The 236,060-nt window shown below is 46.2% G+C and overlaps 3 protein-coding genes across 7 annotated transcripts; 1 reads left to right on the forward strand and 2 right to left on the reverse strand.

The window, feature by feature from the left end:
- Positions 1-17,035: 17,035 nt before the first annotated feature.
- On the reverse strand, positions 17,036-19,666 carry LOC142579996 (uncharacterized). Its single transcript, XM_075690708.1, has 2 exons — positions 19,594-19,666; positions 17,036-19,517 (listed from the first exon to the last, which is right to left on the reverse strand). Exon 2 carries the CDS (start codon positions 19,402-19,404, stop codon positions 18,376-18,378), a length of 1,029 nt encoding a protein of 342 aa, XP_075546823.1. The 5' UTR covers positions 19,405-19,517; positions 19,594-19,666; the 3' UTR covers positions 17,036-18,375.
- Positions 19,667-28,885: 9,219 nt separating this feature from the next.
- TRAM (translocating chain-associated membrane protein 1) lies at positions 28,886-68,681 on the reverse strand. Of its 3 annotated transcripts, XR_012827520.1 has the most exons (12): positions 68,473-68,680; positions 67,808-67,862; positions 61,497-61,615; positions 58,265-58,381; positions 55,235-55,293; positions 54,030-54,114; positions 52,714-52,784; positions 52,367-52,477; positions 49,608-49,757; positions 45,903-46,075; positions 34,554-34,605; positions 28,886-31,320 (listed from the first exon to the last, which is right to left on the reverse strand). XR_012827520.1 is itself a non-coding variant. In XM_075690712.1 (11 exons), the coding sequence occupies exons 1-11, from the start codon at positions 68,596-68,598 to the stop codon at positions 31,208-31,210; spliced, it is 1,179 nt and encodes a 392-aa protein (XP_075546827.1). In that variant the 5' UTR covers positions 68,599-68,681; the 3' UTR covers positions 28,886-31,207. The 3 variants fall into 3 exon arrangements, 2 of the variants coding, with proteins under 2 accessions (XP_075546827.1, XP_075546829.1); XM_075690712.1 differs by lacking the exon at positions 34,554-34,605 and having other exon boundaries at positions 68,473-68,681; XM_075690714.1 differs by lacking the exon at positions 34,554-34,605 and having other exon boundaries at positions 55,235-55,289; positions 58,261-58,381; positions 68,473-68,681.
- Positions 68,682-68,868: 187 nt separating this feature from the next.
- Positions 68,869-214,834, forward strand: pps (protein partner of snf). Of its 3 annotated transcripts, none has more exons than XM_075690710.1 (27): positions 68,869-69,258; positions 93,071-93,214; positions 94,688-94,764; positions 107,673-107,929; positions 120,065-120,438; positions 127,234-127,640; positions 140,237-140,675; positions 143,648-144,067; positions 146,034-146,160; positions 152,058-152,105; positions 157,780-157,904; positions 158,806-159,032; positions 161,063-161,191; positions 165,763-166,120; positions 168,229-168,316; positions 168,881-169,157; positions 174,762-174,884; positions 178,621-178,791; positions 183,613-183,668; positions 189,641-189,859; positions 191,330-191,468; positions 194,568-194,657; positions 196,688-196,883; positions 204,048-204,132; positions 204,763-204,997; positions 209,154-209,360; positions 210,926-214,834. In XM_075690710.1, the coding sequence occupies exons 2-27, from the start codon at positions 93,094-93,096 to the stop codon at positions 212,249-212,251; spliced, it is 6,321 nt and encodes a 2,106-aa protein (XP_075546825.1). In that variant the 5' UTR covers positions 68,869-69,258; positions 93,071-93,093; the 3' UTR covers positions 212,252-214,834. The 3 variants fall into 3 exon arrangements, with proteins under 3 accessions (XP_075546825.1, XP_075546824.1, XP_075546826.1); XM_075690709.1 differs by having other exon boundaries at positions 68,870-69,258; positions 194,565-194,657; XM_075690711.1 differs by lacking the exon at positions 152,058-152,105 and having other exon boundaries at positions 68,870-69,258; positions 194,565-194,657.
- The last annotated feature ends 21,226 nt before the right edge of the window (positions 214,835-236,060 follow it).

A 236,060-nucleotide genomic window follows, 5' to 3' on the forward strand; every position in this document is an offset into this window, starting at 1 on the left:
GGCTTCAATGGTATCTTTTTTTGACATGTACCTGCGAACATTAGCCAGTATAACAGAAAGTATGTGATTGCGTGATGTTTCAACAGGGTTTAGTAGTGGCTGGGATGGAAAGGAGAGTGCTGGGCAAGCCTGAAGTGATGGCTAGGATTTAACTTTTAAAACTGAGTCTGATTGCACGTCATAAAAAAACTGCCTATTATTCATCTGAAGTTTATCGAAGCGTATCTTGAAAGTGGAGGCGTTGTTTTGTTTCGCATAGGCGTACAACTTTTTCCTTGCAAGCCGGACGCGCGATGAAAAATCTTCCCGGATAGAAATTGGCGTACCTTTAAGCTTTGGCCCGGCAGACAGAATGCTACACCTATCTTTGTGCAAGTTTTACTATGATTGGTCGGTGTTTACCGGCCTGGCAACGGCCAAGCCTGTGTGCGCGTTTATGTCATTTTTGGTTATGGAAATTAGAAGTTTATCTGCACACAGTGAAATAATGCGAGACTCTGATTGCTCCCAAGTTTCATCATGTGCATCCTCAACACCGAAAAAAAGTAGGTTGTCCCGGCGAAGACGGTTTTCAGTGTCATCGCATTTCTGTACGAGGTCGTTTATTTGGGTAGTGAGTTTAATTATTTCAGGATTGTCACTAGATGCAGGTATCGAGTGACTTGATTTATGAGCGTCTAAAATTTTCTCAAGGGCGTCGACACGGGTGGATAGACGGCCGACCTGGTTTTCAATGGTGGCCTGTGTAGCACGAATTAGAGCGAGCTCAGACAGAACGGTGTTCCGAGAGGTTTCTAAACGGGATAGGGCGCTAGCAATGGTTTCAATGGATATCGGAGTGGGAATGACATTAACAGGACCGGGGTTAAGCTCAATGTCCCCAGAAAGGGCTAGCAAAAGGAAAGTGAGGTAAGCATTCACACATAATGAACATAGCAAGTGGCACAAAACTTTCCGATTGGCATCAAATGTGTCAGAGGGGCACGACACCACAATAAACATTCGGTGACTAGAACGTACACATCTTGCACAAGGTAGGTAACTAACCTGCGCATACAAAGACGGCGTCATGACCATGCTCGGTGCGGTGGCGTGCCCCAAGTGGTCCCAAGACGGAGGCTGCTTAAGTAGAAGTAGCGAGTCTCCCACGCCGGAACTTGCTCGCTGTGGCCAGGCGGAAAGCACGGTTTGGGTTAGAAGTGGCGGGCTTGAGGCTGAAATGGTTTCTTGGTCCGAAGGCAGGGGAAGTTGGCAGGCGATGTCATTCCAGTTGCGAGTAAAAGATGAGGAAGGGCAGGTTCCACCAAGAAAGGCAGCCGAGGTGATTGACGATAGCAGCAGCGCTTGCTCATACAAAGTCGGCGTCATGACCATGCTCAGTGCGGTGGCGTGCCCCCACCGAGCATGGTCATGCTCGGTGGGCAGCATTGTCCGGACCTGGAGCCGATCTGCCGTTGAGGGCATGGAGCGCCTGCCTGATCTCATCAATCCCGAATTCTGCGTCGAGCTCAGGGTTCTCGGAGCCTTCGTAGTCAGGGGAAGGTGGTGTAGGGCCCGATGCGACTGATAGGTACTTCTTCACTAGTTTGGATAAAATTTCCTTGCTAGAATATTCTCGCTTGGCTGTGTGTAGAGCGCGCGCCAGTGTGTTGCGTTGGTTGGTTTTAGCGTTCGTCTAGTCGAGGAGATGCTTTAGGAGGTTTCAGGTGCCCCCGTTGCGCATCTGCCCGTCGATCGAGTTACACACCTCATCCCATTGTTGTTTAGAGAGGGCTCTGCAGTGTTCCTCTATAGTTCTGCTGATTTCCGATATCTTTTTTCTTAGCCTGCGGTTGAGCCGTTGTCCTTTCCACCTGGCGAGGAGGGACTGCTCGGCCTCCAACAGGTGAGCCAGACGGCTGCCCATCTTTTCCACTGGGAGGTCGGTACAAACCTCTTTGGTGGTAGCTTTGTCGTGTCTAACCTGTACAACCCATTGCTCGAGGCTAGGCTTGTCCTCACTCTCCGTTCGCTCTTCCCTAATTTTGGGAAATTTGTCCCAGTCTGTGTACTGGAACATGCGCTGTCTCTTCTGCTCGACTTGAAGGTGCGTGGCCAAGATATATTGGTCGCTACCAAAATCTACCCCGAGGTTTGTCCACTTGACCGCTGCATTGCTCCTGACAAAGGTGAAATCCGGTGTCACGGCCCGATGATGTTCCGCATCTGGTAGGGAACGCTGGGTCCATGACTAGCATCAAGTTTAGGTTTATAGCCTCACGCCAGAGGTCCTCCCCCTTGTTAGTGTTATATGGGTAGCCCCAGGTGTGGTACGGCGCGTTGAAGTCACCAGCTATGATCAAAGGGGACTCGCGCGCTAGTTGTGTGGCCTTGGTGATTAGGGCTTTGAAGCGTTGTCTTGGAGCTTTGGGACTACTGTAGACATTCAGGATGAATATACTTTCGCGGTTAGTTGGGCTACGGATGATCTCTATCACCATGTATTCGACTTTACTTGCGGTCATCTTAAGGTCGTGCGTGATGTGGGTCAGCTTGTTGCTAACCAGTCCCCTGCCCTTCTTCGTGCTTTGCTACGGGCCTGCAGCCAGACAGCGTGACGTTAGATGTTAATGTTTCTTGTAAAATGATAACATTTGGCTTCTCTGCGTGTGAGCGAATATATTGTTGCGGGGAGCCCTCTTGGGAACGAAACCCCTGCAATTCCATTGCCACATCTTGAATGAGCTAGTTTGAGTGGCCATCGTATTGCTCTTGAGTTGCTGTGCTAACCTTCGGAGGGCCGACCGCCCCCGAGCTGTTACTAGTCCATGCTGTTGCTGGGGGTGTAGGAGCTTTAGGTACCAGCACAGGTGTTATGCCGTTTTCTAAGAAGGATTCAATTTTGCTGATCCGCTGATTAGTGCGCTCCTCCACGGAAGCCATGTTGCTGTGGAAGAGCGAGAACTTTTCATTTATCTGCTGAATGCTGTCACTGAGAGCGGAGAGCAACTCCCGAATCTCCGATTTGGCCCTGCCTGGTGCTCTTTCTTGCTCGTTAGCGATTGACCTCTCTTTAGCGGGCCTCTCTGTATCGATCTTCTCAACCATAGGGACTTCCATTGGCTGGGGAGCGGCCGGTTGCTTATCCGTATCGCTCTTCTCAACCATTGGGACATTGGCTGGGGAGTGGCTGGCTGCTTGTCAGCCATGACGGGTTGACTGCCCTTCTTAATCTCGGCAATTTCTGTCATCAGTCGAGCTATTGTGTTCTTCATCATCTCGTTTTCGCGCTCAAGTTGTGCTAGTCTGTTGTTACCTCTATCATGCTCTGGCGGTGAGCCCCACGTTACCTTTTCCGGCGTTCCTCGAAGTCGGTCGGCCCAGGTCGGGTAGCACTCGGATCGGCGATCCTTGGAGCAGGACCTCGAGCAGGACTTGAACCGGACTTGACTCCTTCGGCGCCGGGATCCGGAGCGACCCCTGGAGCGTGATCCGGTCCTGGCTCTGGAGCAAGAGCGCCCTCTGGATCGAGACGAATTCCGGGAGCTCCCTCTGAAGCGAGAGCGTCCCCTGGATCGGGAGCGCTCCCTATAGGCTCTTGCGGTGGAGGTTGCTCGAAGTGATTCTTGATGTCGCTGCTATGTGGTGTTGACGAAGCCCCACTTGTCGAAGCTTCCACCGTCGCACTCTCCCATCGTCTCCTTCTGACGACGTACGGGATCTGGAATCTCTCCTTGCACGTTTCGTCCGCCGTAGGGTGTGGGCCCCCGCACAACCCACACTTTGGCGTGCACTGGTGTTAATCGTCCGGGTTGACTGCCCCACATCCTCTGCAGGTGGACTCTTCGGGAGTCGGGCAAACGTCGGCACGATGGCCGAGTTTGCCGCACGCGTAGCAAATATCGACTTGTTTGCGATAAAGAAAGCATTTCACAAGGACTGGGCCATGGTGTACGACGTCCGGAACTTTGAGTCCGTCGAAAGCAATGATGACTGTGTTCTTAATTCTCTTGACCGCCAAGGCCAGCGGATTTCTCTCGTTGACGATGTTACTTTCCAGCTCCGATGGACTGTCGTTGAGGTCGATGTGTCTGATTACCCCTTTACACGTGGTGTGGGGGGCGGCCTCGTATGCACTGACTTAAAACATTCTTCCAGCCACATGAATTGCCCTGATTCTTGTGTATTTTGAAGCGTTGTCTCGGTTGGGCGTGCTGGCCACCAGAATGCTTTGTTGTATGTTAGGAAAAATGATGTCCGAGCTTATCTGCATAGGGGTAAGACCCGCCGCTTCCACGATCGCCTTGCCGATCACGGTCGGTCCTGTCTTGGCAATATTCAGGCATCCGCGGGGTCGTATGATAGTTTTGGCATGTTCCTTGGGCATGGGAGGCATCCGTGACGCCCTGATGATTTTGCTCTTGAGCTTATCTCCATTTTCCTGAGTTCTGAATGAGGCGCCGGCGTTACGCCTATTCCCCCATATGCCACCGCTAGGGCGGTTGGCAGAGTCCGCCTTGGCGGACATACGCTTCGAAACTGCCGACTGCCATCCAAATTCTGCTGATAATTCTTCAGGAGGAAGATCCTCCCTTTCAACCGTCATCTGCGTAGTCACTGAGATCTCAGAATTGTTGCTCCAACTACACTTGGTGGCGCCGATCGGCGCTACGTCGGGCTAGGCTTGTCGTTAGGGCCAGAAAGGCGGCGGCGTGGTCCGAGCACAAAAACGTCCATAAAATGCAAAAGAGGCCACCCACCGCAGAAAGTCCGATATCCATGTGATCCTCTCCACTTAGACGTGCGTTTGTAACAAGATGATAGAGATTAGAGGCGAAAACCTTGCCGAAATCATTCAAGAGAGCAGGAGCCGAGATGGAACCCTAGCGCTAGCGTCCGTCTTCCTGCGCGGAGCTATTGAACAATACATATTGACACAATGAATGTGTTCGATATTAGAAGTATCGGAAAGATGCTTGTTTTACAATTGTGCACTTTGCTTTCGGTTCGTGTTAGTATAGCTTGTAGATTTTGCATATACATGCAGCCATTGTGCAATAGCCTTTGGATGTTTAAGGGCTCAATAAAGGATGACGAACTAAATCTAAGTGCAAGAGCTTTTTTTTACCTGCGACTCCCTTCGAAATGCGGCTATCACGGCTGACAATTCTACCTCTGACCTTGTGTTAGCAGCAGAATGCCATAGGCACAGTGGCAGGTGAATTAATTGAACAATTTTGTTGTCGACAGGTTTGTTTCTTGCCTGTACGCAGGTAAAAGTTGCAATATGAGTGTGTCATCGCAAAAATGCGGTTTGTGGCTTTTTATTGAACAAGCTGTATACAGCGAACTCTCACTTGAGTGAACTTCAAGGGACCGAAGGAAATGTTCCCTTAACTGAAAGTTCACTAAACTTAATATTCACTAGACCAACATAAGACATGACATAGAGAGTCAAAAGTTTGAAGTGCCATTCATGGAGCAAACGACATGGCATCCATAGTGTTAGAAATGTGTGAAATGGAATTTGTACATATCAATGAAAAACACGCCACGTGGGTCGTTTGTGTGCACACGCGGAACCGACAAGACTGGAAAGAAAGAGATGACGACCATGCCACGACTATAGCCGGTCGGGAAAAAAAAAACACACACACCACGTGGTTTGTGGTTTGACAGATCGCCGCTTTGCTCTGGCGGCGTTGTAAGCGCCAGCGATGTTACTTTGTTTATGGCCTCCGAGATTACATGCTTGTTCGTTTTGTGCGGACCATCTCGGAGGCCATGCCTCGTTGCCGTTCGTTTTCTGTGCCGCCGCTTTACCCCAGGGGCGCTGTAGCGTCAGCGACGTTACATTGCCGCTGGAGCGGCGGTTTGATGAGGGCGGGCATCGGTTGCACCTGCAGTGCAGTGCAGCGCAAGCCTTGGTCCTCTGAGCGAGTTCGTTAAACTGAAATATTGACTGTTCCGAAATTCGTTTAAGTGAAGCATTTCTGCATAGAATCTGTACGAAAACTGCCGGGGATTTTTAAAAAGTTCGTTATTCTGAACTATTCGATAAACCGATGTTCGTACAACTGAGAGTTCACTGTAGTGTGTAAAGTTGAAATGAAGAAATTTCTTTTAAAATCCCAAAGTGAAATATTCTTGCAAGTAACATGATACTTCAATTCTTATAAAGGTTGTAACGACAGAAGGCCATCGTTATACGAGTTTACACACTAATAAATGCGATCACAGACTTATTAGAAACTTCTTAGAAACACGTTAGACATATATATTTCTATACACTTGATTAACTGTGTACGTGCAGGAACTGCTTATACTTAAGGGATGCGATTATTCACGGAAAGGGATGCAACTGGCGGACTTCACTGCACAGTTTTGATTTGTTTTATTGGGATAGCAATTAAATGGACACTTCAAGTGCATTTCTGACGTCACTGTCGCCGTGAAATTTCGTACAAAGTCCGAGGGTGATGAAATCGTCGCCGTACGCCGTATGCTGTCGTCATCATCATCATCAGCCTATTTTATGTCCACTGCAGGACGAAAGCCTCTCCCTGTGGTCTCAAATTACCCCTGTCCTGCGACAACCGATTACAACTAGCACCAGCGAATTTCCTAATTTCATCGCTCCACCTAGTCTTCTGCCGTCCTCGACTGCGTTGCCCTTCTCTTGGTACCCATTCTGTAGCCCTAGTCATCCAACGGTTATCTAACCTGCGCATTACATGACCTGCCCAGCTACATTTTTTCTCTTAATGCCAATTAGAATATCGATTGCTATCTGATGCACACCGCTCTCCTACTGTATCTTAACGTTATGTCTAGCAATCTTCGTTTCATCGCTCTTTGCGCGGTCCTTAACTTGTTCTCAAGCTTCTTTGTCAGCCTCCGTGTCTCTGCCCCATATGTCAGCACCGGTAAAATGCACTATTTGTATTCCTTCCTTTTCAATGATAACGGTAAGCTCCCAGTCAGGATCTCACGATGTCTGCCGTATGCGACCCAACCCGTTTCTATTCTTCTGTGAATTTCCTTCTCATGGTGAGGGTTCCTTGTGATTAGTTGACCTAGGTAAACGTACTCCTTCACAGACTCTAGAGACTGACCTGCGATTCTGAACTCTTGCTCCCTTGCCCAGTTATTCATCATTATCTTTCTCTTCTGCATATTAGTCTTCAACCCCACTCTTACACTCTCCCTGTTAAAGACCTCAATCATTTGTTGTAACTCGCCTGCAGTGTTGCTGAATAGAACAATGTGATCGGCAAACCGAAGGTTGCTGAGGTATTCGCCGTCGATCCTTACTCCTAAGCCTTCCCAGTTTAATAGATTGAATACTTCTCCCAAGCACGCAGTGACTAGCATCGGAGAGAGTGTGTCTCCTTGTCTGACCCCTTTCTTTATAGCTATCTTCCTACTTTTCTTGTGTAGAATTAAGGTGGCTGTGGAGTCTCTGTACATATTTTCCAGGGTATTTACGTAAGCGGTCTTTACTCCTTCATTACGCAATACCTCTATCACTGTTGTATCTCTACTGAAAAATGCTGATATCTCTACTGAATCAAATGCTTTTTCGTAATCTATGAAAGCCATATAGAGAGGCTTATTGCACTCTGCGGATTTCTCAATAACCTGATTAATGACATGGATGTGATACATTGTAAGGTATCTCTTCCTGGAACCCGCCTGTTCCCTTGGTTGACTAAAGTCCAGTGTTGCCCTTATAATATTGGAGATTATTTTGGTAAATATTTTATATAATACTGGGAGTAAGCTAATGCGCCTATTATTTTTCAGTTCTTTAACGTCTCCCTTTTTGTGGATTAGTATAATGTTTGCATTTTTCCAGTTTTCTGGGACCCTTGCAGTCGATAGACACTTTGTATAGAGAGCCGCCAGTTTTTCTAGCGTTATGTCTCCTCCATCTTTGATTAAATCGACTGTTGTTCCATCTTCTCCTGCCGCTTTTCCCCCTTTCATGTCTTGCAAGGCCCTTCTGACCTCATCTCTAGTTATAGGAGTAGTTTCTGTATCCTGTTCATTATTGTTTCCAATGGAGTACCCTTGAGTCCTCTGGGTACAGTACAGGTCAGTATATAATTCTTTCGCTGCTTTTATTATGCCTTCGAGATTGCTGATGATATTACCCTGCTTATCTTTCAGAGCGTAAATCTTGGTTTGTCCTATGCCAAGGTTCCTGCTCACCGATTTCAGGATGCGTTCATATTTGACGACGTCTTCAGTCTTTCTCACGTTATAATTTCTAATATCACTTATTTTCGCTTTGTTGATCAGTTTTGAAAGTTCCGCGAATTCTATCTTATCTCTTGAGTTGGACACTTTCATTCTTTGTCATTTCTTTATTAGGTCCTTTGTTACTTGTGAGAGCTTGCCTATTGGTTGCATTGGTGCCTTGCCTCGTACTTCGATTGCTGCCTCTAAAGCCAGCCTTATTACTGTTTCATTCATTACCTCTATGTCATCTTCATGTTTCTGTTCTAAATCTGCATATTTGTTATAAAGAACTATCCGAAGAGAGCGCAGCTGAGGAAGACAGTGATTGAAGTGCGGAATTCAATTTAAATGAATGTTTTCCTCGAGTTTTCCTAACTCGATCGTATTGCACGCGGATGCAACTTCTTTTTCCCTTTCGCGTCCCAAAAATTTCACCTCGTACTATATGCGGGTTCGAATTATACGCGGGTTTTTACGGTAGGTCCTTTGTTACTTGGGAGAGCTTGCCTACTGGTTGCCTTGGTGCCTCGCCCACCACTTACGTTGCTGCCTCCGAAGCCAGCCCAGTGTCGGTTTCACTCATTACCTCTATGTCATCTTCATCCCTCTGTTCTAAGGCTGCATATTTGTTTGAAAGTACCAGCTTGAATTCGTCTGCTTTTACCCTTACTGCCTCTAGGCGCCGTATCTTGGAAGCGATCTGCGGCGTGGCCAAAGTGCGCGGGCATCTTCAAAGCGATGCTTGCAGAGTGCGCGTATTGTCGGTAGCTTCGTATGCGCTGGGCTTTCGACATTTCGTTCGCGTTGAAGCGAGAGATGCACGAAGGTCAATTCGTTCGCTGCTGCTGCCGCGATTCCTCACTAAAGCGTTTTCACAGCGAGTCGCCGCCATCATCGAGCGATATGTGTATATGTTTACCTTTGTGCGCGTGGCACCGTGCTTGTTAATTCATTTAGTAAGCGAATGCTTAGAAGTTTATACGACCGATAAAACTACTATCCTTACTTCGTATAGCTATCCACTAATTTGTTATCGCAATCGATGCTTCGCCTTTCGGGCGAAACTGCGACTTTTTGTTTAACCTAGATAAGAACAGCCTGTTTGCCTGCATTTCGCATTGTTGCACGAGTTCTACATGACGGTGCGGGAGGGTGCGTTGTCACGGTCAAGTCAATAATGTTATGTAACTGTTTAACTGTTGTTCAAAGCAAGGGTTAATACAGGTGCAGTAAGGATACAAAGACCGCAACATATTCAAACTTATTGGTTTCTGCGCAGGGAAGAAAAATCTCCATCATAGAAGAGATATAAAATGCATCAAATATTCGAAAACAAATTGACGACGCTGTTTATTCAAGCCACGGAGTTAAATATTCTATCGCAGAAAATTCATCACGATAGCTTGCACATTTAGCATGTCAAATTTAATAAGTGAGATAATTGAGATAAGCTTTCAAGATGCATGGGGAAACTTACGCGTGAAACAGACAGGAAAATAATGCGACAGTCCCGCGTTCAGCGCAACATTGAAACTTCGGGTACTTTGCTATCTCTTTATTTGCCCTTGCCGAGGTTGCAGTTATTTAAAAGACACTAAAGGCAAATACTAAGTCGGCATGGGCTGTTTAAATACAATTCCAGAAACCCTGCAACGCTTGTTTCGTGCCAAGAAAAGACTTAGTTTACAAGAAAATTGCATCTGAAGGGTCCGAATAGCTTTACTGAAATTCAAATCTCCCGTCATTCAACCGGCCAAGTGGTGACGTTACATACGCCATCACCACCTGAGAATAGACCTCTGTATTTAGCCTTCCTGGACATAAGCGGTGCATACGACAACGTAAAAAGGCAACTCCTGTGGGACATATTAAAAGATGAAGGTATCGGTCATGAGGTAATTGATTTTCTACAGGAAATATATCGAGAAAATAATGTTGAAATAACATGGGAAGGAATTAAGAGTACGACAACCGTCGAGGTACACAAAGGATTAAGGCAAGGTTGTCCTCTATCACCGCTGCTGCCCATGTTTTATATGATAAGTATGGAAAGAAGTCTACAAGAAAGCAATCTAGGGTATAATCTGTTGTACAGATTAGGCGGAAAGGTTCTTGAGCAACGACTACCGGGTTTAATGTATGCGGACGATATTGTACTGTTAGCAGATAGCCAGGAAGATTTGCAAACACTGGTTAATTACTTTGGAGACAGTCTAGGCTTCAGTTTTAGTGCAGCTAAGTCCGGTGGGATGTTTTTCAACGATACAACTGATCAGGAGCTTACAATACAAAGCCATGAAATACCTCGAGTGACCGAATACAAATATCTGGCGGTATGGATAAACAAAGGGCAGATGCACACGGAAAAGCACGAACAGTCTCTCATAGCAAAAGGGCGAAGAGATGCCGGGATAATGAAACATAGGGCATTGTGGGGGTACAACAGGTATGAGGTACTGATAGCTATTTGGAAGGGAGTAATGGTGCTGGGGCTTACTTTCGGGAATGCGGTCCTGTGCTTAAGGGCAGAAGTTCAGTCGAGGCTAGAAGTAAATCAGAGAGCTGTTGGAAGGATAGCACTCGGTGCCCACTGGAAAACCACAAACGAAGCAGTACATGGGGATATGGGCTGGGCATCGTTCGAAGCACAGGAAGCTCAGAGTAAAATCCTATACGAAAAACGCCTGAAGAAACTGGACGATAACAGGTAGGCAGCTAAGGTATTTAAATACCTATACAGAAAGAGCGTCGACTCACAATGGCGGAAAAGAACTAGGAAGCTAACCAGGAAGTATGCCAGGCACGATGACGGAGAAAGACAGAGCATTAAACGACAGGTTAAAAACGCGGAAGGTAAAAATTGGATAAATTCAATGGAAAAGAAGCATAGTGTTGAAATATATCATTACTGGAAACAGCAGATCACTAAGGAAGCGTTTTATGATAACTCAAGAGGCAGTGCCCTACTCTTTGATGCTAGGTCAGGATGTTTAGAACGCGGAGCTATAAAAAGAAATTTAACGAAGAAGACACATGTACTATGTGTGGTAAATCTGTAGAAACAATATAACACCTCATACTAAAATGTGATGGTATCCATCCCGATGTCAATGCGAGCACATGCAGTCACGCTTCCCGAGGCCCTAGGGTTCGTTTAGAGATAACAATAGTCATGAAAATAAATATGCGGTGGAAATTAGCAAAAAGCGATTGGAGGATTGGTGGCTCAAAAGCAGAGAGGTGACATAAGGTTAAAAGTGTAGGAAGGCGTATTTAAAGAAAATGGCGAATTTTAATAACTTCCAACACAGTTAAACAAAAATAACAAACTGAGCATGGTGGCAACTGCCATCACCCCGTTTCAAAGCGGGCGCTCCAACCTTCCATCCATCCATCCATCTATCCACCCTTTGCAGCCGTCGGTCGGTCAACCAGAGGAGGCAGTGGTCCAACATTACTAGACTGGTCGGTCAGTAAAACGGCGCCCGACCGACGGCGTTACTGAGAATTCGTCGCTGCAGCTGCTTTTTGGTCAAGTGGCGTAGACCAAGCCATCCCGCAACATCACATGGAAGTTGAATGCTCTGCTGCTTGCAGTTTGTGCGAGTTTTGCGAGGCAGCAAAACCAGCGCAACACTACGTGAGAACAAAACCTTTTGACCGCCTGCGTGGTTGTCAAGGATAATTTCAATAGTTCTTCGTTTAAAAATGAAATAGAACTAGGCAAATGGCATTTCATTTCGTCTTATAGAACAATGCAAGGATGTTTTTTGCAACGAATGTTCATGGTTATACTGCGCTCAGTTTTACAAACACGATACTAAGGAAGGACAGGACGTGGACGGACGAAGCGCAAACTACCAACTGTTTGATACTGTTAAAGAACGCGCTTATATACAAGGAGATATGGTGCGGGGGGGGGGGGGGGGGGGGGGCTACATATAAAAAGTATGTAGCCCCCAACCCCCCCCCCCCCGCACCATATCTCCTTGTATATAAGCGCGTTCTTTAACAGTATCAAACAGTTGGTAGTTTGCGCTTCGTCCGTCCACGTCCTGTCCTTCCTTAGTATCGTGTTTGTAAAACTGAGCGCAGTATAACCATGAACGTTCACCAACTAGCCCCCTTCATTGCTTTACTAAATTGCAACGAATGGTTGAGTACTAGTGACAAAATTTAACCGAGGCGTGCTTTCGATTGTCATCGGGCAAGTACTTGAATATCGTAGCTTCGCAGCAGGGACATTCAAGTACTTGCCCGATGACGAAAGCATGCCACTACCCCGCAGAAACAAGCCATCCGCCTGACGGAAGAAGCGGCGAAGAGTCAAGAGCTGTTTGCTTGCTTTTAGTCGCGGAGGTCCTGTCCCCGTCCCCTAGCTAGGCTTGTGTGCCGGGGTGCAGGGGGCCCGTATATCTGGCGGTACATTAAGGTTGTTATCATCATCATCGCTTGAATGTCCCGGGGGAGTTTCTAATCATATGTCCGCGTTTACCTTAATTTCTCAATTATTAAGGCTCTGTTCGTGATAATATTGACGCCTCAGAGATTCTCAGGCACTGGTCTATCACGTTAGCTTGACTTCATATTTTCCCTATAGTGTCCCTTTAAACTTCTCCGTACGCGCGATTTTTATATGCTGCTCAACAAAAGAAAATTGTGGGGATTCCAAAAGCCCATGTCGTCACGTGGGGATCGAACACCTCTTAGTATTAATAACTCGCAAAGGTGTGTCTATAGCATGCAAAGCAAACGTGAAAATGCACTTCATTTGCTACGCAGAGTGTTAACGAACGCATAGAAATGGTAGAATGGAATCTGCGGCACAAGTTTTAACGCGATAGCCGGTGTCGTCGGTGTCGTCGGCGTCCGCGGCGTTGGCCGTGAGCGATAAATCACGGCAGGCACTTCATAAATAAAAAGCAACTTCCAAGATGGGCTGGGTGGGAATCGAACCAGGGTCTCCGGAGTGTGAGACGGAGACGCTACCACTCAGCCACGAGTTTTTTTTTTTTTTTTTTCTTTAAAAAAAAAAAATAAAGAAAAAATACAGCCACGAGTTCGACGCTTGAAAGCGGTACAAACGCGCTTCTAGTGAACGCGGTGTTGCCTTAAAAACGTGCCGTACAAAGTTATACTGCGGTGTATATCGGTAATTATGAGCATGTAACTTACAGAAGTCGCATTTACACGAGTAGCGAAGTAAGTTTCCGCTACATTTCTTCTGCGCTTACCGCACACGCAGAGCCATCTTGCGGCAAACACAGAAGACCCCCTCCTCTCAATGTACGGCGCTGCCCCGACAGGTGGCGCGCCATGCGCGCATTGGGGCTGTGCGCGGACCGGTGCCAGGCGCGTCGCGGCTCCGACTCCCTCTCCCCTGACGACGCTTCGCCGTGCTCCCACGCGGGTTGCAGAATCAAGCGCCGTTCCTTTCTTTAGATCACTATCTATGTATCTATCTCTCTGCCCGTGCCGATCACGACGTTTGGCTGGCGTAGATCGTTTCCCCCTCCGAGACACCGAGTTCTTTGGTTCGTTCCGTTTGCTCAGGCGCACGTTTCGTTGCCGCGCCGAACGCTGCGTTGCTCGACGCTCTCCGTGTGATAGGTGGCCGCAAAGTCCGATGCGGGGCGCCTCGTAAGTGATCCCTGCGCCGTAGCGCATTGTCTTACACCCCTTGGCGGGTCGATGGGAACGCTGTCGCGTTCCACTCTTGAAGGCGAAGCTTAAGCGTCCTCCAATTTTTTTTTTATTCTCCCTTCGCGTACGTACGGGATTCGGCAATCCACGTCTCGGCGCGTTGCACTTGTTGAACGAGGCGCCATTTCCCAAAACAAGCCGCTAAATAGTCCTCGGGCAATTTCGACAAAAGATCGCAGCCGAAAATGGGAGGCCCTGCGACTGCGATTTTCGTCACACGCTGCGCCTTCTAGTAGCGCTGCCGAGAAGTCCGCGCTCAGGCTCTGAAACGAGGAGCGTGGCACGCCGCTGCCTGCGAACGCTCATCATCCGCCTGTTTTCTTTCTTTTTTTTTTTTTTTACGGCTCGACGGCGTGTGCAGCCTGCCCTAGCATATTAGCCGCGAAACGTATTGGAAGGGCCGCGCGCGCGGTCTAATCTCGGAGGCAAGTCCCCTGTAAAAAAGATAGTAATGATAAGGGGGAAGCGCATGGACGTGCAAAAATTGGAGGACGCTTAAGCTTCGCCTTCAAGAGTGGAACGCGATAGCGTTATCGCACTCCGTTCGCACCGCCTACTCAAACGCGCAACGCCAGCCAAACGTCGCGATCGGCAGAGATAGCCGGGCCCCGACGCGCCATGAAGGCGGACGCGGTCATGGGGCGAGTGGCGCGCCACGTGTCGGGGCAGCGCCGTACATTGCGAGGAGGGGGGCCTTCTGTGTTTGCTGCAAGATGGCTCTGCGTGTGCGCAGAGCGCGGAAGAAATTTAGCGGAAACGTACTTCGCTACTCGTGAAACTGGGACTTCTGTAAGTTACATGGTCATAATTACCGATATACACCGCAGTATAACTTTCTACGGCACGTTTCTAAGGCAACACCGCATTCACTAGAGGCGATTTTGTCCCGTTTAGAAGGAACGAACTCGTGGCTGAGTGGTAGCGTCTCACACTCCGGAGACCCTGGTTCGATTCCCACCAGCCCATCTTGCAAGATGTTTTTTTATTTATGAAGTGCCCACTGGGATTTATCGCTCACGGCCAACGCCGCCGACGACACCGGCTTTTCTGCGACACGAGCTCCTTAAAGCCCGGAATACATGGAGCGAATAACCGGCGTCCGAGCGACGAACTTCCTTGGGCGGCGAACGCCCGCCGGCCGGCGTCCAAAAATTTGACGGCCGCCGCCGACCTGTCTGTCCAAATATTTTCGTCGGGCCGCCGGAAGCGTCGAGCGCGCAGCGGCGGACGACAGCCAATCGGGAGGCGCCAGTTCCGTTCGCTAGGCATGCTGGTCTATCGCGCGCGGCCTTTTCTCGTCTTCTGCAACCACGTTGGAGTCTGCGCTAGTGTTGGTGTATTTTTCAGTTATAAAAGCGGTATATGCCACCTTAAAAAGCGCGTATATTTGTTTCATCATTTACCACAACGCATATGCTAAGTGTGATAACGCTGGCGCCAACACGGCGAACTCGCGGCGGCGTCCGCCCGCTGTTCGCCTCATATATTGCTATGCAGCGCATCTTTGACGTCTTGCCGCCACGCCGCGTTCACCGTGATAATTCGCTCCATGTAGCCCACACTTAACGCTGTCGCGTTAATATGCTGCAAACACTTCTGCTTTCTACCGCGTTGAAACTCCGCCAATAGCTATATACATTGGTGCGGTGCCGAAAACATGCATAATGTACGAATGCAACTCCCCGTTTAAAGCAGAAAGCGGCCAGAGCTTCGTCTGGACTGCGCCGTGAACGCTGCCTTCATTTCTGCTGCTCCAGCTCCTCGCGACAACATTCATGTCACTTCCGTGGCCCTCTGCCTCTGCGATCCTTCACAGCTGACTTATGGGCACAACTCACACTCAGTAGCTCATCGATTGGTGCCCTAACTGCCGCTCCCACAAGGCGGGGAAGTATGTAGTGGCCGATGCTGGGGCGGTGGCTCAAGATGAAGACAAAGAAGTACGGTGGTGCAGAATGAACATCGCAAAGATGCAGTAAAACTCATTCAACACCTAATTCTCCATTCTGGTTGTAGCCAAGTCCTCGCCCCGGCATAGCTACAGAGCTGTCCCACCATCGGGGACTAGCATACCAGACCACTCTGAATGGCATCACACATGCCACAAGTAGCACCACAAGAAAGAAAAATTAACATTTTGCTTGCCTTCGCTAAGGAGGCAGGAATCCTTCCCTTTATCTGATTTCCCCCTCTCCCTTCTAGGCCACAAGCCCTCACTTCAAACTAAAGGTGTCAACAACCACCTTAGGCGAAGCATGGTGCACACCTTGTTTCACTATTAGACTTGCAGGCAACATCACAATTCCATCCCCCTAACTGTTAAACATTTTTTGCCATTGCCATGAGTGACACATACTTCTGATTAATTGTATGTTAAACAAGCAAGAAGTTTACACAAATTTGTACTATTCAAATGAACCTACTGAGAAATGCTGCCTCTCAGCAAAATTGTGCACAAACATGCCAGCAGTTAAGCCAGAAGTGTCGTATACACCTAGCACTGCTACATTGGCTATTACAGAACAGTTACCCGCATCTTTGTGCATTTTGCTCATAGTATGTATATTATTAAAAAGGTGTAAAGTTGAGCTTGTTGGTACTGATTCAGGGCAGAAAAACAGTGTGAGAATAACAGGACTGCACTTGTCCGGTCTTGTCTTTCTTTTCTCATTATTCTTACACTGTGTTTTACTGTATCTATACCATTTAAATATAGTTAAGGACACACAGCACAGGGCAACAATTTTTCTTGTTAGCAGTTTTAATTATGTATGGCATTTGTACAAGACAGTGAAATTGTATGATGAGGATGAACATGTTGCACATACTGTGAGACATTCCAATTGAGCAATCATCCCTAGAAAACAGTGATGGCCCAGCAACCGTAAACAAACAAGAAGGAGATCTAAATGTGATTAAAATCACTGTGCTTTCAGTGAAGGAACACACTGCAGCTGAGATATCCTCATTATGAAATTGTCATGGTTTAGCAAAGTACTCGCCATCACTACCATACTCAATGCCATGCTTAGATGGGTTACTACATCCGATAGTATAATTAGTACCTGGGGGCTTCCTGCCATATAACGTAGTGGTACGTCCTCAAGGATCATCAGTAAGGAAAGCTCGGGCCCCCATTTATTTCACGCTTCTGATACAAAGATGCCAGTGCTTCCTCGGCCATGTGTTCTGTTTTGATGCTGCCATCTGACAGCGTGAAGTCGTCCATATGGTATTGCACTGACTGAATACTCCTTGGTAAGCACCTTAGTTCATTGTTTTAAAACCTTGCAACAGCTGGAATTCATGCTACAAGTTTAACCTGCACAAGGGCCTATGATCGATGGGAATACGCAGCGGCTCGTCATTTTAGGGCAGCCCTTGTAAATTGTTGTTGAGCAGGAACATTTGGGTTGCCCTCCTTTCAGTTTGCAGAAAACGCTACTTATACTCGCCCACAACTTTATGTGGCAATGAAGGGAGAGCTACCGAGGCAAAGCATGCACAAGAGAGCATGCTCTTGAAAGGAGTCCCACATTTACATCCGAGCTAGTTTAAGCTGAAGAGAAAATATATGCAGCTCATTAACAACAGCAAAATAAGACAAGATACACCACCGAATGCTGAAGTTAAATTAATTTGCGTCTTTTCCCTTCCACATCTGGGCAATTGCAAAACCGTCGCATACGAAAGCTGTATAGATTCCCAGCATCTGTTCCCAGAAATCAAAAATGCTGCCAGACTACGTGGCGCGGGGACACATGTGCAGAAGCTCCATTCCCATAGACTCCCCTTCATTGCCACAGAGAGTTGTACATCAGTACAGTAACCATTTTCAAATGCAATGCATAGGAATGTGTGCAGCATGCTGAAGAAATGCACTCATTGCTCTATGTCATAATGGGGAGCTTGTATGATTCCATAGTTGCATCAAGTTTTCCATTAATACCAAGCTTAGCCCACACTTGGAAACTACATCACAAGCAGCATTTACATGGCAGCACTTTCGCAGAGCAAAATAATAGCTTGCAGCACACCAAGTGGCTCACAATTCAGCTTAGAGACGTGCCAATAAGTTGCGGACATTTCTCCTCAAACGTGCACTCATTATCATGCACCATCATCTACCTCACCCACCACCATTATTTTCCCTTCCTATTGAGAGGCAGCTGGTGCTCGGAAACTTGTCATCACAAGTACCTGAATGAACCCGATCACCTGTGAAGACACCGCTGCAACTACTGCTGTGCCCTGTGAAAGCAACCTGGTTGACCGTCCCTTCTTTGATAATTGCATTCACATAGCCGCAGTTCCGTTCAAAACTCTATTGAATGACTACCTCTTGACTGGCAGCATTAATGGTAGGAGCATCCTCTGGATAAATCAACCTGATTTCCTGTTTCTTTAATAAATTAGGACTGCATAGCAGATGGTCGCTGCAAAACCATCTCAATGGGTTGCGTCTTTGCCATAAGGGTTAGTATCCCATACATCCTCTAACAAATCGTGGTTTACTGTCACTACATTCATAATTGTGTTTGCATAATCAGTGTTCTCCACCAAACCATCTTGACTGGCTGCCTCCTCACTAAAAGCACTGATGTCCGATGCATCCTCTGAGAAACCAGCCTGGTTGACTATGTTTTCTTTGATAACTGTGTTTGCATTGCTGGTTTTCTCTGTGAAATCATCTTGACTAGTTGCCTCTTCACTAAAACCATAAATGTCTGAAGTGTCCTTTGAGAAATCAACTTGGCTGCCTATCTCTTCTTTGACGATTATGTTTGCGTAGCCAGTGTTCCCTACGAGACCATCTTGGCTGGTTACCTCTTTACTAAAAGCATTTACGTCCTTTGAGAAACCGACCTGGCTGCCCACCTTTTCAAGATTGATAACATTTCTGGCATCCCCCCAACATCCAGCCTTATCTTGTGTCTCTTCTTTGACAGCAATACTACTAAAGCTGGTGCTCACTACAAAATCAACCAGATGATGTCTCTCTTCTGTGACAATATTATCAGCCCTTCCGAAGTCTTCTGCAAAGTCAGCTTGATTACCTGCCTCTTCTTTGACACTGATGTTTGAAGAAATTCTATTCTCTGCACAGCAATTACATGTCTCTTGCATGACAGTGTTGTTGCCATCACTGAAATATTCTGCAAAATTAACACGATCATCACTTTCTTTTTTGAAAATGCTGTTGGCATCATTGGTGCAGCTTGCAAAATCAACCTCTTCTTTGATCAAGATGCTAGAGCATTTGGTGCTTTTCACAGCATCAGCGAGATAGTTTGCATCTTCCTCAAGGATGTTTTTAGCACTACTGGTGTTTGCTGCAGACACACCTTCACTATCTGACTTTTCTGCAGCAACACTCCTGTTCCGCACCACTGATGGCACTGGCTCATGGCACAGAGCTTCCAGCCTGACTCGTTTGGCTCTGTTATTGTTATTGCAAGGCGAGACATTGTGAGACATCTGTTTCTTTTCTGCACCGAAATTACATGCCTCTTGCGTGACAATCTTGTCGGCATCGCTGACATTTTCTGCAAAATTCTGAGGAGGAGCAGGAAAAATGCAGGGCACAGCATCTGGAAGCAATGCAGGTTTCTTTAGATGACCTAAAAGCACTTCACCTCCGAGCTCGCCAAAGAACTTATTACGTACCACCATGTGGCTTGCAAAATGTTTTTCGCACACGTAATCTCTTGATGTCAGCGGCCGCTGCGTTCCAGGAATTGCCTCAGCCCACTCTTGAAAGCGCCGTGGATCTCTCGGCACGCTGAAGATCGTTACTTTTTCTTTGCAATACCTATAGTTGTAGCTACTATTGCAGTTGGGAACAAAACACACGCGCATCTTGAGAAGCACACGTGATGAGTCTGGCACGTCGAGTGCGAGTGTTGTTAGAGGTGAGGTTTCAGGAATTTAGTACAACGGCACGCTGTGGTCAAGTCATCGCAGAAATAGCAACACTTCCTTTCTCAAAGCTTCAACAAGGGCCAGATGCTGCACTGAAGTTGCACTCTGCGTACCTACACTTCACCGAGACACGCCAGGACGGCAGCAAAAGATTACGACACCTTCGGGTTCGCACAGAACTAGTGTCAAAATGGGTTGTTTCCTTGCGGCTTACGCTTCTGAGGCTCATGGACGCGGCACGATTTGATTAATGGCGCACACAAATACCTGCATCGCGGCTTTGAAGCCAGTCACACTGGTGAATACGTTCGCTGGAGATGGAACGAATCTGCGATTGCCACTGTTTGGTCTCGTACGATAACAGAAGCTTAAATCTGCACGGTCGGCGTCGCATATCCGAGCAGCACAGTTGTCGTTCGCTGTCGTGAGAACAAAGCTACGCCAACATCTTTTTGGCTGCCTGCAACTTGCGCTCCGGAAAACCCCGCTGACGCAACGGCCGTCGAAGCTCAAGAGCACGGACACGACTCCCGCAGCGTCCTCGCCACGAAGTCGCTCGCTCATCGCGCGCGAGTATGGTGGGTGCCAGTAGCCCACCGGTGAGCGCTGCACGGCCAAACGCAGTTGCTGCGTTATTTGCAAAATGCTAACGTTTGTTCGGTAACTACTCGCTGCAGACCAGCAAGGGGGGGAATGTGCTATATTAAAGTTCCCTATCGATATCGACAGCATGCATTTTATTCATGATTTTATTGTTATAATTTTTGCACGGGCTTTATGACTGTGTCACTATTGTGCTTCGCAGCTGGCTGTAGCGTTCCCGGGCAGTGGCGTAGCCATAATTTCTTCTTCTTTTCTTTTCGGGGCGGCGGCATGCACATGGCCGAGGCAGGGAGGGTGAGGTGGGGAAGGGTGCTGCGCAGGCTGCATGCTAACCGACATTTCGAAGCGGGCACCTCCCCCGCCCCCTTTGGCTACGTCACTTTTTCCAGCCGTCTTTTGTCAAGCTATAACTAGATGCCATAACTGCCTTGCATGAAATTACGTGGTTTATTGATTATGGTCAGGCAAGCAACCACACAGCTAATTTTGTTTTAACTTTATTTCCCCGGTGAGGTATATCACATAATAACGTGATGAGTATGAAGCAAAGTACAATGACTATAATTTGAATGGCTGAAATACAATCATGTATATAAATAAATATTATTATTGTTATTATAATATTAGTAATATTAAATTGTTATAAATTATAATATAGTAATCGTAGTATTGTTAAACCTTAATATTGTTATTGAATAATAATATTAACATATAGTCTGCAAGTGTCTGCAAAGTCCCCTATAATATAATAAAAAACATGATATAACCATTTTTTTTACATAGTTTGCTCAACACCAAGTAAGCTAGTCGGTTCTAATAACGAACCTCGACTGGTAGCTCACTGGAACTTCCAAAATATTACTTTAGAAATATAGCCGAAAGGTCAGCTGATGAAGTTAAGTTTCCACTGCCCATGCATATGTGCAGCAGATTATTGTATTCAGCCGGTATTTCTCTTACGCTGTGCCGATCAGCTCGAATCCAAATGACCAGCAACAAAGGGTCCAAAGCGTGCACATCAGTGTGTGACAGGAGCACTAGACTGATCCCCCAGGGCCCCTCTCCACACAGTCCTAACACATCGATTGGCTTAACCTCCAATTTATCCAATGCTATATTTCCTCCCCCACCCCCCACCTTCTCCTCTGGAAGTCAACAAATATTCACAAACTATACACAAGTCCTTTGCGGCTGTCAGTAATGAGAAAAGGAAATGGATATGATTTGCATCTTTCACTTTTGAGACACTTAGTGGTATTCCTGTCCATTTATTCTGTTAGTGTTCATGTCAAGTTGGTAAGCTGCATTTCACCAAGATACGATTTTATACAGTTATACTAGAGTGAATAGCAATATTTCTTAATTGAATACGAATATTTGGAAAAATTAGCTTTGAATATTAAAAATATTTGAAAATTAGTCAAGAAGAAACAGGCCAACTTAGATGCAGTGAGGGTAAAACATACGAATTCAGGCTGGTGTTCGCAACCAAATATGCAGCTTTAGAACAGAAAGATGAAGATAACATAGAAGTAATGAGTGAACCTGTAACTAGGCTGACTTCGGAAGCAGCAATTGAAGTCGGAGGTAAGGTACCAAGGCAATTAGTAGGTAAGCTCTCCCAAGTGACAAACGACCTAATAAAGAAACAACAAAGCATGAACGTGTCTAGCTCAAGAGATCAGATAGAATGTGCTGAACTGTCAAAGCTAATCAACGAGAAGAAAGTTAGGGATATTCAAAATTATAATGTGAGAAAAATTGACAAAGCAGTAAAATATGGCCACAGCATGAAATCCGTGAGAAGAAAATTTGGCATAAGACAAGGCAAGATGTGTGCAGTGAAAGATAAGCAGGGTGATGTCATCAGCAATTTGAATGATATAGTAAAAGCAGCAGAATTCTATGATGGCTTGTGCAGTACCCAGAGCATCCACGCTACCTTCATTGGAAGTATTGATGAACAGGATACAGAGGCTCCTTATACAACTAGCGATGAAGTTAGAATGACCTTGCAAGACGTATCCCAAAGAAAAGCAGGAGGAGAAGATAGAATAACAGTTGATTTAATCAAAGATAAAGGATATATTGTGCTTGAAAAGCTTGCAGCCCATTATAAGCAATGCCTCATGACTTCAAGTGTACCAGAGAGCGGGAAGAATGCCAACATTATACTAATCCATAAGAAGGGAGACGTTAAAGAATTGAAGAATTATAGGCCCGTTAACTTGCTTTCAGTATTGTGTAATATAGTCAGCAAGATGATTTCCACTAGAATCAGGGCAACGCTGGACTTTAGTCAACCAAGGGAACAGGCAGGTTTCAGGAAGGGATACTCTACAATGGATCACTTACATGTCATCAATCAGGTAATCGAGAAATCTGCAGAGTACAATCAGCCTCTATATATGAATTTCATAAATTACAAAAAGGCATTTGATTCAGTAGAGATAACAGCACTCATAGAGGCATTACGTAATCAAGGATTACAGACTGCTTATGTAAATATCCTCGAAAATATCTACAGAGATTACACAGCTACCTTAATTCTCCACAATAAAAGTGAAGATACCTTTAAAGAAAGGGGTTATACAAGGAAAGACACTCTCTTGAATGCTATTCACTGCGTGCTTGGAAGAAATATTCAAGCTATTAAACAGGCTTAGGAGTAAGGATCGACAGTGAATACCTCAGCAACCTTTGGTTTGCCGATGACATTCTTCTATTCAGCAACACTGCAGATGAGTTACAACAAATGATTGAGGACCTTAACAAAGAGAGTGTAAGACTGGGGTTGACGATTAATATGCAGAAGACAAAAATAATTATCAATAGCCTGGCAAGAAAACAAGAATTCACGATCACCAGTCAGCCTCTAGAGCCTGTACAGGAGTATGTTTATCTAGGTATTTTACTCACAGGCGACCCCGAACATGAGAAGGAAATTTACAGAAGAATAAAAATGGGTTGGAATGCATACGGTAGGCATTACCACATCCTGACAGGGAGCTTACCACTGTCGTTTAAAAGTGTAAAATCATTGCATTCTACCAGTCCTGACATATGGGACAGTAACTTGAGGTCAACAAATAAACTCGAGAACAAGTTAAGTACCGTGCAAAGAGTGATGGAATGAACAATGCTAGTCGTAACATTAAGAGATAGAAAGAGAGCGATGTGGATCAGAGAGCAAAGGGTGATAGCCAATATTCTAGTTGACATTAAGAGAAGAAAATGGAGCTGGGCAGGCCATGTAATGTGTAGTGTAGATAACTAGTAGACCATTAGAGTTACAGAATGGGTGCCAAGGGAAGGTAAGCCAGTTGAAGACGGCAGAAAATTAGGTGGCGAAATGAAATTGGGAAATTTACAGGAGTAAGTTGGAATCAGCTAGCGCAAGACACGGGTAATTGGAGATCGCTGGGAGAGGCCTTCGACCTGCAGTGGACATAAAGATAGGCTGATGATGATGATGATAGTTGAATATTGGATAAAGTACCAAATATTTTCTTATTTCTAGATAAAATGAAATACAGATTTTGTGTGAGTGCGATTGATGAAAAAGGCTTCTTTACATTATTTGATGCAGGCATGTACACAACTGGACTCCTAGTCCTAACCTGCACAGAGGGTTAGTACACCATAAAGAGTTACCATTATAGTTATCTTGTGCACCATGATACCCAATGACATTATATGACGAATCAGAAAATTTGGAGGACACTTAAGCTTCGCCTTTAAGTGTGGAACATGACAGCATTCAAAGATCCCTGGCTGCTTCTCACGCTTCCTAGTTACTGCAGCTTATGTAAGTATAATGTTCACCGGGAAATGCTGGTGACGAATGCTATGCATGAAGGCAAGCTTTCCAGTAGAAACGCAGCCTCTTGCATGGGCCGCAGATGCGCGGAGGCGAGCACTGTCTGGATGTTGCTGCAAGGAACTGAGTGCGCCGCTCTATGAATGATAGAAGCACTGGAAAATGGGTTTGTGTCCGAGTTTCCGCGTAACAGCAGTGTTTTTGTTTCGTATTAAACATTTGTAGCATTCGCACACCCCTAAATTGTACAAGATGGTGCATTAGCCCTTTCTTCACAACTATGACAGCATGTATCATCAAAACAACACGGCAATCGAAAAATCAAATACACCAGTCCTTGCAAAAAAAAAGGGGGGAGCCCGCAACATTTCCGGGGGCTACAGCAAAAGCACTAGAGGAAACACATTGGGGATCCAGATGGGGAGGGCTACACTGTGAAACTACTACGATTCACTTTTGTTTCCTAATGTAGTTTCCCAAAAGTAGTTTCCCATTGTGCTGGGCCCACGCTTCTTCTTCCGAGGCATATTTTCAGAGTCGACCATGTGGCTTCGCAGGCGCTGCTGAGGTAGATGCTCCTGGATCCGTTTTGCAACATGCAATGGAGACAAGCCAACGTGCGCGTCCTTTTATATACAAGCAGTGAGCTCTCTCCCGTGACATCACAAACCGCCAGGCGCGCCACGCCAACTAGGCACTCCTTCGTCTCACCAATAACAACTGCTGGTGTGCAGTAGAGGTAACGCTCCTGGCACTCGCTGCAAGTCTTCCTCAGGGTGGCGTGGGTTCAAATCTGCCAATGGGCAAGCGCATTCCATATCTTCTTTTCAAATCTTAGTTTATCACACCTAGATATGTCTACGCAACCACCCTCCATACATTATGACCTATTTTCTATGCTCTACATTGATCTCATACATGCTGTACTTACATTTTAGCATTCCTACCGTTAAACGTACCACTCCCGCTGGACACTGGCAAAATGCCCACCAAGCCAAGCAGTGCTTTGTCGCACTTCAGGCAGATATGGATGGTTTATGCTGTGCTTGGAGATTTTTTGTTTGGGGCCTCTTACCTGCTTTAACTATGTTTCAGCTACAGGGATGTTTGCTCTGCAGTTCAGGAAATTCTTATGGAGTCCAATCAAATGCACTGTTGTATCATTCTCTTTCTTTTTTCTGTGCTCTTCAATTATTGATTTTTCCTACAATTATTGCTTTCATTTTAACATTTAATCACACCTTTCAACTGCATTTACTATATAGCAGTCTCAAAAGATTCTTTGTGGTTGCAACTTGTAATTATCCACCGATTTCACAGCCCATAGCGGGCACGAACTACGAATTGGATGGGCAACAGTGACGACTCCTGGAATGATGTTCAAAACATATTCGTGCAGCACAGCATGCAAAACAACTATTGCTAGGTACAAGGAACAGTGCGTTGGCAGCTACAAAGTGTCTCTTGCATGTAGGAAATTCATAAGGCTATATATATGTATATCCAGAACATGATGCCAATGGTGAGAAGTCACTTTGGGCGATTCCAATTAAAAAAGAATACAATAGGGAAGCTTCCGAGGTCCTCTCACTTAGTTGTCGCTTATCGATGTTCTAATTTATTCGTTTATGGCTGTGACGTTGATTTTGGGTCCTAGTACTGACCTCAATTTTGCCTGTTCGGTTCTCTCTCACTTACCTCCCAATACGCAGCTTCCTCTTCGCAACCTGTTTTTGCCTCTTCCAAGCAGCTTGTGCTTGGCCAACATCTCTAAGCAGCTTGGCTAGCATTTCCGGCATACCATGAAAGCTTGTATCTCTCTCGTCTGTTTTCCTGGACAGTCAGGAATCCTCCTTAACAAGTCTGCCAAATCTCATAGCATCACTGCCCGTGGAGCTGTTCTAAACACCTCTTTAATGCGATCACCATCCCTGGGATATTTCCACACTTTCCGGTAAATTTAGCATAAATAAAAAAATAAAACATAAATTTAGCCATTTCCTCACAACTTGAGTCACGGGGTATGTATTCAATGAACCTCTTGCCCGCCAACTCAGGTAGCTGGGTAATAGCCTCTGGGCATGTGCTGCTGTTTATATTAATCATACCATAAAAATCTCGCCAGTTACACACCCATGATAAGATAGATTGCTGATCTCATCACCATCACCAATCATCTTTCCTTTATTGCGACAAAGCCTCTATGAACACTCGAGGCTTGTTCACACTGTTGCCGCCGCTGTGCCAAGCCAGGTGCGACGGTGCATGTGGAGTCTGACCATCAAGCATTGGAGCTCACACAATTCGGTGCAGGTGCGAGGGTGAGTCATGCGGAGGCAAGCCGATGAGCTGATGCCTCGACGTACGCCCGGTGTCGGAGGTCACACGATTTGCAGAATTTCGGAGTTGCGGAACAGAGACATGGTAAAGGTGAGTGGCAGACAGCGCATTTACTTTAGGAGGAGCCCATGCACTCCCTACCGTACCAGCTTTGCGACTATGGTCACTGAGCAAGCTCAGTTTCTGTGTGTCCTTGGATGTGCAACACCAAGCTTGTTTGCACAGTTAGTGAACGTTTACTGAAACTTGCCCTCCTCATAAAACTACGAGCATTTCTTCAAGGAATATTCTCTAAACCTTGTGTTGCTGTCAGCGCTCTGAGCTTCACGAAACACTACATTTTTCATTTCTCCCTTTAACATAACTGCAAGTCATCTAAGGACTTGCGAATGGGCCATAGGAATTGATTTTATAACAGTTATACCTTGAACCAATCTTGTGAAGGTATCGGTTGGTGTATGCCACACCCAGCCGTAATCGATGAATGAGTGTTTCCTGGCTTCTCCGCAACCGAGGTGGAAGCCGGAATTGTAATCCAGCGTCAAGTCTATGGAGGCGCTCTTGTCGATGTTCGGGGTTGTCCCAATGTCGCGCCGTAGAAGTTTTAAGGGAGGTATGGAGCAAGGCGTTAATGTCATACCAGGAAAAATGAATTTTAATAATAGTTCCGTCAGTGTGCGCCTGTTTTGCTTCTGCGTCAGCCTGTTCGTTTCCAGCTATTCCACAATGGCCAGGAATCCACTGCAGCATAATGGTATGTCCGGAATGAGACGCCTCAGCAAGCAGAGACATGATGTCATAAACCAGAGGACTATATGCGGTTCTGTCACTCATATAATTGCTGATGAGTCGCAATGCTGGTTTTGAATCGCAGAACACTGTCCACTTCTCGAGACTTTGTTACCCGCCACCTTCCTTTCCCTGTATTTCCCACTTCCCCTTTCCCCAGTGAGGAGTAGCAGGCTAGAGACCCGCTCTCCAGGCCGAACTCTCCTCCTTTCTCTCCATTAAAATCTACTCCTCCCTCCTCTTATACCTTGAACCAATAAAACAAATTCACCTCATTAGGCCAGTGCGTCGCACTCCTTGCACACAATGACTTAACTGTCATTTTATGCCTGTATTTATTACATTTATTGGTTTTATAATTCTGGGAGGTTTTGCATCACATCCTGCATCGCCATCAGCTTCATCGGTATGTGCCATAGATTTTAGGCACAATGACAACAGCAAATTCTGGTCACGCTTATCCGAACTGGATGGCAACTAGTGGAATACAGTGAGACCTCGCTACTGCAAACACCACATTAATGAACTTTTTTAACCAACTTTTCAGAAACCCCTGCCGACTTCTTATAGTTTCAATGTAAAGTATTTCAGGACTACAAACTTGAGAATACAGAGCTTTTTTAAATAATGCTCATTATTCAGTTTCCATGTCATGTTAATGCCTCAGTACTATGAACTAATATTGCAAAATCTGGGGATTCTTAGATTACCGTGTGTCCTTCATGGCAGCCCAGAACGAAGAAAAAAATATAAGGAGGGGGGGGGGGCAGGGGATTGTACAAGTTTCCTGGACAAGTAGCAATACTTTCGGAATGCTTTTTTTCTGCGCAGTGTGGTCGATGATTCGGTCAAGTACCAGAAATGAGAAGCTCTTAGACGACACGAAGGCCTGGTGGGGAGCAACAGTGCCCCCAAGTTTTGTGCATGCGCTCGTCTCATCTTTATCTGTGTGCGGAATTTTTAGTGTTGATTCCCTCTCAGCAGTTATGGTTAACACAACCCAGAATGAGGTAGAGGCGTACCATGAGTGGGGTCACAATATTCTGTGCATGCGAGAGGGGATCGCTCCCATGGACACCCCCACTTTAGGACACCCCCTCTTTAGTACTGCCACCAGCCCTCACCTTGCTTTCACTTTCAAGCTTTCCCTTTCATCCTCATAAGTCTTTCGGAGCCCACCTCCTGAAACTTTCTGTTCCGTGGGAAAAGGGTGGGGGGGGGTCAGAAAATTTATGGGAGGGTTCAAACCCACAAATCCCTCCACCTGGCTGCGCCAATAATGGTGAGTGAAAAGTCTGCATTCTTTCTGGGTTTTCAAACAGCCATCAATGCCAAAGGTGCTTCAGCAGTACATGTGACCACCAAAGACTTCAGGAAAATGAACTTTATACATGGTGCCTTCTGGAAACAACTTTGACTTTTGTGTCTCAAATGACTCGTAGCATGTGAGCAGAAGGCAAGACAAAAGAGCCAGAAACACTTCTGAAAAAAAAAAAGGCATTTTATTACAAAGCAAAGATTGATTTGTAAATCTCACTCAGACGAGCATGTGGGTGGTATCTATGCTTCGAGCAGACAGAATTACAAGGTGAATGGGTGGCCCAGCGTACTTCCCGTTTCATACTTAGCAGGCAATGCTGCTGAAGCTACGCATGCAGTGCATGTCAATGAAACCTCACTCTGCACAGTTTTATAGTGCAGTTGTTATTGGTCTGCTGACCCTTCCTGTGGAATAATTACTTCATATATTAGAATTAGAATTTGTCGACATGAGGTTACATCAAATCGCATATTATTTGTGCATGTTCGTGCTTCCAATATGCAACATACTGTGTTTTGGGGCGTTCATGTCATCAGTACGCTGTGGCCGCTCGTCGCATAAACATATCGCTCCACTCATCTGGTGGTAAATAGGTTCACATTTGTGAAAGCCTCCCACATAATACTTAGGCCTATTTTTTTGGACAAACGTCAGTCTTGATATGACATTGGATGACACAACATACACCTACATATCGGGCGCACTACTTTTAGGTAGGCCAAGCATATAAGTCTCTCTAGCATTCACAACATTGCCGGCTACATATGAAATGGAGTACAGTAGATCACCAGGCTTTGCAAGAGGAGAAAAAAAATGGAGTGGGAAAGGAAGTAGAGAAAGAATACAGTCAATAGAAAGAAAGAAAATAAGAACATGGTAAATGGTATTTACCAGAAATGACACAGTGGTCCTGTTGGTGGCGGTAATATATTGCACAAGAAATTAGTGAACTAAGCACTTGAGTCAATGCAGCAAATGGTCCTCTCAAAATGAAAAAAAGAAAAAAAAAACAGGAAGGAAGGAACAGTGAAAAAGAAAAGAGAACAGGAGAGCTGAACAGACAGAAGTAAACGAGCAGTCCCTTCAATTTGCAGATACCATGGAACCTTCCTTGTTCAAGCACAGTTCAAGGGTGACCACTGCATGTGAGCAGAAAGGCACGTCTGCTAGAAGTGTGTTCAAGTGAATAAGGAACTGTACATCCTCTTCGTCGAGTCATTCACCAGGGAGGCACAGTGCAGAAGCATCAAACACACTCAAAGTCAGTACTGAGCACACCAAACAACAAAATTGCAAAGCAGAACGCAACATATGAAAGCACCGCAAGAGCCTTAAGCATGTGCTTCTTCGCTGTCACCTCTTCCAGTTCAACGACCAGAAATACTCTTCCAGTTCAGTTGTTCAAGAGCTTATTTAAGGACAATAATGGTAGAAATACGAGGTACTTTGGTGCAACCACTTTCCTTTTGTCTGCCTTTGTTCACTTTGCGATGTGTGCGACAGTTGTTTGTCACTGCGGATTTTTGTGCTAAGATGCAAGTAGTGCAATGTCTTGCTTGTACACAGTATTCTTTTGCCAAATTTTGTAAGGCACTGCAATGCAAAGTGGTCGAAGGCAGTAACCCTTGTTCAAGATACTCCCTCACTATATTCCTCACAAATGTGCTTGGCTTGATGGCTTCCAGAGGTGCTGTACATCAGACCATATACCCTTTCTATATTGACCACCAATTACATATAATGATCCCAGATTGCAAGCAGATGAGCAGGCGTTATACCAGGGCAAGCATCAGACACTAAAGTAAGAATGTGTCAAGAACAGTCAAGCTCGAAGCCAGCCTCACTGTTCACCACTCTCAAAACACCTGCCTTGCCTATGCTCACACAGAACACACATATTCATTTGCAAGAACTTTGCCTGCTCTGTTTGTGGCTTCATTTTCTTTGCAGCTTACGACTATGCCCCAACTTCCATATTGGCTGGCTTCTGTATAACCAGACATTGGGAAGAGTTACTTTGAGGAAAGAGAAAGAATTACTAGTCCAGCTCCTGCCACCATAGTCCAGCCCTTTTAAATTTGTGAGTACAGTTTTGCTGCAATTAAGAGGCATTCATATAATTTCAAACCCAGATTTATAATGTGGCTGCTATAAGTCAGAAAGCCTGAGCACTTTCTAGCTATGATTTGAGTTTCACGATCACACAGTGGTACAGTTCACTGGGAATTTCCCGCACAGAGGCAGATCACGTGTCCCTTGGTTTTGAAATGGATTGAATGCACAAACAGCAAGTCTTCATGGTATCTTGAAAGTGCTGAACAGCTGAAAGGGACAGCTTTTGCAGTCAGTTCTAAAGGTCCCATTGAAGAGACGTTCCGATGTGAGAAGGCAGGATGAAAAGAAACAACAAAAGATAAAAGACCTTGAGAGTAATGGACAGAGAGAGAGAGAGAGAAAAAAAAAAACATTAATTAAGGGGGCAGAGATTAGCTCCTCTTGGCTTTCGGACTGGCAAGGTGGCGAGAACGAAGCTCCTTCTTAGCGTTCTGGTCCACCTCGGGAAGCTCGTTAACGTCCTCATCCGCAGCTCGCTTGGTGGCTGCAAAACAATGCAAGCACGAATGAGACCGGCGTAGAAAGACTTCCGCCAAATTACTGATCTTTTTTCCTCAGCTATGAAACACATGTCGCATCGCAATGTGTCTGATCTGCGTAATATATACTCAGTGAAGAAAACTAGCATACCAGTCTGACGACATGCTGAGCTGCCACGCGAGTACAGGAAGGCTTGTTACATGCACGTCAGACAGGTGAATGGAGTGTCACATTGAGCAAGTCCACTTCTCCGTTAGCACCACTTGCAGGCTGCCACATACAAAGGTTCAGCGACACTCGCCGCAGAATGCTACTGCTGGCAAGAGCGTTAGTTTAACTTACTTCGCCGCATTGAAGTGTGTAGCCTCGATAGCAGTGCTTCAAAAACTAAAAAAATTTCAATGCATTGTCAGGGCTAATTCTGAAACCAATCCACCCCCCCCACCCCCCCTAATTTCAAATGTCATGTGTCTCTGTGCCAAAATGCATTGAACACTGCTGAAACTTCACCCCTTTCAGGACTTCACTTCAAAATGCACAGTGTGTCACTTGGGCTTTGAGTGCAATGCCTGTTGTGTTGTGGCTCATGATGATCGTTCGTGTTGTTATTTAGCAAATATTACCAAAGGTAACAAGTAACATGCCGGCTGATTTACCCATTGACACTCCCATCAATTAAAAATTACACTTTCCTTTCCCATGAAGCAGCATGCTGCCAGAGTGACACTCACTCAGAAGTCACTAAATGTGCCCATCTGACTGGGGCGTTAGGCAGCTGGAGGCACTTTGCGAGTACGAATATTGTGGCATTGACAGTCATGCCCTGAGCAAGGTCACCTCTCAAACACATACAGACCAACAGCCGCCTTTTCTGGGTGCAAGGTGCTTCTCCACACGCATTTCTAAATGAGCTGTGTGAAGAGAAAACACTGCCACATTGTAAACACGCTTGCAGTATGCCAAGTGTTCCAAGCCAATGCTGAGGGTCAGCTCAGTGCCTTTCCTCCTTGGTGTCTTCCTCGTGCTCTTGGACGTCGTCATTTACCTTCTGGTGTCAACAGTGCAAAATGTAGACGGGACGGGGACACAAGACAAGAAGCCGACACCACGTGCGCTGACTCTCAACGTTTCAACACGTTTTCACAACACAACAAAACATTGTTGAAAGTCAGCGTTCGTGGTTTCAGCTTCTCGTCTCGTGTCCCCATCTACGTATTGCGCTGTTAACACCAGGATGGAAAACCAACAAGCCCAAGCTGCTATTCTAGCGAAAGCAATTTACCTCGCGTCATTAGCCACCTCAACTCTTACAGCCCAGGCATCCTAGCTAGCAACACAACTTCCCTATTCTTCCAAGTGTGCAGCATGTCCACCATGCACCGCTTGCAAATGTCACAACGGGCTTCACGATTCTGGACTTCCCCGCATCCAATACACTCAAGCATTGCACACAAGATAGTGTGCCCTTGTGTGCTAGTTGCACGTTGAAAATGATACTGGCCTTTCATACCACACCAGAACCTCAAGAATTTCTTCAAAGAGGGCTGACTGAGAACTAACCAAACACCGTTGGAAGCAAAACTACAGTGCACTTCACGAGTTCGCACAAGGCCACTGCGTTGAACGCACTTGCAAGTACTGCCTCAAGGAAGTCACCACAGAAAATGGGACGTATGCAGTGACAAGCGTGGGCATGCAGTCCACAGAATGGGCTGATCCAGTTTAACAGCACCTGTCACGTGCAGTAAACACTATCACAGTGGACATAGTCAGCACTAGCAATGTTCACTAGCACTCATCTGTGATGCCAAACGATGAACCATCAGCTGTACCCTTTAAATGTCCCCCACCTACCCACCCCCTTAAAGAGTTGTTTTCAAGTATCACTTTTAAATATTCAAGAACTTTCATGCACTTTAAACTGTTACCTTGAAGTACATGTACATACCTATGCAGACTGGCTTATGCCAATATATATGTTGCCCTATTAAGATGTAAACTACCTGTCCTATAAAAGTGATGATGAAAAAGTTTCCCAACGGTTCTGCTTCAACAATGAACATAAGCAGGAATGCTCATTAAGACATTGAGCCACTCCTCCAAAATTAATGGGTTTACTGACAGCCAGGTATTCCAAAGCAAGACACATGTTCAAAGCTCTGGATTAAAATTTTACTACCTGTGGTTCATTGACGTCCACTAAAATCTTGATCTACAACTGCACGCTTATCCGAGCACAATGAACACAAAGGAAAAAAAACAAACAGACTGGGTAACCAGGCCTGCTGCACAAAGTCCGTGCAGGAATGATTATGCCACACAAAGAAGGTGGCCCAGGGGCTTCAGAGGTCGGAGGACACAGTACCGATATCGTCTGCCAAAAGATACAAGCATGTCAGCTTTGAACTGGTGAATAAATGGCATTCTACGACGTTCGTATGACCTCTTTCCTTCTTTTACTTGTTGGATAGAGGGCCAATGTTCATATGGCACTGAAAGCAAGTCACACTGCATTGAGAAGTATGATGCAAAATTCACTAATTCGCAATGACTGTCTATGAGAACCATACAAAAAAAAGGGGATGTCCCATTTCCACAGCCTTCTCGCTCCTGTCTATGTCTGGGTTGATGAGGTTCTGTTGAGTAGTCAGTTATTCAGTATTGTAATGAGCCACAAACTACAAGCGCACCACACTGTAACAAACATTGTCAAAAAAGTCAGTGGTGCTTCCCAGAGGCTTTGAAAATACGCTGTGTTGTGTTGTGAAAAATACATTGTGTTTTTCTGGTATTTATTGTTACCACTCCCCTCTGTAACGGCCTATAGGCCATGAACGTATTCAAATAAACAAATAAACATATCAAACTAATTGAACTTGTGGCTTTATTTTTGCGTATAGCTAGGTGCTGAAGAGCACAAAGTGCAGCACTCGTGCGAGGCCTGAACACAAAGCGGCTAGCGGGGAAGCTCATAAGTTTAATAATGACGCCAGTCGTCGCACGATCAGATGCATTCATCCGCAATAACCAGAGCCACATGCATCGAAGCCTACAGTACAAGTGAGCCCAGTAGGCTGCCACCACAAGCCTGCCCCGTGAAACTGGCCACCCGGTCAGAGTTAGTAGCAGCAGAGCAGACGATGAATTAGGGTGCACTAGTGCAAAGAAAAGTGCCACACACGAGAGACGAGACGAGACCAGAGTTTTGCTGTGCAGACGAAAAACCATGTAGCTTACCTCCGTAACATCAACTGCGTTTCGAGAATTCTAGACAATTTGGACAATTGTTCTGTAACGAAACCAAAGAAAGATAATGCAATTGACATGTAACAGTAGCAGCCAATTTGCCCAAACCTGCTGTGTAAGTTGAGCAGCAGCATTAGACATACTGACAGTTGGGATGGTTGCAGTAAAAGAAAACATACTTATTGCACTGCCTAGTTCAGACGTTGTGTTTATGCATTTGAGCCAAAAATGTGCCAATGACTATTACGGGCTCGATGTGCATACTCATGCAATCTATACAATTCTAAAAGAAAGATGAAATAAAGAAATGAAAACCTGCATTGTTCCTTCCCTCGCATAGAGATTGTGGCAAGCGAATGTGCAAAAGCAAAAGTTGCCGGAACAGTATGTGCGTATGCAAACACCATTAAAATGTGACCTAGTCTAGCGAAGAAACAGAAAGCATGCATGCATTCACACACTAAACATAAACTTGCCATTGCCTTACTGCGTAACCTGCACGTGCCTCAGCCGTTCATAATCTTTCTACATGCCTTGTCTTGATTCGCACTGCTGGTTGCAGCCAACAAGCCCAGCCTCAGCAGCAGCAAGTGTTGTTTATCATTCCATGCTTCCATAAAGAAAAGACAGCTTCAACCACTGCTACAGTAAAATCTTGTTAATTCGACCCTCGTTAATTCTGATAAATTTGACTTGCACTGTAGTCCTGGCAAGAATATGCATTACTTAATGGCATCAAACTGTAGTTAATTCGGACATATTTGGCCACACACTAACCAATTTGGGTTACAAGGCTCTTAAGCACCAAGTGCTGCAAGGAAGCAAAGTGACCACCAGTGTCCAAACAAATCGAAGCTACACTGGCGTTATAATCATCAGCAGGAATCATCTGGCAATGGCAGGGACATCTCTCGGCTTTTATGTTGGTCCTCATCCCATCACCTGGGGCTTTCTGAAAAGCTGCTGTCTTGATACACGGGCTACGATAAGTTACTGATGTCACACAGGAAATCGAACCCAAGTCCCGCTACGTCTTTTGAACTGTTGTCCCGTGATGTTGGCCCCGTTTCCTGGCTCAAGGTTTACTACCTTTCCTCTGCTGCAGATAGACGGTGCCTCTGCTACCGGGGGGGGGGGGGGGGGGGGGGGGACTGTGTTACGTGACCCTTATTAAGACTGGATGAAGATGACAACATGCTTTGTGTTTATGCGGACTGGCTTCCATCTTGACCAGTGTTTGTGATACTCGTAAATATACTGCGTAAATAGCTTCTATTTCCACGTAACAATTGCTGCCGGGCACAAGCTGGTTACTTATCCTGTAACGACACTGCATTGGCCGGGTGCATCTTTAACTGCATTGTCACACCATCCCTGATCACATCGACGGCAAGCATCGATTTATTTGCAATGATTACAGTGCGTCTTTTTTTTTCTTCCTTCTTTTTTCTTTTGTAATTCAGTGCAAGTCAAGTGCATCAAACCTGCTGGATACACCACTACAGACGATCTGTTGTCAACCAGGTCACTGGAAAAAAATATTTGGGATGTAGGTGCTGAAATGTCCGACAAGTCGGATGAAGATAGCTATTGCGCTGTTACCACGCTGCAAAGGAAGATCTGAGGCAGTTTCCACTGCGAGTGCTTATCACTCCCTAGATAAAAATAATGTCGCCTTCTGCACCGACTTTTAACAAAATAGAAATGAATGTCACAGATTTCTTCAGTGAATAAAAGCACGATGATTTGTTTATCGTTTGCTTGAGATACTCGATAAATCGAGGTTCGGTTAGTTCAGATATCTTTTTCCAGTCCAGTGAAACGCGAATGAACAAGGTTTAACGGTATTTGCAAGCAGCAGAATGTGGTGCCACAAAGGTGCAATCACGCTGCTATCAATTCTAGAACAGACAAGAAAGACATATGTCGTGTCACATATGGCAAATTGAGTCTAAAGCATGAACATTATTCAATATGTTCCTACTCCACCTTACTTTCAAGTCTCCTGACAAATATGATATTTTAATCGTATTCTGCTATCATTCCATAAAAATAAATTTCATCAAGAGCTTTTTGACACACTGCCAAACATCATAGAAGTCTTCTACAAGCAACACCCTGCACTGTAGAAATTGAAGACTGCTATTTTACTATGGGTAAGAGTTGCCAATCTTTGCCACTTTGTGGTCTCTCTAAAGAAAATGAAACTTCGATGGATGCTATTGTCGAAATCGGCTGTCCTCCAATGCCTTTTGCATTTCCCTAAATTGAATGGCTGGCCTGCCTGCCCAATGATAAGGTTTTTTTTTTTCTTTTCTCTCTTTTTTTTTTAGTGACAGCAGCAGTGAAGGCTCAGAAAATTCAGCGTAGCTGCACAATTTTGCGCTCCAACAGCTGTGCTGCTTTAACGATGCCTCCAACTTTGGCACATGCCCTGTAGTGTGTATGGCTCCGATTTTCATGTCCCAGTCATATCCATACCTGTCAAGTTCCAGACATCCTCAATTGACAAACAGTTAAAGTTCTACTATAATAATAGTAGAAGCAAGCAAAAGGAAATGAAGAAAGCAACAAGCAATGACATTTTTCAATTGAACAACTTGATTATTTTTAGCACTTATTTTCATTAACTTTTTAGATTATTTTTCTGATTAGTACTTTTTTAATATGAGCGCAAAGGCTTATAAATTTGCAATGCAATGGTTGTCGAACAACAGCTGTCGAAAGGCTCGGCTGTGTACTCGACCCACACCAATTTATATTTCCATATTGTGGCCTATTATTATACACACGGAAGTGCATTCCTAAAATAATTTTTGTAAAGAAAGCAATTCATTCATTCATTAAATTTAAAAAATGCCTTAGCATCATTTAAATTTTTCAATGAGATTGAAGTGAAATGTGCTACTGAGCCAAAAAAGAAAAAAAACAATGGTGGGGGAGGACGCGCACATGACACAAGTGCAATCTTCACATAAATGGCAAGACATGGCCTTCAAAAAATAAAACAAAGAAAGAACTATGCTGCATCTTAATATTATGAATGTGCTTGCATTTCTGAAGCATCAGCTGGCATTCGCTGGGTGCTAAGAGATTGTGGCAGCTCCTTCGCATCGAACAAGCACTATGGTCTCTTTCGCCATCAAGCACACAACTACACGTAGGTGAACCACTCATGGAGCAGTGGGCCGTTCAAGCAGGTCAACCATATGCTCAATGGATATTGGGGTGTCATATGTCAACTGGTTGCACACTAACTGGAACTGCTTTGTAGCCGATGCCATTTTCGCTATAAACACTGCCAAACAAGAGACAACGTGGATGACACCTTTCTCACTTGTCCACAGGCGTGCACCATTTTCATCCTTTCATTCTCCTCTCGAGCCGTCAGAGAACCATGCCACGGACACTCCAGAAACGATCGCACGATGCAGGCTCAAATTCCAGCAATGCTTATAAGTGTCCGTACCCAGAACCAGCCAATACGAGGCAGTGAAGGTACATAGAGACTCTCCTACCAACCCAAAGACTTCGTCTGCAAACAGTTCGCTCCACTAATCTGGCTACAAGGCTATCCCCTCAATTTCATGGACCTTACCAGATTGTGCAGGGCCTAGGCCTGGTCACAGACTGCCTAGAAAGCCTAAAAGGGCCTTGACAGATGGAAAATCGTCAAATCTTTTCAGAACACATCTCTGACCTCCAACACTACTTCTTTTGCACTAGATTTTTACGACATCGTCAGACCTAGGTGCATGCACTGGTAGGCTTCTGGGATCGAATGAGCCACCTTGAAACTCATGTCTGGAAACATCAATATTCGTGCAAACTTGCTGTTCTACTATTCATGCCATTTCCAGTGAGTGCCAACCATGCTCCTTCTCCCTTCTGAGTGGAAAGATGTTAGTGTAAAGTGGATACCAGGGTAACGAAAAGCAGAAGAGGATGAAGAGAATGGCTCCAGTCTTTGCATGGGATGATGCAGCTTCCTCAATGCTCGCAATCACAGCAGCGCGTTGCTAGGTGCCAATCTGTATTTTCTTGCACCTTCTTGTCACAGACACTCACTGACACAAGGCTCGGTCGGCCCAACACAAACATGACGATATCCCCTTCAGCCACCGTGTACACTTTTATGTATGCAACTCGCTTTTGCCCTTTCTGTTGCGGAGACAAGACACTAAACGACAGGTAAATCAAAACCCCCGTACACTGTGCATGGCCCGATTTCCCTTCAGCGTGCAGACTATTGCTGCACACAACCACTTGTATGAAAAAATTCGACATGACACATCCCACAGTAAATTGAGAATCAATTACTTCAATTCTCAATAGACTGTATGCAAAGCACCACCATAACACCTTGACTTTCTCTCTACAGAGTCCACATTGCCTCAGCATAGAGTTAACCGTGGACACATTTATCAACAGCACTGGGCTTTTTTTTTTTTTTTGTGCTCTGATTACCTGTCCATGATTTCCTCAGCAACTACACTGCACCTGCTAGACTGACATTCACCAGACCATATCATGAGTTGAATACAGTAGAAGCTCGTTCACACGTTTTCGAAAAAAATGTGAGAAAATACGTACTAGCAGGGAAGATGTATGATCTGAAGTAACTAAAAAAATTTGACAGAGTCAACTTGTTGGCATGTATGTAATGTGAAGCATCGCGCTGATCGTTGCGACACAAGACGCCGACACGCGTCAAGCTGGTGGTGCTCCAGCGGCCCAAGACACGTTTTGTCCTTTTCTTATGGCGTGGTGTTTTAAGAGGGTGACGGGAAATCGAAACAACATCCAGCTTGTGGGCAACATCGGATGCCGCCAAAGCACAATGTGATGCCCACATCATGCCGCCTGCAGCAGTGAACGGTGGCGCGTTTGTATTATCGCCAACAAAAAGCATGCAGTATGCTACCAACGGCACTAGGTGCTGTAAAACAGATAGGTGAAGATGCTTATCGCAATAGCTTTGGTGGTGAATGCGGTGTGCGATAACCTCGGCAGAGATTTGCTGGTACTGGAATAAGAAACTGTGCTCGCCTTCGTTTTCACGCGAGACAGGCGGCTATATACTGTTCTCGATTGCGCACGCCTCGCGTCTTTTCTTGTTCGCATGGGATCTAGCGCCCGTGCAGTGTGCAACAGGGAATGACGGCATGTTTCGGTTATTGCCTAAGCTTGTGCTACACGCTTCTTATGGCACCACACACTGTGAAACAGACAGGTGAAGATGCTTATCGCAACAGGATTGGCGGTGATATTTGTGAATGCCGCGTACGAGGACCCCAGAGAAGATTTGCTGGTACCGAAATGAGAAACTGAGTGTGCGTCAGCATTTTCATGAGACGGGCAGGCGAGTATTGCAGTGAAGCTGCCACGGTGGGCAGCTTTAAACTGCTTTTGATCGTGCGCGCCTTGCACATTTTTTTGTTCACATGGGATCTAGCGGTCGGGAAACGTACCATACGATCGCAGTTTGGCAGCATACTGAACGTTACCGGGATTGTATGAAACAGTAAAAATTGAGCGTAACCCTATTGAGTCATTTTTTGTGTTCTCGACTGCGAACGTTGGCGCCAGGAAAACGTACGTAGCTGGAACATGTCAATGAGGTTGTAATGTATATATGGTATACAGTTGAATCAGACTTTTTCAAACCCGTTTACATCAAATTATTTTTTACATCGAACAACTTCTGAACATGGTATAGTTACAGTAAGTATATATAGCAAAAGTTACGCTTACATCGAACAAAAATAGCAGTGACTCCCGATATATTGAACGTCAAGTGGCGGCAAAATGCCCTCAGAAGCTGGCTTTCCCTCGTGGTGGCTGGGAAACTCGGCGGCGCAGCTCCATCAAACCGCTCTTCCTACCGTGACCGCACTGCGTCACGCGAGCCATCAACACCCCCCTGCGAGAAATGATCCTGGCCTGCCCACAGCGCTTGCTCAGACAGCCAATCAGAGGCTCTTGTGCTCTCGTCATGCGAGATGGTGCAAGTGCGAATTGTCTCGATGCGTTTCTGGTTCATTGTGTTTGCGCCTTGTGGGCCTTCTCCCACACTGTTGCCGTGATGAAGTGGCAGAATTCGCTTTCGTCGTGATGCTCGAAATCATAAATCGGGTCAAACGAAGTGAGAAGTCAGATGTCCCTGCAGCGTGCAAGATTCCGAGGAGCACTCTCAGCACGATCTTGAAGAATAAGGGGGAGATTAGGGCTAAAGCAGACAAACTCCAACCCGGTGCCCGTGGCGCCCGATGCGTACGCACGGCCGTGTACAAGTGGTTCATCCGAAATTGCTTCAGACGTGCCGGCTTCCGCATGCTCGGTGATGACTATAATTTCTGATGAGTGCAATGAAGCCGCTGCAGTTGTTGCCGAAGTTTGGACCGAGCTGTCAGAATTTCCGGAAGCCGTTGACGAATTGACGGTCGATGAGTTTGTGAGTACAGATGATGGTGTCGCGACCACGGGACAGCCCGGAAAGGAAGACTACATTGCCAACATCGTACCGAGCACAATTGAAAATAGGCACAATAAGGAAAGCAACGACGGTCCTTTGCCCACGTCCTCTGAGGTGATTGGTGCATTCGGACTAGTCCGGTGCTTCTGCACGAATGTGGAAGGTTGCAGCCTCCGCTGCTCCGATGATGATTATGAAAAACTTTATTTATCCCTCTTTAAAGGGAAGGGGGCAATGGAATAGAGGGTGGGGGGAGGAACTACTTGAAGTAGGCCTCCTTTATCCTCTCAGCCCAGGATGGCCTCCTGAAGATCGGGCCTGGAACTGCGCAAGGCAGCCTCCCACTGCTCCTCACTAGATATTAATTGCTTGAGGAAAGGGGCAAGGGGTTGCTTAGGGCACCCCCACATGATGTGGTTTAAATCTGCTTTGGGAGAGACACAGAATTTACAAGAGGGAGAAAGGTAAATGGCGGGATGAATGCGGTGGAAGAGGTAAGGGGACGGAAAGGTGCGAGTCTGCAGCTGTCGCCACAGAACTTCACCCCTACGCGGGGATTTGCCCATGAGTGGCGGAAAGGGTAAGCGGTCTAATCAGTAGTGTGTGCAGATGTCGTGGTAAGTAATAAGCCGATCTCGCACTGTAAACGGCGCCTCCTCCGTGGCGAGGTCTGACACATGTGATGCCTGAGCCCAGACTGTAAATGCTCGGGCATGAGCCGCCTCATTTCCGGCAAGGCCCGCATGCGCGGGAGTCCAGATTAGAGCCACAGTTTGATGGAAAGGATGGGCCAAGAGGAGAGAAAGGGCTGGCTTAGAGACCCTACCCGCTCCGAAGTTATGTATGGCTGCTTTGGAGTCGGTAACAATAACTTATGAATTTGGGATTGTGAGGGCCAGGGCTGTGGCCGCTTCCTCCGCCTTCTCCGAGGAAGAGTCAGGAATGGAGGCGGCCGCAGCGACTTGGCCGTGAGAGTTAATGACTGATATTGCGTAATGATTTCTGTTCCCATATTCGGCGGCATCAACATAGAGCACGTCTTTTGAGGTGGAGAATTGTTTTTGAAGAGCCTTTGCTCGCTGCCTCCTGCGCTGTTTGTGGTGCACAGGGTGCATTGTTTTTAGGAAGTGGGAGGATACAGAGGTTCTCGTGTATGTGATGTGGAATGGTGTAATTAGTCTTGATGATGGGTACCGGAGTGATAGAAAGAGTTTGTAGAATGTGTCGACCTGTTGCGGTGTTAGAAAGTCTGCTATATTGGGATGGTAGGTAGGCTTCTGTGACTTCAGTAAGTGTGTTGAAAGTTCCAGTAAGCATTAGCCTTTCAGCGGAGGTAAGTATGGGGAACCCCAGAGCGAATTTATATATTTTGCGTAAAAGAGTGTCGATCTTATCTTATTCTGAATTAAGGAAATGTACTAGATATGGTGTTGCGCATGTAATCTTACTGATAACGAAGGCCTGGATCAAGCAGAGAAGTTCAGCCTCCTTTAGTCCGCCATGTTTATTGGAGACTCGCCCTAGAAGGCGCAGGGTGTGATCGACTGTGGTGTGGAGTGTATGTAGGGTATATGTGTTGAACCGGTGGCTTTGAATGTGTAAACCGAGCACCCGGAGCCTGTCCACTCTAGTAACGGGGATGTGGTTTAGGATGACCTGTATACTAGACATATGTTTTCTGCCCCCCACCCCCCGGTGGGATGGCAGAAGAAGTAGCTCGGATTTTTGAGGGGAGCATGTGAGATTCATAGCCCCGGCATGAGCCACGACGGCGTCTGCTGCGGTCTGTAGAGTGTCTTGAATCTCTCCATCGGAGCCGCCAATCGTCCAATGAGTGATGTCATCGGCGTAGAGTGAAAACTTGAGATCGGGATAGACCACAATGCTTGCGCCTTCGGCATCATAGAAAGATTAAAAAGAAAAGGGGACAGCACTCCGACACCTTAGACAATGTGGAGAAGTGCGTGCGTCGCAGGCAGCGAAACTGTCCAAGCAGGAGAAAATACAGGACTATTTCATGCAAAACTAAGCTGTTTCATCAATAAAGTGATTTTATAAATGATATGTGCTTTTATGACATCCAATTCTTTAGCAGGCTTATATCAAACTGATAGGCATTTCTTTGCGAGTTCGACTGTATATTGTTAACCATTCATTTTGCATTGTACAGTGGAACCCCGGTTATATGTCCCCGGTTATGCGACGACCTGGGTTTTATGACAGATTAGCACAGTCCTGACGAAGTCCCCATAGAAGCAATGCATTATAAACTCCGGTTATCTGATGCAACTTTACGCCTAATCCACTTTACATGACGACTGTCGTGAAGCGCAGGACGGAATGGTGGACGAAAGAAACTGCCATGGGTGTCTTCCCTCACTCCGTCTCTCCGCATGCAGAGTGCTTGACACCGCTCGACCGGTTCGCTCCGGCGCAGCTTTCTTCCCTGTCTCTTCTCACCGTTTGTTTCTCTTTCCCCTACCAGCAGCCGCCCACGACACTCACTGTGCTGAAATAGCGCCTTTTCTTCTCGACAATCACTTTCTCCCTCTCTTCTCAGTGGCGTTGCCTCTCTTCACATTGGGGAAGTGTTTCTCTCCCCCGCATCAGCAGCTGCTCGCGATGCCCGCTGTGCTGAAATAGCGTCTTTTCTTCTCCAGAACCACTTTCTCCCTTTCTTCTCGGCGGCACCGCCTCGTCGCGTTGGGGAAGCATTTCTCTCCTTCCAGTTTCCCAGCAGCAGATTGCCAACAAGGTAGCGTGGAATGGCTTAGCTTTATCACACGTGTTCTTCGACGTAATCCTAGCGACCAGCGTTCAGCGGAGGTTTTGAGTTGTGTGGAGCAACACGATGCACGATGTCCCGAAAGCGAACAGTTCTGTTGCTCGGCGATAAGCGGAATATTATCAAGGAAGCGGAAAAGAGCATGGAGCCATGAAATCCAGCATTGCCTGGGACCTTAAGATACCCGAATCTTCGCTTAAGACGATCCTGGCAAACAAAGCGAGGATATTGCAGAATGCCAACAAGTTTAGGCTCAAGTGGAAAGTGGCAAAAGAAGGACAGCATGAGAAGTCAGAAAAAGGTCTCATCAAGTGGCTGCATCAAGCACGGAGCTCTGCGATCAATGTTGACGGCGCTATTATAAAAGAAAAGGCGGACCTTGTGGCATTGCGTCTGGGCATCGACGACTTCCAGGCATCAAACAGGTGGCTGGATTGCTTTAAAGAACGAAACAGAATTGTGTACAGCTGCTTTTGCGGAGAAAGTACTTCCGTGGACGTTTCGACAGTGAACTAGCGGATGGAGTCACTGCCGGAGATGACTGTTGCATACAAGCCCTGCGACATTTTCAATGCCGATGAGAGTGGTACTATTTATTACCATATGCAAACCGTGCAAACCCTTGCGTTTAAGGCTGACAGCTGTCATGGTGGCAAGCATAGTAAAGAGCGTGTGACGGCACTATTCTGTGCTAATGAGGACGGTTCCGAGAGGCTGCCGTGCAGCTACAACTTCAACAGAAAGGCATGGATGACGTCATTGCGCTTCCGCAATTTTTAGCAGCAGCTGGATAACCAAGTGGGTGCTAAGGCGAGGAAAATATTGCTTTTTGTGGACAATGCACCGTGCCATCCACATGATACGTCCAGCCTGAGGAACATAAAGGTTGTTTTTATTCCGCCCAACTGCACAAGCCGGCTGCAGCCGCTGGATGCCGGCATCATTAAGTGCGTCAAGCAAGGGTATCGGAAGCGGTTAGTGAAGTGTCAGCTGGCAGCTATGGAGCACAGCGAGTCGGAAAAGAAGATCACTGTGCTCGACACCATGCATTTTATTGCCAGTTCGTGGAACGCAGTGTCGCAAAGCACTATCGCTAACTCGTTTTAGCACTGTGGCTTTAAGCGAGAGACTGCCTTCTCTGCTGGGGACGCAACAACTTCGATGCCGCTCGAGGCTGATGCAGGCTTCGCCGACGACGATTTCGAGGGTTTAAAGCTCGCCACGACCTTCGCCAAGTACGTGGAGGCTGACGACAACGTTGCGATCTGCAGCGAGGTGATGCTGGACGATGCCATCGAGGAGGCTTTGCCTAGTGCCGACACAGCTGCGACATTGGACGAGGATGATGCAGACGCCACAGATGCCATGCCTATGCCTACCACGTTCGCCGAGGTGTTACGGCACACAGATGGCATCCGGAACTTCATCTGTTCACACGACACCACGGAGGACCTCCTTTTGGACCTTGCCCACCTCGAGCGAAAGCCCTTGGTTCACAGATCAAACAAGGTCCAAAAGAAACTTACCGACTTTTTTTAAAGCTCGCGCCCGCTGGCAGGAATTGCAGCAGTAGGCAGTGGAGTGCCATAAAGATTCGTTTGAATAAAGCATGATTGGTATCGGTACTGCAGCATTAATTCTTATCGCATTTACTTTCTTTGGTAATTTGGGTTTCCAAGCCCTGCAGAGCATGTTAGTAGTTTACATTGAAGTTTCTCGTAAACCCATCGTGCGAAATAAGTACTATTTTTACAGGCATAATTTATGTTCGGATTTTACGATGACGCATTTTACGACGCTTTTTCGCGGTCCCGAGAAAGTTGTATAATCGGGGTTCCACTGTACTTTGTTTCCGTCTTCGTAACCTTTGTATCCCCACTCCCCACGATAGCCCTTTCAGGCTGCAGTATCTTGAAATAAACAAATACTACGGTGCTATAATTTGTCACTGAAGGGTATACACGTAAGCACTTTTTGCATTAACATCACTTTGAAGTCTAGCACGTTATCTCCGTGTCAAGTTTTCGCTAGTACTCGCAACCATGAGACAATGCAGTCAACAATGAAGGCAAGGGCTCACATTCATCCTTCTTGGCAGCCTTGCGGTCCTTGCGGCCGACGGCCTTCTTCTTGGCAGCTGGGCCCGAGCTCTGCTGGGCCTCGGCACGTTCCCTCCGCAGTTGCAGGTGGAAGTTCACAAAGTTCCACATCATCCACGCCTGAAGAAGGCACACGGCCACCGTGCAGTTCACCCTGAAACAGTGCATACAATAGTGACATTGGGGTTTCAACTGTGTTTCATAAGCACATCACATTGATAGGAGCACAATTTACAGAGAACAGACACTCTCTGCCTCTACCGAGAAAAAGCGTTCACTAAAACTGTACTGTAAAAATATGTTTCCGAATATCTTGTGCTTCAGTTTATTTTTCTTTCTTGGTTTATTTAGCCGTTTTGTAGAGCTCACTTCATGCCAGAAATATGCACGCATTGCTTTTACAGTGAAATCCCAATAATTCGAAGTCTATTAATTCAAACTGCTCTGTTGGTTGAGGCAAAGTCCTATATACAATAAAACCTCGTTAATTCGAACTCAGTTAATTCCAAATCCAGGATAATTAGAAGGTTTTCGGCGGTCCCGTATTTTCCAATGTTAATTTGACTGGATAATTAGAACTGGCGGCCTAGGCCAACCCGGTTAATTGGAAGATTTGGGGTGCTATGTGGCAATTTCCGATCCACATTTCACTGCAAACCCGACAAAACGACAACCATTCAGAGCCGCGAGGCGACATCTCATAGCAATCCCAATTATTTATAGACGAAGCGCCTGATCAGTAGTACTGCTAGCACAAGAATCAGTCCACAGTGCGCCCCGCGCACCACAGAAACCCGTGGCTGCAGAGGAGAAGACATGCTTCACTGCAACGTAGCGTGCATACCAGTTTTTGTCCAAGCTCTCATCCCCCACTCTGCACGCGCTTCACAGTCGCAGTGGTCGCAGCGTCAGCGCGTGTTCCGTTCCACTGCCACTGGCTGCCGTTCACCCATTCTTCCTCCATGCCTGTGACGACGTGTGTGCGCACAACGCCGGTCTGCGTCGTTTCTTTGTGTGCGGTGGTTAGAGGTGTTGCAGCTAGTGTGGTGTTTCTTTTTTTTTTTCTGAACTGTGCAGAAGTGCCAGTGAGCGAAGATGCCAACGTATAAGGCTTTAACACATCCAAGAAGAACACGTGTTCCAAGACCGAGTTGGCTGAAAGGCACAGCATGCCCCTTTCAACGTTGTCCACAATATTGAAGAACAAGTTGAAGGTACTGGAGGCTTATCGCAAGACATATTCTTCAAAGCGGTCGCGAGTACAGGCTCCCACGTACCAATATGTGGAATCAGATTTACTTCGCTGGCTGCAGAAAGCAAATGCAGCCCACCTTACCGTCAATGAAACGATACTGCGGGAGAAGGCCAACGACTTAGCTCTACAACTTGGGCATGAAGAGTTCAAGTGTAGCAATGGATGGCCCAGCTGCTTTAAGAGCGTAATAATTTGACCTCCGTAGCCGTCTGTGGTGAGAGCTGCAGCGCAAACGAGAGTGTCGTCGATGACTGGGAGAAACACACATTGGTTCCGTTGCTTAGCGAGTGCTGTGCAGACAATGTGTACAATCTTTACGAGACGGCCCTTTTTTACAAGATGCTGCCCACAAAAACAATCGCAGCGAAGGACACCACGGTCAAGGGTTGAAAGCAGGGCAAGGAAAGAATTACCGTTCTGTTCGGTGCGAACATGTGCGGTAAACACAAGCTGCCGCTACTTGTAGTTGGAAAGAGTGGGAAGCCTCGCTGCTTTAAAAATACATGGCTGCCGCGAAGGGATAGGAGCACATTGATAGGAGCACAATTTACAGAGGACAGACACTCTCTGCCTCTACCTAGAAAAAGCGTTAACTAAAATTGTACTGCAAAAATATGTTTCCAAATTTGTTGTGCTTCTGTTTATTTTTCTTTCTTGGTTTATTTAGCTGTTTTGTAGCGCTCACTTCATGCCAGAAATATGCATGCATCGCTTTTACAGTGAAAATCCACTTATCCACTGGCACAACAAGAAAGCCTGGGTCACAGTCGCAACATTTGAAGATTACGTTTGGCAGCTTGACTGCAAGTTCGCGGCCACAGCTCCTTTGCTAGAACGGCAAGGAACCCACTTTGATCATGCGGTTTTTTGAGCATGCTGACTTCTCGAAGGAAAGTACTGTCGATGCTGATGCTGACTATTCATGTGTACTTGATGAAGGAGCCAAGTATTACGACTGCATCAATGCACTCTGCGCGGAGGATAGTCGCAATCATTGCATTTCGTTGCAACGATTGCGTTTATGAGGCTGACTTAATGCGCAGCTTCTGCGCTGCCGGGTCTGAATCGCCCGTGCTGTCGCTTTCCGTGTCGTCCTCATCACTGTCACTAGTCGACACTTGGGCAACAACAGAGGCAATGATGGCGAAAAGTCGAACCTCATAGCCGACATCTCTTCGCGGTCACAGCAGCGCTGCCGAGCAACTTCTCCGCACTCAAAATGCCACACACCGTAGTCAACAGTAGATGCCTGTCGCGCACCAGCACCGACTTCTTCGTGTCACGTTCAATAGCACAAACGATGTCTAATTTTTCTTCTATGCTGAACACCTGGCACCTCTTTTATCCGAGCTTAGGCATGACATGAGTCCTTGTTCGCACGACGCCACAACCACCACAACGCTCTCTGGCACGGCGCTGAAATGACGTTGATATTGATGTGGCTTCACGTGCGAACGCATAGGGAGCTTGGAGGCCGTTCTGATCTCCGAGGCTTGTTCTGCTGGGGCCGGGCCACCCAATGGAGACGATGCACAGCCGTGTTTGCGCGACGAAAAGTGGAAACACTACGTGTTAACCGATACGTATGCAATAAGCTGGTACGGTTTTTGCGGATACAAAACACATTATGTTCAATAGCCGCTGAGTCGGGGATTTGACTTTACTACTTTTAAAATGAAACTCTTGTTTAAGCAGGTACGGTTTAACGAGGTTTTACTTCAACAAGTTCCACTGCCAGGTGCAGCTTGTTATTCTACATCATTTTATTATTACCACATTTATTGAAATATAAGACAGTCACTATTATAGGGCGAGGGTGCAGTTGGGGGATCCGAGAAAAAGAACATACTGTATAGACCCATGCAAGGGTCGAACTTACTTCTTTCGTGATTTTTGACGAGGTGCGGCCCTTACACACAACCGGGCCGCTTGGTCCAATTTGCTGCCTACGAGTTCTGCAAACATGCACGCTTTCCCACACAATGCCTTCTTCGATTTGTTTGTTGTGGAGAGCTCCTCTTTCTGCACTGCTTCATCCACCAACGTAAGAACTTGTTGCATATGCATGCTGTTCACTTGCCGTGCTCCCTGGCATAAGTGACAACCTTGGGCATAAATGCAGTGCTGTATGCCATAAAATGCTTGCTTTCTATTGCGGACTCCCGGCAAGTGAGCGTTCACTGTAACATGCGGCTGGCTGTGCGTATGACCTGCTAAAGTGACACTCTAATGTTTGCCTAACTCAACATGTGCGGTTTGACATTATTCTCGTGCTTGCACACAAAAGCAAGAGCTTCGAGTAGATCCAATGAAGGTCAGTACAACTGAGAAATTAATGCGCTAACACCATGAATGCACCATGGGAAGAGTCAATTTGGAACACCCGAGGCATTGGTTCATTGCAAAAAGGGGGGGAGGACATTCTGATCACCTGATGAGCTTGGTGTTGAAGTTGCCTGTAGCCAGGCCAATGGGCAGGGCAGCATTCTCTTGCTGGGCCAGGCCGTACCAGAAAGTGAGCACAGACAGCGTGATGGATGCCAGCCGCACCAGCACGAACAGCACATTCCACACTGCGTACCTGTAACAACGCACATGGGCACATGCACGGTTGAGGACAGCAACAATGAGTAGTTTCACAGGGTCGAACAACCCAACACAATAAGAACTCAAATTGTCGCAGACAGCCATTTGTAAAAGCATGCTGCCTGCATCGGAATGTGGCTGCCATGGTTGGGGATCAAACCCATAACCTTGCACTCAGGAACAATGCCACTGCCACTGTGACATCCCTACGGACCTCTTGTTTTCCATCAAGGACAATCTATGGATAAGTCTTCAAAGAGGGTAGCAAAGTTAGCATCATCACACACTATCTGTCGCGTATTAATTAATGACGATTTGACATCCCAAAGCAACACCAGTGGGAGGAGCCATAGCTGGGACATGTGCATTAATTTTGACCATGCATATTTTACAGTGCACCAACATCTCAGTATACAGGTGTACTCGGAACCCACTGATATCGAGGGGCTGCTGTCATAGCCACGAACTCAACTTGCAATTGTCTCCCCCCAAAAAAAGTATGCACCCCTTTGTGCTTATCTTGCACTCGAACAATAATCATCATCTACTATCTTGCACGTTTTTCCTTTCTTTATCACGGCGCACCCAGAACTTCCAGGTCATGAACGGCATGTGCATTATCGGCATGGCATACTATTCTTGACAGGAAAGTAGCGAGTGCAGAGTTTTAAAGAAACGAAATGCAAACAAGACAGATATCAATTATTATTTCGGGACAAAATATGCCCCAACGGGTGTAAGCTTTTTTGACAGGGAGCAGGAAGCCTTAGTCACTGAGCCAGTGCACGAAGACCTACTGAGCTTGCTTGAAGCTGATTGGTTGAAAACATGCCAGATACGCAATCCTTTCTAGAACCTTGGCTGGCCTTGATTGATGCTCTGCCAATGGCTGAGAACAGTACAAACTGAACACTTTGTCTAGACTAGCACTAGTGATGGGCACTTACTTTCAAACTAAGCTTGTTTGAGAGCACAGCCATAGTAGCATATAGGTATGCAGTCAGAAGGTATTTAAAACATATTTTGCACTTTCTGTTTTGACTACACAAACTCTACATTGGCGGAAACTCGTCAGTTAGCTGTTCCTCATGTCGCACTACAACTGTTTAACGAGAGATCAACAATGAAGCCGGTAAGTATAAGAAGTTAATCAAATATGGTACAATAGATTAATTAGCCATGCTGAAAAAATTTACTGGAGACCAGTCAAGTTGAGTTTTTAACATAATTCACTTGGCAGTGTGCATATGCAGCACTTAATTATTTTTTATATCTTTGACTGCGTAGTAGGGACAGTTTGTACATTGACCTGGAATCAAGTAAACACAGCATCTGAAATGAACTTCATCTGAAATGAGCCTAACTTCTGCCAAACCTGTGATGAGTCGTCTTGTGTCATTTTATTGCGATAGAAATTATACGGACACTTCAAGTGCACTTCTGCCATTGGCGTTGCCATGAGGTTCCGTATAAAGTCCAACGGAAGGGCGATGAAATTGTCACCTCGAACCGTATGCTGTATGTGTGTGTGGGTGAGCTGGTTTTTGTGCACATAAAGGAGGAAAGCGGGGAGGAAGTGCGCCATCTTCCATCACGCACAAGGCTCCAGAAGGGAGGGGGGCGGACTGCATCTTGAAAGCCATCTGCGATGGGGACACAGTCCACCGCACACTGTGTTTTCACGGCTGCAAGACGTGCGTGACGGCTGCGAGACGAAGTGACCTTCGTGCTGCAAGACACAGCACGAAGATCAGTTCGCTCGCTGCTGCTGCCGTGCTTCCTCACTCTAGTGTTTTGAATGCGAGTTTCCGCAGTCATCGAGTGAGATGTGTTCATGTCTGCTCATGCGCATGTGACACCATGCTTGTTAATTTAGTTAGTATGCCTATGTTTACAAGTTTATACGGCCGATGAAGCTACTGTCCTTTCTTCATACAGCTGTCCACTAATTTGCTATTGCAATCGATGCATTGCCTTTTGGGCGAAACTGCAACTTTTTTCGACCACTTCTTAGCATTTGCTGTATCCATGACACACAGTACATCACGAATGTAATTTATGCACTAGCTGTTTAATTCAAGCAGACTGGCATGTTTGTCATTGATGAGCAACACCTTCCTGATGAGACCATCTGTGTACCGAGCTCATTTTTGTTCCTAAACAGCTACCAAGAACTTCTGTTCGCAAGGCGAGTTGGCATGGGAAATGCTTGAAGTTCCCCAGCAATTCTAGAATTCAAGAACTCCCAGTGACTTTTCACAGTGATAGCGCTGGAAAAGATACACATGTGGTTGCTAGCAGACTGCTCAGCAAAGAGTGCGCTGAGAAATCAGGCTGGTTGGTCGAGTGTGGAGACAATAGCATGCTTCTCTTGAGAGAACCACAGCTGCCGTGGCTGTAGTTATCTGCTGCCAAGCAAGTGGTTGTGGTGGCGGCCACATTCTGATGGGGGCAGAATGTAAAAACACTAGGTCCCTAGAAGTTTGCATCTAATACAGAGACCCCAGCACCTACTACAGCAACCCTCACAGACCTCAGTATAACTGCGGTATGCAAAACTCTATCAATTATTACTTTTCCAGACGCACAGGACCAAATACTCACCCGTAGTCAGCGGCCTTAGTGCGCTCGGCAAAGAGCAGCAGCCGGGAGGCATGGAACACCGTCTCCACCAGGTAGTGCATCACCGAAAGGCACAGCGCTATCCTCGAGAAGCTGCGTCGGGGAAGAATGCGCCGCCATCAACACCACAAGTGCACAGAGCAGATCACATGACAATTTTGGCTCATAAACCGTGTCTATTAGATCAAGAGAATTAGACTAGGGGTCACATGCTCCATAGTGAAATGTTTGCATAGTAACACTTGTTTTGGCAGTTACACTCTGAACTCCCATTGAGGGGAGCATTCTTGCTTAGTCAAAACAGAGGAAGCAGCAGCACTTAAACTCACTTGAGAACGTAGGACACGAGGAAGAAGATGAGCGGAAGCGTGGCTGTGGTAATGCGTGCAGACATCTCGTCCTGCGTACGTAGAAAGATAAATGACACGAGTCAGGGAACCTTTGCCTTTTTTTGTTTTTTCGACAGTGTGAAATATGCAAAGATGCACAGGACAAAAATAACAGTGCAACAACAAAACAATCTGTGCTGTTGGGGCATACATCTTTTTGAGTTTTGCTAAACATATAGTACATTCAGTGATCAGATTTCAGAAGTTGTTGCAGGGCTGACTGCTTTGACCTAACAAATACATTATGGCGTGCTCATGCAAGGGCACGACAATGAAGATGACACGACACAAGATGGTGTGCGTCACGTGCATCCCTTGTTAATGTGTCCTTATCGTCACATGCTAACACTTTTAATTCATTCGTGCATTTTTATTTCGGCATTGTGGCACATTTCTAGCACAATATGAGAAGGGCACAGACCAAGAACCACAAAAGACTGGAGGGGGTGTGCGCCCTATAATTGCACTTTAAGAAGCAGAACGAAATGTACATACAATGGTGAAACTATGCATGCAAAATATGGTACCATACCTACTAACATGTGAACTTTACTATTCGTAAAGTCCTGTGGTAGGCAAGAAGGGAGGACAGATAGCACAGATTTCCTTTTTAAAGCTCGCTCTGAGTACACGTCTTTTAGACATACACACACAATCGAGAAACGAGGAGTTAAATTTAGACGCAGCACACTGAGAAGCAGTAAACTAGGAAATGCGAATAACTGACAACCAATAAACTGTTTCTAGATTGCAGTGACTTTTCCAGCTCCTAAGCTGTTGCCAACTGCATCTGCGTCAGGAACCTTTTTTGTATAAATTTGCTCGAAGCAAGTACCCCTCTTGCATTCTTTCACCATCAAAAGACTTGCAAAGAGAGGGTATGCAGAGACTGATGTGTGATACATTTCCACAAACAGAATAGTGTTTTTCGTAACATTTTACTCAACATTCTTAAAATGGGCCCTAATGCATAAACTTTACGAAAAATTCGGAAAAGTGGACAGGTATGCCATACTAACAGTCTAGAAACTGATACTAAAAAGAAATAACACAAAGTCCCATTTTAAATTAAGCAAACAAAATTAAGACAAGTCTTTGAAGATCACCACCTGTCAACTCCTAAGACTTACGCACTCTGCAGAACTTTTCTATCGGCATACCGGGAGGGGCATCAACAGCAGAGTGCAGCGAAAGTAGCCTTTTCTATCCTCAATGCTCAGATGTCAGGAGTCTACCACAAAGCCACCAGTGCTCACCTTCTTGGTCTTCTGGAAGTACAGCTCAGGGTAGCAGTGCAGCCAGTAAGCCAGCTGGATGATGAAGTAGAACTTGAACATGAACCTGCACACAGAGGAACAAGCTAGACCAACGCTCCAGGCCGAGATCCTGCTGGCAATACACATGTCAACACATTTCTATGGCTTTGCAACCGAAACTACAGAAGTGAAGCTCTCATATGAGGCCTCTGCTGGTTGTAGTTAATACAGTAGAACCCACTTATAACAACATTCAAGTGCCACGAAAATTCCATTGTTATAACCGATAATCATTATACACGAGTTGCATGAAAAAATTAAAATAGGAAAATGGCAAAGCTGATGTGAGAAAACTATAATGGCCGGGATGCCAGTGCCCCTCCCCAGCACCCTCCTCCGTCCGGCTTGTGACTGTGTTCACTCGTTTAACTACTTCCTGGGCACTCTTATCGCGTGAAACAAGCCGCAGCTGTCGGCGTTAAAGAATGGCACTGCTATAACAACTGCAAAGAGGTGTCATGGGTGGCAAGCAATATGCAAGCACTGCCAAGTCACCGCTTTGGTGGCCCCAAAAGGAGCCATTTAAAAATTGCAAGAAGGCTGCCACGGCAGCCTGTCAGCTTGAGAGACCCAGAAGAAACGCTGAGGAGAGATCAGCACAAGCATCTCATCACATACTTCTCACTGGCTTGCACAAGGAAAGCTTATGTCTGTCAGCCTTGCACACTTTACGCGAAGCTTGCCGACATCCTTCTCCAATGCATACAGGTGCCCCAAGTAGTGCAGCGGAAGGTTCCTTGCGAAAACGAAGCTCTGGAGAGACTGAATCTCGGCTAATAATGAACCAACTTGAAAATTTTTTGCGGCAGAATGCTACCTAGAGAACACGTACCGACTTCCAGCGTATAACCGAAGTTTGTTGTGTGGCCTGGTGAGGGGCCCCTAATGCAACAAATAGAGCTGTATTTTACTGTATATGTTTGCACATGCTAAGCTGCATGATGCAATTCACAACTGGAGTCATATTCTCGATTGATCACTTAACCCTGGCATGACCAAGTGTCTCGCACGCTACCTGAATGGAGTGAAGGGCTGTTCTGCCCTCCAAGAATGGTCAACTCAGAGTACGATTGACCCGCAGATGCTAAGTGGCACTGCTATCACCAACCCCGAGTGCCCAGAAGTGTATCACTGTCAACACTTACGACATCTCGTTGTGGGGGTAGCCCTCCCATAGCTTGTTGATGCTGGGCAGGTACCCTTCCTGCAAGAGGAAAGGTGATGGTTGTTGCCACAATTACAAAAGACGTAAAAAATAAATGACAGCATTCTAAGCAATTTGGTGACTCAGTAAAATACAGAGCCTGACCACACTTTAGCTCTAACTGTACGGACAGGGATGCCCAGCTCCTCACTATCTTTCGCAGTGTTTTGTTAATGTGTATGGCAGCCTAGCAAAACATTGGCACTGAACCTGTATGCAAAATGGCAATCTGGGTGAGTCGGTAGGTTAACATCTTCGAAATCAAACATTGTGGCACAGATGACAAACAAAGGCTCGGAGAATGCCCATCTTATCTGAGCCTCTGTCTGTTTCAAGCTGTTTAATTCCATACATGGGCAGCGTGCAATTTTAAGCAGGCCTCTGCGCATAACATGCTACAACACAGTTAAATTGTAAATTTTATGGTTAGGATGCAGATTTTCATTATATAGATATGCAGATATCCACAGCAGTGATAGATATATAAGAATGCCTCATGCTCAATGACTGTACAGGAAATTAACTTTTGTGTTGCTAAACATAGAAAAAATAATGTTAAAGGAGGATGTTACATATTTATAGTATGACCATAGGCCAACAACAGCAGGAAAGATGTGGTAACAATGCTAAAAAAAAGTTGCTTTATTTTCCATTTACTTTTAGGCAGTGGTACCAGGGGCTAAAAGATTATTTTTAATCAATAAATGCAAAAGAACACTTTTTATGTCTTACTACATTTGAAGGGAAAACTAAAGGCAAATACTAAGTCAAGCTAAAGTGATAGATCAGGGCTCGAGAATCTCTACGGCATCAATATTATCGCGAACAGAGTCTTAATAATCGAGAAATTCAGGTAAATGCAGGCCATGATTAGAGACTGCCCTGGGACATTCAAGCACTTGTCCGACGACAAAAGCACTCTTCAGTTAAATTCTGCCACTAGGGCTCAACTACTCGCTGCAAAAAACATCCTTGCATTGTATTACAAGATGAAATAAAATGCTACTTGTCCATTTCTATTTCATCTTTAGAAAAAAAGAACTCATTGAAATTGCCGTCGACAACGACGTGGGCGGTCGAACGGTTCCATTTGCGCTTGACTCTGCGCCGCCCACGCTTTCGCATTTCATTAGTTTCGTTACCGCGCAGTGCTACGCTGGCTTTGCAGGCTCGCGAAACTCGCACAAACTGGAAGCAGCAGAGAATTCAATGTCCATGTGATGTCATGGGATGGCCGGACGGTTCACGCCACTTGACCAAAAAGGAACTGCAGCGGCGAATCCATCGCCCTGTCTCGACTCAGTACCGCAGTCTGTTGGGCGTCATTTTGTTCACCGACGGCAGGCAGCAAAGGGTGGTTATGGTGCGTGCAACATTACCACTCCCCCGGTTGGGTGGCGGGAGATATGAATTTAGTAAAAAGGCATTCGGATCCTTCAGATGCAACTTTCTTGTAAACTAAGTCTTTTCTTGGCACGAAACAAGTGTGGCGAGGTTTCTGGGATGGTATTAAAACAGTTCGTGTCGCCTTAGTATTTGCCTTTAGTGTCCCTTTAACACATCGAACACTGGGTACAATACATAAGACATTTCTCCCATTCAATAGTAAAGCACTGTGTTGTGCACACGTGGTATACCAGGCTCACATAAGCTACATTTATCTTGTACTAGAGCTTTGTGTAATATACAATATAATTCACTGTATTCCTATAGGGTAATTGCTTCATTCCAAAAGCATTATATTGATACCAGTGCTTCACTCGCACAAACTGAGGAAAAGAGTAGATCCTCTGATAGAGAGGATACAGAGAGAAATTCAAGTTATCTCTTCTCATATATTATATGAAATAACTGTAGAGCTATTATCCTTATGTTTTGATAAATTTTGACAATTTCAATATTGTTTTTTATTATCACAATTTAATTGAACGGTACCGTAATTTAATGCTGCTTTAGGAAGGAAAAACATTTTGCTTGCACACACTTCGCAGAGCATTATTTTCCTTTTTCTTAAAGGGACACTAAAGTGAAAAATGATTTCTTCTGCGTCAGTAAATTACCGTTCAACACCAAAACACCACTCTTACAACGATAAGACGTTTCGTAAGCCAGAAAAAACGCAGGAACGAAATACGGGTGGCGCCGCCTGCTTAAGTTCCTGCATCTGGGGGCTGTGACGTCTTGGATTTTGATGGCATCTTCTAGGGTCTACTAATTGTATATAGCGGTACAGATTGACTACACTGTGTTCCAAAGGAACCAAATATTAAACATGGCAAGTTTCGGGCACCTTCATTCAGCCAACCCAGCCGAAATGCAAAAACATACTTTGGAATCCCTGACATCACGATGACGAACCGGCGCTGGGGTTTCGGCGCGAAATTCAAATACTGATACTTGGACCTTCATTTTCTCATCTAATAATCAAATTATTTTTTTTAAATGACTGCCTGCATGGTTCTCAAACAATGCTTCATTAGTCTAAACTGATTTATTGTTTCACTTTAGTGTCCCTTTAAGGTGCACAATTTCTATGGTTTTGTGTACGTTGTTCTGACATCGTTGCACTATTTTGCGAATGCATACTAGCGCAAAATATGTTCGATTCCCATCGCCGTTTTTAGGCTCTTGTATATGCATGCAAACTGCTGCAGCCGGCGTATATTGAATGTACTCTATTTGACCTTTGACACCATGCTGTTGTACTTGTGCTCTGGACATAGTGACACACTGAGAGTACGAAATTGGGCTATTGTGAATGGCACGAACAGTGCAGACAACTGTGCAAGAAAGACAGAAAGTCAACGTGTGTTCTGTTTTTCTTTTTCGTCCTGTTTTTTTTTTTGTGCTGTTCACCATGGTACTGACAGCCTGAACTGATGTTACCACAATTTCTAGTCCTAGCTACTCCCCTTCCTTGGGAAGGAAACAAACTCAACGACTCTTTCGCGGAAGAGTGGATGAGACATGCCTTGCGGATAATCTCGGCACCCCAGAGGAAAGAGGCAAGGCAGAAGATCAGCAGCTGACCCGACTCGTTGAATTTGCTGTGCTTCATCTTGGACAGGTGCATCTTGCGGTTCAGTTTCTGCACACAATGGAAGAAAACAGACATTACAATGTTCGATCATACAAAAAAAAAGGCAAATGCATGTGTGCAAAATAGTTTATGTGCCATATCCACAAATAAATAAATCTTTCACGGTGCTTTTCCCAGTAACCTTAAACCTACAGTACAAGCCAAGACATTCACAACTGATCTCCATATCCCCAAATTTGCTAGTGGTTTGTTAAAAACATGTTTTGCAGCGAACGGGCCATTGCGTAAGTGTGTTTACATCCTAAACCCCCTTTCCCAGTCAAAGCCCTCAACAGTTTCTTTGGCTTCCAGTGCATATGTCTAAACAATGTATGAAAAAATTACCAAGGCAAAATGCTGAGTGAGAGAAGTGCAGTTGACAGATACAGAGAAAACCCCCGAGTGAAGTCATAATTGTCGAGCTAGTTAACACTGTTTTTTCGTGCATTTCTTTTTTTGTACACAAATGAAGAAAAAGAGCTTCTTGTTGGACCAGTTGGTTTTGGACGTACACAGGTGAGGCAGCTGTGTGACCAACAGCGTACTCGTCAATAATGACTATTGAGTAAATACTGAAAACAAGTCATCCAAGGCTTAAATTTAGAGCAACTAAGTGCAATGCAATGGAAAGCATAAGAGAAGTAAACCGTGCTTTTTAATTGAAACCTAGGAACAAGAAAAACAAAAAAAAGAGGACAGAAGGATGACTTACTGCAGATGCAAGCCAAACCCACATCTCTTCAACATTTCAATTAAAAAAAAAAAAACAGTTGACTTCCCCTATGTCTTTCCTGGTTTCTTCATCTTATGGCTTCAAGTTACTGTAAATAACAACAAATTCTGCCCCTTGGTTCCCACTACTGCTCTTGTTAAACACAAATTCAAGCAAATTTAAAGCCAAGCTTGTCTGCAAAGCTAACACTCACACAAAGCGACATTAGTAATGATGCATGCACAACCATCAAATACAAAAAATGTCAATGCAACAAGAGCAATGAGGGAGAAGAAAGGGGGATGAAATGCTTACGGTGTGCTTCTTGATGTACTGGATGGAAATAAAGATGATGTGCGTAGTTATGAGGCACCGACAGATGGACACAAAACTGAGAGTGCAATTCACACCAGCACGACAAATCTGACACTCGTTCATTGCAAAGTTTGAGCGAGATATTCTAAAGAAATTATCAAGTCAGGGCTTGTCTTTAAAAGCTAGTCTTTATATAAAGCAACAGGAATAACGACACAAGCAAAGCTTTTTATCGTAAGAGACTAGTCGTAGCATTCGGCAGAAGACAGGGCGGTGCAACATAAAAAGTCAACAGGAGGTTTGCTTCCCGTGTAGCCACTCTGTCTCTCACTGCATTTAACAAGATTTTCCGCGCTGACTATGTTTGAAAAACCACACATTCTAGGACCTGTTTCAGGCAAACGTAGCATTAGTATTCATACTGGTGTGTCACAGATGAACTTCAGTGATGCTTTGTGCTTAATAAATAAACTGTTCAATGTAGATGCTAGAAAAAAATTGCCCAAGTCGCACAAAATTGTGCAGCAACAACAAGCTCAACCTTGGTGGACAATTGCACAGTTCAGGAGCACCATGACAGGAAACACCAGTTTTCGTTTTCAAGAGGCTGGAGTGACTGTTAACTTACGCTGGATGTTAAAGAAGATCTGTGCAACTTTCAGCAGATATAAAAGGGTATCGTCTGGCTTTCTTCGCTCTCGAGATGACACATTTTCTGGGCTGGCTAGTACACAACAACGTGCGGGTAACAACCCAACCACACGACACAATATGTTGCCTTGCTCGGTGCCATCATTGCATTGTTCAACTACATGCTGTTGCTTCGGCTTGTCGCTGGTCACGCTGACATAGTGTGACAATGGCTGTACTGCAGGAAAGAAGGCTTTAACCTGTTAAGGGGACCTCCGCAACAGCTTTCATGCGGGGAACATGTGCAGAGGCATCCTTGGCACCAAATGTCAGAGAGCAGCCAACAAAGTAACCTGTGTTGGCGTCCTCAATTGGCCTTTGAAACGTAATTGTGAATGATTATAAAATAAAAGTCACCTTGTGTAGTATTCACTCCAATGAACATGTTTTTTACAGGGTTTATTTCGACCGGCAATCTGCAGTTTCGCTTTGTTACGTTGCACTTAGGCTGCTTCCCGTGGTTTGTGTGGCGCAGGCGGTGAAAGCTGGCGGCCAAAAGCAGCTGTCCGACCAGGGAATCGGGAACGAGTCATCACTGACGAAAGCCAGCAAACAGGTTCCCAGTGTGTGAGAAGCGGCTGATACCAATTCGTTGTCTCTGATGCCCAGATTAGCACACATCTGAGGAGCTATTTTTGAGGCACAGATAGAAAATGGAACAGTTCAGGGTCGTAAGGAGCAATAAAAGCTGTTCATAGTAGATGGACTGAATGTAAAAAAAAAAAAAACAGAACCTGGTACACATTCACACGTCAGGTTCAAAGTTACTAGTGAGGAAGAATTATTGTGTGAAAGCCAGTGAGGTATTTTTTCTCGATGACCATAGCATCCAGGCTTCCACGACGGAACATCCACGATGGAACAAACCACACCACTTTCCGTGCTTCAATCCACCACACTCAAAGACAAGTTTCCGTGGTGATGAAGGAAACACCATCGGGGCAGGGTTTCTGCATGTTTGTTACTGCACCAAGTAGTACAGCAGATTTTGGCAGTGCTTTCCATATCAGTCCCTCGGAAGAGCAAACACTGAACCTTGGTCACAGTGATGATTCTGCATTTGTCAAAACGTGAACGAGCAAAGTGAATAAAAAAAAATATTTTAATTCAACACTGAGCGGCATATCTTATGTTTTATTTTAATACAATCAGTGTAGTAACTAAGATGTTAAATTTCTCTGTTCCACAGATTAAACGAATGCCCAAGGAGGAGACTGTGGGACCACTTGCACGAGTGCTGTTGTGCATGCCCTTTGCGCCTTCTGTGCACCGCCACAGAAAGCTGTCTGCAAGTGCAGTGCGCAAATGTGTCAAGAAACAGTCTCCGTAATCAGAACTGAAACCGGAACGCAAGCCACCACGTCCGTACCCTTCTCAGGGCAGCACGCGTACAAGAATAGAACTCACGTCGAGCAGGTACTCCTGGATGATGGCATGCATGACGATGGCAATGAGGAAGTAGAAGAAGGTCAGGCATATGTCCTTGGCACCGTACGTGTAGTTCACGATCCCTTGCGTTTCCATGCCTGGGCAAGAAAACACGCACATGACAACCTTACGTATCTGTGCATGTATTACACCTTTTGTTATTTGTGCTTTTTGTATTCCCTCACTTGTGACACCCTCGGGCCTTGAAGGTATTGATCTCAATACACAAATAGTGTTTTATTGAGGTCGGCTCCGAGTAAGCAAGTCTTGTATTATTTGGGCCTGTTCTATGCAGCATTCATAATATGACTGAATGGGCCCAAACGGGTAAACATTGCAAAAAAAAAATCAGGAGAGTTGGCAGGAACGACGTCCAAGACTCAACATGGCGCATGGAAGAAGACCAACTTCAGTTACTTCTCCACCAGCAAACCCGACACAGCTAACTTGTCTTCACATTTTATCTCTAAATGTTGCAGTGTGTTTAAGACAATAGGCTAACTTCGTTTACTACATTTGTTTATTTATTTAAAGATACCTTACCGGCCCCTAGAGGCATTGTGTAAGGGGGGAGAGTACACTCAAAGATTATAATATACAATAATTAGAATACATATGTGAATACATATACAAAAAGTACAGTGCAAGAAATGCTCTAACATACAGTAATGTGGTGTTAAAATTGTACAATGGACAAACCGAATTCTTTTGAACGTGAGAGGTCACTGAATAAGAAACTTGCACAAAGTAAAATATAATCAATCGAATTGCAGAGCGAGCGGGACACATTTGGCTATAACAAAACAGTACTTAAGGGATAGTAGCACAATGATAACAGGAAAGGCAAGAAAAAATAACGTGCTAGGTTATGCCGAGTTTGAAAAATGCGTTGTGAGAAGATGCCGGAAATTTTCCTGGTCAGTCTCATAAGCGATGGTGTTAGGAACATTGTTCCAAAGGCAAATGGCTCTTGGAAGAGCGGAGTAGTTAAATGAATTTATTTGGCTATAACAAAACAGTACTTAAGGGATAGTAGCACAATGATAACTGGAAAGGCAAGAAAAAATAACGCGTTAGGTTATGCAGAGTTTGAAAAATGCGTTGTGAGAAGATGCCGGAAATTTTCCTGGTCAGTCTCATAAGCGATGGTGTTAGGAACATTGTTCCAAAGGCAAATGGCTCTTGGAAGAGCGGAGTAGTTAAATGAATTTATTTGGCTATAACAAAACAGTACTTAAGGGATAGTAGCACAATGATAACTGGAAAGGCAAGAAAAAATAACGCGTTAGGTTATGCAGAGTTTGAAAAATGCGTTGTGAGAAGATGCCGGAAATTTTCCTGGTCAGTCTCATAAGCGATGGTGTTAGGAAGATTGTTCCAAAGGCAAATGGCTCTTGGAAGAGCAGAGTAGTTAAATGAATTAGTCTTTCCGTAGATGCGCATGAAATTGAATTGATTTCAAAACCGGTGTGAGCTGTAATGAGGAGTTTCAAGAGGAAGAACTCATGGCACTGTATTACAGACATATTTATGAAATAATGATAGCAAGGCTATATCACGACGATCACGCAAGGGCTGTAGTGAGAGATCGAGTTTAATTTGTGTTATGCTTTTCTTATAGTCATAACAACGTGAAATAAAACGCGAGGCCTTATTTTGAATAGATTTGAGCTTTTCGATCAAGTATTTCTGATGGGGATGCGGCGTATTCAAGCTGAGGTCGAACAAATGTTACATAAGCTGGTTCACGAATCTCTTTAGTAGAATTATGCAACGTGCACCTTACGTACCCTAATGATCTCGAAGCATTGGCGCATATGTACGCAATGTGATTTGACCACGAAAGAGTCAAAGTTAGGTTAACACAAGATACGTATATATATTGAATAGCATGCAAAATAATGATGTTATTTATGTGATAAATAAATGTAGATTTAGTATGCTTGTGGCTAAAAGAGATCATTTTACATTTAGAAATGTTAAGCTTCATTAGCCAAGTGTTACACTAAAGAGAAATAAGTTACAGATCTTTTTGGAGGATTGCATGATCATCGGCACACTTGATGGAACGATAAAGAATGCAGTCAACTGTAATAATGCGCCCATGCGAGGAAATGTTATTGGGTAAGTCATTAACGTATATTAGAAATAGTAATAACCCAAGAATGCTTGGTATACCTTAAATAATGTGCGAATGAGGAGAGGAAAAATTATTAACTGCTGTGAATTGCTGATGATTAGAAAGGAAATTGCAAATCTATGTTAGTGTAAGAGAATCTAATTTAAGAGCAGATAATTTCAAAATCAAACGGCAATGTGCTACGAGGTCAAACGCTTTTGAAAGTCTAGAAAAGCACAATCAGTTTGTAGATCCTCTTCCGTGTTAGTATGCAAATCAGTTGTTAATTCTAATAATTGCATCTCACAAGAGAAGTTTCTCCGAAATCCGTGTTGATTAGCAAAGAAAAATTTGTTGGTGACTGTAGACATTTGATGTAATTACACGTTCTAGCATTTTGCAGCATATAGATGTTAATGATACTGGACAGTAGTTTTCTGGCGTGTGTTTATTACCCGACTTAAATATGGGTATGACCTTTGCTATCTTCCAGTCTGAGAGCAGCATGCCAGTCTATAAAGATTGCCTGAAGATGTGAGACAGAATTTTACTAGATGCTATGACAGTGTTGTTCAGAATTTTAGAATTAATGTCGTCACCGCCACATGATGTGGTTAGCTTGAGGTTACTTATCAGGCATGCAAATTTACTTTTTTTATATCAACCCGCTCTTGATCTTCCAAAGTTGCAACCATTCTACTTACCTTTATCTTTTTTTTGCCTATTTCTGTCCCCATTATATGGTGACAATTTCTTTAGTTTCAATAATAAAAAAAAAAACAGCAATGCATTGCACACAATGTTCACAACAGCTTCAGCTGGAGGCTTCATCCACACACCTGACAGCTCAGAAAATCTGGGGCCAGTATTACCTCATTATCAGATCATATGCCACCTCTGGTAAGTTTTAGGCTTGTCAAGCACCCGGAATTCTTTCAGTGGATAACAGATTCTTCAGCAGATCGAGAGACAGAATGGGTTTAATGGCCCAAATAAACACAGGTGACATTTGGGCACTATGAAACGTGGCATAGTAGGGGGCTCCTGATTCACTTTGGTTACTTAGGGTTCTTCATTAAAAGCTTGGTACACGCGTTTAATATTTGTATGTTTCTTATGTTCTGCAGTTTTTCTCGACTATTCAAAGTCTAACCTACTTGGTGTAGCATTTTTTCCATCTCAGACGTTGAGATGGCAGCAGTATATGAGGTTTTGACAGGAGTATGTGTGTAGCATGCCACGGAGCCACTGGCAGAACAGCAGTGCCACTATACAAGTGCATGAGGCCGACACATGGTGCTCTTCCAACTGAAATACTCTGGTTACATTCGATTCGCCTGCACCACTTGAACCAGTTCACGAGGTGCTGCACCCTGCCATTCGTTTCAGCAGTGCAGCAATGGCGCCCGCAGAACCACTACATTCGTTTCAAAAGGTGCAAGGCTGGTTCGTGATTTTGCTGCACCCGCTCCACTGTCGGTGCCGACTTGGTGCAGGCATACAGGTGCGAAACAGCGGCGCAGCAGACGACGCAGCACACGGGCACGAGCCTTGTTAAAACCCCGCTTACCCACGTCTGATGTGTCTACACAACTGTGGTGTGTATTTGCACCCAACCGATCTTACCTGCAGTTCAGGACCTTTCAAACTTAGTCTGACATAGCATAACGCCTACACCGCGTCTGCACTTTTGCATTCGTTTCGAGTGTTTCACTGGGCCTGTACCTCCGGAATCGAGCTGCACAGTTTCTGAACTTCTCGTGAACCGCCGTGAACTGGTTCACAGTGGTGCAGGCGAATCGAACAGACCCTCTGTTTCATACGTAGCAGACAACACTGCAGAAGCTACACAAGTACTGCAGTCACAGAAGTATCACTCAACGTATTTTGCAGTGCAGTTGTTTTTGATCTGCGATGCTGCCTATCTGGAATAACTACTTACTATTATATTATAATAGAAGACTTCCCAACTTGGGTTAGGTGGCAGTATGGACGCTGCTGAGCAGAACCGCTTACGGGAGCAAATGAAAAAGTCGGCAGGCAGCGCGATCGCGCAGGTGTGTTTCGTACAAGAGTACCGGCTGCGAGATTGTGTCTCCTGTGAATTTGTCTGCACCAGCCTACCATTCAGTGACACAATATCAATCAGCCAGCGCTCGCATGTAACTGGGGTCCACTATTGAAGGGCACACTGGGGCTTATAGCGTCCTCCAGGTGCCATCGCCGAGCGCCGGCAGGAGCGGCAGCCTCGTGCAAATGCAGCGAGTGGCACAATGTGGTGCATTATCAGCGCACGTTAAAAGTGAAAATGAAGAAAGAAGCAACGGATTCATCAAAGGCAAAAAAAAAAAGAAGAGCCTGAAGAACCTTTCGAAAAAAGTTACCTCACAAGCACTAAAAGAGACGATTTCACCATTGCATTGTGCAACACAACTGTGACATTACCGAGGTGTCTAAACCCATGATCAATTGATACCCCTGCCACACAGGCACTGTGAAGTCCCATCCAGATCAGGTGTTTCTACGCGGCCACTTCCAACCATGATTTTGCACAATCCGGATAGAGTAGACCAGATCATAGGCCATAATCTACAGCATGATGCTGAGTGAGCTCAACCAACTCGACCTGGATTGTTGGACTATGCAGTGGTTACCATTCTTGATGATGACCATGATCAAAAGCACCTGTGCTGCACTGGTACCAAAGAACAACTGAGCTAAAGTGACTGAAACAGCCATTTCCATCGTCACACAACACAACTCACAGACTCAAGAGGGTACACTTTGAGGTCAGCATTCTTTTTAGAAATGGGCTACCTAACTGTACACCAGTGCTACTCAACCTTTGAACCATAGCGAAACAATAGCCACGCGAGGAGTAATTTTGCAAAGATTGCAGACATTACGAGCGCCTCACGGTGCCGGTGACCTGGTACATGATGACACTGCTCTCCTCCAGGGGGAATTAATGGCGCTGGTGTCTGTTGGCAAAACTTGAGGTTGGGAGCCCTATTACAACTTGCAGACATAAGATTGTGTCAAATCACGTATTACTGGGGCACGTAGGGGCTTCCAGTATGATGTACTATGTTATGGTCCCAAACGCAAGCGGTGTACTGTGCCCATTGGTCACAGAAATGGGTTACTCTGGTCGTTCGGTGCTCAATAGGTTCAGATCTACAATGCTTTCTTTGTAATAATTGTCACACTTCGCAACATAAATGCACAAGCCTTTATCCTGAAAACTGAAATTTATCTTGAAATTTATACTGAAATTGACATCAATTTCTATCACATGAGATACACTATTTCTCGATTGCAAATGCAAGCAGTGAGTGGTCGCCCTAACCTTTGTAGCACTGCCTGCAATGTCTGAAACGAAGTACCACAGAAAGAAAAAAGCATTTCAAATACTTTAGAATGAAGATTAGCACAATTACACACGCTGCTGCATTATTAAATTGTGATCACACCAAAAGTGCTTCCAACAGTCATGGATTATAGAACAGGTAGAGATGTGCAGCAATGTCCTCATTGATCAAGTCAAATATAAATTAAGTAAGAGCATTGGTCATGAAAGAAAAATTACTAAACAGTCATAATATCAGGAAGTTGACAGCACGGTGCAAGTAATCATCAGTGCAAGCTGTTTCTGGTTATGATGTTAATATTCCAATTTCAGATACGCTGTTGGCATGTGTGCAATGCCACCTGTCACACACTTTTGCTTCAGCGCAAACACCTGTGAAGCATGCGGGCTCTGTGCAGCTCTGCCTTTAGCTTGACATAAGCTTTGTAGCTGTATAAACTAAGTACTCCGCTAGCCAGACACAGAGTTGACCAGTATATACACAGACACAGAGACATAGTATATATATATTTGAGTAAACGTAATCTTGTACTAGGAAGCTGCCGAGTGCGGTGTCCCCGGCTTGAATCTTCTCGATAACAAGTCGACGAGAGAGTTGCGCGATCGATGAGGAAGGGTGAGGGTAGCGCAAGTTAACAAAACATACACGTGTTCAGCGCTGGCCGGCGCCGATCAAATGCGTCGGGCGAAGCTCGGTGTTACCGTGAAGTAATAAAGTCAACGCAAACAACGTTGACGGAAATGGAAACAAGTACGCAGGTTTCACGCATCGTGAGCGGAAAGAAAGGATGCACTACTCACCGTCGGTGGTGTTGTGATGCACGGCGATGAAAACCGAAGCATATGGTGCGGTGACCTGCACGGGGGGCGAAGACGGGTGGCAAATTAAACTCGTCAGCCGAGGGCAGCGCAGTTCGCCCATCAATCGAAAGAAGCGCATCGCCGAGGCGCTCACGAAATTTGCAGAACGCCATGCGAGCGACGGGCTCTTCGGATCCTAAGGGACGAGCGCGAGCAAAGCTGAAACCGGACTGCTGCGCACGGCCAGTGAATTGAGGCCATGTAACTATTCGTGCCTCCGCATTGCTAGCGAAGGCAAAAGTTAACGGAACTACGTGGCTCGAAAGCCGCACCGAAAGTGAAACTCAGCGCCACAGAACACGGCCAGGTTAGCCGCACATCGGGATGGGAAACTCTTCAAACATGACGCTCGCTCACACATATCTAAGCTAGACTGACGTTGCTATAAACGACGACGTACGGGATTGGAGTTAAGTTAAAGCGTAGCCGACCTGAAGTTTGCACTGCTCAAATGCTCAGTAAAATGTTCCGCGGGTGTCTTCGAAGCAGGAACAGTGGAATGATGGCAAAGAAAACGAGACTGCATTTGATCAGAGGAGAGCCGGCCGCTATCAGAGGTGGTGGTGGCGGCTGTAACGAAACACTGGCTCGACAAAACGACTCACTTGGAACAGGAGTCCCATGACAAAAAGCATGGCCACGCAGGACACAATGTCGGCATGGTTTTGGATGACGAACTCGTGGCTGAAAATCGGAGGGTTTTTGGATCCCGTTCGACGTTTGAGCGCCATCGCTGCGGTCCCCTGGCCGACGTCGCCAAGACGAGATGCGGAAAGGAAACCGTAAACAGCGACCGGCCGAAAGCACTGCCAACCGGAAGCCACGTGGAAGGGGACCGCAGTAAAGTCGAGAGTATAGGGCCGCAGTAAATAATAATCGCAGAAATGAATCTCAAACATTTGTTTATAGTAAGATTAGTGATAAGTAATTTTTTTAATATGTGGTCGATAGTGAAATTTGTTTGTTTTTTCATTTCTCCTTTGATTACTTCATTGGCAGGCCAGCGTTATTGTGGTTCGTGGCCACGCCGTTGTCGATAAATGGAGCTGGTGTGCGTGATGTATTCGAAGCCTTTTCACAAACGCGCGAGGCGACGGGATTGAGACCCCACGTTCGAACCCAGGAGTCCCTCGAAAGGACTGGGCCCCAATAAAAAGAAAATTTAAGATCACGGTGTACGAGTGCAAGCAGAAAAGTGCTGAGACAGACACAAACAGCGCCCTCACGGGTTAGGCGCAACAAGAGTCGCTGCCTGTGCGCTCGTAACTAGGAACAAGCCCCTCTTGCATGGCTGGAGTTTTTCACGGCAAACAACATGGGCGTCGCGCCCGACCGACGGAAGCACGCCAACGGGAGGAACCGTAGGATGTGAACGACGAGACGCCACCAAGGTGAGTGCCTTTGTTACCTCGGCACCTTCTCGCGGATCCGCTATCTGCGTGTTTTCGTAGGCGCTGCTGATTCGATGGCCTGTGTTTACAAACGTGCTTGATTAGGCCTAGCGCCTCTTTCGGCGCCCGCGGTTTACACCTCCGCCGAAGGCGCACGGTTCCGATGCGCGCATTGAGCGCACTCGGTCTGGCCAGTCTATCCGCTGCCCCCGTGCCCTTTCAGCTGTTGTCCTTCGTCGTGGGCCTCGGCAGCAGGTCGACGAGCTCGTTTCTTGCCGTCAGAGCACGACCGATGCGCTCACCGCCGCGAACTCGCGGCTCTGGTGCGGCAAACGATGAGGAAGGTGGTGCATTGGCGGCCGCCGATTTCAAAGCCACATCTTATCTCGAGCGAGATTTTTCTTTTTTTTTTTTTTTTGCCTCGCGTGAATGATCGATTTCGTCGGATCACTGGGAACACGCCTCTTTGCCGTAGCCCGCGCGTTGCTCTGCACGCGCCAGCACTACTGCCGCCTTCCATTAGCCAGCACCGGTTATCCCTCTTCGGTTTCTCTTTTGCCGACAACCCCGTTGCGCGCTTTGATCCGATTAGTTTTGACCTTCAGAACGTCATAGATGCGCGATCGACGCTGTTTCCCTGCTGTCGAGCGACTCTTCAGTTGCTGTCTGCTCGACGCCCATCGTGAGGCGCCGTTTCCGCGCGCGGTCTGCTGTTCGATAAGCAAAAATATTTTGAAAAGAGTGCCGCCGAGCCTTGAGTAGCTTTTGTGCATCGCGCTGTAAATGAGTAGACGCCCCGGCATCTGCAGATTTTATGGCGGGTTCACGTTACATAACAGTACCTAGAACTTTTCTAAGAACTGCCTACGTTCGATGAATCGCGACCATCAGATTCAAGCGCGCGCGAAGTGTTCTGCAGATTACCTCCCCCTCACCCCCCCCGCCTCCGGCCAGAGTTGCGCCTCTAGAATTTTGTAGCGAAGCGTCTGTTAGTTCATTGTTGTCAATAGATATTGAGTGCGTTCTCGGTCATCCTCAATTTCCATCGTAACGACCTGTTTGTGTGGAATAAATGAGACCCTCTGCACGTGGTCCGAATTCTCTGTATTTGGGTCTGGACAGCTGTGTACTGTTGAATGAAAGGCGCGAGAAGATTTGCGCGTTTATGTACCCAGTCATTGTAATGCGGCGATTACATTGCATTGCTGTTTTTGCCGGGGTATTTGCCTGCGCCCGTTGAATAAATTTCCTCTGAAATACCTTTATCTCGAATACAGGTGATGGTTGTTCTAGCAGCATGGCGAGAAATGATTTAAATGCAAAAGGCGGACAAGGACAAAGGCAGAAACTGACGTTTATCATTAGATGCACCAAATGACACACAAGGTTGTAAAATGGCAAAGAAAAAAAATCAAGCGAATAAATGGACGTTCATTTGGGCAATCACTTCACATGCATGCTCACTAACAAATATATGTTGTTCACTAACAACATATATTTTTCTTGTAGAGCTATGTCTCACTGGCCCACTACAATGAATTACCAAATAGGTCTACTAGCCAGCTTCTAAGGATAGTTAGGTTGATATAAGGAAACATTATGCCATGGTACAGGAATGTAGCACGCATTTGCTTTTATTTGTGACAATTTGCTCATCATTGTTAATCCCTTTGGTTGAATACGTTACTCAATTGAACAGCCTTGGGTGCTCTGCCACACAAAATTAACAATCTTTAGGTACATATATTTATACAATGGAATAAGTTTCTTAGCAAAAGTGATACAATAGCTTGCTTCTAAAGCACCTAAAAGATTTAGGTGCTCGTACATCCTATACGTGTTGACATGCCGTTCGTGTTTCCTCCAAAGTAGACATTAGGCCATCCACATGACTGCACTAGAGTGCTCCGAAGGGACCCATTAAGCACACCTATCCGCAATTACGTATTCATTGAAAAATACCAGAGTTTTAGTGCTTGCTTGCGATTGTCATAATGACACTGATATTCTTAATACATCTTATCTGTGTCCAGGTCATATCAAAACTGATTTCAGCGTAATACGAATATTCGTATCGGTAGAATGTTCATATCGTTCCTACAAAACATTTAGACTTTTTCATGAACAGTCAATCATGTCACGGGTAACAAAACAATTTTTATTGTTCAAAAAATTTGAGTTTTTTTTTTTCACTTTGTCTATATAGTGCTCCAAGTTCTAAGGTTGGCGTGTCTGTATTAGGTGCTCTTGAAAAGCAAATTTCACATTTGCAGTTCTCCCAACCTTGTTTCGAACCAGGTGCCAACGCCTTTCCAGGGCGGCTGCTTTACATTCTGAGCTTTGCCAGCCGTTTGCCCCCAAGCATGTGAACAGCTCAAGGCCCAGTTAATTGACAACTAGAAGAACAGGAAGCTTGGAATAAGTGTACGTTTTCGAATAGGTTCTGCAAACGAAATTCCAGAAACCTGCCAGGGTACCCCAGTGTCTGCGGCATTGAGCTGTTCAAGGTCACAAGTTGTGTCCCGCCCGTGGCGGCCATATTCCGACGGGGAATGTAAGAACGCTTGTGAGCAGCAGTGTATCGGGTGCACCGTAAAGAACTGCAGGTGATTAAAAATTAATCCCGAGTCTACCACTATGGTGTGCCTCATGATCGGATTGTAATTTTGGACCGTAGCAGCCGAAAAATTTAATTATTTATTTTTATTTCGGAAGGTAAGCAAGGTTTTCTGTAAGGAAAAAAATTGCCATCCACCTTGTATCATATCTACAAGTACACTGCAGCTGTACTTGCAGATACGATGCGGGGACAGGCTTGCAAGTTTTGCAGCAGACACTCGCAGTTGGGACTGTTCTGCACAGTCACTCGGTCGCATTCACCGAAGTAGGCATACGCATGATGCACGTTTTACCTGTTCTTAACGCACATGTTGTCTTGTATCTTTTATCTAGAGGTGGGTGAATATCAACTTTCTTGAATCCGAATAGTAAATACCCAATCGAATATCAGATAGCCAAGCGCAGACACATATATTTAAAGCAGGAACGTATATTTAGGTATAATTAGCATGCTTGAACTGACTGCTGAAAAGAAGACAGCTCAGTATCAGAGACAATTATGGTCTAATTGTCGCTAAAGAAACTGCCCAAATAGCCTCTCAGCGTCTTTAGAGCCAGGTGGCAAGCAATCCTTCCAGGGGTATATAGCTGCTGAATAAACGGTTGGGGCTAAATTAATTGTTATTGAAAAAAAAATAAGGAAAAGCTGCTGAAGGACTTATGCACCATTATCACATGTATAAGGACTTGTTACAAGAAAAATATAGCTGGTTGTAATGTAAAAGATGAAGCTACTACATGACTAGACTGCCAAGTACACTGTACGGTAGATTGCGTGCAAAGATCACGGGCTCTCATCTACACAAGCTTCCACTGTGAAACAAAAAAGAAAAAGCTTAATTGCCAATTTTGTCATTAAGTGCTTCAAAAACTTTTGTCATTGTTTGACTTCTGATAATTTCCGATAAATTGTTTTGCAGACAGAGAACAGTAACCATACTTTAACAGTCAGTTGTTGCAAAACATGCTGGTTTCGATATTCAGATCATGTTCATATACAAATTAATATTCTATTTATATTCAAAACTTTGGATATTTGCCCACCGCTACTTTTATCCACTCCGCTGCTGTCACTTCATTTGTCTGTCATTTCCTCTTTGGGTCACCATTTAATGCAGGCAAGATGAAAACATGCTTGACCGCAAATTTCTTCTTGCCTTCATCAACTTCTGTCTCGATCATCAGGCCTTTCACTTCGCAGCAGACAGCTCCGCCATTACTTGTACCTGTACTGTCAGCATACCTGCCATCTTTTAAAATTTGATCATAAAATGCCCGATATCTAGAGGTTGCTTACAATTGTTGTATCTATGCCATTAATATAACTTTTTTTTTTTTCACGTAGGGGTGAAACTGATCTCAACAAAATGCAAATACAGTCTGCAGATCTCTGAGAGCCTGCACCCACATCCACAAAATTTTATTTCGCTAGAATTGTTCATAAGAGTGACTCCCAGCCAATCCCGACGCTGGTCTTTTATTAATGAAAGCAGCGAGCCATTGTCAAAGAGCACTTATGAATGAGGAGCTTTGTGAATTCGGCCGCTGATTTTTTCGGACCTTCTCAATTACGGGGAACTACTTGCCACCACTAAAACGGCAGCTGAAAGTTTGGCCACCGTTGAATAAACAATTAATAAATACACTCCATGAGCATTTCTGTTTTTTCTGTGACGCAAGTATGTTTTGCTGCAAATATACCACAGTGTCTGCCTCTTCACTGCGTTCCTAAAGAACAAAGTCAGCTAATTTTTTTAAAAGAATGGTGTACATCTTGGGTAATAAAAGGGTTCTTTTTTCGTAATTTTCACCAAATTTTAGTTTCTTTTGGCTTTGGTGGTAGTATTTCTTTCATATTAAGGTTGGCAGGTCTGTACCAGTATCGACCGACCTGCTACCAAGGCTGTGTCAGGCACCACTGTAGGGGAACTTGCATGATAACGCTATGGTTATAGTGCCAGCTGGAATGAACCTTGGATCAGTTATTGAAATTGATTCTGTTGGGCAAATTATTATTATTATTACCCACTTTAATAGCAGTAATGGGAACCGGCGCCATGACCTTTTAGTGGTGCTTTCCGCTCAGTTCTATGTCACTCTTCGTCATCCACTGTTCACAGCCAGCTGGTCCCATTGGTAATGCAGGCAGAGCATCACTCTGACCACTGACGAAGCACGAAAAGGAATAACATCAGAAAAGCATTGCTGCAAAATCACGGCCCAGAATTATGAGGGAACAAAAATAAATCACAAGTCACAATAATGAAGCAATAAAGCTCAATCAAGGCTCTTGCATTCTTTATTCTTTACTGCAAAAGTTCATACTCCAGTCTTCTCACTTGTAGAAGCCAGTAGCTTTACTCATTACAGGAGTAACTTGCCTCTGGACGGTGAATGTAGGTCTTCATAGTCAGCTGCCACAAATTGTAAGTGGTGTCTTGTGCACTGAATGAATGCGCACTAGTTCAGCTTTCACTTTGGCCATGATGAGAAGATGTGTACCTAATTCTCACCGCTACTTGGTGTTGTTTAAAAGAAGGAAAAAGTGCATCCACTCCTTTTCTCCTTTCCATGAGGGACCTTTGAAGCAGTTGCTTTTAACAGTGGCATTATAGCCAGATCTGATGTGCGTGTACTTTTCTTCGTTTGTTGCCCTTTGCGGTGGCTCAAGAGGCTTTACCGCAGAGTGCAACATCATGGGCAGGATTTCAGGCTGTGTCACATGGAGCCCAGAATTCCAAAAACAGTGATGATGGGGTAGCCCTGCTTGGGTGAATTGCCACATGCTTCTGAGCATAGAGGAGCCGGCAAACAGAACTCTGCTTTCTGTTTTCTAGTCTCTTCTGTGAGTCACAATCATGGACTCTGGACTCGGGCACTTTGCCCTTGTTTGTGCAAAACTTTGGCCGGTTGATGCTTCCATTTCTTTAAGCCTTAGCTATGGAAATTAGTAACACACATATGCATTCGAGGTTGTTCTAATCAACTGACTTCAACAGTGTCACACAGAGTGTTTCACATTGCATTCTTGCAACCATTAGAAAATAAAATAAAAGGGTGCACTGTGCACTGCGTGTGGCCAGTGCAGCATTGTTATTGCAAGTGCCTTTGCATTGTGCTATTCTGAACACAAAGCTGAGGCTCGTGTAGCTTCAATGCAAACTATCTACTTCTAAAACAGATTCTGTGCTTCGATCAATACCGCACTTGTAATTGCAGCAGGCAGGGAGCCCAAAAAGGAGCGAGCGAAGGCCCTCTGTGGCTACAGACTACATGTGGCGTGTGCATTGACTGCACAGTAACCATGCACTGTTGCCTGAGCGATAGGTCTCAGATAGAGGAAACCTGCAGAATGTTATCATGCCATACGGTAGCATGGTAAACTGTATGGGGGTAACAGCTGAAATAGTGGTCAGGTGTTGTTCTGAAAGACGTGAATTGCCAAAGGTAATATAATCCTGTGGAGTGTTAAAACTTGCACCTAACATCATCAGCATTGCTGCTGATGAGGAGTGTGTGAAGCTGCATATCATGAGAAACAGAGTAGTAATATGTGAGCTATTTTTTATGCTTTGGCATAGTGCGCAACTTGTAGGGCTTACGTTGGCAGTTGTCGCTTTTTGCATATGCAGCCACCCTTGGCCATCATTTACGATCATCGCAGCTTGGTCCTTTCCAAGTTATGTCATGCTCTGTGACAGCGCTGGTTCTTGTCTTATATAAAACCTTCAAGGCAGAAATATTTTATGCGAGGATTTCTCTGGCCCTAAATCTTGAATTTGTGAACGTAAGCAGGAAGTAAAGTCATGCTGTCTCCTGTAGTAAACTTGGAGTGGTTGGTTAGCTTCCATTTTGTGAACAGTACAAAAAATGTGAACAAGTGCATTATCTGTTTGCTTGTTCATTACTTGCACTGTTCATAAAATGAAAGGCTGGCCCGTTAATTAGCTGACATTGATGACTAGCTGTCAACCTGGGTCACCCGCTTGTTGCAACACCAATGTTCCGGTTTTAGCGGATACACGCACATGTGATCTAGATGCTAGTGATACAGCAAGAGGATCTTTGCAAAAAAAATGGAAACGGCAAAACAGGACGTCTATGAAACGCAGAGAGCATACATTGCTTCACCCCTTTCCCCTGCAGAGTGAAAATATAAATTTTAAGAATGAAGGCATGTTTGAAACGAGGGTAGACAGGCAGTGGTGTAATAGAGGTGGGTGTTAAACCTGCAAAATTTACGTTATTGGCTGTTAATACAACAGCCCTAATCTTGTGAATTTCCTTTAGCACTAACCTGACATAGTACCTGAAAGTGGCACAGGTGTCGTTCATGAAGACGACTTTTTGCAATTTGAGCATTCAGCAGTGTGATAAAGGCATCGTTGGTGAGTGGTACCACATTACCACCACTGCATTTGGCGCACATTTTTTAACTGGTGACATAAAAAGGTGATGTAATCATTTGTAGCTCTTTGGGTGACTTAGGGCTTCATACGTTAATCAGTAAGGAAGGCAGTCATTGAAAAGAGGGAAGTATGCAGACAAAGGTAAGCATTGTCATCTAAGGACAGCATAAGAATTCTATACTGAACTGTACGGTACCCAGCACGGTTGCCAGGTCCTGAAAGCGTTATGTAGCCAAGAAATCTCAAAAGGTAACCAATTCACTGCAGGCGCTCAAAAACAGCAGCCGAAAAAAATCGCTAAACTGCTGCCCTGGGCAGTTGCATAAGTAAAACATTGCCGGTGCTGAGTATGAAACTGATTGTTCAGAACTGTTTTGTTTAGCGCTCCTTTATTCATTTGAAAATGTGCCTTGTGACGTTCTGCATGCTCTCCTTAGCTGGACTATGCATCTGACAAAATCCATTCAACATGGAACACCTTCTGGTTCCTTCCATGAAACGTCTCCTTTTATTGTTGATCAGTCAGAAAACTACATGGTGAAAACATAAATATTACAGGATAAATGTAGACTGCTGGTGCCTATGGTCCCTAATGAAATTGAGTGAAGACACATGATACACATTGATATGTAGCTAGAAAAAAATAATTTCCCAAGGGACAAGAAATGCTGTCTCCTGAGCAGGTTCCAACTGAAAAAAGCGCTTGTACCTAATTGTTAAGAACAGTGCTTCCAATTTGAAATAGGATGCTTATAATTATACAGTAAGCAACACCCACAAAGAAGCTAAAACATTCGCCAAAAAATGCATTTCAAGAGCAATCATTACCAGCAGTGTTTATAAATGATCCTAATATGTTTTCAAGCCTTATTAATCCATCCAAAGATAATTTAGTCGCTTTAGCTTATTCCCGTGTATCAGCGATACCCGACAAATGTACGTCCCTGCGTCCTGAACTCTGTATTGTGCAGCAACCCTGACCCTGTGCTTCCAGCTTTTGAGTGTCACAGTTATCCAGCGATAGATTTTAGAAAATAAAATGTGATTGGATAGAAATGTGAATAAAGGTCTAAGTATCTCATTAAGCCCTGGTTCTGATTTGGCCAACATAATTTTTTTGAAAGAAGGGCACTGCTGTTTATTCAGCTCTGATAACTGCAAAAATATTCCAGCAAGCTTTGGACATCCATCAACTTCCTGCAGACTGGAAAATCTGGAAAGTGGTCCCACTCCACAACTATGGCAGCAAAAGTTCGCTTCTCAACTACCATCTCTGTCACTAGCATTCCTTGTAAGGTACTCGAACATACATTGTTTTCACATTTAGTAAAGCATGTAGATTGTAATTTATTCTTTGCATGAGCACAGCACAGTTTCCAAATTAGTTTGTCCTGTGAAACCAAACTTCTTTCACCCACAGCCTTCATCTTATTCTTGACAAAGGTTTATGTGCTGACTGTGTTTTCTTAAACTGTTCCAAAGTATTTGACGAAATCTTTCATAATTTGCTTCTTTTTAATTAAGCTTAGTACTAAAACTGAATATATTGATCCTAGCCTGTTTGCATGGCACGAGCACTTTCTTCTTTAATGGGTCACACTTTGTTGCATCAAATAACCACGTCTCTCCATGTAGCCCTGTTGAATCTGGTGTTCCCTAAGGATCCGGTTTAGGCCCTAATTTTTTTAATTTAGTTTAATGATTTACCTAGCAGAATTAGTTTGAACATTTACCTTTTTGCTGATGACTATGTTATCCTTCACGTCCTTTCTGACAATGCTGATATTAACATCCTGCAAGACTATATTAACGCTGTCTCTAACTTTCGGGACATATGGTTAGTGCCACTTAATCCATCTAAGTGCAGGGGTGGGACTTCTGCGCCAAACACAGAAAATTGACCGAAATTGCGCCACGCTTCGCCAGAACGGCTTCGGCATGTGTGCTCCGGCAGTGGCCGCGAACAGCGAGTGGATTCGTTCTCCTGAAAAATTCCACCTATGATTACGATACTCCATAATGCGAAATTTCAGTGCAGCCCTATCTGTGTTTTCATTTTGCGGTATATTGATTAGCGCGGACAATCTGTCTCGTCTGGCACGTTGCAAACGGAGCAAAGGGTGGTGCGACTGTCTCGCTAATCGTTACGTGTGGGCTCAATTCACAGCAGCCACTGCAGACAGACCTCTGCTCATGCAGCGCTTCCTTTCCATACAGACAATGCGCGCTACTCTGGCCCCGTCTTGCGCAGCACTACACTTCTCACGCTTTCGCCATACCCTCCTCCTCCGCTTTCCTTCTTGCACTCTCCCCGTGGGGTTCTTTTGCTTTATTTTTTTTTTTTTCTGCACACCCTCCCTCGTCCTGCACTCCGTGTTTGCTCCTTCATCCTTTCGCTGTGCTCGTTCTCTTGGTTATGAGGGCTGCGAGGAACAAGGCTGACGCTCACCGCAGGTGCGGGCACCTAAGAGCTGCACTTTAAAAGAGTGCAGCCATTCACTTTCCGCACAACGGTGCTTCCCGTGCGCCTCTCGTAATTTTTGCACTTATAACACTGGACATTTAGGCAATTCCGGCAAGTCACTAATCCCGGCTATCGTCACTGCTCTCGGAACGACCGGGGCAACTGCATTAGGAGTGTACTAGGATCAATGACTAGAATACGGTTGAGTGGGCTGAGCAGCGCAGCGCTTCCTAGCTGGGACACAAAACAAGTAAAAGTAGGCTGGGGTCGCTGCAAGCGAAGTAGGTATTAGGGAGGCACGTGCTGCAGCGGGTTCAGTGGGCAGGCGTCTCTGTTCACAGGGCCTGTATTATGTAAAACTAGCCCAATCTGTTTTTCTACCCATATGAGCAAGGCCTGAGCTGTTTTGACCTATTATGAAGTGCTAATGGCATATTTGGACTAAGAACAGATATAGTTTTACATTATACCAGCCCAGGGTCATTTGCACCTCTCTGGGTCTGCAGTGACATATGATGACCCAGAAATTACTTTACCACGTCAGTTGGACAGCAGAATTTGAATATTTTCCACTGTCATCAGAAGCATTAGCGGGGGAATACATAATTCAATCGTAATGCCACCAATGTTTTCGACTTTACAGGAAAGCATGTGCCGTGATTACGCACCCACCCACCCTGACAAATTGTAGTAAGTTATATCTACAAAGCGTGCTTCTACCACCCTGTGTTCTGATTGGCTTGCGGCAACGCAAAACTATTTCTATTATGTAGAAATAGCTTTCAATAAACCACAGTAATTCGTAACTCTGGCTTCTTCGAATGGTCTGTTGGTGAAGCGAATTTCCAGGCACTTCACCCACACTGTCGAGACATTAGAGAAAAATGTATTTATAAAAAACATCCTGCACTACTTTTTTAAATTTTGGACTCGCTATTGCGGATTGCATTTTTCTTTAAGGCGAAAGCCTTAGATGGCTCATGAGTCGAAAATTTTGCTGTCTGGTGTTATGGCACTAAATTCAATGGCACTAAGATTGGGGCCGAACCCTCTACCTTTGTGGGAGTCAAACGCACAACCTTTGGTGTTAAGATAGAGTTAATTAAAACACTCCAACCCATGACCTTTTGTGTTAATTCAGGCACGAGTAAATAAAGTATATTTAATTAAAACGCTCATACCTCCAACCTTTGGTGGGAGAAAACAAGTAATAGGAAATAAAAATGCATTTGAACGAGAAAGTCAAGTAATTTAATGAATGTCTTGCCTTTATTCTCTTTAGCGTATGCTAAAGTGACTGAACTTTTGTGATTGCTACTGCTAATTAAAAATCAACAGGCAGTATTACCAAATTTGCATGCAGCAGGCGGTCTCAATATCTGGGTAATCTGCTTCAGAATTCAGCTTAAAATGTTGCTTAAGACAGTTGCAGCACAGCGCTTGTGTTGGTTTATTCTGTGTTCCGCCGTGGTTTCGAAGTGCTCTGCCATATTCCACCAAAATTTAGGCTGGCCTGCTTCAATATGAAATTTAATCTGTTCTAAATTGCTCCAAAATGAAATTTAGTCTGCTCCAAGCTGCTCCAATATGCAATTTTGTCTGCTCCAGACTGCTCCAAAATTACTTTGAGCAGTCGCACCCCTGTAAGTGCTAAGATATGCATGTAACTCGCAGCGAACTTCCTCCTCCAGCTTACTGCCTAAATGATTCTATCTTCGAAGTCACAGCTTCATACAAGTGCTTAGGTGTCCATATAACCTCAACACATTCCTGGTCTTTACACATTGATAACACAAGCAACAACCTCATTCTAGGTTATAGTCACTGAAACTTCTCTTGTGCTCCTTCATCATTAAAGCTAATTTTAACCAGACAGCAATTACCAATAAAATGAAATATGCTTCATCCACCTGGGATCTGCATCCTGAAACCCTGATTCAATCACTTGAACGAGTACAAAATATGCCCGACATTCTATTTTTAGCAATTATAGTCGTACAGTAAGCGTAACTTTTTGAAAAATTCCTTGCAACTTTCTCCACTTTCCGCCCATCTTCAAGCGCTTTCGTCTTGCTCTCTTTCACAATTTATACTTCCAGAATGCCTACCTGTGCAAAAACCTTATATCATCCTCAACATATATCATCAACTCAACATCCTCAACTCTCAATTCGACACGCTAACACACCTTCCCTCGTTTCCGCACCCTCCCGCCTCACACCCTCTCCCCTTTAGAAGAACCCCACCTGTACATACTGTGGCGAGGAAAGCGTACGTCGCCTTGAAGAAGAGAAGTCCACTTGTCGAAACGTTGGCTCCTGCATTCACCTTGTTCACGTTTTGCTCATCAACATACGTTAGGCATTAATCATTCCCATAAGGTAGTCATTTTGCAGTGCCTCACTAGAGCCTGTCATGAGTGTTTCATTCCCAGGACTCTTCAAGAATGGAACTGTTATGTCCACGGTAGCCATAATAAAAGGCATTTGGGCCAAGGAACAGAGTTTATTTCGGAGGGACTTTTGCACAGAGTTTATCGTTTTCAGTGTGATTATTGCAATCGAAGACAACACAAAATTTCGTATGGCCACAGCCGATATCATCACTTCAGGCTTCACTTTGGCAGTTCATGAAAGTCCTAAAGAATTGCCAGGTTACTGTGATCACGTCGCACTGCCACAGTTCATCTGATGCGGTGTATAGGTAGCTATTCTCTTGCCCACATTAGTTAATCTAGCCATGAAAGACTTGCCTAGCCAAAAAGCGCCGTGACAATAATTTTTATACGGCATGACACAAAAGAAAATTCACTATACATATGCTCATTTAGGATGATAATGGCTCGACAAGGATATAAATGTACCATAAGGATGTATAAATGACGGTGTTAATGTGATTACGCTGCTTCCTCGCCGGTTAGGATTAAGACTAGACTAGGGTAATAAATGATACGGTGAAAGGACTTCACTTTTTCAAAATATATTGAAACACTTTCAGTAAGAAACATTGCTTTTTCTGATAAAAATAGAGCAAGAAAGTATATGTTATGTAAAATTTCATTTTAATAGCAACCTTACTCACCTCTTGCTGCCTTATTTTATTGCTCCTGTGTTTGTTTGTTCTTCACTCACTTCACTTTGTAAGACTTTTGGTGTTGAGGGTACAGTAAAAGAAAGTTTTGAAAAATGTCTTTGGAAAGTTAAGTGAAGGCAGAGGAGTACATTGACAAATGACTACAAAGAGAGCTCCAGCTTTGGATATGACTAATTCATCGGTACTCAAGAGTTCAACTATAAATACTTGTTTACCTTAAACATTCATTTGCTTGTTTGTAAATGTTTACTTAAGCCAGTGTTTCTCAAATTTTTCCAATACATGACTCCTTTTTATAGTACAAACCTACCGTGACCACATTTATAAGCCTTCTGAAAGTTTACTTTTTTCCAATAACCTGGATGCATTTACATTTTAATTTATTTAGGAGACATTAACCACAGCAGAGCTACCAAAGATGCTTGTTAATGTTTTCTAGCAAGGATTGATTTAATCATCTATTTTAATGAGAAGGATGTAGTTTTAGCCCTTGAGGCCTGGGCTTCAAATACGATAACATTTCTTTGACTACCTCCCAGGAAATATTTCGTCAGCTGGCACCAATAAACAAAACATTGCAATGAGGCAAGTGGATAGTTTAAAGCTTGACATCAAAGACTAGTAAGAGGCATTGACGTCATTGGTGAATCTGATAGTTCGACCCTCCACGACCCCCTCCCCCCCCCCCTCAAAGAAAGGCTTACGACCTTCAGTTTTAGAAACACTGGCACATGCACTTGTACAATACATTCACTACTGTAATTTCAAATAGAATCAAGGCATTCTCGACATCAATCAACAAAAAAATAAACAGGCTGGCTTTAAAAATTGGTATTTAGTAATGGATCACATTCACGTCATAAATCACGTAATTGAGAAGTCTATGGAGCATAACTTCTCTATATGACTTTCTTAGATTACGTAGAGGTGTTTGATTCAGTATAGATACTAGCAGTCATGGAGGCATTGGGTAGTTAAGCACGAAGTAGAGGAAGCATACGTAAATATCTTGGCAGTTATCTATTAAGATTCCCGCAGCTATCGTAATTATTTACAAAAAAAAATGGAAATATTCTGATTATGAAGGGGATGAAGGATTAGGGCACAATCTCTTCAGTGCTAATCACTGTGTGATGAGAAAAAGCATTCTAGCTCTTTGACTGGGAAGAATGAAGTGTGAGAATAAACGGGGTACATCTGAACAACCTTCAGTTTGAAGGTGATATCGTCCTGTTAAGCAACACCATAGATGACTTCCAACAAATCACAGAAGGCTAGAAATGTTACCATAAGACAACAAGAATCTAATACTGGTATTCGGCCACTAGAATCTGTGCGACAGTATATTTCTGTGGGCCACAGGGGCCCCAGATCATGAGAAACAAACTTCCTGAAGAATAAAAATGGGTTGAAGGCACTTGCACATTGATTGGCAGCCTATTGTTTGTTGCTGGCAAGAAAAGTTCACAACCATTGCATTCTGCTGTTACTAACCTACGGGCACAAAACCTGCAGGCAGGCAGATAAATAGATATATAGATAGAGAGATAGATAGATAGCCCCTGGAAAGTTCGGAATGTGCCCAGGGAATGTCAACGCACTAAAATGAACATGTTGTTACGTGATGCCTGTACAAGGACCGCGGTCCTTTTATACTTTCCTTCTGGTCATGAAACTTCCCCGAAAGTTTCATATAGGGACAAAAGGCAGCACCAGAGGCACTACTATAAGTAGAAGCTGAACAATCTGCCATGCCGGGTGGCCGGGCTGTGCAATAATGCAAATCTTTCACGAGGAAAGGTGCCTCTCCCACTTTTATTTCAGTGTGTTTGCAGAGTGAACATGGAACGGCAACTTTTGGCGAAATTATTTTAGTTGCGATGCGTGTGTGCCTAAATTACATGTGGTACCGTTGTATGATTGGCATGGCCCCCCTAGTAGCCTTCCTCGCACTGTTTCGGTCGGCTGTCTCTATTTGCACTTTGTCTACTTAGATAATATCTGTGCCACACGGGCAAGGTTAATGCCATTAAAAGTGTAAGACCTTAAGTTTCCATTATATTTCAGTCGCTGCTACACGTGCACGCTTAATGACATTAAACATCGCGATGGCGATAGCTGCAGTAAAACGGTTAAGTTTGCTTGCCAACCGTAATACAATAAAAACAGTTATCTAGGGAGCAAATGTTTAAGAAATGGCGTGACAAACATTAATAGGCGTATTTTATGTAGTTTACTTCAGGAATGTCATTGTTGCACCCAGCCGTAAACTGTTTGAAGCCGAAGCTAGCTCGACGGCCTATCCATAGCGTACCCAAAGCAATAAAATTGGATAAATGGCACTCACAGCTTCTAAGCTTCCAAGCAGCGATCCTCGAGAATTTCACCGTGTGCTCCAGTTCATTGTGGCGTATGTGCTTCTTCGAGCCAAACATCTTCGAGAAATACGAAGGCTTCAGTATGGAGGCCAACAAGGCAAAGAGTCGCCGCCGTGCAATCGAGCAGCTTCGCCTGGCTAACGCACTCAGGATTACTGCTGTAGTCGTGTGTTGCGGCAAGATCGCCGGCAAGGTTCTGACTGGTGCTGCATAAGTCGCGGGTCGCGGTTCATCGTGACAATAGATTAGATTTTTTACAAGCACTGCTCTACGAGGGCACATGTAACCAGCAAATGGAGGCCTCAGCAGAGCACTTGAGGTTGTAATACGGCAGGCGGCGCAGGATCTCCAGGGCACCCAAGCGGTAGGGGGGGTGTATCAAAGCTGGAAGCAGGGCAGCCCGTGGGTTGGGGCCACAGAGGCCGAAGCGTGCCAGGGGTGTATAAGATCGGCTGTGCGCCATCGTGAACAGTCGCGGTAATTCTATAAAAGTGTGACACGCAATTGCTCGGAAGGCGATTTCTAACAATGGAGTAGTTCCAAGTGTAGCTTTTGAATTATGAATTAAGCCGCTGTTACATATGCAGGTGAACGTGGAAATGAAACAAGTCATTGTAGTTGTTTCGAAATTGTTTGTGTTTCAATTTTTTTAACTCTGTACATAAACAGGGCAGCAAATAGCACATTGTGCCGACAATGGCAGTTGACCCTTGCGCAAAAGCAGGCGTATGCACTGAACACCTGTAGCATCCGTCAAGCATGTCTGCTCTGATGCCCTTCTGCTTGTGCCTGTGCCACAATGTATCCACTGTGGCCACTATATGAAGCGCTTCCATAGCATGTCGCAGGAGTTCGTGACCAGATGAACAATATTGAAAGACGCTTGCACAACTCTGACAATTTTCTCACGCACAAGAATGATATTATCTTGATGGTATGGGCAAGATGTTCCAACATTGCTGAATATTGTTTTGCAGCCAAGGATGTTAGAGAGTTTTGGCAGTGCCTTATTACGGTACGATAAGTATGGTATACAGTACGGTATTACTGTTCCGTACAAACCTACCACGATGACTGAAGACATTTTAGCTTCGTGTGCCACTCTATGTGTACGGTAATGTGATAATGATGATAATGGCAGACATTGGGGCTTTTCAGAATACAGTGACTATGAGCTGAGCGTGAAATATTCATTTTAGCGAATACTAGAAAGCTTTAGCTTGCCCATGCACTCATTATTCTTTACAGAAGTGCCCGGTTACGGCAAACGTAGACACCAGTCACAAGGCCGGTAGTGACATCATGTGACACTTTGTCCTACAACACGTGAAACCCCCTTTTTTTTTTATGACTTCTCAAAACAATAGATAAAAAATTTAGTTTTTGTTGTAAATTGCACTGCTGCCAACATTTTACGCCAGAATAAGTAGAATATAGTTAGTTACTGCAATAAAGACTGTGCGGCCTAAGTAAACTCTGCGTCACTAGATGGCGCCACCAACCCAAGGTGTATTTTTGATGTCGCTTTTTATTTCTGTTTTCCTTTCAGATGATTTTTGATTTTCTTGAATATTCTTTTTTCTCATTCGGCCAGAGTATATTAATCGCCTGTTAAAGGGTTCCTCACCAGGTCACACAGCAAATTTCGGTTATATGCTGGAAGTTGTTATGTGTCCTCTAGGGAGCGCACTGCCACAAACAGTTTTCCAATTGGCTCATTAATAGCTGAGATAGAAATATTTCAGTGCCGTGAACCCATGATTTCAGGAGGCAAGCGCCCCTGCCACAAGAGACATTCTCTTCACTTGCCCCATCTAGCCTCTGCAAGCGAAATTCCTTCCCTGCGTTCTCCCATACTGGAGCTCGAGGATCACATAATGCATATTTCACGGGCCCCGCCTTCATTTTTTTCTCTCCTCGCTCTTTTGCGGTGCAGCGAAGTTCTGCCGATGGTGATTCGTGCGAGCTTTTGGAATTGTCTCGTATCGCGCAGTGCACGATTTTGCGCACTCTGCATGAGGACACCTGACTTGCGGTATAAGTCAGTGCTACAGGAATACTGAGGCAGACACAAGCGGATCACAGAGCATAATCCCGCTCTGAAACATGGTGTGAAATGGCATAGTTTTGGTGTCTCTGTACATGACTGCATGGCGTGGGAACAAGCTGACGAAACAGAAATACATCTCTCTTGCTGTGGTGCAAAGTAAAACAAAAACATGCAGACATTCGGTTTGTGTGTTTTATTATTTCTGTAAGCTTTAATTAGTCTATTCAAGCAACATATTACACAAATAACAGATGTTGTCTTGAATAATTCTCGAAGTCATGTGTCACCACGAGGGAAGCCACATTACAAACAAGTGTACGTAGGCGCACTAGTGTGTGTACGTCACCCTCCAGCTTAGAGCGCAACGGCCACGAGGGGAAGGGCAAATGAAATTTCAGATCTTTCTGCGATGCATGACGATGTAATACTTTGCAGACACGATTGTTATTGCGCATTGTATGCTCTGTGCTTGTCAGCTCAAGATGGCCAAACCTGGTGTAGGGCCCTTTAAGAGGGGTACGGCCACAAGTTCAGTTCAGTTCAGCCCAAGTTTACCTTCCTGTTAGACGGGCTCTCATACTTGCTGCCACTTCGTTGTGCTGCGGAAGGTGAATTAAAGTAAACTCGTGCTTTGGTCCTATCATGGCGAAAAACGCACGCGAGACATGGACGGCGTGGACTCTGCAGCCGACACCAGTTTCTCACTGCTTAGGCTTGGTGCATCACGGCTAACAAAACACTCTTTCCGTACAGCAAAGTGGGCACATGCACAGTCCTCGACCGGTATGGTATTACCGCACTTACTGTACGGTAACTTGGCACTGCTAAATGTCTCTATTTTTGATTAAGTGTTTTTTAGGGTACATCGGACATGTGCATTGTAGGACGCAAAGTGCAGCTGCACAGTGATGTTTTCATGTTGCATCTTAAACACTGAGATTCCCTAAAATATGCACGTCGGTTGTTCAAACACTACATTCAAAATAGACTTGGATATGAGTAAGCTTCTAGAAACAAGGGCGCAACTGCACATATATGCAGAAATCTGCTTGGAAAGCACGGAGAGTATAATCCAAGAATCGTGAAAGCTGTGGAAACAATAGCAGACCAGCACCACCTCCAGATTCGCAGATTCAAAGTGGTGCCTCTTCTTCGCGAAGAACAAGCTTTTACGCTGAAAAGGAATGCTTGACGCCAGCCGATGTTATTGGAGCGTAGTTGTGCTTGGGAACATTTGATGGCTTAACCTACACCAGGATCCATGAGTACTCACTGGTCCCGATACTTCGTTGAGGGCAGAAAACTTCATTTTTGTCCAAGAGCTATTGTAACTTCACACCTACCTTTTCGGCTGCAGGTCCTTTAGGAACTGTGGCAATTCGTTGCTGTGCATCCAGAATTAACGCAGTGTTCCTAATCAGAATTATGCCTGAACTTTCCAAGTTTCTTTATAGTGTTTGTGACTGAGAAACAGAAAGTTGGCGCACAAATATGCGAGCTTTCTTTGGATGCTTTCCTCAGAGAAAGCAGTTTCAGCCTTCCTGACTGAAGCACTCTCGGCACCTGAAAAGGTGTTGATTACTGCCTTCACTTCGGAAACGTTGCAGTTGTAACTCTCAATAGCTTCGAGCCATGTTCCCTAGCATGTGATGGTGGGCTCTGGTGGAAGGGGTAACTCCGGCAGCTCCTCTTTGTACGAGCGCAGCTCAGAGGGCACCTTCAGGAACACTGCCTGGGCTGAAGCAATAAGCTTGTTGCCTTCCTTGAAGTGCTTCCTCAGTTCATCAAAAACATGAAGTGTGTGCACTAGGCATGTGACATGCACCACCTGCAGGCAGGAGGTCTTTATTTAGCAAATGAGCTGCCTTGTGCATGTGTAGGCTGTGGCGTCTATGTAGAATAACAGAACCTTAGCGTCTTTGCCTATATGGTACAGAACATCTAGGGACTAGTTTATAAGGTATGCTATATAATCCCCATTTGTTCTCTCTAAAGGCTTCGAGCACACTAGGAAAGCCATTGTCTTCTTGTCTGCTGCAGGCTTTCCAGCTGCGTAGTGAGCGACAATGTGCCCCTTTATGTTTGTCGTCTCATATACGAAAACTCAAATGCAGGAGTCGCCTATCCCTTCGCTGATATGTTTCTTCATACATAGTCCGGAAGCAGTTCTTCCACAATGTAGACTCGCGTGGCATGCTGTAGTTGCAGTATTTCTGTAGGAATTGTTCCAGCTCAGGATTTTCAATTCAACCACACTGTTGGCAGAACACGGTATCGCCATCTGAAGTACAATTAGTATGGTAACTCGAGTGTCCACTGCCGAATCGACACACTTTTGTGTGTCTTCCGTTTCGGCATGGCTGAGAAGCACAGAGCAGATTGCCAGACTGCTATACAACCATAAGAGCAATAACGTAGACTGTGCCACATTGTGGTTGAATCGAATAGAATTAAGGACAACATGAGAATCTTAAACTGCACCAGAAAGTGAAGCTGTAGGCTAAATATTGTTTTAGAGAGGCTGATGCTGAAAATGAAAACAGGCTCTAATGCCAATAATAGGCATATATAAGCATTATAACAACAGTGCTAAACGTTTTTTTAACACTCAATTTATGCTCAGATAATGACAATGGCTGATATGAAGCGAGGAGCAAAATATACATTTGCCTGAAATGTGGTCTCTGCTCATCACTTGGTTTGCGAGCGCGCACAAGTACTGCCTTAGGTAAGCAAACCATGGCACTGCTCAAATTTTACAATCAACGATCCTGAAATAACACTGTCTCACTGTATGTGTAAGGTAAATGGTATTACAAAAAATGTCCAGGCTGCTTTCTTGTTTTCCGAGTTTAAGCTTGTGTGGTTGCTGAGGATCCTGATGCACTTTCTAGTTGCAGCACAGCTAGCAACAGCTGGTGGGGGGGGGGGGGGAATACAAATTTCTGCAAGTGTCGATGGACAGGTTGAACAGGAAACGACTTGAGTATCCACATGAACTTTTGAGACGCACCAAATGTCTTACTGCCACAGCAACATTGGTGATGTATGTTCCAGTGCATGCCATTCAGTGTTCAAAACAGAAATAAAAGAATGGAGAAGAGTTGGCTGAATGTTTGAGTAAAGCTCTAGTCTTATTCCTGACCTTCCAACCCACTTCCTTCTGCTGGCTAGGCCTAATAGTTGATGTGGGTAGTTATGGGAGCATAGCAAAGTAAGTCGCTTTAAATTTGTGCCTGCAAGTTTGGGAAAATTACTCATCATAGGGATTCCCGAGCACAGCCTTGCTGTTCACTATGTGCTTGCTTTACTTCCTTTTGTTTGCTTTATGTTTGTTTGGTCAATTCCAATATCCACCATGTTCCCCCCTGTCTTGTTGGCGTCGCCGAAAATTGTGAATGAATAAGTAAATAAATGAAGGGTAATCAACAGGATCTTCCTAAGTCCACAAACTAGTTCAGTGTCATAGTGCATCTACCTGTTATGTTACTTGTCTCTGCAGAGGTGGTTACTGCTGAGCACGAGGTTGTGGGTTCGACTCCTGTCCACATTGTGATCGGTGTGGAATATAAAAATGCTTGTGTACTTAGATGTAGGTGCATGTAATCGAAATGAAGTCACTTTTTACGTCTCTCATATCCAGTGTGTTGATTTTGGAGGTTAAACCCCACAATCTTATGTGGATTTTTTGCGGTAAGGGTGTCGAATGTGTTAGGTATTTAAGAGGAAGCTTTCGCTTGGAGCTGACTCGTCTATCCAAATACATGTAAAACACAAAAATTATTTTATGGAGAACCCCTCGACAAATTTGAATGAAATTTGTTGCATTTGAGAGTGAAAGTGAAAATTCGAGTGACTGTAGGAAGTAGAATTTTGATTTAGGACCTGGAATTTTTGACAGAATTTACCAAAATTCAGTTTACAAGAATATAAGCACCAACTTTATGAATCCGTAACTCTGCAATGAAAACAGATGTCATAATTCTGTAAAGTGCACGTGCTAGGGAATTAAAGTGGACAGATTTTATATAATTATTTACAGCTTACATTAATTTATTACAATGTTTATAAGGGTTTTCAAAATTCCCACTCACATAAGTCATATTTTTCAGAGTGGTGTATAATACATCAATTTTGACCTCTTTAGATGCATTATTAGTTGCAGTTTACAGTATTGCCATATCATTTTTCATTGCTTAGTTATTCCTAAACTTAATGGTATAATTTCTTTTAATTTTGCAATTGCCAACAATTTTCGTTATAAAATTAAGAGCCTAAATAAATAAATCTGTTTCATTCAGTCACTAGATTTTAACATTTTCTTTTAAATGGAACAAACCTCATCAAAATCACTGCAGTGGTTGTCAGGATAAATTATTTTTCTGTTCTCGTGTATTTAGATAAGAGCCTCTGAGCTAAAGCATCCTATTTAAGGGCATTGCCTGCAAATCTTTACAACGACAAGCTTTTTTACAAGTCTTTCGTGAGCAGAGCCGTCGTCGATTGCGTGCTGCTGCTGCCATGCATTGGCGCCCTTGCCTTCCTTTTCATCTACCCTACTGCATGCAAAGCTGGGCTGATGCAGAGTGATGCCTACGTTGTCCTCCCCGTTGCCATGCTGTTGTTATTGGCATGGCCTCGAAGATCAGTTGATAGCAGTGTCAATTGGGCCGTAGCACTATCACAGTGGTGCCATTGTCCACGACCAGGTGTCAGCCATGAGAGTTTTGTGTTCAGTACCGCTAAGAGGATTACATGGTTATAATGTATAAACAAACGGAGCCATCTATAGTGATGTGGTAATTCCTAGAAATTGTAGAAGAAAGCACATTCTTGCAAGAAAATTTTTAGGCTTCCTGCTTAGGGTTCATACACCTCCTTGAAATCATAAAATACCCTTGAATTAGTAAATAGAGGTTCAAGGACCCTTAAACTCCTTGAAAACTGGGGCTGGGGGTTACTTTGGAACATTCAAAATAGCAAACTCCACGTGGAGGCTGTGCCATGGACGCCGTCTGTCCGGAAATGATCCTAGATATTTTCTTTTTAGAGTGTTGCAACACAATTGCAATGTGGTGTGCCCATAGTCACCCATGTCAGGCTTGTTTAAATCACTGTTGCCGCCAAGGAGCTGGATAAAGTCAGATCAAGCGACACAGCCGAGCAACCATTTTGTTCTTTTGCCAGTTGGTTCACGTCCCAGCCACCATGGTTCCATCATAGAGCCGTTGACTTTAGAAATGCCTGGCGAAAAGTAAGTCAGCACACGAAAGGTCACATATAAAGCATTATTATTTTCCTTGGGCAGCAAAAGATGAACAAGCTTCCCTACCATGTTGCCGCCACCACTTGCCATGTAGAATTTTTGGAAAGTGTTTCTAATTGTATTTAATTGTGGCCACCTGTTTCTACATTTACACATGCCAACCACCCCATATGTTACGCCCCGAAAAGTAATAAGGTGAGGTAAAGTCTCAGCCATTTGACTTTAACATGGCAGGAAGGCGAACGACATCACTGCAGTGGTAAAGTCAGCTTAGAAGAGCAACCTGAACAGCTAAGTGTATATTCAACTTGGCAGCTGCTTAGCTGCAGCTAAGAAGGAAAGGATTTTGCTATTTTTCAGTGTATGCATAAAATTAAGGTTTGTTTCTCTCTCTTTGAATTTTGGCCTTTGGCATCTTTGAAATCATTGAATTTTCCTTGAACATGTAGTGAAATGTTCTGTGTGAACCCTGTATTCTCAACTGGGATGTCCGCAACGGCATTGCTTAGGAACCAAGCAGGTTTACTTGCTAGTTCAATAAGTGTTGAAGGGTTTCTTTAGAATGGCTTGGGAGCCACTCAGTGCTCATATAGTGATGCTTGCCTGGATGAGTCTACTTCATTTTTCTGAAGAAGTAATGAGCCTTCTAGTTTTTTTTTTTTTTTCCATACATTTGAACCTCAAAGTAATGAATATGGATATAACAAACTAAATTTAAAATTTGGGTGGCCATGCTTTATTTTAGTAAGTATTGCTATAATGAAATTGAAAATGCAAGATCCAAGACAATATCGGTTACAGTGAAGCAAATATTATTTGTTCTCATACAGGTTAAAATATATATTCTGGTATCAAAAAAATAACAAATACTCAGCAAGAGCAGAATGACTGTAGCAAGAGCAACCTGATATGGTGAATTCTGGACACGCATGTGCTTTTTGACCAACAGCATAGTTCGGCTGGCCCACAGCTAGCCAAGTTAACATGCTTGTCCCACGTGGTCGAGTGTTAATGGCTCAAAATGCATTTGTAATTTAGCATTGTTGATGTGCGTTGTATTGACATGGCAAGATATTGACAGGTCGTCAAATTGAACAGGAGTCGTGGCCTTCCAAAAGCAGCGCACTTTTTTTTTCTCCCTCATGGACCTAAATGCATAGTACACTTGCAATGAATATTGGATATCGTGAATGTGCTTTGGTGTCCGACGCAACCTCATTGTAATGATGTTTACAGTCAAATTGAACAATGACATTAGGTGGCGAGTTTTAGGCATTGGTCAACAAGGCTTTCTTATGTCGCACTCATTGTGGCAGCCAAATGTGGCAAGTGTGCAAGATTAGTGTCAGAGTCAGCCATGAGATATTTGATGCTTGGCCTTTTGCTGCACTCCTGTGCTCCGTTCAGTTCTCAATTTATCCGCAATTTCTTGCTGCTGCGCATGATTACTTGCAAGCCATTGGCAGTAGTGGTACAGATCTGTGCTGGCAAGGGATCCCTCGTGAAGCATGCAGCAATGTGTTGATCTTGCAGGCGGGCCCAGCGGCAGCGGCAGCATGTCCTCTCAGGAGCAGCCGCTGCTCAAGCTGGACTCTGTGCTGTCACCCGAGCAGATGCGTGCCCTCCTGCAGGAGGCCACTGCACCCCAGAATGACAAGCTCGACTTTGATGTGCTCGGTACGAGACCTCTCTTGCCCTAGGGCTGTGCCCAGTTTAGCAGAACGGTCCCGACTTTGCCCCAGTCAGGATGGCCAAAGTGTCTCTTGACTTTTCTTCTTTGCTACTATCAATCAACAAGGTTTTCTTTTCACACGCCTTGCAGCTCGGTTGCATATTCTTTGCTTTGGTCCTTTGTTGCATGGTGAGCAACATAAAGGTGGCGTCCTTTTTGTTGTGACTAGTTCTGTTGTTGACCCTAACAGTTTACAGTAACTCTTTATCTTTAATGATAGCTGCATTGTCCAGACAAATGCTGCACCTTTTTTGATGTAAATCGCAACATGATAGGAGCCGCCAGTCTGCATGTGCTCCTCTCCTTCTCTGTCCTTAATCTGCTAGAGAATTGGCAACCCTGCTTTGCTCCCTTCTTTCATAAGTTCATTGTATGTTGCATGTTACTTTATGAACGAGAAGAAAGGGGATTAACCGAGGGGCCCGATTTTTATTAGTCATATCATAAGAAGCCAACAAACACTGACACCAAGGACAACATAGGGGAAATTACTTGTGCTTAATAAATGAAGTAAAGAAACGATAAATTAATGCCAATTAAAGTGGATGAAAAAACAACTTGCCGCAGGTGGGAACCAAACCCACAACCTTCGCATTTCGCTTGTTACTTTATGGGCACTCAGTTATACGGTATCACCCTTTTGTGTTTTGTAGTATCCTAGCACCAGAAAGAAGGCTAACGAATGAGAACACCTGCACATAAGTTCGTGTCCCTATCCAGTTACTCAGCTATGCCCTATTTATTCAGTGGAGTAATGTTTCACCTCTTATTGCCTCCGAAAATGGTCGAACGTCATTATATATGTAATTTGCTGGCCTCCAATAAGTATGCTGTTGTATGTGGCTGTCACTTGACAAAATAAAATGTGTGAACTTTGGCTGACACGCTATTGTAGTCTGTGCTTTTCCCTTCGTACATATATACTTTAGTACTCACTGTTGCATTGAACTTTATGAATGTGTGTTATTTCCCTTTCGTTACATATGTTAGCATATGTTACGAATTCTAGTCGGTAAGCTAATTTATATGGCCTTGCTAACTGCCGTTCGCCGCTATGGCAGCCGCCTGCTAGCTCTGCCTCTCTGTGATCAGCAAAGCTGAAATCGGCAATGATGTCTGGCAGCCACAAAAGGGCGAATGTTCCTCTCACCACTTTCCCACTTAAATGATGCAGAAACTTCTCATTGGCGTTATTGATCAATGGCACATACACTAATGTAAAAGATAACTCGCGAGCACGTTTGGTTACCGGTGGCACCTTGCCTGTTTCCTTGCCACTTGCCGATTGTTATAGTGCGAGTACAATTATCGGCGGCAAGCCATCTTTGTTTCCCCACGACTGCAGCCGCACCTTTGCAGTGTCTGTGTCAACAGACTGTGCTTGCTCTGTGATGCTTTAACCATTATTGATGGTGCAGGAAATGTTGGTGGGCCAGAAGACGGAAGCCACTCTCTGGCGGCCATGGACGACAGCTTCCACGACCTGGAGAACTTGGTGAGCCCAGGCGCAAATTATTGTTATTAGAATAGAATCCAAATCCTCTGTCAATAATTTCAATAAATCCCGCAACCGTCCGTTCCCTTGGCTTTGGTTCCCCTGGTGGTAGACTCCCCCCCCCCCCCACATTTTTTTTTACAAAATTATTTGACTAAGTCATTTTCATTTATTTTTCTAATTTAGCAGCCTGCAATACTTTGGTGCAGCAGGCAGGGCTTAGTTTCCTGTTTTAATTATTTTACTTTCATTAATTTTTATTGCCCAACACAACCTTTATGTCAGTGAGTTTTCCGCTACAGTGAAACCTCATTGATTTGGATTTCACAGGACCGAAAAGAATGTCCAAAATGTCCAAATGTCGAATTATTGAGGGTATCAAGAAAACAATAAACGATGCTTACTATGTCAACACTCTCTTATTCACTGAATTGATAAGCAAATCCTGTTTCTGTTATGCACAAAAGCAGTGCAGAAGCTGCAATTCTCATTATCTTGTGACTGATTGGCTCTCGCAGCGATTAAGGGCTCGCGACTTCCTTCAAATCCTGTAACCTTGCAGTGTGCAAGAGACAAGTACAGCAGGGCTTGAACAAAGGGTCCAAATGGGCAGACAAAAATAGATTTTAAGTCAACCCCCCACAAAAATTCTTGTGTTCTTTTTACAAGAAAGAGAGGCCTGGTTCCAGATCCATGCGTGGAACTGTGTGGACAGCAAATACCTGTCGAGAAAGAGCACAAATTTCTAGGTGTAATACTTGACTCTAAGCTTACTTTCATCTCACACATAAAATATTTAAAAACTAAGTGTCTAAAAACAATGAACTTGCTGAAAATGCCATCTCACACAACATGGGGTAGCAACAGGAAGTGTATAATGAATATTTACAAGAGCCTCATTCAATCACGGCTAGACTACGGTGCCATAGTATACAACTCTGCCGCCCCGAGCGCACTAAAGATGCTGGATCCCGTCCACCATTTGGACGTCCGCCTGACCACAGGTGCCTTCAACACGGGCCCCATTGAAAGCTTATATGTAGAATCGAATGAGTGGTCACTCCATCTGCAGAGATCATACATCAGCTTCACATATTTCCTTAAAATGCGCTCTAGTCTTGAACATTCGTGTTCTAAAACAATTAGCGATTCGACGTGCACTGCACTTTTCCATAGTCGACACTCTGTGAGACAGCCTTTTTCACGGCATGTGAGGGAGCTTATCGTGGAAATGAATGTCCCACTCTTCGAACATCGCTTAATGCCTCCAGCAAAGCAGCTACCGCCATAGGAGTGGCAGATGATTGAATGCGATATATCTTTTGTAAGACTTACAAGATATGCACCAGATCTTGAACTTCGGATGCATGTCCCTGAACTCCAATTGAAGTACTCTTGTTCTGAATTTTACACCGATGCATCAAAATCGCATGTTGGCGTGCCTTACGCGGCTGTTGGCTCCTCTTTCTCTGAATCAGGTGTATTGACCCCCATACAAGTATCTTTACTGCAGAAGCCTATGCAGTACTGTCTGCGGTCAAACACATGAATAAATTAAGACTAGAAAAAAACAATTATATTCACGGACTCAAGTGTCATAAAAGCACTGATGTCTTTAAGAAAACACGAAAATCCTGTTCTTTATTCAGCTTTACTCGTACTTGTGCAATATTCATTCGTCTCGTAGACATCCAATAATAAGCTGGATTTCTGGCCATAGATGCATTGAGGGTAATGTGCTGGCAGACCAAATGGTCACATCAATTACATTGCAAGCTATCAATGCTACCACTGCTATTCCTACCACAGATCTCAAGCCTCTTTTGCGAACGAAACTGCAAAGCCACTGGCAACACTTGTGGGACAACGAAACAGATAATAAGCTGCACTTGATTAAGCCAAAGTTAGGTTTCTGGCTCTCCGTTACAAAATCACGAAGAACTGATGTCCTATTCTGTAGACTCAGAATAGGACACACTTATGGTACTCACAATTTTCTGTTGACTGGCAATGAGCCTCCAACCTGTGGTAGGTGTGGTGTGCGGCTCACCATCCTCCACATCCTCGTGGAGTGTTGGGAAGCCAAAAGGGAAAGAAGGAAACATTTTCCTCTAGCATACCGCTATTGTCTCCCTCTCTATCCTGCTATGTTTCTCGGTAAAAAACCCCTTTTTACCACCAAAGCTGTTCTAGGTTTCTTGAACGATGTGGTCTTGCATGTTGATAGCCCAATAGTATCATAGCGCGTCCTCTCTCCAGAGGATGCTGTTATGATAGTAGTCCTTGTATAGCACGCGCCTTCAGGTCCTTGCGCTTCAAGGGCTCTGTTACGGCAGTAGTGCTTTTGGGAATTTTTAGCCTGGGACCAATTTTAGCACATCGAAATTCTTTCACAATGTATCTTTCGCGTCCTTGGCACTCTTCATAGTCATTGTCATAGTTCTATTACACGTACCTGTTACGCACTTTACAGCGACCACCTTTTAGGCCCCTTTACAGCCCTGTCACATCCATTGTTCCATTTGTAGCTTCACATTGAATGCATTGACATTAGCCTGGCACTACTTGGTCGTACTTGACCCTTGCGCCACAAAACACTACATTCATCATCATCATTGCGACTTCCTTAGCTGTGCAGCCGCAGCGCGTGCCTTCACCTGCAACGTGCTTTTCACTACCACGCGCACGTCCCGATTATTATTCTGTGAGTGAGCTGGTCACCAACAGATTGTCTGTACATCACAATACATCCAGTGCTGTTCATCCTTGACAGTTTTGCACCAAGTCAAAACGAAACAACAGTTTATCGGAACTGCTGCGGACAAAACTACGGCCACTATGGACGCAATCATAAACAGTGAACTTGTAGTTCTGAAGCCAATCGGCCAACGCGCTTGCAGTATCAAGAACGAAACTGCTGTTCGCTGCAACAACTGCAGATGAAACCGCGGTCGCTGTTAACACAATAATGGATGGCGACTGCACACTTATGAAGGAAGGTACGAGGTATATGTACGATTGTTAGCGAAACTCCCATAGAAGCCCATACGTCCTGCAGTTGCGGCTTATAGAGGCATGGCAGTGCCATCTATATTTCCCGGGGCCAACTCCTTGGCGGAAAAAAAAAAAAAAAAAAAAAGACGTTCGAGGCTTGTTGCGCCCAGTCGTCTACTCCGCCAGCTCACATCACATCGCATTAGCTGAACAGTACAAATGAAGCATTAGTAATTCAAAATATTCACCACATAATCGTATCACAATCCACCACACTTACTGGCCCATCTATATTTATAGCCTTACTTATACAGTCGAACGGCGATGTATCGAGCAGCGTAGTGATTGCAAAAAAGTTTGATATGGCCAGAATTTAATATAGAAAATCACATAAAAAACGCGTCAAAAACTTCTACAAATCAATCAATGAACCAAGGGCGCAACCAGGGATCATTGTTTGGAGCTCGCATTCGGTTACCTAGGCCGCGCCGACTTCGTCCGCCAGGAGTGCGCAGTCGATTGCACCGCACACAATTAGCCTAGGCAACGCCTCCTCTAACTATAGGAGGCGTTGGCCTAGGCCACACCAACTTCGTCAGCCGCACGAAGTCTGCGCAGTCTAAGCGAATCGCGCACGGTGCAACCAAACGCGCACTCTGAACAACATTCCCTGATTGCGCCCCAATCGTGGCGCAGTAAATATTCGCTTGAAGCTTCATACAAAGTATCTATTTATTTGGCTGAAAGTACTGCAGCAGTGTAACCTGCTTCTTATTGGCAGCCGCGTGCTTAAACACTGAGTCCTCAACATAGTCTAAACGATCCACAAGCGGTAGGCCGGTGCCTTCTATTGCACAGCAGTAGCTGCCTAGAAGGGCCAAAGCAGCTACAGCCTCAGTTGAAGTCGGGAGTGGGGCAACATCAGCACTTGTGGGATCGAGCTCGGCAGCGTCTTCATTTGGCCACTACTTCTGCTGCGATCTCCATGTCCATCAGTCGAAGCATTTTGAAACACTGTCAATAACAAAGTATTAAGTGGCATCTGTCAAGGTGTCTATGAGTGAGCCCGCTGAGCTTGCGCTGTTGCGCGTCATTGTGGGTGCAAACCGCCAGTTCTCGCGAGATGCGGCAGGCGCAGAGCGCGGCACCGAGGTGGACTCAGTGCGGCAAATGCAATGCATCGTTGACGTTGTCAAACTAGCCAAGCTGCCGCATGCGAACACCACTACGTTCAAATGTCACCCTCGGCGCAATCGATGTGTGCACCTATAGTGCACCACAGTCGGAAACACCCATCACACCACCACCTGTCGACAGAGTTCACCTGGTCTGGGGTGGGAGAGTTTGATATATTCATTTTACGTCCGACCCCGATCAAAATAAAAAATTACAAATGCATGCGATTTTCCAGGTGATATAGAAAGTGTTCGATATACGCAATATTTCTATATATCCGTGTTCGATATACTATCGAGGTTTGATTTGGCAAGCATTGTACCGGTAGGCCTTGAGAGCTTAGCATGAATTCAGAGCAATGGATTCACCCAGATTTCGAACTAAGTACCACATGTATTTGTCCTTACTACCAACACACATCTCTTATTTCGGTGTGAAGATAAAATCGGCACTACATTGAAATAATTTACAAGAACCACACCTACAGCTTCTCACTAGCACAGCGGGCATGCCACCTGTAGCTTTCCTCTGGTCCTGAAGACATAGCTCAACTGTATTATTTAGTGAAAATGCAGTTTAATAAATAAGGTAACGAGTAAAAATACAGTGGAATCTCGGATGATATCAATCTCACGGGGTCACGAAAAATATTCGTATTAGCCGAAATTGGTATCATCGAAACAATTAAAACTAGCTAAATTTAAGAGTCGGAGGTGAATTCACTCAGGCACACGTACGTAAAAAGCATTTATTTCTTCAAGAAAAAGTCTCTAATGTCCTTCTGCTTCTTTTTCTTTGTCAGGTCACTTAGCAGACTTTGTTCAAATCCATAAGAATGCGTGCACGTGTCATCGCTGATTTCATCTGCGGCCATAGCACGCCTCAGAACTTCGAGCGAGTGCAGCGTTTCAGCCGCCGGTGGTGGTCCTTCAACGTCGCCCACGTCTAACACAACGAACGCGGCCCAAAGCACAGCAGCTACTCCGTCGATGGCACGTGGAAAAGGAGGACAAGCACAAAAGCAACAAAAGCGCCACCGCTTCAAACTCTTCGCGCCCAGTCGCGGCCTCCGCGCTGTACGGAGCCGTGTCCGCACCTCCGCACCAAAAGAGAAAGGGAGAAATCGCGTGACGGCGCGCTGGCTGTTCTCTTTCGCGGCCGTCATGAGCGAGCATGAGCCGACTGCGGCTCATGCTCGCGGTCGCGTCCGTCCATGCGCTGGAATCGTGCCAACTGTGGCCTCTCCTCCACGCAGCGGCGCAACCTCCTCCCTTCCTTAGCAACCGGTGCGCCGGTGGAGGGCGCAACTGCGCATAGCAACCGTGACGTCACACAGTAGCGGTAGAACGAGCGTGCGCGTTGGCGGTGGCAGCTGCACTGCCGCTCCTTCGCCAGGCGTCTCGTTGCAGTCGAGTGGGTGTGACGCATGGCTCCGAGAGAAAGAGAGAGAATAAAACATCTTTATTAATAATATTTGAATGGCGAGAGCAGTGTGGGAAGAACCCTCAGTCCAGGGTCCCTAAGATGATTCCGGCGATGTTTCGAGCTCGTTGTATCACAGCTCGGAGGACCTCGGGAGGTCCGTCACGGAGGGCATCGTCCCACAGCTCTTTGTTGCGTAGGGGGTAAAGGAGAGTTGGCAAGGGAGGAAAGAGGTTTGCAGTGCACTCAATCGTGACGTGGAAGATTGTGGGCAAGCTGCCACAGCCGGGGCAACGATCTGCATAACAGTGTAGGTAGAATTTATTGAGAGAGACAAGATTTGGAAAAGTTGCGGTTTGTAACTGGCGTGATGCCACTGCTTCCTCCCGCGAGGACGACTGTGGTGGTGCGGCATGGGTGCGACGAGTGCGTGTATAATGACAGAGTATGTCTTTGTAACGGAACAAAGGATCCCCCCGCTCTGAACTAGTCGCCTCACCACGCCGAGTCGCCCGGAGGGAAATTTCTCGGGCAACCGCATGTGCGCGTTCGCTACCCGGCAGCGAGGTATGACCAGGGGTCCAGAGTAAGTGGATGCAGGGAGATGTGGTTGGTGTATTTTGCGGGATCTGTTTGAGAATTTGGTGCGCTGCTCTCAGGATGCCAGGTCCTGATAGGAACGCCCGGCATGCCTGTTGCGAGTCCGTCAATATATACACTTCCTCAGGAACACGGATGGCGTATCGAATTGCAAGAGCAACACCGAGAATTTCTCCGTTAGCGGCATTTGTTCCGCGCATTGCAGCAGAGTCTCTCAGGGATTCGGTGCAATCCAAAACTACTGAGGTATAGCCCTCTTGAGTGCGTGATGTGTCCATGTATAAAGTATATGTTTCCGGGATGTTTGCAAGCATGCGGCCAATGTATCGTACACGGGCTTTGCACCGCCCTTTGTCATGCTCGGGGTGCATATTACGTGGCAATGTATGAATACTTAGTGCTTGGCGTATTGCTGACAAGATCGTTGGACGGGTTTCAGACTCAAGGGGTGGGACAGAGTATCCTAGCCGTGTGAGAAAATGACGGCCAGTAGGAGTGAGTAGGAGGCGCTGGCGATGGCTGACCCAATGTGCCTCTAACAGCTTGCTAGTGTGTTATGTGTCCCTAAGTTAAGGAGACGTTGTGTGGAAATATAGTTCGGGAGGCCATGGGCCAGCTTCGTCGCTTTGCAAATCATTGCGTCTATGCGAAGTTGTTGCGCTTGGGTCAACCGCTGAAATGGGAGATGGTATGTAAGGCATGTAAGGCATGTATCACGCATGCCTTCACTAAGCGCAGCAGGTCCTCTTCTCAAAGGCCCGAGAACCTGTTGGAGACCCTCCGGATCATGGCCACAATTTGCTCAATCTGTCTGGATAGAAGGGAAACAGGGTAGTTTGACCTGCCATCCGCTTGGACATGTAGGATGAGGATATGAGCACGATTAACCTGTGGTATCGGTGTGCCATCCATGTGCACTGTGATAGGGGGAGTAGAGGAACGGCTCCGGGGGCGAATGATTATGAGCTCCGACTTTTCCGGAGCACATCTTAAGCCGCATTTTCTCGCGCACTCGGAAACTGTATCGACTGCTTGCTGCATTCGGTCCTGAATGGCTCCATCGGTACCCCATGTCGACCAGATAGTAACGTCGTCCGCATAAATAGCGTGGGCGACATCAGGGATCTGGTCGAGTAGCCGGGGGAGCCCTGCGAACGCGATATTGAATAGAGTAGGGGAAAGAACTGAGCCCTGGGGTGTCCCACGTCCTACAAGGCGAATCGTACCGGATCGATGCGGTCCCATTCCTACGGTGGCTGTGCGATCTCGAAGAAATGCGCGGATATAGTTGTACATACGAATTCCACAATGTGAATGTGCAACATTGCGAAGGATGAGGTCATGCTCAACATTATCGAATGCCCCTCTTAGGTCTAAGGCGATGAGTGCTCTCGTTTGGGTGGACGACGGAGGTCTTATGACCTCCTCCCACAATTGTAAAAGCACATCTTTGGCAGGCAGATGAGCCCGATATCCGAATTGAGAGTTAGAAAAGAATGATTTTTCTTCGAGGAAGGGCTGCAGACGCCGCAAGAGTACGTGCTCCATGAGCTTACCAATGCAGGATGTTAGGGAGATGGGTCGTAAGTTTTCAACCTTAACAGGCTTGCCCGGTTTGGGGATCAGTGTGATGGCGACGTGTCGCCATGCTTAGAAAAGCAGGCCCTTGCGCCAGCAATCATTGAAGATATAGGTGAGGTGGTTAATATCTGCGTCACTGAGGTTACGAAGGGTGGCGAATCGGATGTGGTCGGCTCCCGGTGCCGTATTGCGGCGTAGGTCTTGTAGGACCACCCGCACCTCGTCGGATGTGATGTCTGCATCGAGCAATTCGTTCGCCTCGCCTACATAAGGATAGTCAGGGTACTGTGGCGGCGGGCCTGTGGGTATGAAATGCTTCTCTAGCTCTCCGAGGAGTGTCAAGACATCGTCCCTGTACTCGTGCATTAGGATGTGCAGCTGTTGAAATGTTTTTCCCTTTGTTGTGGTAGGATCTGTGAGTGAGCGAAGAATCGACCACGTTTTTGCTGTGCTCAATGTGCCTGAGAGGCGATCGCAAAATCCTCACCAGTTATTCCTCGTAAGGATCTCTGCATACTCCTGAGATTCCCGTGTAATTTGATCTATACGTTTCCTAAGTTTGCGGTTGAGGCGTTGTCGTTTCCATCGTCGTGTCAACCCTCTGCGGGCGTTCCAAAGATGAAGTAAATGTGGGTCTATGTCTGGTGTCTCGGTTGTGATGCCCAGTGTGCTTGTGGTGGCCTCTAGATCTTGTGCGAGAGAGTCAAGCCAGCGTTCGTACCCTTGGCGCTCAGGTGGGTACTGGCGACATTCCCTGAATTTCGCCCAACCCGTTATACGCACATTTCGCTCGGGCCTGCGCGCACCCCGTAATGACAAGGTGGTCGCCACAATGTAGTGGTCACTACCAAGGTGCTCCTCTAAAGGCCCGTGCGCAATGACTGGGCCAGTATTGCGCATGAAGGTAAGGTCAGGGACGGTGTCACGAGATATGCTGTTGCCCATCCGAGTGGGGTGCTCTGGGTCGGTAAGCAGTGTGTATCTCATGTTACAGATGGCATTCCATAAGCGGGTCCCTTTAGCCTTCGATTTAACGTAACCCCATGCAGTATGCGGAGCGTTAAAGTCGCCGGCCACCACACAAACTCGTCCAAGCCTACCAAATTCTGTTGGTAAGTACTGAAAACAGTGCTTTCGTGAACGGGGGGAACTGTACGCATTGAGTATAAACACTCTCGCTGCGTTTACCTTGCGTAATTATTTCCAATATTTGGTGAGGAATGTCAATGTTAGTGGTATGCATGCGACGTGTAACATGTTTCAAAACTAAGGCTCCCACAAGAGGAGAGACACCCAAGAGCGCTCTGTAGCCGGATAAAGAAGGGGTGCAATTGACTTCCTGTAAGAGGATGACATCAGCAGGGTTCATGGATGTGGCGATATACTGCTGTAGGGAACCTTGTTTTCGGCGGAGTACCCTACAATTCCACTGCCACACCACTAGTTGCTCCGCGTTACGCGGCGCCATCATCATCGCGAGTGGAAGCAGGTGGTTGTGCATAGGGATGCGGGCGCTGTGTGCCCACATTTGAAGGTTGCGGCCGAGAGCCTTGGTCGGAAAGCGCGCTTTCGTTGTTACCGCTAAGCTCATTAACTTGCATGCGTGCGAAAGTGCACTCTATACATGATTTCACTTGCTCCGTAATCCCTATTTGAAGGGCCTCCATTTGGCGTTCTATCCTGTCCAGAGCCGCCTGCATACTAGTGCTCATGTCTGCCACCAGTGCGTCCATTTGTTTTTGCAGGCGTTCACAGCGTGCCTCCAAGTCATGACGTAGGCAGGCTATTTCTATTAGAGGATCGGGATTTGGTAACGAATTGGTAATAGGGGAAGGTGTAGGGAGAGATTTACGGGGCGGAGCAAGCTGTGGGGGACCCTCCGCACGACCTACCTCCCGAGGCGCCTCCATTGCTGTTTTCTTCTCCGGGGTCCGCTGTACCCTTGAAGGGACCAGGGTCACCTTGGATCGGGCGTTGGTCTGCAGGGCCTTCTTGTAGGGTTGTTGGGAAGATGGGGAAGGAGGGCCCTTCTCTGGGAGGCGCACCGATGCCTCGCGGGATCGGGACCGAGACTTGGAGCGGCTCCGGAACTTGCGACGGGATCTCGAACGGGTCTCCGACCGGTCTTGTCTGGTCTCCTTCGTTGGGGCATGCGACGTTCGGGTCTCCGCCGTATCTGTGGTAGTGGTTGGGTCGCTGGAGGGTTGGAGTTCACGCTGCTCTTTCTCGAGAGCTTTCCGCACCCAAGCTTTGTTCAGTGTCTGCCTAGCATGCCGCAGGCAGTTTGGATCCGCTGTAGGGTGGGTGCCGCCACAAGATCTGCAGTGTGGGGTGCACGGATGTGACGGGGTGGGATGGCTCCGAAGCGGCCCAGTGATTGCGCGCCAAGTGGTTTGGGGAAGCGGCAGCGGATGCCGGATTCCCCCAACACCAAACGCCAGAAGAACAAGGAGCGAATGCGAAAGCAAGGGAGGCAGAACGGAAACGCTAACAGCGACTGATTAGATCGCCGGGTATCAAAGGCAGGGAAGCAGAACGAAGACGGCAGCAGCGACAGGCGATAACGCCGAACACCAAAGCGAGTAAATTGGAGCGCAGACGGCAGCAGCGTCTGGCTTTCACCAAGCACACTTTAGAATTTCCAAAGTGTCTTCGGTAATTTTCGTATCAACCGACGCGGATCGAAAATTGATTCGTAACAACCGTTCTTAGCACGTTGCAAAGTAATGGGGCTTGGCCGGGACCAAAGAAAAATTAGTATCATCCAGAAATTCGTATTAACCATGATGGTATCATCGAGATTCCACTGTAAGAAGCGAGTAGGCACCGCACAAGAAGCCCTTTAAAATTATGTTTCACGAGCCGGATGACTCCAACGCCGAGCAGTTGTAGGTGTGTCATATTCAGGGGAAAGAACACAACTTTTATGTTTTCAAGTGTTATCTGCTTTGTGTAGGGTGGCACACTGATCAACAATCAGGACGATCTTCCTGGTTATACTTGACATTTTTCAGTCAAGGGGTGAGAGAAACTTTTCAAACAGGGCGCACAATTCTCCCACTTATAACATTGGGGCTTCTTTGCTGTCAATGTTCGTGCCAGCCGCACTTTAAACTGTGTTAATAGAGCTACCTCCAGCTTGATGTGGTGAGCCGTCTTTGCCTCTTTCACGTCAGTGCGGAAGCAGAGCGCATGCTTCGTTATTTCATCACAATGACCAGTAATCATGCACAATGTCAACGGCGTGAGGTTCAGCTCTTTCGCCAAGTCCATGCATGTTCTTTTTTTGGATTGTACACCTTCCTCAAAGTTTCCAACTTCTCTTTAAAGGAGGGGGCTTTCTGCTTGCGAGACATCTTTATTTGCTAGTGGGCACTTGCTAAAACGGCACAGCTATCACAAGGCACAGCGCATGGATGCGAACACAAAGAACAAAAGAAAAGAACACCACGTCAGGCATAGCCTGTCCCACCACCTAAGTCTGCGGAGCCCTGCGCCATCTGTACTCGCAAAACAAAGGTGCAGCTCGATGGCGAGGCTGGCAAACCTGCACAACCATTTATCCGGACTGACGACTGCAGCCGCTGCTGTCCGCACTGCCGTTGCCTCCCCTGAAGCTGGTGGAGCGTCTTCGCACCCGTGTGGTTGGCTGTGTTTGTTTGCATCAAATGCCACGGAACGAAAAGCACTTCGCTACATCTGAACACGTTGTACACTAATGGAACTTGGCCAGGGCCAACAAAAAGTTCGTACTACCCCAAATTGCATACACACTATACTGTATTTACTCCCATAATGAATGTACTCGCATAATAAACGCTGCCCCCACTTTTCCGGTCAAGAAGTTGTTTTCTTTTTCTTTCCTTTTTTTTTTTTTTTTTTCTTAATTATCGCACCCTGAACTTGTTGCTGTGAAGTATGAGACACACGGTACTATTTGGCATCTGATAGGGTGTTCGGTGGGTGCGATTGTGTCCGGCGCCTTGTCGGACGTCAAATCGTTCCGTGTCTCCTACTTTTATTGCGATAGCAGTTACGTGGATGCTCCAGACGCATTTTTGCCGTCGTCGCCATTGCGTGCCGCGTGGTGTAGGTGTGAGTGAAAGTGCGCGAGGGAGCCGACAGCCACGGCTCCATCTCGCGCGCCGTCTTTCGTCGTGAAAAGGCCCCGAGGGCAGGGAAAGGACGGATGGCGGCGTTGTACTCTAGCAGCAACTGCGTATTGCACAACCGCGCCCAAGGGGTGCCGACGATCGTGGCTCAATCTCCCACGTACCAGGGAGGAAAGCAGGAAGGAAACGCACCGTCTTCTATTGCGCACATGGCACTGGTGGAAGGGGAGGGGGGTGCGTGGCATTTTGCTCCGGCAGCAACTGCGCATTGTGTGGCAATTAAAGCAATTGACGTCTGGGGCTGAGTTGATGGTGGCTTTTACCTTTGTGCGTGCTGTGTTCTCACCGTTCAGTTTGCATTGAAGCGAATGTTTGCAAGTTTATACGGCCGATAATACTACCCTCCTTACTTCGTGTAGATGTCTGCACATTTGCTATCACAATGGATGGTTCGTATTTTTGGCAAAACTGACTTTTTTAGAGGTGGCCATGGGAAAATAAAAGTAACTCAAAATTTTACCCTGCATAATGAACGCACCCCCAACTTTGCGCATACTTTTCGAGAAAAAAAGTGCGTTCATTATGCGAGTAAATGCGGTAATCGTATCAGCAAGATTCTACTGTATAGAATTTACTGAACTGCCTTACTAACGCTTTGTTGCAAATAGCTTTCATTTCTGTTGGCACTACAATGCTACGCTTCTTTTTTTTTTTTACCTACTGATGGCCTTGCGGAAAACACTGATACCTTTTTTTCGTACAGCTCAGGAGCTCCACCACCGAGTTACTGTACAAAATAAATTTAATGTATTTTCATGTAAACGTTTGGCTGTGCAAATAGGCATGAACTGGTTTGACTTCGTTGGAAGTGTTATTTATTTATGATTATTATTATTTTTCCCTTGGAGTTGAACTTGAACTGAACCAAATTGAAAAAAGTTTCGGTTCTACACTCCTATGTTTTCTGCTTGGTCATGCCTCGCACTTGGTCAAGCCTTGAGGTTGTCCCTGTGGACAATGCAGGTGCTGGACCAGGGTTCGGCATCGGGGGCCCTGTTTGCGGAGACATCCGAGGCAGACGTGGAGGCACTGCTCAAGGCCACCCTAGGTGCCGAGGACCTGCTCAGCCCCATCGACCTGGTGTTCCTCGACCACTGCTACTGCACGCCCCTCGTGGGACAGCTGGTCTCGGAGCCCGCAGTCAGTGCCACGCACAGTCGGGAAGGCCCCGTGGCCGAGCAGCCCATTGCGAAGCAGGAAGCCGGCCACGAACACGGCTCGTGAGTGTCTGCGCTTGCGGTTCCCGTCAAAAATGCAGTGTGGTGGTCTGATAGCAAATACATACTCTGCCGATTTTTCGTAAAGTTTATGAATGTAAGCTCACACTACAATTATATGGTTTGTATTCAGAGTCCTTTAAAACAGCATAAACAACTTGCAACATAAGTTTCTAGAATCTCAAATGTCCACGCTGTAAGCAGTACCGCACTATAACCAAAGTAACATTTTTCAAAGGCTGTGCACGTGCAAAACATGTAGACTAAGCAGCCACATGTGTCCGGGAATCAAAGCATACGACCGGGATGTGCCCTCACTTTCATTGCCGAGGTGGTTCCTCCACTTTACAAGTGCCTTACAGCCAGTGCAAAGCATTTCGTTGACTCTACCTTAAAGGTACCCTAAACCATCTCCAATATTTTTAAAACATTTAAGGTAAACACGCGCATTGAGTTGCCGTCACAATCAACGATGCCAAACGCTGCAGCGCTATCTACTGTGAGCACGCCGCAAAATAAAAAAAACACTCTCGTGCTCCTCTCCGGACCTTTTCGTTATCCCCAGTGCTCCTTGTGACGTCACCAGGAGCAGACGCTGTCGATTGGTCAAACAAGAACCTACGACTAGCAGGTACGCGCACTTCCTGCTCTTCCTCGTCATGTCGCCCCCTTGTTCGCACTCGCAAATCGGTAACTACCGCCCACAATGCAAGTGCCCAATTTTTTCGTTCTGACACGGTTGTGCTTAGCGGTCTGATTGGCTGCGTGAACAGAGTCCGACAGTGTTTTGCGATGGCTAGAAGGCATCCATGTGCGATGCTTGGCTGCAAGAGCATCATCTGGAAAAACGAAATGACCACGACACCGGCTGCCTCACGGTGACGCCGTGCGCAATGACTAGCTTGGGCGCATTGGAGCTCCGGCAGAATCAAAGTGCTACAGCATTTCACTTTTTTGTGGGGGCCACTTTGGTGCCGCACACACACCTGTGTTGATGAAGCGATTAGCGCAGAAGGGGCTAACAACCAGTGGGTGAAAACAGGAGAATGTACCAACCCATGTCGTTGCTGCAATCTGGGGAAAGCGGTGACGGCAGCTGTTCATCTCCAGCAGAGGTGCCTTCGGCTTGGCACTTCATGATACACATTCGTTATATTGGCGAGTCTTTCTAGACATGCGCGCAATACAGGGCCCACAGTGGCACATTTTGCACGAGCACGGGCCGGCAGGGCAGCAACAGTGGGTAGCCAAGAAGCGCGGAGTCTCGGTAACCGGTAGTGGACAGTGTTCTGAAAAGCGCGTTGGCGGTGACGTATGTCACATGACGTTTGGGAGAGCGCTCGGCAAGGAGGAGAGACCAGCCGACAAACATAGTCTAGCGAAGTTAAGAGCAAAACAAGCGTTGGCCGCATTTCCATCATCAAATGCGTGCAACTCTGCTCGTACCGCACAGTCACGAAAAATTGTCACAGCTACATATCGTGTCTACAGTCGAACACGGCTATATCAAACTAGCAAAAAAACGCCTATCAGTTCGATATACAGCATAATTCGATATAAGCCTGCTAAAGATTTGGATGTCATAAAAGCACATACCATTTATAAAATCACTTTATTGGTGAAACTAGCTTAGTTTCCCATGAAATAGTCCTGTATTTCCTTCTGCTTGGTCAATTTCGCTGCCTGCGTTGCACGCACTTCTCCACATTGTCTAAGGCGTCAGAGCAGCTGAGGCCGCAACCTACCGCATTCGCGCAGAAGCACCGGTCTAGTGCGAGTGCACCAATCACCTCGGAGGACGTGGGCAAAGGACCGTTGTTGCTTTCCTCATTGTGCCCACTTTCACTTGTGCTCGGTGCGATGTCGGCAATGTAGTCTTCGTTTTCGGGCTCTCCCGTGGTCGCAACACCATCATCTGCACTCACAAACTCGTCGACTGTCGATTCATCAATGGCTTCCGGAAATTCTGACAGCTCTGTCCAAACTTCGGCAACGCCAGCAGCGGCTTTGTCTCATTCATATGAATTTACAGTCATCACCGTGCACGCGGAGGCCGGCACATCTGAAGCAATTTCGGATGAACCACTTGAACACGGCCGTGCGTGCGGATCGGGTGCCGTGGGCTCCGTATCGCGAGTCTTGCATGATGAGGGCACAAGAGCCTCTGATTGGCTGTCTGAGCAAGTGCTGTGGGTGGGGCAGGATCATTTTTTTGCAGGGAGGTGTCAACTAAAGTGTCGACAGCTCACCCGAGGCAGCGTGGTCACGGTAGGGAGAGCGGTTGGATGGAGCCGCGCTGCCGGGTTTTTCCGCCACCACGAGGGAAAGCCAACTTCTGGGGGTACTTTTCGGCTGCTTGACGTTCGATATATCGGGAGTCGCTGCTATTTTTGTTTGATGTAAGCGCAATTTTTGCTATATAAACTTATTGTAAGTATACCGTATTCAGAAATAGTTCGGTATATAGAATAATTCGATGTAAACGGGTTCGATATAGTTGGGTTCGACTGTACTCGCCTAATGATCGCACTTTTTTGTACAAAAAATTGCCGAAAATTCAGTTGTGCGATCATAACGCGGGCTAAATTTCCCACGAAAAGAACAAATTTTTTTTTCATCCAGCATTTGCTTCGGGATAACAACAGATCAATAAACAGGCGGCTGCTGCTGTAACAGTGCAGGACACCAAAACAAAAATGGCGGCCGGCAAAGCAAGCCGAACATGCCGAACGCAATTTTTTTTTCTTGAGTACATTACGCGCATTGAAACAGTTTCTTCCATACGAGTAATTAATAATATCATTAATATCGACAAATCTGTGGCAATAACATAGCCATGTCCACTTTGAGGGGACAGAAACAGATGGGCGTGCTTAGCTGCCAGTGACATAGAAACACATGGCTGGTATGCTGCTGGAACTGCGGCATTTGTCTTCACTGCTATCCTAATACGGCACGTTTCCGCTAAGGGTAAGCGAATATCTTAGCTGTGTTACAAGCGTCGGCGTATGAATAGGCTACACTTCTACAGTATCGGTGTGCATGTGGTTATTATCGTTGCCGCTCACGATTTGTTGCGTGCCCACGAGTGCAGACGAGAAGAATCGAAAGGCACCTTTTTTGGTTGTTGTCGTTAACCACAATTATTACAAAGCCTAGAAGTAATACTAAAGCCAAGGCAAGTTTGATTGAAGCTTTGTTTCTTTTTTTTTTTTCATGGAAGTGTGGAAAGTGATGAAAGGAATTAAATGGGGCATCTGCATCCGAGTGTTTGGTACATGCAAACCGCTTGGTATGTCCTGAAGAGTTGCTTGTGTAGCATTTGACAGCATTTGACAGATGGTAAGCGCGATCATCATTTGCTAGACTTGGCAGTTAGGGGTGTGATCATTGCACGGGAAAGAAAATAAATCAAATTTTGACGACAAAATTCAGGGGTGCGGTCATTACGCGAGTGCGATCATTATGCAAGTAAATATGGTATTCCTTGCAGACTCCTGCATAGCTGCAACACCACAACTAAATTTCGACCTCTGGGTGGTTTAGGGACCCTATAAGGGGGATAAGGGTCTTTAAACAAAGTTTATTTGTTATCCTATCTTGATGAAAATTGGCATGCATGTGCATCATTGAATGGATATCTCAAATTTCCTAACAGATTTAAAATATCTCATTTAGAAAGGAAGTTATGACAAAATCCCACATTGTAATTAGGTAATTTCTAATGGTTCATTATGATAACTTAATATTCAAAACGGTACTTTTCAGAACTATGTGGTTCTTCTTAAAGGGCCCCTCACCAGGCCCCATAGCAAATTTCGGTTATCATTCTACCGCAAAGGTTTTTCAAGTCGGCTCAATAATAGCCGAGCTAGAAATATTTCAGTGCCGTGAGCTCATGATTTCAGCAAGCGACTGCATAGCAAGACACCCTCTCCACTCGCCCCGTCTAGCCTTCGCAAGCGAAATTCCTTCCCTGCGTTTTCCCATGCCTGACCTTAGTAATTGCATCACACATAAGTCACAGGCCCACCCCGCCTTCACTTTTTTTCTCCTCGCTTATATTTTTTTTTAAATCCTGCACTACACATTTCAGCTGAGGGTGTTGCATGCGAGCTGCTGTCTCATTCGTGCAGCGCACGATTTTGCGTGCTGTGCACAAAGAAACGTGACTAGCGGTATAATTCAGTGCTACACGAATACTGAGGCAGAACAACTGGATCGCAGAGCATGATCATGCGCTGGAGCACATTAGAAGATGGCATAGTTTCGGTACCTACACATGTGACCACACGACCGTGGGAACAAGCAGATGAAGCGGAAGTACATCTCTCTTGCTTCGGTGCAAAGTAAAGCAAAAAACACGCAGACATTCTGTTTGTCTGCGCGTCGCACAAATAACGGATGGTGCCTTGAATAATTTTCGAAGTCACGTGTCACCACGAGCGGCGTCACACTGCGGGCTCGCGTATGTAGGCGTAGGGACGCAACTATGTCATCCTCAGGCTTGGAGAGCGGCGGCTGTGAGGAGAAGGAAAAACGGCATTCGGTTTGAAATTTCAGATCCTTCCGCAGCACATAGCGACACAATACTTTGCAGACACAATCCTTATCACATAATGTATGCTCTGCGCTTGTCAGCTCAAAATGGCCAGACCTGGTGAGGGGCCCTTCTAAGGCCCACCCTACAGGCTAAAGGTAATTAAATGTCAGTACAGCTGTTTCATTGATCAGAAATAATTTTTCAAGCTTTAAAGGCAAGAATTAGCTTCGACTAAATAGCTTACTTGTCAAATAATTACAATTGCATCGAGATTATGAAAAAAAGAAATGCTTTGGCCTGTAGTTCAGTTGTTACTGAAAAGAATGATACCAAGTTTGTTTAAATCTGTTCGTGGAAACGTCCTCAAAGCTTCCGTAAGCCAGAGGCACTTCACAAAAGTAACAAAGCTGAGAAAATCGCGTTCAGTGTTTTGAGAACATTGGTAATTTTATTTATTGAGTCTGTAAGGAGAAGAAAGGCTTTAGAATGAAGCTCTATTCTTGCTGAACAAAATAAAACCAGATTTATTAAAATTGGTTCAGCTAGACATGACCAAAACATGCGTACTGCAAAGGCACGTGACAAAAAAAAAAGTGAGTCACTTCACGGTGTTCAGCCACTTTACAGCAGTCCTGGGCAGTAGTCCTGGCTCACATTGGGCTTGTGTCTCTTGGCCATCCTCCTCTTGAGCTTTTCGCTCTCTCTGTGCCCTTTGTTGGCCTTGCAGAGCCTCCTCTTGTCCTTCACAAGGCTCCTTCAGATGAGGCAGCTCGCAGGGCTGTAGCCAAGCTGCCCTGCAATCGCTCGCTGGTTGAAACGTGAAACTGCTTCTGCAACAGCCCTTTCCACAGCAAGCAGAGACTCGTGTGTGTTTTTGGAGCTTTGACTCCAGATAACGGAGTGCAGGCACTCAATCGCATTTTGGGTCATCCCATCAGCACAACGGTGCAAGAGGACATGGTCACGCAGCCTTGCAAGACTGGCTCCAAAGCATTACCGACAGAGGCTAGCAGTGGACTTTTGTGGGGGGGGGGGGTTCATGGCTGGCCAGTGCACGGTTATAAAAGCACCATGAACAGGAACCTTCTGGACAGTGACTGTGGTCTGGGGCATCATCTATGGACGTCATATGGAACAGTGTGGCATTCACTGCCTTCTGCATGGCTGGGACGTCATGCTTGTGACTCCTCAGAGCCTATCCATAATGTGCTGCGATCTTCTTGACCTTGTCTTGGGTGAGCCTTCCCTTCCCTTGCGCTTTCTTTTTCTCCTGCAAGGTGTCCCCATCCTCTTGTGAACATGGTTGAGGCAGTCTTCTTTCTCTATGTCAATATATCCATAGACACCTTCTTTCAAAGCATAGAATGTGCGGCTGTCGCCATCTGAAAGAATGGTTGTATAGTGCAGCCCACTCTTTTCTAGAGAGCGCCTGGACAGAATCAGGGCTGCCTCAACCTCCATCCGTCCGGCATTGCAGTCTATATTTTTTAGGCACTTGTGGTTAACTGCTCAGTCACCATAGCTACCGTGACTTGAGTCAGGCGCACTCTGGCAGCCACGGCAGTACCTAGACAACACAACATGGTCTAACACCAGGCCCGTGTGCAGTTCAATGATGCACCCAACAGCAATGTTGGAATTGTGTCCACGAGTCTTCCACGTGCCATAAAAAATGGTGTCAACATTCCCAACCAGAATGAGGAAGCCCTTGTAGAGGGTCTTGACCACCTCTACACTTGCCATTTCTGTGGCTGTAGCAGCTGCTTGGCAAGCTACCGCCATAGTGTCCATATGTCCCCTGAAGGTTTTACGATGAAGGCCACGTTGGGCGAGGTTCAGGGTGGCACAGAAGTCTGCAAGTGCAGTCACTCCCTTTCCAATGCTCTGGATGCCTTTCACGGCCCTTACGTTTACCTCAAAGGGTGTGATCGCGGATGGGCCGTCGACTCGTGGTGACGAAAAGTTGCGCTCGGCGAAGTCACAACCAGAGCTCCAGCTTTACTGCCAGGTCGTACTGGCTCTTGTTGCACTTAGAGAACTGTAGACTGACTGTCCCGCACTTGGTACACATAGCAGTAGCAAAATATTTTTTCAACACTTTCATGTCGACGATGACGAACTCCATGCTGGGATGGGATCCTCGTCTTCGTCACTCGCCACGACGTCTAGCAGGTTGAACTTTTGCGAAGTCGCCGAAATTTCTGCCAAGAAAGATTTCACGTTTCTTGCACCTTCTACATGTTCTGCACACTCCTCCTCGGTGTAAAACAGTGTCCATTCGCTCCGCACGCAAACTTGGCCCGTGCACGTCATTGTCCATGCGCTCGGCACACGAGCTTGCTCCAGCAGCATCAAGCAGCGGCAAATGAGCATGTGATGGCACCGAAGTCGACGCTGTTGAGCATAGCACAGCCGTACTGACCACAGAAGAAACAGCCGACGGCGGTGCCACTGAAGTTGCGATTTTCAGTAACACTATGTTCTTGTTCCAAGCGCTTCTCTTTTTGCTGCACGCTTTCCGCGAGTTTACTTTCAAACGGGCATCGCGGGCCATAGAAGCACGTGAAACAAAACAAATTCTGCAACGTGGGTGGAGCGACCAAGAACTAATGCGGGTAAACTCATGGCAACGAGAAAGAGCTCGCAAACGCAAAAGGAAACGCACATCTGGGATGGCGGAGCAAGCAGTAGCAGACACTTACAAACTACGAGGCCTGGCTGTGCCCGGTAGGCCAGGAGAGGAGGCGTGTGTCATGGCCAATCGGAGGGCTGCGCTTCTCCGTGCGGTAATGTCGCGCGCGCTCTGTCCGATCAGCGTCCTCCTCGCGACTTTTCAAAAGGCGGCGACTGCAGCGGCTCCACGATGCGTAGGTTGGCTTGAAGCGTGCCAAATTCAAACACTGGAAAGCAGCTTTGTAACAAGACCAAGATGCCACCGATCGGTTGTCATCGCACGGAACTACAGCAGCTTGAAGTTGGGCCAAATTTCCGAATTTGGGCGTTGATTTTCGTCTACCCATGCTTCTAAATTATTGTGTTTTAGTGCTTGTTGACGGAATTCAGCTATAATATTTTGCCAGAGCATACTTTGGACTATAATGTCTCCCAAATCGGTATTTCCGAAAATGGACATTTTTTACGATTTTTTGCTATCTTGAGACCCGCGTCCCCCCTTAAACCACAACTTTGGCCGCCGACTTCTGATGAGACGGCACTTGTTAAGGGGGGACGCAGGTCTTGAAATCGCGAAAAATGGTCAAAAATGTTAGCCGGTGGAGGTGTCGGGCAGCATACCATTCGGGAAGCTTACCCTTAATATAGTAATACACTGCGCTTTGGTGCGAGATCACGTGCACAGGTTGAACTGACAGTAGCGCTTGAAGCAGGGCTTGTGGGCAATCAGCTGGCAACTATCGTGAACACATTTTGAAAAAGCTTTTATCTGCGCATACTCGCAGGAATGGCCAAAGCTTGTGTGCGGAAAACTTATGAACAGATTAATGTGCTGGAGTTGTAACAAAACATCAAATTGATTTTACCATCAAAATATTTTTTTCTAGCCTGCCCGATAATTTATACACTATTGAGACCCAGCCCACGTCCAAAAATATCATTTGGCGACTGCATTTATTTTTTGCACGCAAACTTGAAGAGCCAAAGAGCAACGATGCACCTGCATTCAGATGCACCTGCAAGTAGTCAAAGCAAGAGGTTTCCCATGCACCCACCGAGTAGCACAGTGCCACCGCATTTTCTTCTTTTCTTCTTTCTTTCTTTTTTTGTCATTTTCCCGCTCCCTGTTGCTTCTTTCTTCACTCACTCCACGTCTCCTCCTCCTCCTCGTAGCCTTTCTTGCTCTCCCTTTGAGGAGCACGCTCGCTACCTCACTTCTTTGTTGGATTTTCCAGCAACCGCATTATGACCAGTGTTTCGTTTCGCGCGGCTCCACTGTAAGCTATCATGCTTACACATTCAGTTTGGTGGGACGATAAATGGGAATCAGAACTGACCACATTATATCCAGTTCTGCACTACAAGTGGTTATGTTGTAAGTTATCTGAGCTGTAGTTTATTACTGGTCATGAAAGTTTGCCATAGCGACAGAAGCTGCCACAATAGAACGCCACTGCAGACGAGAGGGCTGCGATGGCCACAGCTCTCGTGAGCCAGCTTTGGCAGTTGAGAATGGCTTAGATGGGTTTAGGCCCGGCCACACTAGGCCAGCACAACGCCAAGATTGGTCTGGCAACTTCCTGCAACAGCCGTGCTATGCCAATGGCCATGTCGGAAGGAGCCTAGTTGTCGGCAGACTTTTTCATACCGGTCAGACACTTTTGTTGACACACTGCAATGATGCAATTCCCACACTGACATGGCTGCTGTCGAATTTTGGCTGTTTACTTCTAGTACGTATAAGGGGACATCGCACTAGCGCGTAAGAAAGGACATGGACAGGAACATGAAAAGAATACACTGAACGCTACACATCAACTGGCTTTAGTCTCAGGAGGACATAAACATATATGCAAAAACACACGTGCTACATGACCGATCCCTAAAGCGCATGTGCAATGGCACCTTATTGTGCAAGAATTTTATTTCTTTTGCCATCGAAGATACGTTGGGTTTGCTTAACGACCAGTTGATAATTGTTATTGAATACCATTTGATTATTGTTATCAACGAGTTCAACTGTATTCGTGCACCCTCACATAGTGGCTATGGCACTATGTTGCTATGGCGCTAGTCCACAAAGCCTGGTCTGTCATTTCCGCCTCTAGTGGAGTCGCATATGCGAATGAGATTTCTTACGCCCACATGGGGAATCCTACATACACAACATGCCAGCAGTGGAGAAAACGCAACACATGTGACGCTGCTGGTATTTACTAGGGAAAAAAATGGAAAAACAGAGGCGCCACATTTATTCATAATAATGCCCCGATTTCCTTCTTTGTAATGTGCATGTAGTGCGCGAGCCTCTTCAAATTAAGAGGAGATGAGGGTCATGAAAACTTTTTTTTTCAACATATGTTACTTAAATTGTGTGTGCAGGTATGTTGTAGAATGATGATTTCAAATATGTATTTAATTTCAAATATCTCACTTGGAAGAAAAGATATGACACAATACAATAGTCCTAATTAGGTCATTTCTTACAGGCCTTTGTAGTAATTTCTCATTAAAATAAATGTTTTTAAGAATATCCAGACATCTCCAAACTGCACATCCTAAAGTAAGCAAATAACAATAAATTAATTGTGATTATCACAAATAAATACCAAAGTTGGAAAGAAAAATCAATGTGGCAGTTGTTAGCCTACATATGAGCTAATTAATTATCTATCATATTTAAGAAAAATGGAAAGCTTTAGGATATAGCTGTGATGTTTCCTAGTTCACTGAAATCAGTTGGTGCAAACATCAAAACTTCCGTAAGGCAAAAGCACTTGACGAAAAAAAGAAAGATGAGATAATTGCATTTAAAATTTTACTGCCACTACCTCTTTTGTCTATTGAACGTATGGAAAACGCTCAAGATCTAGCATGTTGCCAAAGTGTTACTGAGCACAAGAACACCAAATTTGCCGAAATCAAATCATGAAAACTTCCATAATCATGAAAACTTCCAAGCCTTCCATAAAGTAAAGGCACTTGATGAAAAAACACACCCAGAAAGTCACTTTCAAGTTTTCACTTCCAAGCGTCGCCCCTTAAATGGAACTGCTGCCTAAACGGAACACCAGCCTCATGATTGGTTCGTTTTGTATTCATGCATTGCTGTTGAAATATGGAACTTTCAGGACACATCTAATCTTGTGCGCTGTGTACAAATATGCAATTAAGTTTTTCTAAAGTCAATAAAAGAAGTAGTTACAATTTTTCTTGTGTTAAAAATCTGGCATGTGAATTGCAAAAAATGTACTGGTACTGTAAAGGACAGCCAAAAGTAAGCAGGTATGTACCTGGATGTTCAAATACTGCAAGTTAGCACTCGTATGTTTGTATCTGTACTTTAGCCAAAATTATGAAATCCTGAAATTGCGTGCAGCTTTACAAATGTGAATTCTTGTTGGTGATTTCTACAGGATTTCCAAATATTTCAGTGTCCTAAGACGCTATGTCATAGTTTTTGTGCGTTCTTTTGCTTGCCTGCATTCAGGGGAAGAAAAAAAAGAATGGCGATAATTGGAACGAGTGGAAAAGACACAGTGCTGATCCCAACATTTGAGACTTCTTTAAAGCTATACTTGAGAAAAACAAAATAAATACCTAGAAAAGAAACTTGGAAAATATAAATTTCAAGCTTCAAAAGAAGTAAATAATAATTACAACATAATTAAAAACACAAAATTCTTTCGCTAATGTAGACATTAGGCGCACGAAGTCCTAACAGAACCTGGAATGCACCAGCACGAACCCTCGTATGCACGAGAGGCATGGGAATAGGCATCAGCACAATGTCTGTGGTCTCGAAAGTAAACCTACACGCGGTTATTGCGTTATTGCCCATGCGGTACGAGATGGCATGATGCAGTGACTTATCTCCGGCTCAATCTTGTTGGCTCGGCTGAACCTTGGGGTAACCGCCGCCTCTTTCTTGCCGTGGGAAGCAGAGATGACTTGTGCTTCGCCTTTCGTGAACACGTATTCGGTTTTGAACTTTTCTTTCCTTTAGAGAGGATTGATTTGCCACTTACGTTTGTAATACAACGCACAAAGCATCGGCGTATCGGCGGTTTTCAAAGCGACCCACTGCCAGGCTTAGCAGACAAGCTCGTCTGCTAGTTGCCATAGCAACAGCCAATAGGAGGGTCGTGTGCGTCACAAGCTTCGTCAGACTGACCCCTGATTGTTTTAGGCTTGCGCTTTTTCTATGTGGCCATTGTCGGCAAGGATGCGGGGAACTGAAAGCTTTCAAACGATACCAAGATGGCGGCACTCAGCGGCGGGAAAGACGAGAAATAGCTCTGTCAACTCTGGTGTTTCTGCGCCATTTTGGGGTTATTTCTCACCGTCTGCACTGACAAAATAATTTTTGTCGGACACTTAGGTTGCGTTTTGGGGCAAATCGTTTGGATATGGTGTAGAGTAGGCATTATGGTTGCTGAGACAAGTAGTCCAGAAAAATAATTTTTCTTTCTTTGTTCATGATTTTCAGTTTTAAAGCCCCGCGCCGCCCCCCCTTAAATGCATAAATGTAGCGCATACTACTACATAAAGTAGCTGTACAGCCCATCGACACATGTCATGGAATCTAGCACTTGCACAATCGGTGGTGTTTGAATCGCAGCCCTGGTGACAGTTCTCCCGGAGTCCACTGTCAACATAGGCATGCATTTTGGTTGGAAATACGTCATGGCTGCCATATTTCTGACATGACCTTCGAGATGCATGCGAAGCCGGTAGTGCGGTGCAGCATTCCGGCCTGAAGGCCACAACTGGAAACTGTGAATTATCCGAATGGATGTGCATGGCACAAAGGTGGGTCTTAACTGACTAGTTAACCGACTCATTGAGTCAGTTAATTAGCAGTCAGGCTACATCCACTTTGACTGCCAGAATGTTGATGACCTGCGACATTGCATTTGCAGGCCACTGGACGAGGCCGATGGGGACGAGGCAGGTGCTGTGTCTCCGGGATCACCCCAGCTGCCGCTTCGGCGGTCGCAGCGCCAGATCGAGCGCATCGACCGCGAGCGCCTAGAGCGCATCAAGGCCGAGAACGCCGAGCAGAAGCGCCGCGAGCAGGAGGAGATGGCGGGCCGGCACACTCCAGTGCTGGGGGCGGAGTCTCCGCAGGCCCCGCCCCCAGTTCCCACCACCCTCAGCTCACCGCTCCTCTCGCCAACGTCGGCAGCGGCAACACCAACACCAACACCACCACACATAGCGTCTCCTCTTCAGCCTCAGCCACAACAGCAGCAGCACCATCAACCACTGCATCAACCCCACCATCAACCGTCTGGTGAGTATGTCGTCATCATCAGCAGCAGATGATAGTGCGTCCTTACAAGGTGGCACCTGCACAGTTTTCTTTGAAACAGTGCTGTGTATATTCATGGCAACAGTCGTGCACGCACAACACACTCCTCTTCTGCGCTCAAACAGCCACAGTAGACTAGTGGCTGTGGCTTTGCACTGCTGAACTCAAGGTGGCGGGTTCAATCCCCAGCTGCGGCAGTCGCATTCCGATGGGGGCAGAATGTAAAAATGCTCATGTGGTGTGCATTGGGGGCACATTAAAGGAGTACTGACACAAAAAAAATTCACGTGGTTTTTTCTGCTTTAATAAGTAGCTAATGACCCAGTAATCATGGCACGAAACCTCATTTACTCCTGAGCGCGACAGATAATTATTTGCAGTCTTTTTTGTAGCAACCAGTCGAAGTTTCGGTTCCAGAGAGCAACGAGACGGCACAAACGGGAAGGTAAACAAAGTGGTCACGTGTTCGCAAAAAACCATGACGTATGCTCTGACGCGCAGCCAGCGTGCGCCACCAACTTGCTGAATATTGTCGTGTGACTGCCACATCGGTCGGACGACCGCAACCAATGACAGCGCCAGTAGCGTGAATGTCATGGTGATGTGGTAGACCCGACAGGGCGGGGCCGGCGAGCGGGCGCCTCGCCGCTCCGATCATGTCTGTTTTTTTTCTTTCCCAGGTCGAAACGCGGGCCTCCTTCGCCGCTGACGGCGGCACTTAAACGGGCTACAATTTGTTTCTGACACGAAATAGCTTATAGAATAAAGTGACCTTGAAAGAGTGCGAGTTATAAAACGTTGTGCGAAATAGTAAACCGTTGGCGTGATTTCTACTCGGACGCGGTAAGCGCAGACGCGCCAGCAATCGTCTGTATATGAAGCGGCTCGCCTAACTGGCCTGTTTGCTCCTCGCTACTAACGGCACCGGGAAAACTAACCGTATTTTCACTTAAGAGAAACATAAATGTTCAGGCATTGATTGTGCTGACGAATTTAGACGCTTTATTATGAGCTGCAGATGCATCGCAAGGACCCTCGTCCCCGGATAGACGGCCGGCGAGCTAGGCCTACATAGTCTCCCAGCGATCGCAAGCCCGCTTGGCATGCTCGTTCACTTCTGTCGGCGCCAATGAAATCAAATATGCTGCAATTTAAGCGTGACATAACAGTGTACACGTTGTGCCGACTAACATAGGCGCTTCGTTATACTAGCTGCAAGCGATCGTGTCACAAGCGCAACCGGTGTCGGATTCGATGGCCCACCAAGCTAAGCCTGCCGGCTCTTGGCCATCGGTGGCTGTCAACGGATCCGATACTGCTAACGCGGCCTTGCGGAAACACGTCTACAGTGCTCGCATAGACATGTTTATATTGTCATCGTTTGTTTCAAACAAGATAGCTGTGCAAATACGGGTGCTTCCACTTTTTGTTCGAAGTTACGTAGCAATCCGAACTTCCACGCAGGGGCGCCGGTTCTGGGCCGCCGCTCGCTCATTTGTACCATGTGTCCCGAATCGCCGCATGCGGCAAGTCGCACACGACGCGCCGTACTACAGATCGCACGGAAAATCGCGCCATGTGTCTCGCGCTTTAGTCGTGGCCAATCACTTAGCGACTCAGATATTGCGGCCGGCGAAAGTGAGGACGAACCTCAACAAAACCTTCGCATCGGCCACAATCAATGGTAACACACAACAAATCGGCGTTGAACGTTGTGGCAGCGCAGTCAAGCTGATAGTGTGGGAAATATCATGATGGACACGACAAAAACTGCAGTTGCAGCGACACGGAGAGCGTCCCACTACAACAGCTAGAACAAGCAACAACAGAGGAGAAGAGCACATGTAAGCCGCATGGCAGCCAACGAAAATTCGTGACGTAGCCACATGACGTAGCGTTTTCTTGGCTATTTACAATCCCAGTTGATGTCAATGTCGCGAGGTGCTCTGTTTTGCGGTTGGCTGCGTGCACATACTTTAAAATTGATTTTAAATATGTTCTAAGTGATATTTGTCGCTGATATTTTATAGACGATGTGTGTGTGACCAACTAAATCGATCTCACAAGTTATCTCGACTTCACATTTTTGTGTCAGTGCTCCTTTAAAGAACCCCAGGCGGTCAGAAATAATCCGGAGTCACCACTACGGCATGCCTCATAATCGGGTTGTGGTCCTGGCGCTTAAAACCCCAGAATTCTTTTTCTTTTGTCACAGTCTTTGATGAAAGTTGAGATTTTATAGTCCATACGGGCTGCTGTCTTGGAACTTCATCGTACAGTAAAACCTCATTAATTCGGATTTCATGCGACCGAAAAAAATGTGAATGAAGCAAATGTGGAATTATCAAGGGTATCCAGAAAACAGTAAGTAAATGCTTACTACGTCAACATACGTCAACACGCCGGGAAAAGGGCACTTGAAGAGTTTCCCGGCCATTGCTGACACGCTGGCCCCTGTGTCCAGCTCCATGGAAATGGAGCTGCCACAGACTTTGACGGGCAGCACGTACAGCGGCACAGACGATGGTACAGTCGAACCCGGCTATATCGAACTCGCAAAAAAACGCCTATCAGTTCGATATAGAGCATAATTCGATATAAGCCTGCTAAATAATTGGATGTCATAAAAGCACATACCATTTATAAAATCACTTTATTGATGAAACTAGCTTAGTTTCGCACGAAATAGTCCTGCATTTTCTCCTGCTTGGGCAATTTCGCTGCGTGCGAGGCACGCAATTCCCCACGTTGTCTAAGGAGTCGGAGCAGCTGAGGCCGCAACATTCCGCATTCGCGCAGAAGCACCAGACTAGTGCGAGCGCACCAATCACTTCGGAGGATGTGGGCCAAAGACGGTCGTTGCTTTCCTCATAGTGCCCATTTTCACTTGTGCTCGGCACGATGTCGGCAATGTAGTCTTCGTTTCCGGGCTCTCCCGTGGTCGCGACACCATCATTGCGCTCACAAACTCGTCCACCGTTGATTCGTCAACAGCTTCCGGAAATTCTGACAGCTCGCTCCAAACTTCGGCAACAACGACAACGGCTTCGTCGCATTAATCAGAATTTACAGTCATCACCGAGCACGCGGAAGTCGGTACGGCTGAAGCTATTTTGGATGAACCACTCGCACACGGCCGTGCGTACGCGTCGGGCACCACGGGCACTACGGGCACCGGGTCGCGAGTTAGGCCGCTTTAGCCCTAATTTCCCCCTTCAAGATCGTGCCGAGAGTGCACCTCGGAATCTTGTACGTTGCGGGGACATCCTACTTGTCACTGCGTTCGACCCGGTTTATAATTTCGAGCTTCACGACGAAAGGCGAATTCTGCCGCTTCATCACGGCAACACTGCGGGAGAAGGCACACACAATGAATCAGATAAGCAGCGAGACAACTCGCACTTACGCCATCTTGCACGACGAGGGCACAAGAGCTTCTGATTGGCTGTCTGAGCAAGCGCTGCGGGCGGGCGGGCCAGGATCATTTTTTGTAGGGGGGTGTCGGCGGCTCCGAGGTAGCGCGGTCACGTAGGGAGAGCGGTTGGATCAGGGTTGGATGGAGCCGCGCCGCCATGTTTTCCCGTCACCGCGAGGGAAAGCCAACTTCCGGGGGCACTTTCCGCCGCTTGACGTTCGATATATCGGGAGTCGCTACTAGTTTTGTTCGATGTATGCGTAATTTTTGCTATATATACTCATTGTAACTATACCGTGTTCAGAAATTGTTCGATATATGGCATAATTCGATGTAAACGGGTTCGATATAGTCGGGTTCGACTGTACAGTGAAACCTCGTTAAACCGTAGTTGGCCGGAGCTCGGAAAAAGTACGTACTAAACAGTAGTGCTGTTTAACCGATTTAGCATGAGATCGCCCACTTACCTGTCGAAAACGAAACTGAGAGAGAGTGTGATGAAAGGGGGAAAAAACATGCAGTATTTATTCACTTCGCGCGACAAAAGTGTTATTTTCGTTTGATGCCGCGGTGGCCTAGCACGACTACAATGGCTTCAAACTTACTGAAGCTCCGTGCCAGCTTTTCAGCCAGCCCCTTCTTCTCGGCAAACACTCGCATGGCAGATTCCTTGTTGGCGTTATGTATTCTCCGTGCACGCGTGCAGTAGTGCTGCAGAAGTCCCGGGGCGCCTTTTTCATTGCCGGGTGCCGGAGTTTGGAATAGAGTTACATTATCACGCCCCTGTTCTCGTCGCGATGATTGCATTCACGAGGATTACGTAATGTGCAGCTTATGCCACTGTCGGGCCTGAATCGCCCATGATGTCGCTTTCCGTGTCGTCCTTATCACTGTCGCTAGTGAACACTTTGGCAATAACAGAGGCAACGATGGCAAAAAGTCGAACCTCGTAGCCGACACGTCTTCGCGGTCGCAGCAGCGCTGCCGAGCAACTTCTTCGCATTCCAAATGCCACACACCATAGTCAACAGCAGATCCCTGTCGCGTGCCAGCGCCGACTCTTCTTCGTGTCACGTTCAATAGCACGGACAATGTCTAATTTTTCTTCTATGTTGAGCACCTGGCGTCTTTTTTATCCGAGCTTCGGCATGACGCGAGTCCTCGCTTGCACGACGCCATAACGCTCTCTGGCACGGCGTCAAAATATGTTGATGTTGATGTGGCTTCACGCACAAACACACAGGGCACTTGGAGGCCGTTGTTCCGATCTCTGAGGCTTGTTGTTCTGCCGGGCCACCCGATGGAGACAAAGCATCGTCGTGTTTGCGCGACGAAAAGTTGAAACGCTACGTTTTAACCGATGCGTACACAAGAAGCTAGTACGGTTTATGCTGATACAAAACACATTATGTTCAATGGCCGCTGAGTCGGGAATTTGACTTTACCACTTTTAAAACGAAACTACTGTTTAAGCGGGTACAGTTTAACGAGGTTTTACTGTACAAGGCCTTTTTGCCACATGTCGAAAATCGGCGGGTCCTCGGCCATGATGTGGAGCCTGGCCGCGGAAGAACTCGAGGCGCATGCCCCTCCGCGTAGCCTTGCGACGGCTACCCTGGCCGCAGGCTTGTTTCGTACCTGGGCTTGAACCGGGCTGTTGATGGTGTCCACAGTTCGTTCCTCCCCCTTTGGCATACCTGTGCCAGGTGCCCAGTTTTCCCGCACATGAAGCATTGTGCTTGAGAGAACTGGCACTGTGAGGGGGAGTCGGCACCTCCACAGCGACCGCAGGTACTGCCCTTTGTCGCCAACTTGTTGACCGCCGCTTCTGCCAACAGCGAGCATGTTGCATGCGAAATCTAGCCGGCGGCAGCTTCCATTGCCAGTGCTGCCTTCACGGCGTCATACAGGGAGGGGTCGGGAAGCTCCAGGAGTCGCTTCTGCATGGCGTGGTTATTGATGCCACAGACGAAACGGTACCGGAGCAGCGAGTCCGGCTGGGTTCCCGAAGGCACAGGCACTCGCTAATCCTCGTAGCGCAGCAACAAACTGCCCGAGGGTCTCTGCTTCCCGGCGGCTCCGGTTGTTGAAGCGCGAACGCTCCATTAATGTGAACGGTGCTGGGTTGAAATGCGAGCGCAGTATAGCGAGCAGCTCACCCAGCGTCTTAACGTCCGACGTGGCTGGCTTGAGAAGGTCAAGCAGGAGACTGGAGACGCGGGTCCCGCAGCTGGCCAGGAAAATGTCTCGCTGTTTGTCCTCGAGTGTGTCGTTTGCGCAGAAGAACACGTGGACTTGCTCCTCGTAAACTGTCGATGCGGACCCATCTCCCTCGAACGGCTCGAGCCTTCCATACAGCGGCGTGGCGGTAGCAACGGGAGCGGGGGGCGGTGTTTCACCGCTCGCGGCAGCGTGGGATGATCCATGGGTACTCGTCGCCAGCCTCGTTGCCAGTGTCACGATCCGCCAGGGTTCGTGAACGAGGGAAGGCTCGAGGCACCCTCCGTTAGACAGATGCTCCGCAGCGTGGTGGTGATGAACGACGACTGACCGCCGAGCAGCTGTGCTCGTTGGTGTTTATTGGTGCGGTGACCAATGTTTGCCACCGAGCCTGGCGGGCCAAGAAAGATTATGCCTGAAGGGGCATCACATGCTTGTTACAGTTGCTTGTTACAGTTGCTTGCTACAGTCGCTTGTTGCACATGTCGGAGAGTCTTTTGCTGCTGTTTCATTGCAATTTTATCACATGCACGGCCACGCAGCAGTTTGGCGGGCCACAGAGTCTTCGTCTTCTTTGCATGTTTAATGTTGTGTGCACCATAGGCCATATACTGCAGTAAAGGGCAATACTCAGTATAGTGAAGTAATGGATATAAAGAAGTAATTTCAACTTCCCCCTTCAATTTGTTATACCGCGGTTCAAGTGTACCAGCACCGGAACGAAAAGTCTTTTATTCACATAAGCGATTAGTGAGCTAAGGCTGTTGGATATTCCAGGCATTTTCCAAGGTTGTGCTTGCCTAGTTTTAACAAAAGCTACTTGCTGGCAAAATTGCATTCATATCTAGTACTACTTGTGCAGCTTTTTCAGTGCACTATCACTACGATATGAGTTATTAGTGTGGCTGACGTCCACACACTGTGAAATTTAAGAAAGCTTGCAGGTTGAAAAAACATCTTTGTTTAAGCAAACAGTGGGAAAATCGCAAACTAGTTGAGTATAGCTGATATGTTTTGTGTAAATTACACCCAAACATTACCATGTTTACTTCTATAAGACCTGCCCTTGTGTAAGACTTGTGCCTTAGTTTGGAGAACAAAAATTGCGTAGTCTACAGTATTCTCTAATATCCTGTTTCCAGAGCCTCCGCCAACTTTGCCCATCACTCCCAAGGAGAAAGCATCCCCCGTAGCAACGACCGTGCAGCCGCACTTGGCAAGGAAAGGCAAGGTTCGCAACAGCGAATCCACCTCTTCAACAGAGGACGTTCCAGAGTACGGCACCCCACCTGGTGCCAGCCCGACCCGGGCGCGCAAGAAACGGCCCCGTGAGGATCTCGAGCACGCTGATGTAGCCAAGCCAAAGAAAGGCTCTGCACCCCGCAAAAGTGGGGCGGGGTCGAAGGGTCGCCGGGACGGTCCCACTCCAAAGAAGGTGCCATCTCGAGTGGAGGAGGCTCCGACCACCCCAACCAAGGAAGAGCACCACCCACCGGCCAGGCGCAAGAGTGACGATGGAGAGGCCAAGAAGCGAAAGCATCTGCCCGAGGTGAGCCCTTTCTCACTGCATGCGGAGGAGTGCACATCACGGAGGGAGACTAGGCCACCTTAGATTTCTGCGGTCAAACCTGCCAACTCGCAAAGACAACACGTGGGATAACAACAAACACGAGCAAACCTCCACAAGTGTGCAGAAAAGGAAGCGGGCAAGAAACGGCGAGTAGCTTAGAGCGAGCACTGCGAGGAAAACCAGAATCATTTCTTTCAAGCGGGGTTCCCGGCCACACCATGGTGGAGCTACAATGAGCTAGATAGTAGAGCTGTGCAGGCAGCAGCCGGTCTAAGCCACTCTTCATAAAGGAGGTGTTGGCAGCTTGCCCAACCGCAGCGCGGGAAAGCCAGCTTTGAGACATCCACCCAGTCGTTGCAATTGCTGCGATTGGGTGGATGAATTGCTACAAAGCTACAAAGCAATTAGCAAGGAATTACTATGAATTGGTACAAAGCAATCCTTTGTAGCAATTGCCACGATTGGGTGGATGTCTCATTTCCCTTTAATCAGTTTTGTGTTGTTTGAAGTTTGATATGGTCGTCAGTGGCTGCTATTGTACGGCGTCACCTGTTATGGGCTCATTCCAATAGCCACTTTGGTTGGCGATGTCCGTCGCAACTATCGCCAGGAATGAGAAAATAAATACGCAGTTCCTTCCGGGATCAAAGCTGGGCCCACGCCAGCGTTTGCTCACTTGCAGCGGAAACATCCATTATAAACGTGTCCTTGCGCGCTGAGGAGACATACGATGCGACATGCATGTCGGGTGGCGTCGATGTGCACTTTGCATTAGAGTTTGATATTATTACACCAGGTGCAGCTGCTTAGCGTTGTATATGCGTAGGTAATGTGCGGACTGCCGTTTCTGAAAACGTCATTAATGCAGGATTGCTGTCAAAAGCCTAGCCCCAGGCACCGACAGCAATAACCGCTGGACAAATAAAGTTTATTGCTATCCTATCCTATCCTTCCGTCAAAAAAAGTTTAATTGTTGTGAGACATCAAATGCATTGACTGCTATGGCCGTTCAACAGGGATTCTAAAATATCTTGTTGCCTCTGGATTTCGTTGTCGCTGGTTTTGACTGTATCATATTGTTTAACCCTTTGACTTCTGCAGTAGTTGTTCGTTACCTATGCTTCACCACCAGTCCTGACATAGAGGTTTTGTGCCAAGTGGAGCAAAGTGACCTGGCACAAAGCATAGGAAAGGGTGGGGGGGCTTAGGTAGATGCCACTTTAGGGGCCGCAGACCATAGAATAATTACATGTTGCTGGGAATTTGTTGTATTGTATGCTTTGCCATTGCAGACTCTGCGTTGGCCTCTGTGATACCGTTTGGACGGTAGTTTTTTTTTAATTGCGATAAAGACTTGCCCTTAAGGCATAATTCTTGGAGCGTATATGTGTATTATATGTGTGCTGTGGACGGTAGTTAAACACCTGCTCCCGCCTAGTGCGCATTGCCATCTTCTATACTCACAGATAACTTTCTGTAACTATGAAGGGAAAGCTACTGAGGCAAAGCGCGCACTAGTGAGAACGCTTCTGAAGAGTCCCCTGTTTTCATCCGCGTTGGTTTAAGCTGGGGGGGGGGGGGGGTAGCGGGTCTCCTCCTCTGTCGTACAGCTGCATCCAATCAGCAGCCGCCAAAATGGACCGTCCACTAGGTGAGCATACCCCCCCCCCCCCGGTGTAGAGAAAACATACAACACCTTGTTAGCAACAGTTAAAAAAAGACAAAACACACCACTGAATGTAAATGTTTACTTATTTTGTAGCTTTCCCCTTTCTTCATCGAATTCGATATATCCGGGTTCGACTGTATACAAAAGTGAAATATACATCTTTCGTCACCTACTCAACGTTTCAGCGTATCAAAACGCCACAGTGAGGTTGCTAGCACAAAGTAAAGTTGCTTGAAAAAAGATGGCTTTTATTGTGCACTGGAACTGTTAAGGACTAACATGTAACTTAGGCGACGTAATAGATATTTTAAATCGGTTCTCTCCTGTAGCCCTATGAGTTCAGGAGATAAATTGGGGCTCCAAAAACACGAACTTTCTGAAACAACGCAAGGTTGTTTGCAGAGACCCTGACACCACTATTCGTCTTTCGGGTGACGTTGCACTTATTATGCCGTGCAGTACTACAGTGCAAGAAATCCAGCTAACTACGTCTTTCAAAGCAGTTGCATTTAGCGTATCTGTTAGGGTATCTGTTAAAGGCCTGGAGAAACTTGTTGGAACAACTTCCAGAACCTTTTATATAGGTAGGTGATTTTAATGCACCAACAGACTCTAGAGGGCAAACTGTAGAAAATTTTATTCTAACAAATAATGTCTGCATTCTCAATACAAACAACCCAACGTACTGCAGACCAAGCACAGGAAAAGTGAGTTGGCTTGATTTAGCTCTGTCTTCTCCAGATCTTTTACGTCCACCTAACTTGAGAAGTACATGACAATCCACACGGAAGTGATCATCTGCCATGCTTTATATGTCTCGCACAACCAACTCCAGCACCTTCTGCGGTGGAAACTACATCTAGCAAACTGGACATTATATATGACACATGCTGCGTTAGAAAAACAATACAACGAAAGTCTTAGCATAGAGGAAATTAAGGAAAGATCTGTCTTCTTCAAGCGGCATCCACATCAATACCCCAAACATTAAGGTTAGCATGAGAAAATCGAAAGCCGTTGGTGGGCAGACGAATGCCATACAGCGAAAAAGAAGCAAAACAAACATTGGGGCACTTTCAGGAGGTACCCGATGTACATGGATCTAGTAAACTTCAAGTAAACGCAAGCTCAAGCACGTTACAGCCATAGAAAAGCAGGAAAAAGACAACTTGGGACAACTTTCTATTTTCTATAAACACTTCGACACCAACCAAAAAAATCTGGGAAGGTCTGTGGAAAATGAATTATGATTACATAGCCTATACAATCCCTCTGCTAACTCTTCCTAGTATTCATACAACCCTCCAAGGTCAAGCGGACATCTTAGGAGAACATTTTGCCCAAGTGTCAAGGTCATCAAACTATAATGCCAATTTCCTATCTTAAACTGAAGTTACCTCCCAGAGGAGGCGTGAAGGAAGACTGTAACAGCCTATTTAATATAAATGAACTGTGGAGCATGCTCAGTATGTGCAAGCAAACAGCACCAGGTCTAGATAACATTCATTACGAATGCTTCAGCACTTATCTGAAGCCGCAGCAAATGCTTTAAGCAGAAGACACACGGTACGATTCGGTGTCCGACCCGGCATGCAGCGCTGCGTGCTCTGGCATGCGACATACAACAATTCGACGCACACGGTACGCGCATCCGGACGAGCGAGCGGCGCATAAGCTCCGCCCTGATCCAGCTCCTCAGCTTGTACATTCAGAAGAGTTCATATCCACGTCGAGAAATGCAATGTAAACAACTCTGCGCAATGCTACTTCGCTTTACGTGAAAACTGTCAATAAAATTATGCCCCTGCGAGTGACAGAACACTTCACGGCGGCACATTGTCCACTGACGGCTCCGCTGACAGCCAGCGATAGGGCCGGTAGGCCTAGCCAGGCGGACCTCGCGGCCAACGGCGCTTTCAATCCAGCCTTAGCTCGTTGAAGATCGCTTACTTTTGCCAAAACGGTTAACACTGTACACTTAGGTCGCCCGTAATGAAATACAATTGGTTTACTCGACGCAGTCGTTGCGAAGGGCAAACGTGCAAGCGAAGCGAGCAGCCTCGCTCAGACGGTCGGTGTGTGCTGTCTGCTCACGAAATGCCCTCGCTTCGCAGCTCTTGATCTTGCCAGTAGCTTAATACTAGTGTACTAGGCGCTGCTTTGCAGAGCAGGCACACGTTCGATATAATTTTATTGAACTGGCAACTATTTTGTGTCAGAAATAAACTGCAGCCGGCAAGGGAAAAGAAAAATAAAAGATGGCGAGAAACCGGCCCGCCGGCGCTGCCACTATGGAGGGAACGTCACAGAATGTCACATGCCAGCCACACTGACGTTGACTGTGGCCAAACGACGGCGGGGTTGTCGGATGCGTCAGACGATAAAAATCTGTCCGGTTTGTCGCACGTCGAACGCCAGATCGGATACCAAATTGGACCGTGTGTCTCCCGCTTTACTCAAGTTCTTCAACAAGGTGTGGATTATGGGCACAATAGCCCAAGCATGGAAGAATGCTGTAATCATCCCTTTCTTGGAAACAGGGAAACCACATACCCTGCGTAATAGCTACCCTCCATTAGCCCTGACACATTGTCAGGCTCGTGTTCATCCTTGAGCATCATAACCTGCTACATACTAACCACTGTGACTTTTGGAAGATTCAGTTAACATCAGACCATTTATTCCAGTTAGAAAATAAAATACAAGTGGCATTTATACATAGACAACAGTGTCTGGCAATCTTCTTTGATCTAGAAAAGGCCCATGACACTACCTGGAGGTTTGGAATTTTACGGGACTTAGTTGATATGGGAATAAGAGGCAGAATGTTCAACTGCTTAAATGGCTTTCTCTCAAGCAGCACCTTTCAGGTACGCATTGGCACAACCCTATTGCGTATTTTTGCTCTAGAAAATGATGCACCACAGAGTACAACCCTCTCTATAGCTAGAATGAGTTCCATCGCAAAAATAATGCCTAGTTCTGTGGAGCATTCCATAAATGTGAATAACCTACAAATTGCTTGCCATTCTTCCAATACTAACACCTGTGAACGCCAGGTACAGCTAACCATAAACACACTGTCTGGATGGGCAGACAAAAAGGGGTTCTGGTTTTCAAATGAGAAAACAGTGATTGTATTATTCTCACGCAAACGAAGACTCCAACCAGACCCTACTCTACAGCTAAATAAACATACAGTCGAACCCACTTAAAACAATATTCAAGTGCTATGAAAATTTCATTGTTGTGACCGATAATTGTTACAGCCGGGTTGCATGAACAAATCAAAATAGGGGAATGGCAGAGCTGATGTGAGAAAACTATAATGGCGGGTATACCAGTGCCCCTCCCCACCACCTTCCTCCATCCTGCTTCTGATTGTGTTCACTCGTTTAACTGCTTCCTGGGCGCTCTGATTGCGTGAAACAAGCCGCGGCTGTCACATTAAAGAATGGCACTGCTATAACAACTGCAAAGGGGTGTCATGGGTGGCAAGTGATATGCTAGCACCACCGAGGCATCACTTTGGTGGCCCTAAAAAGGGCCTTTCAAGCATTGCAAAAAGGCTGCCACGGCAGCCTGTCAGCTTGGAAAATTCAGAAGAAATGCTGAGGAGATACCGCCACAAGCATGTCGCCACATACTTCTTACTGGCTTGCACGAGAGAGGCCTACCGTATTTACTCAAGTCTAACGCACACCTTTTTTCCAATAAAACAGGTCCAAAAATTGCATGCGCATTAGAATCGAGTACGGCCCTAAATTCCCGTTACCATATCGCCATCAGCATTCGAAAACTGGCTGCCTCGTACGCGCTTCTAACCTAGCTGCTGTAGCCTCCTCCACGTGCATACCTCCATGTTGTTCATGTAACCAGGCGCTGGTATAACCTAGTCTACCACCTGTCTTCCCGTTGTCTGCGTTTATTCAATCAGCATGGATGCGCCGACTGCGAATACACGCGAAGTCCACCACGATGCTGCATTTAAAAGGAAAGTTATCATGTGCGCGAAGACAGACAGAAATCGGGCTGCCATCACAGGCGTTCGGAGTTCCCGAAACTTGCGTGCGTGACTGGCACAAACAGAAGAATATTTTCGCCAGCAAAGCAACAAGGAAAGGTTTCAGTCGACCGAAGCAGGGCCGCTTCGGCGAAATAGAAGAGCTGCTCACGGAATACGTGCAAGAGCAGCGAGCGGCACAGCGGCTTGTGACAACCGATCTGCTCAAAGTACGGGCGATGCAGTTAGCCCCTACAGAAAGGGCTAATGCGGAGTGACTTCATAGCGAGCAGGTGCTGGCTAACAAATTTTATGAAAAAAAAAAGGCTTTTCTCTTCAAAGGCAGACAGGGATATGCCAAAAATTCCCCGAAGAATATGAAGAGAAATTGCACAGTTTTCAGCGGTACGTTTTGAAGTTGCACCATAAAAACGGCTACCACTTCGGACAGATTGGAAATGCCGGTCAGACACCGCTCTACTTTGACATGCCTGCCACCACAACCATTCAAAAGGAGGGGGCGAAGCAAGTGCGCATTTTGTCTCCTGCCACAAAAACACTAGAGTCACCGCAATGCTTTGTTGCACTGCAGATGGGCGCCAGCTGCCCCCGTATCTTATCTTCAGACGGAAGACGCTCCCAAAAGGAATCGTGTTTCCGAGTGGTGTGATTGTGCGTGCAAATGAAAATGACCACGGACTTGGTTGCCGACTGGATTGATAACGTTTGGCAGCAGAGACCTGGCGTCAGTTTGAGTCTGCGTGGGATGCTTGTGCTTGACACGTTCAGGTGCCACCTTGACCAGCGCATCAAGGACAAGCTGGCTGCATGCAACACCGACCTTGTCGTGATACTCGGCAGCATGACATCGCAGCTCCAGCCGCTCGGTGTTTGTTTGAACAAGCCAGTGAAAGATAGAATTCGGGCGCTCTACACCGAATGGCTTGTCAGTGGCTGCCACTAAGTCACACCCGCAAATAAAAATGAAGCGTGCCTGGCTGCAGGACTTTGCTGAATGGGTGAAAGATGCATGGTGCACGATCTCGTTTTCCATGGTCAACAAGGTCTTTAAAAAGTGCACGATTTCGAATGCCATGGACGGCACCGACAATGAAATGCTTTGGTCTGTTCATAGCGATAAGGAGTTCTCTGATAGCGGTGAGTAATATCTATTGCACCACGCGACTTGTACCGGCACAGTGAAAATCTTGGCGGCAAGGTGCGCCGCTTCCATTTGCATTTTTATTCATCGCAACTTTAGTGTATTGGGAATAAATTTGTTTTTTCCAAATGAGAGAAAATAGTATTTCTATATGAAAGCACGAGGTGCACAGTATTGTACTCCCCCCCCCCCTTTTTTTTTTCATAGAGAATGGGTGCGCGTTACAATCAAGGTTATTGTTTTGTTTTTATTTTTTGGTCGCAGTAAATGGGTGCGCGTTACAATCGAGGGCGCGTTAGAATCGAGTAAATGCGGTATGTCGATCAGCCTTGCTGGCTTTACTCGAAGCTGCTGACATCCTTCTCCAATGCATCCAGTTGCTCGACGTAGTGCAGCGGAAGGTTTGTCGCGAAAACGAAGCCCAGGAGGGTCTGAATCATCTGCCAGGCCTCCTGTGGGGGCAACGTTGAGGCAGCCTGCCCTAGCACATCATCGCTGTGGTCCTCGCCATCACTATCTGATGCAAGCACATTCGCAACAATCGCATCATCGGTTAGAAGCACTTAGTTTCCAAGTCTATAGGTGTGCGCTTTCTTTTCACCGGCAACGTCATGCATTGCCAATGATCAGCGGACGGGTCAGCCATCTTCCATTTCGGTGGCGACTCAAGCGAGGCTGAGAAACCGAGTGGCCAGGAACGATTTCAGTGCAACCAACAAAGACGAAAGGGAGTGATTAAGCTGTTTGCAGAACTGCGCTGACCTGCGAGCAACTGAGCAACATACGAGCAATCTGCGAGCAGCGCAATCGACGTGGTACATTCGTGTTTCAGAGGGTGGGGCTGCGTAAAGCTATGGGCGCAGCCCATTCGTGTTCAGAGGGGTGGAAGGGCGATGGATGAGAGCCGCGTGGAGATGGCTAAAAATGAGCGCACGGTGGCTGTTAGAGCAGTGGCCCATCGTGCAGTGGCTCGAAGTTCTTGTTTTCTTTTTTTCTTTTCAAGGATTTCGCATTTCACTACCTTTCGGCTCGGACACCCAGCAGCAAGACTTCATCATTATAACCGATAATGCAGCATTGGAGCATTGTAGTTAGCAGGTTGTTTCACCGTGGAAAACATGCAAAAGTTGACGGTGCGATAGCTTCTCATTGTTAAAACTAATATATTGTTAAAACCAGTATCGTTATAAGTGGGTTCGACTGTAATCTACCAGTAAGAAATGAACACAAATTTCTAGGTTTAGTTTTTGATAAGTCACCAAGTTTCATCCCACATATAAATTCATTTAAACAAAAGCAAATAAGGCACTCAACATACTAAAGATCATATCTCTAAAAAAGCTGGGGCTCAAACAAAACATGCATCCTACACGTATACACTTATACCGATCATTAGTTTGCAGCATTCTTGACTACGGTTCAGTTGTGTACTGTGGGTTCCTCTCACACCCGTACTCTTGGGACAAAGGAACGACAGTACACAGTATGCAAACAATCACAAGGGCATTTATTGCACCTTTCATAGATCAGTGCCTGCTAGCCGAGTTGCTATTCACAACACATGCCGATGGGCGCGCGACAAATCTAGAAGTCTGACTCACCGCGACCGGAAGCGAGCGAATATGTTCGCCCCACGCTGGATCCCAAGGCCTGGTCGTTCGCGTGTATGGTCACGCGAATCGTGGCGCGTTCGAGGGCGGCCACACGAGGCGGTCTCGCAGAAGCATGGGTCGGCGCGCACGCGGGAGACGTCCCCGCCGCGCGCCGACCGGGCAAGAGGGTCGCTGCACGTGCGGCACGATCGTCCCGCTTCCTGTCTCAAACCCAACAACCCGAGCGCCTTGTCTCCCGACGCCCGAGTAACCCCGCAGCGGCGCGACGCTCGCGCCATCTCTCGCACCGCGCTTGTACCACCCGACCGCCGCGGGCGCCAGGCCACGCGGGGGGCGAAGCCGCCCTGCAGGAGACGAGCCATGCGGGAAAACTAGATCTCAGGGGAGGCGTGAGAGTCACGCATCCCCACATCCCCCCAACCTTAAATCACTACATATTCCGGCGAGACATGTGACACGGTCTAACATCAAACTGTGCTTCGCAAACAAGGTAGAACATTAAACAGTGGTCGCGCCGAAGAAATGTCCGCACGCTGTCCATAACATGCGAGCCGACATTGTCCTTGGGTGCACCGCTGGCGTCCGCCGGTCACAGCGGCAGCTTTGCAGACTCGACGGCACGATGCCAGGCCAGGACTCCGGAGACGACGACGCAGTAGTCGGTACGAACAAGCGTTGCTCGCGCCGCCGCGCCCTGCTGGGAAGAGCCGCCGTAGCTGTCGGTGACCGCCGGCTCTTTTGTCCGCCACCGAGGGTTGTGAGCTGGATGCAGGAGGCCGCCGAAGTCGCCGCGCCGAACTGGCCACAGCATCACCATCGCCCGGGGTGGCTCGATCGTAGTCCGGGGCAGCAGCAGACGATGTGCAGGTGACGGCAAACCAGGGGTGACTCCAATCACGCTGCGTAAACTCAACACACTCGGCAAACACTAAAGTAGTGCAAGGGAGAGGAATTACATGCGCATCGCCCACGTGGTACGATGTTCAACTCGGCTAGAAAAAGATGGGGCAGCTACTCAGATGCTAAGTTCACGTGAACGAAGCTCGCTTTCTTGAGTCGAACGAGTAATTTCAGTTCGTGCGAGGCTAAATAGAATGAGGGAAGCGAATTGCAACACCTCAACGCCACGGTCCACCAGGTTGTGTCCCTCCACGTGCGACAGGCAGCTTCGTAAAGCCTTAGGCCTAAAGCGTCGCTACCCTGACAACAACCGGCATCCAAAAACAACACCCAAAATGGGCGCAAAACAGGCAGCCGCGAGGAGACGTTAGCTCTGTGAGGTGGTCCTACTCCGCTCGGTGCACAAAGCATCCGAGTTGACGGCGCCCACCGTCCCAGACGGTGTCGGAGCGCCCGGTGCCAGGCCGCAATACCAGTCAGCCCGTAGTGGCACCCGTGGCCCGCGGCCACCCGGCTCCCAGAGCCGCGACTTCATCCGAGTCAAAGAGATAGAAGAAGCTATTTACATAAGAAATTCGGATCACCCACGAGGCTTCCGTACTCACTCGCTTCAGGCTTGCCACTGCTCTGCGGGCGCTCAGCCTCGCTCTCCCAGGATGCAGACCACGTGGCTCTCGTACCGACGAATGCCATTAAGAAAAAACACTTGCGAAAAGGCTTAGCATGTTGACATGTTCAAACACACTACAGCCACCATCACCTCGCTCAAGAAAGCACGCCGCCGACGCTAGCGATCAAAATTCACGCTAGGCCTACGCTTCGGTTCAAACAAAGGTCTCGAACGAAGCAAACTGTTAAAACTATCGTCCGATGCCCCAAGAGCCCCACGTTGGGCGCCAGATGTGGGTTCCTCTCACACCCGTACTCTTGGGACAAAGGAACGACAGTACACAGTATGCAAACAATCACAAGGGCATTTATTGCACCTTTCATAGATCAGTGCCTGCTAGCCGAGTTGCTATTCACAACACATGCCGATGGGCGCGCGACAAATCTAGAAGTCTGACTCACCGCGACCGGAAGCGAGCGAATATGTTCGCCCCACGCTGGATCCCAAGGCCTGGTCGTTCGCGTGTATGGTCACGCGAATCGTGGCGCGTTCGAGGGCGGCCACGCGAGGCGGTCTCGCAGAAGCATGGGTCGGCGCGCACGCGGGAGACGTCCCCGCCGCGCGCCGACCGGGCAAGAGGGTCGCTGCACGTGCGGCACGATCGTCCCGCTTCCTGTCTCGAACCCAACAACCCGAGCGCCTTGTCTCCCGACGCCCGAGTAACCCCGCAGCGGCGCGACGCTCGCGCCATCTCTCGCACCGCGCTTGTACCACCCGACCGCCGCGGGCGCCAGGCCACGCGGGGGGCGAAGCCGCCCTGCAGGAGACGAGCCATGCGGGAAAACTAGATCTCAGGGGAGGCGTGAGAGTCACGCATCCCCACAGTACGGATCAGCAAGGCCGTCATATCTTCGAAGACTAGATCCTGTACGTAACCTTGCTCTCCAACTTGCCACAGAAGCATATAGAACATCTCCAGTATGTAGAAACTAACGAACCATCTCTAAACGACAGACATTGTTTGCTTTTTGGAACCCATGCGCTGAAATTTTGCACGTTACCTTCACACCCCTGTTTTAACATAGTTCGCAGTGGCAAGCAAGAAACCTTACCACCAACAGACCCTGTACTGTAAAGCTGCTTTCCTCGGATTTGAAGAAATATGTTGTAAATTAAATAACCCACACAGGTATTTGTATGTCATTAAAGGACCCCAAGCATTGCCTCCATTGAATAACCTTCACGCTATCTGTGATTTCACATTAACAAACTTAAAGAAAAGTGAAATGCTGCAGGAGCACTTGATCCAAGGGTTCTACACTGTGCAAGAAAAATACTGGGACTTCACAGAGTTTTACACAGGTGGATCCAAAATACACGAAGACGTAGGCTGCAGAGTTATTAGGGTAGGGCGAAAAAAAAGGTGCATTTACCCTGTCACATGTCGCTTTAATCTTCACTGCTGAAATTTTTGCACTATACATAGCAGTAAACAAAGCAATAGAAAATGACAGCCGTAAGACAGTTATCTACAGCGCTTCTTTGTGCGCACTTCAATCTTTAGCATCCAAAAAGTACAGGTTACCAATTTTAGGAGACTTACTGAAAGCTATTGCAGAAGCGAGCAATAATGAAATTGTCTGCTGGGTTGCAAGCCATGTCAGGATAAGTGGAAATGAAAAGCCAGATAAGTGTGCAGCTAAAGCAAGAAATAATGCCATCAAACACTTAGAGATGCCGTCAACCGACTGCATGGCGGAATTTTGAGCACTGACTAAGCAATGGCAATTAAGGTGGGTTGGAAATATAAATAACAAGCTCCATGTTATAAAACCAACGCTTCGTGAATGGAAATCTTGCAGACACCAAGAACACTTCATAGAAGTAGTTTTGTGCCGACTTTGAATTGCCCATACACACCTGGCCCACAGCTTCCTTCTACGTAAAGAATAACAACCAACTTGTGAGAATTGTGGAGAAATTTTAAGTGTAAATCGTTTTCTGATATTTTATCTGATACGAGAGCAGGAACAAAAACAGATTTTTCATTGTTATATGGAAAAGGCTAGACATTTCACCCTGCACTGCTAATTGGATTACAACTAAACGATCTCATCAGATTTCGAATATCTACACAAATACTACATAAACATTAAGACCCCTTTGCCCTAATACTTCGCCGGGAATGTTTAAACATCTTTAATGACCTCTGAATTTGGTGTAAACCGACACTTTGTGTTTGGCGCAAGATAGCCTTAATCACTTTTGCGCCAAAAAACCCAACTCAACAACAACAACAAAGGCGGCACAGCTGTCCCTGTCTGTGCCCCTGACAAAACAAAAATATGTGGGACCACCATGCCGTTTTCGTGCTTTTATTTCTCCCACTGAATAAATCAAGTCTTTCTTCCCTCACTGAGCTAGTTAGATTTGCTTTGATTCTGATAGAGGTGCCGTTCACAGCATTTAGCTCCTGACTTCACTCCAAGCACAGTGGGCCTTGTTGTAGTGAAATTACCACTGCCAGTATAGTGTGAAAAGACTGTGGTTCTGTTTACATTCGATTGGCCAGCGCTGCAGATGCAGCATTAAACTGTGCCCCCCTTTTTCCCCTGCAGCCAGTGTCACCATTTGGCAAGGTGGTCAAGGTGGTGCGGACCGCGCCCGAGCCCAAGAAGAGGCCCCGGCGCGAGAGCTTCACCGATGAGCCCGCACTCTTCAGCCAGCCAGACGTACTGCATAAGGAGCACGAGCCACAAGCAGCGGCCGTACCTGCACCATCTGCTGCCGCACCAGTGTCAACAGCCGGAGCCACGGCACCCGTGGCAACGACTCCGACAACACCCAAGCCTGCTTTCCTCAGTAACGAGTCAGTGTACGACTCGGTGGAGGCACACGTGGCACGCCTCGCTGGCGGGGTAGAGCACAGTCTGGTGCCTACCACCGTGCCGACACCTGTTGCAGCTGTGCCAGCTACTCCGGTGACGAATGCACCCGCAGCACAACCTGCGGGGGCAATCGTGTCTCAGCACAAGCCAACGACTGCTGCCAAGCATGGTGAGAACTGCGGCCTTTCTCTTCTCGGCAGTCCTCTCGTTTGTGATTTCTGGGAGGAAAGTGGGGACTGCAGAGTGTAGAGACATAAGAAACAGGGCTACATTGTTGGAAACAAGGTCCAGCGTTTCTGGCTAAGTTGTCTTCAATAGCAGTGGGATACTCCCCACAAAGCTTCCGATAACTGTAATCTGGTGTCATAGGCGCCGACTACTACAGGGGGCTCCGTGGCCCTAGCCCCCTCTGGAGTTGTCGAGGGGGGGGGGGGGGGGGGCTTACAGTGCCATTGCTCTTGGACCCTTTCTGCACTATCTTCATGATCAGCCCACGGTTTTCGCACACACACACACACGAAAAAGGCACGAAAGCCTAGCCATAAGCAGCTTCGCTGCAAAAGTAGTGGCCTATTTCACTGTCCAACTACAATCCATGTTAAACGAATGTTTTCTTTTATTGGGCCTGCGGGGCAGTAGGGTGCTTGATTTTTACAACGAAATGGCCTGTGTAGCTAAGGATTCTGTAAGTCCTGCCCACTTCATTATAAAGGCGTTTGATTGTATAATGGGAACCAAGTCTGCGCATTTAAGTGAAGATGCCTATAAATACTGATTGTGCACAAGCAACTGCTTTCAGTTCAACTGTTGTGATCATGCTTATCATTGTTGCTACCGCTGAGTATTTGGTGCCCTAATGTGTTTTCATGTAACAGTAGCACCATCACTTCTCCATTCATGTTCTTTTGTCCCTCACTTTCTCTGTTGCTGCTCCCAATGGCTTCTGCTTTTCATGGGCGTGAAAGAATTCGAATCATGTGCACTCTGAAACTGGATATTGTTTAGATTCTTTCTGTTTGAGGTTTGGAATTGCAGAAGTTGCTCCTGCTATGATGTCTTCTGCTCCAAAAAGGGTTTTTTATTTCTTTTTTTCTTGTTTCTTTGCAAGCATCTATAAGGTTCACCTCTGTAGCTGAGGATGTTTGCAGGACACATTCATTGCTAAAATCAGTTGCACGAGATGCTAGGAAAGACAGCTCCATGTCTCTTACCTTGAGCTGTGTCATGTTGCCAGTTCACCAATGATTCACCTGCACCAGGTCCTGCAATTCATGGGATCTAGTGAAATCTCGATATACCGTATTTACTTGCAAAATGTCGTGTGCCAAGTCTAGCTAATATTCATCACGCTTATTATTTGTCGAATGCTACGCGAACAACTCAAACCAAGTGGTCTGCTTGCACCAAACATTGTTAAGTAATTGCCTCATTTCATTACTTTCATCACTTTCCGCCTTTATTATGTGTAGGCTTTATAATGGTTGTGGTCAACAACAGAAAAGGCGCCTTTCGATTCTTCTCATCTGCACTCTTGGGCACGCAACAAATCACGAGCGGCAACGATAGTAGCGACGTTTACACTGATACATTAAAGTGTACCCTATTCATAAGCCAACGCCTGTAACACAGCTATTCACCCACCCTTAGCGAAAACGTGCCGTGTTAGGATAGTAGTGAAGACAGATGCCGCAGTTTCCGCAGCATGCCGCCCATCTGTTTCTGTCCCCTCAAAGGAGGAGGAGACAAAAGAGAGGAAAGGCAGGGAGGTTAGCCAGGTCCCCTCAAAGTGGACATGGCTGCGTTAGTGCCGCAAACTTGCCGATATTAACGATATTATTTATTACTGATACAGAACAAACTGTTTCAATGCACGTAATGTACTCATGAGAAGAAAGAAATCGCATTTGGCGCGTTCGACTTGCTCCGCCGGCCGCCATTTTTGTTTTGGTGTCCTGCAGCAAACGCGGGACGAAAAAAACTTTTCTTTTCGCAGGAAATTTAACCTGCATAATGATGGCACCCCTGATTTTGCGTCAATTTTTCTGACAAAAAAGTGCAATCATTATGGGAGTAAATACGGTAATAAACTTCAGGGGACCGCACCAAATTGTTTGTTATTCTGAAAGGTCGTTATAGAGAAAGCCCCAAAATTAACTATTTTACCCATCAGTTCATCAGTTGGCACCATATGAGCTATTCACAAGAACGCCGCTGTCAGTTCTAGGCTCATGCTGTTGCTATTTTTCATAGATTCCGCTGCCGCGCACCACCGCAGTACGGTATATAGAGTGGCATGCGCAAAAAAGACGCTGGCACCAAGAAACCAAACGAAGAAGGAAGCTCATGCCGCCTATAAAGCATAATGTGTCTTCTTCTTCTTCCTCTTTTTTTTACATTCATTGCCGTTTACACTGCAATTGTCTCACTCAAGGCGGACACCTCAACTATTGCAAAGTGCAAGCATGTGTAAACAACACCGTCAGGAAAGTACAACCGTGTCACATGCCTGCGAGCACGGAGGTTACGTATCTTCACCCACGTAACTGGTACAGCCACAGAAAGAAGCGAGAAAGAAAGAAGAGGCGAGCACTGAAGGAAGGACAAAAGAAGAAAGAGACTCGCCTCCGTTTGCTAGGCGACACTTGTCTAGGCGGAGCATGCGTTCGCAAAACCTGATGCATCGTCACCTCCACAAGAAATAAATTTTTTTTTTTAAAGCCTATCGGTGTTTCTCCCTCCGGCTCTGTCTCAGGTTTTCCAAACTCGTAGCACTGCAGCGTCCACTTTCTGCACCTTGTCGTCTCCTAGCCTACGGCTCCAGCTACGATAAAGAATGCACGGAAATCTAAGAATCCCCAGATTTTGGAACGTTGGTTTGTATAGTACTGAGGCATTAACATGACACACAAACTGAATAACCATCATTATTGTGAAAAGTTTGGTATTCTGAAGTTCTCAGTACTGAAATAATTTTACATTGAAACTATGCACAGTCCGCAGGGGATTTCTGAAAAGGTCGTTAATCTGAAAAGTATGTCAATCTGGTGTTCGTAGTAACGAAATTTGACTGTACATAACTTTTACTTTACTTTCTACCCTGTTTCATTTTGCTGTGCCCCTTGACGAATTCATCTGTTTCAGGACCTGCAGAAGCCAAGTCAATGCCAAAGAAGCCGACACCTACAAAGCCGGCTGCCGCAAAACCGGGCCACCCGGGCCAACCGGACCATAAGAAACCGGCGCTGGCCGTAGCCGTCAAGTCGGCACCGCCACCACCGAGTCCCGCTAAAGTAAAGCATGCCGGACAGCCTGCGGCACCTTCGCCGAAGACACCCAAGATTGCCAAGGCGAGCCCCAAGACACCCCAGGGGAAGACGCCGGGGTCGGCAAAGAAGCCGGAGCCACACAGGCAACCAAAGAAGATGCGGCCCGAGCCGCCCACTACACCAGTTGCAGCGGTAACGGCACCGGTTACTGGCACCCCGCCTGCCGTGGTTGTGGCAGAACGGCCAAAGAGGCAGAGCAAGGAAAAGTTTAAGCGAGCCATGATGCGCAAGCGAGGTGGGTTGGGGCCGCTCTTTTCTCTGTGTGCTTGTGCAAAGGGCCGCATTGCTAATGCCAAGCACTAGGGCGCCATTACTCCTTGGACAATGCCAAGAGTCACCTTTTTCGGGGTTGCATTTATTTGGGAAATGCTCCGGGGTCACATGCTTCTTGCTGCAGTGTTTTGAATTTTAAGAAACGAGACACCAGTCACTTTCCCTTATGCCTGTAACTCAAAACAAATGCCAACTCTGAAATGTGCAAGCGCTTGTGTGAGCACGTGGCAGCCACCATAGAACAAACTGAAAAATCAGTTTTGGCGGAAGCCGAGAGGTTGCAGCTCTTCCAGAGCGGCACTAGGTGGCACTTTAATCCTTAATTTCATGAATTATAAAACGGTTATTTTTACAAATTATTTTCTCACCTTTTATTATAAATTTAATGAACAAAAACTCATACTAAAATTCTCAGATTTATTACGACTGTAATATTAGAGATGAAAATGGCCGAGCGATCTTGTTGCCATGGGCAAAAAACAAAGTCTCACTGACTGTGTTCTTGTTAGCGCAGTGTGTGGAATGAAACAAAACAAGTGCTTTTTGCATTCAGGCATAAATGAACGTTGCACTTCCTCCATCTTACTGATGACTTTTCGTGCAAGATGGCCGCTTACACCTTTGCAACTTCTCATGTAATTCTGGCCAATGGCCGACTTGTTCAGAACAGACTTTTTTGGGCGGCATTGCAGCAGCTGGTGCCTGCGCTCTTTTGGCTTGAATCTGGGATTGCATATCTTGGGAAGAAGGCCTTCCTGGTCGCTTGTTGGGTGGGCACTTCTTGTGAGAGGTCAGATATTCTGCAATTTCTGTTTTGAATTGAGGCTGCATGGTGAAGTTGTGCTGCACAATCTCAGAGACGACGCATTGTTTGCCTTTGTCTTGCATGCCACTGAACAGATGGCAGCGCATGGGCCATTTGCCGCTCAAATTCATACTGTGCCAAATATGGCACGCATCTATTTCCGATTCTCTACCCTAGTTGTGGAGGTAATAATGGGCTCAAATTGATGAGACCATAGAACATGCCAAAATAATCTTTCCACGTTTCTGCAGTAAAAATTTAGCAAGGAAAAAAAAAAGCAATTGCTCTCGATTGCCCACCCGACTGTGTGCTGTGTGCTAGTGGAAGGGCACTAGTGGGAAGCACACAGTGGAGAAGCCAAGGGGGCGGCAAATCCCCGCCAAAAAATTTGAGTGTCTCGACAGCGAGAGGACTCGCCACAGCACGCCATTGCTATCTCGGAGGCCACGTGCTGAAGATGCAGCTACGTGCCACTGTCCTGTCTAGACCAGCAGTGCAAAGATGAAATGGGACTTTTCTGTCCTTTTGAGATCGCATACGTACATATCCTTCCCTTATTTAACTCAGAATTAACGATAATATTATTACTGAGAATGTTCTCGCGATCACAAAATCATCCAATAGCTGTTGGTGGGTTTCGCTGCTTACGGTAATGACATTGTGAAGGCGGGAGCAAGCAATTTTTTCTATGTTTTTGACACGGGATCGTAAATTTTCTGATTACAGCAGGTTTTCTTACTATGTTAAAAACGTGTTTCAGGGCCCCTCTAGGGCTCATGTAAAAATTTTTTTAACTACCATAATGGCTCCATTTTATAAAATTTACATAGAATACACAGAATTTACATAGAAATATGTCTGCAAATAGTGTGGAAATTATAAGTCAACAAAAGCAATGATTGTATGATTGTTATTGCCATTATGTTGTGAGGTGGTCTTTTGTCATAAGCCGGCAAGTGATTGTTGCTCGTGACGAGCTGAGGTCGTCAAGATCTCTTAGGGATTTAAGTAGAAGAACGTCACTGGGGGCACGTTCCACGTATTGCTGGCAAAATAAGATTGTTGCATGCAACTGTTATTCTGTGCACATGTCTGTCACCTTGGCAACTTGCCCTCTTTGCAGAGATGGGTCGTCGGGTGGACGACGAAGACGTGGAGGACAGCTCGGAGGAGGTGCACGACTCGGACTGGTCTTCGGAAGATGACCCAGAGCGGCTGTGGTGCATCTGCCGCAAGCCGCACAATGACAAGTGCGTGCTCGGCATCTTGACTCGTTGTAGCGCATTCTCATTCGGGGCTGCAGTTGCCTTTTCAGTTTGCAAGGGAGCACGAGTCCACATCAGTTACGTGGTCGCGGGAGGTACCTTTTCTTTCCCCGAGCGTGCAACAAAAATGCGATGGCAGCGCCATGTGCATCGCAGATTCACTGTGCTGCAAGAAAATCCTGGGGGCCATTCTGCCACGGCAGATAAATCTTGACTTTGGGAAATGTGTGTTCTGAATTTGCCGAGAGCTGGTGTTACGTGCATGGGCGATATGTGCTGCAGTGCCGGGTGCTATCCCAGGATGGTTTTCCATGACTTTGGAGCAGTGCCCCCACACCTGTTTTCTTGAATGGGTCACTGTGTCTGCATGAATATAATGGTTATGCTCCCACTAAAGCAAGTACAGGAATCCTTATGACCCAGGAAATTGGTAAAGATACAACATGTACGAATGAAGTGTAATGCAGCCGCATCAATGGGTTTGCTAAATGTCCTTTTAATACATTGGGATGGGCAGTCTCTTCTTGCAGCACAGGTCTTCACATAGCCACCTATGCTTGGGGCATAGCTTGTGGGAAAGAGTGTATTGTAGTAATGGGTTGTCCATCCCTCTGTGCCAAAACGTGCTGCCACGAATGTGGCCAGGTCCAGGAGAAGGCCTGGCACGACGAGAAGATCTGATTCAGGCTGAATATCTGCCAGTGCAGCTGCCGGTACAGACTGAGGCTATGGGCACGTGTCATTTCATCACTTCGAAACCCATATATCACATTTCTTGTTGCAGAGCTTGTAGTGGTCTTTGAAGGCCTTGAATGTCAAAATGCCATTTTCAAAGCCTTGAAATCTGTTTTCAGCCGAGTTTAGCAGTTTTTCATTAGATGGTTGCATACAAGGTTTGTGCGAGATACCAGCTTATCTATGGTGTCCTTGTGTGCCACATAATTAGGGGGCACTAAGCCATGTCGTGTTCGTCTGTGGAATGTGGAATAAATCGGCAGTGTGTTGCATCGTGCAAGCACAGATGTAGTGGCTTTGTGGTAGGGAGCCGTCTGTTTGTTTGCGATAGTTTCTGTCAACCCTGTTTCTGTGTTTGAGGCCACCTTTGCGCTACCGTGTGGCCGTCACCCCTTGTCAGGGATCCTTACGACTGGAGACTCAAACAGTTTGTGTGCGCCAGCTGCCTGTTTCCCAACAATGCCCATGCGTAGTTAGGGCCATGCTGAGTTGCGAAAGCACAGCTTCAACATTAATTTCCTTCCATTGATGCATTGGCTTTGCCCAAGAGTGTTACCCGCCGTGGTTGCTCAGTAGCTATGGTGTTGGGCTGCTGAGCACGAGGTCGCAGGATCGAATCCCAACCACGGCAGCCACATTTCGATGGGGGCGAAATGAGAAAACATCCCTGTACTTAGATTTAGGTGCTCGTTAAAGAACCCCAGGTGGCTGAAATTTTCAGAGCCCTCCACTACAGCGTGCCTCATAATCAGAAAGTGGTTTTGGCATGCAAAACCCCATAATTTAATCGTAATTTTGCCCAAGTGTGTAGCGCTCTAGTTGCTAAATTTGCTGCATAGGATGGTCAAGAATTGGCGTGTGGAGGAGAATCTTGCACTGGGGGGTATTTGGAGCATGATTTAAAAATTTTTCGGGCTGACAGTTCTTAGAGAAAAAAAAAGTACGTCAATATATTCATGCAGGAACAGTGCTTTTTCACAACACAGTGTCAACATGCCCAGTATTGTGATTTTTCTTAAACACCAAATGCCTTGTGAGGAATAGTGCCTAGTTGCAACTCTCAACAGTAATCCCAAAAGGTAGCAGCGCACATTCTTGCCCAATAATCTGCGTGGGAAAGCAAGGTAAGGACATAGGTACCCATGAGCAAAGCTCTGAAATTCAGTTCTGCCAACAACTCGTCACAATAACGTGCAAAAATAAAGGCTGTGGTCTTGCCGTGTAGACTGACGTAAGTGTCTCACAGTTGTCCTGTTTCAACTGTTGCATGGGTTTCAAGCACTGCCTGTGTTGCGTATTTTCTGTTCACTCATTATGCTTGTTCTCTTTCCTTTACTCGCTACTTCTGCTGCTACCGTATTTACTCAATTTTGAGCACCCCCACTCCTTTTTTTTTCTTTTTTTTATTCTCGGCACTTGAAGTATGGTGATACACATATGGGCCAAGGGAGTGTTAGCCATGCTTATTTGCCATAACGATTGTTGCATGACACCACTTTGGGGCATGTACGATTAGCATTGCATGTTTTACAGCATTGAGGTGGCATGAGGCCTTTCCTGTCCGCGCTTTTCTTTATTACTACTTTTTCAAACAATAGCATAATACTTCAAGATCATTAACAGTCCTTTAAAAATCCATAAGACGAGTGAGAAAACGACTAGTGGCAACCGTCGGCCTTCCAGCGTTGTGTTCATGGTTGCAGAACACAGAAACGGAAATTATTCTCTTAACTGCCCCCCACCCACCCAGTTTTTTCTTTTATTATGTTCTTTGTAAGTATATTTCTGGAATAAGCAACATGTCAGCGAATGTATTGAGCATAGCACCTGCATTGATGAAAGTGTTGAGGCTGCCAGTTGGTTGAAGTTGTGGACACATCTGTTCATCTCTTCCTGAAACGGCACTGAGGAACTAAATGCATAGTGTTGCTGGCATTGGCACGTTTTAGTAGATCATCCCTTTATAACATATCTGATATGGTCATAGCGTGCATCACTAGTCACTGTCATTATTTCAATACAGATGTATTTCGTGCACTTAACAGCAAATGTTTTTAGGCCTCTATACAGCCACGTTACATCTCCCCTTTTTGTTATTGACCTCGCCATTGACTTCTACTTAACATTTCTTGACGCCTTTTGGCCATCCCTCACCTTTACACTGGAAAAAAAAAAACGCATATATCATCATCATCATCAGAACCAAATGCAACAAACATAGTCGGGACATGGTTTGGGCAAAAAGGAAGCAAAAGTATTAATGTGGCCTATGAACGTTGGCATAGCTGTGACCAATGCTACTGACACTTCTGTTTATGTTCCTTGTGTGTGTGTGCGTCTGTAACAGATACATGCAGGTTTCGCTCGTCTTGGCCGAGTCCTGTCCATTAGACAGCACATGTACCTACTGCATTACCAAAATGTCCCGGTCGCAGAGGTCCATACTTCTGGCACTTACTAGAGCAACCTTTTTCAAGATGTTGTGGAACACCAATCTAAAAATAATGGAGTGCTTGTCACGAACAGAATGTTATGCTTCTTCAATTAAGACTAACCAACAAACTTTTGATTGATCACTTCAGGAATTGCACTTCAGCAATAGCCAAACGGCCACCTTTACCATTAGGCAAGGCGTAGTAAGGTGGAAGACGTGCAAAAAAACAGATGTGTGGCAATGTCCCCCCCCGCCTCCCAGACTCACTGTGACATAGATTTTGACATCTGTTAGGGCACAGCCAATCGCTTGTCGGTAGTGGGGTAATAGTTTCCATTCTAAAGGAACCACACACTTATAAATTTCAACAACTTTTGTCAAGGTGTAAAGGGCCAATTGGAATAATTAAGGATGTCGCACGCGGGCACTGGCACTATGGTCATGGTGAAAAAATTAAAATTCAAGAAAGGAATTTTCTCAATTAATAATCGAGGCTTTTTTACCAAATTAATGGAAATAGGATTTTAAGAAATACTAGTCAGTCTGTGCTGATTAAATGTTTCCCTTTGCTGTTCCTCCAACAGTACAGGCTTCAAAATGATGTTTGTTCAGAGCATTGAGAAACATGTAGTTGCTTCCAACACGGTTGACTTTTGCGAGCTTGTTTAAAGGCAAGAATATTGAAGTGAAATAAATTGCACCACACAATCTTGGAACCAGTCTATTTCTAGGATACTTGGCAGGAGCTTGTTGGAAATGCTCGAGTTGGGTGTTTCTGAATGCCTGCTACGCCTCGTTCACCGCCGAGTGGTTAATCAGTGGTGGCCGATCAGCTTTGTGTGATTATGTACAGGAGAAAGCACTGTTAGGATTATGCACAGCTATTAGCAACGTTTACACCAAGCCTTTTCTTATTTTTCTCTTCCTTTTTGCTTTTTTTTCCCCATAAAATGCTTCAGGCATATCGTCTACAACTGCACACACAAAGGTAATGCTTCAGAATCCAAAGCCCTAGGGAAGGAAACAATGTTTCAAGTGGTGTTCCATCCACCCTTGGACATTTCTGATTAAACCTGTTCTTCAGTTTTGGTTAAGATGTTAAATTTTTGGTAGAAAAATAAATTTCTGCGGGGTTACTGGTGGGGCAGGTATGTTGTCATGTACCAGGTTTGACTCGTTATTCATTTAAGAGTAATGATTTCCATTATATTTTGTGAAACAGCTGCAAATACTTTTTGAACAGTGCATGGGAAATAGCTCTGTCTTCAAGTTTTGGCCTAGGCCACCACAGGTCAGCATACTCGCTCACAAGTAGACTCGCTCATGATTTCTCCATACCGATTTTGCAGGTGTAGGGTGTGAGGGGATGCGCATAGGAACAGGAGTAAGTACGTGTTAACAGCGCCAGCAAGAGTGCGGGTTACCGTCGGCGAGTGTGACTGGACGGGGGCACGTATGCGAGTGAGTTTTGATGAGCACGAACGTAGGGATGGGAGTGAGTGCCGACGAGTGAGAGTACATAGCCCACGACAAGCTTGAGTGAGTACACAGCCTGCAGAAATATTGGTCAGTGAGCATCCGTTTACTCTGCCCACCTGTGTAGATTACATATTTGTGGATGCAGTAAAGGTCTACTGCTCTGAGTAGTCTACTGCTAAATGAGTGTTCTTTTGAATGCTGCATATCTGTTTTCCAGTCAGCATCCTTGCAGGAGAAACTTGTCCCAACTCCACGTGCACACACAATGGCTCCGTCATTCACATACCCTCTATCTGCAGTGGGAAAATGTCAGCTGCACTAGATTCTCTTGAATAGGCCATACAATGGGACATGTTAGAATGTTCAATTAGTTCTGTGTAACGTTCTGTGTGAAGTATAACAGGCATTATAGCAGAGAAGCATTGTCTCCATGAAAACTAAATTTAATGCAGAAGAGCAGAGTGGTCTTTCTTGGAGAGCAGTTTGTCTTGTCTTTTGTTGAGGTCAGACGATGTTATGCTTTACGGCAACTAAAGAAACCAGCAAGTTGGGGGGTTAGTAGGAAGTGGTATCTTGATGCGTCGTCATTACATTCATGCAAGCATCCTTGAGAAAATTATTTGTCATTACAGCTTGTTAACAAAAGCAGGGTATGATGCGTGTAAGTAAACCAATGCACCTACAATGTACAAAATCCACGGGAACGCTGTATTTGTATTACGAGTGGCTGGATATACTGGAAGCATTTCTCAAATGCTTATTTCTCTTAAAATTCAGCATAAACGTTGTGGTTATAACCATTTCCTGTCAACAAGACCTAAAAACTGGCACCACTGGCTTTGTTTTCGTTGAACTTTTTTTTAAGTACACATTGCAGAAACAGAGAAGTAAGTGTGTGTAGGTATTTATACGTAAATTGCTTATGTCTGTGTCAAGCTAAGTTTTGTGCTTGGACCAAGATACGTACCAAGAGACCGAATGTGGCTTCTGTCACAGTGCTTATGCTCGGTACTGCACGGTGCCATGCCCGTCGCCACGGCTAAAGAGGCCCTTGCACATCATTTTTCCAATGCTGGCCGCATACAGTTTGTATTGATCAAGCCGGAGACCCTTCACGCGATAGCGAGGCTGGAAGGCAGGAGGCGGGCCCATGGAGGGTGCTTACAATCGAATAAATACGGTACGCGGGTGGTGGGAACACTGCTGTCTGACCTACGTGCACTAACGAATGCAGGCTGCTCCAGCAAGCACGGTGCAAATCTAAAGAGGGTCCATCTCGAGGGTAAGCGTGCCATTGTGGAGCCGCTCTGGTGTGTGTGTGCGTGTGTGTGTTTGTCGGCTGCATGGTTTGTTGGTCCTTCGGTAATGAGTAGCCCAAGTTCAGGTTGAAGGACTGTGCAAGTGTTACAAGGGCAGATGCAGGTTGAGCTTGTGTTGCAAAGCATGCATCCCATTGTATTGGCTACAATTGTCGGTGCCTTATGCTTGAGAACCCTATTGCCGAAGCCTGTCGTAACTTGGTGGCTATTCAACGTCAACAGAAAGTCGCACCATGTAGGCCACAATCTGTCTGCGAGAAAGCATTACAAGGCAGTGGTAACAATGATGTCTCTTTCGGCTGGTGACTGTTTTTTCTGTTATTCTCTGCCTCTATGTGAACGCCTCCCGATATTCACTATGTCTCCTTGAAGAACCTGTGGCTCGAGCAGAAAACAGCCATGATTTTCAAATGGGGCTGCAGAGGAACCCCAGTGATGTGGCTCTGTCAGTGTCACTTGAAGTATTTCTGTTTAATTATCGAAATGTAAAAACAAAAAGAAATGCAAAGCACCAAAGCAAATAAAATAAGCACTTGCTTTTCTCTTTTTTTCTGCTGCACCCTTGAAAGTCTATTCTTGATCAATTGCTCTCGGGGATAGCAGAGAGAATTGTCATATAGCTACTACTGTCCGCTGCCTCCCCCACCTGCTAGCTTTGTGCATGATAGCTAAGCTGTCTTGGGGGAATGTGTGGCATGGCTTCAGCTTGCACATGCAAGGCTGGCAGATAGAATAGAGTGGTAACAGTGTGCTTTCACTTCTGCATGATGCATCGCTCAGCTGAACTCACTGGAGTGATGCTGTGAATGCACTGAAAAGGCAATGCAGCACAAAAAAAGCAGTTGCTAAAGAGTACAGCTCCTGCATACCAAGTGTGCACTAAGGTTCAGCTGTTGTATTGTGTTGTATGCTGCTGTTGCTGTGGTTTCATGCTTGTAGGCCATGCTGGTGCAAAGAGTGTTGCGAGTCTTACTTTCGTGTAGAAGGTTGGTCTGTTAAAATTGGGTAAATACGGTACACCGCTACATTGCTCACTTGTCAGTATCGTCATCCAAGGCCTAAGAGCCTGTTGGCTTTGACAAAAACTCTTATATATGGCACTGACTGGAACTTGGAGAAAAAAGTATATTGTCACAAAATTTATGTCAGCCGTGATTGCTTTTTGTATGCATAGAATTCCAAACTGCATCTGTAAGCAGAGTGATAATCACTAGCAGGCCGGTCATGTGCTTGCCCACCCAAGATAGAAAACCGGGCATCAAGCACAACTGAATGTTTTCACAGGGATGCCATGGGCCGTGAACGCTTCCAAGTTGCGAGCTGGCAGCCTTGCTTTTCCGTTTTGGTCGGGGCATTGCACTAGGTTGCCAGATTAAAATGACTGTCATGCTAGTCTGTGCATTTTCTAGTCCCTGTGGAATAGCTCTACTGCTTCATAAACAAAAGTCATGACTCAATATATGGCAACAAAAGATTGGCCCACATGCCCATTTCAAAAGTTATCAGTCTTTTTAGGTGCTCACCTGGTGCAGCTGCAATAGCTGTGGCTTTGATTATTTACGCAGTGATAGGGCTGAAGCTCTGGCAGTAGTGTTTTATGTAAGCCACCCTTCTTTTCAACCACTGATACTTTAAACGAGGAGGAATATAGCATACAAGTGGGTGTTGCAAATACAATTGCTTTTACTTCTCTCTGTTGCCATTCCTTTCTTTTTTTTATGGTTTGCCTCTTGTTAATTGGCCTCGGAGTTATAATGACTTTGCCCATTGTACACTAGGGGTATTGTGCTCCACTGTTTAGTGAAGCTGCACTTCTGTTGCCTTTACCAGGGTAGTAACCGCTGAAACGAGACACGTACGCTAGACACAAGAAGTACACAGGACGATTGCTGGACTTGCAAACAATCCCGCAAGTTTCCTTCCTGTCTTCAGCACTCTGGCTTCGGAATTCAGTCTACGAAGGCTCGTAGACCAAAGAGTGTGACAACCTCTTATACCGCTGCCGCACGGGCACTCGGAAGTCTTTTGAGCAAAAAGACTTCTCCCGAAAAAGAGTTTCGCCCGCAGACACACAACAGGGAGTGATCTCTTTTTCAGAAGCTATCTTTTCTGGAAGCAGAGTTCATCAATCTCTTTTACAGCTGAAAAGGAGTAGCTTCGAAACCAGTGGACGCTTGTAATTATCATATATTAAAGAAAATAAGCAAATGGATATTTTTCTTTCGCCCAGGCTCATCATAAGAAATTATTTTGTTTTGTTTTGCAGAAGGTGTAGTAAACCCTATAATGCTCATTCTCTTGTATGCTTTCGTACTCTCTACTTCTCTATTCTCGAACACTAGTGCCACACTTTCCATAGCTTGTCCAGAAGGAAACACTACAAAGAGATTGTCAGTGCCGCATGTCTGTTATGCAGCACCTTTTCATTCAAAAGTCTCAACTTGGTAAAAGACCACTTGCATAAACGAGTGTTTATGTGCTCGTGTGACGGAGGTATTGATGCAAGAAGCTGTCAGGCCGTTGTAGAAGGGTGTGCCACATCCCAAATTCAATGTGCTGGGAACAGGTGAGAAATTTGAGCAACATGTGTACTTCTCTCTTGCAGTTGGATCTTTTGTTCATATTTTGCCCTTAGTTCATCACGTACCAACTCATCCCAGCATGTAGCTTTGTCACGTATTCAAACTGGACGACTCCTTGAAACTTTGGGTCCCTGCTTTGCACAGATGTCACCTGGATGCCAGTGTCTAACCTCGTCCTCAGAGCAGAATGTTTGCCATGACATCTGTCAGTAGTTCCTCTTACTTTGGCCAAGGAATTGAGTTAATTGAAGGAAAAAGTTAAGTCCTGCTAACAAGGCCGTGCTAAAAGGTTGCAAGAGCCCAGCGGCTGTGGTTCGGGTGACCATAGTAGACTACCATATCTGTACGTGCATTTTATGAGCAATTGTCTATGCTTAATGTCTGAGCAGGTATGTGATAACTTAAGAAAAACTCATGCTGCACTAGATGGAACATCATGTGCAGGAATGGCAATATTGTAAAGAATGACTTTTTTTTTTTTTTTAAGCTCGTTTTCACTGCTTGTGTCTGATCAGTCGATCAGCCCTGTGAGAGGCAGAAGCCGCCAGTCTATACGTACAACGAAATTCCACACATTTACTTGCCCTAGCATATCGCAATTTACATCAAGAAAGGCAGCAACAGTTTAATGTTTAACACGGCCACCAATATATATGTAGATACTGTGATGGCCAGGCCTACAACAAAACCAGAACCATAACACCAAAAGCACTTGCATGTTTATGACAGTGCAACAAAAGAGAAAAATGTGCAGCTGAGCTGTCAAGTATTATAAAAAGAAAGTGGTTTCTTGGTAATATTCAATGGGGGTGGGGGGGGGGAAGCAAAAGTCAGGTTACTTGGAAGTCGGGACTGTTGTGCTAAATTTGGGACACTTGGTAACCCTAGACCACTTCTCTGCCAAATACAAAAAAAAGCCTACATTTCCTCTGGTTTTTTGGGGCTCTTTCGCACGTGATTGCAGTTTAGGTTTTGTACCTTATTCGGCGGCACCCATACAGTGGGCATGACAGCGATTCTTGGGGCCACCACGTGCCTTGCACGAGTCAAAATATGCCAGTCAAGTTTTCTTGTTTATTGACTACCAGGTAGCGCTTAAAAGAGGTTCTCTTCAATAAAAATGTCAGTTGAGTGTTTGTGCTCGTGTTGACTGCCTTGTCCTCTAGTCCACATGTTGCGCTCATGTCATCTATGCCTTCTTTTGTCACGTGTGTGTGTCTCGCAGTATGAACCTGTACTAATTTAAACAACTTTCTCTTATTCCGCTGCTTACTTTGCAAGCTCTGATTGGCTCTCAGAATTTTTTTACTTAAATTACTTAGTTAAATTTTGCCATAGTTTTGTTACAGCCACCTGTTTCGTACAGTCTGACTCGGTGTAGCATCATCGGTTGACTAAGGTTGGTGCGAAAACTTTAGTGTTCGTGAATAGATTCTCAGGCTAATTTCAGGTTCACTTGTAGCAGTGTGCTATCTAGGGAAGTTATTTTTTTCCCCTGAAGAGATCAATGAGTACAATATGGTATGGTTGGCAAGTGCAACATAGCACTAAACAAACCTCCTTGACAGTGGCAACACAGGGGACAGGAAAAAGCAAACCATGGCACAAAGCTGGTGTAAGTTTTGAAATAGGTTTGCCCATCTAGTCCAGTGTCAAGATCAGCTCAAAAAAATAACTTTACGATGAATTTGGCAATTAAGTGGTAAAAGAACACTTTCAAGTGTGTGAAGTCGATCGTGTCAACAAAAAAACCTAAATATCCACCAGAAATTCTGTTCGAATGTTTATGGTGTGCACCTTTTTGAATGTTTCTGTTCGTGCAAGCAGATATAGTGCAGAAGTATAACTGAAGAGGGCGCTTGTGGAAAACTTAAAGAATTGGCTTGCATGTCAGTTTTGGAAGCATACTTGCTCTTTTTTTATCATTTAGTCCTCCTAAGAGCGTAATTGCATCATCATCATCACCATGCATGTTCATATCTCCTTAAGCCTTCTGTCTGCATGTTCAGAAGCATGACAATTAGCGCTTGAGACACCTATTAGTCAGAAAAAATAGTTAGCAGGCTTAATTTGGTTGCTTCTTATGGTAAATAAGTACAAAGATAAAAGCTCATTGCTTGGCTTTGTTATGGCAATCCTGTATGTCTTGTCAGATAAGTGGCTGGGACCATAAGTAACTTGCAGATATCTCGTATTGCACGGCTTAAATGGAACATGCTGCAGTTTTAGTATTCCTGCCCATTACCCACTAATTGTTGAGGTACCGAGAACTGTTGGGCCCGAGTAGAGATCTTGGGGCTTAGCACTGAATATTTTACCAGTTTGATTTTGGCACTGGTACCTCTTCTATCTAAAAATCAAGTTGTCTTTCTCCACCTTGTTTATAATTTTGGGCGTTGCCCTGAAAGAGCTGGCTTACTTATATTGAACAGCATCTTTAATCCCTTAACTGCCGATGACGAGCTACCTCATTGCGAACTTTCCGCAATTTTTGCACATGTGTGTATTTCCAATTTCTTGTAATGTTTACAAATAAATAATACACAGTGACTTTTGCTATTTGTTTCAGCAAGACCAGTAAAAATGTAATAGGCATTCCTGGTATCACATTTTTTAAGAGAAAGTTTGGCATGGAATATGCAGGTCTAACAAAATCCATAGTTTAAAGTTTTTTTGTTGAAGTAGCTAAGGTGTTAATATAGCTTATCTGGTGCAGGATTTGTTCTCGCTTTTATTAAAACCAAATGGCAACACGTATGTGAAGGCAAGGTGCACAGGCACTTCTGGGCCTTAATTCAGCAAATTCAAGCAGTTCAAATGGAGTACCTAAAAACTCTACCTACTGAAACAAATCTCTTAACTTGCTGCACAAACTTTGTTGCCACCTTGAAGCTTCCTGTAAACATTAGGGGTCTATATCTTTGATGTGTCTATGTACCTTCAACTTTTAGTTAACCCATCTGCGTTCTGTTCCAGTTGCTACCCTTTAGAGGAGACTGCCCAAGACAAAAAGCGGCAGGAAGATTTTGATGTTGGTTGTTGCGACGGTGTGCAGGTTCATGATAGAGTGCGACCGGTGCAAGGACTGGTTTCACGGGACGTGCGTGGGCGTGACGCGACAGCAGGGACGGCTGCTCGAGAAGGAGAACAAGGAGTGGGTCTGCCCCAAGTGCTCCAAGGGTGAGTTGGGATGGTCGCCACTGCTGCTATCTTGCCTGCAGAGTGGGTCCAGGGAACAAGATCGTAAACAGCCCCATGAAGCAGGTGGGAGTATTGCTGGCAGATCCGATTCTGCAAAGTTGGATACACTTCATTTGCACCAGCGCATGCATGCCCGCTTAAACACACGTGCACGGATGAACACTCTTTCTCGTCCAAACACACAAATGTACACGTGCACGCACACAGAACTCTTTGGTGGTGCTCAGTACACACGGCAGCAACATGTTGGAGACGGCAGGTGTCCGCAGGTAGCTCACAAGCGCCATTACTGCACGCATGCACAAAAGAAGCGAGGCAGCAACTGGACGCACGTGGTATGCTATGAGTGAGTGAGTGAGTGAAACAACTTTATTTGGTGAGAAGCAACTGCACACGTGCAAGCAGGGAGCAAAATTCACTGCTGTGCCCGTCACCTTTGCACAATTGAGCAGGGCATGTATACAATGTGCTGCTGGAAATAGAAGTTAAGTGGGGTGTGGTTTCCATTAAAAGGCTCAACATCAGACTGGTTCATTCCTTATCACTCATAGCATACCTTATTACGTCTGTAGTGACACTATACCGTCAAGGCATCCAAATTATGGGGCATGTTCAAAAATATCTGTTGACTTTGTTGTCTTCTTATAGATTGAAATTCAATGTCGTTTAATGCACCACTGAAACATGATCGGACATAGTTGTGAATCGGCTGGTTGATTTGCCATGAAACTTTAAAAAAAAAGTGGTTTTGCTGTTTTAAATTCTGATCACTTCAATGAAAGTGGAGCACTCTGATGCCTACATGCCCAGGCAAGACTTTCCTTGGGGTAAGCACTGGTAAGCACTACTGATCTCAGCTCCTTTCTTTGGTAAAATGCAGGTGAGAACCGTGCGACTATGGCTGTTGCAACCAAGAAGGAACTGCACCGGCAGTCGTCGTCAGAGGACAAGGCCCACCACACCAAGAGTCCCCACCCAAAAGCAGGCCACCCCAAGCCCCCCAACCAGCCCACCCATCAGCCCACCCATCAGCCCACCCATCAGCCCACCCATCAGCCGAAGCCTGCTGAGGAACATGGAACACCTGCGGCCCCAGCCATCAAGCCCGTGAGTTGGCAGAAGGATCTTAGCACTGGCATTGATGACATGAATAGAGAGAATGGAATGCTCTAATCTTGATCACTTGTGTGCTCAGCCATGCCAAAAGAATAGGTGGATAGCTCCTAAATAAGCGCTAAATGATAATCTTATAAGAGTGTCTGGGCTGCTTAGTATGTGGCCTTGTGGATGCATTGCATCAAGATTGTATTGTTTACAGGGGTGTGCGAATACTCGAATATTACCCAGTCAAATAGTGCACGTTCCAGTAATTCGATTCGCGGATCGAATATCTGCTATGCATGCCACAGGTCGCATGCACTACGGAGCCCATCACGCTCAGTGCAGCACAAGCGAGTGTTCGTCTTTTTTTGGTGCAATAAAAGCAGTGAGGATGCTGCAGATGGGCCATACCAGCTGACATGATGGTGGGCTTTGTCACTGCAAGCACTCTACGTCAGCCAGATGCCAGATCGCACGCACGGCGCTCAAACGCTGCAGCTTTCAGAATGGCTCTGCGTCGGCCATGGCCGCGTCTGTCGGCACTGGATTCTTCTGGATTGGCAGGACCGATCGAAATGATAACACAACGTGGGCGAAGGAAATGGCAACAATAGCAACATGTATTTCGTAAGGTGCGAAAGCATGTGCGAACAGGCCGATTAGCCGTCGATAGGCACATGGATCGTGTTGAATAAGCTGCGACGAAAGTTGCACCGCTTCAACAGCCGTTAATCCAGCTCGCGCGCACTGTCTCGGGACCAATCACTGATGAGCCACCTGTACAAACATATATTAGCAGCAAGCATTCTGTGACAGGACAACTTGCGGCCTAAAACCACAACGGCCGCACTGCCTAGGCTATTAGGCGTAATTGTGGCATTGCTTCATCGGGGGTCGGCGACCAAAGTTACAGTTCGGGGCCAAATCGACGCACATCTATTCACAACAGCTGTGTGACACTCAGAAAGCCGACAAACCACTTTGCAAATGAAAGCAACAGCATGGAATGGCAACAATGCTGTACGTTGACAGACAACGATCTAATTTTGTTGCTTCGAGCAGCCCCTCACAAGACTAGCTTTGTATTTACACGATGGTCACGAAACCGTCATGACTGGTTGTATGCTGTTGCGCTAATAGCGGATGAACAAGGAGGAGGGAGAAACGACCGTCGCGAACTTGCCGTGGCCCTCCAGATTTCAGGTTCTTTTACGGGTGGCAGATAAGAGCGAACCTGGCAATGAAACAGCACAGACGGCACCTGCTCTTTCATCAGCACCAGCAACATGTGGAATACTGATCAAGTCACATGATGCATGGTCCTTTCGTATGTTGTGCAGGCATTAACCTTACAGTAACCCACCTGCCACAAAATTGGGATAGCCCTTCTGTATTTAGGAGAAAAAGTAGAAAGCTAAACTTTCTGTGCAACAAATAAAAGGTTGCTGCAGAACGCAGATACAGTGTTATACTGAGAACCTCACTGGTATTCAGTACAACGGGGCGTCACTAATTCGTTAGTTTCAGATGCAAAAAAGAAAAATGCTCTTGACTCTATTCAACAGAAATTCTATTGATTACAAAAATATTTTTGAGACCTTCACATAGAACTCAGCTGTAATCAGTGTTGGCATACTAGCTTGGTGTTACCTTTAGTAAAAGTAGACCATACTGTATATTTTGATCTATGTACGCAGGTTACTTATAGCTTGCTAGATTCTTATGCAATGCTCGGAGGCTCCCGAGAGCATGTGCAGCGCCATATTTTCTTGCCCAGAATTTGTAAGCATTAAATTTTATGAAAATTTTTCTAATGTTCAGCATTTGGCTTTTCTTTCTTCACTCGATTAGATATTTGATCCCAAATCTACTTATTGGGTGTTCGCACACCCCTAATTCTTTATACTACCATATTTTCGCTTACCTTACAGTAGACCCTTGTTATCGCCTACACCACTGCCATTACTGTACAGTGATGATTATACGGTGTTCACCACTGATGCTGCTTCTGAGCTGTTGCTGTCCTTGTAATGCAGGCCGCACCTGCGCCCAAGCCAGTGGTACGTGAATGCCTGGTGTGCAAGCGCAAGGCCGAGTGCATTGGCCTGTACTGTGGCCGCGACTGCATCGCGAAGTATGTGCACGATGCCAGTCAGACCATCAAGGTGAGTGGGCAGTGCTGCTCGTGTCTCCTCCTGTGTCGACCCCTGCGTTCTGTCTCGTGGGTGGCGGGGGCAGTAAACGGGCAGGTGTGAAAATTCTGTGCCAATCGCGTCATTCTGACACTCAAGCAAATTGCGCCAAAAGCAGAGAAATGACCAAAATTTCACCATGCTACGCCAGATCAGCAGCTTTGGTTTAGCATAAGGTCGCCGGCGTGGTGCAGGCCGTTGTGCCGTTTGTCTCGGATCACGTGCAAAAGTAACTTTCGTATCTGGCCGCCAGGGGGCTCGAACACACGTGCCCAATTAGCCTCCTGAATAAAACTAAAGGCAGCGACATTCCTTCAGCTTGGGGCCTGAGCCACAAGCGAGGGCAGGCGAAGACATCTGTCGCTTGTCCATGCCTCCCCGAGACACATGAGGTCTATTCTATTCAGCCAAGTTTCTCTGCACCTTCTGCACCTATTCACGATGCACTGCACCTAGACCCTCGATTCCCCGAGGTCCAGCAGTGCACCCTGCACCCCCGTGCTCGAATGAACGGGGTGCAAGGCAAGGTGCCGCGTGGTGCACTGCACCCTTGAACCTTGCAGCGAGTGGGTGCAGCCCGGCACCCCCTGCACTTTTTCGTTTGAGGTGCCGTGCACCTTTTTCTGAATCGAACAAACCTATGGCTGTGCAGGCGCTGGTTCAGCAGAAATGTGTGCGAACATACTTTTGTTTTCTTTTTGTTTAGACTCTTGTCAGCACCATCGCAGCTGCTCTTGGTCACAGTGTGCAACCCCACAGTGGCGGTGATCGCAAATCCTGATATTGCGTCAATCTCATTGCTGCATAGTGTGATTGCCACGATCAATAATTGCAAACTGAAAGGGTGAGAGGCGAAGGAAGGTGCATGCATCAAGGAGTCAAGAAAACGGACCGGCCAAGGGATGAGCTCCCTTTAGCCCATTCAGGGGAATTGGGTACATCTAGTCACTCGGTGGTGAACTCCAGGTGTGTAGGTGCTCCTAGTGAGTCCGGTGAGTGGCTGAGCGAAGTCAGTCACGTGTAGAATCTTGATTTGAATTACTTGTACTATTCTTTCTGTTTGTGTGAGTTAGCGCATTCCAAGTGGCTGAGCGAAGTCAGTCACGTGTAGAATCTTGATTTGAATTACTTGTACTATTCTTTCTGTTCGTGTGAGTTAGCGCATTCCATTTTTGGAATGCGCTAACTGGATTCTATTTTTAACTGCATTCCATTTTTGGAATGGCGCGTGCGAAGTTTGACTTCATTTCGGCATTTACGCGTGTTTTGTGGGCCGCAGTGGCCGGTTCTTTTTTTTCTTTTTTGGTACTTTGCGGTTGAACTAGGTGCTGATAATTACAGAACAGGTAGTTTATGAGACATACAACCCAAAAATATGGTTTTTCAAAAATCAACTTTTTGCAATTTTTCGGTTTTCAAGGGCCGCGTCCCCCCTTAAAGAGACACTAAAGGCACATACTAAGTTGACGTGGATTATTTAAACGCCTTTCCAGAAACCTCGTAACGCTTGTTTCGTGCGAAGAAAAGACTTAGTTTTCAAGAAAGTTGTATCTGAAGGGTCTGAATACCTTTTTCGAAATTCAAATCTCCCCCCAACCGGAGAATACCCAACCGGGGGAGTGGTGACGTTGCATACACCATCAACGCCCTTTGCTGCCGTCGGTGTGTAAAACTGCGCCCGACAGACGGCGGCACCAAGCCAAGACAGAGTGGCGGATTCATCGCTGCAGCTGCTTTTTGGTCGAGTGGCGTAGACCGTTTGGGCATTCGGCGACATCACATGGAAGTTGAATTCTCTGCTACTTGCAGTTTGAGCGAGTTTCATGAGCCAGCAAAACAAAACCACCGCAGCAGTACGCGATCAGAAAAGTAATGAAATGCGAAAGCGTGGGCAGCGCAGAGTCGAGTGAAAACTAAACCTTTCGATCGCCCACATCATTGTCAACAGTTATTTCAATTAGTACTTTTTTCTAAACATTAAATGAAACTGGACAGGTAGCATTTTATTTCATCTTATAATACCATACGAGGGTGTTTTTTGCAACGAGTACTTGAGCACTAGTATCAGAATTTAACTGAGGAGTGCTTTCGTCATCAGGCAACTGCTTGAATGTCCCAGGGGAGTCTCTAATCATGTCGTGCATTTAGCTCGATTTCTCATTTATTAAGCCTCTCTTCGCGATAATATTGACGCCTTAGAGATTCTCAAGCACTAATTTATCACATTAGCGTGACTTAGTATTTTTTTTTAGTGTCCCTTTAACACAAAACTAACATCAAGGATGCCTTTAGGCTGCACTTCAACACTTCTTTAATGCTCCAGAATACAAGGTCTTGTTATTGTTACACCACTTAATTATAATATGGCTCTAAATTAAAATTTGCATGATCCAGACTGCTTCAATAATGATATGTATATACAGTTGAATCCCGCTATAACGAAATTCACGGTGCACGAAAAAAAATTCGTTCTCGCGGAACTTCGTTATCGCAAAAATTTGACGTGAAACGCAGAAAGAATTGCCCAAGCAGCAGCAAAGGCGTTTAATGCCAAAAATCTGTAAGCTTGGTTTGCTTACGCTTCACGGCGAGCAACGCCGTCACGCGATTTTCGCACTCGGTCAGCAAACCCATTGCAACATCGTCGTCTCGGACAGCAACGAAATTCCTGATGACATCAAAAGCGTCCATCACCTGTACGGCGGTTGCCGCAGCCGGCGCTTCCTGTACGTCGTCGTCTTCTTCATCGGAAGAGTCCTTATCATTCCGGGCAGCTTTTATGATCTGCTCATCACTCACATCTTCGTGAACAACACAAGCGTCAGCGCCGATGTATTCGTCGAGCTCGAGATTAGGCGGCACGGTTCCTATTTCTCCCAGCGTTTTCCAGGCGGCCGCGATCCCCGGAGCCGGTGACGCCTCTTCGTCGTCGTCTGTAACGCCTGGTGTTAGGCCAGCAGAGTGTACGGGTCGACCTTCGGCAAATCCTGCGTGCCTGAAACAGTTCACAATTACTGAGCGCCCCAGTGTGCTCCAGGCAGCAGACATAATCTGCAGTGCCACGTACAAGTCCACCTTCGTGTCTCGGCCGGTTTCAGTGTTAAAAAGCAGCCGCTGAATTAACCTCCCGCGGTAAGCGCGCTTCAGGCTAAGAATCACGCCCTGATCGAGAGGCTGTAAGACAGACGTGCAATTGGGAGGGAAAAACCTCAGCTCCGTGTTAGTGAGCTTGACTTCGTCGGAGTGATGCGCTGAACAATTGTCCAAAAGCAAGCAAACTTTACGGCCCTGCCGCTTCATGTCGCGGTCGAATGCTATCATCCACTCGGTGAAAATAGCGCGGGTCATCCATGACTTGTTGTTCGCCTTGTACTGCACAGGTAGGCTACGAGTTCCCTTAAAACAGCGCGGCTTGGCACTTTTGCCTATGACTAACGGCGGACGCTTGTCCGAGCCATCCATGTTTGTGCAAAGCAGCACTGTGATGCGTTTTTTGCTGTGTTTGCCGCCGTGACAGCGCTGCCCCTTGAAGTCGAGCGTCCTAGCCGGCAACATCTCGTAGAATAGCCCGGTCTCGTCGGCGTTGTAAATGTCTGCAGGCGCGAAGTTGCTTAAAATTCCGGCCATGTTACTCGCCTTCCAAGCAGCTGCTCCGTCCACGTCTGCTGACATTGACTCGCCGCACAACACTTTTCCAACGATGTTATGGCGGGCCTTGAAACGGTTTAGCCAGCCAATGCTGGCTTTAAAATCATCAATGCCAAGTAGGCATGCATAGTTCAAGGCTTTCTGCTGGACGATGCTTCCGGACAGGGGGACGTTGCTGGCTCGTGCTTCCACAAACCACGCATGCACTGCTTTGTCCAACTCTTCATGGAGGGGCCGCGTCACCTTTTTGTGCTTCGAGGATGTGCCTGAAGCAAGTGCCATTCTCACGCTGCCCTTATTGCCTAGAATCGTTGACAGCGAACTTGCAGGAATTCCGAAGTCTTCAGCAATTGCCGCTTTCTTCCTTCCGCTTTCTGCTTGGGCGATTATTTGAGCTTTTTGCTCAAGGGAAAGAGTTTTGCGTTTTTTCACTTGCGTTGCCATCGTGTCCTGCGGATGAAAACTCGTCGTTGTCGAAGAGAAAGGCAGCGAGTGAACAACGCGACCACGACACAAAGTCAAAATGGCGGAACTGCAATCACGTGATTTCATGCTTAATGTGGCTTTGGATTTGACTTGGACTTCTCGCCAATAAAACTAGTTTCGGTTTCGATTTTGAACGCGAAAATTTCGTTGAAGCGGAAACGCTCTGCAAAAATGGTTCGTTGTGCAGAGAAATTTAGGCCATTAATTCTTATAGGATACTCGCGGGGAATAAAAAATTATTCGTTGTCGCGGAAATTTCGTTGTGGCGGGATTCAACTGTACTACAGACTGCTCCAAAATAAAGATTTGTCTGCCTCAATTTGCTCCAGAAAGAAATTTTATCTGCTTCAAAAATTACAACAGTGTGACTGGGTATTCCCACCCCCTGAACGTGGAAAAAAAACTTGCAGGCGGCCAAGCTCGATGGCGAGCGGCGACTTATGTTTACGGAGCGCAGCTCCGGCAAGCTGGTTGCTGGCGTCCAGACGCCCACGCCGGAGAACCTCACCAACTGGCTGGTGCGCAATCCGACGTTTGAGCTGGCTGTTGCACGCACACCGGGGCGTCCGCACTCAACCAAGCAGCCGTCTTCCAAGCCAGCGCAAGCCAAGCAGCCACACGCCAAGCCGGCGAAGCAGCCAGCAGCCACTCCGGCACAGTCGGCTGTGCCCTCGGGAGCGAATGCCACGGCGGCGGCACCTGCACCTAGTGGCACAACGACCAACAGCGCACCAGCCGAAAGCACGGGCAGCGCAGAAGCTGCAACAGGTGAATGCAGAACATGTATCGTCGAAATTTGTGCGTGCACGCGTTGTGAGAAACGGGCAGTCTTGGGGCACAGAAGTTTGATCAGAGTACGATGGAATCTCATTGATACGTTCTTTGTGGGAACCAGAAAATAAAATGTATCATCAGAAAATCATATTATACAAACAAGCTCCTAAAGGTAAGAAAATAGGTGTACTCGGTGACAAGCTCAATAGCAAAGGATCAAGTGGCTTCGAGTGTACTGCTCCTCATAACACGTTATGCAGAGCTGCATAACTCGATGCCAGACGAACCGCAGCCAGCACTCTTTTATTGAGCAACGTTGAAATAGTTCGTCAGTTTGTGCTGAACTTTCTTCTTTTTATTGCCCATAAAATGTTCTCCCTGAAGCTAAGAAAAGAAGCCACCATTTCCGCACTCAACTGAGCAGCGGTGCGCCACATGCATTTTTCCGCCAGTGTGGCTGAAGCCTAACACATTGTTCGCAGGTCGCTGGAATGTTATTTAAGCTAGTACACTGGAATGTAAAGCTATGTGTTTTAGAAATACTAGTAAAAGCCCGCTTCTGCAGTCATATTATCCCATCTCAGGCAAGAACACAATGGCACTAGCCAAATGAAAATGCTCCTATGGGAAGTTGGCCGGGAAAAGAAAAAAAAAATATGTTAACCCGAAAAATGTATCATGCAGAATCGCACCAACGAGATTCTACTGTACATTGTCTCCCAGGTTGCAAACAATGTTAGCAGAAGGTACTTTACTGACACGATAAGTTCTTCAGTGGAATATGCTGCAGCTGCATGGCAGTGTATCGGTTTGTGTTGCTGTGCGGGCCACACTTTCCCCTCTCTCTTAACTCATCGGAGCAGCATTTTTCTGCAGAGATGTACAAAATGCTTCAAGGCCCCGTGCAAGTTAATGAATAAATAACTCGCTGCACTGTGAATACTCACTTGAAGCATGACACAAACAATTTATTGCTTTGAGTTAAAGAACTGCAGCAGCATAGCTTGCTCCTTATTGCTCCTTACTGCCTGCCTAACCGCGGCCTCCTCTACATTATCCAAATGGTCCACGAGCGCCAGACCAGTGCCTTCTATAGCACCACAGTAGCAGCATACAGCGGCCAAGGCGGCCACAGCCTCACTCAAATCAAGAGCAAGGCAACGTCAGTTCTTGCAGGATCGTGTTTGGCAGCCACTTTGTCACGCCGCTTCCCTAGTAAGCTCGGCGACGATCTCTGCGTCCGTCAACTTGGCTGCGGTTCCAGTGGTGTCGCCATGACTGCCAAAGTCCCGCAGCATGCCAAAAGCATCGGCAATGATCGGCTTCTCTCCATTCTCGCTGCGCTGAATAACGTCCAGTTTCGTGGCAGATGTCAGTGATATTTACTTCTTCACGCCTTTGGCCACCGCAACACCGCACACACCATGGATTACACGGAACACACCACGATAACCACGACTGGCCTGCCTAGCAGCACCCCTGAGGAGCAGTCAGTGAATCAAATGCGCTGCACTGTCAAACGAGCCAAGCTGCGCCCTTGAGCACCGCTACATTCAAATAGCGCTTCTGGCGTGATAGATGGGAGAGTGTAGCCTAGTGTAGCTGTCGGAAACACTTACCGTGGCACTGCCATTTTCAAAGGTCGTTGCGGGTACGCCTGCAGCCTTTCACCAGGGCACACACAGTGAACTAATACTGATACACGAGTCTACTGCGCCAACGCCGGAGGGGTGGAAGTAAAACCAAGAGGCATGCTCGATGCTGTTTATGCATAAGGCGTTGCGACAAAGCCGATCCGGGCCCGTGCAAGGTGTGCAGCACAAATGCGAGTGTGGCGATGGTGTGTGGCACACAGTCTCGGGTGAGGCGGCTTGCGTTTCAAAGATTTTGTATTATTTTTTTCTTTCGGCGCACACACCCAATTGTTATAACTGATAACACAGCGTGGAAGCATTGTAGTAAGCGGTGCACTGAGTGCACATTGTTATATTTGGTATAATGCTTAAACCGATATTATTATATATGGGCTCTACTGTACATCCTTTTTACCTGATTCCTTATTAACCTTGGCATTGCTTTTGTGCGCTGCTACATGTATGCAGAGGTGAAGAAACCGGAGGCAGCCCAGCCGTCCCCCGAACCAGTCCGCCTGAATGTTCGCAAGGTGCTAAGAGACGCACTGCTCAACAGGCAAGTACTGGGCATTCTCATTGCGCGAAGCAACCATTTCTTTCTCCCTGTCCCCTGAATCGAAACGGTAGCAACTTTCTAACACCCAACCGACTGCTCGTGCTTGTGTTCATAGCTTCCCATGTCGCCGGAATGCTCAACTTTTTCTGGCAGGCGCCTGAAAGTAGCACACAGAAGGCCCAGGTGGGGTATGAAGAAACTCTTGAGTTGTCAATGAATTCATTCTTGCCGGACATGGGTTTAGGCAGTTTGATAGAGCAACTGCTCCAGAGAGGCAGCCACACAATGTTTGGCGCCCGTACCAAAAAGAACGTGCTTCAACTGTAGAGCTTCCTTTTCGAAGAATCGGTTTGGGTTTCCTTTGATGCTGCACACACTTTTCTCAACAAAACTTTCTCCACCTTGCGGATTTGTGCAACGCTGTGCAGATGGGGTGGGGGGGGATGGGGGTCATTTTCATATACAAATTGCATTCAAAACCTCAGACGCGGAAGGGTAAACCTTCTTTATAGTACTGGGGCCATTTTGCAGCTTGGCCGTCATAGATTTCTGTGCCTCATTCAGGTGCAAGGAGGCCTCGGACCTGTCGTTGTCGGTGGACGAGGTGCGTCGCATGGCGCTGCGCATTGAGGAGGAGCTGTTCAAGGTGTTCCGGGACACAGGCACGCGCTACAAGTCCAAGTACCGCAGCCTGGTGTTCAACATCAAGGACAGCCGCAATCAGGGCCTCTTCCGCAAGATCCTCCGGGGCAAGATTGCGCCCGACCGACTGGTGCGCATGACTCCCGAGGAGCTCGCCTCCAAGGAGTTGGCCCGCTGGCGGGAACAGGAGAACAAGCACGTGCGTGTGCCTCCTCCTCCTCCTCCTCCTCCGTGTCTGCTTCGCATCAGCTTCTCTTCTTTCCTCCCCCCCCACCCCAACAGTAGCTGGTTGTTCGTTGGGGCATTCTCTTTCATTGCTGCGTACCGTTGACGGGGCCCGAGTGCAAGAGTTTAAATAGACCCTGCAGCGCACCCTCTGAGCACGACAAGTAAACCTGATTAGTTGCTAGATAATACAGTTGCCTTTTTTGATCAGACCCATTAGGGACTAGGAAAATTTATGTACCGTATATACTCATGTAATGGCCGCACCCACGTAAAAGCCACATCCAGAATTTTGGAAGAAAAAAGAAAAACCCAAAAAAATATTTAAAAATTATCCGTCTATAAGCTGCACCCTTGATTTTTGTGAAAGTTGGCAGCGCTATTTGTTGTGTGATGCGAAAATTCCAAAGCTTTTTTTGTTTTTGTTTTTGTTTTTTCTTGAAATTGATGGCAAAATAAAGCAGCCACCAATTCTTTAAGTATATGGCATGAACAAAATAGCAAATCAGGGCCTTGCATAGAACAGCCTAGAAGACCATATGCTGCGACTCGCATGAGCTTTAAGCTTATGAGCCTATCTTTGTGCATTATTATAAATACATGACGACGCAGTGCTCACGTCATATTATGAAAGGATTGGGCGGCTATGCGTATTTAACTTGTTTACCGGATGAAAAGCTTTAACAGATAAGATGTACAACGAAGCCAAGGACAGCTTGAGGGAATGGACTCTTTATAGAAATGCAGAACTAACCGTGAATTAGAGCGAAATCTGCATCTTTCTTTGTCTTCTTATATACTAATAATAATATAATAATAAGATGTGACAGCAAGTTGAAGAAGAGTGCTTTCATCTTAGTGTAATACATATTGAATGCAACGTTCCACAAAGTACATACTTTCTTCTTTGCATCAGAGCAATGAGTTACTTCTCCAAATCACCATTTCCTTCCTCCAAACAGCAAATTTTTCTGCCCCAAAAGCATATATTTCTGCTCTGAACTGCAATATTTCCTGGTTTGAAAGGTGCTCCAAAATACCAAGTGACTGGACCCATTGCACGCCCAATTTTATAAATAAAAAAAAATTGCATGACTCTGATTATGGAAATCAGAAATAAGGCGAAGCCCACAGAGGTTACCTGCACAAAATGGAAATTAATGGACGCTTTAATGTCTATCGCTGTTGATCTCGGATAGATCTGTATCGCAGTCTGTGGACCACAACATGTAGCTAGTGTTGCCAACCATCCCAAATTTAGCGAGACAGTCCCGACTTTTGAGCAAATGTCCCGAGTTCCGACTTGACCCAAACGGGATAGCCAAATGTCCCAGTTTTTGCTTTTTTTTCTACTGATTAATAGTCAATATTATAAACCAGACCTTCTTCTTATAATGCCTGACAGCTCATTTGCATATACTTACTTCTCTTTTTGCATTGATACACTGATTGTCGCACGCATAAAGACGGTTTCGTTTTTATCGTGGTTTTATTTCTGTTCTAGGCCCTTACTGTTCACAATGCCTTTATCTATATTGGTAGCCACATTAGCTGGGCAACTATTGCACCATTCTTGTTTTACATTGTGGCATGGTAGGACTGAATAAATTTGTGCAACGTGGCATGTACGGTCTATTCTTGTGTATGAAAAAAAAATTTGGTGCATGAAGAATGTTCGTGTTTTTTGATGGTGTCTGGAAACACCAAAAATGTTGGGAACACGGGAACATAAGTACACTTACAAAATAGACGACCTTATAAAAATTAGCTTTCTCATTCCTCCCCCCCACAATCTAAGACCTTCTTTTATTTCATGGCAAAATACTGGGAAGACATGCGATGCAGAATTTGAGAAAATGGCACTTTTTTAACTGTGTTGTCTTCAAAATCGCGAAGGAAATCAGGATTCGGGAGGTGCTGTCGCACGGCTAATAGCATGAACGCACTTTTCCATTGACGCAGTGTCACCATCTTGGTATTGCTCTAAACAAGAGAAATCGGAGATTCAGATAACTGCAGCGCTGTTATTTTCCATGCAGAAAAAATTTAGCAAAAGTGAACGCAAAAAGGGAAAACTAGAAAACTTGAATAAAAAAGCTTGTTTTGCTCACATTTTGGCAACAGTGTGCTGCCCACTTTGCATGTTAAGAGAAGGACATTTCAATATCCGCCTGGTTATCTCAAGTTTCTTTTGTTACTGTACCCTAGCTGCTGCCTGATGGTGATAATGAGATGATTTGTGCAAGATGAGGGAAGGTTTTCTTTGCGGCAGCAGAGCAGAGGGCTTGGAATATAGTAACAAGGCTACCCATGGAAGCCAATAGTACCTCCAAACTTGCTGACCAAACAAGACTGGGTTGCGTGTGATTGCTGGCTCCTGATAAAGTTATGAGGTGTTTGAAAATGGCCCACAAGTTGCATGATACTGCAGAAAGTTTTTTTTCCTTTTCTCCTTTCTTTTCTTCTTTGAGGGAAGGTTCTACAAAGTTTTCTACTTTGAATCTATAAAATATGGGTGCGCTTCGATTCTGAATTGTAAAAAATCAGCGCAAATACAGTCAAGTTCCGTTAATTTGATCCTGACGGGACCGACGAAACTGGTTGAATTATCCGGTTGGTTGAGTTAAACAAGTGGTATTAAAAAGAAAAAAAAAAGCCGGAACACGCTGTTAATTGACAGTGTTTGCCTTTAATGTTAGCTTCCCCGCAATAAAACTATATTGTGCGGTGAAGCATACCAAGCAGGGGAAAGGTGCCACAATTGTGGACACAGCACAGTACATGGCCTCTTTTCATTCTTGGCACAATTCATTACAATAAATTCAGGGGTGGAAGCTCGTGCCAATTGTGCCATCCTGCGCCATATGGCTAACTTTGAATGAAGTCAGTAAATTTTGCGGGATGTTCATGTTCACTGACAATCACACAGCCATGTGTTGGCTAGGGTGTAGCCCTAGAAGCCAAGCTAAAGCAATCCATTTGAGCGTCACCCTCCTTGGAGTGTGGATGTGTTTGGCAGCGCATTGAAACTTGACTGCACGTAATGGAAAATCCTTTGTGCTGTACAATGCATTACGAATGTCTTACGTAAGTTTTTACTCACTCACGGGTTTTTTCTTCATAGCCATTCAGCACATAGAGTAGCAGTGATGCAAAAACTGAACAAGGGTGGTTCTTTCAAACAAGACCAAGATGGCTGCAATCGCAAACTTAGAACAGGAGCTGCGTGTCACGGCAAGAGGCCCTTTTTTGCATGTTCATCAGTAAAAATACAGCTCACCATTGTGATATAAAACACTGTTACAACCAAAATAGTAGTGCAAGATGTGTGAAAATTTCTCAGATAATGCATCGGGCACTGTAGAATCCAAAAATGTCATCACAAAAGTGATTTTCTTCCTATTTTTTTTTCTCCCTCTCTAAGGCCCGTGTCTCTCCTTAAAATATATTTCGCACATTGCGGGGATCAAGGTGCCTTCTCGCATTTTGTCCCCCAGCTCACACGTTGTGCTTAGCTGGATCTCAAGGAATTGCCACTGTAACGGCAACATGGCGGACACGGCTACCGCGCCGAAGCTAATTTCCAGCGCAAACAGTGCTTCTCCCTCCCTGCGTCGAATCACTGCCCGAGCAGTGATTCGGAGACTATGCGAACGGCAGAAATTGTGTTAGCAGCAATCATATTCACAGCACAACTTGATCAGTCCAAAAAGTTTTAAGAAACCATTGTTTAGCATTCAAAATATTGGAGGCAGTTGTTATGGACTTTATGGGACAGCCCTTATAATTGAGCTTGTACAAAATATTGGTCAGCGACGCTGATCAGAAAGCCACTAAACCCTTCTTTTACTTTTCTCTTCATAAATGTTAGCTGTTTTTTTTTTTTTCTTCCCGCTTGCCAACAAAGTAACTTTGCATTTATTCTATGGTGCTCTGCTATTCCAACTGAATCTCATGAAGAAATAATAAATAACTGAGGGCATTGTACAAACGGTGTTCACTTGTTGGTGGGTGTTGTTCATGGTTGTCAGTCAGTATTTCTTGGACACTGTGCACAAATATGTCTAATTAGCTAACTTTATAAACTTACCTAAACGACGAAACATCAATGAAAAAGCTGTAAGGATATTGAAACATGAGTGATAACTGGATTTAAAACAACTTAGATTTTGCATTATCCAATACACTTATCCAATAAGTGAGGTTTGCTAATTGCTTATTGTTTGATAATTAAATATTAGTTGCTAGTGCACAATGAAAAAAGAGTGCTTGTTGACTAGCATTAACAAAAGCCTATCAATATACAATTACTGCTGTTTGTGTGAATCCTTTGGTTATTGTTTTTTTCTTTTTTTCCTTGGCCACATTTAGTTAGCACGTCCAGTATGTAACTTAATACAGGCTTCCGAGGACGCACATGGGTTTCCTTTGTCAAATGTATGACATTTTTTTTTCCTTTAGTGAACTTTCCTCCATGTTTCGAGCTTCCGCAAAACTGATTCCCCATAACCTGATAGTGTTCTGCAAAGTCAAATAGAGAACATCTTTTATTGAATTGTCTATATTTCACTCATGTTGAGCCTTATCCAACGTTCTCCCAGATGCGTATCCTCTGCACGCAAACGAACGATTCCTGCTCCAAAACTGCTCCAATGTGCCAAATTTGCTGCTCCTCCAAAATTCCCTTGGCCGCTTCCATCCCTGTAGATTGCGTGTGCTTCTCCACATAATAAAGCTGTATGGCGGCGCATCTGACCAGTCAAGTTTGAATTATCTGGCGAAGGCCAATTTTTAGATCAAAATAATGGAGGTTGGGCTCGTATATACGAATGGGCACCGGCCGGGACCTTTGGTTGAGGTCGAATTAACGAAAGCCTACTATACTGCCGAATGAATCGGCAGTGTGTTTCTGCATATTCTTGTGCCTCTGTTTAATTTAACCCGTTGGTTAATTAAACTAATTTTGTTCCTGTCCGGGTCAAATTAAAGGCAGTCGGTTGTATAGGCTAGCCAAGACATTGACATTGCCTTTACAGACTACCCGTCTTTATTAAATGACAGTACATGGATTAAATGCCGAAATAAGTCACTGGTAGAGTGTGAACATGAAAAGCAGGTGTGAGATCAATGCATTTAAATTAAGATGTGTTGAAGTAGGCATATTACTGTCCAATCTTGTAAGTTTGTAAGATGATCATCATACTGGTGGTACATTCATATCTCATGGTTTCACAAAACTTAGATGTGCCCAATATTCTCACCTACAAATTTCTTGTATTCACTTTTCCCCTAACACGGAATAAAATTAAACATATGCTTGCTATTTTGAAGTAATTTTGGTGTTTAAAGTTCTTACTACTGAAGCACTTTTACATTGAAATAATCTGCTTCTGTCTAGGAAGTCTTTTTTTAATCTGCACTAATCCGAGACATTTTATGATGCAAAGTTTTTTAAGAAGCAGATTTCACCGTATTTTCTTTCAGGGTAGTGGCTCCATTACCAGCTGTCCTAAAGTGCATGACTGTGATCCAACTTCAGTTACCTTCTCTGAGAGTGATCTGTTGTTTTGCTCTGCAGACCATCGAGATGATCAAGAAGGAGCAGATGGAGGCAGCACAGAACGTGTCGTCGCACGCGCTTCTCAAGAAGACGCACAAGGGGGAAGTGGAGATTGACGACGACAACCTCCGACTGCTGGAGGTGAGTCGTGTCACCACCAATGGCATCGTGGCCATCTGCCATCTCACGTTCTACAAGTGTAGGACTGTGGGCGAGTTGGCAATGCATAATCTGGTGTACAAGAACGGTTCTTGGCCTCAAGTGCTGCAGGTCCCCCCTGTCGTCCTTTGCGGCTTTTTACGTACTGCCTGCACTGAATCTCATTGTCGAACCTGGAAATGTACACTGTGTTAATAAGTTTTTCAACTCCGTCTCGTACCTGCTGCTGAGCACGGTTTGATTCCCCGACAAGGTGGCCGCATTTTGATCGTGGGGCCAGATGCAAAAAATGGCTGTGCACTTAGGCTTGGGTGCTTGTCAATCAACCGCAGGCGGTCGAAATTAACCTGGAGTCTACCACTGCGGCGTCCTTCGTAACCCATTGTGCAGTTCCGGCATGTTGAGGCATTGTTTAAACGAAAGCTGTGATTGTCATACGGTAATCTTTTTCTGTCGGTTCAAGTAAGCAGCACAGTGCCTTATTTTAGGCTGGATGGCAGCATTGGGTGCAGCCGAGTATGATCAGTCAGCGGTCGCATCGTGCACAGATTGTGCCTGTCGCCTCATCTGGCGTCCCTTACATTCGAGACTGCCCGTGAGCCCATTTGCCCCATGGCTGCACCCCTGTGTGTGTATATATATATATATATGCTCCATTACCTTAATTTGGAGCTTGCCTCTGCAGGGGGGAGCCATTTGTAGCTTTGTGGTCGTCAATCATCACCATGCGTCTCAATACCACCCCATATACAGCCAACAGACAATGAAACCAAGGAACGCATTGAGTAACTTAGCTGTAGTTGAAATTGGAAGGTAGAAAATAATAAAGAAATGGGAAAATGAAAGTGGATGAAAAGGTAACTTGTCGTCGGTGGGAGACAAACTCCGCATTACGCATGTGTGGCACCACCAATTGTGCTATGGCGATGGCTACCAATTTGTCCACCAGCTTGAGTACAGTATTTATGTTTAGTAGATCTAGCCCCAGGAGTCTTAGAGCCACAGCGGGCGGACGGGGGACATCCTTCTTGCTGCCCTTTAGTATCTTGGTAGCGGGGCTCGCGAGCCTCTAGCAAAGACAACTCTTCTGTTCTTGGCCGAGCTGCCGCTCTGCTTGACGGCCGTAGTCGTGACGTCCTACAATGCCTATTCTGGTACACCTAACCATTTCGAGTCAGGATCTTTAACGCAGTCACCTTCCCAGCAGTTCGAACCTTGCGGGACTGCAAAATTTCGTTGAATTATCTGAAAGGTCACATAAACAAACCGCAGCAAAACAAACAAACTCAAATCTTTTTTATTGCTTGAACTAATCTGTGATATCCTCTTGTTTCTTTCTCTGAAGCATAACTCAATCAATCATCATGAGACAAAAAGCACCGACATGTTTTAGCACTTACCCAACGTAACACGACACAAAACAAACCACAGCAGATTGCTTCGTGGGCAGGCAGAGCTTCGGCCTCATAAAACTGAAAAATATATTTGTATGGAAGAGCTTCACATCTAGGGGAACAGAAGCGTCGTCTGCTGCATTTAGTGTTTTCGAGATTATTTTTGCCCGTGCACTTAAAGGGGCACAGGCGCGGTTGGGTGGGAATTGAATCAACGGAAGTGGCATGCTTTCGAGTTCGAACTAAACGAGTTTTCCTTTCATAGCAGTGTACGGTTTCTCGTCGAGATTTTTCAGTGCACTTGAATTAGGTGAAAAGTCGAATTAACCAAGGCTGAATTAACGGGAGTCGACTGTAAGAGTTTGTTCTTACAGAATTTTCATTTTTAAAAAGGGCCCTCCTTGCTGTGCACTTGATGAAAGGCAGGGAATATGTCATATGTTAAAGGCATCTCCTTGGGAATCTTTACCTAGCGCTCTTTGACCTTAGATGCCCTTGCGCCAATAAACTTTAATCATCATCATCATCATCATCATCGGGAATCTTTACTAACAAAAAGTTCTCGAATGTGCCTCGTATGAAGAGAGTTGTCTCCAGTTTAGCGCTTTTGGGTGCCACACCGTCATTGCCTCTTCCTTCTTCTCATCTTGCAATTACAGTCAACAACCGATAATTTGGACATGCTTGATTATTCAGAAAGACCCGCAGCACGACCACTAGCCCCATATATCTAACGTTTAACGTCTACTGAAATTTTGGACACCGTAAAGCGTGCCCTGAGATAATTCAGACTCTGACTACACAAGTGTGTTCTAATATGGCCACCAAGTCAAGCAAAATGGCAATATTTTCCTTTTGAGACGCCGCCGGCACGATTGTCGGCCATACTGCTGTTGCTTCATAAAATCGAAAGTGTGGAATCCTAGTCAATTTAGTATATGAGAATTCGGTGCATGCGTTGAGCATACTTTCGTCCATCTGTAGCGACAACACGACAGTAGTTGAGATACAAGCCGCGATTTTGTAGTGATGCTTTCTGCTCAATTCTGTGCCATCATCTACTGTTCATTGGAGGCTGATCTCGCCGTTAACGCATGCGGAGGGTCTCTCTGATCACTGATGAAGCACAAAAAGGCATTGCCAGAAAATTGCAGCTGCAAAGTGTCCCTGCCAAGGGGGAGTGTATTTGTGTGCAGCAACACGCGTTGACAAACTTGAGCTGTACACTTTGGGTGATCAGTGTTGAAAGGTAGACCTTTAATTTTCGTGTGACTAGCACCGGGAACACGTTGACAGGCGGCAGTGTTTGCACACTGGTGAGATAGCATGCTAGGCACTGGGCCAAGGATGCCGTCGCTCCTATACGCCGAAGTGTCTTGCGCTATGGTCGCATGAAATGGAAGGTATCTCGAAAAGTGACAATTCGAGAATACCAAGAATATGGCACTTTTTTTTTTTTAGCCATTTATAAATTATGATAAAGGAACTCATTTTTGGGCATATCCGTCATTTTGGACTCTCAATAATTCGGACATTTTGGCGGTCGAGTCCGAATTGTCGGTCAACTGTGCAGTGGTGCTCACCATGCTCCACCTAACATTGTGCTTGCACCGTGCGTTCTGATCTGGAAGGTCGTTAATGTAGGTTTATAGTCTAGATATATCACACAAGGGAGTGTTGAATATCCAGAATTTTGAATAACAAATCTACAGTTACCTATTCAGTTTGTTCTTTGAATTGAATAGTCAGCATTGATAAATATTTTTTAATAGTTTTTGTCAAGGGTAAATCCTAAAGAGCACACTACCAGAAATAAAATTGGAGCAAATGTGCAATATATTTCATTCCAGCAGCCAGAGCAGACATAGAGAGCAAGAAGTTATGCAGTAGAGTACATTGCTCAGGGAGCTAGACGCTTCCTCCCGAAATGCAGTGCTTGCAATCTCTGAATAGTCCTGGGTGTGCCTATGTGAACTGCTCAATATTTCTGCGTGCTCCATTAGGATAGAATGCCTAATAAACAATGCTTCATAACTTCCAGTGATATAATATGCACAAAAATTGTAAATAACATTGGGTAAAATGGCTGTTTTTTATTCTAAATGTGCTCTACATTCAATTTGATTCGTTTCTGACATTACTTGATTTGTATTTCATTGGATCTCAAAACTTGCTGTTTGCACACCTTTATATCACACCCATGCCATATTATCATTGAAGGCTCAGAACGATTGCATGATTCTTGTCATGTGTGGGAACAGCAGTGGTACGAGTCATTACGTGTTCTGCTGGGTTCGTTGACAAAGTTCGTGCTTACGTTTCAGAAAGCCGACGAGAAAGCAGCGGCCGAGCACCCCGAGCCGCCAGCTGCACGGGTGCCCAGTGTCGGCAGCACAACGGCAACCGTCGAGACAGCCGAGAAGTCGGGCAGGGACACGACGGATGCGCACCGGTCACACCTCTTTGATCTCAACTGCAAGATCTGCACGGGGAAGGCAAGATGCTGCCTTTGGTTTAATTTTGCGTTCTCGCGCTCTTCGTGCCATGGGCACTTCCTGAACCAGATTGGGAAGCACTGAACACGGATCCGTGGCTGTAAAGTTCTTCAGCCAAGCACAAGGCCGCAGGTTTGGTATCTGTGGCTTGGCTGCATTCGAAAGGAGGTGGTGCAGTAACACCTCCATGCCGCTCTTTGGGAGCGCATTGATGAGCCTTGACAAATCAGATTTGCTGAAATCTGCTATGTGCATAAAGTTACATGAAACAGAAAACTATTAAAGGAAAATTGTTTTGTGAAAGGTAAGGGAAAACCTGTATTGGTTTACTTTGTAGCTTTGTGCTACTCTCAGGTGACACACAATCTTCTAGGCTTGGTAAATATTAAGTATTTTTTAATATTTGACTGAATGTTTTCTTCAGATCGAATTTCAGTATCTGCGATTTCTGAACTATTTGGAACGAACCAATACAAATTTGAAAGCACCTACAACGAACAATTTTCGTTTCGGTGAGTGAGTCACATTTCCAGGCTTGAAAAGGCTCAAAATAGCCAAGACAAGCGAAAGGTGAAGAATTTAGTTACAGAAAGAAACCTGCCAAGTGTAGGTTAATGATGACCACAGTGTAAAGCGCAGTTACTGATGCACTCTAACAAAGCACATGGATGACACAGTCGGCACATCGAAGAATCGTGCCACAATGACGTATACCGTAGTTAACCCTGAATCTAATGTGCACCCAACTTTCGCTGGTTTTAAGTAGTAAGAGCAACCTGAATGCAACACACTTCCGATTGATAAAATAAAATGTAGCATGCACCCAACATTTGTCATCAGAAAAAAAAACTAGGATGTGTAGAATTTCATTCGCAGCAGAGATATTTTTTCAATGCGCTTTCATAATGAGAGCCGCGCATTCTTGTTGCAATTTGTGTTTAATTGGCCACAGATGCCAAGTACACGGGTGGTATCCTCGAGCGATCATTTTCAGAGATACACTGCTGTCACTCTCACGAGTTTTTACGTGACTCTGCATTGAACTGGTCAAAGTATGGGCGGCCAACAGCGTTCCTGGCAGTGTGTGCAGATAGCGAGCTTGTGTAACGCAACCAGAAACATTGGATGGCCATATACACCAGCACATCCAGTGCCAAGTCATGCAAAATCTCGCAAAAGTGATCGACAGAGCGAACCACTCCAGATCATAGACAAGAATAAAATGAACCCACAGCGTGGCCCACAGAAACATCTCAAAAACGTCCTCTGTTGCCATCTTGTAACGGTGACGTGTCTGACGGCTCCGACGGTAGGCTATTGCCAACACTGCGAACACTGTTTTGGTTTCGTATCCAATTGTAGCGCGCAGGCAGTTTTCGGACCCATTTTCTTGGAAAAACAGTGCACATTAGATTTGGGTAAATACGATAATCTCCTATGCTTGCGTCCTCCAATCCTTCTTTCCGACCTTGACAGTGCTGCTCCGATTGCCTGTTCCCGCCTGTGAGCACATCACCTTCTCTCCAAGCATTTTCAGTGATAACTAGGGGTAGGCGAATCTAATATTGCGCACTAATTATTCATATTCATCTTTGAAGGTAAACTATTTGGTATTTTCGAATCATCGGAACTAACCAAATATTTCGCAGTAACTGACTGATAAAGTCAGGTCACTGTTCTCCATCTGCTTAACAAAGCATCGCAAATTATCGGAAGTAAGACAGCAACAAAGCTGTTTGAAGCAATGCAGAAACAAAATGGCTAATTCATTCTTTGCTTTCGCTTTTGCACCAGAAGCCTACATGACAGCTGTGGAGTTCTCACCCGCGCTCTTGGGACAAAGGAACGACAACACAGTAGTGCAAACAATCGCAAGGGCATTTATTGCACCTCTCATAGACTAATGCCTGCTAGCCAAGTTGCTATCCCCAAAACATGCCGATGGGCACGCTACAAATCACGGAAGTCCGACTCACGACGACCGGATAGCGAGCGAATACGTTTTCCCCATGCTGGACACCAACACCTGGTCGTTCGCGCGTACGGTCACACGAACGGTGGCACGTTCGAAGGAGCCCTCGCGAGACGGTCTCGCAGAAGCATGGATCGCAGAAGCACCTTGCTGAACCCGCAGCCAAAGAGGAAGTATCGTCTCCTTTACGCGCCCAAGTAACCCCGCTGTGAGGCGGCATTAGCAGCGCAACACTCGCGCCATCTCTCGTACTGTGCTTCACACCGACCACCGCGGGCCCCATACCACGCGACAAAGCCGGATTACAGAAGACGGGAGCTATGCGGGAAAACAACGTATCAGGGGACACGTGAGAGTCGCGCATCCCCACACAGCTTATGATTTTTCCTTGTAGTTTTGTCATTTAGTGTTTTTGACGCTGTAGTCATGTACAGGGTACACACAGGTCCTCAAAATCTTTGAACACCCTTGAAATTGAAAATTGAGTTTGAAGGCCTTGAAAGCTCTGAAATTTCTTTTCCGCTCTTGAAAAGCCTTGAATTCTTATGTGCTTCAAGGGGTCCGATTATGTGGCCCACTTTTCGTGGCGACTCAATGTGGTCCCAGCAGACTGCACTACAAGAGTGCTGTAGCTTACCGTGTTCCGTGACCAGCACCACAGTTCGGGCTACAATCTCAAACTGCGCCTGCACAAGGAGGGGGCATGTGCAAGATTTTCTTTCTCCTGTGCTTAACAAAGGGCACTGGTAAAAGTGCTACCTGCTGCCGCGCCCTCCATCTAAAACGCGCAGGCACAGTTCAACTTCATGGAACAGTCGCCGACCAATAATTTGAACTCCATGGGGACCACTACCAAAACGTCCAAGTAATCGGGAGCCCAAAACACCGTATTCACCAAAAAATAAGGGACATTATTTGACAAGTGGCCAAAAAAAAAAAAAGGGCATGCCGTATTCTCTGATCGTCACATTTGGAGATACCTTCAATTTTGTGTGACTAGTGCACCTGCGTTTACCAGTGACAGCATTCTTGACACAGTGCCAAGCACGCTATCTTATCACAGTGCCAAAATGCTGCCGCCCGTCGATGCGTCCGATGCTAGTCACGCGGAAAGTGAAAGTATCTTCGAAAGCGGTCGTCCGGGAATACGACCCAAGTTTGTCAACACTTTCTATGTGCACGTAGGCTTGCCTTTGGCCTAGACAGTCCGTGGCCGCGATTTTCTAGCGGTGCCTTTTTTTATGCCATTCCTTTGAACGCTTTTTGTGCTTCGTCTGTGGTCAGAGTGGTGCTACACCCACCACGTTATTAATGGGATCACACTGGCCTGGAACGGTGGTTGATAAGAGCAGAACGGAAGTAGCCGACAAATCGGGCAAATCTCAAATGCAACCTTTACGACTTAAGTGGCTTGGCTTGTGCTGTGGTTTCGCCACAATAGGTCATTAGTAGATTGGCTATGGTTTGCTAGTTTGGATTTCGAAGGTTCGATGACGATGCCAGCAACGTACCAAAAGGAAAATATTTCTATTTCCGCTTGACTTGGTGGTCGTATTAGAAATGCTCATACAGTTAGGCTGAATTATCGCACGACACACTGGCATTTTACATTACGGTCTTCCTTGTACATTAAGTCTATGGGATCAGTGGCGGTGCTGCGTAGCTGTCAAAATCATGCCCGCATTGTCGATGGGCAACTATCGGATCGTGGTACACACGTTTAGCTTGACGGGACTAGTGCACAGCAAACAAAACAGTTCCCTTCCCATTTTGATGCTGCATTCTTTGCCGTCTTGTCCCATCATTCGTTCCACTTCTCCTAGTGTCGCTCGTCCACAGTGCGATCTGATTCGTGCCCCTTGACCACCTTGACTTCTGGCTGGCTTTCACTTCTGGCTGGCCCAAAAAACTTGCCGGCCACAATGGGGCCAGCAGCTTCTTTCTTTTTATATATATATAAGATGTGCCAACTCTGCCTTGGTTTATATCCCCTAGTGGCCAATTGAAGAAGGTACAGCCTCAACAGCATGAGCATCAGCTCCTGGCTGCATTGTGCACATCCGATCTGGGTGCCGTAGGTGTTCCCCCCACCCTCGCGTATTGGCTATGGTGTTGCAGTGCGCATTGGTTAGTGGGGGATCTGCACGGCCATTTCCTCTGTGCGTTTGGGTGGCATGCCTGGGAGGAAGTAGCAGTGCTGCAGTGGAGATTTTGCATGTGCGCACTGCTGTGGTATTCCTAAAGTTTCTTTCAAAGTCCCTGAAAAGTTGTCGAATTTTTCTCTTGTAAACCTGTAAAAGCCCAGTTTTATCTTTTGTGCTACAACTGGATACTTCTTTTCCATGGCCCTTTTACACGTGTCTACAGCACCAGCAGCCTTTTGTCCCCCACAATTTCTGATCTCATTTTTTTTTTTATCCAACCATTTCTTTTTTTTCTTTCTTCTTCTTTAAGTTTTGGAAAGCTACTCGGTACAGCAGCCATCCATTCTTAAAAAATTTGTTTGAAACCAGCCTCCAAAAATGTTCAGAGGCTATTCATGCAGTTATTTAATGGCAATTTGTGATCTTGTATCTATTATGTATCCCTTCCACCTGATGGCTGTTCTTCTTGCACTAATCAGTGCAGGCTTAGTATTCCTCCTGTTAGTACTATATGCATATGCGTTTCACTATTTGATATTCAATACTCACTATTCACATTCGATTTGTGTTTGAAAATTTATTTGCCCTCCTCCAGTAATAAACCACAATTCCAAGTACTTGAATGAACTGCGCATCTGCGTAAAATTGTGCTTTATTCTGTGCTTGTTTTTTGAGGCCGCTGTTTGTTTTGTCTTCTTGTCACAGGTTGCCCCACCCCCTGATGATAGGCAGACTCCTTCACCACCACCACCGTCACGACGGTAAGGGCAGCGCACCGTGCAGAGTTTACTTTGGTGCCCCTGTTTTTGAGAATCACCTCTTTCTTTACTCTTTAATTATTAATTAAGTATTAATTTTTTTCAAACCGAGACACTGTAGTGGGTCAGCATTCCACCTTTTTCTGCTGAGTGCAAGTTTATGGCCTTGCTGCTCATTTACTGTGGCTACACTTTCGATAGGAGCAGCTTACGAAAACAGCTAAGCGCCATAATAGCCTCTGTGTGGTAATGATGACTATAAAACCCGCATTACAGGGCCAGTATAAACAAAGTGCAGCTTTGGGATTCAACACCACGTCAGTTATTTACATAAACGAAATGCAATGCATTGTCCAAGATCAGGCCTGGGACAAATTATTTGGCAAATAATTTAAGTGTCTCTGTGGATGCACTTTCACAGATTAATTAAACCATCGTTTAGCAATTGTTTACTATAGTTTTCTGAATACAGCGGAACCCTGTTGTTGCATTTTTCAAGGAACTGTGGAAAAAAGAAGCGTAACAGTGAAGAAGGCCCCAAATCGCAACAAAAACATCATAAACAGCTCTGCACGCAGTATGATCAAGGAAAATGTTCCCTGACCATCAGTGGCTTAGCCAGAAATTTCGTTCGGGGGGGGCTCACTTTGCAGCTCGGCCACCTCCTTATAGAAATAGTCGAGGAATCAAATACATTAAACAATAATAATAACGGCGTTGCCATTGCCAAAGATGCTGCAAACGAATTCAAGACAAGTATGTATTTTTTCGTAGAAGAATATACTCGTATGTCTCAAAATTGTGCCCGAAATAGCTGATATCAATGCTTCTATGATTTCTTTATATTTAATAACTGAAGCAAATGTCACACGAAGTTTAGAACTATATCAGTTTGAAACCAGTAAAGCAGAGCATGCTGCTGATATGAAAAATGTAAAGGCCATGAAATGTGCAAGTTGAGGACACATTTTTTAATGAAAATTTGTTAGCCTCCTGGCCTTTCTCTCATTTGCATCTCTCTCTCTCTTTCTGTCATTCAAGAACTTTGTTTACATTTTTGTACATATGCAACGACCATGAAAAATATCTCAGTGACGCTGTCCTTTGTTAGAATGCATTGCGCAAGAGCAGCTGTCACCAGTCGTGTATTGCGAGTAATTGCTCCGAAATTATAGTCGCAACAGAGAGCACATAAAAAGCAGGAATTCTGCAAAATATACGAGGGTGAGTCAAATGAAAGTGAGCCAATGCAAATATATGAAAAACGGGGTACTTTATTTAAGAGTAGTTTCCATGAGCATTTAGACATTTGTCCCACTAACGAGTCGTGTAATTCCCGTCTCATAAAATTCCTTGGGTTGCTGCTTCAAAAAACTGTAACTGACTCTACGTCATCGTCCGACATGACTTTGGTTCTCCTGAGCAGTTTTTTCAAATGCTCCCAAATGTGGAAGTCGCAAGACGACAGGTGTGGGCTCTATGGCGGATGCTGCGGCGTTTCCCACTTGAGCTTTGCCAGTTTTGTATTAGCCACATCAGCGACGTGTGGCCAGGCAATGTCGTGGAGCAAGATGATCCCATTGCTCAATTTTCCACGTCGTTGCTCCTTCATTGCAACATGCACCCAATCCGACGTTTCACAATATCGGAAACAATTGATAGTCTCTCCATGTTTCGCAAATTTGATCAATAATGGCTCCTGGCGATCGAAAAAAAAGTCAGCAACTTTCCGGCCGAAATGACGGCCTTTGGTTTCCTTGGGGATGGTGTATTCAAATGTTTCCACTGTAAAATTTGCCGTAGTCTTTCAGGCTAATAGCGACACCATGATTCGTCCTCGGTCACAAGTGGAGACAAAAAGTTGTCACTCTTATCGTGATATCGGATTAGATGAGTCAAGGCAGTGCCGAACTTCTCCGTCTTCTGGCGATGGTTCAAAATCTTGGGCATCCATTGTGCATACAAGAGTCGATAACCGAGATGTTCATGAATTATGGTGTGACCCGAATCATGAATGATGTTCACACGCCCTGCCAATTCATCGATTCTTATCCTCCGTTCTTGTCTAATCAGCCTTTGCAATTGTGTTGGGAGTTGTTGCACGGTGGCTTTGGCCCAGCTATGGATCGTCTTTGCAACTTTCACGTCCTTCTTTGAACCATTTGTTCCAACACTTCACAGTGGCCAATGAAATGCAATGTTCAACGCACACGGCAACCATACGGCGACTAATTTCTTTTTTGGGAGACATCTCCATCTGTCAAAAACCTCACCACACCAAGCTGTTCAACTTTTGTAGTGTCCATTATATCAGGCAACCATGTTGAACCCAGTACATGAGAGCATTAAAGAACATTTATCCGGACTCCTGCATGTAACTTTTGTAAATGAGATGCCTATGTGCTATGCGCATGCCTCGCAAATAATGAACCGAACTATTATTGTGCAGGGCGGGTTGGCTCATTTTCATTTGACTCGCCTTCGTACATTAGAAATGTGAAGATACAATGTAATGTACAAATGCGAAGATACAGCTTGATAAAAGCAAAAAAGTCACTGGAAACAAAGTTCACTGCACATATACACAAAACTTTGCAACAAGATATCTAAATATACGTATAAGCAATAAATTTACGTATCTAAGAAAAAGTCACTATATATTATGCACCAAAGAAGGCAAATAAACATGTTGCGCAACCACAGATTCACACATCACAGCCCCCCCACCCCTTCCCTCCATCCCCCCGATGTATGGTACACGAAGGAAGGTGGCGCGCTTCCTCCTTGCTTTTCTCCCTTGCACACACAAGACTGAGGCACTATCGTCAGCTAACCCATGCCCCCCTCACCTTACGCTTTCACTCGTACATACAGCAGTTTGTGATTACCACCTGGCCGCAGGGTCGCCGAGTTTTCGGGGAGCCTACCGACACGCTGGTGATGAAATGGTCACTGCCTAGATTCTCTGCTAGATTGGTCCAGAATACCTCGTCGACATGGTTTGTGAATGTGAGATCTGGAAAGGTGTCTGCACTGCCGCTGTTACCTAATCTCGTCAGGTTTTGAGGAAGACCGATGAGTCGGAGATCATATGATTTGGCCGCTCGCTCGAGCTCCCGGCCTTTGGGGGTGTCTGTTCGGTATGCGGCGCGCGGTCACGATGTTACCGCCCCTGGACTTTATACGGAACATAGAGTGTGTCGGCAACGGCAGGAATGCGCCTGGAGTATCTATATAAATGCTATTGCAATAATATAATAAGAGTATCCCGCAACTGAAGCGTCCCGTGGCCAATTACTTTCCGCAAAAGAAGTAACAAAACCGAACTTTCACCATGCGACAATTCTCTGCGCTGCAACAATGTCTTCTTCTTTTGCGGGGCGGGGGTGCCGAAATGAAATAATGCAAAGGAAAGCATGTTGGCTACAATGGAATGCCTACTTTGAGCACCTGTGTGGCTACCGAAGGGATATCGAAGAAAATGTGAGACGCTTGGTCCACAGAGAACCATACACATACTGCTCGCTATTCTACACCGGCGAGACCAAATTTTCCACAGAGGTTGCGCTCAAGCGAACGCGTTGCAATCCGTCGAGTCCCCACAGTGATGACAGCGAGCGACCATGCTTTGTTTTTTCTTCTCAGCTGCTATCCAGAAGGCGTCCAAAACTCTGCCAGGTGAAAATCCAGTCGGCCAGAGAAAAACGAACGCGCATAGAAGTGCGCCGCGTGGTGGTCGATGCAGCACAAGAAAAATGCATGCGCTCTGGCTGGATTGTCAGCCCGCGGGTAGCCAGAACAAAAAAAAAAAAGAAGAAACGAAAAAGGGGCTCAATCCGTCCTCACGAATAAAATTCCAAGTAGAAAAATAAATAAGAACTTAGTTACCTTTGCTGGCTTTAGTGTCTTGACATGGATGCTTTGGCGCAGGTGAAAAGAAAATGTTGATATTCTTTTCTGTGACATGACAGCACAAATGAACCACCATAACGCTTCGAACAGCATTAAACCCACAAATTTCCGGAATTGAAAATCTAAAGCACGACTTTGGAAATGTCAACGCACCTTTCTCATCAAAAGGTTATGAGAACTTTATACCCATAAAGTTTCAGAATTGAAATCCAAGCTCTCCGTAGATTCCGCGGCCTCCGCGAGATACGGAGACGACGAGCCCGCTCGCCATCAAAACGCGCTTGAAATTTTGTGCTCGGTGGGGTTCCTTGCGTTACAATATGTGACTCCCGCTGCATTCGCGTTGCCGCGAAATCCAGCCCGATTTCGCAATGTCCGCACTAAAATGTCTTTTCAAGCATGAAAAGGATATTCTAGACAAAATCAAGCGTGATTTCCGGCGCCAGGAGTTGTTTTGGTCAGCGGCGCATGACAGCACGAAAAAATTTCGGGGGGGGGGGGGCTAAAGCCCCGTAAGCCTCCCCCCCCCCCCCGGCTACGCCCCTGCTGACCATGTCTGCTTTCCACTCTTAATATGCTTCACCGCATAACACAGCTATATTGCAGCAAAGCTTACATTAGAAAGCCAGCAAAAACTATAATCGTGCCGTGACATGCTTATCGGGCCTGATGATTGCATACTTGCAGCATTTCATACTCTGCAATTGACTCTGCACTGCTAAATTTAAGTGACTGCCGCATTTAAATGGAATGTGAAATACGATAACACTCGGAATCGCGACATATCAATAAGGAGTGTAATATGTAGGAATAATGGGCATTAGACCAGGACCATGAAAACGCGACTTAGCAGCCAGGAAAATGCAACAGTGAAGAGCATGTCGATGGAGTTCCACTGTATAAACCTTAGCCATCTCTGTTCATGGCATCATAGTAGCCTTCATTTCACAAACTACAGTAAAACCTAATTAATTGGACTTCACAGCACCGAAAGAAGTGGCTGAATGAACTGGATGTCGAATTATCAAGGGTATCAACGGAAAAATAAACAAATGCTTGCTACATCAACAAGCTTTTACTTACTGAATAAATTGGCAAATTTTGTTTCTGTTTTGCACAAAACCAATGTAGAGGCTGAAATTCTCATCGTCTCGTGACGGATTAGCACTCGCCGGCGGGTGTAACGCCAGCATGTGGGTCGCAGTATAATCGCTTTTCATCCTCAACGGCTTCCGCTGCATTTGTAACACTGCTCATGCATTGCACTGAGTCAAAACGAAACTACAGATTGCTGCAGCCGCTGCAGAGAAAATTGTGATTGCTATCAGCACGATCATGGATGGGAACCACCAAGCACCAACTCAGTGCCAATTCAGTGCCAACGTGCACTGAATCAAAACGGAACTACATTTCGCCACACCCACTGCAGACAGATCCGTGGTCACTATTGACATGATCATGGATGGTAACCACTCAGTTCTGAAGGCGTGTGGCAAATGCGGTGTCATGCGCTGCAGTATACACAAAAAGAGATATAAAGGCTATAAGGCACAAGTTGGCACAACGCATTCCTGTCTTTAACCGTACGGTTTTCGCTGATGACTATGGAGATACGAACTCCAGCTGGTCCATTTCGGTCGGACATTTGCTTCATAGATTTGCGATGCTCCAGGCTTGCCGCGCTTCGAGAGTTATCTGAATTAACCAGTGCGTAGATAAATACGTCCAAATGAATAAATTTGATGCTGTTAGATAATGCATATGCTTGCCAGAACCAAATATGGATTATTCAGTTTTCTGAATTAACGAGGGTCGAATTAGCAAGGTTTTACTGTATGTGCGGTGCCATTTGAGACCTTTATTTCCATTGGCTGAACGTTAAGGAGTGTGTTGAATTTGGACCACGATGGCATGAATGAGCGCCCAAAACTAGTGCTTATGTGTTTGAAAAGCTCGGTACTCCCGAGTTTTCACTTTCTTTTTCTTTCCCGAGAAAGTTTCTTTAAATCAAAGTTCAGTATCACTTGCCGGCCACTTGTTGACTCCCTTGCTTTGAAATGCAGTTCATCGACAGCGAGTGCGCCTGCACAACCCAGCGGTAGCCTTCCAACGCTGGCAGATGAGCTGTCGTCATCATCTGCATCATCGACGTCCCCTCCTCCTCCGCCGCCCACACGCGGCAGGGGTGGCACGCCCCCACCTTCTGCAGAGCACAGCAAAGGGCTACGGAGGCCACGCGAGGATTCTTCTGACCTCGAGCCAAGTTCCACTGTTTCGCTCGGGTATGTGGCCCCAGGAGGGTGCCTTTTACCACTGGGGCAGATGGTGCATCCACGCAACCGTTGGGTGTCGGACACAGTTTTCAGAGACGTGGCTGGCAGCTCTTGCATGATGCATAGCTGCATGCGTCTATGTAACCTTATCTTCTAATTATGCCTTTAATGGAGCTTTAAAGGAGCCTCGGTGTGGTGTGTTCGTCTGGCCATGGCGTCTGCCGTGAGATGCCATGGTGAGAGAAGCTTGCAACACAATGGTTGTGTCTTGACAACTGAGGCCACACGGTTGGGAGAACAGAGTAATTTAATTATTGGGAAAGAGCAAGATTGTGGGTGAACAGCGAGCTATGGTGTTTGTACTAGCACCCTACTGGTTTGTCGACCACCACTTAGTCAGTACAGCCACTATATTTTTCTGGGTGTGTGATTGCCTTATTCCGGCAAAGGCAGGCAGCTCGCACTGTGCTGTTTGACATGCTCAGTCATGCCTGGATTGAGAGCTGACTTCTGGTTTAAACTGGTTGCAGTACGTTAGTGGGTGGACAACTCCGGCACGTATATCTGCCAACACTTATTGGGTCTGTTCAGTCACCTGCACTTCCGGAACGTAAGTTCACGAGGTTCTGCATTTCGCTCTTCATTTTGCACAGTGCAGGACGAGATCACGGCATTCCTGGCACTTGTCAAAGATGTGGCACAGGGCTCGTACAGGTCCTGCCAGGCTGTTTCTGTACAAGTGAAAGCTGGCACTGTGGCTACTTCACATAGTGCAGGGGTGCAGGAGGTAGCTGTAGTTTTATAAGAAGCCCGAGAACAATTAAAACATTAAAAAATAAGATTCCGAGGAAGTTATCACCATCATCACTTGGTGACTTTTCACACAAAGTGGAGTTTAGTGGGCAACAATTTGGCTAATTTGTCCAAAAAGAAATGTTACCGGTTTGCCCAAAAGGCAAAAGATCAATCGCAATAGCAAATTATTAGACAGCTATACAAAGTAAGGATAGCGGTTTTATTGACCATATAAACTTGTAAACATTCGCTTACTAACTAAATTAAAAGCCATAGCGTCAGGTGCAGACAGACACTGCCAGAACACTGGTGAGAGGAAGAGCAGTGCAGCAGCAAGCGAATTAGCAGTGAGAACGCAGCACTCGCAAAGCCCTCTGCGCATCTAGGCTTTGTATCCACCGCGGATTACTTTCAAGATGTAGCCTGCACGGCTGGTGTAAAACGGCCCCCCTTGCTTTTTTCCCTCGCACCCGCAATCGAGCCATCATCCTTCCGGGCTCACATGCTTTCCCTCGCACCTTCAGTGCACACCGTGCAGTTGCGGTCTCATTGCACTGGGTCTTTGTGTAGAACTTCACAGTGGCAGCAGTGGAGTATCCGTATAATTTAATTTTAAAAATTTTGCCAGCACTGCAATTGTGCAAGAGGAGCCTTATGAGAGGGCCGCTCGTGTTGTCCTTGCAGATCCCCCGACTCCAGCAAGGGTGGCAGCAAGCAGCCCCAGCCGAGCTCGGTGTGGAAGGGCTTCATCAGCATGCAGGAGGTGTCCAAATTTGTCACGGCTGCCTACAAGGTCTCCGGTCCCACCGATTTCCTCTCACAGGTGAGCACCCTGAATGTCTCCAAGGGGCACGGGGGTGAGATTTCTGGTTTGTCTGTGTTCTGGTGCACCAGTGATGAAGGCTTTAGTATGTCAAACCCATGTGCAGCAAAATGATAATGATGTGGATGTGCAGGGTGTACGAAGTATTTGATGGCACGGTTGGTGACTAAAGGTAAATGTAACTTGGCTGTATAGAGGTCTAAAAACAGTCACAGTAAAGTTCTTAAAACATGGAAGTCCATAACGAAATAATAACAACAATGGCAAGGGACGTGCGCTACGATCATAAAAGATATGCTATAGAGCGGCAATTTGCTAAAATGTGTCCAGAGTTTCTTATTACCGATATTATAATCTAGGAAGAAAGGAGAGGACAGTGGTGTGACCCATCTATACAACGTTGTAAACATAAATCGTAAATCTGACGTTGGATTCGTCATGCAATACTTCTGTTGGAAGTTCTGCATTGTGTAACAAAACTAGCCCAGAACAAGATTTTCTGTGGTATGGTTGGTAGCAGTGGTGGTGGTTGCAGTTTTTCCCTGTTCTCCCTATAGCTCAGAAGTGTGTTTAGGAGTGCAGAAGCCCTGCCTGCTGATTCACTCTTGCAGAAGGCGTAGTTATGCAGTGCCTAAGTAAGAAGTACTCGCGACGGCGCTGAGATTTTGTGGTACAGTGGAACCTCACTGATACGTTTCTCACTGTTGCGTTTTTCTGGCTGCGAAGTCACATTTTTAGTCCCGTTCCATGTATTATTTATTTGTTTGTTTGTTTATTTATTTATTTATTTATACATACCTTACAGGCCCCTAGGGAAAGCGTGGGGAAGGCGGGAGATGGAAATTCAAGATGATGAGCAAAACGAGAACAAGGTGAAAGCCGGAGGGGAGCACCTTGTTCTCGTTTTGCTCATAGTCGTACAGGCCCCTATAGGTATTGTATATGGTGGAGAGTACAATCAAAGATTATAACACACAATAATTAGAATGCATGTGTCAACACATGTACACAAAATACAAAGTAAGAAATGTGCTAATATGCAGTAATAAAGTGTTACAATATGTACAAGGAACAAACAGAGTGCTTTTGAACACAACAGCTCATTCAACAATCGTTATGTTCCCACTTGATACGTCGCCATTCTGTAATGATCCCGCATGTTACCTTGCGTGTGAACATGCCTGTCACATAAATCTAGTGGTGCAGAGGGAAATTTGCTGTTGTACGTTGCTGCAAAGACGACATATGTATACGTTGAGACAACTGACCAGAGCGTTGCAACAGCCAGTTAATACGCTGAAACAAACAACCAGTACGTCACAACAAGCAATCAACACGTTGCTACAAGTGACGTTAGTTGCCCAAATCAGGTGCTGCACAATCATGTCTGTAGAAAACGTGCACATAGCAGTTGGTGAAGCACCCAGAGAATTATGCTTTGGTTAAAACATACAGGGAACCATGCATATTGGGGCCCGCAAAGGTCCTATACAATTGCCAGTTCTCTTTAGTCAGCTTTGCTGCAATAAAGCTGTGTTATGCGGTGAAGCATACCAAGAGTGAAAACGAGCCTCTGTCACAGAACATCCTACCACAGTAAAACCTCATTAATTCGATTTATTGCTTAATTTCGATCCCGGCAATAGATCCTGGCCAGTGCTCATGCATTTCTATGCATCCATACTTTCATTATATCAATCCTAAAAATGGCCTTCACCAGATATTTCACACTAGACCAGTCAGCATGCACGTGCCTGGCTGTTATGGTGGCCCCAATAGAGACCCCTTTAGTGGTAGCCTCTGTCCCAGCAGAGCATAGGTACAATAAATGCATTGAACACACATTATATCTCATTAGAAATGCTCATTTTCGACCTGCCCTGGGGAGAGTTTACCCAATTCTAACGTGCGCCTGTTCTTCATTTGTTTGTTTTGTTTTTTTTTTTTTTTGTTTTTTCAGGAAATTATGTCGAAAATTGGTTGCGTGGTGCCTGGAAATTTTCAGTGTCAGGAAAAGGAACCAAAACTGCCTTTACTGCGTTTATGTTTTACCGCAGAACACGGACGTATTGCGGCAAAGCTGACTAGGCTGCCGTGGGGCAACACATATTGTATTAGACCCTTGCCCATTTTTCTTGTTGAAAAATTGGGTGCGGGTTACATTTCTACTGTATTTAGAAGTGTTGATGTCATTTCGTTTTTCTGCTTTGGACACATAAAAAGTGGGCACACGTTTGATTCAGGGGCTTGTTAGAATTAGAAAAATACTGCCAAAAGAATCAGCTGTGTATTTTCACATTTTTTTCTACATCCTGTTTAATTTGACCCGCTGGATAATTTGTTCGATTTCAATAATCCCATCTGGGTCAAATGATTGGAAGTAGACTATACGTGTTCCTTAATTAAACACGCGTGCACGTGCCTTCCCTGGTTGCAGTACTAGCGCTGTAACAACTCCACTGAGAGCCATGCAGAGCCGTTTGTGACATTGCTGTGGCCATTTGCGGCCTTTCTCACCGTTACATTTTCCGAGCCGTTACGGTCTTTTTCTGCATTCCCTTGAAAAGCGTATTAACGGCATTCTACCATATATTGTATTTTGCTTGCATTCACAAACATTTTTTGCATAGGCCCACTTGGCAGGTTCATTTCTATTTTTCTTTATTTCCATCAATTTCTGCTTGCTTCCACCCTGTCTACAGCAGTCAAGGTGTCCAAAAGCATGCCCAGTGCCAGCCTTGAAATAACATGGCCTGGGGTGCAGGCTTACAGTTCTTAGTGATTCCTTAGTGATTCCTGTTGTTGTCCTTGCTGGAAGAAGCCAGTTGTATTAGTTCTTAAAAGGTGTAGGTTGTAGTGATTGCACGTTCGTGTTAAACTTTTTCTCCTAGACACTGTGGAATGGGACATCGATTTACAAACTTTGACGGCCGTAAAATGCAGACTTATGTTTGTGCAAGTTTGCTAAAAAATTTGATGACAATGGTACCAAGACTGGCTACTTACTGTGCACTCTTGAGTGCATTTAGCTCTGGCATTGCACGAGATGTGTGACTTGCCGTCTGACTCTGTTTGATGGCTGGGGGGCCTGACAAGCAGGATATCCCGGATACAATACAAGTCTGCGGCCGCATCATACCTGACCAGGTGTGGGACTACCTGAGCAAGATCAAGCAGTCTGGCAACAAGGTGGGTCATTTCTCCCTGTGCCTCACTACTGCTGTGGAAGAAGAGAAATAGCCTTCGCATGTGTATGTCAGTCTCGGTAACTGATACACAAAGATAGCCCAAAGTGAGTTCTCACACTCTTACTAGGGGCTTGTTTGTTACCTGTCTATCTCCGTGTTCTCTCCAAAGCCCTGCTCGTACAGCCACATTGGGGCTCGCATGCCAGCTGTGTTGCTGGTTGCTTTTTACCAGTGCAATATACAGGAAAAACAAAAATTGTGACTTACTGGCTGAAATAACCACATAAAGGAGGTCTTGTATATTTGTGTGAGGTGTGCGCTAGGTAACTTTTGTTTTATAATCATTGATACCGTATTTACTCGCATAATGGTCGCACTCACGTAATGATCACACCCCTGAATTTTGTCGTCAAAATTCACTCTTTTATTTCCCACGTAATGATGGCACCCCGAACTTGCCGCAGCGATATGTCGAATGCTACGTGAACGACTCTTCAAGACAAACCAAGCGGTCTGCACGCACCAACCATTCTCAAGCAGATTCCCCATTTCATTCCTTTCATCACTTTCCGCACTTCCATGACAAAATAAAAAGAAGGCTACAACCAAACTCGCCTTTATTATGTGTAGGCTTTATATTAGCTGTGGTCAACAACAACAACAACAAAAAAGGCACCTTTCAATTCTTCTCATCTGCACTCGTGGGCACGTAACAAATCTCAAGTGGCAACGATAGCAGCCACGTTTACACTGATACGTTAAAAGTGTACCCTATTCATACGCCGACGCTTGTAACACGGCTAAGATATTCGCCCACCCTTATCGGAAACGTGCCGTATTAGGATAGTAGTGAAGACAAATGCCGCAGTATCCGCAGCATGACCGCCATGTGTTCCTATGTCACTGGCAGCTAAGCGCGCCCATCTGTTTCTGTCCCCTCAAAGCGGACATCGCTGTTATTGCCGCAAACTTGCCGATATTAACGATATTATTCATTACTGATACGGAAGAAACTGTTTCAATGCGCTTAATGTACTCACGAGAAGAATAAAAATCGCGTTCGGCTTGCTCCGCCGGCTGCCATCTTTGTTTTGGTGTTCTGCACTACATACAGGGGCAGCCGCCTATTTGTTCACCTGTTGTCATCCCGCAGCAAATGCAGAATGGAAAAAAAGAAATTTTTTTTTTTTAGGAAAATTTAACCCGCGTAATGATCGCACCCCTGAATTTGTGTCAATATTTTTTTTTTTTTTACGAAAAAGTGCGATCATTATGCGAGTAAATACGGTAGTTATGTTTCAAAGCTGAAATTTGGAACTTCGATGCAGGTTGAATAGCTGATTAATACCAAGCATGTCACCACACAAAAATGGCTGTAAAACGCAAAGGGTTACCTTGTATGCTGCATCAAGCTATCCTGGGCAGATTTCCCACTTTGGACTTCATACTAAGCAGAGTCCAGAGCAACCGCAGTGGGAATAATCTGGTCGAAAACGCGCAACACTGCAATTGAGACCATGAAAAACTTCAAGTAAAGCAACATTTTGATAAAGCAATTTTTTTATAGCGTGGGCTCGCTGTATATTGAATTAGTATGTGCCACGTCAAGCTTGCAGGTGCTTTTTCCGATTTCAATGTAAATGTGTTCACACATTCGTCCCACCAGTGCACACTGAAAAAGAACGTAGTAATACGTGGGACAGGGATGGAACCAAACCGTCGAAACCACGTGCAGAAGGGGGTCCAACATGTAACGGCACAGTGTAAACACGCGTGCATGCGTGTGCCTTTATATTCTGGACGTGGCTGGCCCACTGTGGATGCAGGGTGCACCAACGTGTACGTGCAGCATTGCAATGAAAGATTACCTCTTGCCCTCTTCTGTCTTGGTGTGAGATGGCCCGCTGAATGTGCTTCCTAGTGTTGTCACACCCTCCACTGCTTTTACCGGCACAGAGTGGGTGTCCAACGAAAGCTGGTGCCCCACGGTGTAGTTTGCACCCGAGATGACACAGCACCGCGTGTGCGCAGGAGCTGCTGGTGGTGCGCTTCCAGCCTGCGAACGACGAGGAACGGCGGCCCTACCGGGAGCTCTACACGTACCTGAACACACGCAAGCGGTGCGGCGTAGTGGGTAACCTGTCGCGCATGCTCAAGGACTTCTACATCCTGCCGCTGCCTTCGCACAGCCCCGTGCCCACCGTACTCATGCCTTTCGACGGACCAGGTCAGTCTGCTAACCCAATTGGGGTCTTGTCCTGTTGACTGTTGTCTTGTCTCAGTTGAGCAACATAACTGGTGCTGAGCTCTGACGGTGGAATGGGGCACTTGAGAAAAAAGAAGCTGTGCTTCCATGTCACATGGGGGGATGGTGTGACTTTGAAAGTCAACTTCCTTATTTGTTCATAGATTTCGATGAAAAGTGGCACAAATATTTAGAATGTCTCCCTGATGCTTCACTGAATGTTTAAGTGTGATACTTTGAGATCATTTTATTTAATTTTATTGAGGAGAATTCTTCTCCCTCGAACTTTCTGGAGGGCCTGAAGAGCTTAAAAAATGCAATGGAAGGCTCATCGAGTATTGACTGCATAGCTATGTGGGCTGAAGGTCGTGACAGTCTGGCCTTTATCTATTTATTTTTTTCAACACAAATTTTTGGAGTGTCATTTCTTGTGTTACATTCACATCAAGCAGACTTTTGGGGTGGACGAATAGCCACATCATAAATTTATAAAAAGTCAAGATAAAAAAAGTGAGACTGTCACAACCTGCACTGTAGCCCAAGGAACGCGATAAAAAAAAATGGAAATAGGCTAAACTGGAAGAAATCAGCTCCATAAACTGAGCAAAAAGGCAAAAAACAGTTTTGAGAGAACAGCTCTCAAAGTTTCACCTTCTCTTCAGTCCTCTAAAAGGCACCAAATTTGTAGCCTTTAGGGTCTCTTGTGATGTGGGGCTTCTTGGACATGTGCTCGCTGGTCTGGTGTGCATTGGTTTGCCTCCCCCCGCCTTTCTTTTTGTATGGTATTCTCTGCTGCTGCACTACGAAGAGCATGGTGCCTGGGTTTCAAACCAAGTGAGGTGCAGAACTCTGTGTGGGCATGAATATAGTTCCAGTGTTGTACCTGCAGGCTGCCTCATTGATGGCAGCCTCCAGTGCAATCAGTGAAGCATATTTATTAGAGAGCTTTAGAATAGGCGCCCCAAAGAAATAGCGTCGAAGCCACTGCGCATGCGCAAGACGCAAACTCCGTTTGGGTTTTGCGTTCGGAACGCCATTTCACCGATTTAGCGGGAGCCCAAATAGCGGTCCCAAAAGCTTTGCGTCGGCAAACATGGCAGCACCCATCGAAGCGACGGCTCTAACCTAGCACAAAACTGGGTTCGATTCGCGGTAACGCGTGAGGTTCGCAAGCAAGGAGAAGTGACTGCGGTTATCGCTTTCTCTCAACTAGCGTGTGTTATGAAGATTGACTCATTAGACGCCGCTGATTTTGAATTCGATTGTGGATTTTATGGTTCGTAGGCCTAACACGGCTAAGCTTGGCTGGTGAAGGCTAGTAAAGTTGGTTTGCTCAAAACTAAGCGCAACTAATTGTTTGCTGCTTACAGAATAACCTCTAAATTGTAATTAAACGCGAATACACGCAAGTCAAAATTATTATTCCTATCATAAAATGGTATATTTTATTTAATTATTTCTAATAGCTTTTCTTTGACGCCGTAGTGGTACTGTCAGCGCAAGACGCTATCCGCAAACGTAAAACCCTATTCTAAAACTCTTCCCTCCTACGTGCCCCAACGCTAACACCCGCAAAGCTCTTTGGGGCCCCAAACTATTGGGGCCCCTATTCTAAAACTCCCTATTTTTTTATTTTGGTAGAATCGACCGTGTTACTAAATGAGTGCTCTCGGCAGGCTTCCAAGGCATCTTCCCTTGACAATGGCTGTGGAACTTAGGATCAGAGAGCTACTGATAGATATGCAGTTACTAGGTGCTTTCCAGCTTGTGCTTTTGGATAATGCCACGATCGCTTCTGCAACCAGGTGTCTGTGCCTGCCCCAAGGGGACTAGTGAACAGAAGCTCATGATGAGATTCTTTTCATGAAGGGGTGGTATGATATATATTGTTACGAGATACGTGACAATGTAATAATAGGGTCAACGCTCAATGTGCTTGGTTAGAAGACCGAGGTGCCGATGTGTGAAATGCCGTGCCATGGGCTCGAGGAGTCGACGTTCAATGTGCTTAGTCGCGCAGTTGGAGGCACTGATGCACGAAATCTTTAGGTGAGGGTCCGAGAAGTTCATGCGGGATGTGCATAGGTGAGGGTCCAAGGATGGCGTGTGCAATGTGCTTGGTCACGAATTCCGAAACACTGAGTGCTAAAAGGCTTAGCCACATGTCCGAGGATTCCGGGCGCGAATCTTGGTCACGAAGTCAGTGTCACCAATGCTCGAAATGCTTAGCCACAAGTCTGAGACGTCCACAGACGGAGAGATTGGCCACGCTATTGTGATGTCCACGTAGCGCCCGCTTTGACACGTCGAGATTACGGTGAGTGGAGGCTGTCCAGACTCGCGAGTTGCAAAGAGTCAAGCAGGCGATGCAAGCTCTGGACCAATAGCGAACTGCGCTGGAGTCACGGGGCGGGCACAGCCAATCACAGGCTCCGGCACGACCTTCAATCATTTGCTTTTTGTGTGCTTGTTTCTGTGTGGAGGAGATAGCTGAAGTGGCAAATTTGAAGACTGAGAAATGCGCTTTCTGACAAGACCAAGACGATGACGCTCGGTTGCGCCGTTCCAGAGATATTGTGGCTTGGAAAACGCTGTTCTTTCTTGATTTCCGCAAAATTTTTTGCCACCTTGACCGATAAAACAAATTATTTAGAGCACTTCTACGTGGTTTACAGGGATAATATTTCGGAATCAGATAGAAAGAGAGTTGGAGGAACTGAAAATGTGATTTTCAAGAAATCGTTTTTCTGGCCATTTTTCGCTATGCGAAAGCCACGACCCTCCATAAGTAGTTGTTCAACATAAGCTTGTCAATGTGTCACTATTTCTTACTTGAAAAGCCAGTGCTTTAAACATGTTTCCGACGAGGTAGAAGAATTCAAGTATCTTGAACGGCTGCGTCCCATTCAGTTGCACAAGTTGAAGCCATTATCTTTGAAACCTCTTTCCATATATACTTTTTATGATGTATTGTTTCACAGCATATATGAATAGACTTCGCTTGATTCACTTCAAATGGGATAAAACAGGGCTTACAGAGAGCACATAATTTAAAGGAAAATAAGGGAAAGTGTTCGTAGAATTGTACTTGCAACAAGTTCCAGAGGAATATTGCCATGTATAACAGCTTTCTTTTTCATGTATTGGAGAGTTGCAGTACCAAAATCTCTAGGAGTCTGCAGACTTGATGCACGAAATATGTCTAGGAAGTAAGATGAGCTGACCAGCTGCAGTGACTAAGTGGCCGTGGTGTAGTGGTGCTAAGCGCGAGGTTGCGAGATCAAATCCCGGCCCCGGCAGCCACATTTCGATGGTGCAAAAGGCAAGAATGCCTGTGTCTCGTGCATTGGGGGCATGTTAAAGATCCTGGTGGCCAAAATTAATCGAATCCGTCACTGCGGCATGCCTCGTGATTGCATCGCGGTTTCCGCATGTAAAGCTCCAGAATTCAGTTCAATTCGATAAAGTGAGCTGAAATGCAGCTATGCCTAAGTAAATAGACCGCCTGCAAAAACTTGGTTCCTGCCTGCAAATGGTGCAAGCATTTGCTTAGTAAAACACTTGGGCCAGTGGATACATTTTCACACAGCTCCCGCTTTCAACGTTTAAATCCTGTTCAGTGACTCGAATCCATTGCAGTTCGAGTACTTGGCATACAAAAGCTTGATTGCACTGACAGGTCAGTATTCAATTTGATTTTCCTACTTGAAGATTCGCGCACTGCGACTTCTCTGTGGGGTGAGATTATGCAAGCTTCTCGCTTTCAGAATGTTCGCTTTGCCTCCTACATCACCGAGTAGACAGTGTTCAGTTGGTGCTCCCGCCTCACCGAGCAGATGACCATTGACCAAAGCGCGGCGTTGGCGAACAACAAAAGCGTAAGCCAACATTCAGAAAGCAAGATGCTCACGCACTCTCCCTCCTGATGTTTGCCAAGTGTGTGTTAGCTTCATAAAGTATTAAAATATCGGCTTATGAAGTGAACAACTTTGCAAAGGTCAAAGGCCTTTGAGGCCTACTGAGGAATTGCTTTGGATGAGTTCATTGGCACCGGACGCAGGATGAGTTTAGACCAGCGGCGCCTTCGTGACGGCGCAGCGAAGGTAATGGCATGTGACAGCCGGGTCGGGCGCAGCAGGCACTGCTGCCAGCTACGTCGATTTAAGGTGTTTCATCATTTTTTCCGTTTTTCTTTACTCAAATACCACGTAAAACCAAATCTGCTCAAACGTGTTGCCTTTTTGAGTGCACGAACAGTTACTGAAGCATGACTGAAGCTGGTTAGGCTATTCACTTCAATCGTTTTTCATCCTGGCATCGCATTTTTCAGGTGGAAAGACTGTATATGTGTGGTCTGTAGGCAACAGCACATGCAGTGCTCAGCAATTGAAATGTGATACTCGAAGCACATGGTCACCGGTGCTTTTTGCACCAACTGTAAGCACTGGGGGTGCCGAACTGATGCATCATGGTGTACAGTGAAAGTAAGAACCTTTGGGGTGCATTGCGACTGCATTTGGTCCCACGGCAATCACCTAGCGCTCGTCTGTCATGTGGAAAAAAGAAGAAAAGAAAGTGGTGGCGGCCGGGCACTTTGAGTATTGCGCTTCAATCGCTGAGCACTGTACGTACATTTCCGACGGTGCTTTGCTATGGAATAGTTGTTCTAACATTAATAAAAGAGCCGTTCATACTCGAAGAGCTTCGTGTCCCATGTGAATTGCCTGTCTTCGCCTCCACAGGTGTAATGGCTCCGGAACTTCGGCACCAAAGGCAAACTCTTTGATTTGTAGTTGTCCGTTTGCTGTCTTATCAGTGTATCGGCCTTATGGGGTGTATTTTCCTTCCTCGCGTTTTCCCAACTCTAGTTCCGCGTGGTACATGACTGTTTGCTGGGCAGTGACGGAGAACGCAAACGCAGGGGCCTGTTCACACTCGCCACCACTGACGGCTCTCGTCGCGCTAAGCTGTGTGAAATCGACCATGACTGAATATTGGGCTAGTTTATAAGACATTAAAAATAGCAAAGCATTGCAAAGATAAAAAGAATTACAACGGACACCGAACTGGAACTTACTGGCACATGTGCGATCGGTGAAGCAGAACAAGAAACAGAAAAAGTGAGATGCACATCTCGTTTTTTTGTTCATGATTTTTGTGTTCTTCGCCTTTTTACATGATTAAATTAGATATGCAACAATGTTAACATGCACAACAAAATAACATCTGGAATATAACTTTTGGAGTTCACCGTTTTACCTTACCGCGGTGAGCTCTGTTCACATGGTGCATTTGCATCACAATTTGCGCTCGTTTTCTGCTTTATGTACACCAGATGCCACGATGCCTCACACAAGTGATGGCCTTTCTCAAAAGCAGTCACACGAAAATGCGTTTTCTGGTACGCCAGCCCTTAAGACCCGCAGTGCGAAAGCACTCGAAGCACTGAGCGCCTTCGTCCTGTCGTCTGCTTCACGTGCCGGTGCTCTGACAGCTGCCGTTCACCAGCACATCGTGCTGCCTTACAATAGCCGCCCGGTGCCTAGTGGCTCGTGCTATTGCGTACTTTGCTGTGAAGCTTCGATTGGCCAAACCGAGGGTAACAGTGAGAACAGACACATCACTGTCATGGTGGTGGGTGCACTCGTTGGTTCAACAGCAAACCAGGGGAACGTTTGGGCAAGCCACATACACTGGAATCCCATGTGGATGACCGGTTAGCAGCTGTCACGGAGATGGCAAAAGCTGTTTTTTCAAGACCGTGTTCATTGCTCCGTCTTTACTGTAGCAATGGTACACATTGTAGCAACGACTTCAGATATCTTCAGTTATCTTTTGTTGGTGTAATCCTTGAGCCACACTAGGTGTGATGACATCCTTAACTGTGTGTGTGTGTGTGTGTGTGTGTGTGTGTGTGTGTGTGTGTGTGTGTGTGTGTGTGTGTGTGTGTGTGTGTGTGTGTGTGTGTGTGTGTGTGTGTGTGTGTGTGTGTGTGTGTGTGTGTGTGTGTGTGTGTGTGTGTTGCTGTTGTTGTTGTTGTTGTTGTTGTTGTTGTTGTTGTTGTTGTTGTTGTTGTTGTTTCGTGTAACAGAAATGCCCCATGTAGGCAGCAATGTCTCACATGCGAGTGTTCAAGGAGCCCATAATAAAGAAACTAACATAGGACATCTTTTGTTTAATGTTAGCATAATAGCAGGGTTAAGAGAAATACCATTACCATTCTACAAACGAAATTTGCGGGGAGGTTTAGTGTAGTGTTGTTTACGTCCAGGAAATGCTTTTCGCATACCATTTAAATTTCGCATTCATGGTGTGCATAATTGACTTTATATATTTGCCAAGCTTTTCATGTGCATGCAAAAAGTGCTAGAAGAAGCACAATGACACCCTGGAGCAGATTGTATTTGTACTTTCCATACCTGGCGATCCGCGACAAAATCGGTACAAGCCTGCCGTCCATGACTTTGAAATTTCCGATTTTCAAGACCAAGTGCCATCACGCCCAATTCTCGACCTCAGCGATAGGTGGCGCTTCCAACCCGGAAGTTTCTCTTGTTAGGCCTCAAAACATTCGAAATTAGAAGTGACCTCAAAAACTTTGCTAAGCTATCCATAATACACTGTTGTCAAGGCCGCCTGAAACTTAGCTAAAGGTGCTCTGCACACTCATTTGCTACAAACGAAGTAAATTCTGCAACAGCAACACCAAATTCAGTTCAGAGCTGGCTGCCACCACTGCTGTCATGTTGCCACGCTGAACAGTATAGATCGTTTAGCATTCTGTGCATGTGCATTTCGAGACCACTGTTGCGCTTAATGTGCTAAACTAAAACTGTCTCTTGACAAGTTCGGCCATCAAATATTGAAAAAACTGCAACTAGAAGCACGCTGACAGACATGCTCAGCATCTGCTATATTGGTATGAATTCTGATGACAATTACACAAGTCAATGGTAGAGAAAGGGTTAAATTCTGCACTGAATTTTAAAGAAGCTTATCTTGGTCCATGCATGCGTTCCTTCTCTTAATAGGAGAAAATTCATCTTACTCATTCCCAGCAGCATGCAAAAGGGTCAATTCAAACAAGAAAGAGCTTAGAGAAACTGATGTTTTCACCCTGTCCGTTGTGTCGACGTTTCTTCACAGGTCTGCAGTCCGGTCGGCCACACATGCTTTTGGGCATCATAGTGCGACACAAGAACCGTCTCAGGCCACCCTCTGGCAAATCCAGGCAAGTGCTCAGCAGTGACCACTCCTTTGCTGTTTGTGAGCAACTGGGGCCTTCTGCTTTTGACAACACACTGCCCTCCCCCCTTGGACTCGTAGGCATCAAGATTGGGGCTTGTCAGCAAAGTTTTATAAATGGCTTGGGCATTGAGAGCAAACAGCTGTGGGGCTTCGTTCTCATGGGAGCGATTGTGCCTGAAATGTGTTACGCGATTGTTATGCTTATGTATGCCAGAAGAAAAAACACAGCTGAAAAGTCAAACAAAGACCGTGCATCCCTTTTCTCACAGGAGCCACACTTCTTAGCTGCAGAGATAACGTTGAGCCTTTAAGCCCCTCTAAGAATTGAACGGTGCAAACTTTGGCAAAGGAGAAGCTAGGGATGCATTTTCAGTAATAGCCTGCTTTGGCTCATGCTTTTCAGTGCACTATCATTGGTGTTCTCAGATAAAGAACTGCACTTCCTTTGTGGGAATTGATAGCTACAGTGACATGCTTGTCATGTTTCTACTGTCCTCTGCTGCAAGGCTGCGGCATCTACACTTGTGCATTCTCTTTAGCAGTGTTCGTGTGGAGCTGCTTGTACCCAAGGTATTTGACCAGGGCTGACAGATTTGGCGCATCTGCTGTGCAGGTTGTCGTGGTCCGATCGCTCGGAGGCAGTGTCGCTGACGCCTCCGCTGGCAGAGACCTCTGTGGGTGCCCACTCGGATGACGAAGAGCCTTACGAACCCTCGTACACGCCACCTTTGGAGAAACGGCCGAGACAAGCCCGGCTTCAACAGACATCGTCCGCATTGCCTGCCGCAGAGGAAAGGACACCGTTGGCAGACGACGAGGATGTGCCCTACGACCCCGAGGAGAATGAGGTAGGCACTAGTGCCAGCTTAATTAACGCAACACCTGGTTAAGACCCAACCTGTCCATAAGTGTGCTGAGAAGTTCTCAGCAGTGCCCATTTTTCCAGGTTTTGGAGTGTCTTCTATAGTCTATGTATTTTCTGTGCAAATTTATAAGTCGGTACAAATATTTTAAATCTTAAATACAAATCGAATCAAAGTAAATTGCTAAAGAATGTTTCAACATTTCGTTAGATTCTAAATAAGTGCTTCTAATACATATGATACAAAAGTGAATGATAACGCATTTTATTTAAGTAAAAAGTATAGTCCCCCTCGATAGTGACTCATTATCTTGCACGAAAGCTATGAAAGCGAAATGATAATTCGCTTGTTTTGAAGTCAGTCCTTATTTAGCGCCTCAGCTTCAGGATAGCATTTCAGTTCTCTTTCTTATTGTGTGCCATGGCGTCCAGTGGATGGCTTCGTTGAACAGCTGGACTCTCCCGTCTTGTAGACGTGTAAAGCCAGACAGACAGCGAATGTGGCCTCTTAATGTGAGAAATCATCCTGGAGATATGCTCAGCACCTGTGACTACGATGCCTCCGCGCTCAGTCTGCAGTCAAAGAAGGTTGAGTTGGTGGTTAAAGCACAGTTGCTCTGATCCAGAGCAACTGTCCAGAGAACCATGTGGCTGATGCTAGGTTGGTGAACATCATTCAGAGAGCCATGTGTGACTTTGTATTACACTAAGCAATAAAGGTATTTAGTTCGAATTCACTAAACCCTTTCAAAGCATACACCCCAATGTAACTACCAGAAAAAGTGGGTCACCTGTTGCTCTTGATAATGAAGAGTTGAAGAGGCATTTCATGCACATTTAAAAAGAAACAGCGGGGGGCAATCATGAGTAGATCAGCAGGCAATGCTACAAGAAGTGGTTTATAGAAAACTGGTGCCACATTTTCGTCCTAGTGGTAAGCAAAATAATGTGTTAATGTTCCCTCAGGGAAGCTTTATTATCATGGTCAATGCACTTTACCACTCCATGAAACTTGATGAGCTGTGAATGCTTTCCCTAAAAAAAAAAAGGAATTAATGACTGGCTCTTATTTAAAAAATGCTGCCTCCAACCAACCTTGTAACTGCCTGTGTACGTTGTCTTCACTCCCCAGCAGATGATACTGCCACAGATAGACAAGCTATAAGAGGTTACCATGTGGTTTAGCGCTCGTACTCTCCTAATTGGCTCACAAAGCCCTGGGAAATTGATGGCTTGCACGGCAAGGTTGTTTCTTCACAAGGGAATGCTACTTTAGGTTTTTTACCGTGAAAATTGCAGTGAACATTCAATACAGAAAACGAGTCAGTTTGTGAGCAGTTTATAGTGCCTATACCGGCCCCTACGGCGCCTGAAATAAGGCTTTAAATGCCTGTTTTAGACACCTAAAACCCATACTTTTAGTGCCCGAAAATCTGGCCTCTAAAGGCCAAACTACATGTACGCTTGCTGGCGTGTGAGAGCTCACGCCCTTGCGCATTACGTTTGCCGCGCCTTGTGAGTAATGGCAGTTTAAGCTTAGAAAACGCTCCAGCGCACGTCCACTTGGCTTACATTTTCGCCTTGGCAGACATTTCGTATTTCTCGGAGGTAGCCAGAGCGCCGATATTTGTCTGGAGAAGATAGGCAGCTTTAGAATAGCGTTTGTTGCCTTACTTATATTAAACGCAGGCACTTTTGCGGGACGTTTTGGTGTGCGTCCCCTCAAGACTTTTAGTTTAACATACGGGAACACAAACTCATGGAAGCCTTATTGAGGTGATGTTAAAGACTAATTGCGCTCAAAGAGAAAAGGCAGGAGCCATGGAACCTTCCACTTCCAGATCCAGTGACTGAACATGATGCAACACATACACGATGACAAGCTCTGCAAGTGCCAGCACGGAAATCTTGACGTCATAATTTGCACAGGGTTCAGCCCAAAGAAATGTTCTCTCTTATTTTCTCGGTCATCACATTATGGAGATGAGCGCAAGCACCATACATTACAGCATCTTTGGTAAACATTACTTGGTCCACAGCATGGGTGAAATCACACTTGTGGAACTGTTCCTAAAAGCGCCCTTTGCCCACAAGTGGTGCCAGCTGCTGTTCTTGTTGGCGCTGAGAACAATGATGCTTTAGGCCCCTATGATTCATAGTTCAGAACAAAGAAATAAGGGTGCTTGTTGATCTTCTCTGAAGCAGAAATATCGCCGCTATTTGGTGCAGACTCCGCTTATTCGCCATCGGAGATGAGCTTCCACTAACCATGCCGCTCGCCTTTTCGTCGTGGAAGCTTCAACATATCTGAGCAACTTGCAAACACGCAGCAACAGATACCTGCATCTCCTCATTGCCCAAACTGAATGCTACAGTGACAGTCTTTCACTCTGTATGCTTTATTTCTTGCACGCTGTCTGCTACAAGTACCAGACGACATGTGCTGCTGAGAACTGTTGTAGTGAGCACAGTGCTACTTTTTCGTCATAATGTGGAGAAGTGGTGAACTACACTCCGTACTGGTCGGTCGACACACCTACTCCTCTAGCCACCGTAATCCTGTTGTTCTTATGCGAACACGTCTCCTTAGGCCTAAAGGCACCAGAATCGCAGAACGATCTCGCAAACTGAACGCACTGTGTGCTCATAAGTAACGTTTCAGGTGAGTTCAGAGAAAGTGAATGCTCATTTCAGTAGCTTCTGGCGATCAACATGTGTGAAAACGTAGCCATCCCAAGAATTCGCGCTGTAGGTGGGAACCATGGGTACCGCCATGTTGGACAACGCTTTTTCTTATCGTGCGTAAACATTAGATACCTGTGCTCGCTCTTTGCTTTGAGGCATATGATCTTACCTTCATGCATGAGGCGCATGGGCGGGAGTTTTCTCGCGCCGTCAGACGATTGTGTAGTTTGGCCTTAATCATGATGTGTTCATTTCATGAATGCCGAAAACAAAAACAAAAATTAACCGATGATTACCGTACTCCCTAATGGGAAATTTGAGCACAGCTGTATACCATATCTATTCAAATCTAGGCCCACAGTTTTTTTTTTTTTTTCAAGTATTTATATACCAAACTTTAGGGTTCACTTACACTCGAGGATTTTAAATAATGCGCCAGTTTTTAATTGAAATTGATAAATATGGTGCATAGCTAGCACCATCTAAAAAAGTCGGTATCACAGCCACTACTAGCCGCACCAGTAGCCAACTGAGGTACACAAGCAGCGTGGCATTATCATAATGGCATCAAACAGGCGATGCCACTATAGTGCCGCTTTCAAACGAAAGGATGTGCTAGCCGCAAAGGCATCGTAAGACGTTCAAGCCGAGCGGGGCTTCGGCATCAATGAGAAGAATGCCTGTCATTGTAGGGGCAATGGTAGACGCTTTTTGCGTGTGCCGCAATGAGAAGATGACAACTATAAAGGAAGCTAGCGACGTAGGATGAGCTCGGTATGTTTATATTCAATAAATGCTGTTTTCATTTTGTGAACACTGTCCTCGCTTTTTTGTTCGACCTACATTCAAAACTCTTTTTGACTTTCGGTGGTTGTTTCAGAATCGGGGCCAGCCTAGATTCGAGTAAATATGGTACGTGTTTTCATTTCGCGATATAATAGCTGTCGCGGACAATCTGTCTTTGTGCGCCACGTTGTAAACGGAGCGAACTGTGGCGCAACTGCCTTGCTAATCGGGAGATCGCGAGAGGAAGCGTGCGAGTGACGCGTGGGCACGATTCACTGCAGCTGCCGGAGACAGACCTCCGCTCATGCAGCACTTTGTTTTCATACAGATGACGTGTGCTACTCTGGCGCCATATTGTAGCCACGATCGTCGCAAAGCCCCTCATGCGCGGCACTGCACTTCTCATGCTTTCGCCATACCCTCCTCCTCCGCTTTCCTCCTAGTGCTCTCTTTGCTCTCGCCACTTTCTTATCCCCCGCTGCGCTCCACGTCTGAGTTAAGAGGTGGGATCCTGACACCGATGCTCACCACTGCAACGAGCGCCTGAGAGCTGCACTCCATAACTGTAAATTGAAATTGTTCAGTGCGCGCTGCCGCTTGCCAGTATATTTTCTAGGGTTTAGAGGTGACACGGGCATCGTATGAACCTGTGTATGCACCCTCTGCTGCAGGTGGGCATTGCAGGCACCACACCGCCTTCTGCAGAGCCTCCTCCGCCGCCTCCACCGAGGGTGTCGGGACAGGCCGTGAGCGAGCTGATCGAGCGCATCTCTGCAGGCGCCAACCCAGCTGCCGTCACGACATCCGTGCTTGCCTCGCTGGCCTCCAATGCCAACCTGGAACACCAAAAGCGTCTGCTTGTGGAGCTCACTCAAGAGGTGAGCCTTGGTTCCAAGGGCAACCAAATTGCACGCATGTGATGCAGCTGCCCTACAGAGGACGATGTGCCATGCACTGTTTCTTAGGGCTCTCATCCCAAGAAGGGATGAGGTGGCATAAAATTTCTTTAAAAAAATGGCATGTTTAATTATAGTTACATAAAGAAGTGGTCACCTCTTGCATGTGAACAAAAGGCGAAGGCGCCCTGCTGGCAAAGTGTGACACTTCAATACCTCCTCCAGGTAAAGGAGCTTACTCCTGGTAACACATTTGCCCAAGAGAGGGAAGCAACCTTTGGCCTAAGCGTGTGCAATTGTCGTGTCCAAGCATGATGCACTTTCACAGACAAGCCAGCCCCATCACGTGTCGAATGTTGCTCACGCTGCCACACTGCGTGAGAAAGGAGGAGGTTTTGCACAGAGCACGCTTGTGTGTATGTTTTCATGTTCCATTCAAAATATCCTTCTTGAAGACTGTGAACGACAGTTGAAGAACTTTGCGTCAATTTTTCGCCACGTGATTTGAATATTCCTTGTAGAGGCTGAGCCGTAACGCTAGCAAGGGCGGCAAAGTACCTCCGCTTTTCACGACTTTGTGACGAAGGTTACATGGCTTGATTCGTGGCAGGAATGAAAGAAGCCCTGCTCTCCAGAAACGGTGCTTATAGCTGCGGTCAGTCATTGGCCATTTATCATCATCAGTATGTCATTTCATTTATGGCCCCACCTCTTTCATTTCTTGGCTAACACCACAAAACTCGTGACCAGATAATGAGCCTTGATCAGTGCACCGGGCCTGAGCTATCCACCATTTGAACATTGCGTGATGTTTCTTTGGTAGCCCTAAATCTGCCAACATTCATAGAGTCCTAAAAGTGTAAAGTCCATACAACTAAGTCCATTCTCAGTTGCTACCCTGCATCTGCATGTCAAGTTTTGTATTTCGACCAATTGCCGAGAATTGCATAGAAAGCTGTAATTGCAATGTTCCTGCTCTGAAGGCCTGCTCTGAAGGTCACTATGTGCTCTGAAAGTTGCTGGGGCTGAATTTACAATAGCGATGGTTAGTCAGAGCTGCTGCCTCTCTCTCTCTCTCTCTCGTGTGCGTGTGTGTGCACAGGCACTTATGTAAATTCAACTTTTCTTATTTTGTGATCATTATTTTCTGCAGTTTTCTTATGTATTAAGATTCGCAGAGCTAAGTGAGCTAGGATGAAATTGCCAAACCACTTTAATTTCTTTGCAACAGTGCTTTTTCAAAGTTTTTGTGTACCATTGCGAGTAGTCTGCAAACAATAAGCATGGGCTTCTTTTCCTGAGTTGTATAGGTAATGTTTTAGGTTAGCCAGCATGCCAAGATGTCCCAGTTTACATGCATAGCGTGATGTGCTCACTTGTATCTTTGACGTCTATTTCCCACTTGCAAAGTACTAAACACAAACAAAAATACCATTCCAGTTGAGACTTTGCTTTTGCCACTGTCATTATTTGTCATTGTTGCCATGTCATGTATTCATGTCTTCCCAAGTCCATGATGGTCACATGCTTCTTCTTTTGTGGTACAGGTGGAAGAGCAAAAGCGGCAGATTGAGCTTCAGCGCTTGCAGGCCATCCAGCTGTCAATGGGCAAGTCATCGTCATCCCCTCCTCCGCGACCTTCCACCCCGAGCCAAGCACAGACTGCCGAGGCTTCGGGCATCCCCTTCTTGGACAGCTCGCTGCCGACAGACACGGGCCTGTCTTTTCTTAGTGGCACCGGAACGTCGTCGGGCGGCTGCAGCCTGCCGTCAAGCCTGCAGGAGTTGCTCAACAAGGTGAAGGCACCAGCACCACAACAGACGCCGTCCGGTACCGCTTCCAGTGTCAGCGACGTCCTGGGCACGCTGTTGTCTTCCTCCGGACCTCTGGGGACCTCGGCCGCCACCGCAATTGGGTCGCCTCAACATGCACAGAGCCCGCTAGGCGCCAAGAAGACACTCACTGAGGACCCTATCGTGCGTCACTTTGCGGGCGATGCAACGCCCGAGTCCGATACCGAAGGTGCCGGTGCCACACCACCACCTCCAGGCATCGGAGATTCACCACTGCCCGGTACTGCAGGCGTGCTGACGGCGGCAGCTGGAGCTGCAGCGGCAGTGTCGCGATCCCCAGGCACACCCACCAAGGACGAGCTGGTTGTTGAAGATGCCTCCCGGCCTCAGGACCCACGGAGGCGAAAGACTGCGTCATCTGCATTGCAGTCGGCCAGTGCATCAAGCCCTGCCGCCGCCATGTCGCCACTTGTAACAGTATCTTCGTCATCTAGTGCAACAACAAGCAGCCAGCTGGGTGCAAAGTCTGCCAGTGAACTGATGGAAATGGCACGCAAGCAGCTTGAGGAGATGGAGGTGCCACCCCCGCCCAGTGCCCTTGTGCAACAGCCACAACTGCAGCAGCCTGTCGCGGCACCGGCAGCACCTCCTCCACCACCCGTTTATGGTGCCCCACCCCCCACAGGCATGCCACCTGCAGGAATGCCACCTGCTGGTATGCCACCTGCTGGTATGCCACCGGCAGGCATGCCCCCACCACACCCGGCTGCTGGGATGGCACCACCAGCAAACTTGGTGCCACCACCCGGAGGCATGTATGGCCCGCCGCCGCCACCCCCCGTGGACCCCTCTGCATACGGGGCACCCCCCGGCATGCTGCCGCCGGGCGTGGTGCCGCCGGGCTATCCACCACCTCCCCCCCAGTGGAACGCTCCCGCTGACCCCTATTGGAAGGGCCCACCGCCTCCACCGCAGGCCGGCTGGAATGGTGGCGGGCGTAGCGGCGAGTACCGGCAGCGAGGGGGTCCTCCCGGTGGTGGCTGGAGAGGCGGTGGCCGCAGAAACCAGTGGGAACACTAAGCCCAGTGGTTGGCCGGCAGAAACCCCCCAGGACCGTGAGGTCGTGCCTCGAAGGAAAGCAGTGCGAGATTGCGGGAAGGCTTCCGTACCTGCCTCGTCAGGCACACTGCGGCAACCGTTGTGCCCTGCAATGCAGCACTCATCAGTCATCGCACTAGGAGTATGGAACTCTCTGGAATGCAGAACTTTCACAGATTGTACAGCCTTTCTGTATGCCCAGCACCCGGTTCACCTTGCAGCGCTGTGCAGATTGCAGCATTGCCTTTGGCTGTGCAAGGTCTTTCATCAGTCTCCTCGAAGGGAAGGCGAGACAGAGCTTGCCTCACTGGCATCGTCGGCGTAGCATCTATCTGCAGGACACTGAATGTGTGACGATGGTAGTTTGCCCACCACAGAGGAACACTTTATCAGTGCTGCCACATAGTACATCCTCTCCAGCAGATGACTGGATCACCAGTGCATTGAAGAGCATTGTTTTGTGTTTTGTTTTTCCTGATGTCTGTTCTATGAGCTTGTTGCCCCTCCTCCTTTTTTTTTTTTTTTTCAATTTCCCTGGAGGTATTGTTTGTGTAGATATGTGGCTCATTTGGTTGGTGTTTTCTTGTTTAATGGATGCTCTCTGGGCTGCTGGGACGAACAACATTAGGCGACGTGTTGCACGCAGTGTCCAAAACCAGAAAACAAAAAGAAAAGTGGCACCACTTCCATTTTTTTTTTTTATTTCTCCAGATGTACAGACACAAAAAGAACTCTGCAGTTGTTTCTCACAAGAAGTGTACGTAACCATTGCAGAATTGACACTGAGCTATAGGTGTCACCACGTGCTGGTGCAAGCAGGCCGCGTGGCTTATTATGCGCCTCTGTAAGGGATGCCTTGGATGACACCACAGAGAAGTGCAACATCTTTCTACACAGCTTCATGTTTGGAAAACTGCTCGAGCCGTCATTATCACCTCACCTGCCATGCTCGTCTGTGCACCACCGACAACCATCATGCGCCTTGTACATAACTCGCTTCTTTCGATTCCATCTTCCCTTTCAACCCCATTTTGCTGCCTCATGATTTTTAATGTAACTATGACATTGTCACTTTCAGTACCAGATTTTAAATATCAGAACAAAATAAAAGAGAATAAGCGTTGAAACACATTGGAAGATGACATAGCAAACTGCTTGCCGAGTCTTCTTTAGTGGATTGTGCCCTATGGCACTGGTCCGTGCAAGGGGTAGCTTACAAAAAATGTGATAATGTGAATTACTCCAGAAGCTAAATATACAATTAGCTGCCCCTACTTTGTCCTTCATGTTTGTAAAAAATGAACATGTACTGAATTCGAGGAGATAGTAAATCAGTTTATGCAATCAGTTAGGCAAATTGTAAGCATGGACAAGTTTTTGTTGCTGGTTGCAAAAATGTGCCAATGTTTCTTTTGTTTTTATTTTTTTTTTTTTTTCTTAACTTTGGCAGCAAAAGAGATGGCAACATGACAGGAGTAGTGGCTGTGATTCACAGTTTTCCTACTTGTAACTAAGGCAAGTATTGCATTGTGCTTCCTATTTTAAACAGTTAGCTGTTTAAACAGAAACTGTAGACTTCAATGTTGTTCTCATTGCTTTGTGATAGGCCTCAAAATGCGCACTCAAAAACGTACACAGCCTTCAAGAAGTCGAGGCTTAATGCAAGCAGCAAGATTAATTGTGAAATGAGCTCTTGCATTTTCGGTAGTGCAATTTAGGGAAGTTTCAAAAGTGACACTCTATCCTCAGCAGAAGTATGTGGGATAAAAAGCTGGTTGCTGTCGTGGTAAGTCGACATGCGGAGCCGTTTTTTCTTTTCAGCGTGTCCCATCGCATGCAGCAGATTCAGCAGCAGCATCGGTATAAAAATATATGCCCTTGTACGCCAGAGGTTGGTAAAATACTTGCTTTCTTCTTGAACCAAGCCTTAGCCTAGTCACTTACGCTGTAGTTGGAATAATTCTTTAACTTCTGATATTTGCATAACAGGAAAAGGGTAAGGGGGGGAAAAGGCTTCCAGAACTAATGAAGTTCAAAAGGCTAAAATTGAGCTGCAACAACATTTTATTGCACTTGCCATGGAATGCGTCCAGTAGGTTCATCCGAGCAAACCATTTTTTATCTTTTTTTTCCTTCACCTATTAGCATAACTAATGAGGAACCCTGCCTCGAAAAGCAGTTGTTAGGTGGGGTTAAGAGGCATTGCAGGGCAAAGATGATGTGCTGGGTGGCACAAACTCTTACTTTAATGCGGAGCCTGCCACCGTAAGATATGCCTGTACAAAAGCAAATTGGACTGCACCACCTGATAACAGCAGAAGTTTCTGCACTCGCACCCCAGCGTACCCCATCTGATGACACTGCTTTTTGATGGACATTGTGCAATGACGGGGTGGGAATTGTATTTTTCTTTACCTCCTTCCGAGTGTGTGTGAGCTGACCAGCTCTGAAAGGTCTGTAGCATCATTGTGATCTGTTGGCTGCAATTTTTCTCCGAATGGGGAGCTGTTGTGCTTGTGTAGCAAAGTGCTGAGCGTTCAGAATAAAGACTGGCTTGTAGCTGTGGCTAGGCAGCAGTTTTTTTTTTTTTTTCTTGGTGATCGAGATGCATATTTGCATAAGCACGCTAGTTGTCTTTTGTGATAACGAGCATAGTCTCTCCTCCTAAAACTACTAGAGGGAAGTCTGGAGCTGCAGTCATTCAGCTGCCATGGGTTTGATGGTTAGTACATGCCCCAATCATCATGGTTGTAGTTCTAGATTTTCTCGTGGATTTGTTGACTGTAATTTGTCTGCCTTAATTGACTTAAATTTCTGAGCACGGAAGGCGGTAAGACTCTGCACATGTGCTTAACGATCACAAGTCATGTTTGTAACACAATATATTATCGAAAACGATAAATTCGCAAAGCCATTTGAAGCCATAAGGAAGAAGCTTAGGCAAATCCATGTGTTGTACCCATCAATCGCATGCTGGGTGAACTGCCATGTTTGAAGCTGCCGTAAAAACTAGTGCCAGAGTTCCCCTGACGATTAATGGTCCCAAACAAACTCGGAGCTAACGCAAGAGACAATGAATGAAGTACACAAAAGTGCTGGCTAGCCTCCAACCCAACTAGCCCAATTTGCAGTTCCAATTCCCTGTAGTAATTTGGCAGAGTACAATAGTACCAGGCACTAGTATCTGCAGTTAGCAAAAGGCTCCAAGTATTCAATGATTGAGCACTGCATTTCTTAGTACACACAGGGCACCCGTTCGTTTTCGCTGGGTTACATGCCAGTACACCTAGACCGTGGCACGGTATTCTGCCATACACTTTCCTTGCACCTGGCCATCTGATTGAACACCACTCCTGCAGCACGAACACGCCCAGTGGTCACTGGGAAGCTACTGCATTAGCATGTGTCCAGCTCATACATGAAGGGCAATAACTCGCCATGGAGCAGGTTAGTGGTGGTGGCACCAACTGTATGACACATGGATGCTGCTGCAACTATTATTTGATGCAAACGGGCAATGATGTAAATGTCCAATCGGCAGCATGCCCCAGCCAATAAGGCACTGCTGCTGAATTTTGGAGCACTTTGTGTTCTGAACAGCAAGTGCAATGTGCACAGTCGATGCAGGCTTGACACACCCACGAACATGAGCAAAGAATCTGAAACCTTGGAACGTGTTCGGAGGCACTTTAGCAGCCTCGTCAAGGTGCTAAATGGTATAAAATTAGACTTCATGTCTGAGGTGACGCGAGTGCTTTTTCTGGACATAATTTATCTCCTCACCTAAAGTAGTGGACAAGCGTGCTCCAAGTAGCTATTGTTGTAACTACAAACAATGCTTCGGAGTGGTAAGTGATTGTTTACGAGGACTGACTGGTGCTGTTCGACAGCATAACTTGTGATGTACACTTCTGCTATGTACATCTTGCCTTGGTAATCCTGTATATTAATTATGTAGAACTTGCAAGAATGCTAGTGCTGCCAAGTCTTGTGGCCAATTCTACTAGTGCATTGTCTGCAACAAAAATGATCAATCACATGCACTGTTACAAAACTTCAGCGCTACACATCGAAAACCGAAAAGAGCGCACAGGGAAGGCAAGTTGTCAGCTTCTCCTTAAAAGTGGACCACGCGCAAGTGCAAAGTTGAGCTGTCATGATTGAACGAATAAACTTTATTTCAAAGACCAAGCTGTTGATGCCCGAAGGTGAGCGGCGACCCTATTGCAGGTAGTCGTAAACCCTGTGCTGATAGCCTGGCCCTGTTTTCACCAGTCATAGCTGGTCCTCAGGTCTTGGGCTTGTCAGCTGGGCCCCCCACTGGTGTTCTGTTGGCACTTGAATAGGCGTCCGCGGGTTTTTTCTGCATTCCCAGACCATGTGGTAAAGAGTGTTTGGTGTATTGCAAAATTGGCAGTCTCTTGTAAATGTTGAGCGGTACATTGCCCTCATCGTTCATGAGTGAATGAAAAATAAATCCAGTGCAAGGGACAATTAAGACAGAAGTAAGTGGTACGCTACTTCAAAAAGCATAAAGCAGCCGAAGCCTGCACCAAAAATGTAAAGGAAATTTGAAGCTCAAGGCTGTGGGGTTCTCACCCGTACTCTTGGGACATAGGAACGACCACGCAGTAGTGAAAACAATCACAAGGGCATTTATTGCACCTTTCATAGATCAATGCCAGCTAGCCGAGTTGCTATCCACAAAACATGCCGATGGGCGCGCGACAAATCTAGAAGTCCGACTCACCGCGACCGGATAACGAGCTAATATGTTCGCCCCATGCTGGATCCCAACGCCTGGTCGTTCGCGCGTACGGTCACGCGAACGGTGACGCGTTCGAAGGCGGCCACGCGAGACAGTCTCGCAGAAGAATGGATCGGTGCACGCGCGGCACGGCACGTCCGCACTGCTTGCTGTCCCGAACCAAATTTTCGGCGCCCAAGTAACTCCGCCTGTCGGCGGCGTTAGCAGCGCAACACTCGCGCCATCTCTCGTACTGCGCCTCAACCACTCCGACCGCCGCGGGCGCCAGGCCACGCGAGCCGTGCGGGAAAACAACATATCAGGGGAGGCGTGAGAGACGCGCATCCCCACATTCCCCCAACCTTAAATCACTACATATTCCGGCGAGACATGTGACACGGTCTAACATCAACCCGTGCTTCGCGAACAAGATAGTACATGCAACAGTGGCCGCCCTGAGGAAATGTCCACACGCTGTCCATAACATGCGAGCCCACATTGTCCCTGGGTACACCGCTGGCGTCCGCCGGTCACAGCAGCAGCTTTGCAGACTCGACGGCACGATTCCAGGTCAGGACTCCGGAGGCGACGACGTAGTAGTCGGTACGAGCAGGCATCGCTCGCGCCGATGCGCCTTGCTGGCAAGAGCCGCCGTAGCTGTCGGTGACCGCCGGCTTGTCCGCCGCCGAGGGTTGTGAGCTGGATGCAGGAGGCCGCCGAAGTCTCTGCGCCGAACTGGCCACAGCATCACCATCGCCCGGGGTGACTCGATCGTAGTCCGGGGCAGCAGCGCAGACGATGTGCATGTGACAGCAAGCCAGGGGTGACTCCAATCACGCTGCGTACACTCAACACACTCGGCAAACACTAAAGTAGTGCAAGGGAGAGGAATTATGCATGCGCATTGGCCACGTGGTACGATGCATGTTCAACTCGGCTAGCAAAAGATCGGGCAGCTATACTCAGATGCTAAGTTCATGTGAACGAAATTAACCTCGCTTCCTTGAGTCGAACGAGTAATTTCAATTCGTGCGAGGCTAAATAAAAGGAACGACAAACACTGTAGTGCAAACAATCACAAGGGCATTTATTGCACCTTTCATAGATCAATGCCAGCTAGCCGAGGTGCTATCCACAAAACATGCCGATGGGCGCGCGACAAATCTAGAAGTCCGACTCACCGCTACCGGATAACGAGCGAATATGTTCGCCCCATGCTGGATCCCAACGCCTGGTCGTTCGCGCGTACGGTCACGCGAACGGTGGCGCGTTCGAAGGCGGCCACGCGAGACGGTCTCGCAGAAGCATGGATCGGTGCGCGCGCGGCACGGCACGTCCGCACTGCTCGCTGTCCCGAAGCAAAAAGGAAACGCCTTCTCTTTCGACGCCCAAGTAACCCCGCCTGTCGGCGGCGTCAGCAGCGCAACACTCACGCCATCTCTCGTACTGCGCCTCAACCACTCCGACCGCCGCGGGCGCCAGGCCACGCGAGCCGTGCGGGAAAACAACATATCAGGGGACGCGTGAGAGTCGCGCATCCCCACAAGGCTTAGCTAACTCAAGCTATATCTGCTTTTTGCTTCACACAAGAGCATTTCTTTGCGAGTCGTGTGACCAGTATAGTCAATGGCACACCGACGGGGTTTGCGGATGTATCCCTCATCCTTGAAGGCAGATCATCAATGGGCCAGAATATTGAGAGGCAAGATGTTCCGCCTTGTAGACCCACAACCTGCACTGCACTTATATGGCTACTTTATTTTTACCAACAGTTTGAGCTGTGGACCACTAGGAGGGCTTTTCCCCAGCCAGAACTGTTGCAGAACTAGAGTATACACATAACCATACCACGGCCGCTCGATGCAAAGCAAGGTGCGGCCAGCTACGTCGCGCCGCGGACAATAGGTGGGCGCGTCTCGGCCGAGTTTACAGTTGCGACCACTTTTCATGGTGAGGGCGCCACGCTCGGGGATGCTTTCGCGACTTCGCGCCGGAGCTAAGCGGGCGTTGGTTCTCGCGTCAGAACGTGTTTGCCTCGTGCGCTACGCACTAATCTCGTGCTTTTTCGCGTGCGTGTGTGTGAGCAAGTTGGTTCGCGTCAGAACGTGTTTGCCTCGCGCGATATGCATTAATCTCGTGCTTTTTCGTGTGCGTGTGTGTGAACAATTGAGTTTGCCTGTGCTTGCTGTGCTTTGTCAAGGCTCTTCGGTGTGCGTGTGTGCCGTAGCCAGCCTCGTTAATGTGGCGCGATGCCGCGCAACTGTTGTGTGCCGCTCTGCGACGCAAATGCCAAAAAGAACCCGACTGTGAAATATCACGAGTTCCCCCTGCGACTTGGAGCGTCGAGAAGCGTGGCTAAAAATACCTCTCGCCAAGGAGTGTCGGGAAAAGAAAGCAAGTGGGAACCGAGCGATAGATCTCTGCTATGTTCCCTGCACTTTACAGAATGACTGTAAAAAGAACACGAAACTTAGGCTCCTGCTTCCGAATGCGGTACCGACCGTGTTTTTCAAATATCCTGCAAAAACGTGTTTCAAATGACCTGCAAAAAGAGAATGTGCAGCCCAAAAAACGTCATCGAATAACTTTACTGATCACACAGTAGTTGAAGCAAGCGATAATTGAAGCAGCTCAGGAGAAAGCCCCAACAGCGAAAGTGCCTTGCAGTTTCTCAGCGACGAGGTGGAAGCTCTAGTTCCAGAGACTGCCTTAGAATCATGCTCTGAACGTAGTTTTTCTGTTGATCAGGCCTGCCAAATTACATTAGATATTGTGGACGCCCTAGAACAGTCAAAGAAAGCAGTCAAGAGATTGAAAAAAGAAAGTTGCCCGTCAAGGAGAAGAGTTGAAAAAATTGCAGTCCGAACGGGACGAAATGAAAAACCGCCTCTTATAGTTTATGAAAACAACAATGAAATTCAATCCTTTGTTCAGGTATTACAAAGAGCGGAAAAAGGAGACAAAGCTGCTGTTTTTATCAGCAACCATATGTGGCCACTTCAGGGGAAAGAAAACCTGCCTACAATGAAAGAATCCTGCGGGAATGTGTTTTATGGAAAGCGTGCGCGAATAAAGGGTATGAGCATGTTCGAAGCAGAGGTCTTTTGAAGCTTCGTTAAAAGGGGCGCACTCCTTAGATAACCTCTAGCATCACTCAGTATGCTTCGTTTTCATGAGAAACAATCTACTGATGATTATTTGCAATGATAAGCGTTTTTATTTCATCTAAGTTAGTTTGCATTACTTGGGAAACTCGGTACAAGTTCTCCCTATGTAAAGTTTTTACTTTGCGTAGGTGTTCACGAGAAGTGAATAAAAGTACTGATAGATTGATTCACGCAGAACCTCTCGATGGAAGTGCATCACCCGGTCGTGCATCGTACGGGCAGCCGTCACGGATAGCGTTCAGGCGTATTCGAGAACAGATTTCCACCCCTGTGACAATCTGTTGGCGTTTGTGGCGTAATCAGCACTTCCAATGACGACTTAAAAGATTTTGTCTGCAATTTTCAAATATAAAACGCATTATTTACGCCTTGACTGAAGTGGAGATCGCGCATGCCGACGCAGCCGTGAAGGCGCTATCAGCAGCTATCCCCGAGCAGTGGCGCCGCAGCGGGCGCACGGAGAACTAGGCCCGAGACGCCATTCAGGCGCGACGCAGCGGGCCGCACCTTGTGCTTTTGGATCGAGCGGCCGTGACCATACAGGCGTTTGCTGTATATTATATTTATAGAGGTGTGCGTACTTTTCAAATATCAAATATTACGTTTTTAATATTCGTATTGATCGATTCGAAAATAGATATTCGAAAATGTTCGAATATTCTAATCAAATCGAATATATTGCTGGCAGTGCGGAAGTAAACACGGTTCTTAGCATTTGTTTCTATCTAATCTAAGAATATTGGGTGATTTCGTGCTGCTAGCAAAATTTTGCTTGTAAAGTACACTTAGCCACTGAACGTCTAAACTTTGCCAGACTCTCAGTCGCCAGGGGTTTGCGGACAGCGAGGGGCGCACATTTTTCTTTTTAAAGCGAAAACTTTACTAACCTAGTCGAGCCGAGTTTCGCCGCAGCCAGCAATTTGACCTCATTTGACTGCAGCTGCGCCGTAGCCGTGGCAACACGTGACTCGCCGCGCCGAGCTCTGCCGCCGGCTTGGCGCGTGCGCTATCCGCAGCTGGTCGGCCGAATTGAACGGGCGTGTCGTCGGCGCGCTCCGCAACCACCGAGACCACGCGACCTTCACCGACCGCCCTTGCCCGGGCCGCTTTCGCCGGGAGCACTCCATGAGCACTCCGTGGCCGGGAGTCAAATGGGAAGCGGCTTTCTCGCCGTTTCCTACCGACCGCCTTTTCTTCCCGGGACTTTTTTGCCGCTCCCCGCGCTTCTACAGCTCTGAAGCAGTTCCAACGCGGCTGCCCCTGCCGGGGCTATAGCTGCCTTGGCGTGTTTTCTACACCATGAACCAAGAGCGCCGAGCGACCAGCTCTTCCGAGGCCCATGTTGTAAACGGGCGTGAAAAGGGCCTTCGGCCAATTAATTCACCGCTCTGTTTCGATGGAGCATTTATCTACCGCAACGTCATTTTCCAACGAGCAGAAGACGCAGTCGGCGACGGAGAACGCCGCCGCGCGTTCCTCGACAACAACGAAGACGCCCGAGGTGGATACCCCGGGAGTGGCCGCCGATCCCATCGTCCCCAATTTTCCCTCCCAACAACGAGAGGTAGCGCTCCGACCGGGGAAAGGATGGAGGAGGATGCAACCCCGAACATTTACGACGACACCGGTGGCTGTTGGAAGACAGAAGCGGGAGACACATGGTGCGATTTTGTGTGCGATCGGTCGTACGACCATTCGCATCGGCAACCGCACTCAACAGGTTCTCAACCAAATCCGCCGCACGCGGCGCCGAATCGCACGCCGCGCATGCGACCAACTTGCTGAATCACGGCCGGACTCGAGCGGCAGCGGCGCGCGTTCTTGTACGCGCGCCGCTGCCGCTCGAGTCCGGCCGTGGCTGAATGTACACTGTAGTGCGACTGCCGCATCGGTCGGGCGAGCGCAGCCAAATGACAGCGCCGGTAGCGCGAACGTCACGGCCACCCCGACGGGGCGGAGCCGGCGAGCGAGCGCCTCGCCGCTCCGATCATGGCTGTTATTTTTTCCTCCCTGGTCGAAAAAAAAAGGCCTCCTTCGCCGCTGACGGCGGCACATAAATAAGCTGCAATTTATTTCTGACACGAAATAACTTATAGAATAAAGTGGCCTCGAAGGAGTGCATGTTATAAAACGTTGTGCGATATAGTAAATCGTTGGCGTGATTTCTAAACGGACGCGGTCAGCGCAGACGCGCCAGCAAAAAAGCGGCTCGCCTGACTTGCGTGTTTACTCATCGCTACTAACGGCACCGAGAAAAGTAACCGTATTTTCACTTAAGAGAAACATAAATGTTCGGGCATTGATTCTGCGGTTGAATTTAGGCGCTTTATTACGAGCTGCGGACGCATCGGCATGGGCCCTCGTCCCCGGATAGACGGCCGGTGAGCTAGGCCTACATCGTCTGCCAACGATCGCAAGCTCGCTTGGCATGCTCGTTCACTTCTGTCGGCGCCAATGAAATCAAATATGCTGCAATTTAAGCGTGACATAACAGTGTACACGTTGTGCCGACTAACATAGGCGCTTCGTTATACGAGCTGCAAGCGATCGTGTCACAAGCTCCACCGGTGTCGGATTCGATGGCCGAGCGAGCTACGCCTGCCGGCATAGCGGCATCGGCGGCTGTCAAAGGAGCCATTACTGCTAACGCGGCCTTGCGGAAACACGTCTACAGTGCTTCCATAGGCGTGTTTATATTGTCATCGTTTGTTTCAAACAAGAGAGCTGTGCAAATACGTTTGCTTTCACTTTCTGTTCGAAGTTATGCAGCATTCCGAACTTCCACGCAGGGGCGCCGGTTCTAGGGTTCTGGGCGGAGCTTCCGCAGTTCGCTCATTCGTACCATGTGTCCCGAATCGCCGCATGCGGCAAGTCGCACACGACGCGCCGTACGACAGATCGCACGGAAAATCGCACCATGTGTCTCCCGCGACGCATCCGTCAAACGCACGCTAAGACGCAACACTCCGAGAACATCTTGGGCATTCCGGACGCCTCCCAGCCTACCGTACGCAAGCGTAGTCGCAATCAGAACCTGCCTCAACTTCCTTTGCTCGATGAAAAGCTAATTCTGCGGCCTCACGGAGGACTTTGCCTCGATAAGTGGACGCGCCCAAAAATCGCCAGTGCTCTATGGAGTGCAGCCGGTTTGACCACCGACGATCGTCAGGACATCATATTCCGACTGCGACCTCAGCAGAACTTGGCAATCATCAGCACACCCCAGTCACACGTAGCCGACGCATTGTACAAGGTGAGGGAGCTGAACCTTGGTCAGCGGGTCTATCCCATCACAACATATTTTGCGGCCCCAGACAACTCATGCAAAGGAATTGTTCTTTCCCCCGGTACACCGTCTTCCAAGCTAGTGGATGAGCTTTTGGCTCCTGGAACTCAAATACTTCAAGCACGAATGATGGGCCAAACCAACGTTGCGTTGGTAACATTTGAAGGACTTAAAGTGCCTCGCTACGTGCGTTTCTACGGTGCAGAACTCCGCTGCTACCCCCATCGACCCCGCCAACTGGCCTGCAAAATATGTCAGAAGCTCGGCCATTGGGCTGACTACTGTCCTACGCCGAACGTGGTCATTTGCGTGACGCACGGGACTGACAACCCCACCCCGTCACATCCGTGCACCCCACACTGCAGATCCTGTGACGGGACCCACCCTACAGCGGATCCAAACTGCCCGCGGCGTGCTAGGCAGACACTGAACAAAGCTTGGGTGCGGAAAGCTCTCGAGGAAGAGCAGTGTGAACTCCAACCCTCCAGCGACCCGACCACTACCACAGATACGGCGGAGACCCGAACGTCGCGCGCCCCAACGTAGGAGACCAGACAAGACCGGTCGGAGACCCGTTCGAGATCCCGTCGCAAGTTCCGGAGTCGCTCCAAGTCTCGGTCCCGATCCCGCGAGGCATCGGTGCGCCTCCCAGAGAAGCGCCCTCCTTCCCCATTTTTCCAACAACCCTACAAGAAGGCCCTGCAGACCAGCGCCCCAGCCAAGGTGACCCTGGTCCCTTCAGGGTTGCAGCGGACCCCGGAGATGAAAACAGCAATGGAGGCGCCTCGGGAGGTAGGTCGGGCGGAGGGTTCCCCGCAGCTCGCTCCGCCCCGCAAATCTCTCCCTGCCCCTTCCCCTATTACCAATTCGTTATCAAATCCCGATCCTCTAATAGAAATAGCCCGCCTACGTCGTGACATGGAGGCGCGCTGTGAGCGCCTGCAAAAAGAAATGGACGCGCTGGTGGCAGACATGAGCACTAGTATGCAGGCGGCTCTGGACAGGATACAACGCCAAATGGAGGCCCTTCAAATAGGGATTACGGAGCAAGTGAGATCATGTATAGAGTGCACTTTCGCACGCATGCAAGTTCCTGAGCATAGCGGTAACAACGAAAGCGCGCTTTCCGACAAAGGCTCTCGGCCGCAACCTTCAAATGTGGGCACTCGGCGCCCACATCCTTATGCACGACCGCCTGCTTCCCCTCGCGATGATGATGGCGCCGCGCAACGCGGAGCAGCTAGTGGTGTGGCAGTGGAATTGTAGGGGATTCCGCCGAAAACAACGTTCCTACAGCAGTATATCGCCACATCCACGAACCCTCCCGATGTCATCCTCTTACAGGAAGTCAATTGCACCCCTTCTTTATCCGGCTACAGCACGTTTTCGGGTGTCTCTCCTCTTGCAGGAGCCTTAGTTTCAAAACATGTTACATGTCGCATGCATACCACGAACATTGACATTCCTCACCAAATATTGGAAATAATTACGCAAGGTAAACGCAGCGAGAGTCTGTCTATACTCAATGCATACAGTTGCCCCCGTTCGCGAACGCACTGTTTTCAGCACCTACTAACAGAATTTGATAGGTTTGGACGGGTTTGTGTGGTGGCCGGTGACTTTAATGCTCTGCATACTGCATGGGGTTACGTTAAATCGCAGGCTAAAGGGACCCGCTTAAGGAATGCCATCTATAACATGAGATACACACTGTTTACCGACCCAGAGCACCACACTCGGATAGGCAACAGCGTATCTCGTGACACCTGCCCTGACCTTACCTTCGTGCGCAATACTGGCCCAGTCATTGCGCACGGGCCTTTAGATCCCAGGTAGCACAAAAGAGATACGTAACGTTTTCGTAGCGTTTATCCAAGACGATAAAAACGGGTTAAAGAAGGCACGAATGAGAGACCTTCGGCAGGAAAACGTCGTATATCTCTGCTAATGTCCGGCTTAATTACTTTCTTGAGACGATCTAGAACAGGTCTGCAAGACGTATTCGAAAAGCTGGTCTAAAAATAGGATTGGGAAAGACACAAGTAATCCCTTTGCCAAAACTATTCGTAACCAATTTCTAAACGTTTTTAGGACGTTATCAAAAAGCTGGTCTAGAAGCGGTCTTGAAAGGTTTACGATCATCTGAAGCTAATTTTCGCGGGTGACGGGCGCGATCAGAAATCGTTGTTCAAAACACGCGTTTAGTTTCGCCTCACGCGACTGGCCTATGCCGCGCAGACGTCATCAGCCGCACCCGTTGGCACGGCCTAGGCCAATCGCGTGAGGTGAAACTGATCGGGCGTTTCGAACAACGATCTCCAATCGCGCCCCAGATGAGTAGAAGCGTCGGTGTTGACTGTAAGAGCCATGGCGCAGTGCCAAGCACTGATCCCCGCATGGCCGGCGCATCCTCTACCAAGTCGCACGAAAATGAGCCTGTTAGGAGTAATTAATCCTTAATAACGCCTTCAGTAAGCTACGATGCTTACAACCCCAATGGGAATGACATCCTGCAAAGAACAAATGGCCACGTCTTGGCAGGTGGCCAGACCAAGCCCTTCATGCCAAGAGTGCATGAAATGAGAACATTGTGACAAAGCAAAAACACTTTATTAAAATGTAATGCTTATGCAAGGTTCGAACAAACTGTGTGAGAAATGCAAATAGAAGTAAAAGTACATCAACAATGACAAAAGTCGCAGAAAGGATTCGTAATGAACTCGAAAGTGAACGTTCACTAGCACATAAACAAAATTCCAAGTACAAATACAAAAATGAACAGAAAAACCTGGAGTGTACTAAAGTGTCTAATTTATCATAGTAAAGTGCACGTGCTATTAGATGGACTAGAGTTATGCAGAAGTGACATCGGAGCGAATGGAAGAAGTAGACTGAAAAATGCAAGAGTATGAATCGGATGGTAACTGCCTCCAAGCAATGTTACCAATCAGCTAGAAGCTTGAAAAGAGCACAAAAAGAAATACCACCCATATCATCATAAAACAATCCTGTGACAGAAATAAAAAAAAATGGGAACAATGCAAAATTTGAATTATTGCCTTTAGGATATATCAGAGAAAGTAATATGGCGAGAAAAAATAACCATACAACAAAAAAGCAATAAAGTGAAATTAGTACAGAATACTTAAACGGGGGATTCAGTGTAACAAGTGAACACTACTGTAGTACAGCGAACGATGAGACAGTAATGGTGCATCTTGCCACTCCAGAACGTGAGAAATGAATATGCAAGCCTCATAATAGAAACTTACATAAACACGGAAATAAACTGGAATGCACTGGAAGCTGCATTTGTGTAACAAAGGAAGCAATGGTCATAATAAATAGTAAGTGTTTTATCTAAAAAGCCCTTTACAAGAGGCAAAGTTGTACCTCTCTGGCAAAAACAAAGTTGCAACGAATAATTTGCAAACCAGCAAATACATTAATTAGCACACTGACATGTCACACTTTGCGCACATCTCCAGTCTACTAAAGTAAAAAAAAAGCACTCTGAATGAGAAAAACGTTTAACACATGTAGCCCAGAGCAAATTCTTTGACAGTCCACTCACACTTTCACATCCAAAAACATTTGCCACAAAGTCCAGGCACAGTTCCACTGATGTTTACCAATTCACCCCCACTTTCTCGTCCAAAAATATTTGGCACACAGTCCAGGCAGAGCTTCATAGATAAACAGCTTGAGAGCACCCTACTGATTATTGTGCAGTCCCGCTGCTGGAAATAGAACTGCCGCACATGTTGGTAGTGGTTTCAATGTAGACACACTTGCTGCCCTGGACAGGTATGCTCAGATATCAGCACTGGTGCTCCATTTTGTCGAAGTAGACACATTGATGCACTACGCTGGTAATTGAAATGTTTTGAATGCACAAGTATTGGCTTCACCAGAAAGACTTGCCCACATACCACCACTGGCATATATATGCACTTGCTCTTCACTCAGTAGCATTGAACTTAAAGTGTTCCCTATGTGGGAGCCATGTGTAAAACCGGTGTCACACGACCACTCTCGATCGCGATCAAGCCCGATCCGGATCGAAATTATCGATGCGACTGGCTCACTCTCGTAGCTTGCGCAGAGGAGCCATCACGACCGAGAAATTAGATTTGTAACGGACCGGATAGCGGCTAAAAGAGCCCCGTGTGAAACCGGTATCAAATAATGCACAGACGTAGCGCTAGGAAAATGTGTTGCACAAGGACAAAGAACTGCGACATGCCCTGTTGTGCGAAGCGCGTGAACAGAACACATGTGTGTATATATATATATATATATATATATATATATATATATATATATATATATATATATATATATATATAAACTGCCAGAGCGCTTCGCGAACTCCATGCGCACACATGGCACCCGCACGAACTCGGCAGGCCGCCGTAAAGCGCGAAGGGCGCACAGCGTACATTCCGACACATGTCCCAAACTGCAAACAATCGTACTACCTAAAGCATACAAGTTATTTTATACCAAGGGCATACTCGACTCACGTATGCAGTATCCACAAGCGAGTTATGCAGCGTACATGCTGTATCCATTCGCCAAATAGTAAAATTGATGACAAGCACAAAGCTACAAGGGACTAATACATTACTACCATTTGAGGAGTCAAATAAAATCTAATTTGGCCGTTTCATATATTGGACACAATATATGGACATATGTGGTACCCGGTAAGACCATGAAATACCCATCACGTAGGTAAAGGAGGCGAAAACACAATCGAGAACCTGAAGCGCAAACGATAAAAGCACGGTATGGTGCACGAAAAATTCTGTCAGTGCGCTGTAGCGTGAGGGAAGAAAATAGGGCGAGCACTTGACCTCACCTTTTGGGATACCGCACTAGTACTGAATAATTAAAAAAAAAAGCCTGTTTGAACCAGTTCCCTTGTCTGCAACACTCTTGCTAAACGGGAGACTAAAACACCACGATGACGGCTCAATTGCGGAGATCGGCAAGGTGCGCACAGACAGAAATTTTGCCGCCTTTCTTCGCATTCTGCAAAATTCTTTCTTGTTAGGATCACGCATAGCGGCCGATCCCGACGCTAGGGACACACAGGCACGATTTCGTCCCTCTAACATTCGTCCTTATACTGCCCTTAACGCCTTAATTACAGCGTCAGTGAAAAGGTGCCTCGCATAACATGACAATGAACTTGAAGTGCTGATTAGTGCCCTCCACTCCGCGCCCTCCAATTGAAAACACTACTGATTTCCAAATTAAACTACACAAACAGATCGCACAACCCAAACTAATCACAGAACGTCGTTTTCTTGACGGCAAAACCCTGCAACACTTACATGACAAAGGGCAGCGGCAGCACATTCAGAACAGCCGCTATCATACCACAGCGCAATGCAAGTGCGATAACGCTATTACGCCCGGCTCAAACAGATCGCACAACCCAAACTAATCACAGAATGTCGTTTTCTTGACAGCAAAGCACTGCAACACTTACATGACAAAGGGCAGCGGCAGCACATTCAGAACAGTCGCAAACAGACCATAGTGCCATGCGAGTGCGATAACGCAACTATGCCCGGCTTCACAAATAACGTGGCCGCCTTGGTCACATAACAATTGAAAACACTACTGATTTCCAAATTAAAACCACACAAACATATCGCACAGCCCAAACTGATCACAGAATATCGTTTTCTTGACAGCAAAACACTGCAACACTTACATAGCAAAGGGCAGCGGCAGCACATTCAGAACAGCCGCAAATTACACATCACAGCGCAATGCGAGTGCGGTGACGCGACGACGCCATGACGACGCGACTATGCCCGGCTCGCCCGGCTGCCTGGCATCACGAATCACGTGGCCACCTTGGTCACATGATTTGACGACGGTATCGCCACCTTGCGCAAGGTTGGATCGCGTTGATGGGTTGTTGAATATTGTAGAAGCTGCTAAAGAGGCTGACGCGCCGTGGCGTGACGGTGGCGCCTTGAGTCGTTTTCAAACCGTATTCACCCCTCGTTTTTAAGCTGCCTGGCTTCCAACGTTATCAAAACGTATTCACCCCTCGTTTTTAAGCTATCTTGTTTGGAACGTCTTTGATGCGTCGATTTTGGTCAAAAATCCGTTTCAGACGTTGAATACCTTAATACGACGTTTTCAAGACTTTGTGTGCTACCTGGGGAGGAGCACCTTGGTAGTGACCACTACATTGTGGCGACCACCTTGTCATTACGGGGTGCGCGCAGGCCCGAGCGAAATGTGCGTATAACGGATTGGGCGAAATTCAGGGAACGTCGCCAGGACCCACCTGAGCGCCAAGGGTACGAACGCTGGCTTAACTCTCTCACACAAGATCTAGAGGCACACTGCGCACCACAACCGAGACACCAGATATAGACCCGAATTTACTTCATCTTTGGAACGTCCGCAGAGGGTTGACACGACGATGGAAACGACAACGCCTCAACAGCAAACTTAGGAAACGTATAGATCAAATTACACGGGAATGGCATGGTGATCCAGGCGACTACTTCATAGTGGGGGGATCCCTTGTTCCGTTACAAAGACATACTCCCTCATTATACACGCACTCGTCGCACCCATGCCGCACCACCGCCATCCTTCTCGCGGGAGGAAGCAGTGGCATCAAGCCAGTTACAAACCGCAACTTTTCCAAATCTTGTCTCTCTCAATAAATTCTACCCACACTGTTATGCAGATCGTTGCCCTGGCTGTGGCAGCTCGCCCATAATCTTCCACGTCACGATTGAGTGCACTGCAAACCTCTTTCCTCCCTTGCCAACTCTCCTTTACCCCCTACGCAACAAAGAGCTGTTGGACGATGCCCTCCGCTACGGACCTCCCGAGGTTCTCCGAGCTACTCCGAGCTGTGATACAACGGGCTCGAAACATCGCCGGAATCATCTTAAGGACCCTGGACTGAGGGTTCCTCCCACGCTGCTCTCGCCATTCAAGTATTATTAATAAAGATGTTTTACTCTCTCTCTCCGCAGCTGGGTTGCCGCCTGACCACGTGACTCGCCGCGCGGAGTGCGCTCGGTTTGCACGGATAGCCATGGCTGAGAGGAGCGCTACAGAACACGCGCTTGCCTAGTCAGAGCGAGCTTGGCCATGGATGAGAGCGAGGCCGGGTCGGCTTCTCTGAGCGTTGCGCAGAAGCGGGAGGCTTTGAGCCGTCGTCGCCAAGCGGCGTTTGACAACCGCGCGGATATCATACCGGCGAGCTGCTTCACTGGAGAGGGCCCGGAAGGCAACAGGCGTCGCACCGTCGAGATCAATGTAGCGACCGCGCCCTGCCCGATTGTGCTTCGACGCTGCGCATGTTCGCGGCATCTGTTTGCATGTGGCAAGTAGCACTTGCGCTTTCCCTGTGGCACAACAGGCGTCGCACCGTCGAACGATGCGTGTCGAGCCACAGACCTAGGCATAGCCGTCATACCTGGCTTAACGACGATTGTATACCTAAGTATAATAATTACAGCTAAATCAAAGCTTAACCAAGTGAAACCAAGCCTTAACCAGGCTAAGCCAAGCTTTCGCTTTGCATATCCAGGGTTAGCTGAGCTAAACAGCAGCCTTTTTTTTTTAGCAGCAAACTCTCCCCATTATTGTGTCCACATGTAGAAAAAGATCCCGAAAACAATGCAATGCCGGGCCGACCCTTGGCGGAGGTGACGCAGGTGTTAAAGCGTTCCCCGTCGTGGGCCAATCTGACGTGGGTCAATCCTGAAGGTAGTGTAATAACGAGCCGACCCGTGGTGGAAGTGAAGCAGGCGTTAAATTTCATTTCATTTATTTTCACCTCAAAGGCCCGCAGGCATTACATAAGGGCCAGAGGGCTTTAATCCTTGTGACCATGTTAGAACAAATGCACAGAGCAATAAAGAAACAACAATGAACAAAAAACAAGCTAACAATTGTGAAAAAAAAACGGGAACATCATTTTGGAGTAAGGGTGGGTAGGATCGGTAATTAAGCAATGCGGTTATTTAACATTTCCCAGAACGATTTATGGTCAGTGCATGAGACGATATCTTCTGGGAGACTGTTCCAATGGGTTATTGCGTCAGGGAAGAATGAAGTGTTCATGACAGATGACCCGGTAATAATGTGTGCTATGGGATGACTGTCCTAAGCGAGAGGATGTATGTAAGGGTGCATTTAACAGGGAATGCCTGGAGTGTGGATGGTAATAAAAGGTGTGAAGCAAGCAGAGACAAGAGATGATCCGGCGGGAAGCCAGTGATGGTAGTTCAAGTGTACGTTTTAGTGCAGTTATGCTGGTTTCACGAGAGTAATTGGAACTTATAAACCGAGCAGCGCGGTTTTGTATTGCTTCTATGCCATAGTCATATCATAGGAAGCCAACAGACATTGACACCAAGGACAACATAGGGGAAATTACTTGTGATTAATAAATCAATTAAAGAAACTATGAATTAATGGAAATTAAAGTGGATGAAAAAACAACTTGCCGCAGGTGGGAACCGAACCCACAACCTTCGCATTCCAACAACTTGCCGCAGGTGGGTTTGGTTACCACCTGTGGCAAGTTGTTTTTTCATCCACTTCAATTTCCATTAATTCATAGTTTCTTTATTTGATTTATTAATCACAAGTAATTTCCCCTATGTTGTCCTTGGAGTCAGTGTTGGCTTCTTATGATATGACTAATAAAAATCGGGAGCCTCGGTTAACCCCCTTTCTTCTCGTTCTATGCCATAGGTAAGTTATCATTGGGAAGGGTGCCAGATTCCGCATATTCTAACTGCAGACGTACGAATGTTAGATATGCTAGCTTTTTTATTTCTGGTGATGCGATTTTCAGGTTACGTTTTAAATATCCAAGGGTACGCGAAGCATTAGAACAGATGGTGTCAACATGATTTGACCATGATAATGTCGATGTCATGTGAATGCCGAGGTATTTGCAAGATGAGGCATGATTGATAGGAGCTGAATTTATTGTGTAGGTGTGACTGGTTAAGCTGTGGTTGCGGGTGAATGACAGAGCTTTTCATTTAGGAAGCTTAAACGACATGAACCATTTTTCGCACCATACTGCGATGGAATCGAAATTCTGTTGTAGTGCGGTGATGTCCTTTGAGCCTTTGATAGCGGAATTTAGGACACAGCCATCCGCGAAAAGACATCATTTATTCTTAATGTTAGCAGGTAAGCCATTGATTTAGATGAGGAAAAGTAGAGGCGATAAACTAGCGCTTTGTGGCACACCCGATGTTGCGCTGCTAAGGGATGAACTATGGTTATTTGCAGAGGTAAACTGGTGTACCTCTGTGTTTACTGTGTTGAAGAAGTGTTCAAGCTGGGTAAGCAAGCTATTTGGGATTCCGAAAGATACGAGTTTTTGAAGTAGGTGATTGTGGGAAACGTGGTCGAATGCTTTCGAGTAATCCAAGAAAATTGCATCAATCTGCAAATGAAGGTCCATGAATTGCAGATAGTCATGGGTGAACTTGGTGAGTTGGGTCTCACATGAAAATAGTTTTCTGAAGCCGTGCTGGTGCGGGTAACAGAAGTTGATAGATTCCCGGTGAGCCATTAGTTTAGATGAGATTATATGTTCTAGTAGTTTGGAAGGAATGCTGGTCAGAGAAATTGGGCGATGATTCGTAGCGTGGGAGCAGTCACCAGTCTTAAAGATTGGCATGACATGAGCCTTTTTCCAGTCGTCGGGCAAGTTCTCCGTCTTTATGGATTGCGTAAATATTAGGTGTAGTACTTGGCTAGAAATGTTACTGGTGTTAACAAGTATGTCGGCGTTTATGCCATCACACCCAGCTGAGATGGTTAGCTTTAGTGAGATAATGAAGCTACATATGCCATCAGTGTTGCTCTTGATGTCTGGCATTAATTTTACTGAAAGTGGTGGTGTTGGTTCAATGGGAACGTCGTTAGTGTTGGAGAAAACTGAGGTGAAGTAGTCGTTAAGAGCTGATGCCCATTTCGCAGAGTTAACAAGATTACCACCTGAATCTGTTAGTTCAATCTGCCTAGTATGCGTCTTCACTGAAAGTGTGTGCCAGAATTTATTGGGATGTGATTGTATAACAGTCGATCAGAAGGTCATGCTTAAAGAAATTATGTTTAGCTATCGTCAGCTCCTGAATATATTGGTTAGCGCGCAGTTCGTATTTTCCCCATGTTTCTGAGTTATTTGTAAGTTTGGCTTTTCTGGAAAGCCTTTTCTTTTTAGTGAGGAGAGTGTTGAGCCGTTTATTAAACCATTGATTGTTAAGAGTTGGATTTCAGGAGGACTGTTAGTATGTATTTAGCGTCCAAGTTGGGCAACACATTCTTATAAAGCTCCCAGTTCCTATCAACAGTTCTTGTTAAGTAAGACTGCTGAATATACTCCCCATACGTGAGCCGATCCCAAAGATATGCAACGCCGGGCCGACCCACGGCGGAGGTGCAGTTGGCCATTAAGGGGCCCGCACTACACAGCTTCGCTGGTCATCCTTTCTTCACAGAGTAGAAGGACACCGAGTTGAGAGTTTATTTTTTTTTTTTTTTTAGCACCACCCCCAATTCTGAGCTTATTGCTTGACAGTAAATTTGACGAGTGACATGCTGCACAAGGTCAAATGGCAACTGCAAACAAGAGCCACAAGGTGCTGAGAAATTAAGTGATCTACTACGCGAAAGAGCCAAGGCAACAACAGCCAACAGGAAGGAAAAGCGAAAATTAACAAATTTAGCCGTTGTTTGTGAAAATATTTATGGATGAATATCTCTTTATTTAAGAAGAAAGTAGCAAAAACACGGCTGGAAGTGGAGAATAATTCCATGTGTTTTGAATGACGCTTTGATTGAACGTGAATAGACCTCGTTTCGTCGGGTTCGCAGTGAAATGGAGATCGGGAATTGCCGCATAGCACCCCAAATCTTCGAATTCACCGGGTTGGCCTAGGCCGCCGGTTCGAATTATCCAGTCAAATTTACACTGGAAAATACGGGACCGCAGAAAACCTTTGAGTTATCTGGGATTTCGAATATGTGAACGTTGGGAACTATTTTGGTACTGGTGCTATGTATTGACAAAATGTATTTTGTTTCACTGTGTTTCACAGGTGCAAATGGTGAGAAGGTTAATTACATGCGGCTGCTTGTGAATGCACTTAAAATTGCACGCCGCACAACAGAGAGCAGTCGCCGAAGCGGAGCAGTATCTTAACAGGTAGTGGTGAACTCGGCTGGTCACGGCCTCTGAAATCTCGCGGTTCGCAAGCCACCCGATTTGGTAGGTCATAACTGCATAGTGCGGTGTTGGAGCAGTGTATCACACACTCGTACTGACATGTTCTATGCCACGTATACTTGTGTGTGGCAACAGCAGTGATGAACTTGACTAGTGGTATACAGTACCTTGACGTTAACAAAGAAGCTAGAGAACAAGTTAAGGAGCGTACAAAGCATGATGGAACAAAAATGCTAGGTGTAATGTTAACAGATGGGAAGAGAGCGATGTGGATCAGAGAGCAAACAGGGATAGCCGATAATCTAGTCGACATTAAGAGGAATGAGTGGAGTTGGGCAGGCCACATAATGCTTAGGGCAGAGAACTTATGGACCATTAGAGTTACAGACTGGGTGCCAAGGAAAGGGAAGTGCAGTTGAGGATGGCAGAAAATTAGGTCTGTGGGATGATGAAATTAGGAAATTTGCATGCACAAGTTGGAATTGGAGATAGCTGGGAGAGGCCTTTGACCTGCAGTAGACATAAAAATTGACCGATGATGATGATGCAGTACTACTAAATGCCCTCTTGCTGTTTATATAAACTCCTATTGCACCCGTGCACCAGATGCTGTGAATGCATGGCGCTTATGTGCGAGGGTGTCGAGAAGGATGGTGGCTTGATGCGTGCCACCTTCCCGTGCAGGCAAAGGAAAAGCGAGCGTGTGGTAACGTGATCAAGCGCGCGTGCCTATGGGGAAGGGGGACAGGTGAGCATGTTCTCTAGCCTGGCTGCGGCTGCGTATGGCTGTCAACGTGGGTGAGCGCACACGTGACCCACGTGCCCTATCTTGGAATTAATCTGCGGTGGTTGCAAACGTAAGGAGAGCCGAGACGGCTGGTGGCTTCACGTGCGCTGTCTACTCGTGCGTTTACTGCTAGAAGTCGCGGAATCGATCTCTAGTTTTGAACACGCACACATTGAAGCGAGAGGCAGACGAAGCGCTCACTCCCCGAGCTCTTTGTCACGCCAGCATTGTGGCAGCGAGTGTTCGCGGTCATTAAGTGAGCTCTTTTCATGCTTGTATTCATGCATACCACCGTGCTTTTAATCTAATTGAGAAGAATCTTTTTCTGCAACTCGCATGACCGATAACACTATGAACCTTCGTGTAGTACATCAAATATTTGCTATCGCTATAATGCTTCTCCTCTCCCGAAATTTCGGACGCCCTAATGTATCTCGCTCGACTTCTCAGACATTATTACACACACGTGCAACATCGCAAATTTACAACAAACATGGCGGCCGTGAACGGGAAGTTCTCGCCCGTCACCTTGCTTTCACGCAATTTTAAGGCG

Source organism: Dermacentor variabilis, chromosome 4, assembly GCF_050947875.1.
Source record: "Dermacentor variabilis isolate Ectoservices chromosome 4, ASM5094787v1, whole genome shotgun sequence".
NCBI classification, from domain to species: Eukaryota; Metazoa; Arthropoda; class Arachnida; order Ixodida; family Ixodidae; genus Dermacentor; species Dermacentor variabilis.

Excerpts from the sequence above, each read along its gene's own strand:
- LOC142579996 (XM_075690708.1), bottom strand. The coding sequence starts at position 19,404 with ATGTCTCACAATGTCTCGCCTTGCAATAACAATAACAGAGCCAAACGA.
- TRAM (XM_075690712.1), bottom strand. The coding sequence starts at position 68,598 with ATGGCGCTCAAACGTCGAACGGGATCCAAAAACCCTCCGATTTTCAGC. Across the intron at positions 54,115-55,234 it reads TACCCCCACAACGAGATGTC|GTTCATGTTCAAGTTCTACT; the intron begins GTAAGTGTTGAC and ends CTCTGTGTGCAG. Across the intron at positions 31,321-45,902 it reads GGCTGCCAAGAAGGATGAAT|CCACCAAGCGAGCTGCGGAT; the intron begins GTGAGCCCTTGC and ends ATTGTTTTGCAG.
- pps (XM_075690709.1), top strand. The coding sequence starts at position 93,094 with ATGTCCTCTCAGGAGCAGCCGCTGCTCAAGCTGGACTCTGTGCTGTCA. Across the intron at positions 166,121-168,228 it reads CAGCGCAGAAGCTGCAACAG|AGGTGAAGAAACCGGAGGCA; the intron begins GTGAATGCAGAA and ends ACATGTATGCAG. Across the intron at positions 183,669-189,640 it reads CCACCACCACCGTCACGACG|TTCATCGACAGCGAGTGCGC; the intron begins GTAAGGGCAGCG and ends TTTGAAATGCAG.